Here is a 282,081-nt window from a genome sequence, read left to right as displayed (position 1 = left end):
AAAAGTGCGGTTCAACATATTTTAAGAAACTTGAATAAAAAATGTGGTACGAAAAGATTCTTAAACGTTTTTTATTTTATATCTCTCCAAGTTCTACTGTGGAATTTAATATATTGTTAATATATTTTTAATTTAAACCAGTTTTCTTACTTCGTGATATTGATTATTACAATATATGGTAATGTAAGCTGAAGGTAATTCGTTTTTCTCCGGGGAACTTTTCGCATCACCCCAGACAGACAGTTCAAATTAATATTTTACCAAATATCTTTTATTATGTTCGTATGATTGTTAAATTAAAATGGCATAAGTATTTATCAGAGGTATTTTTAGGAAAACAAGATCTTTAAACATCACTTTGAGAAACCTATAAATACGAAACTAGTTGGATAATAAATTTACCGTAATTTGTTTAGAGATTTTTTTAAGCTTGAGGTACACGAAAGAAATTTTAAGTTTACTGAAATTCAGTACATAATAAAAGTTTACGTTATATGTAACATAAAGTAAAAAAAATATATATGAGTGCATATATTTTGGTTTTTGAATAAATGGAACACACTTAAAGTAGAATACGTAATACCACAGCCAGCCAGCACTTGCGTAAACAAAAAGTGTTTCCGTGCGGAGTAATGTTGAAATTTAATAAAATTTCATAACTAACAGGCTATTCTTATTATTAAAACAAAATGGGCTTTATGATGAAAACTGTATGATTGAAAATGTATCACCCGACAAGTTAACAATGAAGCCTTGTAAACGACACAGTAAACAGAAGCAATGTCAACAGAAAACTCATAGTGACCTCCGAAAACAGGGTGGAGTCTAAACAAGCAGTTGTGATTTTATGTACAAAGAACTAATCAACAAACCTTCGAATAACATTCATTACCAACACACGGGGGCATGTTTATTAGCTTTCTATTGTCTGCCTTTCAATCGTGGTAAGTCTTTGACGTCAGTATATTAAAGCGTATATTAAAGAGTCAGTATATTAAGTGTCTTCTTTGTTTTTTATCTGTATCAAAAGGTTCATCCAATTAAAAACGTCTAAGCTAAAGGGGTTTTTGTTCTAATTATTTTTATTCTTATCGTATGTGTGATGAAAATAAAAAAATAAATAACTATAGCGCATGTTTGTAGTAAATTAATGATAAACCAATTGCAAATAGCACAAGTACCATGCTGACAGTGTGTACCACGCGGAGTAAAGGCTGTGTGCGTTTTTGACTTCCACAAAGAAATTAATTACTTTCTAGCTATGAAAAAGTTTCTCTTTTATGTGCTTCATTAGGAACTCTGATCTTGAACTGAATGAGCGATGAAAGTTCTGACGTTATCGAATTCAATCACCAACAGCTATAGGTGCTACTGGTATGTTCGAACGTAATTAAAAACACATAATAATAATGCTTGACGAATTTAAACATTGACATACTAAGATCTATAGTTAAACTGATGATCATTCGAGTATTTTAACCAAATTGAGTAACAACACTTTATTGAAACCATAAAATGAGTAATATTTTAAAAGCTTGGATTTATTTACAAAACAAATTTATGTGTAATAACAGAACGAGTGATTTTTGTATTTATATCAAAGGTGGCAACCGAGCAGACGGTCTACTTGATGGAAGGTAGACATCGTCTGCCATGTCCGTCCGATCTATAACCTTGAGAAAAGTCAGAGTTTCTTTTCTTTTACTGAACACTATATGATGTCTTCCAATTCACACCATTTCCAATAAAATGTTTCAAACCAAATACGGGTGCTATAGGTTGGGTGTTAGCTAGATCATATACAAGTGATTTCATTTAATTCTATTGTGTAGTTAAATTATGAATTGACGTTTGAGGAATATATTTCTCACAATCAGTTTAGGACAAGATTCAAAACATTATTCCAAACTTCGGGTTGATATATTTTTTTACGGAAGTGACTTAAATTTTATTTCTAATTTTGATAATAAAGGTTGTAAAAAATTCTTTTCATAGAAATTGATATTTAAAGACAAATTTTATGTTTATTTTTGCACATTAAAACCATAACCCTATGAGACGAAACCCCTTAGCATTAATTAGACTCACCGTGCGGGTGCCGGGTGCATCTCGTTGCAGGGAAAGGAGCTTCAACAGTGCCTGGGACTTGCGATCCAGGTGTAGGTTTAAGGAGCTACTGTCTAACGCGCCTTAAACGTTCACCTCCGCCGTCCAAACTCCTCTCTCTACCTAACTAAATTTGAAAAGAACGTACTAGAGCTGCCTTCGAAGCACGTTCCAAGAATTAATAGATATTAGTTCTGGACACGCCCAAGTCTTTTAGTAGGTTGTAGAGAGATTTTGCCGTTATACCTCTCGCTCCCACTTCTCCTTCGTACAAATCCACGACGAACCTTTTAGCAAATATAGCAATAAAGCAATGAAGCAAATGATAAATTAAAATATGTCTCAAAACCATTATAATCACGGTATTAAAAATATAGGTTCCTTAGTTAAACATTGATCACTAGAATTGAAATTAATACGACCGGAAATTGAAGTAACGTAGCGATTGAATTTTTAAAATGCCGACGTAATTTACCCTATGAATTTGAAATCCGTATTCTCACTTCCTCTAACATCAATATAAATTGCTGCATCTATAAAACATTAGCGCTGTCCGTAATAACTTATAAGGATTTAAGTATTTTCTATAAAAAAGTTATCGGAGTCCGCCTCAGAGGAGCAGGCACCACGATGTTACCGATCACGTCGACTTCGGACTCCTTCCAGTGATATTTGTTGGTTTCATCCTAGAACTTGCTATCATGATGTTGTGATTTTTCAATTTAAAATTTATTTTTACGAATTAAATAGAAGACGGTCAGATTGAGGTCTGTTATTTATCCAAAAAACGTTTTAAATAAAAATCATGAGATCAAAGCATTTTTTTAGTTCATTTTTCAACTCATCAGGTAAACTAGCAGCTGACTTTTATATCGTATACATTGTGCCTTGATGTTGTAAACAGATATTAAATGTTTCATAGGAGGTTTTGTTATTGTAAAGTAAAGTATATTTGTTTTAAAGTAAAAACCAGAAGGTCATTTCAAATAACCGCCATTTTTTGTGTTCCGCCATATTGAATTTTAAATGTCATTAAAATCTTTACATTTTCCTTTCAAATTGTTAACAAAATGTTAACTTGATCAACTGAAGATCTGAAATTAAATTTAAATTAATAATTCCACCTGCACGATAATTCATCGTAAGTTAAATAAAAGCTTGTGATGGTTATTTGTTGATATATCCTTCAAAACAATGAAAAAATCCTTAATTTACTATGTGCTGATATTTTTATGATATTGTACGTTCTGACTGATTTGATTTCAGTACACCCTTTGGTTTTTAAAATAAACTCTAAATCAATTATTTTTATAATATCATCCGCATGATGCGCGACTAAATTAATTCCATTCACTTTGATGTATGATTTAATTAACTTTCTATGAAGCAATGAATGAATGAAAATAAACGAAGCGTTATGAAAGGTTTGAATTTAATCATTGTTTTTATAAAACGTGTGTTGTGAAATTTGATTGCCGTCCTTTGAGCAGGAAAATACATTTATTCCTTTAAATCGTTTTAATGTTACCGTTGACATAAAATAAAATGTCCTGTGTCTAGCTAGAGTTCTTTATTTTGCAACTACATATCGATGTTATCAGGATTCCCGTCTGTCAAGTGTTATCCCTCAGAGGGTTTCCATTCGCCAGTTCGTCTCCGCATAATAAAATAACAAATGCACCGAGATCTAAATAAAACATTTAATATTGTATTAAGACGAACATTCTCCACTAGAGGACCAGGGTGACCAGTCTGGTAATATGTTTAAAATTTTTATCCTTTGCTATCCTGATTAGTTTTAAGGGAATGTTGTTATTTGTCCGAAACAAACGACAGTTTATTTTACTTTTATATGAAAACAATGCATTTTGACAAGGAAATATTATTTAAATAAAAATTTTATTTCAACATGTACAATGAAATGCTCTTATGTTAGAAACACGGTGTAATTGTTGAATAATTAAAGTTAAGTAAATGAATCGAGAACCTGCTAACTCCGTAAACTCCACTCCGTAAACGTTAGTTGGGGATAAATGATTTAGATTCCGTTTAGTTTTAAACCTCGAGTTTCGTAAAAAAATATTACCTTTGATTAATTTGAACATAATTTATAGACAAAAAATGTTGCAACAACTAAAGTCATCATGGTATAAAAAATTAAAGACTAGTAAAGACACGATGGAGTAATTCAAGCGGTGCCTGAAAAGCAGGTTGCAGAAGTCACAGGTATAAATCCTACATTATACGATGCACTTCCCATTGATATTGTTAAACATTTTTTGCTTTATTTATTTTATTTACGATCAAAAGAACCCGATAAAGTTATGTGTCAGTATGTTATATAGTATATACTAGTAATTCTTTATGGGAATCTTTCTTATTACGATATTCAATCAATTCTGCTTTAACCTCTGTTCTTTCTTTATCTTTATTTCATTTCCAAATTTGCTTGTGAAATTCTTTAGAGGAATTACAATAAGCAATCAATTTTATAATTTGTATATAATATATAAGATTATTTGTTAAGTTAATCGTAATTTTTTTTGGGGATACCAAATAAACATCTTCACAAACAAAAGGTAGATTAAGAATTAATCAGTAGCAATTAACTAATGGTATTAGTACTAGTTTGTGTTCATTTATAATTACGAAACATTAGGGCTCTCGAAGTTAGTTACATTAAATGATATACCACCACCTTGTTTAAAACGTGGACCTATCTCGGGGACCCTTCCTTTGTCGCTCAACATGCTCCAACTGTCCTTATGATTAAATTATTCATAATACGAGTTAACAGAAGCTCATAGCTGTGCAGAATTTATAATTGCTGGTCGTTAATGTACCGTTCACTTATAATTCAGTTGTCCTTTGCGAGTTTGATTTCCCTCGCGGCCTCACTGTACCCTGGCGCTAGTTCGCTCCGGGCGGTAATTGTAGGATTGCAATAAATACTCTTATTTAAATGGATTTTTATATGCACATAATGCTTTATGTCCGAGCATACAATACAATAGTGTACATCCAGAATGTGTTTATTTTCACAATGTCTATCATCCTGTTTTAGGGAACAAGGAATGCTTAGAGTTATTGTTAATAATTTTATAAATATACATCAGAATTTTAGACTTGTTATTAAATAAAAGAAACTAATATTATGTATGAAATAGAACTCGCATTATAAATATCGGTGATATATACAAGACATGGATCTTAATGAGAAAAATACGAGAACTTCATCAACTATTCAAATATTGTTGTATTTTTACAACAATATAGATTTTATTCAAAATCCACTTAAAAAAAATCATTTTTTTAAATATAAAGTTGAATTTTCATTTTCGTTTTAATTTATAAGGCATATTTTTATGAGAGGACATTTCCACTTTTTAAAAGATTGACCTCTCGAAAGCATTTGCTCAAACTCATCGCCGGCCAAGTACTGTGTAAACAATGCTGTTCCATTTAAAATAAAATTATCTTTCTTGTAGAAAGTAGAACTCTGTGAACTCTGTGGTTTATTCTCAAAACCGCTTCATATTTTATGGAAATCTGTTTTATATTATATTATTATATTACGCACTTCACGACTAGAATTAGTTACAATTTTATCAGAAATCATTAAAGATTCGTATTACTAAACCATACTTATATAAAAGGGTTTTTTTTCATATCTTATGTGACGTGTTTGAATTGAATACCTACTATTCATAACATTATCGTTTTTAGCTCATAAATATAAAAATGTAACTTTTAGTGTTTTTTTTTTAATCTGTATCCATTAAGTTAAAATGAAATTAATTTGAAATTAAAACTGATATTTGCAATGTTTTCCAATTGGTCTAACTCCCCATACTAAAATCTCAATATTATTTGTCACAGTATTTATGTTTTATTATCAGTCAAGTCAAGAGGGTCAAAGACTATCTGTAACAAACGTCTGGTTTCCACCCCGGCCCGGGGCTTACACTTTCCTATCAATCAAATCTACCTCCGTAGTGTTTCAAACATCTTACTTGTCACTAACTAAAATATTTCTAAACATGCTAAACATAACTTATATATATTGGATTAGCTTCAATCACATAGACATATTGCTTGTCACATAAAATCGGTGAAAACCGATGATTTTTTATTTTAAATCATAACCTAAATTTTCATTTGACTATGAATCTGATATTCTGAATTTCTTGATATGTTAAATGTGTCGGTTATCTTCCTAATCTAGAACGATTAAAAGATCTCATATTAAATAAAACACACAAAACAACATTATTGTACCACATATGAAGCTCTATAATTTCAAATGTACGTTACCTTGACACGGAGCAGACTGAACATGTAATTATAGTGATCATGATATTTCTGAAACTATTATACTCTTCTTCAAATATAAAATGAAGTTTATAAATTTATATCTTCGTTTCATAATCTAGTCGAGTCTCTGAAAGTTATGTCTTCGTTGAACGAAAATTATTTATTCTTAAAACATGTATAAAAGAAAAGGTATTTATATAATTACACTTCTTCTAAGACTGAAGTGAGTGATAATTTGTAAAAAAACTAGTTAGCCTATTGAAGTATTACAGTTAGTGTAGCGAATATACCAAGATTCATTTTTCTTGACGTGCAGAAGTTTAGTATAAGCCCAGGTACGGGTTTACGAACTCGCCACCCTCGGCCTTCAAACAACATCTTGAGAAACCGGCTGCAAAAAGTTTTCGTGCTTTCTCTACTAAATTAGCGAACCTGGAGTGAATTTTAAAAGATATGATTTGTTGCAAATGAATTTTCTAAAATGGAAAATTATAATTATAAATAAAAGCAACTGGCAATATTTGAACAAATTTTCTTTCGGGCGACATATTTTTTCTGTACAGATTTATTTAATTTCTTAATCACAAGATCTCTTAAATTTTATCAGGTTTTTGAACGTTCAAATCATAACAACAATATAAACGAACCATTAGTCTTAGTTTCCCATTATTTATATACAAAATTTATCTCTTTGTCACATTTTTTCTACGTTTAATACTAACAATATTCACGACTTCGTCCAATTGAATTATTTTTATTTTGAACTCTCGTTCGCTTAGCGATAAATAGAAAATAAATTCATACCTAAACACAGACCTAAAAGAATTAAGTGAGGAGCACAGAACTATTTATATTTATATATAAATATATATACCACAAGAGTAAAATATGATACATATTTTGCAAAAAGTTTTATGCACTCAAATCCACATTACAATATTTAGCACTCGCAACGAAGACACAACAACAATTAATAATCCACAGACGACTCCAATATGATTATTAAAAAAAAATAAAGTAATATTTATTTATAAATCAACCATCAAATCTTGAGTAATAAATTGATAAATCTCATAAATTCAACAAATTTACTGAGGAATATATTTTAGACCATTCACAGCCAAAACACACAGCAGTTGAAGTTCTGACAATAGGAAGCCTTCCATAAATACACCTTACAACTTAACTTGGTAATGAATGGAGTTTGTGAGATTGTTTGCTTGTTCTTAGCACCGCTGCAGCGCTGCACCTGCTGTGTGGTACAAACTACGGCTTAATTTTCCGGTCGGAGGTAGTTCGGGGAATCTGTTGACATTCATTGTATGACTTCGGTTTGACCTCGCTTTCTTATTTGAACAAGACCCGTGTTTTGGTTCAAAATAACATAAAGTATTAACTATTGTTAACTGTTCATATTATTTATGTTAAATCGATTTAATACAAATAATTTACATTTGTATTTCCAATTCAGTGCTACCACGGTTATTGGTAAGACTTCGGACGAAAATGTCCTAAACATTATGTACATGTGTACTCCACGACTACAATTTTCTTTAAATCCAACAATAATTTATTTAAAAGGACGCTTTTACTTATATATGGTCATACGTAACTATTCATTTAGATAATGCGACCTCGTTATATGAGATAATATAGGTATGAAAAGAAACTGTGCCATTTCTAATAAGTAGTATAGTTGGGGACTATTATTTGTTTTATACGTAATTTTATGAAATGAAACGAAGACATAAAAAAAAACTTGTAAAGAGTGAGATGTAACCACGCTTACGTTTACTTCCTTTTAACGGTCTAACATAAAAAAATCCTAATGACCTCTAAAAATTTTACGATTTCTCCATTTTTGTATATATAAAGATTTTAAAGTAATACCTTCAAGATCTCAAGTACGAGATGCTGGCAAGCGACGGCAGATACTTGTTTTAAAACAGAATTAACAAACTGATACATCGTAATTAGTTTATTACTATAGTTTAGTTGTGGTGAAAAGAACCATAAAGAAATAAACATCAATATTTATATTAAGGAACGCAAAACGTAGAGTAGTAGGTGAATATTTTCGAGGCTCATTTCGCGGAACTCTATCATCAAGTATGAACTTCCAAGCATGCTCTTGACGTTAGTTAACACGATGCAGAACTTATATCACTAACATGCGAAAGGTATATTTCCCCAGCGGCGCTCTATCATAGCGTCTTAAAATAACTATATTGTATGAATAAATGCAATACCAAACTTTTTATATTTGAAGTTTTTTTGCATCAAAATCAGAGTCATTTTTGAAAAAACTTTGCTTTCAAATTTTTTTCCTCGTTCGGTGAAATATTTTAGAAGTAGAGACGTACGTATTCTTATATAGCATTTGACTTAATTTTTGACTGAATAAATAGATGAGATCGAAAATTGTTATCACCTCACCTGCTTGAGTCGTGTAAAGAGTCTAATTGAGTAGAACACTATTTCAATCTATATCTCATAAAGTACAAAAATATACATTATCAAAGCCTTCGTTGAAATGTCAAAAAGAGAAATTAAATGTTTTTCCACTTCACCCTTGCTTTTTGCCAAAATTGTGTTCTGTCAACAACAGTTCGTCAATTAGAAATAAATTAATTACTAGAATATAATCTCTGATATTTAAAACTTTTAAGTAATTAAGTGATAAATAAAATGATATTAAAATTATATAATTCCCAAAACAAACTACTTTTACTTTACTTACAGAGTATGTCAGTATATCAGAGAAAGCGGATTATCTGTTGAAAACAAACTTATTCCAATTGAATTTGTATTAAAACAGATTTAAAAAATCGGTTTTAAACTTCACATAAAAATATTTAAATAATGGGATCTAAGACTTTCGCGAGTAGTCATTCAAATAAAACTAATATTATTCAGATTACTAAGCGTATTATTTTTAAAAACTACATACTTCTGACGTTTCGCTTACTTTGCAGAATGGCCGAATGTACAATGGGCGGCAAAATGCGCTTACGGTCTCAGAGCGGTACGCCAGAAAATTAAGAAATCGTTTGGCGGTAGATGGTAAATAACAAGACCAACTGACAGACATTCACATCTTGCCTGCCCGTGATCACGGTTGCTGAAAAGTAACCGAAGCGTCGGGAGTATGTAGTTTTTAAAAATAATGAAATACGCGTAGTTATCTGAAAAAAAATTGTTTAATTTAAATATTTAAATGTTATTCTAATTGTTTCCTTGTGCTATGATTTCCTTTGCACCTTATTTTTGGTTCGTTTATAGTACTACCTGCATTACGTTACTGTGCTAGACACCATATGAGCCATATGAGCCATATGAACATAAGGTATAGATATATTCTCTAACGATATCAGAAACTTCCTATCGCATAAGTTATCTGTATTATATCTTTGTAGAATATTTCCTTCGCTGAGAAGAGTGACGAGAACGACGTTCATCGTCAGTTTAACAAATTGCCTGAAGCTGAGGGCAAATATTTCATAAATGAATTTAGATTTCCAAGTTAATTAAGATAAAGAGGCGAATATACCATTGAAGGACGAGCACATGCGGGGCGTGGAAATGATTGTGTGAGTGGTCCCGAGGAGCTAGGAATGAACGAGAGTAGGGCAGATCGTATGAGACGCGAGATTTATCTTATAATTAGCGTTCAGTTGCATGTGTAAAATAATAATGTGGGATTCCTTATTATGAACATGAAGTAAAAATAAGTTTTATCGACGTTACATATATATAATACATGAAGTTTCAGCAGGACGTTTTCATAGTTTTGATCTGTGAAAACTATGGAAGTATTTTTGTTCCTCAAAGATTTTTATATCATTGCGCAGATCCTTGTTTTTAATTTTTTATACCTGCTACATACATTTTTTTATCATATGTATTTGTAAAAGGCTTTAACATTTAAGATATATAAAGTGCCTTAAAGTAGCTGGAGTAAGATCGAGATATTTTAATAGTCTTGAATTTCAAAACCAGTGAAGGCTTGAGTTGATTCCTATGACTGTAAATGAAGCAGTAATTCTTATGATTGATCACTCATTTCACAATGAACAAAGTCTTCTTTACTAAAACTTTCCGCTGAGCGAACTGTAATAATTTGTTTTAGAAGAAATTACCATTTAAAATCCGCTCGCTCAAAATATACTTCCTTAATAAGTACATGAGATAAAGTACCAGTAAGTAAAAGTACCTACTATATTCTTAGTTATGTAAAAATGTACACGATTATGTACAAATGAATCTATCAAGCCAGGTATATTTAAATACGGGTCATCAAATATTATCACAATACTATATTGGCTGATGAGATCAAACAAGACTTGCTTTGTACAAAGGGAGATGAAAGCAAAGCATATATAATGTGAGCTCTAACATGTTCGCGAACAAATATTAGGACGAGCATTAAAGGATTGGATGTGATAATTAGTCTGAAATTAATTGACGTACTATTAAAGTAACGTTCAGAGAAATATTGAAAACGTTCGACTTTGTTAAAATGCACTTTAAAAAACCGATTAAGAAGAATCGTCTCTTTAAAAGGGATAGAGCTAACGATTTTATTGATGCCCTCAATTCGACCTTTATAATATCCGATTTCTAGTGATTTTAAATAATTTTTTTAATCGTTATAGTTATAAACTCAAATTTAAGGAAAACATATTTTACAATCAAAAAGAAACATTCTCCAAAGATACGGAGGACTCCTTCAAGAACAACAATGTCTAAGTAACACAATGTTTCTTGTATCTACCTACTTAGGAACATAACAGAATCTCTCAAAATGCGTATAATAATCACAATTAATGTCCATTTTTTATGTTAACTGACTCAAAAATTCTGATAAGAACTACACATATGGCCCCATGTAGATTATAACTATTTGCCCCCAGCAATATTCTTAAAAAAAACTTAAAATACATCTTTTTTTACGACAAATATTAAGTTTACTAGTATTCGTGGAAACAATAAGTTTCAAAGCAACGTTATACTACCACAATGTAATAAACAAGCAATATTAAAGCTTTGGCTACAAACCGCTGTCATTTGTTTACAGTTGGTGGCAGATAATGACGAGGCTGGTCAAGCTTAGTCGAGAGTAAGTAACACACTGTCGTCTTTGTTACAGTAAACGAGACCAAAAGATAGCTGTGATGTTGCTTTAGTAAGATCCATTTAACATATTTTAATTTCACATTAAAACTATTCTAGCTATTGTTTGTAATTCACACTTATTATTCAACTGTTCATAGCTAGTTAGATTTCCCTCGAGATGACGTCGGTGTGCTAACAGCCGAGATGTCCCCTTGCGGACAATATGAGCTCATTTACTACTAACATAACATGCATTGTGTTTATTTCATTTTAATGAAATTTGAAACCATAACACCAAAACAACTAACAATTGCTTTTAAATTATTACTATTTCCTTCGACAAAATTTTATACTTCAAAACCTGGGTTATCAAAAATTGTAATTCGTATTTTTAATCATATTACAATCTTACGCTCTGTAATGCGTACCTACATTCAAGACTTCTAAATACAAATTTTATCTCTCTCAAGATGAAACTTTTAAGGCATCATAAAATTATACAGAAAATATGTGCCTGACTTGTATTAATTTGTGTATTCATGTCTATGTAATATTTTATAAGAAAAAAAATACAGATAATTTAATACATTGTTTGATTGTTTATTCAAAATATATAAGATTTGTTCTTCCACGAGTTCTGAAGCGACAGGGGTCTGATGTTATCAAGAAATCGGTCGGGACAGGAACACTGTCTCAACGTTGTCGTTTTAAAGGGATTCCGTTACGTACTCACTAAAGAGATGAAAAGGATCGTATCAGTTATATACATCTTAATACAATAAATGGAACTATTAAGAGTATTGAAATTGGGAAAAATAATTTTCTTATAAACAACAAAATATCTTTCTTTAAAAGGATAAAAGAATACTTTTATATCCATTTGTATAAAGGTAACATATTTTCTCAAAAATAATTGGTCCATTCTTTTCCATTTTCCCTAAAAATTTTCTTTACAATCATCAATAGAATGCTCTGAAATGTTAAGACATTCTTAATTATTGAGATTCAGAAAAAATATGTTGGAAAAGTAAAAAAAAACTTTAACTCTGACAATTTCTATAATATACGTGTTTTTTATTAAATTAATAGGATAAATTAGTTTAATATTATTATTTCAAGATGACAGTACAATACGTACAATGAATTACTTTTGGTTACGATCTCCAGTAATGAAACAAAAGAGAGTCACTTTGGGTCTCGGCCTTTATTAATATCTTATTTCTTACGACACACCATCATAAGTATGTCTCGTGTGATTTCTAGCGGCTGAGAGATTTAAATTAAAGTCTTTCACAGAGAATATATAGAATAATCTTCATTGTTAAAACATAATTATTTATAATTGATAGATTTCTTGAACTCATTAAATGTAGACCTCACTAACAGCCGTCAATGTAAGTGAAAAATTAATATTATCATTAATATTTAAATAAATGCAACGTTAAACTTAGTATTTAATTAAAAAAAAGGTCTTTAATAGCTGTGTTTACTTCGCAAAACTTTAAAAACCTAATTATATTTCGTTATTCTAACGTAGTAATTTTAAAATATTTTATTTGACAAACAAATTTAATAAGACCATTAATTTACAGAACGTGATACGACTCACAAATAAAATTAATATTTTCGGATTATATTACAAGAGTCGTCGGGACTAGGTAGTTACAATAATTAGAAACGTGTAGTAAATCCGAAAAATAATAGTTCTATTGGCGATATCCAGTGCGTTCTGGTTCACATAACAAGATCTAAGACTTTCGCGAGTTTTATTTATTTAAATGAAACATATATTTTTCGGATATACTACGCGTGCTTTATTTTTGTAAAAAACTACATATTTCCGACGTATCGCATCTCGTCCGCTCGTGATCACGCTTGCTGAAAAGTAACCGAAACGTCGGGAGTATGTAGTTTTATACAAAAATAAAGCACGCGTAGTATATCCGAATAATATTAGTTTCATTTAAATTCATAATAGTTCTATTTCAATGAATATTCGTGGCAGTCTAAGATCTCATTCGTGTAAATACCTTCATATTACATGGATGATATTCGACACTGGTGTTCATAACTCGTTACTGACGCTCCGTTCATTCCAATAAAAGCTATTTGAAGATCGCGTGGACGTTAGGAGTACGAGTGTCATTAAATTCACAATAAATTTCACACCGAAACTGACGAAATGTTTTTAAATATAAATAAACATTGCTTGTGAAATGAGAACACTTTCAATAACGTCTTTTGTATTACTGTTCGAGGGATCTCACTCTTCAATGAATAGGGAATGAAGGGTTAAACCAACATGGTTTACGGGAAGCGATATTGGAAATTAGTTTATTAAAACACCTTCAATATAACGTGTTATATATGTCAGACGATAATTCCCATCCTCTAATAAGTATTGAAAAATACGAGCATTTTTAAATTAAATGTCACGTAAAAAATCCCAGAAGTTTATCAAATGTTACACTCACTAGTGTGTCGTAATGTTCGGATCATGTTACCTTCATGGTTGAGTCGGATAATAAATTGGAAGCAACCGTACAAAGACAAGCAGCTGGTTGTCGCTACCAAAAGCAGATAAAAATATATGGGTTTTCAAATAAAAGCCAATTTTCACACAGATATATAAGATGATTGCACCATCATATAATTTTCAAGAAACTTTTCAAGAAAAATGTTTATATATATTTGTTATTTTTATCTCTTATAGGATTTTATTAACACAATCGAAAGTTAGCAAATTAACTCCCGCACTGAACATCGGCGTACGCTTAACACGGTCGTATAAAAACAATTTCATCATCAATAAAAGGTAAATTCTATTGTAAGCTTTACAATAGAGTATTTGATAATCCCTCCGATTCAACCTCGTCGTTGATTGCTTCCGTTTGTTTTCGAATATATATCCTGATAAAATATCGATTTGGGAAAATTCTCATTTAGCACGTATTGATTATCGTTTGATTATAATAATGTAAAAATATTAATAATAACTTTATTTTCATCTTAATAGCCAAAGAGAACTTATGCGTTCAAACTTAATAAGTCGAAATGAATTTAAACCGATAAGTGGAGGTGCTCTCTCTAATTTCCTACATTTAATACCAGCGCGCGAACGTTTTAGGATTAGTTATTCTATTGTTCGACTTGCTGAAATCCTTGAAATATGAAAATGCAATACAAAGGAACAATAATTGGATTGAAGCACCTGCCGTCCGAGTTCGTGCCTCAATATGAACGAATTCTAGAGCCACAATTTTAAAACGTAGCGAGCATTTACAGTTTTCAACCATTCAATTCCATCTAAATTTAAACAACTAATTAAGTATTTTCAAGTATCGGTTAAGATTTAGGTCGTTTAATTTTTTTATTTAATACAAACAAATTAAAATCTTTATCAACTTTGTTAAGAGAATGGTAATGTGTATAATGTGGTCTACCCTTTCCATGAATATTAAATTTTTTCCCCATAATTTCTAGTCTATTTATAATAAATTGATAATTGAAATACCGAGGGAAACGTGGAAAGACGTGAACGCGATTACTATTGAATTGAAATATCAGGTTATAATAAAAAGTCTGTTCTACCACGGACAAATGAATAATGGCCTACAATAAAATATCTTTAGACTTTAGAATCTGTTTGCTCTTCAAGGTTTAGATCATATTATAGAGAATATAAACAAATAAAAAGTTCTAGTATTATAATAAAATGATTTTTTTTAACTTTAGAAAGGAAAACCATCAAATCAGGAGAGAAATTCAACAGTAGGTATTGTTCTTAAAATTGAGTCAAACGCTGTCACTTCTTCCCATATATTATTAGCATGTAGTATAAAGAAGATCATCTAGTGCTGGATGAATAGTTGAAATGCTCAAGGTGATGGAGAGCATATTTACAATCATTTTCAAAGATCTGTTTTATTCCATCCTTAGTACTCGCAATGATTTTGTTTGATAATAATAGCTCATGTATACACGAAGTAAAACAAAGAAGAGTATTCTAACGACAATTTATTTGATATTATACATCGTTTTTTGTAACGGCAAAAACAAAACAACGACGTAATCTCTTTCTGACTTAATCTTCTAAATTTAATACGAAATGTTTATAAACGAAACTAATATGAGACGGTGACTGTGATTTGCTCTATAACACAAAATAACTTCAAAATTATTTGATAAACCTCTCGCTAACGCACATGCCTAATCTCAGTTTGACAGATACTCACCTCCGATTCGCTACTTTTCACAATATTGATAGAAAATATCCTTCTTATTATTAATATGTTACTATATATTTAAATGTAAGGCTTGTCGTGCGTTCGTAAAAATCAAATAAATCTTTGAAAAATTACAATTCATTTCATGATTATTTTAAACGAAGAAAATGATGCAATTAATAATTATTACTGATATCAGACGTTATATAATTTAATCTATGTACATACTTCTATGTTTTAATGCAAAACTTAGTTATATAAACGGTAATATTACTATTTCCATCTGCATTTTTAACACACCCCTATTCATAACCTTAAAAAAAGGCTTATAATTATATATCACAAAATATATTCAAATTATTTAGCTTAAACTCATGTGCTTTACCAAACTTAAGTTTCCGAAACTTACCAATCAAATAAACTAAATCAATAACTTACTGAATAAAGTTAATTACCTAACGATCGGTTAGAATATTCGCAATCAATTAAATAACTAGCTGTGATCAGGGTGACCGAGCTCAAAAGAAAATCGCTTCTAATTTAATCCGTAATTGAACAATTGACCGATGTCTGCTCAATTAAGCGTTAAACCAATGTTGCTGAGTCCGGCTCACAAAGTAATAACTTGAATTAACAAATCTCTTTCATAGTCGCAATACAAAATATTTTGATTAAATAATACATCTTTGATAATTATTAGGTATTTGACCACATACTTCATCCGCGTGACCGCCTTATGTATAGTGTAGTACAGTATAGTATTACGTTTGTTTGTTTGTTTCACATAATTGTACATTTGTTTCACCGACTTATCTTATATGAAAAGGAAACTTACCATTTCTAAAATATCAGAATTTTAGCAGGGCTAATGAGGTATAAAACAAAATCTCTTAATCCATATAAGAGCATATGGTCTCATGTCGTCAGTGGACGGATTTGACTAAGTGATTGATAAGATTGATCCTCAATTCAATGTCAATAAGATCGAAGTGGAAAATGTCCTTCAATATAATTAATTTATAAAAATGTAAATTCTTTTCACAAGAAATTGAATAAATAAATATGTTTAACACGAGTAGTTGGTTCGTTGAAAAAGAGACAACTGCTTCTGTTATTTTCCAGATCTATTAAGGGATTAAGTTAACTCACAAACCTCTTAATATTTTGCATTACTCAAATGTACTGAGCTTTTAGTCGAAGTTAAATCATGAGAGATCAATAAGACGATTGCAGTTAGTTGGCGTGAATCAATTATCTTCATAGTTTTTGAGTTTGATTTAAGATACTTCTTGTCGTGGATCACTCCTAGTTTCATTGAACGTTTGCCAAATATAGATGAATTTGAATTTTGGAAGCTCCGCGGCACGGTTTTAGGCGTCGCGCCAAATTGAAGGTAACCGTAACGAGGTATAATGATCTCGTTGTTCACTCAAACGGAAACGATTGTTGTTATGAGATTTTTTTATTTTAAAAGAATATACAACTCTTAAATCGTTGCATTACTTTTTTATGAACAAGATCTTGGAGGTTTTAGTGTATTTGTTTTCATACAAATAATCGATCTTATGCCATAGAATTAACCCATTCCTTTCGTTAAACAATATGTTTGGCCCAGCAGTACTATAATCACCTCCTGTGTCTTAACTTATCTGGTTTTTCTTCATGTCCTACTAGTATTTAATTTATTTTACACGGAAAAACAACATATTTTAACTAACATTTTTTAGTTGTTAAATATAAATAATTCTTTGTAATTCTTAGTACATTTATCAAAGTTCATATAATAACGGTAAGCAGATTAGTGAATAAATGACTACTAAAATTTACTTATTTATGAACTAATACTTTACTTAATATATTTCGTCTCTCGATATTCGATTAAACCTTTATTAATAAGTTACACACGCTATATATATGTATATTTAAAACACATTTTCAATAATAAATATTTTTTTTACAATAAATTTTACACATTCAATAAAGAATGATTTCAGGATGATATGCTTTTTCCAATAATTCTAATTATTTAAAGAAATTAAATAATAACACATATTTAGTTTGTTGATTTTTAATTTGCATTTTTCACTGAAAACCATTTATTTCGAGACTTACAAGAGTAAAATAAAAAATGCAACTATATTAAAGCCAGAGAAAATGTAAGTTACCTCTACCATTCGACTGTTAAAGTATGATTACTTAATAAGGCTTTAGAGGAGAAGGCATTATTTAACAGCTTTACGACCGCCATTATAGAAGCTCTGAGGAAAAAAGATTTTTTACGGTAGGAATTAAAACAAATTTGTTTAATTTATGAGTTTCATTCATTATTCCATGGTTTAAAAAAGCGTAGCGTTTTACATTGTGAAGAAAGTTCAACTGATCATGACATAATATAAAAATATGAACTCTTGTTAATGGATATATTTAAATTCTCAATCTTTACAAATAACTTAGAACATTATAATATAAATAAACAATAGTTTTGTCTACTAAGATAAATCTCTCGTCTCACTGATCCGCCCTGCTCTCGTTCATTCCCAACTCCTCGGGACCAAGCACGCAATCGTTTCCCCGCTCCGCATGTGCTCGTCCTTCAATAGCTTATTCGATTTCCTTCCATATTTTGCCTCCGACTTGGAAATTTAAATCCATTTACGAAATATTTGCACTCAGCTTCAGGCAATTTGTTTGACTACTATGTGTTTTCAAGTTTTCGATGTATAACGGCCAACCAATATGAAAAGATTTTGCAATATATTTATAGGGATAAAACTGAAAGAAACGGTTTGCAATCTTTCGATTTATTCTTCATTGATACACATTTTTTTATGTTTAAGGTGGCAAACGAGCAGATGGCCTCCTTGGTGGCAGTAGCTAGCGCCGCCCATAGACATCCGTAACATCTCTGTTGCGGATGAAGCTTTCCAGCGTAGACATCCGACTGACACGTTAGTTATAATATGTTATACCGAAAAATATATCAATCTTAATGAACACACATTATCTTTACTACATTTATTAACACTGAAAAATAAACACTTCGTTTTAGAGGTATATATATGTATACGTCCCAATATAACACACGACCAGACAACAATAATTTAGTCAGCTTGAAAACACATTTCAATATATTGCAGCTAGAGGAAGGTGAACATAAAAATGATCTACGTCCCTCCCTCACTATGTAAGATGACTCTCGATAAATTTATGGCAGAACGTTTTTTATTTTCAGGTAATTGGATTTTCGACAAGAATATTGAAGTTGAAGTTGAAAAACTACAGCAACAATAATGAAATTAATACAGAGTTTTATTATACTATAATAAACTCAATTAAATATCAAATATTATGGATCTCATAAATTATTTAAAGAAATTAAAATATTAATAAGTCTTGAATCAGACAGACACCTCCCTTGAAATTTGAGCTTTGAAGTTTTTCTTGCAATAATCTTTTTAATCGACTTCAAAAAAGGGGAGGTTCTTAATTGGCATCTTTATTTTGTGTATGTGGCCAATCTCTCTAGTACTGCTGGACCAATTTAAGAATATTTTTTTTAAGGTTACACCGTCCAAGTTGTCCCATTGTCACCTAATTAGGTTTACATAATGGGATCCTCTAAAAATTGATAAATTCCAAATGCCTTCGACAGATTAAGTAACTAAAGACTAATATATAAAATTACAACACTAAATTTGAACGACCTAAAAGTAAGCTCAACCTTATTAAACCACACTTAATCTAGTATAACTCGATAAAAGCAATAAATAGCAAGCAATAGGTCTGAAAATAAAACTAAATTTCATTTATTTTTAATACAAATAAGACCACAAGATCTGCGATCGAATATTCCATAGCGATATAAAGATATCTGAATAGAAAAACGTCGTATACAGCTGTATAGATAGGGACTGCACTCCGGTTCAAACGGAAAAAGTATTTAATTGTAAATATATTTTTTGCTTTTTAATTGCTGTGTTGTATTTTGTTGTTTTTTTTTTTACTTTAACAATAATAATAACTTCAAAGTACATTGACCTACGTCAAATTACTTTGATTTGAAAAATCACCAAATATCCTATGTAGATTACATATCTAACGCGTATTATATATGTAGTCACTCCTAGGTTAGCTCGTATGTATTCAACCTACAATTAGCTTTAAACTAAGTTCTCCTGTTTGTTCTCATCAGTTCAAATTGATGTTATATTCAAATTAATTAAATGCGGAATATAAACTAATAAGTTAAATTTATAACAGAGATAACTACGATAGAGTGTGATTAAATGATTTTTGTGATAGCGAATTGAGTTACAAATGTTTTTAAGAATGTGTTACTTCTGTAATGTGTGTGACCTGACTGAAAACACAATAATTATTATCAATAAAGTGTTAAAGACCATCGTATATATAAAGAATAGTTGCTGTTGAGATCACAATACTTAAAAATATATTGTGTAACAAAGTTACTGGACTTCTGAGAACCGAACTGTTTAGACTTTGTTACAAAGTTATTAACGGTTGACAATAAAAACCAATCTTTCCAATCAGTTGTTTTTTGCACGTTTTGTAAAAAAGCATAGAATGTATGAATTCACGAAAATGTTGTCAATCAGATTCTGATCATTAATTATCATTATTTGAAACCAAAACTAATATTCACCTATGTGAGCGTGACATCACTTTAAAAAATACGTATTCATGATTGTTGAATCACAATTAAGTCTAAAATTAAACAGAGAGAATAATCCAACACTAATTCAAATTTTCATTACATTTCCATCATCTTAAATTCCAGTAAGCTGTGAAATTATCTCGATATTTCAGTGAACATATTTACAAGATTGACGGTAAAACCTACTTTCCTTTTTTCTTAAACGTAACGACGGAAGTAAAAAGAAAATAAATTATATAAAAAAAGTTATTTCTGACATCTTGGATTTAGATTTACTTTTAACGACATACAAATAAACGGAAAAGTTCAAAACCGTTTAGAATTACGACTGAAGAGAATGTGATTTTAATATATAATATACCTAACCCAAGTCTGCATACTCACTCTACTAACGGAGCGTTAACAGTTTTTCATTCATGAATACTCGCACGTTATAGTACTAATGTAGGTTATTGAATGAGAAACGGAAAACGCCGTGTACGTAGTATGGCGATGCAAACTTGTGTTAAGCGTACTGATGTAGCGAAATGTTTCATTCAATCCTTATACGTTGAAGACGGAGCCGTCCTCGGTAAGTCGCAGTTACTTGATAACTTTTTACATTAAATTAAATCAATAACAATCCTGACTAAAACCAAACTCATTATTACACACACATATAACTTGATTGCAATGATTCATTGTACAATTTAGTTAATGTATTTGTCGTGTTTCAGATCTGAATTCTGTGAGGCCACAAGAAATTGCCTCCGAGATGTTAATCTCCGGGGACATTGCTCTGCGGCTGTTTCACGATACACGACTTTGATTACAGTTACTTCGACGCTAAAGACGTTGTGTAACTGATATGTTACAATACAAAAAGAATATAATAATGGATCCCACTAATATTATAAATTGATGATGTATTTACGGATGTTATTGATCTTTCATACGAAACCTGCTTAAGGAATTTTGATTAAACTGTACAGTTAATTATCTTAGACTTCCAAATAAGCTATAGGCTGTAATTTATCCCGGAATATCCGCAGCCCCTGCGGGATCACAGGAGAACAGTTATACTGTGTAGGAAGTCTCGGGACACAGGCTATTGATGTAGGTGGCTGGTGATAACCAAGTGTTGTTTTAACACACCGGGTATGGAAGTTCACACGAACGAAGTCATATAAAATACATACCGATACTTGTTCTGTTTCACAATAAGGTATTTTTTATATCACAGTAAGTATTATCTTTCGCCAGTGACAGTTCAGCCTCAGCTTAAAAATTACTTATTTGTACAACTCGAGTTTACAGTCAACAGAAACATTGAAACATGATAGCTTACCATTCCTTTCAAGTTTGGCTTTGCTAGTTTCAACTTTAAAATATTCTCTTATTTTAATTGGAAAATTAGTGTGAGAAAATTATAAATTTTTACATAAAAAACATGTAAACTACATAAAAATTTAAATACATGTCTGACATAATTTGAGGACAATATTACCTGTGTTGTGCTTTTAAAATATTATTATAATGAAATCCTAAAATATGCTAATGAGAAAAAATGTAACGAAACAGTCTAGCTCCTTTCATGATGGTATTAATTGTTGAGAATATTCGTGTAATCACCGCGTCACACGGGAATAAGCTGTGACGATTAGAATAGGAAAAGTAGTTCAGTACAGAACACAAGATATAAATATATAAACAGCTCAATTCCTTTAAAATTAGTTATTTACAAATAAAGTAATTATTTCTAATGGTAACTATATATAACAGAAAACTTGAAAAACTCAAGTACATAAGCAATGAAGTTACAGGAAAACTACGCAACTTACTTATTATAATAAAAATTACGTATTCAAACTTATAACCTATACCTAAATATTTAATAAATATAGTCCTTATTAATGTTCAATGTTTTTTCACATAATAAGTCATAAAATATAATTACTTGATGAAGTCTGAGTGACGAGTATCTCAATTTCGGATTCACTATCGTCTGTTCTGTAAGAGAAAACGAAATTATATTTTTACCTTCAGTTTTTATTTAAGAACTTGCGAAATAAATGCCACCAATTAATAATTAATAAAGAACACGCGTTTTAAGAAATTTCGTCAACATAATAAAGAAATGTATAGATTTATATGCATTTTAAATAAAAGTTTCTATTCTTCTATTTTTTTGATCATTGTCCAAAATTCACAGAATTGTTAAATGTCAAATGACATCGTTTATTCTGAAACGAACATTTGTCAAAATACATATTCCAAAAGCTTAGGGAACTCAATAATCTCTTGAGGACCAACGGTTTATAAATGTTGTTTGTCTTTGACGATCTAATGTAGAACCACATTTTTAATTTAAGTAGTCGTTACTGTTATTAAGCAATAGATATTTATGCATTGTATTGAAAATTATACCACGCCCTTAGTCGTCTTTTCATTAACTTAAAAATATACGAGGAAATTGCTAATTTGTGTTAAGTATTGTATTGACATCATTTCATAATCTTCTACAAAATCGGTTTTAGTTTTTGTATATGATATGAAGTATGAAACGGACTCCAAAAATATATGATTTTGGGTCAATAGGTTTCTAACTTATTTTAAGGTAATAAAGTCCATTTTCAAGTTCCAGATTATTTGCATCTCCCTGATACATTGAAATGAATCAGTAGTAATTCCGAAAATAGCACGGTTCTGTAGATGATAGAAATGAAATTTTTATTTATAATAACTAACTTCAACTGAGACTTCAGTTATTTCAAGAGTCCATACCAAAGGGACCACTAGTGTAGTTGGCATTGTATAATATTTTATATTATAGTGATAGATGATTCCACAGTCTTATGTGATGACCGCCATCCATGACAGTCTTGGAGTCAGCCAACTGCGAATGAGTCTCGCTGGACCATAAACTGATACAACAATCAATCGACGGACCATTGTGTCGTATTTATTGATTAACGGACGCCATGGACGTTGAAGACAGGTTCATGTATATACTTAATATTTAAAGATTTTGATATTATGACAAGGTTATCATTGTTATAGAGAGAAATTAATTATTGAAATGTTTTTATTCTTGATTCTCGTCAGACTTTACGATGATTGCTTTCAATCAACGATACGTCATAATAATATCTGAAATAAATATAGTTAGAACCTTAATTTAGACTGCAACACCTTCAAAATTGTACGGGTTACCTCAAATTCAGATCAAATAATAACATAAGATTCAGATCAGTCAGCCAGATTGATTAACCTACATATAAACTGGAAAAATTTATTTCAAACAATCTTTCATCAAGACAAAATCATTTCTTAAGTGTTGTAATCAATTTGTAAATGATAAAACAGATCTAAAATTGACAAGCAATAGCAGTATGATCAGTTTCTATGTACTATTTACTAGTTTATCTATTGTTGACTAGGTCTATGCTATAAGGAAAACGTTAGAGGATACCTACAATATATGCAGATTTATGTAAGTATTTCTTGACATCTGGCAACCTTATGTGGAAGGATGTATTCTACATAAAAATTATCATGACATATTCATGAAGGACTTAGTCATTAGCCCTTTATTCTATTCCAACAAAACTCTTAATATATATTATATAAACGGTAAGTGGACGACACTTTTACAATGTAACATAAAAATGGAACATCTGCTTTTCAGAAACATCGTAATTCTATCAATACCAAGATTAAATTCAATGTAGAAGTAGAGACAAATTATTCTTTAGCTTTTCTTGGTATTCTTATTATTAGGAATCCTGACAATACTCTGAGACATACAGTTTTTATAAAATGCGAATAGGTTTCTCCATAGGAAAGCACAACACCTCCATAGCCAGTTAGCTACTGTAGTAAAAATTGGTTTCAGAGGACCCAACACCTTTGTAATGCCAAACATCGAGATTTTTGGCAATTTTTGGCAAGTAAAACAAGTTCTTACTATAAAAAAACCTACCTGTTCCTCGCCAGCGGTGATGCAATTCTTGAGACCAAATAAAAATACCATTCTTTGACAACAAACGAGAGCATATAATTTTGTTTGTGACTGTGGCCTAACATACATTAGACAAATGAAGAGAAATATCAGTCCAAAGAACAAAGAACAGTATCTCGGATATTAAGAAAAGCCTTCATCGAGGTTTGGAGTGTTTGAACATACAATGGACAAACACAAGCACTACATCCGCTTTAAAAAAAAAAAACACAGAACCTCACTTTAAAAATCGGTACATACCAAAACCCGCGATGTTATTGATAATAACGATACATCCTTATTTCAAAAGAGAAAATTATGTAGCGCCTGGGATCCCCTCATCAAAGGTATAAAACTCCATATCCCTGACCATACCGCAAGACCCCAAAATACAAATAGGGCATTCTGCATGTAAGCAGAACAGTACGCGAGAAAATTAATACATCGTTGACGGTAGATGACAAATAACGAGACTAGCTGACAGACACTTTCACCTGGTCTGCCCGTGATCGCGGTTACTGTAAAATAACTGCAAAAATGTAAAATTTATAATAAAAACCGCGTAGTACATCCGAAAAATATAGGTTCATTTTAGATATGTCAGAAGCTTGTATAGCTGTCACTTGCGACCTTATACTCTGTGACGTTCCGACAACGTCTTTTCGAATATTTTTTATTACAAGAAAAAGGTGGAACGGATTACGTGATCGGATATGTTTGGATTTACTGACTCAGGAATCAAACTGCAAGCATACCAGAGGTATATTAATTGAATTGTTTGTAACCTGGAAAAAAACAGCACAGTATCATCAAGTCTTAAAAGAATTGCATACCTATGTTATGGTCAGAAACAAAATTCCGAGGAGGATATTAATTTATAATAGAGCCACATCTCATGTGTCGGAGAATCACTGACACTCATCTTAGTTGCCGGATATATCAAAATGTCTAACTGTTATTCTACATCCTACGATTTACGTTTACAATTCCAAATAACAGATAGTGTAACCTTGAACATTAGGTATAGGTACTACTCGTATTTGTGAATTGAATTTTAGAATAACATGTTTGTAATACAATTCCTTAAATATATTAAGTATCATGAGTTACTGAACGTTAAAATAGAATATACCTTGCAGTAAAAGAACAATGGAATAAAACAAAATCATTAACATTAATTGAGTCTCAATAGACCATTTCCTACGTAAACGTTTTTAAAACTAGATAAATATTCTCACTTATTGCTACGAACAGAGTATTGAAATGTTTAACTGTTATCAGAAGTTAAAACCAATTTAGGGATATAATATAGACGGGGAATCCAGATCAATAGTTTAATAGCAGGAGACGCCGTTTGTAATTTGAGAACAATTCAACACGGTTTGTGATGGCTCGCTCGGAACTCACTAAACACAATGGCCAATCTCCAACAACAGATACATACATCACGTGCTCCCAAGGAAGTAGCTTACACATATCGCTTTATACTTTAAGGCGAGCTAGGACTGTCTTAAATATTAATGGTTTTAATTTATTATTGTGACTTACTACGGAAAACTTAAAGTTACGGGCAAGTTATTAACAATTAGATACAGATTTAGTCTTCTTCTTAATAAAAACAAACGACAAGTTGCTTCGACTAAACTCTCTTTTGTCATTAATTTTCAAATTTTATTTTCAAAATCATAATCTATAATATAAAAATAAGTCGAGTTTTCCTTCCTGACGCTATAACTCCAGAACGCACAAACAGATTTCCACAGTTTTGCATTTGTTGAAAAGGTCTCGGGCTCCGTGAGGTTTATAGCAAAGAAAATTCAGGAAAAGCGGGAAAATAGGGAAATAATTTTTTTAATACAGCGCCATCTCTGATACATAGCATGTACTACAAACCAATATTTTAAGTAGATGGCGCCGGTGCGTGACAAATTGTTTGACAGCTACTTATTGTTTTCTTCTCAGTTAATTTCATGTGACAAACCGGTGTGAAATTGTGAAAAAAATGTAAAAAAATAAGTTATTCGTTTCTTAACATTTTAATTGGAAACCATCAAATCAATCACGTGTATTGTGTACATTTTTATTCAATTTCAACAGCAGGTATTTGTCTTTAAGGTGGTAAGTTGAACTGTGTAAATTATGTGGATCGTGCATTTGAGGTTAAATTCACGACTCTGCCCATAGTTAAAAATGCCTAGAGGACGACGTGCGAACATCGGCCGCCGCACAAGACATGCAAGTCAGCAACAAGTGTATTCACAGAACTTAAGCGAAGAAAGACAAAATATAATAAGATAAAATGCCCGATTGAGACAACGCGTGAGCACACGAAGATCATTGGCATCATACAATCGCTTGGCATTCCAATATGATCCCACTGCGAACTACAGTGATGATGAAAATTTAAATATTGGACCAATGACGACTGTATGCCGATATTGCAATGCGTTAAAGTTCAAAAGAGAAACGGCTGGATTGTGCTGCGCAAGTGGAAAAGTCAAACTGGATCCATTACTTACACCACCACAGCCACTGAAACCATTGTTCGATGGAAGTGATCTCGATTCCAGCCATTTTCTTCAACACATCCTTGAATACAATAACTGCTTTCGCATGACTTCCTTTGGAGCTAATATCATTCGACAAGGCGGCTTCATGCCGACTTGCAAGGTAAAAGATACAACACACACGATCAAAAGTTACACCATATTCTTTAACAAATGATTGTTTGCAATTACAGATACAAGGACAAATATATCATTTGCATGGTTCAATGGTGCTAACACCAGATGAACCGCATCAATTTCTGCAAATATATTTCATTTCGTCGATGGTGGATCAGCTGAATGTGCGGTGTACTATTCAGGGAACACAACAGTTGAAGAGACGGATTATTGAACAATTGCAAGCATTTTTTCACGCTAATAACGCTGTGGTTAATATGTTCAAAACAGCATTGGAACGAATGCCATCGGATACGCACAATTTGTCATAAGAGCGGATTGTACCCCAACAGGTGAACATGTGCGAAGATTCAATGCACCCACCGTTAATGATGTTGCTGCAATTATTGTTGGCGATCCAACTAAATCGCGAGACATTGTCGTTCAGTGAAGAAGCAATATCATGCATCGTGTAAACGAGACACATCGTTTGTACGATGCGTTACAATATCCAATCATTTATTGGCAAGGGCAAGACGGATACGACATCACGTTGAAGATGGTCGATCCAATTACAAGTACAATATTCACACACTAATTATTGCTATTATTGGTTTCCATTAACAATTCATTTAATTTTGCATTTTCAGGCGTATCAACGAATAAAAATCTAAGCGCAATGAATTACTATGCGTATCGTATGATGATTCGTACACATGAGGAGAATGTCATTCTGAAGTGCCGTCGGCTATTCCAGCAATTCGCTGTCGACATGTATGTCAAAGTCGAGACAGAACGTTTAGCGTTCATCCGATTCAATCAGGCAAAGCTACGATCTGAGGACTATATACACTTACGTGATGCTATTCATTCAGATGGTGATGTTCAGAGTATTGGACGTCTGACGATTCTCCCATCATCTTATATCGGAAGCCCACGCCACATGCATGAATACGCTCAAGACGCTATGACATACGTGCGAAATTATGGAACTCCCGATTTATTTATTACGTTCACATGCAATCCGAAGTGGACGGAAATTGAACGTGAGTTGGAACCGGGCCAAAAACCGCAAGATCACCATGACATAATCGCCAGAGTATTTCAGCAAAAACTCAAGGTTATGATGGATGTGCTTACTAAGTATCGAGTTTTTGGTGACACACGTTGTTATATGTACTCGGTGGAATGGCAGAAGCGTGGACTACCGCATGCTCATACCCTAACTTGGTTGCTGAACAAATTACATTCAAATGAAGTGGATGACATCATATCAGCTGAAATTCCTGATCCAGTCACTGATCCCCATCTACACGACATTGTGACGACACAGATGGTGCATGGACCGTGCGGTGCATTAAATCCATTATCGCCTTGCATGACTGATGGAAAGTGCACAAAACGATATCCGCGACCGTTAGTTGCTGAAACAGTTACAGGGAACGATGGATATCCAGTATATCGTCGGCGTTCAAAAGAAGATAATGGTCGAACTATCAAAGTTAAAGTTCAAAATCAAGAGATTGAGATCGGAAATGAATTCATTGTACCATATTGCCCGCTACTATCACGAATTTTCGAAACACATGTAAACGTTGAGAGTTGTCATTCGGCCAAATCAATCAAATATTTGTGCAAGTACGTCACAAAAGGCAGCGACATGGCTGTGTTTGGTATTGCGTCGGAAAATGCGAATGACGAAATCAGCAACTTCCGAATGGGCAGATACGTCAGTACTAATGAAGCGATTATTTTCATTTCTAATTCATGAAAGATATCCCACAGTTGTACATTTAGCAGTGCATTTAGAAAATGGCCAAAGAGTTTACTTCACTGAAGCTAATGCAGCACAACGAGCTGAGAGACCACCATCGACAACATTGACTAGCTTCTTTGCAATGTGTGAAGCAGATCCATTCGCAGCGACGCTGATGTACGTTGAAATGCCTAAGTATTACACTTGGAATCAATCAACAAAGAAATTCCAACGTCGCAAACAAGGAACCCCAGTTCCAGATTGGCCACAGGTGTTTTCCACTGATGCACTAGGTCGCATGTATACTGTTCATCCTAGAAATGATGAATGTTTTTATTTGCGACTGCTGTTGGTAAATGTACGTGGACCAAAATCATTTGAAAACTGTGAATGGCCACCAATGCCAAACATATCGAGAAGCATGTTAACTATTGGGTTTGCTAGAGAACGATTCTCATTGGGATTTTACAATTGCGAATTCAGTTGTTTCATCAAATGCGTAACAAATACGAACGCTGTTCGCAATTATCATCACCACATGTTTTCCTTCACAACCAATTCAATTAATGGAACAAATACAAAGACGACATATGTGAAGATATCTTGCATCGCTTGCGCATTCAAACGAATAATCCTGACATGCAAATAACCGATGAAATCTACAATGAAGGATTGATTCTGATTGAGGATAATGCTTGACTATTGCAAACAAGCTACTGATTGAAGTAGGAATGATTGAACCAAATCGATCGATACACGATGCATTCAACCAAGAATTAAATCGAGAGCTGCAATACAATGTTGATACATTGCAGGAATTCGTTCAAAATAATGTGCCCTTGCTGAATGAACAGCAAAAACCAGTATACGAAACATTAATGCAAGCGGTGGACAATAATACTGGTGGTCTATTCTTCCTGGACGCATCTGGAGGAACAGGGAAAACATTTGTCATTTCATTGATTTTGGCCACTATTCGATCAACAGGTGACATAGCTTTGGCGTTAGCATCATCTGGAATTGCGGCGACTCTTCTAGATGGCGGTCGTACTGCACATTCTGCGCTTAAGTTGCCACTCAATTTAAACACAATTGAGACTCCAACATGCAATATTTCCCGATCCAGTGCAATGGGAAAATTGTTGAGGCAATGCAAGCTCATTGTTTGGGATGAGTGCACAATGGCACATAAGAAATCACTTGAAGCACTTAACTTCACACTGAAGAATCTTCGGCGAAATAACAACATTTTTGGCGGCTTGATGATATTGTTGGCAGGCGATTTCAGGCAGACGTTGCCAGTAATTCCCCGTGGAACGCCTGCAGATGAATTGAATGCTTGCCTGAAGGCATCACCTTTATGGAATAACATAAAAACATTATCGCTAACCACTAATATGAGAGTTCAACTTCAAAATGATCAAAGTGCTGCACAATTTTCAAAACAATTGTTAGCTGTTGGAAATGGAAAAGTCCCAGTTGATGCGACATCTGGATTAATTACTCTAACCAACGACTTTTGCCGATTTGTAGACTCTCAACTAGCTCTTATTGAAACTGTTTTTCCAAACATTAGTGAGAATTATCAGAATTATGCTTGGTTAAGTCAACGAGCAATTCTTGCCGCAAAGAATAATGATGTACACGCACTGAATTTCACCATTCAATCAAAAATCGATGGCGATTTGGTGACATACAAATCCGTTGATTCCATAACAAATCCCCATGATGTAGTACATTATCCAACGGAGTTTTTGAACTCTCTGGAGTTACCAGGATTTCCACCACATAACTTGCAACTCAAAGTTGGTACAGTCATTATGATATTGCGTAATTTTAATCCACCGCGACTTTGCAACGGTACTCGACTTGCGGTAAAAAGACTTATGCCGAATTTGATTGAGGCAACCATTATTAACGGAAAGTACGCAGGTGAAAATGTATGTATTCCTCGAATACCAATGATTCCGACTGATCTTCCGTTTGACTTCAAACAATTGCAATTTCCAGTTCGCCTTGCGTTCGCAATGACAATTAACAAGTCGCAAGGCCAATCGCTTAGTGTTTGCGGGATAAATTTAGAAAATCATTGTTTTTCTTTTGGGCAGTTGTACGTTGCGTGTTCACGCGTTGGGAAACCATCCGCTTTGTTTGTGTTAACGTCAGACCAAAAAACAAAAAATGTGGTTTACCAAAGAGCACTTCAATGAAACGGTTAATTTGCGGACACGTATAACGCTTCGATTCAGTATTTACTTTGGATTTACTTTCATTTACTTAGAGAAGTTCAACTAAATAACACTTAATTTTTTAATCGAAATGAATTCATTACTGTTGTGAAATGAAATAAAATTTTTCATTTCAAATATAAAACAAAAAAAAAATTTTTTCTTCATCTTTTAATCACCAAACGAAACGTTACATAAAACGAAGCCATCTGGTGGCGAAACGGAGTTCGCCGGGTTTGCTAGTTAATTAATAAAAGTATCCTCTATTTCATTCATAATATTATCTATTTGTTATTTTCGTATTTTATTGTAATAGATATGTTAACACAACATAGGAATTATTTTGGCTAGTGTCTTATCTTAATAAATACAAACAGACATGAGACACCTCACTGTCTTCAATAACAATAGTGTTTAATGACTCAGACAATAATGTAACACTCTCGACACTACGAGGGGACTATCTCAGAGACATGTTAAATAGGTTGCTTAGACGTTCATTGTTAGACTTAGTCTGGCTCCTGATTTTCTCGTTCAAGAACATAACGAAGTCTGGCCGTGTAGCTCGCTATCTTGAATAGTTTTAAACAGGAAGCGTCTAAGTATCACAAGGAAAACGAATATTGCTTCAGATTAAAATTAACTTCCCGGCCACAAAGAGAGTGTTCACTTACTTTGCCAACTTTAGACTATAAATTTTTAATAACGCTGAAACTTCATTGTTATATATGTATATTTAAATATATTATTGATTATTTATCTGTGGAGCGACAAAACACAGGATGGATAAGGCACCTATTAGTAATTGCATATATAACATAACGTTTCAATTTATAAAACTAATGAAACGTAAAGTTGGATAACCATTATAAGAAAATGGAAAAAAATAATAATGTAGCTCTAACATTCCCGGGTATTCCCCTTAAGATCACTAACAGTATAGGGATGGCTGGAATTGAAAATACTAACCATGTTCAAGCTCTGAGTCGTTTTGAGAGACTTGTTTTTAGTTACCACGCACAGGTCCGTCCGCACATGGACTATTGCTCTCACTTCTGGTCCGGTGCCCCACAGAACCAACTTGTTCCACTAGATTCCATTCAACGTCGAACTGTTCGCATTATTTACGCCTCATAATTTAGACCACACAGTATTTAGAACCATTAAACCTCTATAGGGGCGTGGGCTCCCTCTGTGTGTTCTATCGTCTGTACTATGGAGAATGTTCTGAAGAATTGTTTGACAATTTTACCTTCAAACTCACCATAGTAGGGCGAGTGGCATTCGCATCGCCTCAGCCTTTGATCATATGACTGGAACTGCGTTACGAACATTCTGTTCACACACGTGAAGGAAGTAAGAGGTTTTCCCAAGGATCTACAAAAATGATGCTCTAAAAATCACATTCACAAGTACCTCAACTTTTGAACTTGAAGTTCCTCAACTTTAAATTTTTTATTCACTCCCCTCTCGTCAGAATGAACTAAGATCACTTACACTTAAAAAATCTTACTTTAAATAAGTTTTCATAGGCTATGGACTCCTTTGGCTTTAGATTATCTTTCTCAACAACTTCCTATATCACACTCCATTCAATAGTCGGTTCATGTTTCTAATTGTATGGCATTTATTTAAGTAAATATTGAAGCTAATTCTATTATTTAAATGATTCGTATCAACAGAATATAGTATTGCTGTCCCCTACCCCACTGAATGCACCTTAAATGATAGTTTTACAACTGAAAAATATTCAAACATATAATGGCTCTAAATAAAAGTGTTCCATTATTGGTCAAACAAAAGCACGATTAGAAACATGCAAAACTTCATCTGCTATTTGAACTATTTGTAAGATTGAAGGAAGTTAAATCATTTTAATATGAAAAAATATGTTTCTACCTAGTTACTAATTTGTTTGGTTCACAAAATACCGTAATGTAGTACATATATTTTATTATAAAACTTTTGTTCCTCTTACCTCACGTTACGTATAAGAAAATAATATTTTAATTTGATTAATTAAATTTGAGTTTCTTGCCGTGACTGCAAATGCTGGACTTCGATATTGAGTTACCTAGCACTTTACACACAGGTACATAACAATAAATTTTATAATAGATTAAGCAATTTGTAACAAAAAAACTTTCAACGTTACTTCAATTAGGAATATCAATAGTTATATGTAGTTTATATTATTTTGCACGAATATCAAAGTAAACTATTACTATATAATTATGAGTACATAAAGTCTATCACTCGTTTCATGACACATCACTCTGCATGCGAGTTCTAAGCTGACTGGATTGCTGTATGAGTTCTGGAGCGAGCGCCTGACAGCTTGAGTGACGTTCAAACAGACGTTTGCAGCAAGCAAGTACCCGGGAGTTCGACGCTCTTAATAATCAAGTATATTCAGGAATGTTTAAAAACTCAAGTGGAACGTTAGAAATTAACCTCAGGTAATGAAAACCTTCTCAATATTTTGCTTTTTTGTTATACCTTAAAGAGATCTTTGCGTGTTGTACAGACTTATCCGTGAGAAAACGGTATCGGAGTTTTAATTAATATTAGTGCTGCCGTTCATAATTGTTTTGCTATTTCTGTCACATGAAGAATCATAGATCAAATCATGCGATTACATAATTAATGTGCAGTTGTCTTTAATATTATTTACATTATAAAATTATTTGTATTGATAACATTGTATAGGAGAGCTATCAAGAACAAAGCTTTATTTTAGTAAATTAACTTTATGTAAATAACAGATCAACAATTAGGACTTACAAAGCGTTTATATTGTTGCCAAATAATCATTTATTCGTTTGATACACCTCGACGATATTAACAATTAATTACGTACTACATTTAACGTCTAACAGAATCGAGGCTTTTATTAATAAACAAAATACAAAGGAAATAACAAACGTAACCAACTAAATAATAAAAAAAATAATCATTTTTATATTTGAATTTAATATAACAAGATCTATTATTTCTCAAACATATTTATAATAATAATAATACTGTTGATACATATTCGACAATAGTGTTGTTTGTTAATACGGCATACCGATAAAATAAATAAACACTTCATCTTCATATGAAACATAAAAAAAATGCCAACTATGAATATGAATAATGACAAAAGATTTCATAACATCTATAAATCACAATAGCCCGCGTTCTCCAGACATCGGAATAATTTGCGACAATTGTCCGACGAAACAAACAAAGGCTTGCATTCTATTGTCGTATAACAAGCGACGGCCGAACTCACTCTTACTCACTGCTAAAACTGTTTGAACATTGAGTGCTTCGCTTTTAGGACTAACAGTTGTAATTTTAAGATTAATAAACACAAATTCAACGTGCCACAGTATTTGTTGGATCATATATTATTACTTCGTTCCCGGAATATGACCTTCGGATCCAATAACCGATTGACTGGCTAATGCAATGCTTATTAAATGTGGACATAGAGAAGAACAATGGCGAACGCAAATATTGGCTCGGTTATTAGATAACAAACAAACGTTGCTGGAGAATATTTACCACAGGCATACACCGTGATATATTTAAAGCCCTAAGAATAAAATGGTCGGTAAGAATATAATTAAATCACATCTTAAATAGTTACAACTAAGTTAATCAAATCTGCAATATTCCTTTATATAATGATACACATAAAAATTTAATTAAATTAATATGACGGGACCTAATAGTATTTTATTTTTTCACCAAAACTACAATTTTACTTATGTCGCATATCTTATATCTAACAGTAATAGTAAAATCAATTACTTTTACCCCGACTTTTATTAGTCGTATGTACAATGAGACCGCCACCGCTTCGGTATATAGGAACATATTAAAATAATTTGTAAGAAATGTACGTAAGATACGTTATAACATTCATGTTACACAGAATTTATTTCATATTTTAAGATCGTATGTATTACAAACTAGTTTGTGCCCACGACTTCGTCTCCGTTAGTTTTAGAATTAGAAATGTCTAGCTGACCGGACGAACTCTGTTCCTGCTTAAAGTAGTTAATAAGAACATTTTGGATTTTATCAACTAATTGTTTTTTCTTTTATACATAAAGATGTATGAAATTGGGTAAATAACCAAATTGTTGATTCAACAACGAAGATGTTTTTACATTACTATAGATGTCTCAATGTAAATTTAATTCTCATTTGTACGTAGAGCAGCGAGTTAATAAAGATATTAAGCCACCGGTCTACAGTTCCAGTACTTCCAGTAACTGTCAATGTTACAAGTTTCATTACCATCAACATTATATCAAAGTTAAAACGACTCGGTGCTTTTTAGCTATACCTATTCAAGTCTGTCTGTAGGAAGTCTGTCTGTAGGCTTAACATCAGCGCTTTAACTCGAAATATAATAGTCTACTGATTTGTTCTTTGACATATATCAAATTTTTACTTATTTATACATTTTCAACAAATATTACATCAGAGGGTGGTTGTCACACATTAATAACATATTTCTTAAAGCGTTGTCGCGTTCTTAAATCCGCTGTAAGGGTTTCTTCAGACTCGGCTACGTAACTGTTTTATATCCAGTAGGCTTTATGGATGTTTTCTGGCAGCAGCACCTCTTGTTATGTGTATACGGAGAAGGCTTCTTCTATGAAATATGATAATTAACATTTCAGATACACTGCGACGCGATGTATCCCGTGACGTGACCGCAGCAGGTGTCAAAGATCCAGCGGATATTCTGCTGACTATTATAATTATTAATTGATTTGTAATCGACTTGTGACTTCAAACCGCACACCTTAATATTTTCATTCAGTTGCAAGTTTTCAATGAAACCGCTTATTAATTTGGACATGATGATTAAATCACGTTTCTGATAAAACCACTTTTATATTTCAATATGAACACAATTAAAATAACACGATTCGATAAAAATTACTGACAAATAAGTAAAATAAATAATCATATTTCAGGATTTATGAAAGTTAAAATATAAACAAAAGGTTTTTAACGAAATGTCTTTGCGTTATAAAGAATATATAACTACGGAATAGACCAGAAAATCACATTATGTATTAACCGTTTTCTGAACGGCCCCTTTTATAACCCTTTAATACATTTGAAATTATATAATGTCCATAATATTGACAATGTAGTATTTTAAGCATAAGAATGGTACTTTGATATAGTAATTTGTAGAAGACGCGATAATTTTAATAGGTAAATGAAGATTTGAAATAAAGACTGGAAACCAAATCCCACTGTTGAAATAAATATCTGAAAGTTAAGAAACAAGGTTAAGTAGAATTACAATCCAAAGACAACGAGAGTTCGAAGTGGACATGCAAAATATCATATCTCCAACATCTGATTATTTTTAAACATGTTTATAATAAAAATGTATGTAAAAGAATATTTTAGTTTTCTTTAATTTGAACAAAATATGAAGCTTTCAAACTTTTTACATTTATTGATAATCTTTCATTCAACAAAGTTATAACAGTGGGCTAAGATGAAACCCAATCCCCGAGCTAAACCTGCAGCGATCTCAATCTATAATGAGTACGTGGTTCAATTATTAAACCATATAATTACAGTAATCGATGCATGTAACAACATTAATTATATTATAATTAGTTCCAATAATTACTGTCCAAAGTTTAACGTCCAACTTAACGGTAATTAGTTATTTGATATATAATATGCTCCTGATCTCAATAAAGCCATAGAAACGTAATAATTGATGCGAACTTAATGCGTTCTACAGATGACGAAAACTCAGTGTTCGTGTTTATTTATTAATGTGTGTAAAAGTAAAATCCTCGACTTCAATACAGACGTTTTCAATTCAATTATAAAATAAGCCAATCACTGTTCCTGCGTAATACAAAGATAGAACCCTTGTTAGTCAGTATGTTGGTTGAAAATAAAACAAACTAAGCTTTTCTAAAGATTGTAATTATTACATTAATAATCTAAACTGTATGTATATACAATCCCTATGAATGAAAACATTCGAAAAAATGGACAGTTTTATATAATATTAAAAAAGCAAACTAACAGTTACTTGTAAAAATATATACAAGTTTTATGTTAAAGAAACAGCAGGTAGTATAAAGTACAAAAGTTTTTAATGCGAGCTTTAGATCGGTTAAGCTCGGTAATGTCATTGGAGGGTTAACATGTTAAGGGAGCGAGCAAACGAGGCGAGCTGGACTCCGTTAATGTGCCAACACAGCTCGTTAAGACCCTTTAAACCTTCACTATTACTAATAGACGTCATTAGAAGTGGATTAAACATTTTATAATAACTGAAATTTAAGATTCTACTCCTCCCTTATGTTTTTATATATAGGCAAAGTCCAGATAAAGCTTCCATTAAAATTCCTATAAAAATGTAGCATGACTGTACGAACCGCCACTGAGAAGGGTTCCACGCTGATATCCAAGGAATATTCCACTTGGATTGCCTCATTTTTCAATATTCTTTTGCTTTACCATATATTTCAAGTGTTTCAATTTATTACATGAATTATAAAAGTAGACCATTTTTAAAATTGTATTTTATATGGCAAAAAAGGTAAAAGAATATAAAGTAAAAAGGTAAAAGGTGTGACAAAAGAGTGATGGAAGACCTGCTTCTGGAGTCCATAGGAGAGATAATGATAGTGATGAAGCGCTCCCACGTCGATGACGCGCGACGTGTTCCCCTACAACCTGGTACGTAAACATAAAAAGAAAATATGAAGAGTGAAAAGAATTTTAAAAGCGTTTCTCGATCAATTGACACGGTACTCTGCACTCGTACACTCAATCATTTAAGCAGCTCCTGTGTACTCGCTTTCGGAAGGTTCATTCAATTTCCTAACGTATTGCGCCTCACAGGAGGTAATGTAAATCCATTTGCGCTTAATATGCGCACTCAATATTTGCAGGTAATTTGGTTTCATGTGCGGAATAATTTAAAGCTCACAATCAGAATTATATCTTGCATTTTCTATTTATTATTACTACTTTAATAAATCACACGCAAATAAAGAGGTTAAATAAGAAAAACTTCCTGGCGATAGTCCCCAATAGGCTAAATATCTTCATAAACCTTAGAGACAACATTGTTATGGAACTCTGAAAAGTTTTCATAGCTTCCTTTTATGTAGATCGTTTTATTAATGGTCAAAAGCCACAAAAAATATAAACATATTTAAATTATTTTGACCGAACAGTCATACGATTAGGAACTATAGGTTTATTGAAGTTGACTTTTTTAAGTGATGTTCAGGCAAAATATATTCTATTCACGGGAAGTGGAGCTGAAGTGTCATGGCTGTGTTGTTTTAAATTTATCTGGTAAGACCATCTTCCTGGAGGATGCCCGACCAGTCGTTTGTACATAAATAATATAGGAGTCATGGGACGGTCACGTTGACTTCTTTACAATACACATGTTATTTATATGAATACATTATGTATCTAACAAGATTTCTGTGACATCCGTGATCCCATCCATCGTGATTTAAGCGACCTTTTTTATAAATTATTCGAACATTGACAGGATTCGTTCGCGTCTGCATGAAACAGATATTTATTATAAATGATATGTTTTTCAATGTAACATTAATAAGTGCTTAAGTTAGATTTAATTTTTTATATTACATAACGATAGCCTGAGAGCGAAACCTTTCACTACTGTTCTATACAAGTTCAAGAGAGAGTTCAGCTAGTTGCTTCATCTTGTAAAATAAGAAATAAAAGTTTTAATTTAAACGCATTTCTCTTTTCGACGATTTCAAATAACGTTATCTTTTTCTCTTCAATTTACAAATGAGCAACAAAAATCTATTTTATTTATGTGAGATAAATTAATTATTGATTTGGTTATGACATGACAGGTGAGTTAGTAATCTATAATTTTATTTAGTTTTTTCAATTGCCTTTATATCTCTATTTTTATCTACTCCTCTTTGGTTTTTACACACATAAAGTAGAGTTTAATTGGAAGAAATGAGACAATAATATTATTATTATTATATTCCCGCAATCAAAGAGAGTATAAACATGTACCTTTACATAAAAAAATTATGACCAAACTCTTATTAAACGAAACCTAAAAGAAAAGGAAGATAACTTGAGAATAAAATATGAATCGAAGTTGGGAACTCTCAGGATATAATAAATAATTCAAACAAAAGCATTCTTTGTGGTTCATCTGCGGGATAATAGTCATCGTAAAAACAAATTACGGTCTTTTTATTATATGAATGGATAAATTTGACAATTTCCACTTATATTTAAAAATTAATATTTATTATCAGCAATGTCATTAATGAAATGTGTTATCTCTATATTATTTGGAATAATTTATATGAGGCTTTTGGGAAGTGGCCCGTTTTTATTTATTTCATTTAAACATAAACAACACTCGATAACCGCGCGGCCGACCGCTTATTATCAGTTATTTTCATATAAAAGTATTTTTTAATGAACGCGGGCGAGTTTCTTCGTTAGTCTGATTAACCGCGCGGTTCGTTATGAATTTAACAAATGGCCGTTATTTCATGAGTGCTACATGTTATGTGAGGCTTTAAAATTTATTTTTAAAATAAAATATAGGATGGGTACGACAGCCCGTGCGTGCGAATAATACAGATCTTGACATGACAGTGAAAGTGACTTAGGAAAAAAGTATTCACTTTAAAATAACTAATTTTTAAAGTGAAAATAATTCAAAATTCATTGTAATTAATTAAAATATATATGTATATATGTAACGAGTTTTATGCGAGTACTCTTTACACTCATTGAAATAATTTTCCGTTTTGCATTTCATTTATGTGGCCAAATAAAAACCCATTTCTAATATTTATCCCTGCGTTCAACAGAACATTGAAATATTTATGTCTTGGCTAATAAACTTCTACGCATATAATATGTATGAAAAAATGGAACTACTATTTTCGGATTACTACGCGTATTTATTATATTTAAAAACTACATACTCCCCGTTTCGGGTACTTTGCAGCAACTGTGATCACGGGCAGGCGAGATGTTTAATAAAATACGCACATTAATCTGAAAATTTTTATTTCAGTTAAATGAATACTCGCGAAAGTCTTATATCTCATATAAAATTTCTTTTTATACTAACTAATATACGGCAATATTATATTGATTGTAAATGAAATATGTATTAACAATGGTCAAATTAAGGAAAATATTGAGAGATTAATTGAAAATACAATACCAAAAGACAAATGGCGTTCAAACAGAAAGAATCCTAAAATACAAATTGCCTCTTAGACTTCAATTTCGCTAAGTTCCGCTTGTTGGAGAAGGGATATTAACGATTCATAACTCTTCCCGGATATTGTGGAGACCATATTTTCTACAAAATAAACAATCAAAATCATTTTCCCTAATTTGTTTACTTTCAATACATATTTTCAAAAATTTATTACAGAAACACGAACAGAATATCTAATAAAATATACGCTATTAGAAAGATATATTAAATATGTAACGAACACCGCCGGGCGATATAGTTATATATATATTGTAATATACGCCGCTGATTTCTGAACACACACCTCGCCGTGTGTAGCAGATTCCTGAAACGACTCGAGCAATGTGCTGGCATTGCTGCATTAACATTTAACAGCGATTAGAGCATGCTTTGGGTATAGGTTCGTTTATCTTGGTAGGTTTTGAAGTTTTCCTGGAAGAAAATCTGCCTTATAATAAACTAAGGAGATATAATACATTAAATGTCACTAGGACGTTCGATAGGGTTTGCAAATTATGATGTATTTTTTATCTCATGATTATATTTTTCCAGATTCATGATATTTCATTAATAAAAATAATCAGTTTTTAAGAGAATTGAAAGATACAGTTTAATAAATATTCATGAAAATGCAGCGTTTTCAAATAATTACTCATTAATTTGTTACAATGACACACAGCATGTGACTGCAAATATATTAAATGTCGCTTCTAAAACATATTATAAGCTTCTATATGTGCGTGATCAATTGTTAACGAATAAGAATTAAATAATAAAAATTACAATAAACACAGAATATCAAAGTTTATATAACTTACATGAAAAAAAAGTCAATGATAATATTATTAAATGTTACTTTTATGCTAATTTCATTCGTTTCATTTATATAACACATTTGATTATATTGATGTCATCGAGGAGTTAGTGTGTAGCACACGTGCTCGTAGAATGTATCTAAAATAATTTCGTCAAAAGAAGCCCCGGTGTACCTACATTTATTGAGTGATGAAATTGCTATTTCGAAATTATATTCTCCATATTACTTTCACACAGTAATATAACAAGTTACCTGGTATGTAATTCTATCAAAAAGAACGATAATTTACATATATCGGGAAGGCCAAATCGATCCTTATGAAATAAAAAAAAATCAGTATTTCACTGACCATTTTGTGTACATTTTGGCTTACGTCACGCAGGTCCTATAACAGTAAGTAGCGTCAAGTTTAATTTTAATTGAGAAGTGTAGTTTTTTGGTTTTAACTCGTTCCTTTCGTCTGTGTTTAACGTTACTGAAGCGACAATCTTTACCTTTAAGAAACCAGTTTTTCTTTCGAAATAGAAAACAAAGCATATGATCGCATTATTCGGAAAGCACGGACATCCATAAATCGTGTGCCCTCGAGAGATCTTTGCGTTTATTCCGAGTTGGAATATGCATTTTGACAAACGTTTGTTTCTAAATAAAAAGATGACGCTGTAAAATAAATTTAAACAAGTAAATATCTTTTAACTAAAACTTTAGATCATTCTATTACGTAACCTAAGAATTGTGATTGCAAAATATTGTGTAAAAAGTAATCAGTTTTTCATATTAATTTTAATTTATAATAAAACACCTACATTGAAAACTGAGTAAAAAGAAGGTAAAATGGCTTTATTACATTCCGGCAGTAAAATGTCTGCTGCGAATCCGATATTGACGCACTCAACACTCAGACTTGATTAAGTAATTATGTTTTAAGACTTTAATGTTATTAAAAAATATTCAATTTTTATTAAAATGGTGTTCATCATTTTAACAAATTGATGTTTAAGACAACTTCAGGTTTAATATAATTAAAGCAATAAATAATTAATTACTTAAAACTGTTCTAAAGTTTTATTATTATATTTTTTACTTTAGACAAATGTTCAGCCAATACTTGAATTTAAATTGAAATAGGTAAGACATAATACAAGCGAATTTGAACCTGTAGCGTTCAGAACAACGTATTGTCGTTGTTCAACAAATCACACCGTAGTGCTCTATCTCGCGTCCGTGAATCATATTCTGTTATGCAAATAATCATTGTTAATAGAGACAATAACAAAATCAATATATTTAGGGACTTGAAATTAAGGTACAGCAGGACTTATATTTGAAGTGTTAAATTAAAAATATGTTTAGAGAGTACTACAACAGCATTAGGTTATTTCAGCTGCCCTTTCCTCCTCTACTACTGTGTATTCTTTTTTTTCGTCCATAAATTTTAATTCACATCTGAACTCCTTTGGGCTACTTAAAGTAAAGTTCCTCCTAAAACTGACCAATATTATACTTCATAAAAAACTTCTGATATTTTAATTTAGATTGCATTTTTAAGTTTTTGTTATCCTTTTTTTATTAATAGTCGCGTTATTAAGTCGTGTCCGTGTCACAAGTCTCTCTTATGGAATGTCGCTCTAAATTTGTATGTAGTGTAAGCACAAAATAATAATGTTTACGTAAACTGACTTGGATGTCATTTGATTTTTATAGTTAACTTAATTTTCAAACGATATGTAAGAAATAAAAAAGAGAAAGTTTTTGGTGAACTTAAGATAAATTAATAAGAAGCTGAAGTGATATCACTATCATGAGATCTTACTGGGTGTAAAAAATATCTTATTCTCAAATAAAACGAACAACAACATATATTGCTCTTCTCGTTTATATACATATATATTTATTATTATATTCTTTTTGTATAGTAACATATCAGTTACTCAACGTTTTTAGCGTCGAAGTAACTGTAATCAAAGTCGTGTATCGTGAAACAGCCGCAGAGCAATGTCCCCGGAGATTAACATCTCGGAGGCAATTTCTTGTGGCCTCACAGAATTCAGATCTGAAACACGACAAATACATTAACTAAATTGTACTATTAAAATGTATTTACGTAAGATTGTATATATATTTACGTGTACTTATAATGAATATAATGAAATAACTGATCATGTTTATTAGGTGTTAAAAATGAATAAATTTTTTTATGGTCTCTCTATCAAATGTTGTATTACAGCTGGTAGTGGAGTGAAGGCAAAATTAATTACGTCCTAAATCGAATACCTCTCTGGAATTTTTAGTTTCTTTTAGAATTTAGATGATTTCATTGTGATATCTAATATCTAGGGGGTAGATATTGAGTCTGTAATTATATTTGCTTTTGAGCATGTCTACTTGAGAAGCACCATTAGAGTGATCATTTTTGCCATTTACTTACGCGGATTGACATAAACTTGGCATTTTTTTTTTAATTCAGTTCTTGATGAGACTTTATTGAGAAATGAAGCTTTATATTGTTGAGTGCTGACTTTTTTAACCGACTTCAAAAAGGAGGAGGCTCTTAATTCATTTGTATTTTTTATGTTTGTTTCCTCATAACCGTGGAACATAGCAGACGAAACTGGGCGAAGCGATTTTAATGATTTTTTTTATTTGAAAGCTGGTGCCTACCGTGCGATTGCACTTCAATTTGGTCCAGTTCCGAAAATGGCAGTCATGAGAAAACGACAAGAGTCTAAAATTAGCATTAAGTATTTATGGGACAAATAGACGAGTAACTTTAACGCAAAATGGACTTTGAACTTTACCACTAAAAAGACCCCCCCATTTACTCTAGATTCAACATTCCAGGATATTCGCCTTAGGATCAACCATAATATTGAGATCCTTGGGATTGATATAGTGAACGACGTTCAATTCCGGAGACATTTGGAGGATAAGACTAAGCTGACCCCTAAAAAGTAGGAGTATCAAGTAGAGCCAGGCAATACTTGAAACCGGGACCCTTGCTTTTGTTATACAAAGCACAGATTTGTCCCCACATGGAGTATTGTTCTCACCTCTGATCCGGTACCCCACAGCACCAACTTCTTCCACTAGACTCCATGCAACGTTGGGCTGTTCGTATTGTCAGCGATCCGATGCTCACAGACGATCTAGAACCCTTAAACCTCCGAAGGGATGTGAGCTCCCTCTGTGTTTTTATCGTCTGTACAATGGGGAATGTTCTGAGGAACTGTTTAATATAATGCCATCGCCACTCTCTTACCATCGCACTACTCCCCGTAGGGTCGGATTTGACCCACATCACCTAGATGTATTCAGTTGCAAGACAGTACGTGCATCGTGGTCATTTTCACAGATTTTAAATAATCATATTTTCAGACTCTTTTAAGTCATAACATATTTTATCATTAATTCGTTACTTTTTGTAGCTCTGATGTCAAAAGCTATAAAAAAAATGCAGTAAGTGTCAACTCAAATACTTTTTAATTTAATATGACACATTAAAATACCTTTAAATTCATAATTAAAAAAGTAAGCACGAGTAATTAATTATATCATTATATTAAGAGTGTTTCATTTCAAGCTGGGTTTAATAAAGAACTATTGACGACTTTTATGAGAGTACCGTCAAGTTAACGAGATAAGTTCCCAACTTAATATAGTTAAAGAGGATGTTGAAGTATTTTAAAGTACTTTAAACTCAAACACAGACTTTTTTAGCCAATTTAAAACGCTCATTGTGTAAGGAAGGTAATAATTGAGCTTGCTTCTGCTATTTAAAAATAAATGACTTATTTTATCATAATTAATATTTTCTTAACAAAAAAATAAATTTACAGATCTAACACTGTCTTTCAACTTAATATGTAAGGTTTTTTTAAATTAAACCTGCTTGTTTGGACACCTCCATTATACTTATGTGAGGTTTACTGTTACGTCAATACTCTAGCGGAGGCAAGAGAGCGCAATAATTTTTTTTTGTGGTATTGATTCGCATTTTAAGGTCTTAATCCGACACTCGGGCAAATAGCATTGAGTCGTGTAATTTGTTGGTCTTACAAATGTTTTGTTTGCGTAATGCAAAAATAGTTATTTTTGTAGAGGCAATAATTTATTAAAGCTATGTTGTTTTACTTTGACATCCGTTCTGATTTCTATTTAGGCACAATAAGTCACATTAGAGCGTTTCTTTGCTATTGTACCTGTCAATGTAAATTTCGATAGCACTTTGCACAGAGATGGTTACACTGTGATGTTGACATATATCTTCGGGATTTTGAATGACAATAAAATGAAAAAAAAAATCAATTGATAATAGTATATGTTTAAGTTTGACAGTTTTGGCACAATGATATTTTTTCATTTTTCCACTTTACAAAGCTTTCGTTTCGTCTGTTAGTGATGTAGTTTATGACCGTAAAGCTCAGTCTCCTGAATAATATGATTTATCCAACTCGATGTATAAAAAAGGTAATTATATAAATGATATACGAAATTAGATAATACGTATTGAGACTTTCTGCTCTTAAATGATAATGGTCTTATGGTCTCAGTGTAAAGACAAATTAACGTTTTAACTATTTTCTTTAGATCCAGTTAAGTAGACGGTGACTGTTTAACACCGTTGTCCGTCGAAGAATAAAATATTTTTATTTTATTCTAAGCGAATTACTCAGATCGTATAATTCTCTATTCTATTCATAGTAAACTCTTAATTATTTATATTTACAAAAAAAACAACGAATCCTGTAAGTAACTGTAATTTCTGTAAAATGAATGAAAATTTTCCAAAATTAGATCTTTCAAAGGAAAGACGCGTTTTAAAGCTTTTTTTATATGATTTATTTCTTATATTTTTGTTTGTTTTTTTAATCCTTCACTATGATAGTGGAACTACATATTTTAAACTTTTGAAGAACAAACTTCTTGTGAATACAATGACTTGAAACATAAATATATTGATTTATTTGCTAACCAGTTAATACCCTTAAAAAATGTAAACAAATTCCCATAAAAAAGGCAGTAGAAACACATACAGTGACATCAAACAACAAGAATATTGCATCAAGAGCTATTATAGCGTTATAGCTGCGGTGTAAAGGAATAATTATGAATCAACCTCAAAGAAACTTTCCTTTTGTGCACTTAAATGAGAGCTGCGGACTCACAGAGAAGGAGGGTAGCTTAGAAATATTAAAACGGACCTTAAGGCTTCTCCCATAAAGACGATATTACGTTATCCGTTCATTAATTTGTCTGTAATAATTAATTACTCATAAGATATGGCGTGACTCTGAGAAGGGTCAGAACTTATATGTCAATGAGGTAGGTAGGAATTTATATACTTTTATATAAAAGTTATATATCTATATACACAGTGGATGTTAAAATTGTAGGTAATATTTCTCTTCTTATTTTTCAACATTGGTTTACATTTTTAAAAAAACCTGAAGCTGATTTCATCCTAGTTTTGTTTGGAATCAAAAAAAACTCTAAAAGAGCTACATACAGAGAATATTCTATAAACAGGTGAAAATGCTTGATGCTGAATCATTAAAAGACGGATGTTATATTGCTTAACTCTTGACTAAACTAATAGTTTGTTTGAAACTTAACCATACATTACCTTATGATGCCTAAGACTTTGGCGAGTTTGCATTTAAATAAAACCAATATTTTCGTATTACTGGGCGTTTTTTTTTATTTTAGACTACACGTTTCCGACGTTTTGGTTATTTCGCAGCAAGCGTGGTAACGGGCAGACTGATGATTGCATCATAAATTAACTTATATGTCTGAAATGGTATAAATTACTGTGTCATACTTTAATTGTGAAGCTACTAATGACTTCTTTTCTTCTTATAAATAAGTGAATGTAATAATTCAAATGAAAGTAGTATTTTTCGGATTTACTACGCGGATTTTATTATTTTAAACTACATAATCCCGACGTTTCGGTTACTTTTCAGCAAACGAGATAAAATGCGCGTAGTATATCCGAAATTATTAGTTTCATTTAAATAAATAAAACTCGCGAAAGTCTTAGATCTCATTTTGTGAATGTAGTAAATTTAATACATTAATTTTGAAATACTATTTTGAACATATAAATAATAGTTTTTAAAAACAGTTCAGTTAATTATTGTGTTCATAAATTACACTGACTGCATATTCATTACTTAAACACAACTTCACCGGAAGCTAATGCTTAACGAGATCTTTTTTCTTAAGTTTTTATTCACATTTTATTCAAATCAAATCATTTCAATTCACATTAAACTTCTGTGATTATATTCCTTTTTCAGCCAAACCTAAAAACGTAACAAAATATTAAAAAAATCACCTCAAAACCGGGATAATTGTAAAAAAAATTACAATTATTTATTACCACATTGCATTCCTGTGTCAAAAAGAAAATTTTCTTCCAATTTATGTGACCTGTGACCCCCTTTACTCGCAAAACAACCCAATTCTGTTTGTTACATACACAAACAACATATTTCACAGACGACAGGGTAAATATTTTTCTAAGCTCGGGATAAATACACAGACAAAAACAGGGACAGCAATAAATAGTAAACTTCAAACTATTTCAATTAAGGCTGATGTTTTTTGTTGCCTCTGTGTAATGCATTATTCTAACGAAATTAAATTTTGTAGGACTTTAAATTGGGTACGTTTGTATTTTCTCTTAATGTGGGTTCTATATTTTTATATCCCCTTTGTCTGTACTTTGTTAGTTTATTAAAAGGAAGTGAACTGAGAGAAATCTTTGCAAGAAGCGTCAACCTCCGAGCGTATCTGAGGAATTATTTTTACTTCCCTTGAACACATTCCTGTTTCTTCATACATTTTTTTTTAAAAAATTAAAGTAACATTTGGTAAGAATTTAATAATTACTATGAAATGTTGCGAAATTTCCCGAAACTAAAGGAAATACTTAAGACTTATTCTCGAAATGTTGTTCATTTTGTTCCATACACAGAAAATAATTATGAACCAGCCTCGTAGGAACTTTCTCTATACGACTTAATTGAGAGCAACATACTAACAGTTTCGAAAATTATTACGGAGAAATGAAAAAGAAAACTTATGATTTGGACATAAAGCTGACATCACGTTGTACAATTATTATAATTATACATTTAATAAAAGTAATACATAGCCTGAATGATGTGGTCCTCTGAGCAGTTAGGATTATTTAATATAATGAACTAGTGTTTACAAGAAACTTGTACCAAACTATTATTTGGACAGAAACAATGTATGAGAATAAAATATATTATAAACACTTTGCTACGCTCCAATAGTAAACAATGATTTACAAAATATCCCGTCTTCGCCGTTTCGCGAAAAATATGTTACGATCAATGGTTGACAGCACTGTTTCAACCGAAATTTTGATATCTTACGAAAAAAATATGTACTCATAGTCTATGGTCTATTAATTACTTTCCATTTCCCTTGTCAGAAATAGACTTATATGTATGTAATGAAACTCCTCAGAGGGTCTTTAGATATATAAGTTTCAATTGGTCTATTTTTTTTTCCAGTACCGGCTACGTCATTGTTGTGACTACACTTACACAGGTGCTGCACGGGTGATACCTGATAATTTTAACTACCCTCAACTATGAATTATTCAAATAATAAGAATTGCGCTATACATATTATTTATTATAAACAAGTGATACATCAAGCTCAACATAGATTATTAGTTAAAACTAATAATAATTTATAAAATATAGATTAGTTATTCAGAAAAATATTAAAATAAATTCTAAAAAAATTTAATTTGAATAAAAATATAAATTTTGAGTTTAATTAAACAATTTAAAAATTTATTTACAGTTGCTATTGAAGTGAAAGGTTATTGAATGAAAAATATCTAACTAGCAACTGTTTTATGTATTACGAGTTGTTTTTTTTTTTTCAGCGAATATTGTTTTATTGAATCACAACGTTTTTATTTAAATCGATGATTTAAAAACATGCTATATAACGTTCTAAATCAACACAAAATTTTTGTTTTTAATACTAACTCTATTCTACGTGTTGGATAAGTAATAGCTTTGTGATTTTCGGAGCCTAAGCTTAAAATGGACCGACGCGTGTTACTGGGATTGAATCCATAATCCATTCCAGATACCAGATCATTCGTGGACAAAATGCAGTAAAACTCTTTATAAAATTAAAAAAAAAACATTAATTTATAAAATAATTCAATGATGCATATGATATAAAAACTTAAACGTGCCACGACATATTCAGCGTTGTATTTTAGTAACAGCAAACAGGTTTATGTTCAAAAAAGGTTTTCTATTTAGTTATGTTATCAATTTGTTGCGATTCATTTTCTGTTTAAGTTTTAATGATTTTCTCTTTACTTCTTATGTTACTTGAAATGTCTTTGTCTATATTTTTTGAGTTAACTGAATGAGAAAACTCTTCGTAGTTTTTGTATTCAAGAAAAAAAATAAAGATAACGAAATGTAATCAGACAAATATAACTTTGGATAATGTTGACATAGAAGTTATAGTTTGTACATGTAATAGTCTTAGAAGAAGGTGGCCTAAGTGTTCGTTTAATTTAACATTTAAAATTATTTATTTATCAAAATATAGAATTTTTTACGATACTTATGTACATATTTACAATTTTTATTTTTCATTTATATTGGAAGTATACTTTTTACAATTTAAGTGATTGTATTGCCGCGTAGCGTCTGGGACTAGCTTGAACTTTATCACGATACTTTCATATTTCCCTAGATAAGATATTTATAGAAATAGGGACAACAAAGTGATCTATAAACCCGCCCAAAAGGAAAATAAAATAAAAATATTAAAATGTTTATACATTTATTTATTCCTAACTGAAAAAACGCAAGACAAATCACACTTATCACACAATCATCTCACAATCAAGTTTCAGTCGCACTTAGATTTTGCCGATACCGTAGAACGTTGTTTGAGTTCGAGACTGAACCAACAACCCTATGCTGGCAAATAATGTTGTCTTAAAGAAAGGAAAGAAAAGTTTCAGCTACAAATAATGTTATCACCTGTTACTTCATTCATTTGAATAATTACTCGTTTTAACATGTTGACGTGTTGTTAAAATTGGCAAACAGCAAGGTCCTGGTAGTTGGAAGACCGGATTCAAACCATCTATGTATTTTAACTATACTACTTTCTTTCGACTTAATCAAGAGCACAATTTTTTACGGTGTTACTTATTTATGTGTTAAATATTTATGTTATGCATCTCTAGTGACTAATCTCCCGGATATAACTACATTTTTACAACAACCAATGTGTCATATTTTATATATTGACAATATTTGACATTCGCTCTTTACTGTAAGATACTGTAATATAACAAGTCAATGTTGTAACAGAATGTTGAATATAAATAAGACGGGAATGATGTAGCGAGCTGTGCTGATATCGTACACACCAAAAAAAAAGAAAATAGCCTCATCTTCGAGATATCATTTCAATAAGACGGGTGTATTACTTACTATTTTGTCATAAACACGCCGGATTGATGTGCTATTTACGAAACGAAACATATTGAACATAAAATATGTATTACTTGAGGTTTTGTTGATATTACACGCGACACTTACTGAAAATATTATCTGAAAGTTTGAGATTATTAGCACCTATTGGGTAATTAAGTTTAGCGTAGACAGGACTGTTTAGATTTCTAAAATCATATCATATCATATAGTTGTAAGGTAAACATATTGTAATTTCAGGGCATGGGTAAGGCATTTAAATCAAAAATGCTCTTTAAAAATTAAATATTAAATATCGAATAAAGAAATTGTTGTGTACATTTGTATAGTGCGCTTTGAGATTTTTTAAGTTGCACAATGACTGAGCTAGCTCTACTCAAGCAAGCTAGATGATGCCTGGATCACGTCAATCCTCTTATTTTACTATTATATTACCTAAAATTTTTCAAGTCAATAAGTTTATCTGCTACGATCCTCAAATCAACATTATTACACGTGAAATCTTTTTGAAATAGAATATTTTCTTTAAGAAAAGCCTATATTTTTATTATTTAATACACCACAACGCTTTAAGAATAACATATAAGAACTATTATATGAGCCATTTGATATTCAGGCACACCAATGGCTATCACGACTTGGTACTTGTAAACAAGTGTGCTTAGACTTTGGATCTCTGCAATCTCTTGTTGTTTCAAACTTTTGTATAACGGAGAAGTCATTGTACGTTATCAAGTTGAGATAGTTTTATAATTTAATTATTAGTATATGGTTGAGTATTATGGGACACTTCTTAAGAGAGGGTACTGAGATAGTGCCTTCACCAACTACGACTTCATTTCCGCCTACCAACAATTGGAATGTCAAGCTATGTCCAGTCGAAATTTTAGAATATAACAAGAAGCATATCATATAACTACTATTACCAGGTATTCATCTGATCATACGCGTTCATATACTAGAAAAATGCTGAAATTAATCAAAGTTCGAGAATATATAATAACGTAATTTACACCAAATTTAATGTGAAATTCATGTAATGGTGTGGCTCTAATAACTATACTTCGCGTTACAACAACAGAGACCACATTGAAATAGTTTGTAGTACTATTTATGACCTTATATACATATTTTACATCAGCTCGTTTGTACTGCGCCTCACATTCCTTGTGACTTTTTGCGTGAATGATATATTTTTTTGTTATATTCACTAATACGTTCTACTTTAATAATATCTAATACTTTCTCTATATTTAACATTTACCTGATGTTTTTGACGACGTTACAATAACTGGATCTCAGGAAGACGAGATGAAAATGTTTGACAATATCAACACTAAATAGTGCACTGAATCCAAAAGAAAATGTTTCATGTGCCCAACTTATATATAAAACTATTATCAAAGGAGCAAAACCAGGAGATAATCCAACATACATAAAATCTATGTTCTGATTTATAAATACATATGTAATTTTAACGTAAAAGCTGACAATTATAACAGCCTTCAATGAAACTGTATTCAGTGGCTGTGAACTCATTACGTCACGATCTATTGTAAGGTGATTATGAGGTCTTATAGGTTTAGAAGATCAAATCTGATTCGAATATGTAATTGTTTAGTAAGCTCTGATAAGTAGACATACATGAGCTGTCTGCTTAGTCTTTGCTTACACTGTTTAAAACGTTACAATTGTAATTAAAATATGATTAGAGTTTTTCAGATGTCAGAAACTCTTTGAATTTACTGTGACCATTTCAATTCCAATCACATTAGCTTGTTCTCTTGAGAAACTGGATGATAATTATTAATTACTAATAATCTTCGTCTCAGCTATTGAAACTGTTGAAGGAGGCAACGATGCCGTGTAGTGTGTACTGACTGACCGTCATCTTCATATTAATTTTTTATTATAGCTTATTTACATCATCGTTATTCGTTAAGTATTTTTCTCAGATATATACTATTAAAAAAACTTATAAATGTTGATGATTTTTATGTGATTATTGTATTTTCTAGATCTGCTTCAACACTTTTTTTCGTTTGCAGACAAATTTGGATTTTTGTTGCAAAAACTAATGTAGAGGAGGATATTTACAAATCTCTCGAACAATAAACCTAATAATTTAAAGAAAATGCTGGAGTTATCGACTTAAGTATCAACTTATATCTATTATTTTTTATAGTTATAACACGCAGTCATATACGAGGACCAAACTAGGACTTTTCTCTTCAACAATGTTTTTTTTATTCTTCAGCTATTATATATAGGAAATGGTTCATGATCTATTAAGCTCACAACATTAAGAATCTTTTTCGTTTTCAATGAATAATTTCCTCTTCAATGACCAGAAACTGCGAGAATGTTCCATAATTAGTGCTTGAGAAAAGTTTGATATCTACCTTATATTAAATAACGTTGATTACACGGACTGTTCAATATTTTGCCAACATTCTGAGTTAAATCCACATAAGTCGGTCCGTATATAACGACAGTTGTTAATTGCTTGTGTTAATCCTGTACGTACCTTTGTACGTAGAATTATTCTCACGTTACAAGTGAAAGTTATATGATTACTCTGTTGAACATTTTACGTTTGTTGTTTAAACCTAGGTGATTTTCTGAATCACAATCAGTCAGTTAGAGATTGTATGCTAAAAAAAAGCAAATAAGATACCACCTTATACTTGTGAAGCAACTTTCCAAAATAGAGCCTTCCAAAGATAATGCCTTAATCAAAACACTGGTAACACTGCCTAGGATGACATTTTGCTTTGAGGTAAATTAAAATAATTTTGTAAATTAATCTGTAGTAACTAATAGAAAAAAAACTAATTTGCAGTTTTTATAAAAGGATTATATGATCGTAAGAAGCGAATCCTAGTGAATGTGAATCGTAATGTTATCTTCGTGAAACCTTAATATTAACCTGTATTTTACTCTGGATTTCAAATTGTTTTTAAAGGAAATATTCTACATCTTGACACCTTTATCATAAATTATTGTTATTGCCGTGGCATATTTTTATTTATTATTGAAGCGACAGTACCTACTGTTGGTAATTAATCAGTAGTTTGCAATTTTGCTTCTAGAACTCTATTCCTATATAGGTATAGTGGTATTTTAATCTTTTTCCTTTTTTTTTAAGTAAATCGCAACTTTATTTTGAGAATGAAAGATTGAAATTGATCGGTAGCACACTTTTTGTACGCTGTTGTGATAGTATATCCGTATCCGACAAACATTTCATAGACTACCAAAATCACTTAATTAGTTCAACATTCTCATAAATAAAAATTACGTACTCATTCAAATATATTGTCTAATTGCATCAAAGAAAACTAATTTTATGTTATTTACAAATTTGTCATCTAGTTTATAAAAAGTACTAATGTTCATACATAATATGATATTAACTGTTAAGTATATTAAATTACTTTCTAAAATAAACAAAAAAACTATCAGTAAGAACATTCGTGGTAGATAGCTAAATTAAAATATATACTTAAGTCAAATTTTTTAACTATATTTTACGAAATTTCTTGAAATCCAAATACTATATAAAACTGTGTTCGTGAAAAAAAAGAAATAAACACTGATTACAATTTTAAAGTAGTTCTTAGTTGTAATACTAATGAACGAAATCACTAAATGTAGGTAGTATTGACGAAGAAACATTATCTTTATATAAAGTTTAACCGGCCAAATAATCCAGAAAGAAGGGTATTGGAAGAATCCAACTCTTAAAATACAAATTAAATATACCTAAACAAATAGCCATTTTTGGCCCTGAATTAATTACACCTTCTCCCCACAATTGAGATTGAAATCGTGTGACTACACGTTTTAAAAGTGATACGATCAATTTAAATTTTATTGAATGTTTTGTAATTTGACTTATAAAATATAATATTTATTTGTAAATGACATGAACATCAGATTCATTGACACCTGTCAGTAACGAACGGATGTACGAGAAATTGAATATTATTACATTAAAATTATATCATTACTATCCTCAAGTACTGAAATAGGGACCATAAAATATTATATTAAGAATTTTGACTTCTATTAAAGTGGTTGCGGAAAAAAAATATTATAAAAGCGACCGTAAAAATATTAACGACCTTGTTTAACAAATAATAACAAAATTTATCCGTAATTAAACAACCGTTATAGACAACGAAATTAGAAATTAACAAGAAATTTATACACTGTTGCACAGAGTTTTTCAAATTGTACTGTTTGGTAAGACTGATAGTCTCTGCAATTTTTCTCAAAAGTAGTATTATCTCTAGCTTAATAAACAGCCTATTTTTATAAACACTCCCACTTTTATAAAGATTTTATAACTGCCACTGAATTTTCTCGACCATATCAAATTTTTATATAACAAATTAGTAACATAAGCTTAAGAATGACATCAGACGCTTTAGCAGTACCAAAGATTTACAAAAAAGATTTACATCATCCGTACTAACATTCATTTAATGTACTGTGTTTAAATAATTAAAAAATATTCAAGCTTATCGTTTATTAATCGTTCTGTGTTTCATTAATTTACGTCTAAATAAAAATTATTTACGTCCCTAGAAGACACCCCAAGTCTTTTTATTTGACATTGACAATCACTGCTTATAAACGTCAAAGTCACTAACTGCCATCGCTGTCAAAATATTCCTTTCACCAGCTGACAATGACAAGTTTTTGTGTTCAATTGCGATGTAATATTCAATAACAGTTTTGCAAAACAATGGCGATGGCTATCTAACTGAAAGCGAGGCTCCCCGGGACTTCAGGGTCTCCTCCACGGAGAGCGATGGACATTATACAAATGTATTCTCTGTTACACCGTGAAAAAAAACTTTTATTGTGCTGAATGTGTTAAAAACGGAAACTTTGTACATTCCTCCGTTCCTTATTCGATAGGTAAGATTTGAGTAACTGATTGATCTTTATGACTTGTCCGAGATATTTGAATTATCTTAACACATAGGAAAATATAATATATTTATATAAACCAACATGTAAGGTGACCCTCGCCACATGGAGAAGAAATTAAACATAAGGCTTCTCTTAGTCTATTTTGCAAATTGCTAGTTGCATTTCTGTCACACATATGTGTAATAATTGTGTCAGTAACCAGAAGTAAATAATAATGAATCTTATAACTATACTCATAAAAGGCGGTTTCAATATTATATAAAAAAAATATCATTTTCTCAGATATTCAGAGAAACAGGTGAAACTGATGCGTATGAAGATCAACAGACAGTACGTGTTAGAAAGGTGTGAGATGTTGTTAGCACCAAAGATGAAGAAAGACATGCTTGTAACGGAAACGAAACAGTCCAGAGACAAACTTGACTTAATAAGATTAGCCATTGAACAACGAAGAAGTATCATTGATTTACGGAAGAAGGAGTTGTTAGAACTAAAGGCGTACAACAGCGAATTGAAATCAAAAATGCCAAGATACCAAAAGAGAGTATCGAGTCTCGGAAAACGCTCAAGCCAAGACTAGAATTACAAACTAAGATATGTTTATATAACGACCAGGCTCAGTCACTAGCGGCTTTAAGGAGATCCAGAATCAGACAGCTAACACGATATATATTCCCTATATACATGAGCTACGATTCAGGTAACAACCCTTATACTGAATTGAATGATTTAGGTAGTTTTATATTAACATTTTGAGAGGAAGCATGATGTTGTTTAACTAAGAAAGCTTAGAGGAGAAATGTAGTTATCTTGTCTAATATTGGTCACTATATGAAAATGTCAAAGAAATATAAGAACATGAAGTGTTTTTAATTACTGAATCTTAAGGAAATACTCCTCTCACTATCTCTAAGCCTTATATAATTATACACAAAGAAACAATTTACTTCATACTGTTGACTGTTAATCGAATAATATAAACTTATATTACAACGTCTGAATTATCATTTCCAGTGACAGTATAGAGGACATGGAGTTTGTGGGGTCAGACATCGAGGAGGAGCCTCCCAAGAGACCCCAGCTTCATATAGTTGCGCCCTGGATCGATATAGACGCCGACTACTCGCACATACAGCCTGGGTTGAGAGTGCTAAGATACTTGTATACATTTAAACTTATCATAAGCCTTAACATTATCTCCAGCTAACTCTTTATTGTAGTTTTACATTGTTCATACAAACCAAAATAATCGAAATATTATTGATTTAAATTTAGTTATTTTAAAATGAGTCCATGCTGTGTGTCACTTTCTGTGACAAAACTTTGTTTTCAAGTATTTGCTTCCTGGCCGTCATAACCAATACAGTCTAGAGGTCAGCATAATCTGATGTGTAGAATAGACTCGCCCTTAACGGAGTAATAAATCCTTTTATATCAGACACTGGCAAAGCATTGAAAAATTTACTGCTAGATTTTAGATTCTGATGACTGTTACTAAGCGGGATTCCCCGAAAATATAATCCTTAAAGCGGCTCGCGATTGGACTATAATGAGGATACGAATGAGAAAGAAATCTGAGAATATTTGTGCGTCGGCGTCCAGACCAGACATATTCTTGTATTCGCAAATTTTAAAGAACGTTGTGTCAGTAGAGCTACGGTTCCTAGGGAACCAACAACCCCGAAGACCATGCCATCAAAGTCAATAATGTTACGAGCTCACTAACGGACTCACTAGGAATAGGTTCATCTTAAATTTGTACGCGGTAGAAGTGGGAGCGAGATGTATAACTACTATTCTCCCTACAACCTATTAAAAGACTTGGTTCTGTCCAGAACTCACATCAACTCATTCTGGAACGTACTTCGAAGGCAGCCCTAGTAGGTTCGTTTCAAATTGGGTTAGGTAGGAGAGGAGCTTGGACGATGAGGAGAGCGTTTAACGCGCTTTAGATAGGAGCCCCTTAAACCTACACCTGGATCACAAGTCCCAGTTCATCTCATCGTCGTCCTCGTCGATATTTAGACAAAATGTAGTAATCGTTATACAGGATATATATTTACCATTTAACAATTTATTTACCATTTATTCATTTCGTTTTTCCTTGAATTCTAGCAGACATTTTTATTACAATGTGCTTCGATGAACATCTTAACATCAGTCACCTATTTCATTCTAAACCATCGCAACCCTTCCATCAGTATAAACTGTCAAGTAAAGTCCGTAACATGTCCTGTCGTGTAGCCGTGTCTCAGAGTAAGGAGGCCACGTCGACGTCCTCGACGAGCGCGGCCGCCCAGCGAGCCCGCGCGGCGCTCGGCCTGTCCGCTCAGCTCGTGGCGCTGTTGGCCTGGACACTGGACGTCAGACTGCCGCACGCTATAACACTCAGGTGAGCTATAACCCTCACTTCACACACGAAGCTCCTAAACGAGCTCAAGTTACAACTTTCATTTGTAGTTTTACTTGTATTTTTCGACAAGTCGCTACTCACTAACTAAAGTTTCTAGACGGAGATTCCCCCGACCTCCTTAGCTCGCTCTATCGTCGTCTACTTTTCTGGTGTGAAAGTGAATTATAATCTGTGTCTATCCCCCAGTGAGTACAGCGACCCCCGCAGCTGGCGCAGCTGTGTGTGCCGCGCCCGTGCTGGTCGGCTTCATTATCTGCGCGGGCGTCTCTTCCTCCCTCCCCCTCCCCCGCCGCTTGCCCCGCTCGCTCCTCTGGCCGCTCTTCACTCCATAGCGCTGGCCGCCGCGGCCGATGACCCCGAGCTGGGCACGTGAGTACAACCTTATATTTTGTAGACAGCTTGATGACATCAACCTCAGACTTTCATAACAGAAGATGTAACAAGCCTCCACGAAACTAGAAAATATGATTTCATGACAGCATGTTGGTTCTCGATACCTATTGACGTAAGAGTGCGTGTCTTTTTAATGCATGTCTCATGTGTCGTAGCGTGGAGCCGGGTCCGTCGGTGTGGGCGGCGAGCGCGCGGCCTGGCAGGACACCAGCGCCCGGACGACCTGGACGATCACGAGCCGCCCGAACATCTCACCTGGCCCGAGGATGGACAGGTTGCTGGACGAGACACACAGACAGACAGGCACACGGACATATATATATAGTGTACATGTGATACGTTTCAGATGGAGGAGGTGTCCGTGTCTCCGCCGGTGGCTCCCTCGCTGGTGACGTCAGCCGCCGCCTCTCTGGCCTCCATCGCCTCCGTGTGGCGCGGCTGGACCAAGTACCACACACACACGAGTATCGACACAGAGACACCCACACACACTCTACCCATTCACACCACAAGAAATTTTTTTGTGAGCTCTCTTTTGATATAGTACAATACATAAAATTAAACACTGCTACCTTTACTCCACACACACGCTAATAATGTTGTTGGCAGCTTATTAAGAATTATAAGGATAGGTTCCAATAGCGTACCAACACATACACACACACACACACACACCCACACACACACACACCCACGTCGCATTGCTGCTCGCAATGTTTGTCATTTCTAAATCTTTATTTTCTGCAGCGTTGCAATATTACTCGTGAATGGTCTTAACGCATGATCAAATATTTAGTTATAACATAAACAAGTCATACACAATAGTACATAAGCATGGGTTAAAATATCTCTTCGATGCACTTTTTTTTCCACAAATCCTGTGATTAATGAAACCTTTAAACATTTATCTTATTTTTATTATTAGAACAGATTGACATATTTTTTCTTTGCCACACACGAACACTATGAAATGTAAATTAGAATGCAAGTTCCATTATTGTTATAATTTTGAAACAAAAATACAGGTACAGAATTGAATTTGAAATGTGTTTGAGTAACATCATTTTCTCATCGTCTTTGTTTTAATATGCAACACTGTTAGTGCCTCGTCTTATTGGTTCCTAGCTTTAAATATTGTGTAAGAGTATAGGTCATTTAATAAACATTAATTCTATACAATTGTGTATCAATAAAAGTCCCTTCTGAAAAGAACTAGGATTTAGTTGACAAATAAATAATGTATACATATGTATAGGCAATATGCGTCGCCCTTATTATATCTGTGTCTTATAATATATTTATAAAGCAAGACAGTGATAGTCACAAAACTTACTGAAACGTTTATTTTAAATAATTAAATATAACAATACAACGTAAAGTAATAAATAAAAGTTAACTTTATGAAACATCTGAATGTTCTCCAAACGAAAACTGGAGTCGGCGAACATCAACTGACGTAGATAAAGTAAACGTCAAAAAAACATCTCTTTAATACTTTTATCCGTATGAGGTAGATAGTTTGTCTTTATTTGGATTCCAATTTTGAAATTGGAATATTTAGTACTGACGTCATCAATAATAAGGTTACAACTGTGACCTGACTGTCATCAGTCTACGTCGCGCGAGGCGGCGGGTCGGTCGTGTTCATCTCGGTGTCTGCACCAGCGGCGGTGGGCCAGTTCCAGAGCCTCGTGTGTTCGCTCCACGCGTTCTAGAAGGGAGTCGGTGGACAGTTCCCTCTGTAATCACAAGTCCTTCTTTTAGGGTTTCATCATATATCTTCTATATATTATCAGATAGTTCGCTTACATTTGCAATAGAGGACATTGGAGTTCTTGATGGAGTGCAAACGGACGCCTCGCGAACCTGTGGCCACTGACATTTCTAGGGAAGGTTGAATGTTTTCATTATTATTATTATTATTGGTCAAACATATCAAACCGGTTTTCTCTTTCAAACAAACTCACTCTGTCTATACACAAGGGCTTCTTCCTCAACAACCTCCTGGGTGGGGTGGGCGGTGGTGGACTATGAGACGTTTCACAAACACTCGTCCGTCGGTCGATCCCCGAGCAGGTACACCTGGAGCAGCTCCTCTCGCTCGCTCCTCCGTGACTGCGGTCGCTGTGTTTTCTTTCCATCTCTTGCAAGTATCTCGAGCAGCACGGCACGTCTTCTTCGACGCTGGATTGTTTCGAAACGTTCCTCGAAGAATTTTCTCGAAGGCTGCGTATGATTTTATCCTGCTGGCTAATTTTTTCTTCTTTCTCACTGGAATATTAAAATGCCTCCATACAATCTGACCGTATTTTATTAATCGCCATAACTAGTTATTTTAAATCAACTTGAGACAATTCTCCTTCATTCACAATATTTACCGTGCGTCCTCCCTGAGAGCCCTGAGTCCAGCCCGCGCTGCTCTGAGCGCCCCCCTCGCCTCCCCACACAGCTCGGCCCCTCCTGCTCGAGCGTCGGCCAGCTCGGAGCGTAACTCCTCCACCAGCTCACACTTCTCACTGGTGAAAAACGTCCAGACTTGAATAGAGAAGATAAATAGAGGGAGGGATATTGTTAGTATTATTGCCAACACTGACGAGAATCTGAGAAATCAAAGAAGACGAAAGTTGGAAATGTATCGAGTATCAAATGAAATATTTTACATCTCTGACAATTTACCCGAGTAACACTAAAAATGTTTAGAGCTGGGCATTTCGAAATATTGACAATTTTTTTTTATTCATTTAAAAGTCTTTGTAACCTAATGGAGTATATTGTATTCATTTGTCATTTGTTTTTGTGAATTGGCGGCAAGTATAAAACTCTTGTTACACCTGAAAATGAACCTAACACGAGAAAATTTTCGTCAAGGATTTATTACGACTCGTTGTTAGCTTACTAAACAACACAGCTATTATAGGCTGCCATTAGCATTTCTTAATGAAGCCACATCTCGTGCCACTATTTACAATTGGTTTAACGACTTTAAGCGTGGACGTAGCAATCTCAATGATGATCCGCGTGAAGGACGTCCTTTTACCGCGACTACTGAAGATAACATCAGTGTTGTACGACACATGATAGTGGAAGATAAGAGAGTGACCTGTCAGCATATATGGGCCAGCCTAGGTATTGGTATGAGTCAAGTTAAAAAAATATTACACCAACATTTAGGCTTTTAAGCTAAGCACCAGATAGATTCCCCATACTTAAACCGACGACCAAAAACACACGTGCTCTCTCACAGGAAATTATACCAAAAAAGTGTTAGATTGTGCCTTGTTATATAAAAACTTGGTAATATGATATATTAAAATTAGATAATATAATTTATAGGCAGGGAGAGCGTAACGTGCTAACGTGTAATGTTGTGCGAGATGTTGGCAGTGATCCCTCGCTCGTCTCAGTTCCCGCCTGAGGTCTCGCAACTGCCCGGCGCCGGCCGCCAGCTGACGACGCCACGCACACACCTGGCCACTCAGGGACCACACCTCCGAACGAACGGATGCATTCTGCTCGACAAACGGTCCACAGTCAGTGACATGAAAATTGTATCAATATAAACGTAACACAGGAAAGATTTCTGTGCCTAAATTATTTGAAGCAATAAACAATTTATAATCCAATAAAAAATGTACCTCTTTAATAATATTATCAGCTTTTTCGATATCTTCTTTTAACTTCTGTATGGTCGTCTGCTGTGTGGCGCACTGTTGCTGAATTTTTATTAATTCTTCTGATTTATCGTTTAACAAGGCTGCAAAAAAAGATAATTCATTTTTTCAGAGGGATTATACAATCAGCATTTACCGTTTACCTCTACACATATAACCTTAGACTGAATGCTTTATACGCAACAGATTAGATTTCGCCAAATTATATTAAATGGATATAATTTAATATTGAGTATTTTTTAAACTAAGTCTTGAGGCTGGTGTTGTAATTGTTTATTCAGTAAATGAGTACCTTCAAGTTGTTGGATCTGACAGGAGAGTGTGTTACATCCCGTGCTTTGGTCGCGTTTCTCCCGTTTTAGATCATCGAACTTCTCTTGGATTTGCTGCAACTAAAAAATAAAATGTTTCTATATTACGTTCAATAATGTAACATTAATATTCTAATATACTCATACATCTTACCTCTTCTTCTTTTTTTCTGATCTGTTTCTGGTGATGAAGCTCCAAATTTTCTTTATCTTCTAAAAGCTCTTCTAAATTTCTTACTTTTTCTTGCAATTCTTCCATTTGTTTCTATGGAAAAAATATTGTTCCTATATTTAAAAATTGTTGCCAAGAAACATTTAATTCGAGACAAAAATACGCACCGCCATCGTTTCATTAATGTTCTTGAGACGCTTATTTTCCTCCATCAACCCGCACGTACAATCAGCCTTTAATGAGAAAATCAAAACTTAAAAGATGATCACCCAACGACCGTAAAAACGCCAGATATATATTTTTTATGTATTCAGTGATCCTTAATAATATTTATTAATTGGTAACTCCCAATGACAATCATATCAAAATCCACACCGAATCTATCGATGGCTGTTCCTTTAACTAAATATTTTTCTGATCTGTAAGTGGCTTTCGCAGATATCATTCGATCCATTCATTCACTCTCAGCCATATATTCCCATAATCCCATTCCCATTCTCCTGTCCGTACTTGTAGCACATCCCAGAGCCGCTGCAGCTGGTCCAGGACCCCCCGTAGCTCGTCTGCCACGTCCCCCCCGCGCCCCTCACCCCCAACCGTCTCCCACACTCCCTGACCAATGAAATACAGTGCTGTTTAATACGTTTAATAGTCAACTACGTGAACTTGCAAAGAATTTGTTACAATGAAAATGCTTTAAGGCGCTAGGTAGTGTTGTTATTATAATTTTTGACGAACATGCGAAAAAGCTAGCAATGAAAAATTTATATTCCCAACGGACTCGCACTAGAGAGCCCATTCTCCATATTTCCCTCAACCGTAAGGAAGCTTCACACCAAGCGCAAGTCGTGAGAACACAATCGTGACGCACCGTCCACTAGCGTCATTAGTATCACACCACACGCTATGTTAGTTTGTACCGAGTCGTTGTTCGTGGAATTGTTCAGGAAATTAGATATCTCCACTTTGAGATTCTCCACCTCTAGCGCTATGTCCTAAAACAAAACAAATTCTCCATATGTTCTTCCGTAGGTCACATGTATGATTACGGAAGTAAGGTAAGATTTAAAGTCCAAAAACCGCTATCAAATAATAAAATTATATCCCATTCGTTACACGTTTTTAATCATCAGAAAGTACCAAAAAAAATAGAATATTGGAATGAAAGGATAACGTCACAGATATTACAACATGAAGGAGGTTTTTGGACGACATTTCCTTTGGTAAATTCCCGACCTTCTCGCGTTTTTTCCTTGTCTCCATCACTCGTCCTTGTCCACGACAAGTGTTTCTTAACAGCGCGATGATCTCGTCTTGTCTTGCTGTCTGTTTGAATTATTTATTTTTTGTAACATCATCAAAAAACCTTTAAGATAAGAACGAACTATCCCGTACTTACTTCGTAAAAACATTCTCTATAGAGATCTTCTATAACGGACAGATTGTCCTGAAGCGTCTGGACCATTTCTTTTTTCTCCTAAAAACCGCCATACATCAGTAACATATGCAAACCACTTCTATACTATAACATGACTTAAGCACTTACTTTAAATTGACTTTTGCTGTGTGCATCATTCCTATAACATTGGCAACCGTCGGATGAATTTTGAGTACGCGACTAAAAATATAGGTACGTTTTTTTAAACAAATTTCAATGAGACAATTTTAATATATTTTTATTTCATATATCTTGATTCTCAACACGTCTGACACGCTCTAGTTTCTAGTAAGTAGTAGTGAGACGCGTCTAATGATCCTGGGATCTGCCCCACCAATGCCTACCTGTCCGAGTGTCGCCAGTCTTTCTTCGGCCAGCGCTAGACTCTCCGCCTGCACGCGAACGGTCTCCTCTTTGTTCTTTAACTAGATTTACAAAACAGATTTCTAGATTAACAGATTCCTAGATAATAATACACGATATATTAACGCAGGTCTCATTCAATCAAACAAAAGCTTTCTATTTATCACTGTCACAACTTACGTTGCTTAAGACACAGTAAATATTTTTATTTAAACTTGATTAGAATAATTTTAGAAACACTATACAAAACAAAATATGAGATGAAGAGTTCAATATAATGTTTACTATATGAAGTCAACCCTATAAGTAACAGTTAATACAGTGGTAGCCTCGAGTATAGTTAAACACATATTCCATTTCAAATATAAAAAGACGAGTGTTTCCTATGAGTATCCTGTAAGCGGAAGCGTTTAACATAAATAACTCACGACTCTCATGGCGGCCTCTAGCGACTCCTCCAGCGAACGAGCCCGCGCTTCACTGTCACTGACGCTGACAGAGTTACTGGCCTGGGGAGCGATACAGATCTATTAAACATCCTCTCCGTTCCATCGAACCTCTCTATTAACGAAACTCGTGAAAAACAGAATAAATAGAAACCCCGAACAATATCATGTATATAATTAAAAGTTGTTATACTCAGTTTTGCGGTTAAATATCAGTATTTCAAAATAAACACGGTTATAGGTATATATAATAGAATTACAGGAGTTATTGAAAAACTCGTCACATCGCTCATATAGATATACTGTATGGAGAAACAAAAACGGAAAAGATGAAAAACTATTATACATAAAATTAGTATACAGAGTTTATCCTTATTGTTTGAAAACTATTTGCTTTGAAAGGATTCGGTAGATATTGATTAAAATATTGAAAACAGTGAAAAATAACTAAATTTAATATGCTTTTCCAAGATTTATCTTTAAAAAACACTTAATATTTATATGATTTAAATAATAGATGCATCAGCTTATTAATTTCAAGTGAAATAATTTGTTTATGAACTATTATTTTTCTATATATCTTTGAATACTACACTTACCTTCGTATATATGCTAGTATCAGAATCATTACTCATTAGAAATCCGTTGAACATCATCTTGAATTTAATATCAAATTAATTAATTCAATACAAATATATCGACGAATATTTAAATAAAACTGTGAAACACTGAAAAATCCTTAAAAATTAACAATATTGCTATAAATCTCTATTCAGTAGTTGAATAGTAAATAAACCACTCTCAAGTCCTCAAAGTTCGGAAGACACGACGCATCGAAATAACACATTTCACAACAAACTCGACCTGTTTCGGACACAGCGCATCGTGTAGCTGTGCTCGCTGCACTGAGACTGCTCTGCCGCCATAATATTATTAGAACAACGTAAATAGTGTTAGTTTGTAGTGGCGGAAGTTTGCTCCGCTTGAATGCGACCGTAGCCCCAGTGCCGGTTCACATCGGAGACGTAAATACGGACAACATAAAAGTTTTTTGTTCATAAGTCATAAAATTTGAGGAGAATATAACTTTTAAACTTTCGGCCTGGTATTGAATATGATTGAAGAAATTATCTTGTAACCTTATAGTAATGCTGTTTTATGAACTCCAAACGCTTCGAATTTAGTTTGACTATAAAAAGGTGGTGTAAGTTTACAGATGTCCCTTGTGGTAAGGTCTGATAGTCGTGCTTTAACATTAACGACTTGAGTGATACGAGGACTATGAAGTATTTTCACTTTGAGGAAGTATAAACACCGCTTATTGAATTTGAAACGGACAATTTTAGTATTGAGAACGTACTGTTAGTTATCTTATGATAAATTAATTGTTAAAATCGGTTCTTTTTGTTAGAAACTGTATTAAAGAGTATAGAAATATCAACCATATTGTGAACAAATAATACAGAAAGTAGGCCTCAAGAGACGCTCTTTACTAACCGAATTGAAAATATCTGCTATTTAAAAACATCTTTTAAAAAAAACCTCCTGAGACGAGCTAGAATGTGACTGACTTTAAATGTATGTAAAGACGGCTGCGTTGTTGTTGCTGTTGTCTAATAAAACATAGATAATAATCTAAATGAAACTAATACTTTCGGATTGTAACGCGGTATTTTATTATTTTTAACAACATAAGCCCGACGTTTCGGTTACTTTGCAGCAACCGTGATCACAGGCAGACGAGACACAGCTCGTATGTAGTTTTAAATAATAAAACAACGCGTAGTAATCCGGAAATATTAGTTTCATTTAAACGAATACTCGCGAAAGTTTTAAATCTCGTTATACATAATTATCAATTACAAATTCCATTATAATTAATAAATATAATTTATGACCATTAATGTAAACACAACTATTAGCTATTTTCGTTTTCAATTATTACAATTCCACCATATGAATGGATTTCTCAACAGTGAGAACATTTTCTCCGCCACACTACCGGGTGTGGTAAGCTGGAATTGGGTCGAACCTTGTCCCATAACTTTTAACTAATCTTTTCTGATGCGGGCGCCGCGCCGACCCGAACACCGGCACGAAATAGATATCAAACGTTTAGAATTTCAGTAGCTCAGGAGTCGCTCTCGAATCGCGTAAGGAGGTAAGAATATATAAGCACATGATATGTATAGTAAAAATGTAAAAAAAACTTACATGAGCTGTTTCTTTTTTGATTTTTCTGTTGAAAAGAATTTAAGTATGTGATTATTTGTACGAATTATATATTAGTGTATAACAGATAATCAATAACTATGTACCCATCTAATATGCTGACACTCTTTAGTACTTGTCTCTGTCCGCGGTCGCTGCAACACGCGCGACTTGTCCGAGGATACGCTGGTTCATCCGCGACGATAGAGGTGTCGGACAACTCCAGGGGAGGGGACGGAGGCTGGGACATGTAACATAAGGAAAGGGCAGGAGATAAATATCAATGTATAATGAAAATGATACGCATCAGCAGCTTTGATTGTATTAAGAACTAGCTGTGCATGAAACTTAACAGAAGTAACAGAAATTACTCCTTATAACATGTGCTAACTTCCGGTTCCGTATGAACTGTTTCATCCGTGTTAGAGATTAGTCGGAACGTACAGACAGACAGATAAAAATATTTCCCTAGTGTATGTACCTGATACACGTCCCTATGCGTTTCGTAAAATTAATTTTTTTTAGTATTAGACAAACGAGAGTACAATTTTATTTCATTGCATAGATCAATATATCAGGAGGCATATTGTATGTTAGTCACTAACCCTCTCTGTGATGGACAAATCGCTGCTGTCCGAAGTCTTGTCTTGTTCTCTACAGATATTTGGAAGTCTCGTCTCCACGTCCAGCTGGACGTACATAAAAGTGTTCAGTAAATGTCATGAGAAATTAAATATTTAAAAAAGGCCCAAACACGTAACCGTTAAATATCTCATTGCAACACTTTGTAATTTGGATCACATTTGGAATATGTCGTACTTTGACCGCAACTTCCAAATAAAAGTCTTAATTACCAAACCATTATTTAAACTTTTTGTGAGACTAAGAATTAGTGAATGCTCATTGTCTTAGTAGGGAACTGGGCTTATTTAAAAAATGTATATAACAATATTGTACTTTGTCAACTTACATCGTACTCTGACCTAGTTAAACGATAACAAGGAAGCTCCTGAAGCCCACATTAAATATTCTGATAGAAATAAAACAAACGTCTCCCGTTAACATTTAATGTACTACTCGGGTTTAGAGGCGTCGTCGTCTGAGACGTCGTAGATAGAGCTGTGACAGGAGCAGTTCAGGTGTCGCTCGTCCTGCCTGTGTCTGGGGCGAGGGGCGCACCCCACAAGCGACTCCATAGACACCGTCTCCCGACACACCTCCTGGGCTTTCTGACTTTTCGGTATATTGGACTCCGATAGTTCTTTGAGCTTTGGAAATTACAACGATCAATTATTCAAATAAATTCTAAAAAGACTCGTCATTGGTAGATGGTAGAATTTTTTTTGGTTTTGCAACCCTATTTAAGATGCACTCTTCATTTATCTTTTCAAAACCTTAAGTGTAATATTTATAATTTTCACGGTATTTTTTTTTGCTGCTTCATATCGTTTAATACTTTATGACACTGGCTCCCGACATACTTATTATACTATATTAACTAACTTTTGATTTGACTTTTCGTAAAAAATACCAATGTACAACATAAAAAATCAAATTCTCTAACAGTTAAGAACCTCCAGGGGACCTAGAAATAACTGGTCAACTCAAAGCATCACCTTAGCCTTGGCCTGTCGGAGCTGCCGCCTCATCTCATGTATGACGTCATCCTTGAACCTCGCCCGGAGATTCATCGCTCGACACTGGTCGTCCAGAGCTCCGCACACGCGTTGCAGTGCGCGGACCTCCTCCGACAAAGACACGTTCAGCTGACGCAGGGAGCGGATGTTGTCACCGCTGGACTGTCACACCAACAATCGCACGCTCATTATACTAATAGATTCGAAGGGAGAATGACATATACGAGGATAAACGGGGCCGGGCATAAATATAAAATAAGAATTGTGAAGATTTTTTTGTGAAAAAAGCGTCAAAATGTAGCCAATGGCAAGCTACGGACTATTTCGAGGGCTCATAAAATGTTGTGATGACATAAGAGAGCTTTCATTCGTTACAAAAATAAAAGAAATCCTGCCTTAACGCTGACCTCCATCTGCTGTAGACGACCGCTGTACAACGCCCTCTCCCTCACCGGCTCGGAGTCGCCACACTGCGCCGGATACTCAAACTGTTCCTCATTTATTATATATAAGAGACCATACGTAACACACAACTATCATTAGCTTTAGCACTAGCTGGTGATAGGTCTATATCAGTTAGTGCCTGCAGTATCCGCAATTTATTCTCAAAACTTGTAATAAGCCCATGGGAATAATAATTTCTACATCTTTTGGTTTTCTAAGCATTTTATCGTTTACGTGAATGGACCAATATACATTAACATATGACATTACCTCTTGTGTACAGCAAATATCAGCCGTTACTTCAGCGTCCTTTTTTGGTACGTCCCTAAATTTAAAACAATCTTGCCATTAAAATATTCTTTAAAAAGAAAACTAAATCAATACACAGGAAATAGAACTTTCATGGACATTTTTAACCTTTAACATGGATTAACACTCTCAATTTTTAAATATATAGATTTGCCTTTTTATGTAGAAGTAAAAACAAGTTTCTGTCGTTTTTGGTAAAAAGAGTAATAATATCGTAAAAGGAAGTTAATTGAAATTAGATCAAAGTAATATCTAACGGTAGTGTAGGGAAGGTTTCGGCGGCCGTTTCGTTTCTTAGAGACAGTACTGTTTGTTCGCAGTTTTGAAGTTCCTTGTTCAACTTGCGTATTTCCCTTTAATTTAGAAAAAGTATATAGTAATGAGTATTCTAACCGTCCATAAATTTTTATTTAAAAACATTCACAATTTTCTTATCTCACATAATGAAAATTCAACACTAATGGCTTAAGAAACAATTATTTAATATACTAAAGAATTTTATTAATTAATAAACCTTTCCTTGGAGAGGTTTTCTTTGATGAGCGAATCGTTCAGCATTTTCAGATCGTTAACTGTATCGCATATCTTTTTACTTTTGTCCCACTGTGAACAAAGTGATCGACAAACATTATTATGAAACAAAAAAAACAATAAGTATTGCTGTAACCGATATTAACTAAAATATGCGTTTAATTTCCAAGAATTTTAATTGTTCTGAAACAGAAGGTACGGGATCTGTGGATTATTTTTTGTTTTTTTTAGAAAAATTAAGACAATCAACTCGAGAACGAATTGAGAAGTAGAATAAATTTAAACACAATTTTATGGTAGCATATTATATTTATATGTCATGTACAAAGTTATATGTCGTTCCTGTGACAGGTTACATTTTATTTTACCTCTTATAAAAGTTATTTTCTCGGTATAATTTTTAATTCGTATATATTTTTTACCTATAGGGTAGGTCCGTATTTTTTTTAAAGCCGATATTTTATGAAACTATTAAATAAATTAAAACAAAAAGAGTATAAATTCGATAAAAGTATATTTTTATAAAATTAAATAGTGTATAAAATAAAAAAAAGTATAAGTACATAAAATACATTGAGTTAAAAAAACTATATCAATTTAAAGTTCCTGTTCCGGGACTCGTGTTTCGTATTCTTTTTTATGTCTCCGTGATCTAAATTCTGTTGTTGCCTGTAAGTTGTGACACAATAAACATTAAACAAACCGATACGTTCATAAAGCCGTCAGTTAAATTAACATTCACATGTAATACCAATATAAACATTGTAATTAGCAATAAACAATATAATTTACGGAAGAATTACTTTACAATAGTCGGATAAAAATTCACACAGGTTATAAGCGTAAACCAATCATCTCACCATAGAACGGTGCCGAATATGTCGGATTCGGTGACTTCATGGAAATGTATGCCGTCGATGGAGCAGTGATCGAATTCCCGCAGCCTTCTCAAAACCTCCAAAAGTCCCCGGAGGTCGGCGTCCTTGCGGGAGAGGCGACGACGAAGAACACACGTCTCTGTTTGGAGCTCGCTGACCACCTGCTTAGCAAAAGACTTCAGAGGCTCTATTTCCATACTTCTGTTTATATGCTGGTTTAAATCTTCTAGGTTCTCATTACTTCTTATATCTTATAAAGACCTCTTTCTTTCCACGCTTGCTTTCTGTCTTCTATTCTTCTTTCACTTCTCACAGTCACACAAAAATTAACAAAATGATTTAAATGTTTTCGAACGAGTGCAGCACCAACCCCAAAAAGGAAATGGTATTGTTTTAAACTTGCGTAAATATTTTTAAAATAAGACCACCTTCAGACAAAAGATATATATAAGATGGAATGTGTGCATGAATACAGGTTGTAAAATTAATTTACTTAAAAAGCGGTCTGATAATTTTAAGGAATCCTGTTGTAACATATATTAAACTAGGCCAACTTTTGAGAGTCAAGTAATTCTGATTTGATTTACAATGTAACTGTAATAATATGTGAGAAAAATCATTGAAACGAAACGAAATTGATTTTTGAAGTTTGTATAATATTAAAGCAGAGGGATTTTAAATTTGAAGAAAAACACGTCGATACTTCCTTAGAGGAAAAAAAAGGCTTGGAAGACTTTGAACTATTATTAAGTGTGCCCAAACCTCAGAGTGCCTCCTTCTTTCAACAAGCAGCTTGGATGTGAACTCAGTTTCCAACTCCTCAACCGTCCGCGCCAGCAGCGTGTTCTGATCCACCAGGTCCTCCACCCAGGACTGAAGAACTTCGACTTGTTTCTATGGTTCATATTTATACAAAATTGATAGCAATCATCAATTTAATCATGTTAGATGAAAGTGATTTATCAATAAGCTCTGTCAACATTTAGTAAAGCATTGCTTTTGAAATTCAGTATATGAATCCCTCTCTCCCCTCACCTGCAGCTTCTCCCCTCCGGACATCCTGTCAATGACCTGTAACTTGTGTTTGTAGGCGCTGTGCACTTCCTTCAGTATGCCGAGCGTGGTCGCCTCGGCGCACACACACTCCCCGTTGTCCATCGAGGACATGTATCATACCTAACGTTAATACTTTCACTGACTTCTATCTTTTGATGGTCTCTTTTTTTTTATTCCCTGCCAACATCTCTGTCAGCTGCCAGTGTTGTTTTTCAAGAAATGTTTATATAAAAACTCTGTAGTAATGTCATATCAGTAAACGAGATAATAATAGAGCAATCTCATGACTATGTAACATTTCACTGAATAATTGAAAAATCGGTGGTTTATTCCTTGTGCGTCTACAAATTGCCAAGTATAAACAACGAACCAACATCCCTAAAGGCCATGACATCTGGTCAACTAACTAACGAACTCACTAAGAATAGGTTCGTCGTAAATTTGTACGCGCTAGAAGTGGGAGCGAGATGTGTAACTGCTAAATCTCTTTACAACCTACTAGAAGACTTGGGTCTGTCCAGAACTAACATCAGTTCATTCTTGGAACGTGCGTCGAAGGCAGCCCGCTCTAGTGATTCGTTTCAAATTTGGTTAGGTAGAGAGAAATGTAGGTAGGGAGACAGAGAGAGAGAGAGCTTGTAAATCCATGGAATGCTGAGAGGTTTCGTCTAAGAAGGTATTTTTTTATAATTTCGATTCAAACCCTGTTAAATTTTAAATTAATACAAAGGTGGTAGTTCGTCTCGTTTGCTCATCGACCCTTCATAGTTGATCCTCTTCGTTAAACCTACTTAATGAATCTAAATTAAAAATTAGTCAAATGTCAAGACATCTAAAGTTATAAGCCCAAGTAAAGTCTATTTAGACGGAAGCGACAGATATAGTATACTATAGTAAGTATCAAAGGAATTTTAAAAACTACGTGAATAATAAAACAACAGAATGTAACACCAAATAATATATTTATTAATTTGTATTTGTTATCTCAGTCCCACGCGAGCACTCAGTGTGTTGTAGCACAACATTCCGGTCACTTAAACAACAAACATATGAATTCTATCAATAAATGCACCGCAGCGGAAGTCATCTACGATCAGGAACATTAATTAAGACTACAAACGCGTGCTCTGTAATCATTTGGCACAAAGCAATACTCCAGTAGCACGTTCCCTATGGGCCGAGGTCGCTACGTCGAGACCGTTTCAAGATTACTTCGACTGGCAACAATAAGACATCTAGAAGCTTCACATACAGGTAACATTTCAGTGTGTATGGAACGGGCTAAGTTGTTTTTAGGCATAAAAACTTTTACTTTAATATTTACAGTACAAATAGCACCGGTTCTATCGCATTAATTCACAAATGGTCAGATAAACGAATATATTTGAGTATTTGTGAATGGAACACTGAACTATCGGCAACACTCGCACTTATGGACGTTGGCAATAATTAGTGATTCGCTGGCAACCCTGGATGTAGCTTGTCATTGAAATATCCATCAAATGAAATAGAACCTTACTACAATAACACAAGATCGTTAATTCAGTAACTTACATAATATATACTTTGGTTCGTGTTGTGTGGGGGCGTCTAACGCATGTCGGTAACAACTAAACAAAAACAAGAGGTCGATGCACTCGGTGCGTTAATCTCATAGTGATATGTCACTTACACTTACATACTATTTGTGAGATTTTTTAAACAACCCACAAAGCGTCCTTGTGGAAGTAAAACTTCTTTACACTCACTGGGAAGTGACTGACGGCCGGAACGAAAACTGAGAGAGAAAGAGATAGATACTTCTTGTAAGAGCGATAGAGAGAGAAGGGTGGGAACACATTTCATTTCTCTTATAATTAAAAATACAATAAATTAATATAATATGTACAGCTAAAGAAGTTTTACTTCAGTAGTATATTATAAAGCACACTCGTTTCACGCGACCAGCACTACTCGTTTATAATGTTTCTCAGACACAATATACAGTGTGTTCACAACATGTGATATTCCTTCTAATGTATATACAGGTGCTTACGCAGTAATCAAAGCTTAACTTAAAATACGCATTGTATGAATTTACAAACAACATTTCAGACATCAAAATGCGAACCAATATAATTAGTATATTGACACTTGACCGCAGCGCGAGGAAGGCGACACGCGGCGCAGCAGTTTGTACTCGGCGACTATCGACTAGACGTATACATTGAAGCTGCTCTTAAATCTACGATTCTCCTAGCGAGCCATACTCCTGCGTGCAGCCGACCCTGGAGGAGTCATCACATATAACATACAGTAATTATCATTAATAAAGAAAATATGTACCGGAGGAATATACCTCCGGTCGGTTCAGATAACAAACAATGACACTAAATTAAAAAATATGAGTGCCTTTTATCTTGAATTTATTAATACACTAGACCCAGCTTATTATATATACCGACTTCCTCCCCTCCTCCTCCTCCTCCTCCTCCCTCCTCCCGAACCAGTCTCGGAGGTGTCGTGTTCAGTACATGATCTTGAGCTGTTCGTACGTCACGAAGAAGATGATGTTCCAGGGCCCCATCCTGAGCCAGGTGGGCACGAAGCCTTTGTACAGCGCGAGGAAGCCTTCGTTACGAATGGTCTGTAATATAGTTTTCTTTGTATACTTCTGTTATACACATTAAACAAAACTCGGTTTAGATTGTTGTCGGACCTCCAGTCCACATCCAATAAAACATCGAGACATTTATACACGCCAATTAGGAATCTACTTGTTCGAAGGCAGAATCCTGACCCGCACGAGACGTTGCGCCTTGAAAATGTCAAAATCGTGGAAACTGAAAATATAACGAGACGGGAATCGAAGCCGGTACCAGGAACGAAATATGTCCAACGTATAATATGATAATCATGTGTACCTGGACCAAGCAGTCAACGGTGCCCTTGTAGATCTTCACTTGGGAGTATGAACTGTCATTTTTCACTTTCCGTTGATTCATGAGCCGCGTCTGGAATATATTATAGATTAATGTATAACTAACTGTAAGCAGTAGGATAAGTTTTCATCGAGAGAATTGAAATGAAACAATCAAATGAAAAAACACGCATAGCTTAGTGTGCTCGCTGTCTACAAGCTCAAATCATTCTGTATTATTTTGTTCGCTTTGTTCGGTTCGTCGTAAGTAAGTCGCGAGTGTCGTCTTACCCTTATGACGTCCAGCGGTGTGCTGGCGACGGCGCTGCCGAGGCTGGCGAGCGCGCTGGAGGCGAGGTGGTTGACGGGCGAGTCTCCCAGTGTGGGCGTGAGGCGTCTCTTACATCCGTCGTACACGGGCAGCTCCACCGCCGCTATGAGAGCCGCGCGCTGAGAGGTCGGCCCCACGCCGCGCCACAACCCCCGCACTCCCTCCACGCGGTACATCTCCATGAAACATCGCACCAGGTGACGCTTCTCATCGCCCACCTACACGAACGAGAGGCCTTCGATAGATATTACGATATACAACACTGCAGCAACGCAAAATAGGTTTTTACATGCAGACACAAATATAACCTACACAACACGGTATTTAGGTGTTTTATGTGTCTATGTGGTACTTCCCAAATGTGATCTTTTCCGAATCATATGTACTTTCTAAGAGTATTTTAGACACCACTGACGGACGGTGAAGGAAAACATCGTGAGGAAACCTGGTCTTATAATTTCAAAATATAAGATTGAAATCGCCAACCCGTCTTGAGCAAGCGTGGTGATTAATGCTCTCTAACCTTCTCCATGTGAGAAGAGGCCTTTGCTCAGCAGTGGGCTTCGATAGGCTGATGATGATGATGATGATGATGCGGTACTTATTTGCACGAATGTTTTTAAAATACTTTCTTTCCCTTACTTCTCCTTCCTAAAGCAACTATCAAGTTATAGAAAATACGAGCTGCATATCTGTAGATTTTAGCTGCTTACTAGTAGATACACAACCGTCACTCTACTCACTTGCATCCGTACTTTGAGTACATCTGTAGGGTTGGCGATCGCACTAGACAGTCCGCCGGCGAGCGCGGCACACAGCGTGTCAGTGGTGACACTCTCGCCCCCTCCCCCGCCTCCGTCGCCTCCACCCCTCCCCGTCTGTTCGCGAACCACTTCTTCAGGAGTAGTAAGTGCCAAACTTGATGGTGCCGTATGTCGCCTGCCGGAGCACCGCTGGCCAGATGCTATGGACCGTAAACGTGTGACACGCGTCATAAACAATGGTGGGTTCTAGGTTCAGGTGTTATGTTTACATTTATATCTCATTAAGGCTGATTCCAAATATCTATTTAAATTTCAATTAATTGAAGTGAAACACTAGTGCGGCCAAGAATCTTATAGATATAAATAGATATAATGTATATCGATAGATATAAATATATATAAGTAGTATATACTACTAGTATTTTATTTTTATACATCCCCACCTACATATTTAATTAATTACATTCCCATTTAAAGCATGTTTTTGATGACGCCTATCGATTGAAAAAGTCCAAAAACTTCAAGGACTTATATTTTATTATCTTAATACATCTCTAATACTAAGACACAACAAGCTCACAAAAACAAGTCCACGTCCTATATTCATAAAGTACACGGCTGGTGTCACCGTAACAATATAATCTGTTTCCTCAGTATAATAAACTTCTTATCTAAATCCTATTTCAAACGTCTTATTCAAATGTGACGTTGTTGGCGCTCATTTCTCATATCCAAATCATTTTTAGACAAGATGTTCCACTGTCCTAGATTTATAAACAAATAATTATACTGAAAAATTCTGGACGGTGACTGTATTTAAAAAAAAAAACCTATTTTCTCATCAACTAATATATAATTTTTAACATTCCTTACATTCTCTTTCTACCAAACGATCGTGTCTTCTGACGTAATTTTCTCAAATAATTAATTTCGTCCTGACCTGGTTCCTCGGGTCAAAAATCAAATCTTATCACACTATAAAAGTATACAAATGATTGTTTATCTTATAAAATGTTATTATGTATCATCAAGGTGGGAAGCTGTTCATACCTCATCACAACTAGATTATTCCGAGCATTCTATGAAGGGATTTTACAGTAAGTTTTATATGTAAGAACGAATAATAGTGACACATTACATAGAAAAAAAAATTTTGTGTTCATAATTCAATCTATTAAGCACTAGTTTACTTATTAAGGGACATAATTTTTGTCAATACCCACGACGCTACATAGAAAACAATGGCCGAAAGGTCATGGTCTCTGATATTGTCGTTTACAGAATTACACAATGACAACTTACATTGCACATGAAAAATTGCCTCTTCCACATTATACAGAGATAAGAGAGGTTGGGAAAGCACTTTATAACAAACAAGGTATTTATTTCGAGAGATTCTGATAATTATTATTAACAAGGAAGGTTCAGTTCAATTCGTGCTGAACTTATTGCATGCAGATTGTTGGCACATTGCTTGTAAGTCATGTGGACTGTCTAAATAATAAATAAAATCTATCTATATTTTATGTTTTTTTTAATTTGACAATATATTTAATCTGTTACTTCCTGTTTGTCAAATAATATATTATACTAACAGATCAAAGTTAATGAAATCAATGGTTTATGAATGGACATTTAAAATATACTTTACTAATCATTAAAATTTATGTTTTATTTTGTGCCGTTTCGGTTTTTGAGTGTAATTCATGTTTCTTTTAATAATTATTTTCACAACAGCTGTCTCCTTCATCAAAATAAATGTTCTTTAGACTCGTGGTTGTCCAGTGGAAAACACAACTAGTCAATATGACCTCTTTTACAACTTTTTTTATTTTTGTTCCCATTTCTTTTTTGTATATGTTGGCACTAAAGAGAGAATTTAATAATATCCTTAAATTAGGAACAAATCCTTACAGCCTGTATCTATGAGTTACTATGATCATTTTTATTATTATAATAGAATATCTCATACCCGCAGTACAATGCCTTGACTCCCTCCTGCTGTGAAGTCTTCACAAAGCAGTCAACCATACCAGTGTACCGCAGTTCCACATGCCGCGGGTCACTCTTTTGTCCTTGGATTTGAAGACGAGTCTTTGTCGTGTCGATGGGGAAAGTGCCTATTCAGATAGTCCACTTGTAACTATGATTGTATTAGCTAATAATGTTATTTTATTTGTATGTATTTTTATTATATTTTTATTTAAAAACCTGTATGCATTCCAACCCCTATATTCAAAAAGATTAGTAACAATCAACAAAATATATTTGGTGAGATGACCAATATGAGAGGTTACGTTACAAAAACTCACCAAATTCGGCAACAATTGAGGCCAGGCCGCCGTAAACAAACGGTCTCCAATCTCTATCTCCCATCACACGCAGAATAAATGTTCCAGTTATAATATTATTTAAAGTCCGTGGTAGCACAAGTGTTTCAGCACCGGTATAACTGAAACCCGCTTATTAGCGTTATAAATTTTATAACGCTATAAAAAAATATATTTCTTAACACTTATATTGAAAAAAGAAATTCTAAAAAAGGCTCTTTTCGTTTCGACTTATTTTAATTACACACATTTTCAACTATCCTCACAGTCGAACACACGTTAGTGTTTAGACTAGACTGATTAGTGACACTTGACAGTTAAATATCATCAGTTGAAGATAGATAGTATAAATAATCGTACTTTCCTATTTTGTTTAACATAAAAAAAAATTATATTTGCATTTCAGAATTTCGTTATTTAAGGTTTTCATTCACATCCCTTGTCGTTCCATACCGTTCATATATACTTTTTCGAACTAAAAGTTACTTCAAGCAAATGTATCTATATAAAAATTAATAATACTATTATTATTAGAACATTTTTTTTCATTATTTTAAGAGTGATATGGAGAGTAATCAGAAAAGAATTGAATACTTAATTTTATCTATGTTGGACTACTGTCTACTGCTTCTAGTAGCTATGATCAGCACGTATAATAATTATAATATCAAGTAAACCACTCTGATAAAATGTTGTGTACACTAAATATATGTGATGTCGTATATAAATTCATAGTTGTTAACATTTTTGACCTTTATAAATATTTGTAACATTTGTAATCGAACATGTAAATAATAGCAAAGAAACAACTTATGAAAAAATCATGGCTTATTTATTATATATACTGTGTAATGTATTTTAACAATTCTTATCAGCTGTCAAAATTGATTGGAAATACGTCATAGTTTATAATTTATCGGAAAACATGTAAGATAATGTGATAACATTAAATTAATTCTATATTTGAAGGTAAATTCAAACGGGGATTATATACCTGTTTTTTAATTAAGGTTAACTTAAAAGCTGAAATTCCTAAATAAGTCATTATTTTTAAATCTGTAACGGCTACCTCGAATTGGTAAACAAAATAACTAAATAAAAAGTGAAAAATGATACATTGATTGGATATTGATCTAATAGTTGGATTCTTTATATAGCTCGATATTAATGGTATTGTATGAATTGTCTTAATGTTTAATTAAACCGTGGATATTCATTAGTAGGAGAATCTAGTTCACGATGTTTGACCACTTCTCTCAAAATCCCCCCGCACCAAGTGAGCCGCCGCCGCCCCAGAAAGTTATCAGATTTGATAAGAGCTATTTTAAAACACTCCCTGGCTTATTGAAAATAGCAGCTTTGGTATGGTATTTAAATCTAAACAACCATAAGATGAAATTGTTGGACATTTTTATTTTAACATACATATATTTCAGGTGTGTAACTTTGTGGGTTTCATATGTATTAAGGTGTCATTTTCCTGGGTGTCGTCAATTTTCTACAACATTCTGTACTGGTCGGGGAACATTCTCACCACATTTTTGCTGCTCATGTATGTGTTCCACTTTGTGGAGAAATATGACAGGTGGCCGTGGCTAAAGCTGGAGTTCTTCTACTGTGCTATCATGACCCTGGGATATATTGCCACAACAATATTTGCTGCTACAATAGGAGACAGCGCTGGTTATGCCGTCACGGTAAGTAGGGAATATTTCACTTTGATTTATTTTTAGTTCTATTGAAAAACATTAGCTACATTTTAAATTTTAATAAAGTTATACCCCAATATACAAAGCTTATCCCCCCTTTTATTGATATTATAAGAGTTAAACAATGAAGCAAAGGTTAAAAACAGTAATGGCAGTGACTTTCATGTCCCCTTAATTTATTAAATTCAACCATTCAAATGAAAAAGTACTAAAATGATTCCTTCAAGCTAATGACTCAGAAATGTTTAAATTTTTTTTATAAATGCCCTAAAAGCATGTATCTACATTTCTGAAATAATAGTACATTAATCATTTTCTTCTTCTTAATAACGAACACAAAATTTAATGTATCTTTTAATAAAGAATTTCAAATTAGTTTTCATTTTCCATATTAATGTAAAATTTTTAACAAAGTTCTATATTGAAACTGTTATCTGTCAAAGCGTTTGTGTGATTTACAAATTTCTGTTATTTGTTTAGTTCTTCGGTGTTTGTGCCATCGGTGTGTACGGTTTGGACTGTTACTTGAAATATAAAGCATGGAAGAGAGGCCTGCCACCGCAATGAAGATACAAACTTGCTTAGTGTAAGGATATATTTATTGTAAGGAAGCCCAAATAAGTTTTCCAAGCATTTTTCCACACACTTCACAATGTCCTCAATATATTCAAAGTCTCTGTACGGCCTGTTATTACACCATTTCGGTACTTAATAATGTTAAGCAAAGTTTAAACAATGGTTGTTGTTGTATGTTGCACAAATTATTATATTGATGAGTGCTGAGTGATGAGCGGTGATGAGTGATAATGTTTGCTATAAGTCATAGTGTTTTTCTTATGATGCAAGTCTACTTTAATATTTACAATTTTAGAATGGCATTCAATTATAAGAACCAAGCGGAGGTTTTTAAGCTGGGTATCATACTTTTTTACACCAAATTGAGAGATATTTTTAAAAAAAATTCACTATTTCCTCGGTAAAGCAATGAAGTCTAACGCAACGGGCATTTACACTTATGATGGTATTTTCTTATGTTTTACAGTATTTTACTTAACTATAGTATTAATTTACTAAAAATGTTATAAATCACGTTTTTAATCTTTATACGCTGTTAAGGTATAAATGTATTTAACTTATAAGGTTACTTAATACTGTATTGAATTGAAGTTAATGACAATCAAAAATAAACAATGTTTAAAAATTAAAAATTGTTTTTGGACAGTTAATTTAATAATTAATTGGTGGGTTTTGGAGAATATATAGTGTTAAGTGTAACTTGTGACAATCTTTTAGATCCTTAATCGGTATTTTATAGTACCTTTCTATGTGTACTGATGCGAAACTAAAGTGCCTTCAGATCTTATGACACTGTGTTGTAAATATATATTTTTGAAATGTTTGTAAAAAATGTCTGTAATGTTTAACATAAATAAAGACTACTTTTGAATCTTTGCATATATCATTGTTAAGCGACATACCTTCCCAAATACGTAAGTGTATGCACCAATCGATTTGCAGATGGCAAGTCGATTTGAAAACTTCGGATCTAGTGCTTACGATAACTCACAAAATGAAACGCGCGATGTATTAAATACTTTATTAAACGTCTTAACAATTAGGTTTGTTTATAACAATCATGATTTTACATATTATTATTGTATCAGAACATTAAACATTAATCATAGCATGCAATGAATTTGACACATCTGTGGGTTTTCGGACGGAGCTGTGAGCGTATGTCAACATTAATAAATATCGCGTCACGATATCCCGTGACTTTCGTTACATATTTAATTAAAATACTGAATTATATTCTTTGATTTAATAATAATAATTAAGCGTAATTAATGATTACTAAACGATAAACTTAGCTATTTAAGTACATACAACTAAAGTTCGATAGCAATTGGTCACACAACACTGATCATGCGTCGTTAGAGTTGTATAAATAATATTTGAAGTAAAGTATAATTACAATATGACAATTCAAGTTCCAGAACGTAGGTTAGAACGAAGAATTAATGTACCAACGTAAGCGCAATATTAAATAGAATATCGAAGAAATTAAAAATATTCAATTAAAATTAGCCTTAAATTATAAATTTAGCTTAGAAATAAAGGACTAGAGAAACATTATAGAAAATAACAATAAGGGTTATAAATTACATCATAGACGTTGTACTGGATTTACACAAATGATAATACACCATATGTATTATACAATAAAGATCAGTTTGTAAACAAGCGTGATCTGAAGAAATGTATAGAAATAGTGTTGTTTGACAAACAAGGTTTTATAACAAATTGATACAGAAATTGTGCAAAACTTAGTTAATGAATGTAAACATTAAATACATAGCGAATACAAAGTTATTATCAAGTAAATAATCTTTAGTAAATTATTATAAAATTTCAAATGTCTAAAACCAGAACGGTTCATAGAGTATTGAACAGAGAATACAAACTGACTTTGAGCAATCATCCATTCATATTTGGTAGCTCAATAGCTCAGTGGCGTAGTCTGTCAGATGCATTTTCATATTTGGTATGTGGCAGCTCTGTCTGTGTGGCCTAGGGCAGGGCTGGAGGAGTTGTGACGTGCTGCTGCTTGGTTTGAACACATTCCCCTTGAGCAAGTGCACCCGCACGAATATCACGGAACTTTTGAAACGAGTCAAATCCATACAACACCATCGCTAGGTAGCCAAAGAACTGTGGAACAATTTTGTTAATGAACACATAAGCTTCTAATATTGTGTTAAGTATATAAGGAGACAACACAAATAATTAACTATTAATTTAAACATACTTGTTTAAACTACCAGGTGTAAATCTAAACAATGGTAATTTTTTTGTTTCATTGTGTCTCTCCAAGCATGAAATTATAAATTCACATCCATTTTTTTTTCATTGTCTCACATTATAATAAAAAACAACATTTAAATAGTACCTACCAATGAGAGTGCTGATTAAACTTACCCCGGCAGCAGAATATGCGGCTGATCCGAAAGCTACAACAATAGTTGAGGCTATCAGATACAAGAATGTCAGCACAGCACATCCAATCATTTCTACTTTAAGCCACATGAAGTTGTGGAACTTCTCCACCACATGGAACAAGTAGAGCAGAAGCAAAATTCCCGTGAACCAGAGCCCCATCTGAGACACCACATTGAAATACACACCTCGCGAGTTGGACCAGAAGGCTGAGGACTGAATGCATATAAACCCCAGAAGATTTAAAACCTGACAAAGAAAAAGAGCAAAATTAAGTATTTTTCTCCTATAAATTTATAAAAATATATATGTCATAATGAATTAAATATAAACTCAATAAAACTTTCGTCACATTAAGCATCTTAGTTATTTTTGACGGTAAATATTTTATAACTTACAATAACAGCAGCTTTAACTATCCCCGGTATAGTTTTCAAATAGGAGTGGTCAAATCGCATTTGCGTCCTAAACACCACATTAGTTGAACCCATCTCTGGAGGGCTTTGGGTTTGAGAAGAGGTCATCGTCTATAAAATTTGAATTTATTGGAAAATAATATAATATTACAATAGTGTTCATGTAGTGAACGATAAAATAGCTATATTGACTTAATTTGTCGTAAACAATTTTAATATAGTTGAGGAAATATATCAATTAAAATTAGTCAGAAATATTTTACTTACGCAATTACGTCTATGATTTAATTCACCAATATATTGTCGTTTTTACTCCGCATTTAGATAATAGAGTCGAGATAAGAATGTAGTCACCGTCTCTCCTTGACACTATATTACAGACCAATACCGAATTGTGTTAAATGCATCTCTGACTCACATATTTAAATAGCATACCATGATTTGTTTACGGTGTTTACGTTTATATACCACCGCGACGATTAACCCATTGTATCAATAAAAAAAGTTTACGAGCGTTTGATAATTCATTAATATTTCAAATATATCTTCTCTACTTGCTAAAAGTGTCAATAACCATATTTATGTAATATGTATATGAATAAATATCAAAAACTTTGTTAAATGTGACTAACTACGAAATTGAATTTCAATACATATAAATTCAATGAGCGTTTATTCATAAACAATAATCTAAAACGTCAACTGTCAAACTAAACTCAAGGTCAAGTATTCGAAATATTTACGTTTCTTTACTAAGTTTCATATTCATTAAATTTTATTCTATTGAATCATTAGTAATTTAGGTATAAGGTAAATAAAAACCCCCATGTTTCATTTATTATTTTGAACATGTTTGCCAATGCTAATTTTAAAGTAAATAATATTTTATACATTTTTTGTAATATAAATTATTTATTCTACAAACATTAAAGATACATTTCTGTTTCAGTAGAAACAAGTAAGCAGTTAGTAAACTGCTTTGATATAATATTGTAACTAATATAATTTGATATTAGAAAGTTCATAATATGTTTAGACTTTAGTGGGTGGTTAATGAGTTGTCATTTGTCAAATTCCATTTTTGATAGTTGATACTAATTTCGTCATTGTAGTTGTAGTGTGTAGGTACGATTTATCCTTGATTGTGTAAAGTTATAATAATATTTTTTTATGGATTATTAATAGACAAAATCCTTTTAGTTAAAATTTAAAAGATCCATTACATAGCATTAGGTAAGTTCTAATATTTGTTGACGTTTATATGGCTTCAAATAAATTTAATTCTTAATTTGAATAATTGTGCGTTTTCTACACAAATTCTATTTTAGGTGGTGACAAGTTTACATATATTTTTAACATTTTCTATTCTACACCACAAAAAATAAGTGAAATACGAAATTATGGTTGTGGTAAACATTATTTTCTCTGTACAAATAAATAGCAACTTTGAAATTAAGATTTAGCAATTAATTTATTATACTTATGTGAACACAGATTTTTATGTTATAAATAAAGTCTTAACTTTATTATCAGACATTTTTATTTTGACTAACAACTCACAACACTTGTTGAATTCATTGAGATAACAGATGATAAGCCTCTAGCATTTGGTTACATTAAACATGAAAAAGCTAATTTACTGTATAATGTATGAAAATTTCACTCTAAAAATATATTTTTTTATAATTTTTAGAGATTAAGAGATAAAGTTTAAACTATTTTTATTTTATGGATGTCTTCAATTTCATATTTTCTGTATCTAAGTTGTAAAGACTAAAGTTTTTGTGATTTTGTATAAAGTTTTCTCTATCATCAGTTCTTTGGAATAGTCCCCTACCCAGGTAGATCAAATCTGAGAAATACTTTAACATTACTAACTTGATTATTAATTTTATATATTTATAAATTTCTAAAACAGTATATTAAAATTTAATTCTCAGTTATGTTGACTCAATTTAAGATGTGGAAAACAATTTACAAATAAGTCTATGAAATCGTATATTTTTTTTTTGTCAATTGAAAATTCATGTACTTTGTACAAACTTTAACTGCCTACAATATAAATATATTTTTGTAGGTATTATAATGAAAACTTAAACTCTGTCAGTTGGAAGAATAGAAATTTTTATAATAGTTTTAAAGTGTGAATGTTTTATAAAGTTATTGATGCATGTCAATGTATTGCTTCACAGAACATTCACTGGTTAATTATTTACATATTTTAATAAATAATGTCGCTTTCAATTCCATTACAATGTTTATAGCGATGGCGGAGACAGGTTTTCCGGGACAGCATACCACTACCACAACCGTGACTTCAAACACCACGGTGCAGACTAATATAAGATTTGATCCTTCTTATGTGAGGTCCATCCCCGGGATACTTAAAGTAGTTCAAGTGGTGAGTACATTGTTAACATCACATTTATTTACTTCATCACAACATGACAGATCCCATTACATACAACTTCTAACAGCCTTTCTCGTCCTAAGTTTTAATTACTACATGGCAACATTCAGAGTATTATGTAATAAAACACTATAATTTCTAATGACAGCATTTATTGGGCTCACAGTTTAGCAACACCGAAATCCATGGAGTAACCTGAAAAGATTATATACAGTTTTAGGATTTAAAGTTTTTTGTCACTAGTCTTAGAGCTGAGAGCATCATAAAAACAACAATAACTAGCTATTATATTCTGTTGTCAAATATCTGACCTTGCTTCAGAAGTTTACTTCGCAAATTCTTATATTGTAATTTAAAAACTATTTTTACGTTAGGCATTTGTGTATTATGTATTTCTGATGATGATTTTTTTTGTATCTTGATGGCATTAACATTATAAAGAGTCTCACTCATTCAGATATCATTACCTTAGGCTCTCATAGCCATGGATGTTGCTCTAGCTATAATGCTGCCGGATGGTACGTTCCCAGTAGCTGCCATGGCGGCTGCAGCCATGCTGCCCGCCACTACACCAGTCGCTGCGAAACCCAGTTTAGCCAATAACCATAAACCCTTCCCAGTATACACTACTATACCGGCGAGAATTTTCACTATCCACTCAACAACAGCCATTACTCTTTAATATTAAGAATATTAATCGATCAGAGAAGTTTATTATTCGCTATGAACTTTTAAGTTTTAAGTCCTTGTGACGTTTAATGAAGTAGAGCTGCACTCGACGCGTTCGGCATTTTTAGATCGAGTGTACTGATACAAACTCGGGGTTCACCGACCATAGACAATATTTTTATTAAAACAAAGATAAAATTATACAAAAGTAAAATTGTTTATGGTTAATGGTAGAAAGTTTACTTTATATATTTTTTATTTATTAATATTATCCATTAATGTGCACTTTATTTTTAATTAAACAAAATTCGAGAGAAACGTTCACGGTGTATCATAAATTGGTAAATGTATGAAAATTATGTAAAAATGTAACGCGGGCAGGATTACGAATTTATCAATGTTTTTGAAAGGTTCTATTATTTATCCCTCACTGTAATAACTTATTAAGTTATTACAGTGAGGGATAAATAATAGAACAAGGTTTTCATAGATATATTTAAATTATAGAGAGGAAGAAAGAACTTCATGTAGACAGTTTAGGTCATATTTGAATTTTGTACTATTATTTTTAACCGTATGAAGTTTTTGACAGTTACATTATTGACACTCCAGGTGTTCAGTCTGCTGGGTTTCATCTGCATTCAATTCTCTCACTTCAACAACGCGAGCAAGGGTCTGTTCTTCAGCTGGATATCGATGATCGCGTTCTGGTTCACCGGCATCCTGCTGGGCTTCTACCTGTTCCACATCGTGGAGAAGTTCTACAAGATCCCGTGGTTGAAGATCGAGCTGCTGTTCACGGCGCTGTGGACGTTCCTCTACCTTCTGGCTGCCGTGCTCGCCGTCACCGTACACGACAACCCCCACGCGGCAGCAGCGGTCAGTCTAATATCTCTAGTGTTTCCTCATATATTTCAATCGTAATAAATGTTATTAATGTATTCCATCAGTTTAACTATATATGTACCAGAAATCCTTCTTAATTTAATTTCTTGTATGACTACATTTTTCATATTTGTGCTATAGGACGTTGTTGTGAGTATAAGGTTATTTCACATTGTTTTACATGTACACTTTTTGTTTAACCATGGTAATTAATGAATGATGCAAAAGTCAAGTCCAAAAAACCTAACATTATTTATAAAAATGTATATGGTTTTCAGTTCTTTGGTTTCTCCTGTACATTGGCGTACTGTGTGGATGCTTACCTCAAATGGAGAGCAGCTCGGGCCGGGGGGCTGGCTCAGGGCACGAGGGTCGTCTCCAAACAGACCACCGTCACCAGGGAAGGATATTAAAACTAACATGCACCTAACATTACACTATCATAGTTTGACTAACACATGACACTAGTGTAATACGGTCCACATCTGAATCTTCAATTCGAGCTTAGTGACAATTTTGTTGAATAAACTTTTCTAATGCATTATATTAATTTTAAATGCACACCAAACTATTGAATGTCATACATGTTCTGTAAGTCTTGTAAATTATCATATTTTTATCAGTTGCTGAACGTGTTACATGTCCCTACACACTACTTTGTGTCAATACAAGCTAACATCCTTTGTATTATTATATAATATTTGTTATTCTCTTTACATGTCATAACATAGGAAGAGACGAGCACGGGACACCAACACTATGGTGTGTGTCACTGCTCTACTCATGTTATTAAGTATTTTTTATATATTCACAATCAGAGTTAATTTAGTTTTAAGTAAACCTGTGTACTTAACCTCTCTAGTTATAGGTAGTATGTTAAGTTCAGTTTGTGTTCAATACTTTATCGTTGACGGATCATGTGATGTTACCCTTTGTTTGTTTGTTCATATACAGGGAAAGCTCAAGCTGTACATGTTTATCGTAATGTTTGTTCCTCAATGTTATTTTTTATTGTTAGCCAACATTGCTTATAGTTTTAATATTTTCTATGAACGTAACGATGTATTTCTCAGTTCATTTTGTTATGTAGTTATTGTTAAGTAGAACTGTTAGTCGCACAAGCACCAAAGTGCCTTTAAAGGTTAACAAAATATATAATCTTGATAAGGATCTATAAAATTTGTTATAACGCTGACAGGATTTTAACCTGTGACCTCAACATTTTATATGACTCATAAAAAACAGATTTACTATAACACAGTAAGTTGATTATTTTTATATGTCATTTAAACTTTATGCACAGCAATTATATTTTGTATAGTTACATATTAATTAATATTTTTTTATGAATATTATATCAACATTGTAGCTTTAATATTACAATGCAATAAATCATTTTAAAGCAAATGCTCTACTTTTTTGATTTCTTTTATGTGAAACAAATCCTTTTATGTCTTCCACACATGACACACAACTGTGACGTTGAAAAGTAAATAACAAGTGTCTAATCAAACGCTTCTTTAAAAATTAATGGCGCGTATAACAAAACATATCATTTAAATAATATATAAGTGTAGATTGTCTAATCTAAAACTGAACACGCCATCAGTCTTGTGACAACGTAAAAAAATCAGATGCGAGTGTTGCAACACACATTGGTTGTTGATTACACAAGCACCGGGTAGGCTGAACCGTGGGCGCGCTTCGTTCTCAAAGTACCGTCAGCAGAAAAGAAAAATATTATGACAACAAAGATTACGAAAAAGTATCTTCGGAGTTAAGTAAATAACTACTTACTTAACTCGGAGAACCAATGATTTTGTTAACGAAAAGAACTCGTACTGTTTAGCTCGTTTGCTATGAGATTGTTCATGTGTTCATGTTTACGTCTTAAAATATATTATCTTCACTAATACCCATTGTTATGATTTTATAGGGTATAGGAATTATAGCTAAGTTGTATCACCGATTGCAACATGAAGCTGAAAACTGCGTTCAAAATTTGAATGATGTCATGTGGCGCACTGCCCCAGCAGTTGGTTATAGCGGACATATCATATCAAACATACTACAAGAGGTGAAACGCGCTGCAGCCAGCACCTTAACTGACATGCCACGGATTGTTTTTTTAATCACCATCAAAAAGACAACGCACGTGTCCAAAATTATATCTGGAAGATTTTGATATATCTGTGTTACGTAAGACAATGATGTCCTCTCTCACAGAATATGAAGAAATGCCAACATTAAAAAACTTAATGAAGTCTTATCTGAAAAAAAGATATCGATTTTAGGTCTGCATAAAAACATTGCGCAAGATTTTAAGGTCATCTGGTTTTGAGTGCTCTAACACAGACGATAAACGTAAAACATTGGTGGAAAAACGTGACATTCAAATAAAATTGGAAAAAATATCACAAACAAGCTCGATACATTGTATACCGACAAAACTCTATGGTGACCAAGACAAAATGGAACGAGTCCTAGAAGTTATCTAGACTCTAGATGCTCGGCAGAGACGGATTTACCTTTAACCTGAACCTGACTCGAATCACACCAACTCTCTTAGAAGGGAAGATACCTACGAAGACCGAAAAACTGACGGAGTTCATGTCACTATTTGACCCTCTCTGTGTCGCTTAGCCGGTTACCATCAAGGCACAAAAAATATTGCAAAAAGTTTGTTAGTTGGCAAAAAGGAGAACCGGGAGGGACGGGGAAACGAAGAAGATTTGGCGGAACAATGAAGAGAACAGACGTCACACTTAATATCACACGATATCCGTACACTGACAGAATACCGCTACAGATTCACGTGTTCACTGACACTAGTGAATCGGCGTCCTCCGCAGTACTGTTCTGGGGAACAGGAACTTGTAGCTCCTAGTACAAAAGCAAAAGCGGCACCACTGAGGTCGACATCCATACCAAGACTGGAACCACAAGCAGCCGGGATACCACCAGCATCACCAGAACCGCTTGACGCAGTCCACAGTTGAGCGACGACCTGTAGTACCATATGTGAAGGAGGCTCCTGACATAGAAGGCTATATATTCAAGGTTTACATAAAAAATTATATAGGCCGGTGAAGAGTATCATTTCTATACAATAAACGGCTGGACACAAACATCGACATAAGAGCATTCTGCTTGCTTTCAGGGCTATGAGCTAGGAAAATGAGAAATCTTTGGAAGGAGATGGCAAGTAACGAGACCAACTCACACACTATGTCACCGCGCTCGCCCGTCGCCACGGATGCTGAAGTATTCGATAGATGTGATATAATAAAATTATAAAGCGAATACGTTAGTGATAGTTTAATTTACATACAAAGCCTGATACAGTATCTGAATACGGCAGGGAACACATTCAGCGTCACACGATGCAGCATCTTCACAGCTTCAGACGCTTGATGTCCTCCAGCTTGAAGTCGGATCTGCCAACAGAAATATATATTCAGCGGCAGACGGGACCCACGCTACGACTGCTGCATCACGAACTGCGCGGAGTGCGGTTATCTGTTACTCTTTATACGTTTTGTCTTTGTTAATAATAGTAGGACATTAAACACAGGAAGGAGCCGTCACCGTCTCGCGAGCACGTCCCTGGCGGCGGCGGGTGTGAGCGCTGCGGGCGGCAGGGCGTCCGGCGCGTGTTCCAGCCTCTCTAGCGCCAGCAGCGCTGCGGCCGCGCTCAGGGCGCGGGCCTTCTCCCGGGCCGCCGGGGCTCCCGTGCCCGCCCACAGGGAGACTCGGCGGCAACGACGCTCCGTCGCCAGGCCTCCGCGCTGAGAGAGATAGGAGTGAAGACATTTTATTTCTTTCATAGCCATTTACGTTGAAATAAAAGACGCCTTTGAATTTACTTTGAAAAAAAAGAAGCAGCGATTTACGACACACTTATTATTTTTTATTGAAAATTAGAGTTTCTTAAAATATATTTGTTGATGTAGTCTCGTGTACCCTGTCGTAGGTGTTTTTAAGTAGCGTCCTGTGTGCTCGCGTGAGCAGGTCGTCCAGCACCCCGGTGAGCAGCAGGTCCCCGGCCGACGCCAGTCGCCCGCGGAGCACCTCGGCCAGCGTGTCCAGGGCGGCCGGTAGCGCCCCGGCCTCCTCCGCCAGCTCATCTGCAACACGCGGCACGTGAGGTCGGCGACACGCACGTGACTACACACGCGACTCGCGGTACAGGGAACACACCGACGTCCGAGTCCGGGTCCACGAGCGCGTCGCCCCAGGCGGTGACGGCCGGGAGCAGCGCCGCCCTCAGCGAGGACACGCCCAGCTCGGTGACGGCGCGGAAGGACGCCGCCGCGCCCGAAAGGCCCGCCGCACACGAGCGCAGCTTGTCGCACGCCCCGGCCGACGCCCGGGCCGCCGCCTCCGCCTCCGAGCAGGCCTCGGTGGCTAGTCGCTCCGTCCACTCCGCCCCCGCCTCGGCCTCGGCCAGGTGCGCCAGGTACACCTCGGCCTCGGGCGGGGCGGGCGCGGGCGTGGTCCGGGGCGGCGCCAGCGGCAGCACGTCGTGCGGGGTGACCGCGAGCCCCCTGCGCAGCGCCCGCGCCGCTCGCTCCAGCTGCGCGCCCGCCTCGTTCATGACGGCACACATCCCGTCCACACTGCCCGTGGATATCGCGCGCCTGAAACACGACGAACACTCACAGGACCGCGGACATGAGGTACATCCGTGAGCGGGCCCATCAGGGGAGCGCGACGGGACCGCCAGTCAACCCTCCGCCCACCTGATGACTTTCCTCGTGATATAGAACACGTCGTCCACAAGGCTGGAGCCGGGGTCGTCGCAGCTGGCGGCGGACAGCTTCATGGCCTTGTTGACGCTCTCCTCCAGGAAGTACCTTCACGGACGACACCGATTATTATTCGTATCGTAGTTCATTATTTTTAATTCTGTTCCGGCAACAACGCTGAATCAATTTAAATGAAACTGTCTCGATTTGTCTCGAGACATTTGGCTTTCATCGTAAGCATTATTTGAATATTTTCATTAAGTTTCGTCGGTCCATGTCAGTCACAGGCGCGTCACCTCTCCAGCTCGAGGTAGTGCGCCAGATGTTCCTGCGCGGTGAGCGTCATGTCACACTCCGCTATGATCCTGTCGATGGCCCGCACGCTCTCCCTCCTGGCGTCGTCGGTCAGGCTGGCGTCGTGCTGCGGACATGGACACACTTAACATGACGTCCGGTGGATTCTATTCATCTCGGTAATGAGGAGTACGCTTCGTTGACTGCGACCTCGGGGCGACGTCTCAGGAAGTTGAAGTAGAGCTGCATCCTGGACAGAGCTAGCGCCAGCTCCGAGAGGGCGGGCTCCAGGCGGAGGGGGTCGGGCTTATCGTGCGGAGGTCGAGGCCGAGGGCGGGGAGACAGCTCGCTCCATATACGACGGACGGACGAACACACCTGTAGGACACGACTAGTCAATGTATGGACACGACGGCTCAGTGTTAGCGCGGTGGTTCCGTCGCCGCTGCCCTTGTCTGTGGTATATAATCTATATATCTCGTTTTTCCATTAAAATACAAAGAGTTCTAAGATGATATTCGTCAATGTTGTATACAGGGTCATTATGAATGTGTGTGTATAGGAGCCTCACGGTCGGCTGGAGCGCCCTCAGTCCCTGTACGAGCAGCATATGTCGCGAGGGCGGGAGGAGTCTCCGGAGTCTTTCCACGGCGGCCGCCGCGGTCTCCAGGGCTCTGGTGAGAGTGTCCGCGAACACTGCGCCTCCGCTGCGGGACTGGCCGGCGCGGCGGAGCGACGCCTCGAGCTGGAGACACACGGCACGTTACCACCCTGCCCTCAGTGCTGTCAGTCCACTAGTCTTCATTTGTACAGAAAGTCCAGCGACCTGCGCGGCGAGGTATCCGGTGAGCAGCTCCACCCCTTCCTCGGCGCGTCCTATCTCAGGGAACAGTCTGAACAGCCTCTCCACGGACGCGTCGTCTTCTATCTTCGCAGCCTCTTCGAACCTAACATAGTATTAACAAAACAAACATTAAAACTAATATTTTCCGAATTTGAATTTAATTTAATTTATTTAACTCTAGTGAATATAACTGCATCTTATACGAGAATATGCTCGTCCTTACTTGTACAAAAAACAAATAGTTAATAGATAGTAAATGTATGTCTATACTTGATCCTGAGCTGATCCCTCAGGGTGCGGGCCGCGGCGTCCATGTCGGTCCGGGGGTCGGGACCCCTCGCCCTCGCGGCCGCCACCGACCCCGGCTCCATACTCAGGAAACGAGAAACATGGCCAGCCGCTGGAAATATTGCATGCTATTATTAATATCATACAAATTAAATACATTATATACCTCACATTGTATCGCTATTGCCTTAGCATAATCTATCTGTGCTTGCAGCTGTCTCCATGGCAAAGCTATTTCTTTATAACTTATATCTATTAAAATTAACAAAATTTCTATAATCTAAGCTTCTCCTTAATACATCAAATATCTTCCAGTGACAGTCCTAACAAAAATAATCCACCAACATCATAGATTAGACAAAACAAACAGACGGACAGACAAGATTGCAAAAAATGTTACTTTGTATATGTATCACATAAACATTTACAGACATTGGACTTTATGAACGGACAGTGTGGCCAACCATTCAAAATCTATTTCCAGAAACATAACTCAACCCCCCCCCCCCAAATTGAAATCAAAACACCTTAAATTCAAAGCTGACAGAGGGCACTACACTACTTTCCATGGTATTATTTTGCCATCTAAAATGGTAGACCATAAAATGAATAGTGAACCTTAAAAAATTTAATTATTCTCACACAAAACCCTCTTTAAATTTTTTTTGCCCTAAATTTTTAAGACCATTTCTCATGTTGGCATCACTGGGAACTGACACTCCATTTTTATTTATTTGTAGCAAAAGTCCATTTATAAGTGATTGGTAGTTTACCAGTTTCATAATCCTGAGCCTTGATGGCAGCCTCAACTCCAGCACTACAGACCCTGAGGTCTATGAGGTCATGGACTCTTCTCTGACATTCTGCAACACGAGACTGACACACAAACAACACTATTACCTCAGCTTATATCAAAAAAATATAATGAAATATCGGTTCCTAAACAAATATAAGTAAAAATCGGTTCATGAACAACTAAGTTATTTGTGAAGAATTATAAAAAAAAGCATATTGGTAAAATTCAGAAACCTCATCCTTTTTAAAGTTGGTTAAAAACAAGACAAATGAATTTATTTTATTGACATGGCTTTATAAAGTGGATCCCAAAAATTAAAGTAGCTTAATTTAAAAATATAAAATTTAAATTATCTCCACCGAATAAATTATGGGTATTATTGTAATTACAAATTATATTAGCAATATCTTTAACAGGGATTCAGTTTTTTATTCCATATGAATGAAGTAGAGTTCTTGTGAGTGAAATAAGAAAATCAAAGATATCTAATAAACATCACACTGAACACAATTATACTCTGTTGGGCTATTGGGAGAAAGTTCAAATTCTTGTGCAGATCCAGTCTATGAGTCCTATTAATTCGGTACACTACTCAAGTGTCAGGTGGAGTTTCATCATCATGGCCAGTATCAAATAAGTCTCCTATGTATGTATATAGAATCAGATTTGTTCCCATCAAGGAGTGTTAATTTATTTATTATTTTTTGTTGCCCAATTGGTATGCTTTTAATAAAAATAAAAAAATATTATCTTACATATAAGTATAATAGCTGTAAGCATGAGTTATTTGTGTTTTCTCTAGTAATAAGATTCACTCACTCTAGCAAGGTCCAGTTGCCTCACTTTAGCACTGACATCTCTTGCTAAAGCAGCAGTCTTGTCTACCATGTCTGCCGCCACCTGAGCATCGTTCTTGACTTCTCCCAATTTTGAGTACGCCTGACTGGCGGAACGCAGTCGTCCTTCCAAAGTGCAGGCGCGAGACAGAGCACTGGATAAGGCCTCATTCACTTCACACTAAAATAATATTAAGGTGTGATAAAAGTGATTTAGAATAAAACGTGTATATATATAAAAATATTAGCGGCTTTTAAATAAATGTCTTTGTACTACACCTCTTCTTTTTCAATTTCATTCAAAGCCTTCTGTAAACCTTCCTCTGTAGAAACATCATATTTCTCTAATAGTAAAGTTAAGGACATCTTAAAATTGTTAAATTTTCTGTTTCATAAACTACAAAATATAAAAGCGGTTTGTTATCGTTGCCAACAAAACAATATCTTTACTTGAATATATTTTGTCAATTATAATTTGATAAGTTGACACTTCTATGTAAGAATTTGACATTGTTTTCTATAAATTATGTTAAAGGCAAAATAATTTATATTTTTGATATAAATTCAAAGGTAAGTTAATACAATAAAAGAAATTTATATAAAAGCTTATAAATAATTTGCTTCATTTATTTAAATTATTTTTTAAATTGTGAAATGTTTTTACTTGTTTCATAACAATGTTTCGAAATGTGGCAACAAGAATTTTGACATTTTGCAAGAAGTCACGTTTAGAAGATCTAATTTTCTAAAAATTATAAAATATAGAGAAAGATAAATTGGAGTAAAAAAATTATAAAAAAGTGATTATTTTTATTTTTTTTTAAATTACAAAAATATATATAACCAGGGGAATAAGGATGTTGTTTTTCATTCATTTCTTCTTCAATAAATAACATAAAATAAATGAAATATATATTTCGAACGGGCCCCACAGAAGTGGTGGATTATTGTAAAATGTCCAAACTAGTCTAACAGTAAACATTAAAATTTTTGTAATTAAAAAATCGATCAATGCTTTAATGTTTCTCCTGTGAATCTCAGAGCGCTAAAAGACGAATTGCGCTCCTTAGAGGGTAGTTTTAACTGTGTGGTGTATTGAAATCCTCAAAGGTAAGTTGAGCAGGGAGCATTGACATTCGCATAAATTATCAAGTATGTACTAACAAATGTGTTGTTTTATATATATAAATAAATATTAAAGCTTGTTATAGTCTTTCTTCTTTTAATGAGCTGCATTCGTATAATATTCCTTTGTAAATAGGAGAAGTTACTGAGATCGAAAAGTGTACAAATCAGTGAAAGTTTTGGAACTTTGTTATTGAATCTGGACGATGGTTGCAGATTGACTCCGTGTGGGGTTGGGCTTCGCCCCCGCTGCGGTTGCAGCTGGGAAACGCTCGCGGACACAAAAGGTATAGCTGCAATCTAATTAGTGTTAGATGTGGATAGTGCATGGTTCATAGTTTGTGGTGTCTTTGTGTTATCACTCTGTGATGTCAGCTTATGTAGGGCTTCATGTTGCACTTATAAGTCTATGAATAAATCAAAACAAGGAATTTCATATATGACATTTTAAAGGTGTTTATCGTTTTGATCTAAATATACATCATTCACCTCTTTTGAAATATATCTTATCATTTATATTGAGTTATTTTGTAGCAGTGAACACATTATTTGATTGTTTTGTGTTAAGGAAATGTAGAACACAGCACAGTAAACAGATTGAGTAGTAGATTAGTGATGGGCTTTGATATAATAATAAGAACAGTATACTATTAAGTAATATAATGCATTTGTATGAGTCATTATAGGACATTGTTTGAACGGGATTAATTTTTATTTGCATATTAAAATGACACATTGACATGGAGATTATTTGTATTGATATAATAACAATAAGCAAAACTATTTATATATCAGTTTGAAAACATCACAGATACATGCGGTTACTTTCCCATGTGTATTATTAAATGCGGCTTATAATGAATTCTAACCCTGACCTCGCCAAGGCCGCGGAGTAAACTCAGAATCAATAATCGAAATTAAAATGAAATGGTACATATAGCTTCTACTTGTGTGACGTTGTAAGACTCTAAAACTAATAAGGTTTTCCTAATACTCAGAACATTGTCTGCCACACATGTTTCATATTGACATGTTTTAATTTGAAAGACAAAATTTTGTTGCAGTATAAATTAATTCTTTAATAAAACCAAGTATATGCAGTAGAATAATGAAATCTATAAACTGATGTGATTTTTTTGGAAATGAAACTTTTAATATATTGTTAATGTATATTTCTATTAGATGAATAAAAATATCTCCAGGATGGGTGAGGGCGGGTCCCCGGGCGGCGGGGCGCGGCTGTCTCACACGTCCGAGAAGCACCCGCGAGCCATCCTCGGGGAACTGTCCGCACTGAGGAGGCACAGGGAACTGTGCGATGTGGTCCTCAATGTTGCCAATAGAAAATTATTTGCACATCGGTGAGTTCATGTGATATACAACCTTTTCTGGCGAATCTTCATTTATACATAATTGTTAATATTCAGGGTTCCATATAAAAGAGTTTTGATAATGGCCTCACTATAAATTCCTTTATATGAATCTAATGTCTATGAAAGATATTAATTCAGCGTTTAATTAAAAGCCGCGGAACGTATGTAACGTAAACCAAGGTTACTCTAGTAACCGTGATAATGTATTGTCTAAACAGCCTTTCTGAAGGCCATTTGAAAGTATCTATAACATTCTGATGTAGATTTCCAAAAACTAAGCTAATATCACACACGTAAACTATACAGGATGTGGTAAACAGATACCTCGATATTATATTACGTTAAAGTCACAGTTAAGATAGCATTCTATCAAATGATGGTGAAATTTATTAGTCAATGTTTCTGACGGGTCCTATGTAACTCGTGTGTGCGTAGCGTGATCCTGTCAGCGTGCAGTCCGTACTTCCGCGCCATGTTCACGGGCGAGCTGGCGGAGTCGCGCGCCACCGAGGTGACCATCCGCGATGTGGACGAGCACGCCATGGAGCAGCTGGTGGAGTTCTGTTACACGGCGCACGTGGTGGTGGAGGAGAGCAACGTGCAGGCGCTGCTGCCGGCCGCCTGCCTGCTGCAGCTGCAGGAGATCCAGGACGTGTGCTGCGAGTTCCTCAAGCGGCAGCTGGACTGCTCCAACTGTCTCGGCATCAGGGCCTTCGCCGACACGCATTCCTGTAGGGAACTGCTGAGGATAGCGGACAAGTTCACACAGCAAAACTTCCCAGAGGTATGGACACGAGGATTATCGTTCGTGTTTAGTAAAATATTTGTATTATAAGTAAGTCTAAATTCGAATTGGTTCGAAAGTGGACCAAGAAATCAACAAATTCTAAAAAGTGTTTTAATGGTTATGTTAGATCAAGTCAATATGTGACGTGAGTGATTCTAGTAAACTGCAAAAAATTCCTCGGAAAAAACAAGGTTTAGGAGGTTAACGTATAAACCTGCTAACGATGACGATCACAACAGTGTATGTTCATGTTGTATGTCAGGTGATGGAGAGCGAGGAGTTCCTGCTGCTGCCGGCCGCTCAGCTCATAGACATAGTGTCATCCGACGAACTCAACGTGCGCTCCGAGGAACAGACCTTCCAGGCCGTCATGTCCTGGGTCAAGTACAACGTGGCTGAGAGGAGGCAGCATCTCGCACAGGTGGGCAGATAGGATCGTGGAGCATACTGGTCTTAATTAACTTAATACCACACAGATGCTAATTACATGGGGTCAGAATAAGGACTCAAGTTCGTCATTGAATAAAACGAATACTCTGACTGTTTTCATACGGCTCTCGGCCTATAAGCCTCTGCATATAATTACGATGTCACTTCCTGCTTGTTCCAATCCGCTGAACAAATTCTTCCATGAACAAAATATATATTTTATTTGTGCATCAAGGTGTTACAACACGTCCGTCTGCCGCTGTTGAGTCCAAAGTTTCTAGTGGGGACCGTGTCCTCCGAGCTGCTGATACGATCAGACGACGCGTGTCGCGACTTATTGGACGAGGCCAAGAACTACCTCCTGCTGCCTCAGGAACGACCACTCATGCAGGGACCTCGCACCAGGCCCAGGAAACCCACGCGTAGAGGTAGGGAAAAGTTACGGACTCAGTAAATATGTATATTTCATTAGGTTATTTCTCCTCCGTCTCACGCGCGTCGCCGGCTTGTCGTTGTTCAGGGGAGGTGTTGTTCGCGGTGGGCGGCTGGTGCTCGGGCGACGCCATCGCGTCCGTGGAGCGCTTCGAGCCCGCCACCGCCGAGTGGAAGATGGTCGCGCCCATGTCCAAGAGGCGCTGCGGCGTGGGCGTGGCCGTGCTGCACGACCTGTTGTACGCCGTCGGCGGCCACGACGGGCAGAGCTACCTCAACAGCATCGAGCGCTACGACCCTCAGACCAACCAGTGGTGCGGGGCGGTCGCGCCCACGTCCTCGTGCCGCACCTCCGTGGGCGTGGCCGTGCTGGATGGGGCGCTGTACGCGGTGGGCGGCCAGGACGGAGTGCAGTGCCTCAACCACGTGGAGCGGTACGACCCCAAGGAGAACCGCTGGACCAAAGTGGCCGCCATGACGACGCGGCGCCTCGGCGTTGCCGTGGCGGTCCTGGGAGGACATCTATACGCCGTCGGCGGCTCCGACGGCCAGTCCCCTCTCAACACGGTGCGTGCGGGAGACGCTCCCCTCACCCCACGAGTAACCTAATGTTCTCCTGATACTACTGAGAGTGTCGTGTGTCGCTCGGCAGGTGGAGCGTTACGACCCTCGCGCCAACAAGTGGACGGCGGTGGCCCCGATGTCGACTCGCCGGAAACACCTCGGCTGTGCTGTGTTCGACGGACAGATATACGCTGTGGGCGGACGAGACGACTGTACGGAGCTCTCCTCCGCTGAGAGGTGGCTATACTGACGTCCAGCTCATAATATGAATGAAAAGTTTTTGGGGATGTATGGAGAGTAGTTGCTGCGTCACGCAAAATATTAGAACCATTAAACCTTTAACAGCAATATCGCCTGAACACCAAATATGGGTTGTAATTTCTACCTTGATTTTTGAGTGGTTTCTGCCGTGTTACGCCATAACAGTTTTATTTTTTATGAAGTTTCGTCACATAGACTATAGATGTCGCTGCCGGTTGGTGACCATATCTATGGTTTTAAAAAACATATATATTTTTCTCTGAGTCCTATGCGCAAATCCATGTGGACAAAGTCGCAGCCATAAGCTGGTATAATACAAAATAAAAGCGTTGTAAAGTGATATTGGATGCTATCAGGTATGAGCCGGCGACGGACTCGTGGTCGCCGGTGGTGGCGATGACGTCACGCCGCAGTGGCGTGGGCCTGGCTGTGGTCAACGGACAACTGTACGCGGTCGGAGGGTTCGACGGAACGGCCTACCTCAAGTCCATAGAGGTGATGCATTTACACGGGTGTATATATACAGACTGCGAGGATGGGACATCTGTTGCGAAAAAAATTCTATGGCCTTTTTCCTATTTTTCAATCGAGCCCCTAAACCCTTCAACATAAACGACATCGAGACATGTTTAGCCGTTGCTATCTGACATACTGACGGAGCCCCTATCATAACTTGCTTATTATATTTACTAGTGATGTACGTCACTCGTTCTTTTTGTACTGGATCTCATCCGAACCTGTCGACTCCAGGTGTTCGATCCTGAAGCGAATCAATGGCGGTTGTGTGGAGCCATGAACTACAGACGTCTGGGAGGAGGAGTCGGCGTCATGAGGGCGCCGCACCACGATAACCATTACATATGGTGAGTAGCAACACACTGCCAGGGGTGAAAGGCCAGCGCTGCCAGGATAGTCCTCACGCTGATACTAGTCACCTTCTTAGGCATGTGAGCTTGGAGGCGGGCGAGTTCAACTCAGCAATATAACTACATTATCTGTCATTATGTACGCACATGATAAAAATATCCTGCGCTGGGTCCGACAGTACGACGACAAATAAATATTTTTTTGCAAGACATATTACACCTCGCCTATTCGGAGATCTTTTCGTCCTCGGACATCTCGTGTGCGTCAGGACCGCCCTCACCTCGAGGTCTGGATAAGAATGACTAATGTTTAGTAAATTTCAGGAATCGCAAAGACTCCGTGGTGTGAGCGGTGTCGCGCTCCGTTGAAGGCCGCCTTACTATCAGGTTAAGTCGTTACTCGATCTATTATATTGTTAAAAAAGTTATATATTAATTGACTATTTATAAATAAATGAAAATACAAATTTTAGAATATAAATATGATATTTTATTTGACATATTGCGAGTACATTAGCGAGTGGCGTTGATTAAACGAGAGGAGCGGTGAATTCATTGTTGGAGCCATACAAGATGTTAAACAAATTTGCTTTTAAATCAAAAAAGCGCTTGCAATAACAGTACATTGAAGCGTTAATTTTTTTTAAGTCCCGGCGTGCGGTTTCCGGAAGTCACATTTAAATATTGGGCGAATTATAATGAACTCAAGTTCCAGTTTATTGTCCCCCTTTTCCTATTTTTCCTCGGCCACCATTTTGGAATAACGAATCTAAAAAAACCGTCCGGTGGTAAAAAGTCGATTATTGTTGTTTATTTTTCAATTTACGAAAAAAGAAATATAAATAAGGTGAGGGGAAATTTAATTTGCTTCAAATAATGGGTAATAACATTTCCCGTAGACTGAATACTGAAACAGAAAACGTCACGCTTCCGTCCTTGCATTTTACAAAGATGGCGCCGGGCGGAGACGGGGAGATCGTCAACTAAATCTCATACTAACCGTTCCCATACAATACAAATTAAATTGACTCCTCTAAAACCCAGTCCTAAATTAGATTTTCTAACGGAATGTAAATTCTTTATACTAGATATGTTATTATTTCTAATCGTTGACTGGTGGCGGTGAGGTTCCCTTGTCCAGGAGTAACTCCTCCCCCTCCTCCGCTTCCCCGTCTCCGTCTCCCTGCCCCTCCTCCTCCCTCTCTTCCCCCTCCTCCTCCCCCTCCGGGTCAGGGTCTCCCTCCACGGATCCATCTCCCGCCTCCGTGTCCGGCGCAGTCCCGGGGGGCGCATCCACGTTGTCCGCGGTTTCTTCTCTAGTGTCGTGACGCTTCTAAAACGTAAACAGCGTTAAGACTAGTCGACGAGGATCCGACAATGTCGAATGCAGCAAAGTTATTGTAATGTAATGATCGATTAATTATGTTCTAGCGTTGCAGTGGTCTGGAGTCTAGACTCTAGATCGCCTTTGATCGGTGTCGGGTCGGACATTTGTGGAGAAATCTTTTATTTCTGTCCACCTCTAGCTGCTGGTGCGTTGTTCATAACACTTCAAAGTAACATCATTTTATCAAGTGACGTCTAATTGAATAATTAAACCGTCCAAGTCGACGAACCTTCTTCTTCTTCTTGGGTTTGGGGCCGGGTTTCTTCTCCGGCTCGCTGTACCCCGGGGGGAAGAACCTCGCGCATTCCTCTTTCCCCAGCACCGCGTCCTCGCTGACCCACAGAGGTCCTAGTGAGAGGAGCTCGTGTGGAACTCCCTCCGTCACCGGCGCCCCCTCAGCGCCAGGATCCGTCACACCCACCGATATCATCAGCACGATAGTCTCCGAACTGAAGGAAGTGGATCGTTATCATCATTATGGACAGTCAAAGGACCTTTATTGTGGAAAACCATTACTGACTGACATTTTTATTAGTTTCCTTTTTGTCGAAGCATTATTTTACATTTGGTGAGAAAAAAGTAACAAGTAATACAAAGTTAAACTATTATAGTTAATATAACAAAATTTAGGAAGAAGCTCTGAAAACTATAGAGTATTTGTAAAAATGCTATTTGATTGAAGAAATAATTATGGGGGTCAAGAGGTTTTATTTCCGCGGGCACTGTCTGGGCTGTCTTTATAAAATATAGCAAAGAAAATCTATGAATAACAAAATGAATAGAATGATTCACAAGTCTTTCTCCGGTCGTTCCTCATACTGGTCGATGGTCTTGCATAGTAGTGTCGGTTGCTCGACGTCGGCGTCTTTAAAGAAGCCATATCTCAGGAGCCTGGAGGGCAGCTTGCTGGCGATGATATTGAGCACGGCTCGTCTCTGCCACGCTCCCAGTATCATCGCCACGTGCGGAGGCTCCGGGGCAGTCAGCGGAGCCGCCACCGCCGACACCATCTTATACATTAATAAAATACACATCAATATTTGTCACTACCTTTTATTTTTTGTATTGCTGCTTCTTTAGGTGGAAGCGTCTAGCTGTAGACATCTAACTACAGATCGAACATGTTCTGGCTCGACCGGAGAAGTACCAACCTCTCACAGAAGATCAGCGTGAAGCAGACTTTAATGGCTGCGTTTCGTCCGATAAATAAGAGAGCCGGTTGACCTTTCCCTTTTCGAACCTTTTCCTGACAATCCCTTATCCCCACCCTTCCTATTCCTCATATTTCTAAAAAACCAAGCTTAGCAACGCATGCGCAACAGAGATGTCGCGGATGTCCACGGGCGACGGCAGCTCGGCCTTGTTTTTAAAAATTTATTAAATGACTTTTCACGAATTATTAATGAACATTATAATGTTAGAAACACGTGCAGTTTAATGTAACAACATTTGAATTTGACGAAAAGAAGCATGTTGTAACTTACAATACCTATTTTTTTATTAATTAGGACATAAGCGAAAATTCTAACTAGGGTTAACCTTCGGGAAGAATAGGTCCAGTGCGGAAGCTCTCTGATGACGGTCGGTCGGTACGAACACGCCGGGAATACCGTTAGCCCTCAGTTCCTCTGCCAGAGATTTCTTCGTGTCGTCCTCATCTGATTCTATACCTTCGTTATAAATCGCGCGACGGACCAGTTCTGTCAATAGTAAAAACATTACTCTTTAAGAACTACGCGTTATTAGTTAAAAAAAAGTAAATAAATATTTGTGTAACGTACCGATGACACTACCTTCCTTGTCAGGTAGTTTCTTCAACAGCAGTACAAGTGCTGGTCTTTCGAGTAAAGCCATCGCGGTTTCTGGTTTTGCAAATTCAGGATCTTCCACGCCAAGAATTTTCGCTCCATCTTTTCCCAGCACTAATGGGCATTTGTCAGCGACAATTACTCCTGAAGATAAAGATAACAAATGATGATGTTAAAACGTTATTATTATAGACGTTAAATATAGTCTTTCTGATTTTTTTAAGTTCTCTGCATATCCTCTAGATGTCAATAAAACATGATTTCTTTTGATCGGTTATTAACATCACTATAATATTTGTCATCCTACGGACCTATTCCTTATACTAATCGTTTAAAGATTTCGCCAAACATTACCGTAAGGCTCCAGCGCGTCCGAGACTTTTCGTATATTTTTCTGTGAGTGGGGCATCATAAGCGCGGGACACACGTCATTGAAGTGTACCTCTAGGGCGACTGCTCGCGCTTCTCTTCTTTCAAGTCGTTCCGCTGCCGCAGCCGCCGCCTCCTTTTCTTTGCGTAGCTGGAGAAGCTTTGCTTGGGCCAAGGCGACCTCCTGAATTATTTTGAAGCCAACGCTTAGTTGTTTTGCTAATTGGAGTTACTAAAGTTTCTAAGATGATAACCCTAACCGAATGTGTTGCGCAGCACCGTTCTTACTTTTTCGAAAATAAAGCAGTCTAAATTAATTATATATCAAGTTAAATCTGATAAAATCGTTTGAATCCCTACAGGGATATATTTAAATGAACCCAAAATATTTAATAATATTTCTATATTATGTCTATTTAATTTGATTTGAATTCAGTTTCAGTATGGATTGGATTGGTTTTTTTCTCTGGGGAAAGTTTAGTTAGTGCATTTAACAAAAGACAAACAATCGGTTGTCCATATTTATTTAAAAACCTGTTCCGGTGGAGTGAGTTCGTGTGGAGCTCGTGTCGGTCTCTCTCTCTCCCCTTTCTTCACCAGCTCTTCATTCTTCAGCTCTTCCACGATCGTGCGAGCGAGGCGAGGAGCGTCCGCGCCGAAAACCACATTAATTAATTGACCACCCTAGTAGACATCTGGTTATTTATTAATTATAATTAAGAGACAAATAATAGCTGTTATTATATTACAGGAAGACGTATTGACGTATGTGCTTTACTAACTGCTTGTATTCACTCACGGGCTCAGGGTTTCAGGGTCAACGATTACTATTTGATTTAAAAACAATTGGTACCTTTAAAAATATCCCTCCTGTATATACGAGGTGTCTGAGGCTTTGCTGTGAATTAATTAAAGTAACGATTGTTCATATCATATTGTTGGTATGACAATTTTGCGATGTTAAACATATACCTCCTTTTTTATTGTAGTTTGGTCGATATCGTCCACACCGGTGCCATTCCACCGCAAAACATGTGTTCTACGTATATGTGCATATGCTTTCAGAAAAATAGGACTTTTAAATATAGACCTAGGGTACACTCTCATAAGGTGCAAATTATTTTCAACTTTTATGTATTTTCCAAAAGATTCGTGTAAATGGTGAAATTTTCAATTGTAACGACAGAACTTTCAAGGATTTCGAATGCTATCTACAGATTTATGTGAGAAGCTTAAGGCGTCTTTGAAAACAATCCGTATTTACATATTTTTAAAATGCATTTCCGTTTTGTACGTTCTGTTACGAAACTAGTAACGATCAGGATAAAACGTCTCTTACAGAAATAAACATCCAAGTTGGTTCGCTGCGGTTCCTGAATCTAGACAGACATCCAATGGTGTCCGCCTTCGCCTAAAATGATAACAAAGACTTAGGTTTTCTTGTGACCGACTGTTAGCTCTCAACAAAACTGGAATCCAGTCGAAACAGACCACCGCCAGATGTAAATTATCTCCTCCGATCTCAACTTTGATTTTCTTCAGATTCCCCACCATTCCTATGCACGGGCCGCACCACTCCGTGTAGACGTCGATCACTGAAACACATATCAAATGAGGTAATGCGATTCTCGTCGGTCGAGAGAGACGTTCGTGCCAATCTCACCGAGGAGTCCGTCTCGTAGAAGAAACTTGTTCCATTCATCGTCGTTGTTCAGCTCCGCCTGTAACTGTACCTGAGCGGCCTTCTTGCCTGTGCCGGCCGCGGCGGCGGCGGCGGCGGCGTTCGCGACCGCGCTCGTTACGGACATGATGGTAAGTGAACGACCAGCAGAGGGGAAGGGGGGGGAGGGGAAGGTGCGCCCGGGATGGCGGTGACGTCCATTGATAGGGTTATGGATGAGGCAGATTGGATTATACTTGGAAATTTAGTGTTAGGATATGAGGGATAGGGTATTGAGAGGGGATGAGGGCTGTGTGGCAACTCAATAAAACTTAACTCATTCATTCATTATTTTTTCTCTTCCACACCCTAATCCGCATTTCGTGAAGAGTTTTATTTACGAAGCCTGTCTTAAGTATACCCAATACTTTTCCTAGCTCTGAGGCTCGCATGACTTGTTATAAGAAAACCCATTTAAGGCGTCTCGTTACTTTATTGACTTGTTACCTATTTATATTTTTTATATATATATTGTGTTGTAATAATATTATTTGTGAATTATGACTATGTATCGATTTTATGACTTTTATTTAGAAGTATAGATATACTGATCTCGGATTAGATAGATCAGATCAGATGATAGACAAGGAATGGTTATTGAAAATAAATCAGTCTGAGACTTTAATAAACATTTTAATTAGTCATTGTTGTAAAAACGCTTAGTTTTGCTAAAACTTAATTTATATTAAATAATAATTGTTTTAATTTTTTTACGTGTCATTGGAATCTCATTTTCTTTTTATTAGCTCAACAATATTACAATGCGTAAATTTTATTTTATTTAAAGTTTTTGTAATCTGTACCAGTATGTAGGTGTCAGTTGGGTCAGACTTCGTTATTAAATATATTCAACCAAAACGACTAACTACTCCAATACAAAGTATATACTTATTTAATTTATTTTGCCATCTATATAAATTCAAAAGGCAAACGCTAATACATCTTCTTTAAAAACAAAATTATGGATTGTGAAAAGCGCCATCTAGACTGTTACTATTAAAACAATAGGGATTAGTGCGTCTGAAGGAATAACGCTGAAAAGAATTTCCACCGTCTTGTACAGATGGCGTTATTACACGGATATATTTCAAGAGCTTGAAAAAAATACATTTACAAAATGTAACCTAGATTTAAATTGTTGTATGGTTCAGCTTAATTACGGTGTGTTCAAACTAATGAGCGGATAGTAGGGATTTTGTTTTAGGTAATATAATATTTTTGCAAACTAAACGTGAAGGTTTCTTTTTACCACCAATCGGTATTCAATATAACATAATCGAAATAGTAATTTGATTTCGTAACAGCTAATGAGGGTGATGTAATAAGGAAGCCTTCTAAGGTTATTGTGTTGTTAAAATCACTTTATATATATCGTATGGAAGCGAGGGTAGTTTCATTAATCACGACAGGGGATGTCGAAACTCAAAGAATTGCCTTGTTCAGCTATTTTTGAAGTTCCGTACCGATCTATAGGGTCATAGCTGAACGAAAATCTTTTTTGTGACCAACTGACATTAATTATTTTTTTGGTCTATAGCATAATAAAATTAAAATATATATAAAGGGTATCCACAGGGTAATATTGAGCGATAGTCGTAACTCGTGAAGTATTGGTTAGTCGTATTGTGAAAACTTTTTTAACGCTAATGCGAATTCCTTAGGTGAACATCATGAAACAATATCGCGTGCTTTGTGTATTGGTAGAGTGATCACATTCTTTGTACTTTTTGTAATGTCCAAATCGCATGTATGAGACTACAGTGTGCTGTTGATGGCATTACTTCCTTAAATCGCGAACGTTCGCTGACGGACTCGTTTTGAAGTTGAAAAACAAATAGGGCACTAGTTAAGTTTAAATATTTTTCTTATTTCAAATAATTTTGTGAAAGAATATTATTATTATGTCGCGAAAAATACTATTGGTGACTTTTTGTTCTCAAATAAATGTTACTTGAATTGAACTGAAGGCAAACTGTATTTCGGTCTATGTAAGGGGTTTTACATTTTTGTGATTTAGAGTTTAGACAAACCCGCGGTATCGCTGTGTCAAATCAATCCTTTCAATATTACTAATTATTACCCTCCTAAGGTCTAAAGGTTGATCTTTGATTTAAATGATCTCTGTCCATCTGTGGCTGAGGAACTAAAACTCAAAAAAAACTTTTATCTCTAAAACCAAACCGAACCTTGTTAATGTACTGGTTCTTCTCTTATGATTAGTTCAAAACCCATTCCATTGAGGGCGAGGAACCTGTGCCGTCATCCTCCTTTTGATCGTGTTGGACGATGGCCATTACGTTGAACCGAAATACTATCAGGTAACTATAAAATGTTCCCTTATTTTACATGATCAGAAAAAGAATTCAACAGAAACAGCTGTCTATATATATATATATTTAATACGTCTTATGTATACATAATTTGCGTTATTAATATCTAAATACATTCGTAAATCCCGGCAGCATGTACAAACAGACAAATATAAGCATTCGGAAATGTGTTTGCCTTTCATTAATATGTCAACTTGAATGTTACATTTGAATTTTAGCCTACGATTTTCATAATAAAGCTTTGTAAATGTACATAGTTAAAACATTAATATTATAAATAATAAAGATGTTGAAATATTTGAATTCAAATATAATAAATTATCATTGAATAGGGTTTTGTATACGAAATTATTATTAGTTCATAAAAGGATCGTTTTTATTTCACTTCACCGAATATACTGCCGTCTGCCGCATCTTTAAAAAGAATTTAATTTTATTCTGAGGTTGAATGGGTTCTGAACTTCTATTAGAGTATTGATGTTAGTGAACCGTGACATGTCAGGTAAAAATATATGGGTTCATGGACCTTAGTACGAGCTGGTTCAATTCATAACAGCATTCTCCATATTGGAATTGATTCATTCATAACCAAACATTCTGCTGAAACAGTGAATGAGTACCACGAAAATGTTATCAGTTCACGGTTTACTATAATAACCAGAGGTCACCGGAGACAGCTCAACTATTGTTGAAAATATTATATACTTACTTAATCTCAATTTTATTTCAATTAATATACAGCAAACGCATATTTATGCACATGACTACAAATTATAACTGTAGTAACCTCAAAGAGAGAATGCTGGGACGTTATACTCATTGATTAATTTAAATAATATCGATCAGTTATATATAAAGTATCCGTAGTTGTTGGATGGTTAACGTGTAGAGTGAGGGTTGAAGCCAATTACGACACAAAAATGAAGATAAACATTCAATTCAATTTCAAATAATATAAAACGTATACGGTAAATAAAACTTACTTTAAAAGAGTGATATAGAATAAAATGATCTCAAAACATAAAATTTACCGTCAGCGTGTTTGTTTTAAACTCTCATAAGCGATCCGTCTAAGCCGTAGCGAGTGATGTTCAAGATGTCGGAGCATTCAAGGGCTTGTAATAAATCATGGGCACGAATTAATAAATTCATTGTGGACGCATCTTCAGCGACTGCATTCAACGGGTGAAAATACTAAATAATCAACGCTTTGAATTCAGTCAGGAGTATTAAATTTATTTGTCGAAAGAAGCTTTGGACAATCGATTCATTATTGAGAACTTTACTTACGAACAGTTCGTTCGGAATAATAAGAAAAGCAGAGATTGTGTGAAGGAAAATAATATAAATGATGACTAATTTTTTCCCAAATATTCATTTATATGAAACCAAGACTTTCAGATGTACTACATGTTTTATTAAAAAAAAAAAAACCGTTTTGAAAAACGCTTAGTACGTATATCGGAAAATCTTACAATTAGTTTTATTTCACCAATAATTTTACTACACTTCTAAATAAGGTTGGGGATAAAAAAGCGAAAATAAAGATACGAATACAATAAACTAATAAACGGAATAGCGATCCTTAAGTAGTGCAGTAATTATAACAAAATCTTTGATTAGTCGTCGGTAACGTAGAGGAATCCTTATACGAGAATACTCGGCTGAATCTCGTAATGACTGTTGTAATATATATTTGGAGGAATTATTTTAAATTATTATTTGAGGAACTTATAGCGATCCTTAATAATGCACATATTTTTTTACTTTTTCCATATTTTTTTTTTGTAAATTCTCATTACTCAGTCAGCGTTCAGTCTGAATGTGTTTCAGATTTTTCCAAACTTCAAAGATATTATTGCATTATTCAGTCGGCTTTAAGCATTAAAATGAGAGATAAGACAACACTGAGAACGACAGTATTCCGTTTCCCGAAATTTAGACTCAGATCTCATAAATCAAATTATTTAAATCAAATCGTATCGAATAATGTAGCTGTAATCATGATCCGCGCACAGGAGTTCGCGTAGGGCCTGGAGTAGGTAGTTTCATCATCTACGTGTATGATATGATACTCTGTCAGAATTAATAATATTCACTCTCATTCATGACATTCACTGAACAATAAAATAAGTAAGAAGCGAGTACACAAGCATGTTAAGACAAGTAGATCACCCACGTGATAGTCTCATCTCGTCCGTCACCCTCTGACACCCTCTGCCACCCTTCTCACCCTCCTCGTAAACTTCTTGTAATTCTTAAGCTTCACTGTCTCTGATATATCTCGTCTAATGTTCATCTGTCACGATTAAGATCCTTAAGGAGGTTTAAGATTTGCAATCAAAGAGACGCTAGCCCCCACCTGCTCGGACAATATTATTTGAAATTTCATTTCAGAACAGTTTAATTTACAAATATATAATTAAAATGCGAGTTCCCAAAAGTCATTTTCGTTGTCTGCGTATTTCAACATAAACTGGAAGATGTTCGTGCCATGGAGCAGTTAATGAAATTTTTGATTTAGTGTCTTCCGTTGCGCATTTCAATTGCTGGCGGAAAAAAATAATAAGCGACTTAAATTATAACGGCTTTGGTTGTTGTGATGCGATTAACTCTGTGAAACAGATAATAATGAATAAGCAGTACGCCTGCTACATGGCAGAGAAGTTTGTAAACTTTAGAGGACGAAGAGGATTAGTGGAGGTGTGATCTCACGGAAACCCGGACCTAGGAAGTATATAGAGCAGCGTTTACCGACAGCTTGTGTTGTAACCACTGTTACCCAGCAGCACATAAACAGCCAGCTGGTTGGAGCGTGGTTCTTAATCGTGACAGTTGCAATGCAAGGTTTCCTTCGAGAAAGCCGGTGCAGGTGAGGCTCGGGCCGCCCGCCGCCGCGTACTGGCCCGCCAGCGGAGCCCGGAGCGCGCTGCCGCTTCAATTAGGCGGTTACCGAACACGCGATTCCGTCCCGGTGACGGCACCAAATTTAATATTAACTACCCGCTCTATTTTTTGGGGTACCGTCTTCAGTGATGGATCGTTCTTCCGTAATATTTCTTTTTTGTTTTTAGTATGCGATGAAATGGAATCCACACCGCTTTTTGTTGAAAGAGGATAAAAAAATCCAATCCAATCCAATGATATTGGTTATTGATACATTGAGTTATTTATAAAACAGAACCATGCGGAGAATTGATAATATTTAGACGTCTGCTTGAATTAACGACGTTATAATGAAGAAATTAAAATAGTTTAAACTAACAAATTCCACTTAATAACTAATTCCTGTTCGAAGTTTTTGTAAATTGGCTAGATTTAAATATTTTTAACCACATAATTAATGAGTTTCGTTCATGTTACGATTGTTTAAGTAAGTTAGTACGAACTGAAACACGCAAAAAGTTACGTTAATATAAGAATCGTTACAGGTATTATGTAAATGATTGTCGAACATTTTCCTTCGGCTGATTTAAATTTTAAACAGTATTGATCGCCGACACCGCCAGCGATGCTAAATAATGATTTAAAGATTTCATTTCAAATTATAATATATTAATATATATAACTAAGGATATAACAAAGATGTTTTTAATTTTAATTATTCTTGTTATAATCTGGTTGTTTTGTAACGACGCTTATAACAGGCAGTGCTTTCAAGCTCGGCTCGTATAAGTATGTGAGAGCGTCAAGTTACTAAATGGGTTAAATAGTTGAAGCTGAAAGCGGAAAGATAAGTTATTGAAAGTATCCCGGCTATGCTTTGTTGCAGGAATTCAGAATGTGCTGTATAAAACCGATAGCTTTAGTTTCATATTGTTTTGTTAAGTAAATAAATTGAGACTTTGATTGTTATATGAAAGGTGTGATTTTCAGGTAAAAATGTGATTTAAGGTTTTGGCAAAATTTTTAAACATTGGGCTTTATATGTTAAGTATAAAATTTGTATATTTTAATCGTAGCGAAAAGCGAAGGTCGGACAGATATCTCAGCCGTTCACCTTCCTCATGTATCGTGTATATAATAACAATAGCGATTTTAATTCAGTTCTATTTAAAATGTTACTTGCGAGTATCGTATCCTTTTCTGTGCTCCATGAATTTTGAACTAAAACACATCATTTAATAACCTTAAATATATTTGTTTCTTTAAAACTAAAATTATATAAAGCATTGGCAACATAAAATTTAGTATTAAACAATATCAACAACAAAAATTTAATGCCAAAAGAGTTCATACAACTTGCGTTATAATGTGAAATAAGTTCATCATAACATATACCGCAGTTGGAGAGTAATTTAAATCATAAACAAAGGTCATCCCATCATGTACGTGTTATAGACACGCTTCCTTGAGCCCCATGGTTTGGAGAATGCTCATTGCTCGTCATCATCCGTCACGAGCAGAGGTTACTCTCTATCCCCAGAGCCTCCCCTCGTCCCCCGAGGAGGGGGAGATGAAGGATAGCCAAATTGTTCCAATTAGAGCCACAGTCCACACACGTAATGAACTATTGTCACTATATGGAATCGAATTACGACTAACTAAAAGTTATTATCATTAATTGTGCCGGTATTAAATATAAGTGCTGTGAATTTAATAGCTTTTTATTTGTTTTTGTTTTGGCTCCGGTACAAATTCCATAGCATGGTTAAGATTACGAAATATTATGTAATTATACGGAAGATATAATACCAATAATATAATAAGCGTAATTTTTGGTATGTTATTCTGAATGACATTTGGAATTAATTTCATACCTTTGAAGTTTTAATGGTTATAATTATAAAATAACACAGTTTAAAATCGGTGTATAAAAATTTATTACAAAATTCGCTTAGCGATCATCAATCAATAAACATGTAATTTTTTCTAAATAAAAATTAAAGCATTGACTTTTAATAAATTTTACCAGTTACGCAATTACAACAATGTAACAACAACGCCAGGGACTTAATTAACACAATAAACATTTTACATATACATATTTGCGTATAAAACATCTTATTCGACAGTTCTATTCAGGACTTGTATAAAAATTATAATATATCAATTAATTTTCCTCGTATGAGATTCACTAACCTTTTAAATCAGTCTTGGTGCTCTTAGATATAACTGTTTTTATTACAAGTGCATATTCCTTAATGAAATTCTATAGAACAAAATATTTTTGTATAATTAAACAGTGGTGATGAAGTTTACAAGAATATTTTGACAAAAATATTTAAAGCCTTTTTCGGCAGACTAGCTGAAAACTGTAGACTAGATATAAACATATACCACTTATATAATAAACATCCACCATATTGGATTTTATAAAAACTTTTTTTTTCTATTTCAATAAATTAATGTCATTTAGGTTACTGAATATGACAATCATAAGCTATATAATAATAAAAAAATGATCTCGCATACATATTTTAATAGAAATGCAGCTAACGAATCCTAAAATTATTTGTGAAGAGTATTCTGATGACTCTGATAACTCGAGGTATCTCCCGCTCGAGGTTGTATTATGTCGCTGCAACAGAAAGGACAAAAACCTTATTGTGTTTTAATTATTATAAATTTCGAGGACGGTCGAAGGTCATCGAGATACATTCTCGTAAACATTTATTTGTTTGCTTATTAAATACTCGTTTTGCTAACGAACTCGTATCCCGTCAATGAATAGTATGTTTTCAAACACTTTCCTTCAAAAGCTGTTTATTGATCAACATTAAAATTCATATTTACGTCACAGTTATATACAAGATATATAAAAGAAAATAAACCTTCACGCACATATAGATTTGTAATAAGTAATTATGAACAAAACTAGTCAGCGGTGAATAAAATGCTATGAAGAAATGTTGTGAAATGTGCCCGTGTGGTGAACATTTAGCTTACATTCCTTTGTTAGTGAAATCTCAGTAACACAAGTTTATTAATCAACTATATTATGTATTATAGTAACCGGTATATGTATGAGATGTTTGAGAACATTGATTGTATTAATATTATAATTTTTACACTCGACGACGGATACAATAATTAAAATCTAGTGTACACGTCTTGGGGATTATGAATGTGCATTATAGAAAAGAGAGGTCACTACTGCGGAGTAGACTAATTGGCTTACTGAGGACTCAGGTTGCAGGTTACGTCGTGGTGGTTCAGCGCTCGCTCCACGTGGTACGAGCTGGGCTCTGTGCACTCTCAACGATATGTCGTACGACGTCATTTAATGCGACTATAGTTGTGCGCTAGGGTACAAAACCACCGAGAGGGAGATCGATTTGATGATATTTACCTACTTATTTAAAGGAACAGATTCTATTGATTTTTTTATTACATTTAATTAATTTCCTCCAGTACTCTCTCTATTACCCGACGCTACAGTGTTCGTGATTCATAGATTAATGTGGACTGATCGTTTAGTATCCGTGGTCGTGTCGTGTGGACGAAACGGACCTAACTGTAAACGGTATGTGCTCGCAATAATTATAAGGCAAAATGAGCTCCGTTTGCCAAATTTTGATAAACGTCCGCATCTCATAATAATTTAACGGAATTCATTGTACGCGGCGCACACATGTTTTCAAATATTAATCGTTTTTACGATCGTAAAAACCTTTGTCGAGTGTGTGATAATAGTCACAAAGGATTTGCATCGATTATTGTGTATGAACGCGCTAATGCATTATCAGTGATGCCATCAAGATAATATCGTAATTAGTAATTGTATTTGATAATTTGTTAACAAATATAATTTTTATTTTAACATATATAAATATTATTTAATAGGAAAATAACGATGAAAGCCAACTAAAACGCTGATACAGAATTTTCCCGAGGGCTCGTTCCGTTTCGTTCTTTTTTATATTTTAGTCTTCTAAGTTTTAATTGTGTTTGGCGAAATTGTTTTAGCCCAGCCCAGCCAGCTTAGCCCAGTCCTAATTAGAGCCACACATTAACTTACAGTTACCAAAACATAACCTTCCTTCATGGCTGCGGATAAATGGTGTTTGTACCAAAAGCGTGTATAATAATGATTAGATCTACTGTGAGATATATGTAGTATGCTTGCTATGTAACAGCTATTGCTACGGAACATGTCCCTCGTGTCCGGGGCTAGGTCCAAACTATCTCTCCAGGATCGTTTGGTCTCCAGCCAGTACAGTCCCTGGATACGCCACGATCATACAGATTAATTGTCTATATTACTATTTGTATTCATGTGCCGTTGCTTTTTATGTACGCGTCGTTTGGCACCGGTTCAAATCTATACTATGTATCATATTTACTTATTTATTGAAAATTGTATTTCATTATATAAATATCTATTAAAAAAATGATCGATGCTTAATGCAATGTATTTTTAAAAGTGTAGAAGCTTTATAGGAAATAATCTGGATTGAAACGATTCATCTCTGGCTCGAGTTAGTAGATAGGATGAATATTAAAGTATATAATAAAATATTTACAGAATGTAATTATTATAATTCCTGTGAAACGTATAAGTGTAGTAAACATAGCAGCTACTTCGAAAGTTATTTATTTGTAAGTATACGGTGAGCTCGATGTCTTTGTTACTGACACCTGCCCGTTGCAGGCACTGTAGTGTAAGGGCGGACTGTATAAATATATATTGTATAAAATCTGTCCGTACGAATGGTTCACTCTACCCATCTTGATTTACTTTAAATCATCGCTGTCTTAAAAAAATAATCTAGAAAATAATTTGAATGCTTTTGTTTAAATTTGTTGTATTGTTTTTTAAGGTATGTTTTATTCCACCATATAAAATATGAATTGGCTCTGGGATTGTTATGGGATAATAAACATTTATATTTCTTTTTTCAATTAAATTATAAAAAGGGAAACGGTTTTATGAAGAATTTGAATATTTTGTAAAATAATTTAGTCGTATTAAATTTAAATGTAATTCGTTATGTATAATATAATTAAATCGTTTTGGTAGCGCGGGGCGCACAATTGTTTCTCCCACCTGCTCTTAAATTGCGTCTCGTCTTGTTTCAAACGTTTTAAAGATAAATCGTCGTTGGCTCCGTTTTTTTCATTCACTTATCTTATTCGAAAAATCTTTGTTTCACTTAAATGTTGAGTGAAGTTTCGTGTTCCCTCCCTCTTCGTCCGTTCAATCTCCTTTCATTCCATTGTTGATGAAACCTTGTTTGTTTTTTACGTTTCTATTAAAATAATAATTATATATATTTTTTTCCTAAACAAGTTATACAACGAGCATAATTCGAAGACGATCGTTACAGACGCAGTTAAATATTGCGATTATGCTGATCCTCATAACTGGGTTAGTTTTTCTAAAAGTTATCAGAAAGAAAACAGTGTGCTATATTTCAATAAAAATATTATCTCATTTTGCATATGTGATTTGTTACGCAATCTGTTTTATTCACCTGTAATCAAATGATGTAGTTCCTGCCGGGCTGGCGGGCTCCGAAGGCGAAGGGCCAGGCCCTGGTCCGCCTGGCCGCATCCAGGTCTCCCCTCAGTAGGGCCACCACGTCATCCAGGTACCGCAGCGCCCGTGACTCCGCTGAGAGCGCGCGAGCCGCTGCCGTACAACGACATGCTCGCGCGCATTGTGTCTGGTGAACAAACGGTTTCCATAAACAACCTGTATTTAAGAATTAAGTTAGATTTTATTTATTTTATCGATGTTGTCTTTAACACAACATTTAAAAAAATCGTTCTTATAAACAAAGATATCGTCAGTATGTTGATTACATTCGATATATATTCGATTAACTTAAATTTTTCACATTTTATTTACATGTTTTTGTAAAGTCTACTGAGAACTGTAATATATTAATTGTATTAGTATTCTAATAAAACACACGCTGAGGAAGTCACCCCGATTGAAAACAACTGCCACCACAGCATTCCAGATTAAATGACTTGCATACTCATATGAAAGCAGAAAACAAGTGCAAATGACTTTTATGGAAGAAGATGTCTTGAGTTATGTTCTTAAGATGCAAGATTGTGCTGCTTTGTATGATTATTATGTTCCAATCCTTGAAATCATACGTTTACAGTAAACAATCTGCGGGATGAATTTTTTTTATTCTCGTATGTCGCAAGTAATTTCTATCAATTGACAACGGAAAGAGGAGTGCATGACACGCGGTGTGGGCTTCAATTAGATAACAATTGTTGTTAATAAAGATTTATAATGTGGGCGGATACAAATTATCATATATTTATATTACGATACATTATTAAACAACGCTTGTCAAAAGTAATATCTGTTCATATTATACGAGTTGAAATTTAATACTATTTTGGACATTTTGAATTATTTCATAGCTCATTTGGTGGTTTTGTTGTGGGTAATGTTTCTGTATACGAAATTAATGTGTTGTTTGAACAGCGTAAAATATTAATGGAATTAAATTGCTAATGGCTTTGACCCTCTGTGATCAGAGGAAAAACGCACGTAACCCCATCCGGTACTTACTATGTACGACCGGCCAACAGTTTAATAAACAATAAGCGTACAAGTTTGCAGGTAAATGATTAATTAGGGATATCTGCATATTAATGTGGGGCGTCTCGGAGAGCCTTCACTTACTTACGAATAGATTAATTCAAACAATACCGTTTTAGGAGCGCTGTTTAGTAATTAGAAGTTAGAAAATATTGAGTGCTTACATTGGACTAAATTGCATTAAGCGTGAAATTATTGGTCATTAATAAAAAATATTGGTGGCTTGTGCGTGGTTTTGATAGAAATATGGTGGCAGTCGTCAGTGGGTACCAACGCGGTCAGTTCTCGCGGCGAGCGAGGCGCCGGGCCAGCACCTGGATGTCCTGGTGGATGCCGGCCAGCTCCTCATGCAGGTTCCTCGACTCCACGAGTAGCGCATCTAATTTCCTGGCTGCAGCCGATAAACTATAATCGTCGTCAATTTCTTCGTCGTCTTCAACAGCTAGAGCCAGTTTTCCGAGCCTGTCTCTCTCCATGGCCTCCCGAGTCCCTCCGCCTCGTTTTCTAAACTCTCTAAGAAGTTGTTTCCGTATATGTGGTCCTGATTTCTCATCTTCCTCAGCTTCTCTGAGCTCCTCCGCTAGAGATCGTTCTTTTTTGAAGTCATGAATCTCTCTTTTTTGTTTGTTGTCTATTTCATCGCGTTCGTTTTCTGCAACTGATCTTCGTTGGTCACTATCTGATTTAGATAACCGGGAAAATTGTTGAGAATCAGGCGGCAGAAGGGCTCGCTGAAGAAATCGTCTGGTGTCTTCGTCATAGGGTCGCACCAGTCCTCGTCTTGGCGTCGGTCGCACTATAGCTTCCAGAGTATCTTTTCCGGGGTCTTCTGGTCGTAAAAGCTCCAATATTTTATTTCTCGTTGGAGATATTGAAGTAATCAAATCTAATCTTGATACAATCGTTGCTCTATTTTGTGACGCAAGAACTTCTCCAGACGGAGTGTTCACGGTTATATTTTCTTTCACTTCTCGGTAGCTCTGCAGTCTAATGTTTTCTACTGTTTGGATGGCGGCTGGACTGTCACGTGGATGGGGTTCTTCTGGTATTATAGAAGGCGAAGGCAATAGCGGCTTGGAGTCGTCCCGCGCGCACAGACTCATGTCGCGCTCGACTGACAGTCGCGGACGCACTAAACGATGGAAGAAAGCGGCACGCGATCCAATGATAACACTACTTAATATTTTATTTACTTCATTATTCACTTAAACAACATATCGACGCTAATTAGACGGTCGTGCGAGCGCCACGGACACCACAACTCGAGTGCGGACGTCGGCCATAATTTAATTTAAAAGCTATTTGTGTTTTACGCTTCGAACTTCAATGTAATTACCAATGAACGGCATTATTATCACAATGCAGTGATACGAACTCGTTACTTAACGACTTTTTGTTTATGAAACCAACAACGTCTTATAAAAACGAGGCGTTTTAGTAAATTACAAATAATTACACTGAAATAACAAAATAAACTGAAGCTGCCACGTTTGTGTAGGCGTTATATTGTTGTGTTATATTAGAGGTTTGTCTACAACTTACTGCGACGCGTCGTGTGTGAATTGCGTTGCACCGCCCCGCATCAAAGATCCACTGTTTCACTTTTGTTTAACCTAAATGCATTTAATGTTAGCCGACTTTCCGCTCGACGGCTCCTGCGGCTACAAACGATGCTTCTATTGCAGTCTGTGGCTTATTTTCCTGTGTCCGTCTCATCGTGACTTTATCGCATAGTTTTTCTAGTGACTTGATACGTCTGCAATATTTTTTGTTTCACTATTATCCATTTAATTTTTCTTTATCTCAGCTTAAGACTATTGTATAATAAAATAATATATTTTAATGTACTAAATTTAGGGGCGAGAAACCGGTAAGTGCTTATGTTACTTATGTAGACAAATAGGTTAGTTCCATTTAAGTGACACAAAACTAATGTATCGATGTCGGCTGTGCAAAGTGAGTTTAACAGCGCATGTATGAAACATTAATAACAGGCTCGCTCGGACAGACAGCCCTTAATTACGTGCTTTGCAATTATTAATTAATATGCGATAATATCTTCATTCTGTTGATGTTACGCCAATTATATTCAAACACTATATACAGTAAAGCAATGATTTTTAAATTCATTAATATTTTAACTTTTACAATGAGATTATGTTTAAGCTTTCACTTACGCTTGAAAATTGCATTTTTCATCGAAAGCGGATCCACGGTTAATTAGTTCAGTGGCTCGTTTTTAAGCAACCTATATATGTACGTGCCTTGATTTATTCAACTTTTTAGTTTGGTTTCATATATAAGAGCATATTATATAAGTGACGTTTATTTAATTAGTATCAATTTACTATAATGCTCTTAAAAACATTTTTCTTTTACAATTCATAATTGGCAAATATTAAATAAAACACAATATACAATGTTGTTTTGTCAGTATAATAACTTCTTAAACTTATCTTGATGCTATAAAATTTCTAAGGTGGATCTGACGGTGAGTTGTTGTTACCCATGTATACTTTCGGATGATATTCAACATGTGGTTGTCATAAGAGCTATAGGGAAATAAGTAATTTTGTTCGTGGTAGAGCCTAGTTGTAGGTGGTAGAGCCTAGATGTGGTCAAGTAACTACAGCTCCAACGACCGTACTGTAGGTTGGCTCGACCGGGGAAGTACCACCATCTCACAGAAGATCGGCGTGAAGTAGTTTTTAATGGCTGCGTTTCGTCCGATGTATGAGAGAGCCGGTTGCCTATTCCGACCCTTCCCTGCCATTTCTTTATTCCCACCCGTACCTCTTCCTAAACATCTAGGGTTTGCAACGCATCCGCAACAGAGATGTTGAAGATGTTCGTATGCGACGGTGACTACTAACCGTCGAGTAGGCCGTCTGCTCGTTGACCACCATTCACATAAAAAAAAGTATATGACTATAGGAATGTAGCAATTACTTATATATTAAAGAGGGTGTTTGGGCTCTTAGCCAAGTAGCTTTAGTGTTTGTCATCTCCAAGGGGCACTTAGGGACAATACATATTTATGAATAATAATTATGTCGTTAAAATAGTAATATTATCTTAGATTTCCTTTTACTTCCGGATACATAACGGATCAAACGTTGGCCAATTGGTTATGAAAGGACTGTCCGCGGTATTCTTTAGGAGTTCGGACGTCTGGTATGTAATTTAATGACATATCTATTTACATGTATTAGTACTTTACCTAATTATTATTAATTGATCCTCAAGTTAATAAGAAGACACAAAAAAAACAAACAATTTTAAATGTACCTTTTAAGAGTTAAGAAAATCGTAATAACATTGTTTGCAATACATTTTCTACTTATTAATTGATACAGCCGTTAACGATAGCTTTAATCAAATAATTAAATACTGGAATAGAATATATGAAAATATGTTACATTATTTGACAATTTTATAAAATAGCAAAAACCAATACTATAAGGAGTTAGCATCTCTTGTAAGATAATTAAAAATTCTTATCACACATATTATATGGTTTGCATTACAGTACCTCATCAGACGGACTCGGAAATAACAAAAGGGCGGCATCATGAGAAATGACATTAGTATGTTAATAAAAGCGGGAGCTTGTTTGTTGTTCTTTCATGGGAGAGAACTGGAGGTTAAACTGATTCTCGTGAATCTTTCGGATCGTTTTCTCTCCGATATTATCAACAACATTGTCGATTGTATCAAAATCGGTCGGTTGTATCAACGTTAATATGAACAATAAAACTGAAGCCAAATATAAATAACAATATCTCAAGTACAGCCCAAACATAAGGCTGTGTATATGCAAGTGTCCATATTGAGCGGGGTCTGTCGGCCTGCGGGTTTGCTGTTAACTTGGAACTACTGTATGTGCACTTTGATCTCAATACTAGAAGAATCCCGTTAGATAGTAATTGTATTAGAGTCTAGGATTGTGTTTGTTTATAGCTGTTAGTAGAACTTAAGATTAAGGAATAATTAATCAGTTTTGAACATGCGTTCTCATGTAATAAGTTATGTTTAGAATAATTTATATGTATGTATTAAATGTTCGTGTTGCTAGTTACAGTATACAAGTCATCCATAAAAAAATGATTTATATATATTGATTCTATTTGAGGAACATTGTCACATTAATGGAAGTGAAATAATGGCTGTATATTCTGAGTATCGCCACTTTCCCTTAATTGTTGAGCCTGATAACAAAATTATACGTAATTCGTATAATTACAATCCGGTTTATCAATAATACGCGGTATATTATCAGATAGCATCTGATAAGAGGCGAAACAAAGTTGATATGTGTAATATGTCCACAATTTCGGTGTTCACTTATCATCAGCGGTGGTCTGGGGTACCTGATGACAGCCTCTACACCATTTGCTGGGCTGTGTGGTATTCGAGACCTCTGCTGATCCTGGAGCTCGAAGTTTTTTATCTTAATTATTTTTTTGACTATCTTGATCGATGGCTTTAATTGATCGATATATCGTAGGTCAAGTCGTCTTTAACCGCGGATTGTTTAAATAATTATTTTTTAAACTCTTTTTATGTCCGTCCTAATTTATAAAGTGTGTAATGTCCTCATCAATTTTTTTAGAGAGCAGCATTCATTCTGCTAATGATCATTAAACGCAGCAGCATAAAGCTCCGAGAGTTGGCGAGGAGATGCTGTTCTGTATCAAATTACAGACGCTGTCATAGGACCCGCTGAATAATCATCTCTAAATGACCGAATAAATATGATAGTTGCTTTTATTTGTGCCATTATTTCTGCATGGAAAAAGATCTTACAATAAACGTTTTTTACTAATAGAAAGGTACTTAGTAATTTTTATATGCTCTTTTCGGACAAAGATGAACCGAATTTAATTAAATTGTGTATCGCTTCATTTGTGCTGAAGGCGCCAGGTGATAGTGTCACCTGTAATTTGGGAAGCGACAATTTAAATGACTTTTTATTGAGATGCATAACAAGATCTAATGTCTTCTTCACAGATACATTAAAAGAGAATGATTTATGTGTTATTATTTATAGTATTATGTTCTAAGCGTGTTTTAAATATAATTTAATGCTCTAAGTAAAGTCTTTTTAGTACTCAAGAGAAAAGCATCATGTTAAATTTTTTGTCAAGTCAATGACGATGTCTGTTTAATAACACTTCAGAGACTTTTCAAGAGTGTTTAATTTACGTGAACGTAAAGGTTGTTGCTACGTTCATATATACTAGGTATTTAAATTTTCTTAAATCCGATAGAGATATATGGGATATGTATTATTGTATCGATTTAAATTTTCAGTAATTATTATTGTACTTAGTACTGAAAGTAGTTTTCATGGCAGCCACAGACAAAGTGCGAGTTTATCGCAAATTTCAATCGACACCCCCTCGTCGTATACCACATGAATCATCCGGGTTTTCCTGCGAATAATAAAGGAAGGCGCCGATCCAATTCTTTTGCCATATCGCCACACCTTGGCGGTAAGTAATCCTTCCAACCTTTTAGTCAGACTACAACAGAGCTGTCAAAAGATACCTTTATGTTTGAAGGGTCCTCGAGCTGGCTGGAGGGCCACTTGAGGAAAGGAGTGCTTACGAGTGGAGAGGGGACCTGGAGGGACGGGGCAGGGGGAGGCGAGGCATACACTCGGTTCAATCAGCAAGGGTAGGCTTCTGGCGTCAACTTGAGAAGTCGGTGTTGGTCGTGAGGACCTAATGGTTGCTGGTTCGAGACTGATACCGTCTTTAGATGACCTTCCATCCCTTATCTTCATAGTATAATATGTTTTTGTAAATTTTCCTTGTAATGTTGGCCTAATGTAAAATATTTAAAGAGATAGTTTTGTTACATTTATTTGTGAACTTATAATAGAATTTAAATTTTCGTGAAGCGTGCTTTAAGAGCCTTATTTAAAAGTGTATGGAATTTTGCAAAGAATTTCTTACAAATTATGTAAAGTTTGCTTTCAGTTCCGAGAATAAAGTTCCTCCTTGATCTAATACAGTCATCAGCAAGTGCTAGTTTATACAATAAAGAAAAATTAAATTCTCATTTCCAGATTGTTGTCGGGATGGATTTGCGGTAGTATTGTTTTTTACTCTCTTCTCTAATAAAAGCGAGAAACAATAGAATAACTTTAAATATACCTTCATAAAATTGATTAATACTATTTCTTATAGACACCAGTAATCCATTAATGGAACTTCTGCATCAGTTTTGCGATAAGAGTCGGTCGTCCTTAAATTCAATATTGATGTGTAAGAAATATTTTTATGGAGAAACAATTTGATGCGACATCAAGTTTGAAGGGGGAAATTTTAAATTTTAATAATGGTATGGGTCGTATAGAGCTTTTTCGACTAGCAACATTAGGGGTGCCGGCGCGCATGCCCGTCCCTTGGTCGATAGACGGCGGTGTAGTCGGCGGCCGGCGGATCAGTCAGCGCGGCGCGTTCCCGCGAGCGCGCGCCGCGGCCATGAGGGCGCGTGCCCTGCTCACCGCGCTCACAGCTATCGCATTAGCCGCCATCGGAAATGCCGAGAAAAGCAAATTCTGTAAGTGTAACATACTCATAGCACGTAGGTTTACCTGGTCTCCATCCTACCGGCACTCGGAACACCCTCTGGCGGATGGCGGTCCGCTAAGAAGTGGTTGAAGAGTTCGCGGTTTTACGGATGCGATGACTCCATTTTGGAATTCCGTGTTCTTTTCGGTCTCTTGGTTGTTGTCAATAGTTTTATAAGGTCCAACCTCCTCATGACTTCATTTATAAAAGTACCCTCACACATATATTACTTCTAGTACGATATATAACCTCAACATTTTTATATACTTTGAAGTTATAAATGAAATCATTTATATATTATTCAAACATCTCACTGACTTGTCATCTAACAATTGTGAATGATATGAATAGTGCCTTTTCTCAAAATTTTCATTCAAATGTGAAATGAGTAAAATATGTACATACATGTTATTAAAATAACTAAAAACATTGTATTTTTTGATGATCAGTAAAAAATGATCGTTTTTAATTTCTCCTGATATTAAATAAAAATGTAAGCCATGAGAATCATTAGGGACGAGTAAAATGAGTTATTAAAAAGGCAATTTCAAATAAGGAAGCGCCTATGTAAATTATATGGAATTCATAGGATTCGTAAAAAAAAATAGGTCGTACAGAAAATACAATAGAAAATGAAATGTATAATGAGAATATAAGAGAACGCTCGCTCGACCGTGCGGCGTGGACCGGAGAGGCTTTACTATAGGGTTACGCTCAAGGCTCGTCTAGCGTGTGCCTATTCAGATGCTATGATAGAGCGGCGGACTTAATCTTAAGCCTACTTTAATATTCATAAACTATTTTGAACCATTACAGGATATATTATATTTTAGCACATATCAATTATGTTATATATTATTTGTTTTTAAGTACTGTTGGTATATTTTATCGGTATGTTTGATATATTAAGCCGGTTATTATCTAAGGTCAATGAAAGATCATTTATAACAAGCTATGAAAACAATTATATTGCCGCTATAAAATATGTGTATTTAACGTTTTCTCAGAGGTTGAAGTACTTGTTGATTTTCTGCCATCCCTCAGAGAGTTTGCTCGTAATTTTATCCACTGGTCCCGGTCCCCCACAGTGTCTCGGAGGTCCAACCAGGAGCACGGTTTCCCCATGCGACAATTTTAACGTCTTTCCTACTGTGATATGGTTGCCGAGAGATAAACTAGATCCTCCAGAACTTGATGCTACCGTCATTTCAGCTGGTAGTCCAGGAATCTCGGAAAGCTGAGCCTCAGTCGACCCGGTACCAAGATTAGATACGACTAAAAGTGATCCGCTCCCACCCCACCGCAATATCGCTAGCGCATCTTTTAATACTTTTATCTGAAAATAGAAAATTTTGAAAAATAACTTTTAGTCCTACACACATTGTACAACTTTTAATCTCAATGATTTCAGTAATCTTTGAATTTCTTGGTAAAGTAAACAAATGTAATTTTACCTCAACGTGTGGCCCAATAGCTGCAGATTTTCTCATTGCAGATGCTATCTTCATTACACTAACATGGCTCAATTCATTACCATATTCAGATTTTGCGTTCTTATACCTGTAATTTGGAGGCAGCGGCATCCAGGGTTCTCCCTTAGTAAAATTAGCTTTAGGGCTATTATCCCATGGAAAAGGAGCAGCCGAAGGTATGTAATTCATTGGCCAACAATTGGTAGTATTTGTCCAATCAAGTATGGTGTCTGCAACTCCTAGCTCATCTCCTTGTTGAATGATAACAGAGCCAGGAAGAATCAAAGTTAATAGTATTATAGCATCAACCATTTCGCTGCCATAACGAGTTGCTATCCGGTTTCCGTCGGATGTGCTGGTCTGCAAAATATGTTTCGTATAATGATGAGTACGCCAGTATCAAGTTACAAAATCAGGACGTATTGAAATAAGGACAAATCAATTATAACTCTGTATATTTGTGTTTTAATTAAGTATTCAAATTAAAAGAGGATTTCAACGGTATTTTATGATGTAGAAAGTAATGCACTTCTAACATGCGCCTCGCTGGCTTGCAAATGTCTCATGAAGAATTATTTAGAGCTTGCAGCAGCATGACTTAATATTTACGGCTAACTCACGAGCCAAGCGGGGGTCGTATCTTGTGGTGAATACAACAGCGCTGCGTGCAGGTCGAGCGCCAAGCCAACAGCCGGCCGTTTGGCTTTTGTAGAAAAGGCATAACTTATTACGCTATTGGCACCTACACCGCCCTCAGCGTAATATTTAGTAGCGACTTCCGCCTCCAGAGAGGATTCTACTAAAATAACCCTGTAAAGAGTACACGATGTTTATAAACTGATCTGTGTCATGATGTTTGATACAGCTATGACGAAGTTTGTAATAATATTCTGAAAAGGTATTTCGTTTGATTTGAATTATTGAAGATATTATCTTACGGCAGATCATAATGTTGATTCCCCGAGCAGGCCACGGCCTCTTTCGCTATCCTTTTGACAAGTTTTTGACCACATTCGTAATTCATTAAAAAGTCAGGATTAAGCAGAACTCCAGCGGCTCCCCTCTTCAACCACTCGCACATAGCTTCAGATAGCATCGCAACGACACTTTCAGAGCAAATATTTAATATCGCCTCTTTGTTAACAGTTGCATAATAAGCTCCTCTGTATTCATGCCACGTCCAGTTTCTAAACGCTCGACTGGCCTGAATATGAAATCTTGTAAATATGCGAGGACTCAATTTTACGTTAAAATAATGTAGAAAATAATCGAATTACCGGTGCTTCCTCAGCTGCTCCACTGATCCATACAATTCCATCTTCAAAGCCAGTCTTTCTTTCGGCGCTTGAATTAAATAAAATTGAGTTTGAACTTATAGTTTGTAGTTGTAATGTTATCAAAACTTTGAGCTCTGCAACCAGAAAGGTTATTTTACAATTCAAATCTGAACATGAGCAAAATATTGGTTTAATAAACGTACCTAATTTATTTGCTTTAGCCAGCAGTGCATTAAAGTCATCGATAGTACCATATCTTGTTTCAATGTTAACAAAATCGATGGTCCCGGGTGAATTACAGTCCAAGCTTTTCTCGGAGATGGGAGATAAGATTACAGCATCAGCTCCGATAGCGCGTACGTAACTTAGCTGTTTTGTAGCTCCTGACAACAAAATATTATATAAACATGTTAATTACATCCGAAAAATTCATTATTTAACAGTTATATGTCCCGTAAAATTAATTATTTAATAGGTATATGTCCCCAAAGGTGCTTGCTCTTGTAAGAATATCAATAAGACTGTTAGAATTTCGTATATTTAAGAATATCATTATTTTGATGAAAAGTCAATTGTTTCGATTCAGCAACTCCATGTACTGATTGTGCTCTATGGAAGTAGAGTTATATAAAAATCAACTATTGTTAATATTTTTCTGTATCAGAATACCTTCTAAATCTCCAAGGCCGTTTCCGTCGAGGTCCTTAAATGAGTCCACTAGTAATCTGTAGTAGATAGCCTTGCTCCACCAGGGGTCGGCGAGCGAGGCTCCCAGGGAAAAGAAAACTAACGCTACCACCAACATGATAGCTTGAATTGACGTTCAGATTATTTAACAGACAGCTATTAGTGACGGAGCTAGAGAGAGACGATGGTGATTTTCCCGTAACACGTACACTACGTAACGTAATTTGTTCTCTATAAGCTTTAATAACTTATTCTCTTATTTATTTCTGCGCTCTTAGCAGTAATTGCAATTAATTTTTATATCGATACATAGTAGAGTTTTCAGATATCACCTGTTTGAGAGGATTAAACAGTTACACATCGCATTTTTATCTTAAAATTTAGTCCAATTATGGAACTAATATTGAAGGGATATATTATTAGTAAATCTATGAATATGTAAAAGTGTTTATTAAATAAACTTTCATGTTTGAATCACAGTCGTCCAGTTGAAATTTTCCAAACAATGCTTTGTCATTATAAATTGATTTGTTTCGAAATCTATATTCTAATATATTCTAATGTTTCCTCAAGTATTTCATGTATGTTGTTATCAACCACATACATCACTATGCACCTCGGGGGCGGAAGCGACGCCATTACGACCGTAATTCAGTTACGTGACAAATTGCCGGACAAACCAACTATTATTAGTTAGCTGGAAACGGACGCAGTGATCTGTAGTTTAAGGTTCTACAATCATACGGTTTACTGAGCCTGCTGTAAAAAGGTCGGATCAAAGATCTTTCGATTATGATACGACAAATTTTATCCAATTGCTTATCGGGTTCGTCGAATCTGCAAGTTTTTATATTAACATTATCTTCACGTATTGCCGTTATAATAAAGGGCGGAAAGTATATGTAATAAAACGATAATATTTTATGACCAAGCTTATATTTGTAGTAACAATTACATACATATATGTCATAATGTTATTATTATATCATCTGTTAGGTCGGAGGAGCTCGCAGCACGATCGCTTCTCCCGCGCCGAGTGTTATATTCACTCGGGGAACACGATCCCTATAAATATGAATGACTTTATTAAGATTATTAATGAGTTATGCCATCAGTGCAATTATTCTCATAAATGCTTTTCACTATTCATGCACATGTGCAGTATTCTTAATATATTCTTCAACAGAAAATTATAATGTTTAGTTTTATGTTCATCAAAATCATGAATACATCTACTAGTCGTATACTATGAATTAATAATTAAATTAGCGAACGAACGCTGCCGACAGGATTACGATGCAAATTTGAAAATAATAGCTGTTATTTGGTTGTTACGGAACGAGGAAAACACAAAAGTTTTTAATTTTTTTTTCACAAAACAGGTTGTACGAGCAAACCTGTTATTATGTATTTAACATAAGCAGTATTCGGTTACGTGAATTTAAATTGTTTTTTAATTTACATTAAATAATAAGTATAACTGAAAGTTTAAACAACGAGTGTTTGAGGTAAAGTGTCAAGTATAAGCCAATAGACACAGCTTCCGAGAATATTGTTTATGTTTGAGTCATATTTATAAGTACATCAAGCTACTTGCCCTGGCAGTCTGTTGGAATGAATACTGGATGTGTGGACTGTTAGAGGTTCGGTTAAGAAGTCGACCGTTGACAGATCAATGATGTCAAGCTCGTTTCCAACGTTAAATACCAAGGCAAATGTGTCATACGTAATCAAATGCCGCACCAAAACGAAGGTGTGTTCAGACAGAGCCTTCGCGTAGTAGTTTCCGTGTGATAGAGTCGGTTCTTTACGTAAATTGCTCATGGTTTTATACACCTAAATTAAAAGGTGGTTTTAGTATGTTATATAACTTTTTTGTCAAATCTAGTTTTAATTGAACCAAAGAAGTTTTTTCTATAGCAATGATAAGAAAGACGAACCTTGTAATGACTTCGTTCTGCTTCTCTTTGTGCTTGTAGGTTTATTTCCACGTAATCTTGGGCTACCGGTAACCAGGTCTTTGAACTGCTCGAGAATCCTGCATTAGTCGTATTATCCCACTGATAAGGAGTTCTAGCTGGATCCCTGGAGTAATCTAAATAGTTGTCAGGGTTTCCCTGGTTACAAGCATTTACATCCACGGTATCCTCCCAACTCACATAACCATCCCTCATACCAATTTCCTCCCCTTGGTATGTTATAGCCACTCCCGGCAGCATCATATTTAATGAATTCAAACCATCCACCATATTATGTCTGAACCGGGATGGCATTCTATTTTGATCGTGATTACCAAACTGTCAAAGAACTTACGATTAATACTTACTTATTCAGAACTCGGTACGACTTGTGTGTCTTTTGACTTACCACCCAATTAGCGACTCTACCCGCCGGCATGTATGTTAACCAGCGTTGAATAACGTACACGAAGTCTCGAGCGTTGGATTGAGCTGACAAGCTAGTTATGAAATCGAAATTGAAAGGGAAATGGGCTCCGTGTCTATCTTTCTCGTTGCCATAGTACAACATAGTCATCGTAATATTGGCATAGGCTTCCGCCAAAAGAATCCTACGAATACAAAAAACAGCAACGTGCTATAACATAATTTGATGTATCATTATTACATTATAAACAACATCACGGTAACATCTAGCTTACTTCGTCTCCGTCCCGTTATCTTTCTTAAAGTTATCAGCGAAATCTCTCCATTCATAAACAACATCGTACAGTTCTATTCGATCTCTGACATAAACTTGAGTGGTGTAGCCGGGTTGATTGGGATTTAAAAACATGTTACCGCTCAAAGGCTCATCTGGGTACACTCCTCCGTGATCATTAGGGTCTGCTTCAAAGAGATGCGGGATAGCGTCTAATCTATAACCATCAACTCCCTTATTAAACCAATACCTCATTATATTTATCATCTCATCTCTAACAGCCTTCTCCCTAAAGTTGAAATCTGCTTGTTCGATAGCAAATTGGTGCAAATAATATTGTTGTCTCGCCTCGTTCCATTCCCAAACGGTGCCACCGAATTGACTGATCTGAAAGCAAATTGCGAATATTATATTATATAGGAAAAATAGAATAAATAGTAAATTACGGCAAAAGAAATATTAATAATCCGACATGTTTACCCAGTTGGATGGAACCAGGCGGTTGCTGGCGTTATTCGGATCAATAATGGGATCAGCCCAAACAAAATAGTTTTCGTATCCAGTCTCTCTTGCTTCTGATTTCTTAAAATAATTAGATTCGGTACTTGCGTGGTTCGGGACATAATCTAGAAGAACTTTTATACCTAAAAGGCAGAGTATATTTATTCTTCATATATTTTGATATATGTACATAAAAGACAATATTTCGCAATAGAATTACCGAGTTCGTGTGCCTTTTGCACTAAGCTTTCAAAATCTTGCATGGTCCCATATTCACTGTGGATGTTGTAAAAGTCACTGATATCATAGCCGAAGTCAACCATCGGAGAGACGAACACCGGTGACATCCAGATAGCGCCGACGCCGATGTCAGCGAGATGTTCCAACTCCATTATGATGCCTAGATTTTTAAGAACAGAGTGCAAAATATTAAGAGAAGTTATAAGGATTCATTATTTTATTATTTATATTTTAATACATTTTAATGTTTTACAAATGCCCTTTTCGTTAAAATTCCAATGCACGAAATGGTTTTTGTTATTGTTCCTGTACAGTGAGATCACCAAACCAAAACATTATGTATCGGGATTTTCTTAAATAACAGCAAAAATAAACGACTTTAATAAAATTCTCTGATATCAGAATGAGTGTAAAGAACAGCAAGGTTCTTTGGTAAACGGTAATGAAACCCCAGGTACAAACTAGTACGTTATAATTAGCTCTATTTCGGTTAATGCACTATTAATTTTGGTTTATTTTCAATACAAATACCAATGAAATCACTAATCGCTGCAGATTATTTCGGTGTTTTAAACAATCCATTAAACCGAAAATTCTAATATTATAAACAGGACATACATGCATACGTAATATGGATTCACGTTCTGTTTTTAAAACACCTCCCTGTCTACCTAATGTGACTTGGTCTATTTAAGATGGATCTCGTTAAAAAACTTCAATTATTAATTATAAATAGGGTACTTTAATTAAAAATACGAGGATTTATAGTGTAGGGAGAGAATATTGCGATGTAAAAGTTATAAAATAAATTAATATAACGGTGGTTTACAAAAACGAAATAGATTATATTTAAAAAATGTTTACCCGAAAATGATTTCTTTTTTAAATATTCAATATTTCATGTTTCTGAATATTTTATACTGTGGAGTGTGGGGAACCGTCCTAACTCTATGCTTCGAGTTTCTTCAAGTAACGAGATCAGCGAGATAAATCACATTCCATAAAAAGCTTTAAATTGTTACCTTATTTACATTTTGCATCTCGTTAGAAGAATTTGCTATAGTGAAATGTGTCGCAGCGAGTAAAAAGTTATGGATAGACAGTTTGTTCATGTACAACTTAATAGACGCATTTTATTTTATTCGGGAGCAATTCATTAACCTCTTATGTCCCCAATACCATCTCCATCGCTGTCCTTGAAGGATCTCGGATAGATCTGGTAGATGATGGTATGTTCCCACCAGTCCAAGGGTTTCAGTTCCGGCGGGGCTGGTCCTTGGGATGCGAGAACCGCCCAGGTGATACTTCCCACAACCACTCCCAAAACCACCAGCACCAAGACGGAGACACCGACCGCTTTCACACAAGACACCATCTTGAATGTCCTGAATTCTTTGGAGGTCTCTTTATCTGATAGGTAATCGTTCGAAATATTATTTTATTGTCCAAAATAAAACGATCACTTTAATATTTATTGCTATTATTACATCAATGTATATCTTTTTTCTAGAATCATGTTTGTTGAATACCGCCTGTTAGTGTCGTTGTGCTGATCATTATGTTGGTCACGTTTATAATAACATTGTTTTATATTTTCGTTTACAAAGGTTTGAATATATAAAGTCTCTTTCTGCAGTTTATTTTGCATTTTAGAAAGTAACGTGAATTCCAGAAAAAATATTTAACCTAAGATTGTAGGAAAGATTCTTACAAAATATCGAGAAAAGTTGAGTTCAAGAGAGGAATGTTTCAGCTATGTTATATTCAATACTCTCTGCTCCTTTGTGTAACATTATTCGTTTAGTATACAATAATAATGGCAGTGAGATGATTCGTCGAAAATAGATGGTTTAAGAGAATCGTTCATGAATATAGGATTTTAAACAAAACTGCGATATCTTATAAGATTTGAATGAAACTAAGATTTACAGAGAACAGACGTTTTTCATTACTTTCTAGTTTCATTTAAATGTGTACATGCGAAAATCTTTAGATACGTTATATGGTCTTGTTAAATTATAACTTTCAAGTAAACTTAATATACTGTTTTGTACACAATCATTCGATATCGTTTTATAATACATATCAAAGACGTTTGAAATTTGAAATAAAATTACACCTACTATTAAAATCAAATAAAATATTATATTTTCAAAATAGCAATGACAATCAACGTCCAAATAGGCATTTTTTTTAACAGGCGCTACTAAAGCTTGCACACTTTTCATGTTGTTCCAAACAGATTTGTATGTTTATACCGAGACCTTACTGCGGTGGATAGATTGGAACATTTTTCATATTTTTAGATATTACTAACACGGAAAAAACATTATTATTTTGCAAACAAAAAAAAAAAAAACTATTAAAAATATATATATTCTTAGAAATAAGATAAGAATTGACTTTTCAAAAAAATAATATTCGATACAATTTCACTATTAATTATTAATTTATCAATTATTTTGCGGCCGTACTAATTGATCTGATGGCACTAGCAATGCAATTGTTAACACTTGCCTGTACTATTTCCAACGGTATACCCGCGTCGTCTACTTGTCGTGATCGAGCGAGGTCTCGGATCCTGAGGATGATCGCTTCACGTCCCACTCGTGTGAATTCACCGACGCGTGGCGCGGCCTGGGTGAAGCCCTTGTTTTCGCCTCTAACGTCTTAAGACCAAACATCATTGCCTTCATTTCAAATCTCAACATGTTATTCTCATCAAGGGATTGCTCGCGGGATCTATTACCCTGACACCCGCTACGATCACGACGAGGGTTACTGTCACGGCCACTGCGGCTGCAATTGCGTTCACGTTCAGACATTTTAGTAACAAAGTAAAATAAGTATGATCGAAAGAAATTAACGTATTAACACACAAACGCAATAAACGTTTATTCACCCCTTAATCAAAGTAATTAACACACATTAATATTCTTGATAACAACGTAACATATTTAAAATAACTTAGAGTATCTAAAAAATGTTATAATGAAATATTTAAAAAGAACTGAAAAAGAAATGTGTGGGTAAGTTGAAATAACAAGGCCTTACCAAACGGGGTTCAAAAGGTACGTATCCCAATTCTGATCTTCGAAAGAAGATAAAAATTGACTTTTAAAAAAGTAAGATTCGATACAATTTCACTATTAATTTATTAAATTTGCACAAAAATAAAAACAATTTTAAATGAATAACTTTCAACTATCTTGATTTAAACTAATCGTAAAATGAAATCTGAATATAACCCAAACGAAAGATTTAAACGCACTTCGAAAATCTACTAACTAATAATTTTCATTTGATTTTATTGCATTTAATAAATTAAAAAAAAAATGAAGAGTATAGCTCGTTACATACTGAATCCAATTTCATATAGTTTTTTGTGATAATTGCTTGTTATTCTATATGTAACAATCAAATTCAGTACATAGTTATCATATTTAAAATCCAGTTCAAATTTTATAAATAGAAACAACGGATCAGAACAAAGCTATTTATGGATAAAATAAAAAGCATTTACATGTTAAGTTTACTTTCAGACTTCGATCTACATAAATCGTAAGTTGATTGATTGGACTATGATGATGAATACGTATGAGAAAAAAATCTGAGGATATTTGTGCGACGTCGTCCCGCCCAGACATATTTCTGTATTCGCAAATTTTAAAGCACGTTTTATTAATAGAGTTATTCGGGTAACTAAAACCCCCAAAGACCATGCCATCAAGGTCGACAAGTATTACGAGCTCACTAACGAACTCACTAGAAATAGGTTCGTCGTGGATTTGTACGCGGTAGAAGTAGGAGCGAGAGGTATAACGGTAAAATCTCTCTACAACCTACTAAAAGACTTGGGCCTGTCCAGAACTAATATCAATTCATTCTTGGAACGTACTTGGAAGGCAGCCCTAGTAGATTCTTTTCAAATTTGGTTAGGTAGAGAAAGGAGCTTGGACGGTGAAGGTGAGCGTTTAACGCATGTTAGACAGGGGCTCCTTAAACCTACACCTGTGTCACAAATCCCAGGCACTGTTGAAGGTCCTCTCCCTGCAACGCGATGGACCCAGCACCCGCACAGTGAATCCATTGAATGCTAAGAGGTTTCGTCTCATTTAAAACGACTGCTCGGAGAGTCGGGTTGACGCTGGAAAGACAGGTGGCGCTGGAAAGACAGATGCCTGCTGGAAAGATAGCCGAGGGCAACGGCCCAGCAAGCCCAGCCCGGTATTTATGAAGCTAAAAGTATAATAAAGAAAATTACCCCTAGGACAGTCCGAGTGAGGGGAGGGGGCGAAAAATCTGTCCACCGGTCGATGTAAACGGTGAAAACAGCGGGAATACGGTTTTGAAATCCTACGTACCGGAAAAATTACAAGAGACGAGCTTGGTATATCAAACACCTAAAAACACATGATGGTGTTGAAGCACGACAACTTATAAACGTGAAGTAAATCCGAAAATTATTATTTTTATTTCAATGATTACTCGCTAAAGTCTTCAATCTTATAGCCTTAAGAAATTTATTACGGGAATAGAAAATTATGAAATCTGTATTTTTTTATACTTGTGGCCTTGTACTTAGAAAAAACTGTCTGAATTGAAACATAATATAATTTTGAAAAGAAGTTGAAACTAAAAACAGTTTTCTAATGAAATATTACGGGGTTTTAAGGTAAAACAGGAAAGGGGTATTCTTTCTTTATCAATACATGGACTGGAGATATGGTAAAGCATCGTACATCGTTTCGCTGCACTTTTTACTTCCTTTAATTTTCGGACCAGATATAAACAAAACATTTTTTAAGTTATGATATCATATTTAATCTAGTTATAAATAAATTAGCATATTATATAGTTATTTAAATTAAACATAAACGTACAAATCTACTTATAAACAAAACAAGTGCGTTATTCCAATGGCGCATCTCGAAGCACTAGCGCCTCTCCTGCTTCTAGTTGTATCAGGTTTTCTTCGATGACGTCACTAAGGAAACAAGATGTAGGAATTACCAAAACAAACAGTGTCTTTTTGTAAATTTTAAAATATATGCAAAAACCCTTACCCTGCTCTCCTACTGGAATGAATACTGGCTACTTCAACAGTGGAGGGCACTTTTATGTCTTGGATTCTAGTTAGATTGATAATATCTGCTGTATCGGCGACGTTGAACAATAAGACAAATGTGTCGTAGGTCCTGAAGTTTCGTACTACGTAGAAGGAGCGATCGGAAAACGCTCTCACTTCGTAATCTCCATGGATCATAGACATCTCCTTGCGAAGAGCTGTTAATTTTTGATAAACCTAAAGTAGCATAAAAAAAAAATTATCAATAAGATTTTATTATTATTCGTAACGAGCAGTTTCAATGCAACAATAAAGAATCATTATAAAATAACTTACTTTAAAATGGCTAACATTAGCTGCCTTTTGAGCTTGTAGGTTTAGTTCCTTATAGTTATCAGCCACCGGTAGCCATGTTTTGTTGGCGGTTGAGAAACCGGCATTGAGTGAACCGTTCCATTGGTATGGGGTTCTTGCTGGGTCTCGCGAGTAAAGCATGTAGGTTTCGTTGTCGCCTCTGTTGAGGGCTTCTACATCAACTGTATCCTCCCAGCTCACGTACCCATCTTGCATACCGATCTCTTCTCCCTGGTAGGTGACAGCTACACCTGGTAGTATCATGGCCAGGGCGTTAAGACCATCCACCATGTCTTCTCGGAATCGAGTTGCCATCCTATTATTGTCATGATTGCCAAACTGTAAACAATTTTTTTTTATGTGACTGTAACGTAATATATAAAAAAAAGGCTTTAAGGATTCAATTTTTTCTTGATATACATTGAATCTCTTCATAATTATCTGTTATTATCGTATATATTTTTGTGCGTACCACCCAGTTAGCTGTTGCTGCGAAGGGCTTGTACGTGAGCCATTTCTGAATGGTGTAAACGAAGTCCCTTGCATTTGAATTATTAGAGACATCGGTAATGAAATCAAAGTTGAAGGGGAAGTGGGCACCGAATTTTCCCTGTTTGTTACCATAGTAAAGCATCGTCATGGAGATATTTGCGTAACCTTCGGACAACAGCACTCTGAAACATTAGCATAAATGTTTGTAATTATAAAATATTGATAGAGCATTTTATTTACATATATATAAAATTAACGCTTTTGAAAACTTGAAAATTTCCGTTGTGTAAAAGTGTAACAGACCGTCTCTACTATAAACTTTCAGACTTGGGTTGACTTGCGAAGTTTGATTTAAGAAGCCTAGCCATACTTCGAAGAGTTCTTGAGTTATAAGATCCTTATTAAAACTTTTATCATTGACTGTTTTATCTTCATAACAAAGTTGTTCATATATAATACTCCTAACGACTTACCGAGTGTCTCCGCCATTTTCCTTCCAATATTGATCCACGTATTCTCGCCATTCGTAAACTACATCGTATAATTCAATGAGATCTTTAGTGTACAGAGGAATGGTGTATCCTAGTTGATGAGGTTCAAGTCCAATTTTTCCGCTAAGGGGATCATCAGGATATCTACCGCCGTAGTCAGCAGGATCAGCTTCCATGAGAAAAGGCAGAGCGTCGACTCTGAATCCGTCTGCCCCTTTGTCGAGCCAGAATTTCATGATGTTCTTCATCTCTTGTCTGACCGACTCGTTCCTAAAGTTAAAGTCAGCTTGCTGAACTGCAAATTGGTGAAGGTAAAACTGCTGACGAATTGGGCTCCATTGCCATGCTGATCCATCAAATTGGCTTACCTAATAATTATAACCAATGGTCTCGTTTATTTAACTAGGCTTCTAAAACAATCAGAATTATTTTTATCAAATGTTAGCTATCTTACTTACCCAGTTAGATGGAGGTAAAATGTTACTGGCATTGTTTGGATCCGGGATCCCGTCCGCCCAAACGAAAAAATCTTCATATTCGGGATCTCTGGCTTCTGATTTCTTAAAGTAATCCGATTCATTGCTTGCATGGTTAGGCACGAAATCCAATAACACCTTTATTCCTAAATAAATAATATCAAATGAAAAAGGAAGTGTAAATATTATTTTTAAATATATAATGGGACCATCATTAACATAATTAGATTTCTTGTTCTAAACAAACAAATACACCGTCAAAGAAGTTCGACAATAATTATAGCCTTCTTTATGTATACATTTTTTTAGAAACTAGCCGGAGACCGCGAGTGTGATAAGAATGTGTGTACCTAGTAATTTGATCAGCATTTTGGGAATGCACAAGGAATTATATATATATATATATATATATATATATATATATATATATATATATATATATATTAATATATATATATATTATTAAGATATTAAACATTAACATTTGAAAAGAATATTCCTCGTGGAAATGAGAATGCGCAGTAATTGTTATTGAATCGTCAATATCATACGGAATTGGAAATTCCGATCATTATCTGCTTCATATGTTATATACAAAAACAAAAAATGTTATCACGGAATCCTTCCCCTGATTTGTTTTTTTTAATACAACAAATTAGATCTAAGATAACAAAAATATTTGTCGATTTCCATATCGTTAAGGCAGACGATGTCGTATTAAATGAAAACTATTTTAACTCTATATTACAAATAAGTAAAGTTCAGTTCGCTTGTTCCAATAAAAGATGAAAGGATTTTGTATCAAAGGGAAGTCATAAAGACGACGAACACATAGGATTCCTTTACATGGAAGCCAAGTGTCGAGACTCGCACTCGTTGAGCCAGTGTTTTATGCATAATTTTTTTTTAAATAATTATAAATAAAGTTTTATCAAATGCGCTAATGTTATCTCCCTCGGATAATATTAATTCGCTTCCGTTTATATGAACGATAAAAATCAATTGAAAATATCATATGTCAAGCTGTCATAGTAATCAGTTATTACTTACATATGTACATATAAGAAAGAAGGTAATGGAACTTTAAATGTTTTAACAATTTTTTTTACCTAAACGATGCGCCTTCTCAAGGAGAGCCTCGAAGTCCTCCATGGTTCCGTACTCGTAATGTATCTCGTAAAAGTTGCTGATGTCATATCCGAAGTCCACCATCGGGGAGGCAAATATCGGAGACATCCATATAGCGTCCACTCCGGCATCCACGAAATGCTCGAGCTCTTGGGTGATACCTGTTATTAAAATCAAACGTGTCATAAAAGTGGCACTAAATTAATATGCCAAAATAATATTTCTTAGTAATCGCGTTGACAGTTTTTGGTTGTTAATATTGTAGTATGATATTAATAATTTTAATGCCATAAACACACTTTAATCTCTGTTTCTCCTCCAAAACACTGACTTTAGAATTTAGACAAGCAGTAACATTACATATTCATGTTTGTAAAGGCAGGAAACTATTAAGGCATTCCGGTGACCCTAACAACCTCTTTGTGTTCGCCACAAAAATATAAGCGGTGTAATATAATAGTTTCAAATAACTATAATGTTGTTTTTGTTATTTATATAATTAACTGTTGTCATCATTTTTTTGAAACCTGTCTTTGGAGCTGAGATCAAACACCCGGACATAGAGTCGACTAATATTTTGTTATTGCTATGTTATTGATATCAAATTCATTTTTTTCCTTTTTCCTTTACTTTTTGTCCGTCTGCATTAAGATTTATTTGAATTTGATGTATCATGTTTATTCATGAGGCTTCATATTTCATTTTGCTTACATTTTTCCATCACCTTTCCATGTTTTTGTTAATTTATAATGCGTATAATTTGCTTTACAAGAGTATGTTATTGCAAATATTTTTTGACACAGTATTGTTCGACTCGTAAGTATAACAAAAACAACAACAACATGTTTTTTCTCTCAAGATCGATTATATAATACAATAGGTGTTAAGTATTTACCTTTTAAATCTCCGATGCCATCTCCGTCGGTGTCTTTGAAAGAGCGAGGATAAATCTGATAGAGAACGCAGTGCTCCCACCAGTCAGTGGGAATAATAATCGGAGGGTCAACTGCATTATCTTGAGACCACAACACTGCTACTGTGATAATACCTAAACAAAAAATAACTCGCAGTTCAAGCTGTTCCTGCTTTACATCGAAACTCACATACCAGCAAGTTAGTCTGAAGCGTTTTGATCCTAATACAAGATTTACCTCCAACCAGTATTAAGCCCAAGAAAAGGGCGGCAGTTATGCCCAACGCTTTACACGACCCCATCGCGGCGGAAATGTTAACTATACTGAACTATTATCGCTGATTATTTACCACCAGTGCTTATGCTATCATGATTTGTAGTACTTCTTTTTTTGGAAAACCTGATTTTATATCTATGTGTTGATAATCAACCTATCAGATATAACTAAAGCAGCTCGCGCACGGCCTCAGTGGGATTGTTCGAGACGAGTGTCACAATACAAATGATTGGAGTGAGGTCGAACGTATAAGGGATTTGAAGACAACAGGCATAGGGATATAATGATATTCTCTAAGGAAATATTATGACGTAATAAATGATTATATGCTACATCAGAGACGAGGATATGGGAATGTTGTGTTTATGTCTCAAATGATATAAAATTAATTTTTCATTTGTCACTTAAAACGGAACACATTTGACATTTGATAATGAAACATACATACAATATACTGACTGATGGTGTACGGTCCTGAGATGAGTTATATTTATTTCTATATAATCTAATAAATTTGTTAGAAGTTATCTATAATGGAATGTTATTTGTAACAGTGTTTTGTAGCGGACGACGGTTGTGTGTCACGCCTTAATGTATGCTGCATATTAATTGTTTTTATCGTTGTGATTGCGTAAAAAGATGATTACCTTTTAATCCATATAATTCTAAGATATGAAATGAGCTGATATTCTAAATACAGCCGCACTTTTATTTTATATTATCTACTCACATAGATTGTGTTACGTTCAATGGGCGACTGGAATTTGAAAGAAAATGTACAATCAATTTCAAACAAACTAGAGATTAATTTGCAATCTTTAACTGAATTTAACGCAGATATAATTACTTAAATACACCGAAGATAATAATCAGCCGACGTTTGTCCAGCCGACCAAAGAAAAAAACATTGTTGATAGTTTGAATAATCCTGCTAAAGTGTTTTGTGATAATTATAGAGCTGATGAAATGAGGCGAAGATTGTCGACTGATCTAAATTCGGTGAAGTATGACTCTAGGATTCGGTTAAATGAAAATTATAGGATAAAATAATAACTTTGATTTCTACATATATTTAATTTATACATATATTGTCATTATATAATACAAATACGTCACAATGGCAATCTTATTCGGTTTGTCAGAAGGTTACGTAGTAATAAGATTTTATTTTCTTGTCCCTCATAACTATAAAAATAGCTTCATTCGGAATATCCCAAACAGTTCCTTATGCGTTGCCGAAACAGATAGTAAAACATTGACAGATATTTTAGTTTTGGCCTAAGAGGTTGAATTGGCGTTGTTACTTATACTTATCGTTGAACCGAATGATTTATAAGAGACTGTAACAAACTCATTATTAATATAAGATGTAATATTAAATAGTCGTAGCATCATATATTAAACTAAATAACACCTTTATATATATTTATGAGAATAAAATATATTTCTTCAAAGCGTGAACAAAACGCTGGATGAATAATACGTTAAATCTCAAATTTAAATGGCCGTTTTTTCTCTTTATGCGAAACCTTTAACTGGTCTGAAAACAATTTAGGCGCAATATTGGCTTCAAAGCAAATACATTCCGCGTTAAAACAAACAAGCATTTGTCAGCTCTTCGTGTGTTGTGATGGAATAACATTTAAAGAGACGAAAAGTAATGGTGAATCTGACGGGACAATATCTGTGTAGAATACTATAGTTATGATTGTATTATGTTGTATATGAAGATGTTACACAATAGTTATTAAAGTGAACGAATGCAGCAACAGCAACAGCGACCCGTTCTGTGATCCTGATGTGTCTGGAGGCCGGTCACGTCGCACGCAGCCTAATTTCTTCGTAAACGGGCGAAGGGTCCCTTTGGGGTCGCGGTCAGTGTTATCGACAGATCCCTGTGATTAATTAACCCCGTGATTAATGTGTCTCGCTGAAAAAATAAACTTAATCAATCCCGCTCTCACAAACGACGTGACGAGGACGAACCTCAATTGGTATTAGGGATGTGAGGACGGTTCGTACGATATACATAGAGCAAAACAAAAAATGATGACACAGGATTGTGGAGGATTAATTCACTTGAAAGTTATATATGTCTAAATATATATGCATATTACTTTATGGGGTATGTTTCTTTGTATGGAAGTTCGTTCGCTATATGTTACCTTTTCCAATTAGTACACAACATCCTCAAAGAGACCTCCATACATAATTCCTCGTCCCCAACTCTTAATTATCATCTGTTCTGTACATTGTATATCATATGTTGAACACAATCCCTTCTGTTTGACGGTGTGTTTATAATTATTCTGAAAGCCCGTCATGAAATACTTCAACTTTAAATTAATATGTTTATTTGTTATAAACCTGAATGTTTGTTAAACTTAACACTCGTTGTCGTATTGCATAGGGACAGCGTTCCCATATGTATGTCGAATTTACCAGATCTCTATTATATGTTCACAGTAAAATTAGACAAAACATACAATATTATGACAAAATTGCTTATTTTAACGAAAATATTGATTGTGAGTCTTTAAATAATATGTAAAGATACCCAAGTTACTCGTATGTTTTAACCCAATGACACACATAAGTTGTATGAAACATAAATCCAACGAATCGTCAATACATACAGTCTTTGAGTAGGACGCTACGCTACGCCGTAGTGGGGTGAACGGCCCCACTACGAGCGGTCGATATCCCCTCTACGACCTCCACTACGACTTAGATCGTCACCCTTGGAAAAATTAAAACGCTGCCTTTAATATCATAATGAGGCTTCTTGGATTCTTTGACAAGCACAGCGATTGTGAATAAAAGAAAAAACTATTTAAAAAAAATGCGGTTTTTCAAAAAAATCAATAAAGTTGTTTAGGTATATTTGTACAAAATCTGTAAACGCTGTCAAAAAGACGATAACAGTGGAATTATTAAATTTTTTATACAAAAAAAACTCTCATTTAACCCGAAATCGGAGGCGATTCAGTATTAGACTTTTGAACCTTCGATATTCCTAAATTTGTAATACAATTCTGCTATTTTAAATTTTCTATGAAAGTTTTAGTGCCATCATTCGACGTGTCTTTTAAAACACACGATAGAACGCTTTAAAAGGTATCGCGCTCTGTACGGAATAGACAGAGAACGTAATATCGCTAGGAAATTCAAGAGCACATTGCGATATTTTACATTTGCTTTATTTGAAAATGTGCGAACATTGTTCGACTGTGAATGAACAGGAACAATTATGAACAGTTGTTATTTATTCGGCCGTATTAAAGTATTAAATGTGTTTCATAATGGACTTTCACGTTCCGTTATGTTCCGTTAATCCGCGGATCGTTACATTCCCACACAATACACGGATACAACTGTAGATTTCTAAAACCTCAGCTTCCGCAGCCGTTTGAAATTGTTCCAACGATATGAATCTTTTTAAAATACATTCGGATGTACGAAGCTTATAGCGGGCCTGCGACCCGCCCAGATCGATTTCGTCTCACCTCAAGGAAATTCTTCGGATCTTTAATGGATTCCTTCTCATTCGTTAAATAAACCTAAAAGAAACTAACCCCCTAATGCTATTATGACGTCATAATGTTGATGAACCAGGAGTCACAAACACATCCTCCATTCCTTTCTTTCTCACAACGAGTGCAGAGATAGCGTACTGTTAGTTTGGGAGGCATAACGTGAGTTACGCTTCATCACAGGGACGGTAATAAGTTATTAGGATCGTAATTACCGCGTCCCGAGGGCGTGGCTGACCACGTATCTCGCGTACGTCGTGACAGAAAATGTGCAAGCGATTATAACCGCTACTGACATACATTTGGAATATTACAGCTGTTTAGGTAATGACGGAATTGTATCACAACGCCCGAGGGTCATCGAGGGGAGAAAAGCCAACCAAACATTGATTAGATTGCACTGGAATAATGTGCCGTGTCAATAGTAATCATTTTTTTATATAAATTAATTATATTTCAAGAGTCTCTACTATACACATTTATAAAATGAACAGAATTTTCAAGTGAAGGAGTTCGCGCCGTCAGTTTGTAAATGCCTGCTCTGAGCTTCGTTCCGTGAAATCTCATGCATCCGTATATTTTCAATGTGAATGCCAGTGTGTATTCAAAGGACGCCATTTTGTAAATTCTTCATAATTTCCTCCAGCGTCGTATTATAACCGTAGAATGAGAAAGGTTCTACATATTTTAGGTGTAATTATATATCATTTAGACTATTTCTGATCTTCCATTCAAAGTATTAATGGAAATAAAATTGCCGATCGGTATCAATAAAAAATATTTTTAACGTCAAACACGTTAAATTGAAATGATATTGGTATTGATTTTCTCGAAAAAATTAAACATTTGAATTATTTTTATAGAGAAATAAATTTTCACTGACTTTCATTATACTAATCTAGATTTTTATATTGGTTGTTAGGCGATAGGTATGAAAGAAACTAGCTGGTTCTAGCTCCTTTACCCGTTATTCAAATTCATAATTATTCAGTTAAGATTATTGGTATAATGAATGGCTGGCGGTACCTTCAGATACTGGGGCTCACCCCATATATATATATATATCTCAATAGATATAAGGAATATCTGGTGATTCATTAGATTTCAGTCTTTAGTCAACGTCCACTAACGATGTAAATGAAAATGACAAATAATTTATATATATATATAATAATTTGTAAAGTCCTTAATAAATTATTAAATATATTAATATGTATTAACGGAATACTGGAATATATTTTAATATTACATATATGACGTAAAATATGATTAAAGTTTTACGAAAAGTAATCAGGAAGTATTCTAACCATACCACGCCATGACCACATTATATACAGAGCTTTGCTAGTTTTACATTCATAAATCTTCTTACATCGTAGTGTAAATGTAGGTTATTTAAGGAGAAATTTGAAACATGTAGTACGTACTGGGAGGTTAGAAACTTGTGGTAAGCGAACCGTTCCAGTGCGTTAATAACTTTTAGTTGAAACCCTTCAATCCGCGTCTGTTTAGTTTTAATGCATTCTCCAACAATTTAATGCAATTTTAAAAAGGAAGCTCGAGTGCGGTGTAATCGTTTTGTATATAACTGAGACTCGAGGCGTGGAACGGGACTTATATAATTTACTGTTAAGGGGGCGGCAGACGACCGGCCACGAAAAGGGAGGCTTAAGCGATCGTGTCAGACGTTTCACTGTATTTAACATTTAATGCAACTCTCGACGCCAGTGAGTGCAATATAATAAGCAGGCTACGGCCAAAATAACCCACAAAAGCTTTCTCTATACATCGTAAATACTTTACTGCTCTTTTAATTATTATTTTTACTTTTGCGTGGCCCGTGTTGTTGTCTAGCACCTTGTTGTTGAGTATCTAGTGAAGCTCGGACGATCGCTTCAATGTTTTATTGATATCGTCAGTTTTTCAATCCATTTAGCCGTCAGATTACTTTTTTACGAGACTATAAAAGATTGAAGAGACCTCCCATAAAAACTCCGTCGTTGAAATCTAAGACGAATCAATGAAAATTTTTACAGTCCATTTTCCTATTTTTATTGCTATTCTTTAAATTTTTATAAATTGCTATCAAGTTGATCAAACGTGTCGGAATCACGTAGATTCCACTACGTTTTCATTTAAATGAAATCGTTTCTTTCACGTCTTAACAAGTGACAGGGAAATATATTATATGAACAATTTTTTTACAAACATTAATATACTCGAGGTATAACCAATTATGTTTTTTCCCAACTCAATGCCACTTTAATATCCGTACATCTTTTTATGGATCTATGTGTACTTTGAAATCTGAATATTAATTCCATTTACTTACAAAATTAAACCAATACGTATCTTCTCATTTTCTTCCAAAATGTATTCATACCAAAGACCATCCAAGATCGACCAGCCTCTGTAATTTGGGAATGTTTGTTCTCACATTATGATTTTAAATCAGTGTCATATGTAACATATTAGATAAACAGAGGTGTGTTCTTGACTCTACTCGTATTGTGTTGGCCTCAATTGCAAAGATATTCATTCCCGTATAACATATGACACTAGACCGGGACGCGTTTCCTCTCTCCGCCTCTCGCCGTGTCTATAAAACTTTAAGATAACTTCGGTTTAATCTGTTTGTATCTAAGGAAACTATTAAATATAACTAATGCCTATAAATCGTATCATTGCAGCTTTTCACGAGTTTTGATTTGGACTGTGAATGTTCTAGAACTATATTTAGGTGATAGAAGTACGTAGTAACTTATCTGTCGTTGAAATTTTTTTAAATGTCGTACATCGATTTATTTTAAAAATGATAAATTATTATATTTTAAGAAACACTCAACTGATAGCTGACGTTTTGCTGATAGATAAAGAGATAAAGATGTGATGTAAATATTTAAGATAACAAAACAGGCGAAAGTCGACCAGTGTGACGTGCGTTTAGGAAATTATTTTATTGGAACATTTTGTATGAGATTTTAAAAATTATTTTCATATAAAGTAATAACTTTACAGAAATTAATATATATCAAACGCTTCTGGGGTATCATTCAAAATTAATTATTTACGAACAAAAAATAAAAAAACATTTTAATTTCATATACAACCACATTTTTTGATGAATCCACGTTTGTTTGATTGCGTATTTTAACTTCAAATGAATGTTTTATTAGCTAAAGGTGAAATCGGATGTTTTTAATGAAAGTCCTTATTAATATATTGTTATTAATAAAGCTCCTATAAAAACGACGGTCGAGATGAAAGTATCTTTCAATCATTATGAACATTTTCACCTGCCGCCGACGATTTCTTGAATTTCTTCGCCACCGATAATACGTATTATAATTGCAATATACGAGGACAGCTTAGTAATTGAACCTTGAAATGTTGTCTGAGATCACTGATATGGCATTTACTATTTATATAGGAAGTTCCAAGTGTTGAATAATGGCCAGCGATCTCTATTAAATTATACGGAATAATATTTGTTCGGTGTATGCGAGGATATGGTTAGCTAAGTCTATACTTCTTCTAGTTGGCAGATCGTGGCTTCATATTTTAATTTTGTTTATATGTTAGCTGAAAGTTGAGGTTTCAATTAATATTTGACATAGGTTGAGACGAATTTGTGTTTAAAATGGTATTTTGCTAGGAATTACTTATCTGTACGTATCTCGATATAACATACATTTGTAGAATAACAAAATTAATTATTTAAAAGGATAAAAGAGTAAAGAAAACAAATATAGTTTGTAATTAAAAAATATTTACAAAAATATGTTTTATTCACATAAATTAAGTAAATTACAATAAGAAATAACTCCTAAAAACCTCCGCTGTAGAACACTTTATATATACAAAGCCTTACACGGATGTTCAATTACAGAAGTTTAAAACTCCTGAAGTAATATAGTCTCGTATATTATTCTGACTTTTAATTATTATTTAAATAGAAATGAAAAGTAAAATGTTCTAGTACTTTGATTTACTGATGTAACCTAGTATACCTTTGAATCCTAATATCGAAAACAACTCAGTATCTTATGCGTGTATTGTTATATTTCTTTAGAGTCTTCATGATTTTTTAATCAACAACAGAATTGCTTAAAACGTAATATTTAAACATTAACAAAACAAACAATATTGCTAATATGCTCTATGTCGCCTTCGAGTAATGTTATTAATTAAATTTCTAGAGCAGATGTCAAATAAATCATAGCTATAGTATAGAGTGAAATAATATGCAATAGAATTCTTTATTAAATTCTGTGAAAGATGAGTCAGTCAATAGAAGGGTGTGAATTAGAAGCGTCCGACGTGTGAGCAATAAATACCGTTGAGAGAGACGCTCATATCGATGATAAGCCGATGTGAGCATGGCGAGATACGTGATACCTCGCCACGCATATTGCTTAAGGGACTAGTTTAATACCACCGGCTTGCTGACTATAATATTATCATATAATATTAAATGCACTAAACTTATCCTCTAATTGTTCTATTGTATAATGAAACTAACGTAGCAGAATCAGCAGCTTCACTACAAATTATATCACGTTCCTTGCATTAAGGAGATTATGTTCAATATCCTTGTTTATAGTCGACGAGATGTTGATCTTAGTCACAACTTGTGTGAGTCTGTGTGAGAAGTTCGTGTTTCGGAGCACGTCACTACATCATACTATGAATATTTTCATATATTAAGTATTTAATATGCTTATTTTAAGATGCTTTAGTTGGTGATAACCTCGATATTTCCAAGACTGTCTGTCCGTACGTTGACGACGATTTGTAAGGCCCCAGTTCCAGAACCGCCGGCTGCTAAGAAATTTGTTGGTACTTCCAAGCCCCTAGTGTCAATGGAGACCATGTTAGCGAGTGACCGAACGGCGGGCGCAGAAGACACGCTGGTCGATATCAGAAGACACATCATTATAATGCCGCTGCCACGCCTGAAATATTAAGAAAATAATATATGAGTAACTCTACAAATGATAGCACATAACAAAAGTACCCGTTTATAATACAACATTATTAACGAAGTATTTTGAGTATACTTTCAACTAAGTCGCTCAAGTAACGAAGCATCGCAGCTCCAAATATATAAACATATAATGCACTTACATGGCTAGATGGCTGATTGTAGGACACGAGAAATGTACAAAGACGGGCGATGCTTGGAACAGTTGTGAGAAAAGAAAAAGATAAACTGTTATTTGGGAGAGATGTGAGATAAGATAAAAGATAAAGATTCTTAACCTCAAGAGAATTTCCAATATATAAGATAATGAAAAAAAAAATGTCTGTATTTAAAACACATTTTTAGTATAAGTGAAAGTTTATGAATTGAAAACCAAAGCTGCACATCTTATATACTAAGACCACTGAATGGAACAATCAATAATATTTTGCCCTCCTTGAACTTTTCAGAAATACGTGGTTTTAACAGTATTTCGTCGGTGATATGACAGATATAGCACTCATAAGCATTTACAACATAATCCATTTGGATATATTTATCACGGTGTTATAAAATTAATTACTACCACTCAAAGAATCTATTTATCTTTGTTTAGCCCATTATTTTATTATTTTAGGTGTTTATTTAATTTTGATAAAAAATATCGAACAGTAGATCACGGAAGAGACTTTTAAAATATCATTAAATAATTTAATTTTTTGTCACTCAGAGAACATCTCGTCTTATCTGATAGTTCCGTACGCTAAGGAATATAAAATCAATTAGACGTCCAGTTTATATTTTAAACATAATGTTCCGTTTTCCAACATATTTTAAATCAGCTGTCGATTTTTTATTAAAGATGTATATTAGTATATTCTCGAAAAATATTTTCATGAAGCTGCTCAATTAGCATTAAGCTCGTAGAAAACAGACAAATAATAATCAAGTTTTGAAGTTAAATTGCTTTAATTTTTCTCATTTCCATGACGAAAGAAAAATATTCTAAGTTTTCTTAAGTTTGTTTTCTTATTACCAAATTAAAGTGTTCACTCTGTGACCTTCCCAATTACCAAGATTTCAAAGGATTGCAACATCCTGGATTTTAAATGATCTATGTACCTACTATATTGGCTGCCTGTTTCGGGTAACGAAACTAACTGACTAGAAATAAATGAAATATTCAATTGTCTACAGATTATATGGACTCGCTATGCAAAGACCACTTCTTGCAAAGACAGTACCGTAAGCTGGACGGCGGCGTGCTCTGGTCTCGCAACGAGCGGAACCTGGATTGTACCGTCACCTTCCAGACTCACAGCATCCTGCAACGTTTTATGCTGCACTTCGATCTGCTGCAGCTCGACTGCAATGATCATCTATACGTCTACGATGGCGCTCATGCCACCGCACCCCCAAAGGTAAGGTATCCATAAATTCGTTTGAATCAATTCAAAACGTTTTAGATTATAGCCATTAAGTGTTTAGACAAAGGATCGGCGTAATTACAATAACTCCCATATAACTGTACCTTTCAATATATTACGTAACGAGACTTTCATCGATATCATTTCCAATTTGGAGGCATTCCAAGACGTCGCGAGCAGCAATTACGGACTCCGATTATGCCACTTTCCCCCTTCCCTCGTCCTCCTCACAGCCCCATTCCTTCGTGCGATCATACGGCTTTGGATCATTGCTAATTTATTAAAGATGTCGGAGTCGATATGCTAATGAGATTCGATAGATGGAGTTATTGAATTTTTCGAGAAATTAATATCCTTCTCCTGTAACGGTCTCGTAATTAAAATGAGAGTTTACGCTAAGTAAAATACATTTTAACTAATTGACAGTTTGCTCCGAGTGCTGCTTTTAAATTGAACTCGACAAGTAAGAGATTCGTTATAAAGTGAGTTGTATAAGAAATATTTAATGTCGTCGCGGAAATGCTAATGAGGTATCCTCAAGCCACGGCACCATCGTCAGATGTCATGTTGCTTAGTAATTAACACGCCGGCGAAGCCTCGGCTAAATTTTAAATTCAAATGCCTTAAGTTTCGGTCAGCAGTCTAACAAAGCGTATAATAACGCTGTGGAAAATTTCCGCGCATTTATGTATAATAAACGGTTTCCTTTCTCTCCCCCTGTTTATTTTTCCTTATCCTGAGTACACACAATTATTCCTAAAAGCAGCGAGACCATTTAAATATTGCACGCAGAGGGAGTCCCCTGCGTCTCTAAATTCTACACTTGAACGTTCTATTCATCGCCGGTGAGTTTTGCAGCTTAATGTGTGAATAGTTGATGTTTGCTTAAACGGTGCTGGTTGTCCACGGGAATTAATTGTGAGCTTCAAGTTAATGGAGATTTCTTAATCATAATTCCTTAATTTGTTGCGCCCGTTTTTGTGATGAATTCAGATAGAAATATTTAAATGATGACAAATTATTTTTAGACGACAATTTTTCCTGTGATCAATAATAGGATAAAACTGAGTCATTCCTCTTTCTGATTTCCCAGGAACAAGGTTCGTCGCAACCACACAAAAGTTTTATAAGCTATTACATTCATTTTCCTTTTAATAAAACAATTAATAATATAAAGTTTTTAATCGTTATTACCGAAAGTATAGTTAGAGAATTGTTTCAAGAAATGTTGAGAATATTACAGCCAAGTTTTCCTGTCTCGGCTGTGATTATGGATACCTACACTAATTTGGCAGCTGATGCCTGACGTTGGTTAAAACGTGAGTTTTGTCTTGGAAAAGTTGCAGATTTACGATATCAGTGTCCTTGGAGCCGGTGCTGTTCGAAATGGAATCTGTAATTGTGGTTAGGGGTCGGATGAGACGTTTGGTCTCATCGACTTATCCGGGAAACGTTTTGAAAACTTCCCCAAGTACTTACTTATGGTATTCGAATTATATTAAAGTCACTTATTTCCTGGAGCGACTGAACTTTCAGAACTTACAAATGACACTGATAGGTCGGTGTAAGCACTTCGTTTAATTTAAGCGCCAGTTAATCACAATAAATTATGACTCTTTTCACTTTTGCGTAATTACACTCAGAGGATTATTACGCAGCTCTGAACGTTAGGTCGTTTTATTGCTTCTCTATTACTAATTAAGTTCCAGTTCTTGAGAAGGAAATTTCCTTTTAACGTTATATATATATATATATATTCTAGAGAGAAAATATTTTTTACTTATGTATATTAGTCAATTATTATTTACGTCATTCGAGTAAAAACATGTGTCTTCGTCGACCCAGGGACGAGGATATTAATATGATATTAGACTGTTATAAAAAGTATACATTTTTTAATATTATTACAGAGTTAAATATAATGAAGCACAAGAAGATTGTGCTAATCTAGACAATAATTTAAAGTATTAATTCCATAGACAAAGAATAAAGTAACATCTGCATCCCCGACACTCAAGAATGTGTGTTCGAATATCTACGAAGATATCTGAGGAACAATGCGAGAGTAACTTAAGTGTTCTCAGTTTGGTTACAGGAATCATGTCTCTTGAATGTTGCGCTCGTACTACTAGGAGCCTAGAACACTCAGGCTTCGGGAGACGGGTTAATGTTCAGTGGGGTTAGTCCGAGGTTCTAGTCGTGTCTGGAAGTCTTACAAGTTTCCTTGATGGAGAAGCGTCTACAGCGACTCGGCCTGAATTTCAAATAGCTGCAGTCGCGCTAATCCACACTTAAATTGTGAAGCACTCTTTCCGTCTCGGAATGTCTCGGTTATTCAGACGCTGTTTCTCCTTAAAGTATATTTTCACGCCTATATCTCATTTAGAGGGATAAGTCTCCTTTGAGACTGTTTCTTGTTATTTAGGGGTAAAGGCTCCAATTGTTTTAAGCGGATTAAGTAAATTCTACGTTCGCTCAAATTATTTTAAAAGACTTTGTTGGTCGGGTTATTTTTATAATTCCTAATTAACAGTATAAACCTTGAACTTATTTTATTTCTATTTAAATGAAATAATAGCTTAGAAATAAATGAAAATTCATAATTAAAAAAAGTTTGACTTGCCAGTAATTTGAACTAAAAAAAATTTAAAATTTTTATATCAATCCAGGACGGTTATTAAAATTTATATAAAGGAATGAAAAAACGCAAAAGTCCGGTGCATGTAACGCCTTTGATGTTGACGAGAGGTGGGTGGGAGGCAGTGGGAAGGCCAAGACGCTCTGATGTATAGCGTCGGATGTTGGGAGCAAAGCCGGAGCCGTCACGTCCCCTCGATCGTTCTCCTTGAAATATGACAGCGACATAATGCGGCCATAGTTCAGTAAGCCTCGGCTCGATGAAGAATATATTGCTAGCGCATGCCTCCCTGCATACTTGCAATAAGCCCCGCCGTGACACGTCTACCCAGCATTCAACATTTCCAGTTTAATATGACGTTAAGCTGTCTTTTATTATAGCCCATTTATGTTTCCGTAGAAGAAACACTATTGGTTTTATTTGTGTTTACGTAACTATTAATATGACTGTTTCTGTAATGCTCTAGGCGGACCTGTCCTGTCGCAACACGAAGCAGCAGGTGGGCGCGCTGTTCACACGCAGCAACTTCGTCACGCTCAAGTACGTGACCGACAACTGGGGTACCGAGGCCAACGGCTTCAAACTCGTCATCACTGCCGTCAAGGACCCCAGTGAGTTCACTACAAACATCATATCTACTTCATTTCCCTTATTATTGTAGTCAAAACGTAACAATATAAGTTTGCGTTGTGCCAAATTGAAAGCAACATTCATGTTTATTTGTAATATGTTGTTTCCTTTAAGAATCTTTATAAATTGATAAATTAATGCGACTGCTAACAATTTACGTAAAACAATATTACATAAGAAATTTTATAATAAAAACAAAATTATTTACGGATCAATAGATTTTATCTGTTATAAATTAATGAATGATTGTATAAAATACTTCGCTTATAAGAACTGATAAGGTAAATTTATTTTTATCCTATCTCTTGCTCCGAACGTGTTAATCAATTATATACTTTTGTTTTTATACAAATATTATTTATAATAGAAGTTAAGTAATCGTTACGTTTTGGACGTGTATTAAAATCCTAATAACTATGATAATAGAGCCGACCTGATCTAAGAAAGTTTGAGATTCCTGAAGGAGGGCGGCGCGGATCCCTGTCCGAAGCCCTCTTTAATTATCTCCCGTGTTTATTTATTCCACAAAACGCCTGCGGTTCTTCTTTCACATATTCCACTCTCATCTCATCTTATAAATGGGACGTCTGTTTGTCTGGCCATTATGAGCCTCAACCCTTTAGGCCGCGATTACATTTCGCTTTTCAAAAGATTTTTCAAGCCTCCACTTATCAGGATTTGACGACTTCTTCATTCTACTCTATGTAACGGACGGATGTTTTCAAAAGATTATTGTTTTTCAAGAAAGTGTGATAACGAGATTCCTATCACTGTAAATTATTTTATAATTTGTTGGATTAATTTTTATTATAAATCATGAAATGTTTTATCATATAATGTAATACATGATCGTAATTATTAGTAACGATTAAACAACGAAGTATTTTTTCACTTCTCATCTGAATTAATTTTATATACGTTCTGTTAGCACTCTTCGCTGGTAATGTATCCGAAGGTGGGTCATTCGAACCTCGTAATGTTGATATAAACCTGTTTAAACATATGAGTAATAATGGCCCTTCAGCTTTATTGGTCTCATATAACCACGTTCGAGGCTGCTATCTCACTGCTGGCCGTATTCAGGCGACGCGATGCCAATAACTCAGAGAGTAATGGTACTTATAAATTCGCTCGATATCCGTCGGGTTTGTGAACTTTTTCATTGACCCCAACTCCCTTTTAGGGTATATTCTGACCATTGTTTAAAACAGTGCCGTGATTGATGATGAATCCAATATTCTATAGAATTTGAATTCTTTTTAATTTGTAATGTGTCTAGATCGTGTATTTATAAAAGTATAACTTAGTATAATTCTGTTTATATTATATTCCGGGTAAAAGACAACGAAAATACCCGCGGCAATACAAAGATAGAACCGCGTTTGTTCTTTTATAATAAAATACCAACTTTTAAATATGCAAAGTCAAGAATTCAAGTACGTTGCAGTTAGGAAACTTCTATTCTTATTTATAACAGCGAAGTGCTGGTTTACCCCGTGTGTTATTTAATCGATTATTCTGTTCTTATGAAGCGAAACAAAGAAATAACTATTTCATTATGACGTTCATTTAAATTTAACATAAATTAAAATTTCTATGACGAATTATAATTCTTAAAATACTATAGGTCATAGTTCGGTTGCGTAAACATAACTTGTTTCACGTACAACGTTGACGGAAAAACGAATGCCTTGTAAATTGATAGCATGAGTTGTTATTTGTTGAGCCAATTCCTTTTTATTGTTAACATTCTTGTCAGCCTTCACGACAATCAGACGTTTTGGCGATAACCCTCTTGGGGCAAATTACTTAAAACATCTGTGTCACAAGATCTTAAAGTTTATGTCCAATTATTCTTAAAGAGATTCTGTAAAACTTAGAAATCGTTTTTAATACGTGGGATATAGTGTCCAATTAGATTTCCAACTCGGCGGACTGGAAAAGTATAGTGAGAGAGGGTTTTAGCGAGTTTGGGAAAAGCCTCGAGGTTGGAGCGTAATCATATTTGCCTTGTAAAGTGTGCTTTTGGGATGGAAAAAGGCTTGTTGTTGCACATTTACGCTGTTCCTGCTTTTGTTGAAGTTTGGTACACGAGCTCTGCCTGAATATAATATTGAGGACATCCAAGACTGATGCTTTTAGAACTAAATGCTTTTTATAATGATATCTAAGACATTGACAGGTATTAATTTAAATAAAACTAATATCATAAAAAAGGAGTACGAAAATATTAGTTTCGTTTAAACGATTCTTCATTAGAACTTTTGCAATGTTTAAGAAGCACAATTCAAGAAACGAGGGTAGGCGGCGATGACATAAAAAGGGTTTAAAAAAAGACAGGGACATATTTTTTTTGTAAGTAACGATAATAATTTTATATGACTTTTATAGATTACAAACGATATTGTTACATTTAATTAAGACCAGAATTTCCACGCTCCATTACGTAACTTCTACGTTGTATTAAACACAGTCGACTCATAATGAGATCTAAGATTTTCGCGAGTATTCATTTAAATGAAACTAGTATTTTTCGGATTTACTACGCGGATTTTATTATTTAAAAACTACATAATCCCGACGTTTCGGTTACTTTGCAGCAACCGTGATCACGGGCAGACGAGGTGTGAATGTCTGTCAGTTGGTCCTTGTTATTTATCATCTACCGCCATCGATTTCTTAATTTTCTGGCGTACCGCTCTGGATGCCGGCAGAATGCGCTCACGGTGTCTTGAGGTCCTGCGGTGTGGTTTCGGACATGGGATTTTATATTTTTAAGAACGGGGTCCCAGGTGTTTGATAGATTCCAGCCATCTTCTCTATTGAAATTGGGATGTTTTTTAATTTCAATAGCCTCGCGAATTAATCTCGGTATATACTTGTCTTCCCGAGCGAGGATTTGAGGTTTATCAAAACGAATGTAGTGGCCTGGTTTGTCCATTGTGTGTTCACACACTGCTGACTTCGACGCGCGCCTGTTTTTGATGTCTGAGATGTGTTCCTTAACCCTTGTACCGATGCTCCTCTTCGTCTGTCCAATGTATGACAAGCCACAGTCACAGTCGAGTTTGTATACACCCGCTTGTTGTAAAGGAATGTTACTCTTGATTGGTCTCAAGAATTGGCTCACTTTCTTATGTGGTTTGTAAATAGTTTTAATGGAAACCTTCTTCAAGATGTTGCCTATTCTGTCAGTAACTCCCTTCACATATGGTAGTATCGCAGGTTGTCGTTCAACTGTGGGTGGCTTCAGGTGGTTCTTGCGATGCTGGCGAGGCACGGGCAGGTTGTTGATGGTGAGAGCATGTTTTACATGCTGCAGCTCGGCCTCTAGGTGGTCAGCATCACAAAGGTGTTGGGCTCTCTGTAACAAAGATTTGCCAACGGTAGCTAACTGTATAGGGTGGTGGTGCGAGTTACCGTTGAGGTACCTGTCCGTGTGTGTGGGTTTCCTATAAACAGTATGTCCCAAAGTATTGTCAGGATTCCTAATGACAAGTATATCAAGGAAAGCTAAAGAATTATTTGCCTCCAATTCTATAGTGAACTGAATCTTACTATTGATAGAATTAAGATGGTTCAGAAAAGCAGATGTTTTATTTTTATTTAATATTGTGAAGGTGTCATCTACATACCGTTTATATATTAAAGGTCTTATAGGAGGAGAGCAAAGGGCTCGCACCTCGAAGTCTTCCATGAATATGTCAGCGACAACGGGGGAAACCGGCGAACCCATTGCAACTCCATCTACTTGTATGTAGAATTCATCCTTCCACATGAGGTAGCCAGATGTTAGGCAATGCTTTAATAGTTCTGCATATTCTATAGGCATATTGTTATCCTTTAACTTACCTCTTACAATCTCAATGCAGTCAAGAACAGGTATACTAGTGAATAATGACTGTACATCGAAACTGACCATACTGTCATTGTCGCTTAATTTTAGGTGTTTTAAATCTTTGACAAATTGGTAGGAATCCTTAACAAATGACTTTGTGTGGCCCCGGAGTGGTGATAATATCTTTGAAAGAAATTTAGCCAGTTTATAAGTTGGTGAGTCAATCTGGCTTACTATTGGGCGTAATGGAACATCTTGTTTATGGATTTTAGGCAACCCATACAATTTTGGAGGTTTTGCACACGATGGTACGAGTGATTTGATATCAAGATTAAGTTTTGAACTGTATTTGTTTATTAAAAATTTTGTTTCTGTTAAAACTTTAGTTGTCGGGTCTTTGTTAACTTTTTTATAAATAGAATTATCTGAAAGTATTTCGATTATTTTATTATCATAATCACTCGTATCCATTATTACGGTCGCGTTCCCTTTATCTGCACGGAGGACAGTCAGGTCTTCATTGTTGCGAAGTTGTTTGAGTGCAACCGATTCCTGACGAGAGATATTTTGTCGAGGCAATTTGCCGCATTCTGCCGGCATCCAGAGCGGTACGCCAGAAAATTAAGAAATCGATGGCGGTAGATGATAAATAACAAGGACCAACTGACAGACATTCACACCTCGTCTGCCCGTGATCACGGTTGCTGCAAAGTAACCGAAACGTCGGGATTATGTAGTTTTTAAATAATAAAATCCGCGTAGTAAATCCGAAAAATACTAGTTTCATTTACAGTCGACTCAGTTGAGAACGGATCAACTGCACGTACGGCGCTAAACAAGCGACGTATTTTCAAATATTCCGAGTAATATTATAATTTGAAATGAATTTTTATAATTGTTTTATGATCACTGGTGGTAGTTAAACGATTCCATTGGAGCGGGAATATCATAAAACCAGCGAACCGACGCGAAAGCCTCACTTTAATTCAATTTAACATCACTGACCTTTTGAGCCGTTGTTTTGTTTTGTATCAATTTGTGCTTTAAATAAAAGCTATTCGAGTAGATTTTTATTTAAATTTTGTACAGTATTTTTTTATCGGTTTAACGCCTCTATTATATCAGTATTGTGCAATTACTTCTAGCAGAAGACTTCATAACTCTAAATGTAATTTATAATGAAGTGGAAAATCGTTGTGCATTAAAGCTATTTAATGCTGTATAATATATTTGATTTAAGTAAAATTGTACTTTATCATTGGGTTGATGTACTTATAATTAGATTTTTCGTAAACAAAATTTGTTGTTTTAAAACAATTTGTTCATGATCGCCGTCTCTGCTATTGGTCGACCATTCCAAGCGGTCCCATCTATCATAATTATCATATCTATGTCTATATATCTAAGTAGATCTATACTCTAGATGTAGATTTATATATCTATTTCTTGCTGCCATTTTATTTTTCTATTCCCTCGTTATTACATCACGTCAACCCACGTCGGAGCTTTGTTATTGTATAATTATTTTTTTTAGAAATTTCTGATGCTACGCGGAATAAATTTGATAAATAATTTTTGTAAAGAAAAATTTTATAAGAAAAGTGTAAAGTTATATTACTCATATAAAATAAACATTTTATAATACTTCATATTAAAGAACACAAAATAATATGTATAGCTAACAGATAATATTTTTACGCCTTTAATATTTTTACAGGAAATCGTAGAAATAGGAAAACTAGCTTAGAACAATGTTAGCCATTTTCAGTGTGAGCCGTGAGTTTCATACAATAAGGTTGTATGTATTTGCAGAACATGGATGTAAGGAGTTCAGATGTAAGCAGCGAGAGTTTTGTGTGAGCGCCGACCTCACCTGTGACGGAGTGGATCACTGCGCCGACGGGTCTGACGAAGACACCGCCGCCCTCTGTCCTGGTAACGTATACAATATACATATACAAAATACATTGTAATGACATGCAGACATATTAATTAATATTTAAAGTATTATATAATTCAGATATAAAAGGCTGCTTGGGAAGATATATTGAAATATATGTCACGAATCCATAATGGTATTTTAATTGACGAATAATTAATGTCATGAAATTAAAATTTAACATGAGAAACGTATATAAATTAATTTCGCTGAATAAAATGGTGAAAACAATGAGCTAGCATCAAGAGCATATAAAGCATAACTGAATTACTGGACAGTAAAATATACTATATGTATATATTTAGTGGAATTTTTATTCGAATGGGCCGGGACGTCACCCAAAGAAGATTTTCCTAAAATAAACGAATTAAGATTTTATGTATTATTTTTGTCTTTTTATAAATCTCCCTGGGATTCCTTTGTTTTTCCTCGGCACGAGCTTTGTTTGTGTCACGAGTAATCCATCAGTGGTTGCCACCACTTGTTACAGAGAGTGGTGGTGGAGCGGGCGGTGGTCCGTGGGTGGTGGCGGGGGCGGGCGGCGCGGTGCTGGCGACGATCAGCGTGGCCGCCGCTGTCTGCTGCTACTGCCGACGACGAGCGCCCGCCAGGAGGACGCACTTACATTGTAACATATACCAACTTGCTCCTAAACCTATAATAATAGGAAATGGATGTTCCATAGTACCATTGTCAAGATTTTTACTACTCAAATTTGACGAATACTGCAATTTTAATAATCAAAATTATAAAATAGAGTCATATGGGATAGACTAAAGTTTCTGAGAGACTCTGTTTTTCGGAGTATGATGCAAGTATCAGTCTTATGTTAGTACAAACTGTCGTCTCGTTGTTGCAGTACAACAAATGGCAAGCAGCAACGGGTCGGGCGGCGGCGGCAAGGGCGCCGCCTCGCCCGCCACGAGGCTGCCGGGAAACTGGGCGCACCCTGCGGGCCCGCGCGGGTATACATTGCCTCTTGTACCATTCGCATATATTATATACATATAGTTCTAGCACTGTATGCATGTACTCGTGCTTGTACTATTTATTTTTATTGTCCTATATCTCCATACATTTGCTTAAAATCGTTTGCTAATTATCCTTTTATGCCTTGTTTATTATTTTTCTATTGGTTCTGCACCGTATTTTTTTTTCTTTTATTAATAGACCTGTGAGTTCAGGGGAGAGTGCTGTGTGACACCTGACGGTCGTTATTTTGACGGAAGGAGTTACTAGCTCACAAAAATACACGGATGAAACTTTCATTCAATAAACAAATAAACTATTCTTAACAGGGTTTATCAAATTTATTTCCATTCAATTCTGTACCTCAATAAAAATATTTAATATATTGTGTGGAATTCACAGTTCAAATATTAAAAATATAGATTTTGTTTTATTTTTGTTTTTGGTACATTTTTATTATAATCATAAAATACATAGACTTCATATTGTTCGGTGCACGTATTTGATGTTGTTATCATTTAAATCAATCAAACTGAACGCTACATACATTCCGTAATTGATTTATATATTTCTTTGCTTAAGGGAGACTTCCACTACGTAACCAAAAGTTTCTCCGTTGCTACTTTCTATTAAATATTTATTAATATCAATTGGTAATAAATATTTAACGCTATCTAAGGTTTTCGCGTGTACACATATAAATGAAACTAAGTTTTTTGGACACAACGCGATTCGTATTATGTTTTTTAAACACATTCCTGACGTTCCAATCATTAATCAGCACCCGCGTGAGACACTTTTATCTGGGCTGGCCGTGACCATGTCCATGGTTACTGAAAAGTAATCTTAATGTCTGTAAAACTTAGTTTAATTGTAGATAATAATTATTTTGTCCTGGAGTGTGTAGTGTAAGTATGTACGTATGGGTGTGTGTATGTTCCGAGGGTATAGTTTAGTGCGGATGTCCAGGTACAGAGCGGCGCGCCCGGGCCGCCTGCGGGCGCGGGCGCAGCGCTGAGCGCAGGCGCCCCGCACAAGGACGAGTGGTTCGTCTGAGGCGGCCCGGTCGGGCCCGCAGGGCGGGGGCGCCGTACCGGCCCCCTACCGCTCCCACACCCCGGCGAGGCTCCCCGCACCACAGGAGGAGTCGCCGCGCCGGGAACACGAACTGTGCATGTGACCAGTGTACTTCGCTCCCGATGAATCCTTCACATATCCGTTGATACATATTTATGATAAGAGTCACCGCCTCCTTCGCCGCGAGTGTTACTTCCCTCACCGCGGCTCCCGCTCCGCCGGGAGTCTCGTCTCTAAGATACTATTTTAACTTGTGGTCGAACCGTAGCTCGTCGGAGGCTCGTCCGGCGTCACCACTGACACTCTGTGGACCAAACCGTAGTAGCAAGTCTATAGTCTCGGCAGTCCTGCAGGCCGAGGAACTTGTAGCTTCTAGAGATCGATACATTTATTTTGCGTCTAATGATCCGTTTGTGTAGAGAGCGGGGAGTCGGCAGAGTGTGAGTGTAATCGCCGGTCGTTTTATTTAAAGGAAAGTATATAGAGTAAGTGAACGAGGGCTCCGGAGGACCGCCGCATGTCTGTATGTCTGTCTGTCTGTTACGTACGTTTCGTTAGACGTAAGTATATTTATGGGAGTGATAGTTAATTCGAATCTATCCAATGACATTGTATAATCACTAGTGATGTAATGTAATGAATAATGTTGCGGTTCGTTAAGTTGTCTGTATACGTTCATTGGATGGCGAGCAGTGTGTGCAGCTATCGAGTGTCGAGTGTCGACTGACCCGCCACACGCTCTATACTAACTCTCTCTATCTCAATGAACCGTTCGTATGGTTCCCAGATATCTTCATAAACTAAATAATAAATATATGTTTGTTTGAACTTAATGAACTCTACGAGGATTGTAACGTTTTGTAGTTAGTTAAGCCGAAGATTGTAACAGATGCCATGTAGCCTTACACGATAGTCGGACCACGAAACACAAGGTAATGAGGACTCTCAAATGTGTATTTTAATTTCCTTACATATATTTTGTGTAACGAGCGTTGTATCCGACCCTCGGGTCATCCATTTATATTATTACTTTTATATCGGATCAAAGCTAGCTTAAGCTATTACCGATAAATATGGAGCCGCGAAGCGGTCGCCGGGCGGCTCGTGGTCCAGTGCTGATCGCTGAGCGTCCAGTCCTGAGCACTGGTAACCGAGCACCGAGCATCGAGCATGCGACCTCCTGACCGGCGCCGAGCGCTCCGCGGCGCAGTCCGATACGCTACCCGACACACACGAACGTTCGACCCTCGCTTTAATAAATTAAACACGGCTTTGATAAACTTTATAATAATATAAATATGTTAAGACGCTTACAGAGTTCGTTGTGGAACATGCCTTTATTGTTAGTTACGCTATACAAGATTTTATAAAGTTTTTACAATACAGTGTGACCGCTGCTGGTACATCGCTTACTGTACGTGTATCCACGCAGCTGTTCTCTAAAATTAAGATGGCGAGTCCGATGTGTGTCGGGATCCTGCGACCGCGCCGCGCCGCGCTCTCTCTCGACTCTATCCGAACGTATCTATGTATTATCTAATTTTAGCGAAGATTTTTTTAGGTGAATTTTTACTCGTTTAGTGAAAGGCACGCGTGTCGTGGGTGTCCAATTTTTGGTGTTACGATAAACGCAATGTAAATTTATCGATATGACATTAAACATTTTTGGCTTATCGTTCGTATGTTATTGAGTTCTTATTACAATAAATCCCTTTTACCTATTTGTTATTGTATCTAAAATAAAAAAAGCACTTCCTTTTTTGTTTTTCTTTGATTGTATTGAAATGCGAAATCTAAAATTTAACCGTATTATTAATTGGTCAAACTTATAATGAAAGACTTATTTAAAATATTAATAGAAATGCCATCTAGTGTACATTTTAGGAACTGTTTACACAACGTTGGTTACTAACAAAGTTTCCGCTAGAGGGAGCTCCTTTCTCTCTAATGAGCTTTTACAATGAAAAATTCATAGCTTTATTAATTTGAAATATATTAAACAGAAATGGAATTAATTTATTATAAATGATCTTTAATACAAACAGTAGGATACTTCTTTTACTTATCTCATAAATACCATGGCCGATAATTAATAAACCGAGAAGAGCTTTTGGTCTGGAGTCTGGAGGCATTTTAATAGCGGAGTGGTGAGCTTGTTTTGCTCAGTAATAAGTTGCATTCTGACCGCGCTGTGCCGCTCCGTCGACGTACAACTTAAAATATAATGCGATATATATTACGAACTTACGAATAATTCTGTGAAAATAACTCGATATAAACTTGAGAGTTAGGACGACACAAGAAAGATCCACCTGTTTAAATATATATAAAATATATTTAATTTTAACATTTTATATTTACAATTTAAAAATCTCTTAGAAAGATTAAAAATAGTTAAAGGAAATGTTGTGTCTCGTGCGGTGATAATAGATCACCAGAAGTGTTACATGGACAGTTCCAGTAATATATGAATTATTGCCGTTTGTTGTGTGATGGTGTAAGATGTGGTGGCGTTGGGTGGTGGTGACGGTCCTGGTGACGGTGGTGGTGACCACGGTCGCCGGCAAGGGGAAGAAACATCGACATCACAAGCCAGGTACGAGTTGATAAACGATACAAACTAACAGTATGCTCGTTACCTTATAAACAATACAAATCCGCGTATATAATGAACTTTTTAAATAAAAATCATCAGCAAAATACAAGATAGTTAGAAAGCAGTGGATTAAACAAAAAATAACTTATTACTTAAGGTTTTTGTATAATTTCACGGAAATACGATTCCTTCAAACAGATTCGTCGTTTATTTGACGTCGGCATAACTTGGCGTTAATGTGAAGGTACACAAAATAAACAGCGTGTGTTTAGGGAGAGGCAGGGCACACTGTTCCTAGAACGCGAGGTGGTGATGCCACTGGGAACGATCCGGATACAGTTACGGATCCATTACAGATCGACCGCCGATCCATCAGCTCTGGCCACCAGCGTTATCGGATACTCCAAGATAATGTAAGGTTGATTATAATTTAGCCCGAGTCTTGTACCAGATGTATCGAATATCAACGCAAAACTAGACACATTGTAGAATTATTTGTTCGAGTGAAACATTATCTTTAAAATATATTTAATCGGATATTGGATTTCAATAACGGATGTGAATATGGTCGATAAAAAAGCCAATGATACTTGAAGCCCACATTAAAGTCGAGCCTCAGTAACTCGTACGACTTAATTTAAAGGTTAGGTCACACGAACGGCGTGATTCATCTACGAGTATATTTAAATTAAGATATTCCGATGGAGCAGTTTGTTTTATACATAATCCACGCTCGATCGGACGTCCATTAACGTCTCGTGAACTGTGAACCGAAACCAGTTTGAACAGGTGCGGAGCAGACGGCACCGCTGGTGGATGAGACCGAATCGACACCGACGAGGTCTTTGGAGGAGAATCTTCACAAAACTCACATACAACCTTCATAGTTAACATCACATCCTTTTCAAATCGAAATTTAAGGAATATGCATATAATATTAAGACGAAAAAATATTTAGGGATCCCATTAAATATTTTCTTTTTATATGTATTTTATAATTTGTCCAGCAACAACTTACATTAATCGTGGTCGCCGGTAGACAAGAGGGAAATGTCTATTCTAATCGGAATTATGATTCAAGTTAATTGAAAGTGTAATCAGTTCCTTTGACTTTATACTAACGGGATCTAAGACTTTGAGTATTCATTTAAATGAAACTAATATTTTCGGATTACTTCGCGTATTTTGTTATGTTTAAAAACTACATACTCCCGACGTTTCGGTTACCTTGCATCAACCGTGATCACGGCAAACATCTCGTCTGCCCGTGATCGTGTAGTTTTAAAAATATTACAACAACGCGTAGTAATCTGAAACTATTAGTTTCATTTACATTTTATATACTTATGTATTCCTGGTAGTGTCGATAGAGATTAAAATTATAATTTAATATCGCAAAGATTTTCGGACCGGGACCCTCAGCATCAGAAGAATGAATTTACTTTGTAAGAGAACAAACAACTAAGTAATATTAAAATAAACTTTTGTGAACATGATTTAATAACATTAATCAGCTCATAGGTTTTGGTTGCCAGTGATATTTTTATAAATACAATGATCTGTTTCAATTTAAACTAAATTTAAATTCACATTTATGAATAAAAATTAAAGCAGTATAAATTTTCCGAATAAAATAAAATGGGTGAGCATATGAAGAAACATTACAGTTAAAGATTAACTTACGTGTTTTTGATTTCACTGCAGTTGTATATAATATTATACTTGAAAATGCTAGTATTGTTACAAACATACAATTGGTTGGTTGGATCCAATCTGTACTGACTTTAAAAGATCCTTAACCCGATTGATTGATTAACTTACGTGGAATCCTTTCCGCTTACTACAAAACATCCAAATGTCACGGTTAATATTTGAGGGGATACCTAGATTCAGATCATAAAAATATATTTGTTATAATTCGATTTCATTCCGTGTCTCTTCTAATGCTAACATTATACCTAAATCATATTAACTAATCAATCTATTTACAAATCCGACGCTCGCTGACATTGTCAGTACTATGGAAAAAAACTATTTTGTTAAATGATAGTAAACAGAAAACGACATTTTAGCGATAGTGTATGTAATTTATTAATGAATACCTCGTCTTGGTACAGGGAATTGTCAGGCGCGTGCGCTGCATCAATGTGAGTTTATTTATAGCTTGGAGATAGCGCGGCCCTGAGTGATGCATTGTCATATACGATTACCAGCTCACACTCACTGACTCATTAAAAGAAATGAGTTAATTACTCATTAAACTGTTTATGCTAGTGACATGAATGTTTTAGTGTCAAAAAAATCGCATCGATAGTCTTTTCTCTGTTTTTACTCCTCTTTTTACTAAGCTTTAAAAAAAAAATGGTGGCAAGTATGTTATGGCATTTTAGGAGACAGAATTAATAACACTTTGCTCTAAAAAGCTTCTTATTACCAAGACGAGTTTTTTGAATTCTTGTTACGGAGTTAACGAGTAACGGCGTTTCGCACTTGAAACCTTGACGGATGGTCAAGTATTGTAGGGCCACCCTGATCCCACACCCCGCAGGTAGGGCGCTTCTCAGAAGGGCATTGTTTCATACGATTAGGCACGCGTTCCAACCCCACAGGTTCACTATTGTACCGCGCTATACATTAACAGACCCGATACCTGTTTGAAGTTATTATACATTTTGATTGATCAATAAACTCATCTTTTGGAGCTTGACCGTTTTTCATTCAAACTATCGGAATCCAAAGCAGCAATTTTGATTTAACTTAACGATTTCAATCTATACATTACACTCTAGCTCTCGACTACTTCAGGATTATCAAAGCATTATAATAATAATTTAAAAGGGCTATAATATTCTACTAATCAATGCTAAGCGCCAAATAATTGCACAAATAAATCATTGCAAGTCGATATAGTGAAATGAAAATTAAACATAAGCGAGACGAATAGTTAAAGAGATCGGGTGTCGATGGACCAGTCCAGCGGACATTGAAATATACAGTGACATACAAATAAAATTTTGGATACTGTTATAGCAATAGATGCCGAATGATAGATGTACAACTGTTGATTACAGCTGTTCTGAGAGCCATAAAACTTTGTAGTAATCAAAGATTAAGTGTGATTAAGAATCAAATGTAATTTGGTCAAAGAAATTATTAGAATCATAATAACAGTTGTAATAAAGATCGCACGGTAATAAATATGAAGCTGTCGTGATCAAAAAATACAAAAAATTTAAAATACGTTGTCCCCACATCAATGAATCGGTGAAGGGGTAGGAATAAATAGTACTAGACGTTCCCAAGAAGAGGGTCGCAGTCATGGTACAGATTTAGACCAGTCGAGCACAAACTACAAAGCTGCCTGCTGGCTGGCTACCTACAATAATTGACAATACACTCTATGTACAAAGAGCAGCGCCGGGAATAGAATGTCGCCATGAAGCCGATAGTATTTTCGGAATATGATGAATGCTGAATCACCGGTCACTTACCCTCGCTATGATAGAAAATAAATATTTGAAATCGATGTATCGTCTGGTTTACAACGAGTGAGACGTACTCGGACATCATCCATGAACAGGTGTCTCTGTGAAATTGAATTCAAGTAATTATTAAGTACAATTAAAAGGTCATAAAGATCTTAAAAACAGTAATCATTACGTACCTATCATTGTTAACTAAAACTAGCAGAAAATAAGAAAATTACAATATAAGTCGTTATTAAATAAACACTTCGAGTCTGTTCAATTAAAGCCTTACATGCTCAAGTTCCATGTATACAAAACCCATAAAGATGCAGCGAGAGATTGTCCAGGGAATTATCAGTATTAGATCTCCCAGGTACACTTCCGGTTAATTCAAAATATGAATATCTTGTTAGCCGTTTTGTATTCTCGAAATCACAGGATCAGTCGGTGTTGTGTATTTACATTGTGTGGTGTAACCATGGCATGGCATTACGATTCAAGAACCATTGAAAGCTGAGGCCGAAGACTCGAGAGCTTTGGCAGATTTAGTTGTTAGAGTGATAAGTAGGAGATCGCAATGAAACAATTTTGTATTTATTTATGTCTGTTTTATTAGATTATTCTTTACTATGAAATAAATTTAACGAAATGTTTAACACTTTTGGTATTTTCGAGATATTTTAAAATATATTAATGGTGTTGTTTCTTACTTAATATACTTATTTATAAGTAAAACTTAACATAAACCACTACTCGTTAGGTTGCATACATATTTGCATACATTTGAGTCAAATGGTAATTCGTGACTGGTTGTAGCGGGAAGCAGACAGTGAAATTTTGTAACGATAACGTTATTATAACCGCTCACAGACTCGGAATTAAAGCACCTATCTTGATAGAGCTGTATCTAACTCGGAACGAAGCATAGTCAAACCATTGACATCAAAATGTCTAATTCATTTTATTTCGTAATCATAAAAATATTTTCGTTTGTATCTCTAATGATAATATTAGTGTATTGTTTTGTGATCTTCTTTAATTCCAGTAACTGCTTTGTAATATCAATCTTTCCATACTGCATCCCATTTTCGTCCCACTCGTATGTTTACATTACAATTCAGCTCATTTGCAACTATTGTCTCAGTTATTTATGCCGCACTTGTTCCACAATCAGGACCCTGTTTTACTATCCAAATCGCCCACGCCGTCTGCGAGTAACAGACTGACGGAGTCGTACCAGGATCTCTGTTATGTTATTGTCAGTTCACATCGATCTTTGATTGATCCTCCTTCCATTAGGCTATTTTTAAGCCTACAATACGGCATCTCATATTCCTAATGTGTTCCCGACCATCGCGTTAACTCATTTTCGTGCAGCAACCTCATTATAATTTAACACAATGCGGTCCATCCACCCGCAATGTCGCCTTGTTCCGAGTATACGAGATGCCACACATCTCAGGCACGCCGAGTAAAAAGTGCCGATAGAAGAGAACCGGTCTCGTCCCAATTATGCCTCAGCCTTCGGCTAATTGGATCTCGAGAGCAAGACTTTCCACAAAGCTTTGGTTTACACGAGGATAACGCTTAAATCCTTATCTTGCAGACAACCTTCTGGTGTTGTTGTTAGCTCCCCTGTAATGCAGTTAATAGATTACCTGATCGTATTCAAATAATATATGAGGAGAGTAACAAGAGGATCCATAACTGCTAATTGCTATATTTTCGTCCAGTACAACTTTATAATATCTATAAAATGTCAGGGTCAGAAGCAACTGCAGCTGGTACTTATGTTGATGCGAGGTTGGTACCACCCTCTCAAAGAAGATTGGTGTAAACGTGTATCTTTAACACCTGCATTTCGTTAAATGATTAGTATTAGAAACCTTTTATCTGTGCCCGTTTCCTTTTCTTTTAATAATTAAAAAAATTATCTTTAAAGCATCACCATTCTTAGGCCAGCCTTTATTTTGTACATGGTTGTAGGCTAGCTCACCAATAACCATCATAATAATTTATAATATAAGCACATCACCGAACTTCACATAACATTTATTTATGCTGGTGTTATCAGATTCAGAACGCCTTTATGTTGACACTCTTTTTTTGTACTAATGTGTTTAATAGGAGTGACTTTCATAACGAGTCACGTTCTCACGTCGAATTCGAGTGACAGGGATAATCTTCTAGTGTACACAATACACTGTTCCGGGTGTCGAATGTTCTGGTTACTTATGGTATACGATTGACTTGTTCGCTTAAGACATCACTCACAGAGATATTTAAAAATATTGCTTAATCAACAGAATTGTCTATGAATATAAAATATTTACTTTCCTTTTCTCTCATGTTTACTGTTTTAAATCGTCTTAATTTTCAACCAACGACTGTAGGTTCAACCAACCCATAATTTGTTTTCTATGGGCTTATTTTTTTGAGTGCAATAAGAAAACTTATGTTTTTATTGTTATCTTTTTTTGGCGTTGATATTGTTTGTTTATAAATTTGAAGCAATTTTTGAATGTGTAATAAAAAATATCTCGTTCTGAAAGAATGATTCTTGAATAACGACTTTCCTTGTATGTAAACTGTATACATATGTTTAGATTAAAGAAGGTTATTTTTAATTTTCCTTATTTGTACAATCTTCGCTTTCCTTTAAACCGCGTGTGATTAAAAAACTAATAAAAAATATTCTGTTAAGATTTTTGTGTCGTAAGTGTATGTAATCTCTTCCCTCCTTTCCCGTGTTACAAAAGTCCGAGGCCGGCCACTATTTGTTCTATAAACATCGCCCCAAATATCCGTCGTGTCGGCGTCTGAGTGTAATTATTTCTATGCGTGTGGCCATTTCACTAAATGTTCACACTATTCTGATAGATCACGTACAACATGCTATGGACTGAAATTGAGTTTCCGATGTGTCTACTAAACCTTTTTATGGATGACCTCTAGAAAGTTAATAGTGAAAAAGTAAACTCGACTTTGATGAAGAGTTCAATTTACAGTGGTCATCTTTTTACATATTTTTTTATTTCTCCGATCATTGCCTTGGCCTCTTTGGTAATTACAAAATAACGAAATAAATTTACCCTTTACATATGTGAACGTGTCGTTGTCTCATTGTTTTCTTGGTACAGTTTAAATGAGGACAATAGTTATGTTTTTAGTGAAATAAAAAATGTGATGACTATAATAACGACATTTACAAATTAGGAAAATAACAGCGGGGCATAACTGAGATGCTCAGGTCTGTCAAGTGTCATCGGCTGTTCTTAATGTTAAAAGGGAAATAGAATTTTGTTCCAAAACCAAACCTTACCAGAGACCGCAGCGGTCACCACAGTACTTCTAACTTTCTCGTTTAACAATGTTTTACCTGTATACAATAACATAAAATTTTTAATAGTGCCCGTACCTCAATATGGTATCGCAAAATGCATTTGATTTTGTGCTTTACACCTTTTCGTTAAAGACTAAAATATACTATCTTTAGAAGTCTATAAATAACACCTCTCCTCTCACATTAATGAAACACGAAAAGTAATGATATACGCTCATTATTTAAAGAATTTTATTATTTAATGTGAAACATTGATCTCTTTTAAAATGTCCACTGACTTTTTCCATATGAACTTAAAACATATATGAGTCATAGCATATATTGCGTTATATAGTTGTGGATATTGAAGTCCCATGTATGAGTATGTGATTATTATGATAACTTCAGGACCTTTTATTATATATCTATAATCGCTAGTTAAGAACAGGAACTTGTTAATAAAACATTATAAAAAAAAAGAATTAAAATCCCCTCTACTTTCGTTGTCTAAACAAACTTCAATCAGACATCATTTAGGATTATACTCTTACAAGCATTTCATGTGATATAATATTGAAGAAACGACAGAACTGAATGGTTGAATTTGTATCGTCGGATAGAAAAAATATATTTTATGATGATCATTAAAGCGAATGTATCCCGTCCTAAACACCACTTCACTAGTCATAATTCTTACTGTGATTATATCAACTAAATTAGACGTAAGCTGGTGAGTTATTACGTAATAGGCTTCCGCTGTACCTTTTATATAGTTATTTGATTTTAATATGATGTGAGTTTTATATCGGCTGCGTACACCCGGCTTCATCGCGTCTTTAGAATGTGTACCAAAGAATAAGTTAAGCTAGACGCTCCTGTGTAATTTACGTATCGATATGAATTTTAAATGAACTGGAATCTGACACTTTTATTTCTCTTTGTACCTTAGAATTTTTTATGTATAAAACGTAATAGCGGATGAATTTCTTTTATATTTTTTAACAAGTAATGTCTCTTGAAGTCGTCAGGAGTTTAGGTATAAACTAATTATATCTAAGGTACCTAATCTTCAATGGATTGTGTGCTGATCTCCGATTTCAACACCACTTCAAGAAACAGGTTGCAGGTGAAGACTGGGTACGATAGCAATCTGATTGATATCTCACCGTAACCGTAACTAATCTATATATGCGAAAATAATGGGTTCTACTAACACGTGTAGTACTTTTAACTATCAGTAACTTCCATAATTATCACAATAAAGTTAGTAAATACGTCTTAAAAATGAAGGAAATGAAAATGTATGCGACAGGAACCATGTGACCCACAACCCTGACTCTGTTTACATGCAGCGCTTATCCCATTTAATGGCTTTTTTATTTGTTTTTTGTCTGTACCAATCAAATGAATGGCTGTAGTCGCATGGGTTTTATATTTAAAAGATTGTGTGGACTGAATGGGGTCGACTTGTTTGAAGCCATTAGGGGCGGGATGTCTGTCAATTGCTTTCATACCGAATAAAACTGCCATTGATACGACAAACGTTTGAGGGGCATTTTGAGTTTAGTTTTATGAGCACTCGAATCCATTAAATTCTTGTTTTCCTAAAGGCAATTGAACCCTTATTGATATGAAGGGGATGTTTCGCATTTGTCTTGAAGGTATTTACCTAATTGGATGGAGAAACGTACCGCACAATAGGATCCCAAGTTGGATTGATCTACCAAATTGGTGGCTGAGGTTAGCTGGTCGCTTTCATGGTTATGGTGCGATGTTTGTCGATTGTGATGCCGAGTATGGCGAAGTGTGTTCCTCGTTATCGAAGCCATATTAGGCACCGGCGCTTGTGCTTACGATTTCCATTTCACAGACAATTTGGATAATTAGGAACTTTCAACTATCAAATTTATTAACAGTTATTATAAAGTATACAACACGATTGTTTTAAAGAATTGCTATGAGATAATTAAATTCAACAGATGTTGGCTGAATATTTTATACCTGTTAAAAGCTTTGATTTTTATTTTGCTCATATATAAAACATGAACATTAGGCTGACTGGACGTTTGTATAAGCTTTACATCAAATTGTTTCCTTCAATCGCTTGGGTCTGGACTCTGGCAGTAGTCATTATAGGTCATGAATTGTGTTTTGTTACTTCAGGTACAAATTCAGTGATGCTGTGTACTATACATATTTATAATTAATTCCATTTCATTTTCTTAAATAACAATAACATACAAATGTTTCGCTTAAAAAAGGAAATGAATAATTATTTTTTTTCATAAACCTAATTATTATAAAGTACTGACAATTTCACGATCAACGTATTTTTTTTATTGTCAAGAATATTACGATAATGGTTCTGACAATTTTGACAGCAACATGTGACTCATGCGAGCTATTAAAACTCTCATGGGAATTATTTAAAAGTTATCTTAGGTGTACTTTTTTAATATGAAGTATGATTTATGATACTTGATATATATATATATATATATGTATGTTCATTTATTATTTGTTTTTATTTAATTATGAATATGATTATATACAGAAATACATAAGCGTAATAAAGTGCATGAAAATTTTCTAACATCTAATGTTACAAAAATAACTTAACGCCAAAAGTGACTCAAGCATTTTCTAAGGCAAAAAATAATGTATGTAGTATAGTGGGATGTGATATACGTGTACAATGTGACATTAACTAACAAAGAAATGTGGTAAATAGAGAGATAATCTACGGAGCATGAAATCAGAACTAATAAATATATATTCCTGTTACACCATTAAACCGAATTCAAAGGAGTTATCTGAGGAGTCGGCTGGCGTCTCCAAAAATTAGGGTCTAGAACTATTAAACAGTGATTTAAGGAGCACTGCCATTTGTCACGGTGATGGCGGTGGGACAAAGGAAGCGATAGGTAATGAAGTGTCCATTTAATGGTCAAACCTCCCACCGAGCTTCTAGTCGTGACAAAAAATTATTTTCAACTGGCATCACTTCATGCCGAAATAGAAAAATGTTTGTACAATACAAAAATATGCCACAAGATAACATTAATGATTCAATAGGTACCGTCCAATTACTAAATAATTGGGTCTTTACATGTTATTTTTGAATGATAGCAGGTCAAGAGCTAATCCCCGTCTGTAATTAACCTGCGGACAACATAGATGAACGACGTGCAACATTTGTTTGGTCAATTATAATTTTAATGATCTGTATGCTTCGGTATTGAGACATTGCCGTCAGTAGAGAAGCCATGCATCAGATGGAGGCACGCCGCCGGCGCCGGCGCCCGTGGCGAACCCTCAACACTGGGCCTCGACACGTCTATTACACACACTCTCATTACTCACGGCTATCCTTTGAGTTTATCACAGTCACATTTGTCTTTTATATATCATTTATTTATTTAAAAAAATCCTGATGATCACAAATTGCTATATGTCTTAACTTCTTTAAGGAGTTAAACGCATGTTATGTAGACATATCATAAGAAAGGTGCTACCGTATGTCTGTTATAATATTATATAAAATTATATTCTGAAATTGTTCTCAAGATTTTATTATAAAAAGTCTTCTAAACACAGCCTCGTTTGCTTTATTTTAAGTTCACTACTTGAAAGTAACATTAAATAGAATGAATAAAACATAAAATTCACTTGGATTACATTCTCATATGAAACAAGGGACAGAGAAGACAAAGAAGTCTTTTGCTAAGATTTATGTCTCACAGCATAGTTCACTGTAATATAAAATTAAGAACTCTCTATATTAAAAGATTGAAAAGAATATATTCAAACCCTACTACTTTAACTTAGTACTTGCCCAAACGTCCACATTTTACTGTGGAAGACTTAAAACAATATTGTAATATTACTGCAAAAAGTTTAAAAGCAATAATGCTATAATATTAATGAAAACAAAAATATTTAAAAATTATTGTTTCAGAAACAAATATATTTTTATACATACAAACATTACATTATGACAATATTTCAATCCGATCACCAAAAAATGTTGATCAAAAATACTTCTACGTCCTTACAGAATGTAAAGCTGACTAGAAGAGTCGCGGAAACAGTCCACTTTTTATGCGCATAATTGAATCGTCCTTACTCATCGTTATAGAATGGCTGCGACACATCGCTTATTCCCCCATAAAAACCTCCTCACCATATTTGGAGTTCACTAATGAACCTAATGGTCTCGTATGGGCCTGGCCTGCTCCCACGAGCCTGGCAGTGTTCAGTTTTTATTCGACCCCCTTTCGGACGGCCATCCTTTTCAAGGCTGTTGTAAATAACTGTTTGTCCATCTCCAACAGTATCACAAGTTTCATTTATATTTGGTTTCATTAATGTATTTCACGTAATGAACTCCTCGGCTCATAATGTTTTGATGGATTTCCCAATAACTGTGACCTTTATACTTATTTATAATGGTTATGATACCAATAATAATTGTCATCAACGTAATCCGCAATCAATTTTGTATCTGTCACTCGAAGTATAATAATAGGAGAAACAAAAAATTCTTCACATCTTACTCCGGTAATAAAATTATTGATTTACTAAGTCACTTCATATCTTGATCGACGCTGAAAACTCCCTTTAATAATTATTCCTGTACTTCTAGCAATTTGATATGTGCTCTTGAATTTCGGCTTTATTCTTGAACGCTATTTTAGCTATATAATGTTACAAGGCAGATGTTTTAAAACAATACATGGTTTAAAAGGTCGGGATATAGAGTCGAACCCTAAGTGTCGGTGGAGTGTGAGCAAACATTCCTTGCTTAATGTAAGTAGTGTTTACAGTAGCCACCAGCTACCGCTTCCTTCATTCAAGACTATGTTTCTTGTTTTAAGTCATGTTTACGTTCTGCGCCACACGTCTCCGGTAAGGGCGGCTTTTAACTATTTTTACACCCACCGTTTTATTAACTGTACATCATTGGAAGTGTAAACCAGACTTGTTGTTTTTATATCATCTTCTATATGTACTTTTGGATATACTAACGGATGTTGATCACTCATTAACACGTGTATGGCTGAGCGTGGCTGTACCGATGTACATAATAGTAATTTATTAAATAAATCAGCCCAAATCCTTTTAGTGAAATTGACAATTAACTTTTTTGTAACCTTCGTCATCTTGTCATTGTTGCGTCTTAGGAATGTAGTTCATATTTTGATTTAGATCTATTTATCTCTGAAGTAACACATGTCAGTTTAAAAAGATTCCCCTGCATGTGGTCGACAGTGTGCCTGCACTTTGACCGCGGGCCGTCTATTGTCACGTAAAACTGCATTCTGCATAGCTCCGTGGCCTTTGACCTTTGTTATGATGTCACTAGACATAAAAAAGGCGTATGGAATTGATAAGTAGATTATCTTTATTGTGTAACATTTTTAATTGATTTTTTCATTTTTGATTCTTTGTTAGTCTTATTAACTGTGATCCAATTAAGAATACCAGTCCAATTTTATTTCTATCGCATAGTACTAGGTATGAGTTTGAATTCAAATCAAGCATCGACAAGTCATAAAGTGATGTTCGTATGAAATGAAAATTGCAATTTGAACGCATGGCCCGGCATTCGCCGTGATAGTGATTTATAGAGGTGTTGGATATTCTGCGGTTAATTCCTCCGATTACTTGTCACGTACCAGGTCTCTGATGAATAGCCATAGAGCACATGTTTAATATTTAAATATATATATATATATATATAATTCTTTTATACCACATAGAAGACTGAGCGGACCACCTCCAAGCGACGCTGTGAGTACTTAGTTGGTCAAATAAATAACTGATAAAATAAATTCATCAATAAATGCGATAACGTTAATTGACATCGCGCAACAAATGGAATAAATATTTACTTAGAGTGTTTTTGTATGAACCTGAACTGTTCTACTAGTGGGATAGTGAGGAGTTGGTACCGTAATTAAATAGCCGAGTGAACATCAGTCACGATCAAACCATAATGGGACGGGCTCTCTGACAGGAACCAGGCTGGTGGAACCAGGAAGCTTGTACAACTCACACAGATTGATTCCCCGCTAATTTTCCAGACGTTTTAATGACGATTGATCTCTTTAACACCGGAGTACATGCTCAGTATCAGATTTAAATGATATTTCTGCTGCATTTGACTCCACTTTGACTTAACATTCAACTTTAAACACTTTAGTTTATAAATCAAAGACCCAATTGTGTTAGTAAATATTTTTTTATATACTTGAGTTTATCTGGTGAACTGTTCCTATTTTGTTTTCGTCCTCGTTGATTTGTCGGTCGACATTAAGTGGTAATGTATGCGCCTGTGGCACTCTCGTGCAACACGCCTCACCCTGGCACTCGAGTTCATCGAATGATTTTATTCATTTTCACATTATTTTTGGACTGTCATAAAATTTATGTCATACGTGTTATATTTATTATACAATGTCGGTAGCATTTAAAATTTATTAAATAATTGCTGGTGCTTAAATTTCAAAATGAACTTTCATAAGCACAATTTGGTTGAAAAATGTTATAATTTCCAGTAGTTATAAACAGTTCAGAGACATTGTCCGCAAAAAATGTTGTCATTCGAGGACATTTTTTCTTAATTAAGTATACCATGAAGCGTTTTTCTCAGAAGTTGCGTTAGTTGCTTAGGGCCGCTATTCGAGTTTCGTAAGATTTAAGTAAAGGTTACATAACTCTGAACTTTATTATTTCCTATAAATTTTGTTAGATATTTAAAAGTTTGTAATTAACTGGATTTATTCGCAATAAACTGGACGCTTTAGGTATATGGCTATTATAATTGTAACAGTATCCGATTGGAGCGATAAAAGTCAGGTACTATTCTGGTATAAAAGCTACCGTTTTCAGCATGTTGTGGACGATTTCCGAGTATATTGCTGTTGTGGATGCAATAACATCATCTGTTTTACATCAAGCCTCATACCACCATAAAAGCATTACCCACTATGAAAGTAATAAACACTGAACACTTCCGCTATCTTTCAGAAATAAGTGTATAAGTTATACATATTAAGTGTCCATAATAATAATTCCTGTTGCTTAACAAAATGTGGTATCCTTATACTGGTTGCTAGTAAAATTATTCTATTTCATATTTAACTCCTAAACTGATGGGGATAAGAAATAGTGTACTGTATAACACAATCTCTCCATACTTGATTTAAATTCTAGCACCACTTAAATGTTTCTGACAGACTATTTAAAAAAATTGTTGAATATTATTTTATTCCTTCAAAAGTAGATTTTGGAGGAAAACTTTTTTTTTCATTTCCAAGTTATTTTTTACCGTCTATAAGCCTTTTTAAATATGTCATATTACAATTAAACAACTAGTATAAAATCATTAATATGTACTTTGTACATATTTCTGTATATGAAAAGTGAGAACGGCGGAACGTAACTTTAGATTTTATCCAATACCTCAAAGACAGAGGACATGTATAAAAAAATAAATTCCCAAGAAATGGTAATGAAGTGTGAGCAAATGAAGATATCAACGTGAGACGCGGCTATAAAGTGGTGCCAGATGGCTTCATGAGACGCGCTCGCGGATGTTAGACTTATATTACTTCTATGATCTTAATATTTATTAGTTACTTATAATATAACTATATTTGAATGAACTAAATGAATTATTCAAATCATACGGGTATGATATTTGATATTTCAGTATTGGAACCTCAGCGTTCTGATTATATTATATGTTTTTATGAGGTGATTGTTGAAAATGTTGTTAGTATGTTTAAAAGAAAAATTGTAACTTTACTTTATGTGCAACAATGTATGTACGGATCAACGGCGATTATTTGTGGCTCGCAATTTTCACTTGGGACTTCTCATCTGTTCTCTTAACACCTTACTTTACGGCTATCATAATGAAAGAAATAAACTTACAACGTGTCCCAAAATTTAAATGAATGTTAATTATGTTCCCTTCTCCAATTTCACTGAGATTTTTTATGTCTTTAGCATATTCAATCCAAATATATAAGTTCAATAATAAAACAAGACTTGAATCAAAACTGCTTAAAATAATATGACACTGTCTCATATCATGTGAAATGAAAATTATTGAAACGATATTAAATACTTGACAATTGTGTACCTATACGAATTCTGATCTTTTTTTTTGTCTTAAATATTATTTCTTTTTTAACTTTCCAGGCCGAGCTGTTCTTGACCGCTTGAGTAGCACCACTATAAGCGAGGTACCCGTCAGCAGCGACCAGCCAGGGTTGTTGCCGGCTCCACTGGATGTAGCGACTTTCGCAGTTATTAGCGCTAATGCAACTTGTGGAGATAATGGAGCAGAGGAGTTCTGCAGGGAGACTGCGGGAAAGTAAGTGGATTTTTTTGGACACAATGATACACAACTTATTTTTAACTACCACCTGATATTTTCCTCTTTCACATCTACGATATAAATCTAATCCTCAAGTGAATTGTACCATTCAATGTAAAAATTTTATATATGTTTTCTATCATAGAAAGACTTTGATTTCTGTAGTAGATCTGACATTGATTTTCCGCTTAAAGTCCGTTTTTTATTTGTTTCAGACGGGTTGTAGTATGTGATGTGTGTGAGGGTCCTGAGGGCCCGTCATCTCGTCGTCACCCTGCAGGTCTGGCCGTGGACGGTGACCCATCCACTTGGTGGCAGAGTCCTATCATCACTGATGGGAACTACCAGAATGTGGAACTAGTAGCTGTTTTACCCGGGGTGAGTATCAAGGTTCTTAAACTATAAATAGACAAAATATATGTTTTAGTACTAAGATTACGCGCGAGAGTGTGAATATTGTATTCAGAGTAAGTTGTCGTGTTAGGTGGCTTACAACGACTTTCTTAAAGAAGTAAAGCAGGATTTGTGTTGTATAACGGGTACAATGATACTTACGGTTACTTACGGTGTAGCATTAATGGTAATTGTTGTTTGTTCCTACCAAACAATTAGCAAACTAAACATAAAATGTTCAACTCATTCAAGAGCGTCATGGAGAAGGAAATGTTTCATTATTCTATAGATTTTTTTTTCTTCCGACGCACAACAGATACATCACACTTTGCTAGGGACGCAACTTCCTCATATTTGAATAGCATTCTAGTAGTAGACTTGCCAACATGCACGACAGTCTCACGACTGGTGTAAATGACCCCAGAGCATTTTGTATCAAGTTGGTTGTGAGATAATACAAGACATGTAAAGATAGATAGTTTAGTAAAAACAGATTTGATTTGTTTTAAAAAACGATGATATAGTAAAAGTCTATGAATCGAGTGTCTATCTTTTAATAAAATTGAAATTCGCTGCGCTTCACGCCTAAACGAAAAATATCTCTTTTATCGGGACTGCGTTTTGACGGATCTATTTATGAGGCGCTATTGAAAAGCCGTCAATAGCATGTATCGACTACCGTGCCAGTATTATTATTCGTCGGTGACTTTGTCTGGGGAAGATTTATGATCCGTCCTGTAGAGGTATCAGGTTTTTAATGACTCATTCCATAGTTTTATGATGCTTATGAAAGTAATGTTATGAGAACGATGTTACAAACCGAAAGATACTTTCGTTGCTCTTAAAACGTTTGTTCTGAAGGAGTGGTATTTGGTTTATATTTTTAATCAAGTAATGACTAATTTGTTTTGTATCATTAAAATTTAAAATATGTTGAGTGACTTTAAACAGATCTTTTTATGGATCCGTCTATAATCATTTGAAAATGATTAGTTCAGATTGTTACTAACTAAAGAAAAACGAGTTGTTTAAGAAAGTCATTTAAAGACAGCTTAGGAACTAATGTCCGTTTACTTCCTTAAAGATAAATGCACAAACATAAATTTTATATTACATTTTAGGGAAAGTAACGTTTTGACTCTGTCTATACAATTGAAACATCTTATTATTTATACTACTATCTATATTTAATTATTTTTTTTGTTATTAATTACACATTATAGTTTCCATGTGGACTAAAATATAGCAACAAAAAACAACAACAAATTACCTTAAAAAAGTTCCAATTCTAATTTCATTGTGTCTATAGTTATTGAAATACTTTTTATTCTTGTCAACCGAAGTATCCTATCGCATATTGTTTACTTAACATATATAAAGTTAACCCGTGCTCTATAATAGGGGATGATCAATAAAAAGTATCTGAGACCACCCGTCCCGAGAGAAATGGCCCTATAAATTATAATAACACGCGGCTTACATGCGATTCTGGACAAACGACCAATAAACGAGCTGATTATTTTCAGATGCTAAAGTGGATTTGTGTCATTTGTTAATAAAAGGCACACCATGTTTATCTGACATGGAAAATATATGTTTCACTAAATACGTTGACTACTAAATGGATACGAACCAGAATTTTTCTAGATAAGTGAATTCTTGTGAACAATAGCCTCTGTGTACAATGGCGGCAAATGGAAGCTGATACACATCGCTATTACGGAGCGACGCGGGACGTCTAGTAAATCATTGTACTATCGAGAGGACGCCACATATATTTTTTGTGTCCCTTTTAATTTTGAATTATAACCTATTAAGGAATGTAGTTTGTTTTGGAATAGATAATCTGTCAGGAACAAACGGGGAATGCTAAAGAGAAGTGCATGATTTATTCTGAACTAAAAATTATAAATTATTAAAAAAAATATGTGTTGGATAGTTTGGACAAGAAAGAATATATTTATAAAAGTATACAACCAACTACAGTCACTATTGTTGTCAATATGATATTTTTTAATGTTTTAGTAGAAGATTAACAAATCAGTCACATTACGTAACAAGCAAATCTTCTGTTATCTCATTAATTTATCTCAAATCGATAGCGAGTCTGTATGCTGGTGCGTTACTCCTCCTAACGAAGGCCTTGGCGCCGCCAGATCATACCGATAAGCTGACGGATGGCTCTTATCAGCTGTTATTTATTACTGAGATACTTTTACATTGCTTTTTAATTATTTTTATCATCCTATATGAATTGGATCTTATAAACTATTCCATGATATTTTTTAATAAAACTAATCTTGTCGTTTTACAGACGCACGTACATGACGTATTTAATTACAAGAGCAGAACACTTTTATTTTTGAATAATTTACAAAAAGATAGATCTATGAACACATTACTTAGTTTTATTGTTTGTATATCAATATTTTTTATGAACCAAATAAATATATTTTTTAAAACTGAGACCGATAAAAAAAAAGGTAAAAGAACTTTGGAGAAATATTCCGACAAAACTATACATCAAAGAAAAAAATATTATTTAATCTACAAATTTTGTTGTTTTTTTGTTTACATTCAACATCATTTGGATAAAAAGGATTTAAATTTTCTTTAAATAAATACTTTTTTTTTTTTTTTAAACACTCGTTGATTATAAAACTCGTTGGTTCATTGATATTCTTGAACAAAATAGAAAGTAAAGCGCTCAGGATAAAACTTGTAAAATAAGGTTTAAATACATAAAAATATATCAGTACTTAACAATAACAAACTATTAATGAAGAAACTGCAAATATTCTAAGATATAAGAACATGCAACTATCATATAGTTTTATGAAGACGACTTGGTTACGAACATAAAATGATCAAAATTATCAAATTGGTAGGATCAAAATTATCAAATTGATGTTTATATGATTATTAGACATTAAGAATGTTTTATACTTGTTGACTAGAAAATTTATACAAGTTATTACCTGTTAGAGATAAGCGGATTGAATTGAAAGGACTCAATGGCAATTAAAATAAGAAAATATTAATGAAAAATGGTACTAGTATTTAGTTTTAGGTCTAGATTTCATAGTCTTAACTAAACTTGACTTACTCGAACGATTCATAATCCGAAACATTATGTGATTGATTTATACAACGAAAATACAAACATTATAGTTTAATCTCAAAAGTAATAATATCTATAAAGAAACGTTTAACATGGTATAAAATATATTCCTTGTGTGAATGTGGAGTCAACAGTAGCTTATCTCAGATCAACCACAAAAATATATAGCAACCATGTTAGTGTGTTAACCTGCTAAGACAGGTTTATTGATGACTTAGCGTAGAGATGATTTTCATACATTGATTATGTAATCTTTATTTCAAACGCAAAGGCTTTAAAATTTAATCACAGCCGCTTAATTTACATTACACAAATGCCACCAACACTCAATGCCGAGTACTAATCGGGCGCCAGCGGCGTCCTAAATAATCCGCTGATATTTTCTTCACTATCGCCCTTAAAGAACAGGATCAGGACGAGTCCCACCACCGCTCCCAGGAGTACACCCACGGCGATCGCCAGCACACGCTGTGCCAGAGGCCATCTAGAGCATGCCCAGTATTGCTCTCGGATAACGCTGGAAAAATAACACAATAGCATTATTCATATACAAGCTACTATAATAAAACAACTTTATTAAATAATGTTTTGAGATATTTCGTCAACTGTCACGACTAACAGAAAGCGCAGCTGAAGAACTGATAAAAAAGTTTGATGTGATTATTGGGGTTCCTCCCCGGAGTTGTCATTATCTAATAAATTCTGATAAAACAAATATCTTTCTTTTGTTTTTGAAGTCGTTTATTCATTCATTATTTTTTTTTAGGTTTTTGATCTTTTTCCATAATAAAATCTAACGAAATTAATAATGTATAGAGGTTTGTTTAGAATTATTGACATGTTACTTGTATTTCGCAATTTTTTTAGAATTTTCAGATACATCAATTTTTTTTTTATAAAAACAATTGATTAAACTGGTCCAGAAATAAATATTTTCAAATATAAAAGAAAGTGAAATTGGGGGTTTCAAAGAAATACAACTTTTAGATTCAAATTTAAAGCTCTTTGGAATTGGAAAAAATAAGAAACAAATACCTTTTTATAACATTCGAGATTCTATTGCATATTTGTTTAAAGTGTTTTATAATCTAGAAGAATAAATTACGCATAACTTATTGTAATCCTTATTTATGTAGGAACATAGATTGTATACATTTTGTAACTCCTTCAATATGTTCGCAAGTTTTCATTGTTGTGTTAGTTATCTTATCTATTTGGACCGTTCAATGTTTTTACTGACGTATGATATCGATGATAATCCGTATCATAGATTAGACCTCGTCTCTCCTCTATATATATATATACTGAAGAGGAAAGACGAGCTATATATAGTATAAATATTTATACTATAAATATATAAAAGTAGTTTACGGCGCAATTTGTAATTTTATAAAATAAACAGTCCTATTTCCATAGATAATGTTTTCATATACTTAGGCTTAAGAGTTAGGATTAAAAATACGATAACATTTGTATGAATCATAACAGTAATACGAAGTCAATCAGAATGTTATCTAATGGGAAGTAAATATATAGTCAACGATTAAATAGATATGCGCAAAAATTACCTATTCAATATTTTGACAGCAACGACCGCTACAAGTGACACGATAGGCCTATGAACTATGATTTTTAATTTAGATCAAGACTAAATCTTATTATAATAGAGAATTTTAAAGCATATTTAGAGGCAAAGTTAGTAGCAGCATTGTATATAACAGTTTACCTGGTCGGTGGTTCCGGTAAAGTCTGCTGGCTGACGTTGTTATTCAAACTACTGACACTTCCAACATAAGCCGTGTTCACATACACAAAGTCACTTTTGGTGGACAGTTTTGGGGTTCCTCTACCAGATTTTTGATAATCCATATATCCGGCTCGAGACACGTTTGGTATCTGATGTTGTACGGGACCATATGTGTGACGTCGTGGTGCATTCTGCATATTAACTCGCTCACTGTTCTTATTCGATTCATTATTATTGTTGGACATTTTTTTATTATTACAAATATGTCATGTCTGTAGCGCGCCGCGCTTTGCGAATCACTAAGGTGTGATACTAGCTGATAACGATGATAAGCCGAATCTGATATGGCCATTCGAAAAAGTTTTATAAAATATTCACGCTTCTTATCCAGAGGGTTTCCTACTAACAATAAGTATTTTTCCGATATTTGGTCTTGGGCATACAATACAATACATAAAATAGATTGTTTTCTGACCAGACTGTGATATCGGCAAGGTGACTAACTATAAAGTCATTCCTGGTGAAAGCCTGACGGCCCAACATCGTCTTCTTGACATGGACTATGTCGTCTCCCCGAAAAAGAAAGTAGCCGAGAAACGTAAGCCTCGGATGAGGTGGAGGTTGCTGAATGGAACGATGCACACCAACTTTCGGGCAGAGGTTGAGAGTCAAAATCTATCGACTCATAACGAAACTGCTCAGGAAGCTCTGGATCGAGCCCAGTCAGCAATTATAACAGCAGGTAAACGAGTTCTAGGTTTTTCTAGGAGAGGACGGGTCATTGATAAAGAGACATGGTGGTGGAACGACGGAGTGCAGGAGGTGATTCGTGACAAGAAAACTGCCTTTAAGGAGTGGTAGCAATCAAATTCTCCTGAAGACAGACAAGAGTACATATCAGCGAAATGTACCAGTAAAAGGGCTGTTACCAGAGCCCGCAGTGACAGGTTATCACCGTTATCTGATACACTTGAAACTGCGGAGGAGCTGAAGCTAATTTACAAATTGGCTCGAGCCCGGGATAAAGTGACGCAAGATATCGCAAAATGTTTTTGCGTCAAAGATTCCCAGGGCACGCTGCTGTGTAATCATGCCTCTGTGAAGGAGAGATTGAGATGCTACTTCAAGGAGTTGATAAATACTCAGCATCCGTGCAGTCTTCCAACCGAACCACCTCTCAATATTGAATTTATTGCCCCGATAACACCTGACGAAACTCGGCATTGTCTTCGACGCATGAAGAATCGGAGAGCGGTGGGACATGACGATATTCCGTTCTAAGCGTGGAAATCATTGGGCTCTCTTGGTGTGCTCATACTGACGGACCTTTTCAACCACATCTCGAACACTGGGACTATCACATGAGTGGAGTTACAGCTACATAAGCCCTATTTACAAAGGCAGGGGCAGTGTTCAAGATTGTGGTAGTTATAGGGGCGTTAAGATCGTGAGTCACACCATGAAGCTCTTTGAGCGTATGATCGACCTCATGCTCCGCCGAGAGCATACTGACTCAGGTTTCAGCCAGGATCGGCCACTTTGGATGCTATTTTTGACATCAGAACTCTGATGGAGTTATCCGAGGTAGTCTTGGAGTCCGTGACGTAGCGGATAAGCTCCAAAAGAGTCATCTGAGATAGTATGACCACGTTGCACGATGACCTGAGAACTACGTCGAAAAAATTTGTCTTGTATTATTATATCTGTCCCTGGAGCAAGACCCCCAGGACGCCCAAGGAAACGATGGCTGGACACCGTGAAGCAGGATATGAGAGCCAATGGACCTACCACCGAGGATGCTCAAGACTGTGCAATCGGAGCAGTTTGAGCAGGAAGGCAGACCCTAGCTAAAGCTGAGATAATTGCAAGGAAGAAGAAAATTTACGCTTGGCTTAAATGAAAAAATATTTTAAATAAAAATAAATATATTCGACGACCAAATTAAACTTAACCTTCTATAGTCATCTCTTTATTTTGATCTATCTATTAAAAAAATATTATTCTAGAACTACATAACATTTTTCACATCAAAATATTGAATATGATTTTTATAACTCAATAAAAAACAATTCCTTCGAATAACAAGGAAGATAAATTGCTCGATAGATAATTAATAATTAAAATATATAGTTGTACATGAGAAGAGCCGAACAGGATTGTTGCTCGTAACCTAAATCAAGCTACTAAAAAGGTTCAATAAGAAAAACAGATGAGAAGATGGGTCCTCACACGTTCATTAGTCCCGCCATACATGGCGTTGATTCCATCTCTTCCAAGTATCGCAACGAGCAGAGTATAAAGGTTTTTTGGCGTTTATTAGTTATTGGCTCCAGATATGGTCGGAGTAATTGGATAGCATTGACGTTTGAAGAGTACGTAATTAGTGGCACTCGTGAAGTCGTTTTTAAAAATCGTTTGCATGGAAAAGTTTCTGTTGGAATATTTATTCAATGATGATGTCTGATGAAGGTGTAAATTAATAATGTTCGGCTTAAAACAGTCATTCATTTTATTAGTCTTCATACTGCTCTTAAAAAATGCGTTCGAATAAAAAATAATTCCGATGACTTTAATGTTAAAGTTTTAAATCACTTGTTTCAATTCGAAATCGTTTTAAATTAAACACATAGCTACCTTAATTGGCAATCTGTAACATTCGCATTGCCACCAACGGCGCGACAATTTGATTGCCTCTTGCATCCATTATTTAAATTCCAGTTTAGTAACAAAGCAAAGGAACTATTATTACACATGCCACCAACCAACAAGCCTGTAATTTCTGATACACTATACCAGATTGCAAGGTTTATTTAAATTGCAGCAGAGATTCGAGCAGGAATTTATTCACTTCTTCTGGTTAATCAATGTATAGAATAACTAGAATCGTAAATAAAACCACTGAGATGATAACTATATCATTATTTAATTGTTTTATGTCGACTGGGGTCGGAATTTTTAATACACATTAATTCATAATCCTACATCAGAAAAATACTTCAGAGAGATGGTACGTATTTTATCCACCCGTTCCCACAGAACACACATCGGTATGTTTCAGTGTTAATAGAGGGAGCACGACCCGAACACTAATTGCATTGGAAGTGTGAGCTACTGTTGTCCGACTACTTTTGTTTATTTTCTTAATAGCCCAGACGTAACTCATAGATACCTTAAATAGCGTCATGCATGTTAGCCATTTAGAATAAAGTTTACTTTAACGAAGGTATGCCAGAATACTTGAAGTATATCATCACATAGAAACACATGCAAGAGTTTGAAATTTTAAGTTTGGTTGGTCGGTTGGGCTGGTTATAAATGTTTGTAAAATGTATTACCTTTCTTATTATACAAAGACGTTTTATCTACCATTGTTCGTGTAAGGTAATCGGAATATTAGATGTGTAAAATATTTAAATATAATGCTAGCTTGGTTTTCAAGTTAAAATTATTGGCATTTAACAGGTTATGTATAAAGGAATAGTCAGGAATTTAAATGTGAATTTTCTATTAAGTATTTTTTAAATTTAGAGGGAACGTACAGTGCTTAATTAGTTGTTATATGAAAAACCAACATTTTTATTGATTTTGACACGTAAATTTTCAGAAAATGGAGCTTCTTCACGTCATTATCAAAGCGGGTCCGTCGCCCCGTCCCCTGGCCTGGTCTTTAGAAGCCTCTACAACAGAGAATGGCGACGACTGGACGTTGATCCGAGCGTTTGGAGATCGAGATCACTGTCGGAAGCTATGGGACCTTCGGCCTGAACGAAGACGGAGAAAAGCTCGGGCGGCGAAGAGAGCTGGTCGGGCCGAGAAACCTTCTTGCTCAACACAGTTCACTAGTCCACGTCCTTTGGAAAACGGAGAGGTAAAGAAAGACTTTGAAATATTCATATTTATTTTTCATAACAAACCTTATGAACGATTTTTGTTTTCATGTATCATACCTTATCAGTTGTATCTTGGAGATGATAACATTGGAGTTTAAAACCGGAACTTCCCAAATGCCTAATGTAATGTCACATATTCTATAAATACAACTGAAGAGGTTTTATTAATAACTACCTGATAATTATTAAGCCCTTGAATACCCGTGGTTGCACTCAATCATTGAATTCCTAAACGTTGAGTCATAGAAATAAAATGTTTTAATTGTATAAAATATTTAATTGACTCAAAGACATGTATAGAGTTGTTCATCACGTTTTTAAAGTACTGACTTCCGAGTTGTTTGATATTTGTATTAAAAAAGATTTTTTATTTGTAAGAAAATACTTCATTAGAGATGCAGTGCTTCTACAGATTGGGGGTTTCTTATAACTTTAAATAGCTTATCATTAATGAAGTCTGTGTATTTTTGTTAAGAGCTAGGTGTCTAATAAATAAACTAAGAAAATGTAATCGTTACCTATCCACTACCTTAGTTGTGATATGCGCAAAAGTGCAGATCTTAGACGACTTTGTTTTACGACATTAAGCTAGTGTTCCTTATAACATTTTTCTATTTCTTCTTAAGTCCAAAGTGCGTCTTTGCCTGCGGTGAGCCACGAAGTGCACATTAATATCTTTGTATTGCAGGATGGTTAATTATTGTGAAAAGTAGCGTTTTGCTCTGTTATACTTTCTAACAGAAAATATTCAACAATAATTATCATAATTATTGAATTATGCCAAGCAATAAGATACATATTATGTTCTCCTCAATGAAAAACAACAGATTTTTAATTTTTTAACCATAAATAGTATGACACAATTAAATTCTATTCTCTAAATTAAATAAAAATTATATTAATGAATGCTAACTGGATGTCACTTTCAACACAGCAGCAAAGCATCATCATTGTAATAACGCGGAAGTGTCTACTGTTATTCCAGATGCATGTGGGTATGGGTGAAGGGGTGACGGCTCGCCGGGTGCGAATCTCGTTTCGCGCGGCTCACTCCCCTCTGAGGCATCAGTATTATACAGTCAGAGAACTCACCCTGGCAGCAAGGTGTCTGTGCCATGGACACGCTGACCACTGCATTGTGGACAATAAAGTTAGCACAACCTTCATCTTCTTCGATTAAGCTTTCTAATATTCCTGTGACTGACGTTCATTGTACTTTAAACGTTTGTTTGACAAATATCTTATCTGATATAAAATATGTCCTTTATTTTATTCTTCTTCTCATACAGAAGTGTTTATTGTGATATCTCACTGTGATATTAAATTGTATTTTACAAGAGTTCTAAAGGAAATGGGTTTAGAACTATTAGGTTTCAAAAACACTTTCATCTTGTGAATAGTCATATGGTCAACGTCGTCACGGTTGCTGCAAAGTAATCGAAATTCGGGGAAAATATGAAACTAAAGTAATAAAATCGCGTAGTTACTCGACCACCAAAGTCTCATTTTAGGTGTGAAAATCTTATGTATAATTAACAAAACATAATCCTGTCCAGAGTGCAAAATGTTCATGTCTGCATGGCACATGCGGCGCCCACTGTCAACGTTGCTGTTCGGGAGCACCCTGGCACGATGGTCAATCCTGTGACATAACACAGGAGAAGAATGAGTGTTCCTGTGGAGAAAGAGGGGCCTGCTCATATGACGATACTGGCGCTATATTGTGCGTTAACTGTACAGTAAGTCTATAATTCATTACAATATTTTTTATCGCCAATCTTTAATTTAATTCTCATGTTTTTATAATTATAGGATAACAGAGCCGGACCGCTATGTAATCGTTGTCTCTTCGGTTACTACAATGTCTTCCCTGACGACCCTTGCCAACCTTGCGATTGCGATCCTGAAGGCTCAGATGGTATAATATTTCCGTTCCTATTTTATAGTTTGTAATAACAACAATTTTAAACACATTTAAAAACTACAGCTCCAATTAAATATAATCAATAGTACGTTACCTAATAACACGTAATTTAATACATTTATCGTTATAGAAACTTTTGTCATTTAACATTCACTAACTGTAGTTAATAACCTCATTCATAAAAAAATATTTTTATAGTTAAATCGAAATTTTTGTTAACAGGTACCTGTAAGTGGAATAAAAAACTTCATCAAATTGTCTGCACCTGTAACCCAGGATTCACCGGCCTTCAGTGTGAAAAGTGTGAAAATCCAAACGCAGTATTCCCAAATTGTTTAGTGGAGGTGACCACGGCAACATGTAAATGTGATCCGCGAGGTATTGTTGACCCTGGCAGGGTGTGCGATGACATTTGCGAGTGCAAGGTACCCAAAAAATACTGAATTAAAATAATTAAAATAATCAGTCGTTAATGTTTATAAAAAACCGCATGTTACAGGTCAATGTGATCGGAGAGAAATGTGATACTTGTGCCCCGGGACACTTCGGGTTGAGTTCATCTCTTCCGGGAGGCTGTCGAGCTTGCTACTGCTCGCACGTCGCCTCTCATTGTGAATCAGATCCAAGACCCGGCCCGGATGTAAGTAGTATGCATAGTAATATATATCTATCTGCAAATTGATATATTTAATATAAAATTATTAACTTGTCAAAAATCTTGGCATTAAAATAAACTTTGACTTGGAGGGCAGATCGCGTTTCCTCTTGGTAACGAGTGGATGATAAGTGACAACAACAGTTCAGAGACGTTAGAACCTTCCGTAGACGACAAGGGAAAACCTTACCTTATAAGCTATGAGGTAAGTATCTGATTCAAATTTGTGAAATTATATTGTTTCCCTGGATAAATTGCTAACTTCATTTAAATATAACCCCAAATTATCAAATGTCTCTCTTAGGTGGAGGGTTGGGAGTCATATTACTTCGTCACTTCGTACCTCACTGGGCAGCAGCTGTCTTTGTATGGCGGAACGCTACTGTCTCAATTAGCTTGGGGTATCGCTCGAGGAGACTCGGGAGGAAGCGCAAGTCGAGCTCCTGATTTTATACTCGTTGGAAACGGTGAGTTTTTTTTCACATTTTTAATTGCGGAACTAAACTTAGAAGAAACAAATAGATTTAAGTTGTGATTTTATATGTGTTCATTGTTTGATTCAGAATATTTATGACGGGTCTATTTAAAAGTTTTTATAATATTCAACCGGATGTTTAAATTATCAATGCCTTACTACGGCCACCTTACAAAAATATAGTTTTTAATTTATTTCGCATCTGATCTGATCCATACTTTTATTTAGAAATTATTAATGAAAAATACTTTGATTACTGGAACTTCATCCTTTTGAATTACAGATGGAATTAAGCTGACTTACGGCAACACAAGCTATGAAACGCCTGGTCTGATAGAATTAGTGGCTCCTCTTGAAGAGGGAGGGTGGTATTTGAATTCGGAGGTAGCTTCACGGTCGCAGCTTATGGACGTGATGAGTAACTTAAAGTCAGTCATGATTCGAGCACACTTTCATTTTGATCAGGATGAGGTAATAAATCAATCGCTTTTATGTAGAATTTTTTTTTCAGACTGTCATATTATTTAATTGAATGAAACCTACAACTCCATCCACGGAAACGTGTATATATGTATATGTATCTAAATCTAGCAATATTCCCATAGCATAGCATTCTAAAATTTTTTTTTATTGTATGCAAAATGACCTTTTATCATATTTAACATAAATCATTAGGTTCGTTTGGAGCGGGCTCATATACGAGGTTCCGAGGGTGGTGTAAGAGAACTTTGTACGTGTGCTCCTCAACACGCGGGGACACAGTGCGAGACTTGTGCGGCGGGACACGTGCGACTAGAGCGAGCTCCCGGAACTTCCCCCGCCTTTGAGTGCGTGCCGTGTGACTGCAACATGCACGCTGATTGTGACTCTGGTTGGTTTTATTACACACACACGTAGTAGTAATAAATATTGTCATTTCTATATAGTGTAATACCGACTATTAAAAAGATATGTTATAACATTTAAAACGTGTCTTCAGTAAATGGTCCTTGTGGCCCCTGTCAACATAATACCACCGGACCGCATTGCGAACGATGTCTCCCAGGACATTACGGTAACCCCGTCCAAGTAAGTGTTCCAATCACTAACATCCAAATAAATGTTCCAATTATTATGAGTTCGTTATATTTTTATCTCCTTCGTAGGGTGCTTGTAAACCATGCGCGTGTCCTCTGTATGAGCTGTCTAATAACTTCAGTCCTAACTGCGCCTTGGCGGCGGCTGTTGGTGATGATTATGTGTGCACACAATGCCCGGATGGATACGCTGGAGATCACTGCGAGATGTAAGAGAAATTTGAAATAAAAGCCATTAGAGATTGGATAAGATTTGGTGAGGTTTCGGGATTGTATATTTATTTGTTATAGTTGCGACTCGGGCTACTGGGGTTCGCCGGCTACAGTGGGAGGCTCGTGTCTGCCCTGTGATTGCGGTGGAGGTCCGTGTCATCCGCAGTCGGGCGCCTGCCTCGTGTGTCCGCCACATACAGAGGGGGAGCGCTGCGATCAGTGCCAGGTCTGGAATTATAGTATAAATTTATAAAGGTTAAAGTGTTATATTTTGTGACCGTGGATTGTAGGAGCAAAAATCTTTTTTTTTTTATTGAATCTGTTTATAACGGCTAGTAAGGTTTCGATTTGAAACATTTCTTAAGAAAGGTAATTAAATAAAAAATATTTTATACTGTCACTGAGTCCAAAGTCATCTGTATTTACCAGGAGGGCTATTGGTCCGGTGGAGACAATGGCTCCTGTATTGCATGTGGATGTGGATTGGGAGCGCTGTCAACGGCGTGTGACCCTCGCGCTGGGCACTGCGCCTGCGCACCTGGCTGGACGGGAAGAGCCTGTAATGTCTGCGCCACAGGACACGGCAGTAAGAGCATTAACATTAAAATTTATAAGAGTTCAACGTGAGATTATGTGAATTACATGTACTGTGAAATTTATTCGAATGTAGATATAAATTATCTATTTACCACGACGACGTCTTATTGACGGCATCACTTCCACTTTAGGCCGCGATAATATACGGGTACTTTCCGTTACACTTATATTGCTGAAGTTTAAATATTATGTGAAGTATTTTAAGCATGAATACAATGTTATGGAATACACATAGGAAACAGATATGTGTCATGACACAATCATAAATTGTTAGTGGACCAGAAAGATCGAAAGTTATAAAAGATAGTAAAAATAATTTATAATCAATCTTCGTTCTTGCCAAATGACATTTCTGGGATAAATTATTTGCAATAAGATAAAATAAAGCAGACAAAAAAAGACCCATTATATGAAATTCACATTACTTACACTCACAAACATCTAATTATTGGTTAAAGGAGTTCTGAGGTGTAGCTTTGTCTTATTTATATTAAATATACATCATTAACTGTGTATATAATCTAAAAATTAAGCAGTTTCAGAAAGAACAATTTTACAACAAAACTATCTGCAGTTCGTAATTATAAGATCAGTGTGTCCATTGTATGTCTCGAAGAAATGTAAAACGATGATTCAGTGTTCTAAAATGACGGTAGACACGTTTATCCTAAAAAGTGAAAAGGTTCGAAACTTTTGAATGCAGATTTTCTGCAACCTAGTAACCGCTAATTTCTTTACTCTGAAACTACTCAAGCTCGTGTCCACCAATGTAGGTCACAATCAATTGTAATAATGTTGGTTAAGAGCAGGAACTAGTTAAATATTATATGTAGACACTCTTAGACTTTCCGTCAAAATGCATGGAAAGATATTGCGGATCAAGAGGTTTAAGTACAACTTGGCATCGTCACACCACGAGTACAAACGACGAATTTTCCGTTCTTTATTTGATAATTTATGCTAATACGAACATATGTATATGACCGAAAAACTGTTTACGCATCGTATCCGGAAATGCGAACTGAGGGTAATATACTATTCAACTGTTATGTGACACTAGTGAAAGTAAACCAAGATCTATGCATACTATCTCTGAGATATTGTCATAGAATTCAAACTTGGTTGATTAGCTGCGATACTCAAATAAAATAAGCGTCTATATAAATCATGCAAGTGGAATAACTACTTTTCCCTTGAGTTTTTTTATCGAAATCCTAAATTCTCGTAACTACAGACGTGTCGGCGGGCTGTCCCCTGTGTGCGTGCGGCGCGGGCTCGTCAAGTGCAATGTGCGGGACGGAGCACGGGGAGTGTCCCTGTATGTCCGGGGCCGCTCCGCCTCGATGCGACACGTGTCTAGAACAGCACTACAACCTGTCCACTACTGGCTGTTTGAGTAAGTACAGACTTACATACATACACATTTATATCGTCAGCATTGTTGTTTTAGTAAAACATTATTTTACTACAAAAAAAATATATAAAAGATTTCCCTTTTTTATTTATTATATGGGTTTATAATGAACGAGTACCTACTGTATTTTTCACACTATGCAAAAATGCAAAAGGGCATCGGATTAGAAGTCATTCAAGCTGTTTTTAGTGTTGTGTACAAAAAAAAGTATTCCAAGTATTTTAAAAACGACATAATCCCGACGTTATCTCGTCGGCTCGTGATCACGGTTGCTAAAAAGTAACCGAAACGTCGGGATTATGTAGTTTTTTAAATAATAAAATTCGCGTAGTATATGCGAAATATATTAGTTTCATTGAAATAAATAAAACTCGCGAAAGTCTTAGATCTTATTCCAAGTATTCTAAGGTTAGGGAATATGTTTATTGTCAGGATGTCTGTCTAGGCTCTAGACCATATATGTGTGTCAGATCGTGTGAAGTAGCGACTTTAAATTAAAACCAAATTCTCAAGTCTACATTCCCTTAGAATTAAGAAAAAACAAACGTTTAAGTTAATGAAAAATAATGGAATAAAAAGTTTAAAGACTACTGTACTATGTTTCATTATTTTAAAACTATTATTTTAATAGGTAAGTACAAGTAGAGGGAAAAATTAATTATTTAAATGAAACTAGTATTTTTCGGATAAACTACGAGTGATTATCCGAAAAAAAATACTAGTTTCATTTAAATGAATAAAACTCGCGAAAAATTAATTACCAAACTTTATTATGTGACAAGATATTTTATTTACATCTATTCTTATTAATTAGTCTTATCATTCATGACAGTCCACGAATTATGAGAACAAGAAATGTATAGGGATTTCAGATTAATAAACTAATTGTACTAACAAAATAAACATCATGATTTTGATAATGTTTTCGGGAATTGTAATTGAAACCATACAAATTTAGGCTACCTTCAATACCAGGTTCAAAGTGGCTTGCAGACTTTGCAATATGAAGTCCTCTTCCACCTCAGCACCACATATTTGATCGTTCCAATCCACAACAAATTTTTGTGGTGCTGTTCAAATGAAACTAGGTTTTTCGGATAAAACACAGTTTTAATTTTTAATATTTTTTATTTTTTTTATTATTGTATATCTACATAATCCCGACGTTTCAACCGAGTGCTTAGTCCGAGGGCCGGTCAACTCGTCAATACTTTATGTAATAGATGGAAAGCTTATCCTTCTTTAATTAAATTTACACAATATGTTTTGTCCGCGAGTAAAGCGCAAATGTATTAATGTATTAATACCTAATTATTGTCAGAGGATAGTTTTAATTAATAAGCGGAACGCAATGAACAAAAATATTGTCAGTATTGGTGTTATCTCTGCCAAGAATAATCTATTGCAAAATCGTAACAAACTTTGTATGACCATAGAGTCGATGCTACTGAGTGTATTAAGTTAATTATATATATCTCTAACTCATTCTTCATGAAAATGTCAAAATAAACTCTTTGTGCTCAAAATATGTTATGTGCAATTCTTTTCTTACCACATCTCTATTTGTGTCCGTGGAGTAAACGAAGGATCTCAGCCTGAAATTTCCAGGGGTATTTGGTTAACGAAATTTCATTCTTAGTAAACATGAATTCGTAATGTGAATTGTTGGATTTATTATGTATCCTTTATCTAATTTTGATCGCAGATTGAGACTAAGAATGATAGTTGGATATCTTGTTTACTTTAGGTATCCCACTATACTCGTAATTCTTATTTATATAAATTGAATAATTTCCTCAAATTGTTCAGTTCATTGCGAACGATGTTTGAAATGATTCGTAGTTCCATAAATCCACGCTAACTTTTTTATCCCACTATGTATACTTACATAGATTAGTTTGGAAGTTATTGCGCCGATTATTTATAACCGAAGGATGCAAAGTACGCCGCGGCAATATCAAAGAGGATCTCACACTGACCACCGCTTATATATTTTAGTTCAGACCACAGAATTCAATTACAAAATAATAATTAACAGAATTTGCCGAACACAGACTCAAAATTATGATAATCGCTTTTAATTGCAATAAAATTCTACGCACTAGCCATTCATTGTTCATAGCACATGTTTAAAAATAATACTTGAGCTTTAAAATGTCTGCCATAAATATTAGGATTTTTATTTGAAATGAACATTTACTAAGAGTGAATTAATCATTGAATATCTACTAAAACTTTGACCTGCACTCCTAGGACATGCAATCGTAGCACAATAATTTCTTAGAATGTTATTCAACTGTACGTATACATAGTCTATACTCTATATGCTAAACATTTAATCTAAACTGGCAACTATTGATCTTGGCCAAGTAACAAATAGAATGCCTTCAGCAACTCACATCGCATGTTTCTCTGTAGTAGATTGAAAAGTTAAGTTTGCAAACATAGTTATTACTTCGAAGACCCGATTGCTTTCAAACGTCCTTATTATGTTTGGGATAATGACGCCTACATTTCCAGACGCAGTTCTTTAGTAATAGTATTTAATATACCTTAAGCTTGTACATTTATATATATGCATAAAAATACATATTTTATGTTCGCTTAATAATATCACAGTGAAGTTTGGAGTATTTATCACCTTTTGATGTAATGCGGTTAACGTCGTGAGCAACAGTTCGCCAGATGGCGGGCGCTTCTTTGATGAATTACAAACCACATATGAGAAACGCTGCGTAAGGTTTAGTATGGTGTGGTTTGTTAAATCTCTTTAGCGTTTATTTTCACGTATGCATTAAATCGTCTGACCAATGGAGGGCTTCGTGTATTGCTATTCATATTTTGAACAAAAGCATCTAACAGTGCAACTAAAATAGACATCGTAATTTATATGGAAGTTATAGTATTAAATCATGTTTCAGTTAATCATAACATTCCGTGTTATGTTGTTATCAAATAATACAATAATAAATGTTGTAAGCGCAATCTTCAATCCTATAATTAGCGTCCGACGTGCGCAGGCGCAGGCGTCGCTCCGTCTCTCACGTGCGGATTGTTTACTGCCTGCAGTCGGACTGTATTGACTGAGATTAATTACGAGAGGATAACTGTTTACTCTCTTTTAACGTACTTTTGAGTCACACCTGCTTTACGGACTACTTAAAACTTTTTATCGGTATATGTGTGTGAATCTTTTTTTTTTAAAAACGACAAGACTTATAACCGTCTTAAGCAAAAAAATATGTGAACGCAAGAATTTAATTGTTCTATTTTTATCACTGTAATTAAGTATAGCTTGTCAACTCTAATTGATAATTAGGGCAAATTTTATATCTGCACTACTTTGTTCCTACATTCACTTGCACATGTCTGGAAAAAATGTTAATGGTGGTAGAACCTAGCCGTGGTCAGTTACGACAGCTCGAACATGGGCTGGCTTGACCGGGGAAATAACACCCACTTACAGAAGATCGGTGTGAAGTAGCCTTTTTTGGCTGCGTGTCGTCCGACGAGTGAGGGAGCCCGCTTCCTTCTCCCTTTTCCCACCCTTTCCTCCCTCTCTTCCATAATCAAAATTGGCAACGCAACCGCAACATCTCTTACGTTGCAGATATCTTTGGGCAACGGCGACTACCTTTCATTAAGTAGGCCATTTGCTCATTAGCCACCTTTAAAAAAAATGTCTAAATGTTGGTCAGTTCAAAATTTACTGAAATTGTAAACAACATAAATGTTATACTCGTCCACCAATATATTAAATCTCAGGACATGTATTGACTCGTACAATGTTATAAGTAAACAAGTGCATAAGATATAGAGCTCAAACCGGTTAGCAATCTGCACGCATCTCTTAACAATCGCCATTGAGCTGCACCGGATATCCTGAACTGTCTCGTTACTGACTGAGCTTTTCAATCCACCCAATAAGGTATGATGGAAGACTTCAAAGACAATGACCGAAACTATTTACTTATCGAAGTTTCCATCTCGATAGCCATTGACGTTAATACAATTTAATTAAAAAAGCGCTATAAAATGTTTTATTACCTATTTGATATTCCGTTACTAGTTTTCTAACCGAGTTCGAGTCACGAGTTCTGGCCTTTAATTTATGACTGCACTTACAGTCTGACACTTACACGTAAATCTCTTCATTTACTTATATTTATGCAAAATATCTCTGTGGATATTTGGTAAATCTAAAAACAAAGAGTCGAGTAAATGTAAGTGTCTATAATGAATGTAGAGCATTGTCAATCACAATCAATAAACAGTCGCAGCGGCCTTCGTCAAACGGACCAGTTAGTGAGAACACAGGCAGAAACACATATGTTTCTTAGTTGGCAGGCAATTAATTTTCTTATTAGTACCAAGGCTGTGCTCGGGAAATAATTGTACCGTAACGACCACGACCACTAGATGAAATAGAAGCATTCAAACACAACTTTTAATTATAATTAACACATTATTAAAATACGTTGCTAATACCACGTACCAATGATTATGTTTTGTAGGGGTAACGATCATATTTTTTCAGCCTTCAGGTTTTGTGCATATTAAATTAAACGTACGGTCTTAATCTCCGGATTGTGGTTTAATTATGAACACTGTAATGAAGATTGAATCCAAAATTATTAATTTAAAAGTTCTCTTCTTTATTTCAACAATATTTTTATCGTGTATTAGCATCTTAAATTCCGGTGTGACGAAGCCGTATCGTTTTTTCTTCTTGCACTAAAACAAAAAAATAAATATAATATAAACAGAAATTCTTAATAATCTGTATTTTTAGTTAATTTATTGCTCTAAAAAAATGATGACTTAATGAAAACCTCTCAAACGTGTATGACTATTATTTGAGTTTTTTTTTTGCCATCGCTTAATTAAAGGGCCTCTATAAAATGTATTGAATATTTTTTTGATCTTATATTTTTTCCATTCTTTTGTTGTTACGCGGAACCTTAAAAACTGGTTTTTGAGAATTCTCAAGAATTTTCGTAAATTCAATTTTAATACGCGGAGTAAGCAATCTATTCCAGGAAGTAACTAATATTTTATATAGAACATTACTAAAATTCTTTCACAGGAGATCCAAGAAGCGTAAAAGATTTAATTCTAAAATATTTTAATATTATTTAGGGAAACCTTATATGACATTATGATCAGTTGAAATAATGTAAGCGATGTCATAACTCGTCTTGTCAAGAGTAGTAGTCCTTTTGTATTACTGAAAAAATTAAATAATATATTTGATTAAATATCTTGCTTTTAAATTATACTAGGGCACTAACCTCGGCTTCGCACGGGCTCTTTACAGAAAGTATAAAACAGTCTATTTAATTTTGAAAATTATTAAACTTATATTATGAAAACTTTCAAATGGTACGCCTGATTTAAATGATTTCAAAACTAATTTACAGAGACTGATGTAGGCTCGAAAAAGAGGTAATGTATTTCGATAAGACTTATTACGGTATTTACGTAAGCGGCTTTCCAATAAACGTTTTAGGAATGCCAATTTTTAAAAGATGTAAAATGGATATAGTATGATATCCTTAAGGTATAGACATATGCCACCGCGGACTTTTCCGTAGACCTATATAAGATATAGAATTGCACCATTTATTATTTTGTTATATCTCAAAGATATTAGACAGCGTTTTCGATAAAAGCTCTTAGATAGCTCATGTTTTCCCGACATCTTCAACAAATATCACAATCTGTTAATGTAAATACGAAAACTTAACAAATTATTTATTAAAACCTTCCTCCAGAATCACACTATCGAGTGGTGATACTTGTTTGATAATCGGTGCAGTAGTTTTTCCGTTAATCGCGAACAGACAGACAGACAGACGCGGCGAGAGACTTTGTTTTATAATATGTATATATTGATGATTTAAATATAGTGAAGCCTACTTGATGATTTTAATATAGAGTTAAATACTTAGACACAAGTCCATATAGGATTTTTTTTTCGTCTACATACACTATTTTAAAGCCTTAAGTCTGTTGGAATGTGAATCTTGGTACCTTAAGGTTATCTAATTAAAATATGTACTCGTAAATTTAGGATTGACTTTTTTTTCACCTGTATTTTGGTGATTGTAGTGTTCGTTAATAAAATGCATAACGTAATAACTTGCTGGTCAAACTAAACCTAAACCATGATACATGGCATCATATTTTTAAGTCGGTTATATTTTTATCACAATTATGTCATTAAGACTCGAGTATGAAAAACCTAAGGCATTAAGTCTTACAATTTTAATTCATGAGTATGTTTAAAGATAAAGTTGGCCTTGGACACCGATTATACAGACCTTCGATGTCTGTCAAATACAAAGTAGACAACAATACGATCGTTGATCATCCAAAAATACTTATCTCTGACTGAAGTCATCAGGTTTCATTGATCTCACTGACGTAACTCGATTCCAGCATCCGCAACAGTTTACACTCAGAGCGACAGTATTTTTATTTCAGTGATCAAATAAAGATAAGATTTGAACGTTTCCATACTATTTCTTCTCGTTTTGTTTTATTTTCTTGAGACGCCTGAGATAAAATATTTAAGAGTATTATGACAACATACAACAAACTAAATCACCCTAGAACGGTTGCAACACTGGAGGGACCTTAACGAGTGTCACGCGAATATATGCCTTACCGTTTATATCATAAGAGCTACGCGTGTCGCCGACCACCCGCAAGCCTTATCACACGTTATCAGAGCAATCTTGTAAATTAGTGGACACATACCGTTGTACTGCCCGTTAAGATGAACCTATATAGGTTTACCATTAGAATGTATCATGCTAAATAAATATAACAAAGACATTTACTTTGGCAGTCGACTAAGAGAACGTCAACTATTTATTCATTAAAACCAAACGATTAAACAAATATGAAACAGACATTGATTTTATAACACATTTATAAGATAACTTGAATTATTTTAATGTAATATTTACTATTTATAGCTCTTATTAAGTTTCAAGGTTCATTTACTGAGTCGAGTACTTTAATATAAAGAATATATTGTAAATAAAATTTTAATATCTATTTCTTTAACTAAATACTATTCTGTAAATCAAACTTGTGTAATGAAGCACTTTGTGGATATACAAATGTTAAACGGGAAATTAATATTGGAAAACTACAATTAAATGTATTTTATTAACTCTTAACTTCGATGTTCCTGATCACTTAGAGCGTTCTGTAATTATTTATTTTATTAAAATGTGTAAGTAATTTCGCACACTCTCGTTGCTCCAAATAAGGTTGCATAACGGTTTCCAGGATATAACTCGCATATAAAACAAGTTTGACACATAATCGTCAACGGAAGCATGTTGAAAAAGCGCATTTTTAGCATCCCAGAAGCGAACCCCGACGAAGAAATAAGATCGCGGCAAGCATAGCGGCTAGGCTGGCAGTTACCACGGTATAGCCGGCGTGCACGCACGCTGTGTGTTGAGGCACGCGTTACGAATTATCCGTTCATGGTGACCTATACGAGAGACTAAAGACATACATACATACTCTATTTAGATAATTATATACTTTAAATCGGATACGCTCTTACACAACAATCAATTCAATCTCGTTGTGTTAATTGTCAGCAATGATGTGAGATCAATCATCACATCAAGTTACCAATTTATGGATGCACATCAATCAGAGTGAGTCTAGTGCGAGAGATGGTGGGATGATGCGGTGGCTTGTGGTGGTGTTGGCCTTAGTGCTGGTTGTGGAAGCTGCAGGTCCGCGTCGATGTGCTGGTCGTCTCGCTCGGGAGAGATTGAAAGCGGCTGAAAAGATCAGGGATAAGAGGTTCTATCTGTTCTGCTGCACCTCCCCGTGCGCCAGCCCTCATCGACGTAGCCGTCCACCGCCCACCACCAGGCGATACCAACCCTTCCACAAAACGTGGTACGGTCTCAAACACGGTACGCAACATTTTAATACTCAAAATCTAACACTTTATTAACTCCAGTTTTACTCAAGACTTCGTTTGACCTGATTGTTACTTGTCGCGTACTTAGGAGCTATATGATTTATTCAAATTTATTTTAATTTTAAAATGTTTACGCAGGGCCGTACGATTTTATTATTATTAGCGACACTTAAAATGAAATCACCTGTAACGAGTTATGTTTTGATTTCGGTTCATCACCCGAGATATTCTGTTGTAAATTGATTTTTTAATGTCAGATGCCGAAAACACTTCTAATGATAATATCACCTGTCGTTCATAAAACTTCGTGTTTTACTGTTTGTATAACCCTTCCTATTTATATGACACACAAAGTTTAATGCTGGCACTGTTAAAAGTGATATAATAGGTCTACGTGACTATTATTATTTTCTTAAAAAATGTAAGGTTTTGATCAATATCCGTCATATAATAAATGAAATAGTGTGATTTATAGAAATTCAATTAAAAAAACATCGAACGAAGATTTATAAGATTTGAGGAATACACATGTAATATGTGAGTAATAGAACGCTGACAAATAATAATTAAAATGTTGCCGAACAGGATTATTACGGAAGCAGAAAGCAAATTATTATATTTAGAGTTTTAATTTAACGAACGCATGTATTTTTTTTTTTTTGGTTTTTGCCATCAGGGCCCCAAAAAGAAACAATTTTTCGCACTTGTACTGGCAAGACAAGGTGTTTCATTGAGTAATTAGATTTTTTGACAAAAAAAATAACTTTAGACATTTAGATAAAATTAATTACAATCTGCAATCTAATTATCAATCAATAAAATATATACACCTACAAGAATAAACTCCATCCAACGGAACTCCAAAATCAAGAGCGTGATCTTTACAACCAGACCCAGGTTATCTAAATAACAGGTCAATGAACCTTAGATATTTGAATCGGTGCCAAAACTCATTCATGAATCGAGCTGATAGTCCAATCGGGTTATTGGAACGGATTGGAGATAAGCTGACCTCATCGGCCGAAATAGAAACCGCCTTATTTGGATGCGCAAAAAGCGTTCGCTATATTTATTATCTCAGTAATGAGGCTTTGTGGTGTCCGCCTCGTGCCTCTTTGATGGATTTTAAGTTGGATTAATTTAGGTTTAAGAGCCTCTGCTCCCCGAACGGGTCTATCTCCAGCTAAAAGGTTTCATCACTATATATAAGCCTTCTCAAATTATATTAACAGCGGGAAAGTATTGAATAATTTACAAAAATACAAACTTAAACGTATAATGTTCAGTTTGGATCGTTGAAGGCGTACGAAATGATTTAATAGCCTTAAATTATAGCAAAAAACGTAACACACAGATCGATGGAAAAAAAAGCTCAACAGCCTTCAACTTTTGACATGTAACATGAACCTATAATAAGGTTTTTTATAATGATGGCTCAATACCAGTATAGAATTATAGAAATTTTATTTTAAATTTACTAAAATAATTCTATACATTTATATAGGAATTATAACATAAACTACATACATACATATTACATCGCCAACACTATGTTCTTAATTAAATCATCGAAAGATCCTGTTTATTAAAATGAATTTTCATTAAAACGTTACCTTTAATTTTATAGTTCTTAACAAGTTTCAAACACTCTACATGAATTAATTCTAATATCTCTAGGCTGTACATTGCCACCTCGTGATATGTCTGATCAAATTAAACATTGTCAGATATGTATAACAAAAAGTATAAAATAGTTACAAAAAATTATTAGATATCTTGATATCATTACAAAGAAATAATTAGATATCTCGATATCATTACACAGAAACAAAAGAGCTTTAAAGTACTTCATGTGAACTAGGTGACACCATGCAGAAAGACTTTAGATATCAATGAGCCTCTAAATGTAAAAAGACCGGCTTGTGACGTGCTGTGATCGATCACTCATCAATCGGGCAACAGGAACACGCGAATCCCAACAATGAAGCTATAAATATCTTATTAGAAGGGAATAATAAACCCCAGGTGGAGATCTCGGACACAACGATTCGGGTCATTGCAGCATTCAAAAATAAGAACAAAATAAAAAAAATGATTTCTTTGTGTTGTTGTTGATGAAGTTACTGAAAGGATCTCTTTTCGTAATATGTCAACTAATATTATATATTTAGGAAGAACTAGACAAAAAACAATTCTTATACTACAACAGTTTAGCTAACTTGAATTTTTTTTTTTCAAATGTTACCAAAATATCTGCGTAAGATTTGGTCCAACATCAACTATCTGTCGTCGTTAGTAGATAAGGGATTTAAGATAATCCTTTCAGACAAATCAGTTCTTATATTTACATAATAATCAAAAAATGTCTCCATCACGACACGGTTAGACCTCAAGGGCTGATAAAAAGTAATCTTGATGGAATTAGTGTTCTCAATCAACTGGTCGCGTTTATCAATCGCTTGCTCTGTGTTTACGGAAATTGTATGGCAACATCTAGGGTTGATACTATATTTTTTTATAAAATCACTCTTACTGAAATATGTCTTAATTAAAAAATAAAACATTCGTCTTTTTAGGAATATATATGTATATAAAATATGAAGAAAACGATTTTATAATTTTGTTTTTTTTTTTCATTTCATATGCACAGAGTATTTACACATCTTACATTTAAAAAACTTTATAGGAAGGTAGCCGTTTGACGGGATTTTTAAATAGTTCTTACATTATTTAATCATTATGCACACTTATATTAACTTAATTTTAAAAAAAGAATATTTTTAGAATAACAAAATGGTTATGTCTTCTATAACAGCCCTAGATCCAATTCCACCTCAGAACCGGTGCGACCAGCCATGCATGCTGTCAGAATCTGACCCGAGTAAAATATTCAACGGGAAGTATTTATCGATACGCCACATCACTATTGATGCATTGTTTCAATCCGCACATCACTAGGCCCGACTCAGCCCTTTGTCGATAAATCAAACCGTCGTGGTGTCGCCGTCAGCTGCTTTTATTGACAACATTGTTTATACCATATCTTGTACAAACATAATTAAAGTTTACTTTTACAGTTCATTTTTATATTGCCATTGCATTTCACTCAATATAAGCTGTAAGCTTTTTGGTTTCTATTCAAAAATATAAAATATGCCTAGATTTTATAACAAAGAAACTACAGGACTGATAGTAAAACCTTATTAGTAATTGAATGATGCCAATAATAGCTGATTATCATAATGTATGCGCGCTAATTATCCAACGTGCTCTCCGCGTTTCTGTGAAAAGGTCAGTGGCAGCGGAAAACCTTTCAGTGAAATAATTCTCACTGAGTTACCCTCACTTCCTACGTGCAACAACAAAATACAATATATCGTAGACTTCTCACATATGTGTGTTAATTCTAAACATATGTGTGAGGGTTTTCTTTGTGAGAAGAACTTTAATAACATCGCTATAATAATAATTTTTTTGGTACTTAAAAAACCCTTATTGATTCACCATTTTGTTAGTTTTTGCTAAATTGTTTTAAATGATAAATATTGATTGACGAACAAAGAGTTCGTTTAACATTAATAAAATCGTTCCGTCCCTCATTCAATGAGTGTAGCATTCGTGATAAAACTACAATAAACGTTTAAAACTGAGATGCGCACATTGTTCCAGACGACTATCGTATAGAGAAAGTAGGTTGAAATAAAGAGTTGGGATGGCACGCCCTGTTCACGTACCTTGGTACATCACAATGAATGCCATTGCGTATTTGTCGAGAATAGAAAGATAATAGCTTACACTCTAAAAAGAATAAAGAGAGACACATCACATGTTATAATAATAGACACGTCCGGAACGAATGCCGAGCTGTTTTCACCATCACGCCTTATGTATAAAGCGAAGTTCCCGTGTACCATAGATCATGGTTAATTGTTTAATTCAATACACTCACCCTCGTGCACGCATACAATGCGCCGTTGTGGGAGTTATATCTCAATCGAAGTAACAACTGTTGCCTCCCAAAGGACTCATTCAGCTCGTCATTTGAACCGCGACCCGTGGGTCAGCTATAACCCCGGGTTTTTGGTCAATAATCAGTACCGCAACAAAGCGCTCGTTCCGACGGATAAGCGGGAAAAGATGAAGCCTCATGACAGGACCTCCTGACGTGAGGTCGTTGTACCAAAATGAGATTTAAATTTGTTACAGCTAGTAAAAAAATAGTCACGTTAGTGCTCTGATAATTTTAATAGAAACGTTCGATGTAAATATATTTCATAACATAAGTAGATAAAACATAAAATTTAAAATCATTTCTTTTGCAGGTAGAACGGTGTTCAGACTTATCCTAAAAAGATAATAAGATTATATTATGTGTTGGTGGAACTCGATTCTTTAAATTTAACAGATCATATAACCGCCAGCAAATAGTTTAATAGATATTCATTACTAGTATGTATAACAAAACGTAACGTTGTCTATTTCACTCTTATAATCAATCATCAAAAAGTTATAAAGCAACAATACTTCTGTGATAAATTAATTAAATTAAAAAAAACCCACGCATTAATTCTCATATTACGACTGTACTGGTGTGCGTGAGCACTTAATTGGTTAATAACTAATACGCTAAAAACGCCTACGCACCTTTTTTGAATGGGCTAAAGTTTTTACTCTACTTGACCACATAAACCACAAGAAAACTGATTTTGAAAAAAAAAACAAAACTTAAAGCACCTCTCTTTTTGCGTCGCAAGTTAAAAATATTATTTCAGATCATTTTTAGTAAACGGAAAAATCCAATTACTTTTTCACACTACGAAATCCATCTGTTCAGTAGCCAATAGCAATTACAAAATATACAAAAAAAAATTAAATGTATATGTTTCACGTATTTCAAAAGTTATTAAATAAAACTCATATTACATTAATATATGAGGAATATTTTATGTTCCTACAATGTCAAAGTGATCAAGTCGTATTTATTCCGAACGCGTATTATTCTAGTTACGAAGTGGCTCAGTGCTAGTAACATGCATGACTAGGAGCCTCCTGAGAAAACATTCCGTAGTCATTCACATGACTACACCAGCCGTCCTAAAGATATGATCTACATTTAACTACACCTTATCCCCAGACGCCACTCATACTGATTCGTAATTCGAAATTCAATTTCTATATTAAATTCAATATACCCATCTATCTGTCTCAAATGCGGATACATAGTAGAGTCATGGTAATATTTAGCGCATTCTCATTCCGCCAAACTCGGAACGACTCAGACGCTCGATGTGGGTCACTCATCGAATAAAAACATCCTGGGTTATATCAATTTTGTTTCACAAAACTGTCAGACATAAATTGCTCTCAATTCTATGAATAAATTGAAGCATACATTTAGGTAATTGTATAAGTATAGACGAATTGTGCAAGAGTATTAAAAGTAAACGGGCGGCTTAACGCGATAAATTGGTGAGATTTGGAGTCTAATCTTGTAAGCATAGACACATTAATAACACAAGAATTTGATAAAAAGGAAATCTTAATCTTTCACATGTTAATCGTCGGGAAAAAAAAAAGAAAAATAAGTTAGCAATTTTTCATTGTTATAAAATTATCTTCATGTAGGGTGAGTACACATAAAAATATATTACAGAGAAGATGTCGTGAAGACGATACAAGAGGTATTGTTTGTCCTTATATGATAAAACTACGCGCTTAAAATTCTTTTCAGGGAAATTTTTTTTAAAAGTTTTAAGGCTTGTTGTCGATTATACTTTTATGTTTTTTGGTGGTTTAATTCCATTCGTTCGTTTTGTTAAATATTTTCGCCGAATGTGGCATATGAATTGTAATTTATTGTTTTTGTTTTATCATTAAATTAATACCGACGTGGAATGGATGTGACGAGCTGATAAGAAAAAATAAAGAAAAAAATAGCTTCCTGGCCGTATTCAGGTTGCTATTTACAAATGTTTGTAATAACTCAATACCCCGCTACATAATAATCACTTGTCTAGTGTTTAACAAAACATAAAAGCTACTGCGAATTCTTTTGTATCTAAAAGGACTTTAAATAATTCACATTCATCAATTGCCATCAAAAGCTTAAATATTCAATTAATTTATATCTGTCGCCGTTCCAATAACGTGTTTTAGCACTTTACTTCTTAACAGTTTTGTTTTATGCGCACTAGTTTCGCCCGCGGCGCGCCCTGATTGCCAGCGGACCAATAACACAGCATAATTCTCGTTATTAATTCAGCTTCATAATAAACATTCCATCTAATACTACCCCTTGCGCATTTATGCATTTATTTTGCTATTTTAACACTTACTATTTCAAAAATTAAAATTTTTAATTAAGACAAGAATGAGAGGAATGTTTAAGAAGTCTCTGTAATTATCACATTAATAGTTTTTATCCGATTTTATGTTAAGGATAAACGTACGAGTATAATGGCCTTCATAAACGTACGAGTATCTCTCATCCTCGTCATCATTATTTGTTGTTTGCTCTTAAATGTCTCATATACACAATTCTATGTTTGTTAAGTACTTGAAGGATTACTTGGAGAACATTAATATCCAAAACTAACCTCTCGCCACTTAACAAGTTTCACAATCTTTAATGGCATATGAAAATAACGATAGCTGTGTTCCACAAAAATTGTTCTGAGCCACTAGACAGATTCAGACACTTTTTGTTTTTTTGTTCCTTGGATTAAATTTTTTACCTGCTTGTAGTTTTAAACATTGAAATTTTAGCACTAAATTTTAGATTAAATAATTTAATATGTATTATTTTTTTTATTTAGAGAAGGATCCGCAAGGATTGACTTTTCGTCTCATGTGTAGTAGTCATTTATAATGAAGTAACTGTTAAAATCTCTTCTCTTTAAATACAGGATTCAGTAAAATATACCTATACTTGTTATCGGGACAATGTTGCAATTTTAACTTTGTCTAAAATAATTATGAAATTGATTAATATATTTTGCATATTTTTTTCAAGGAGAATTGATAAGTTTAAGTTAGGTTAGTTTTAGGTTTTAGGCAAACAGTATTTCTTTGCTAATATAGTTATAATAACAGCCTTAAAGTAAAGTGGCGATATAAAACCCAGACCACACGAACGAACAATACCACTAAAGTGTTTTGTGGTATTTATTATACTCATTTGAATAGAGAATGCATCTAATGAATTCCAAATGCAGGAAGAATTTACTAACAGTCACCAGGTTGGATGCACAGTATAAGGATGAGAATACACTACGGCTTCGAGAGTAAATATATAGAATTTTATTTTAAAGACAATCAAACTCCTCTTAATACTATCAACAGACTCAATTAGGCAAGTTTTTTTTGTTCTAGAACTTGTCCTCCCACGTTTGTGTGGACCTATCTTTAATTTCGTTTCGAAGTCGTACATAGCCATCATTTCATAACAAGATGTTTCATTATAAAATATTTGTTAAATGCAAATCAAATGTAATGTAGTAATAACGTCAACAAAAACGTTATCATCTGTTCATAAATCATACTTTATTTAAAACACAAGAAATCTCATTGAGTGCGATTATGACCTCATAGTGCTAGGTTGATGGAAGTCATGTTTGAAATATCTCAAAACAAATCATTTCATTTTTGTTATTAATATTCTGATACATTCACGTTAGTTGATCAACAAAAAACATCTGCAGTAACAAAATAATTTATGAAAAACAATTAATACGATAAAAGACTTTACAATTGAATTCTGAACACTGATTAAATGAGAGATCTTTGTTCCGTTCCTTGCAAATTGCCACAAGCTGAATTTGAATTCTCTGCCTCCTTCATACACTGTACACTTGATTGATTGTACACCCAGCTCCTCGCCTCCAGATCAAGCAGCGATTATGCAAACTAATGTCTTCATATAAATATGAATACTACACAGCTATCTATATAATGGTCTGATCAAATGATTAACTGCCACCAACGGCACTCGCTCCTACGCCGACGGCGATTCTTATTACTTGCTACTAATAGGAACAAAAGTAAACAGAGAGTTCTATTTGGGCACGTATTATAAGTGAGAACTATTAGTTTTATTATTCAGATGTTAAGTGAAAGTCGTCAGTGTTAATAAAAAAGATATCTCCAGACTACCTTCATTGTCTCAGCGATGTAAGTCGAGGACAAAATTGGCGTTTAATGTATTTTAAGCAAAAAGTAACGTCGTTGCTAGTTGGGAGTACTGTTATTAGCTACTTTATGTTGGCCGTATCTCGAATGAAACCGTCGTGAATTCTAACAAGATGTTTATGTGCACGCAACATCGGTATTAACTAATAGCAGACTATCAAATCAATAATTTTACATTTCTCATTATTTCTTTATGTAAATAAAATAATTTGAAACGCAAAGATGTATTAATGGTAACATAATTTTACTGTTTGACGATGAAATAGTTTGAGAACTTTATATTTACCAAAAACGTATTGAGTTGTTTACATTAAACAGAATACCAAAAACTGTAAACTATTATTACTATTAACTTTGTTAGTTCCAATCTAAAATTGTCATTAGTAATTCACATTAAATTTATAGCTATTTTTCTCTTAATGAATAGACAACTCCGAGCTTAATTTATATTAATAGATATGTTTAAATCCACTTGGAAAGTATTCCTAAATCAGTAGCGATTCTATAAATCTCGGTTGACTGTGAAGTAAATTAAGTGGCCATTAAATTAAAGGTAAGCGTAAGTCGATAACGAGAAAGGTTGGAGTGCAGTGAACACGTCACGTAAGTTGGATAGCTGGGGTAGATATAAATTAAAACAAAGACCGTTTGATGAATATTCAAAAAAGAGAGAAAGACTAAGAAAAACAGACTCAAATAAGATCCGTCCATTACAATTTAAAGTTGTCTAGCGTTGTTCAAAACAGCGTCTAATTTATTTCAACTAATTTGATTAGTGGCAGACATTCTTCGGTGGTATCGGATGAGCTTTTTGTTTTATTTATAACGTCTATTAGACTCCGTGCGTGATGGATGCGGCGATCAGCTCGGATCATTTTATTTTTATATCTATAGCTTGAATGCCAGATAGCATAAGGTGCGAGTGTTTGAAATGTGTCCTGCATACAACATTCATAACAGAAATCTGTATGGACATGAACGACCTTTGAGTTTTCTGGTCGTGTTATGCAATGTACCAGAATATAGGACAAACTTGTTTTTGTTTTAATAATTCTGAATATTATCATACTTCTTTGTTCGCGTCGTATATCCCTTCACTCATTACACACGCACCATTATCTTATCGCTGGACATTTCTCAAATTCAAATTCCGTCAACGGTCAAACTAATTATGTATGGTGTCAAATTGGTCGAAGCATAACAATAATGAGATAAAATGAATTGCATCATCGATGTCCCCAATCTAGGAGACGCTGGCCTGATCGATTCGACGGGCTTTGCTCTAACGCCCCGACAAGGTAAACCAAACAAGACATAACCTTCGTCGATCTAATATCTTAATAGGACCACATAGAGCTCAATTTTAATTGATATCCAATAGACGACAGTAAAATATTTGGCAAAACGCGTATGGTGTGACAAATTGATCGTGTAATTAATTGGATTTGAAAAAAAAGTGATTGCGCTGGACAAATCTATCGGCTGGAGGGATAAGTGTTGAAGGAAAATTAATCGTAATTTTATGTACTCGTGTAGATTTATTGGTTAGCATTAAATCAATGGAGCCTTGTAAACGGTACTAGTACTTTTTTATAGAAGCTCTCTTGTTCAGGGCGCGCCTACAAGGCTTACAAAGTTTTTGTACTTACGTCAGCGTGCTCGCACGAATTCGTCTGGGAGCGGCTGTTTTAAATAAGACTTTATAAAACTAATAAGATGTTAATCCTTACTCCAACAATTTATTCACATTGATTAGACGTACCGTTAATCTGCGCTTGTTCCATTTAACTTGAATCGCTTCTGGTTCACGGTGTACGAGAAAATTATGTTGTCTTTCTGATGTCAGTGCCCAATTCTGATGTCTTTACAACCGACACATCAACTCTGAAAGAAACAACAAAGTCGTTTAGTTTGTGACCAACACATTACATTACTATATATAAAATTATTTCACTAACTTAAATTCTCCGTTACTATTCTATAATTATATATATTTTCCAATGTTCTGCCAATTGACTGGCTGTAGTAGGTCAGATGGTGAGATGGCGGCCGGTGGTACCGTCACTTTAGGCTGGCGAGTTTCGTGCTCGATGTTCGAGATAAAGGGAATTGTGAAATTACAAGTATAGGCGTGACTTAGAATGCTTCTAATTGACGGCTCTGCTTGTTCCAAATCTTAATCGTAAGCTTTAGGCCGTGTTCACCTGACAACGCGATCTGTTATTGAAATATTACATAAGAACCAGCCGAAATATTTGCCATTTTATTATCAATTAAGCAATTTTCGTTTATTTATATTAATGATGCTATTAAAACCAAGTCAATAAATCTTTGGTTAATTTCTGAATTCTCAAGAACATAGTTGAAATTCTTTTCGCAGTGGTAAGCTATGTTAATAGTTGAAATCTGAGAAGCCATTTATTACCCAGCATTCATTTGTAAGATATTTATAGTGACTTTAAAGACCTTCATTACAGATCTATTTTAATGGATCCATTATATATATTTGTTATAAATTTTATCGCCTCTATGAAAGTACCAGGTGGATACCTTCTACATAAAATTTAATTTACATTTTACTCTTGTTACCCCAGTTTTGTGTCGACTGGTTTCCGTAAACATTTATATAATAAACTAAATACAATACAAGTTTCCTTTATTGAAACACTCATAAATATCTATCTACATAGAATAAGACAGAGACTCCCAAAAGTTTTAATCTAAGGCCCGTTAGCTTTGTATAACTGTAGCCTTAGAAATCTGTTTGGAATCAAATAACTCTGAAGGGATTAAAAATAGTTTATATATAAGTTTGCTGTGGGGATACTCTGTGGTCCGTCTGTGATGAATTGTATTTCATTGATGGTGCTTATATCGAAAAATTCATGTAATTTTTCAAGTAACGCAATTCTTTAAAACGAATTAGCAATAAATTGGAGTTGTATTAAACTGATTTTTAATAATGTTTTATTTTATACCTTTATACGTGCCCAGAATTCAAATATTAAATGCAAAAAAAAGTATATAAATTTTCTATAAAGTTTCTGTAGTAAATACTATATTACAAATGTAATTTCTGTGACATGTCTTACCGGGATTCGTGGGTGGTCGCTGACACGCTGCGAAACTTACACGGCAGGTCACTAAGCTCCTGTATTCACTATGACCACTACACTACTATTTGTAACTTTAATCCATATTTGGTAATGTTTTGGTTGTATCATTGGACGGTTGAGCGTTAAACACTTTTGAATATTATGAATAATAAACGAAGCCTTATGAATAATGACAGATTCTGGACGCAGTTACGGAATATATTTTTGGAAATAAATAATAATAATGCCCAAAACTTTTTCAACGAATTAAATTAAGATAAATATTTTGATAGAAATAAAAACAGAATAAACTAAAAATAAAAAAATAGTATTTCGTTAAGACGTTATAAACGAATCTAAATTTGACAGCTCAGTGAAGCGTAAGTCAATACGATTCTCATGATCACAGTATGAACCCGGGCTGGTCGACTGGTGGGCCCACGCCCACGCTCGCCCACGTTCTTCTCAATGAAGCTGCACTGAATCGAGCTTCAGAGCTAGATGACTGTTCCTAAGTACTTTCTACTATCATTCATACTGCTATTAATAACTGGATTATCGCCGTCGGCCCCGTACTGGTACGGCTAGATCCTAACTCAGCGTTATGATAGGCATATTTATGAAGAGGCAATCCTAAGCAGGTTCCGCCCACGAGACCTTCGAATGTGATCTAAGGAACTCATTTAAGTAAATATCAAAGTTCAAGCTGACACCTAAGTTAACATCGTCGACGTCAGGGACTGTTTGTCTGTTGTGCTTTAATGATGTCGCGTTAGGCCCCGCTAGCCGTTCAGACTTTTAATACATATTGATACAAGAAAGTCTCGTAAATCTTCCTAGACGGGTGTGTATCATCATTTCCTGTCAATTGTGACAAGAAATAAATTGTTGCCAATGAAAATGCATTAGAAAACTATAATTTTTATTAAAAGAAACTGCAAGAACTTACTACATAATGCAGGAGGCTTTGAAATCAATGTGGAAGTGGAGTCGTAGAAACGGTCCCGTTGGACTCATTCCAATGTTATGCCCAATATTGTTTCATATAATAACGACTTAGGGCTGCGAAAAATAATTATCAATATTTAATATTTATTGCAAATGACATATATATAATAAATAAGCAACTTATCGAACTCAATCTGCGTACAAAACGCACTTATTATTCAAATCAAATATACATATAACGTAACGCTTTAATTTTTTTTTTAATGGAGTCTCAAAATTCTTATAAATAACACATTATCTTCTAGGCATGTTGATCATAACGTGTGAACCCTATCTCGTATAAGCGTGCTAGTATAACTTTATAATAAGCCAACAATGTCCATTGAGTGGATGATCGATATCATCGCTCACGACTTTATACGGCGGTGTGTTATCAAAACTATTTACAATCACAGATTCTCTCCGCGCCATCACTGGACAAGGAACAACATATTATATTATGAAAGTATATATTCGTTTAATTTAATAAAGCCTAGCGTGAAACTGTGAACCCTGCCTGGTTAGAATCGTGTTCATTTATTAAGACACGAGAGCGATCTGACCGCACGAGCCGCTTTTTGTCGACAGTCCTCGATAACACCGTCTTACAAGTTTACACGTTGATGGGATACTTTGATATGCTCCTTTCGAAATGATTATATATATATTTATACATAACTGTATCATAGGGATGCTATCAAGATTACATTATTAAGGTATAAATTTTAAATATGTACATTGAAATAAATAATATAATCTTATTCTGTTCCCAGTTTTACTTTTTAACAATAGAAATAGAAAAAAATATTTTTAATATATTACTATTAGAGATAAAACAAAATAAAATTGAAATATTTATATGTGTATAAAGATTCTAATATAAGGATACTCCAACTAACCATGAAACACGAGGAGTGCCATGGCAATTGAACAAAGAAAACAAATTCGCTACAAATAGCTCGTCAAAGTCTGCAAATGCTAAAATAGTGCGCTGCGATCACGACTCCTCGGTTAGCATAAAGTAAGCTGGAGTTTGTATGGACCAGCTAAGCCATTACCGAAGATTGTTACATGCAAATTGAACAATAAAGATGATGACGTGGAACGGAAGATATTTGATAGCTTCAGTTCAATAAAAAATATATCAGTTATCATATAAAAGCATTTGATTTATTATAATTCTAAATATTACTGAGAATTATGTCCAAGTAATGATCGTAATAATATTCTCGACGCTACCCTCAAAATACTTCATCAGAATACGAGATGCAGAAATATAACAGATCATTATTACAAGTAATTACGATATATATTTGTAAGAGTATAATTCTTTTCGGTTCATCTCTCTCTTAATGTAACAAAAGCTTCGTCTGTAAAGCCGCAGCCACTCGATCAGTAATGTTTCCACAACGTCGGCCAGTTCATGGAATATATGTTTTCGTCAACAATTGATGGTGGTGTTTATAAAACAATGGGAGGTGAACGACTCCCATGGTTCATACTCTGCAAATAAACCCTGGTCCATTTATAAATGTTAAATTTCATTTAAAATGTGAACTTTCACTTTAAGAGATAAATAATACGTCCGTATTATATACAAAAGTAACATATTCTCTATAACAAAAAAAAGAAAAAATGTCTGTGAACAAAAGATATATAAATATGGGATTGATATTTAAGGCCACAATTAAAGAACTGGTTTTATCTAAAATAATTAAATCACTATAAAAATTATGTTACTTTGGTCTCTTTTATCAGCTTGTGGGGTCTAACTGCATACAATTTTTACAGTTACGTAGCTTTCTCAATCACTAAACCAACAGCAGACATCTTAAAACATTTAATCCAGTTTAAATTTAAACCGTCGTGTAACCAGGTTTGGCTTTGATTGACAACGCTTTTGACTGTAAAAATTCCGTGAAAACTGCTGTTACTGCCAAACGAATAGTGTTACATAATAATCGCGCTCCCACATATTACCACGCATGAACGTGCACTTTACTGATGATGTGAGAGCTAACAGCATATTGTCCACAGAAAAAACCAATTCCAATAAAGGTCTTGTTGTTGTTTGTTTGAAATATGGCCTTCATCCGTGCAAAGACGTACACAGTATATTCTGCCAATGCCGAATAAAGATCTTACAGTCATATCACCGTGTCTCAGTCAAAATATCAAAGCTTGACATGAGTTTTGACGAACATACAACCTATAGTAGGTTGTATATCACTTCGATTTCAATGTGTTAGCCCGTTGTGTACATTTGAAATAGACGTTGCTAAATGACATGGAACATTATTATCTATAAATCAGCACATTCCCGCGTCCGTCTGACGCCGATCTCTCATACATCTATTCATAACATCGCTAATAAACTACTTTAACATTTAATTGTCGTGTTGAAAACTTATATCTAACATAAGTATGCGAAACAACCTCGAAGTTATAAAGATGGTATTCGATTCAGTCAACAGCATCTGCATTCAAATTAGGTTTATAATGTGTAATCACAATCTCAAAATTGCTATATGCTCTTACTCACGCCGACCGATTAAAGTGGTGTATTCAGCGTGTTTCCAATATAATGGTTTGCCGACCGTCGCTCATTTCACAGTTTAGCGATGTGTATCTAATCTGAACTATTTTAATTACTAATATAGCATGATATTAATACAGTCATTATAAATCCCGGGACTGTTAACTGCAAAATAAATTAAATGCGCTAACAGCGGTGTAGTACACCAGTCCGCAGTCGACCGACGTTCCGTACTTTATAATTAAATGATAAGAATCCGCATTGGTTTTACTCGTTAAATTCGTTTGTGTCATCTATTAAATTTGATCTAAACTAAGTAGTAACATTCCATACTGTCGCATAAACTCTATCGACTTATATCCTCGTCTAATCGTTTCGCTCTTTATGGGACAACAGATACCTATCTATAGGAACAACCGTAATATTCATAACTCGTGATATAAAACAAATATATGTTCTAATAAAAAACTAAATACTATGTAAATCTTTCCAATGGACATTATTTATTATCGATACGCGTATAAAGCATTATTAAGTTTCAATATAAAGCAGGCGTTGGTATCCTTCCTGGACGGAGGTGAAGGTGACTGGGCGAGCCACTTAGCGCTTCAACCGCTCGCTCATTGATAGTCCCGACTACCGTTCACACTATGAATGAAAGTTATTTTAATTCATTGAATATTTAAGAGCTTTTGTTTGGAACGAGATAGAGCGTTGTATTTAATTGTTTTATTTTAACACAAACACGTACGTTTTAATGTTTTTTAATATAAACTAATGTAATGGGGAGACATAACTTTAATATGTCATTATAGGAGCGTATTAGTTTTTGCAATCATAGCTCTCGTCATTTTTATGTTGCGTTCTGTCTTAATGACACTTAGGTGTCAGTTTCAAAACATTGCAACCGTTACTAATACAGAATTATTATTGGAATGGACATCATCAGAACTTTAGCAATCGTGAGCATCCCAAATTAAATGTCCATAAACGTATATGAATGTGTAAGTTTAGACTTTATTCATTTTATCATCAACTATACCATTACATATTGTCTGTATATTATTTTGTTTTGCCAATTGGATGTCATGAATGAAATTTATTTTAACGAAAATCTTTAATATCTAACACAAATTTTGTTGTTCATATATGTTCCTCTTTATACACATATTGACAATAAGATTTACCACAAGTTTACGAAGCACTACAAACGAAGCGTTTAGCGTTAATCATGTCTCACGCGATTACCTAAGTTAATACTGTAATGTGTTCCGTAGTGTAACGAAGCCAACCCCTTTGTTGAGAAACTAAAAGGCATCGTCTATTATATAGTTTAAATAATCATTACAACACGAATTTAATATAAAATAATCTAAAAATTTTGTATAAGTTAAAGAAAATTTTCTTGGTAATGTCTTACTTAACATACATGCCTTTGTTTAAAGATAACAAAATAATTTATTAAAAAAAAATTGTATAATTCTGACCGTCATTTGTATAAAATAAGTTAATATATTATTAATATCGTTATTTTTTATACATACATGAAATACTGTAAATTTTAAAGAACCTTTTAATAAAATGAATTCCGCTTAAATATAAAGTCAGTGTTATTTGTAGATACTATCAGCAATACTCGTATAGTAGCTAGTTGGTTGTTTGTGAATCGCGGCCACAACGTATTTGTGAGTCAATGTTTCAGACTGAGGTTCCCGGCCGGAGATACTGAGATTATTCTCTCGTAATCTTATTTATAACAAAAAGATAAAATAAATAATACAATATTATGAATATTTTTATGGAATTCAATTGGAATGTCTTCATTTATAATAATTTTGGACTAGATTTTATCTTTAACTTCGTTTGCGTGCAGTGTACCTGATATATTACTTCGACAAGTCTGAGTGCGTTTATCTTAAAGTAGGTCATGTGATCTGTTTTAAATAACCCTCGGAAACAAACACATAACACTTAATAGCACACAAATTAAACCAGCATCCATAACATAAGTAAGAAATACTCCTATGTTATTACGTCTGAAATGTCACGGAATCATTATTCTTTATTACAATTAATTTGGAACACTTGAATTACTATAAACGAGCACAAATACAGCGATTTCAACTGCTTTCGATATTCACAATCACCCCGGGGTCAGAGAGGAGCGGCGGCTTCAATTAACACTTGCATAGTCACCGTCACACAAGTTAGACTGCGTTTACACTTCAAGCTCTAGAGTCTAGACACAAAGGTCTCCTCAAACAATAAATAAGATAGTGGCGCGTTGTTAACAAAATAGGTTTATTTAAACTTCAAAATTGATTTTATTTTCAACATTTTTGTTATATTTAATAAGTTCAATATACGAACTCCTTTATAGTCAATTAACCAGGAATCTGAAGTCAACGGACTTGCGGTAATCACATTCTATTCTATTCATTTCCCGTCGATTTTATTACATAATCTTTGAAATACGTTCCAGGATAAAAGTCTCCATCTCCCTTAAAACAATTATTACAAATGCGACCAGTTAATGGCATATATAATATATAATGTTATATATGTTTTACTTGTTTCCCGTTGCACTCTACGCCACTAGACGATCACGAAATAGTCACAGTAGTGTCATAAAAACACGTTGAGTCATTTTTAGTTATAAAATAAAAACAATAAATTTGGAATGCTATGATATATAATTTAATTAACATATATATTAGTTGAAACAATTTAAGTTTGAGAATCAATATGTAACGAAAAGCGAGAATTATCTTTATTTGGGCTGTTTATACGTATATACACTATCAATAAAACTCTCAGTTAACAGCACGCGTTACGACCAATTGAATCTGATGGGAAAATATTAACTGATAATTTTATTAAACTTCGAGCCGCTAAAACTAAAATGATCATTTTCTTGAGCTGCATCGAATGATTACTGTGCTTCTAGCCGCTGTGATGACTGTTTCTCTTTGATTTAAGAATACGCATTTTAAACATAATAGATGTAACAGTAAGATCGTTTTATGAGAAATGAAATACCAAACTTTCTTTGGTATATTTGATGGCAGCGATTCATTAGAAGTTCCGATCGTTTGTAGTGGCTAGTTTCGGCTGCAATGAAACCGATAATTGCTCTAACTTGACCCGATTACATTTAAACATCGAGAATCAAAACGTATAAAAGCTTACAACATTGCGGTGATAATTGAGGCCTTAATTATAGTTGAGAAAAATTCCCTCAATTACTTTGATGTAACTCATTGTATATACTGAACTATGGACCTGACATGGAAAAACAATGCTCCTATAAATACTAGTGGACAGTTTTCCAGTTGGATAAATTCGTGTTTTGTATTCCACTAACCTATATTGTGTTTCCTGTGTAGTAACTACAACGTTTCCTGTGTCGTTAATCTAGGCTGAGCACCACGGCCTTGATGTAAACCTATTGTCAAACATACCTTTATCAAAGAAGTTAACTAGTTAACTGAGGTGTTGTAATTAAGTCATTTTTGGAACGAAAGTTAAATGTATACTAAAGCATTAAAATATAATAAGTTTAAGACTAAGACTTTCTCGAGTATTCATTGAAATGAAACTAATATTTTTTTTATTTCTACGCGTAATTTTATTATTTTATATTTAACATAAAAAGATTTATACGATAAATCTTAAATTGCTGTGATAAAAATTCTTGACTTTCTCTTTCAGAAGTTACTTGTTTGATTAACTTAAAACACATCATTTAAATTATTGACTACTTAGTCAAATATCATTCCCTATTTAGTAAATAGGGTTGGGCCATTTTGTCTATGACTAACAAGAACTTTGATAAGGCCGTATACCTAGTTCTGAGGTTGAATATGAATTATTTCATTTCTAAAATCAGATGTAGACATGAGATTAATGTCGGCGGTCGATTAGTTATTTAACTAATATTTAAAAGCCTAAAGCAATTTATACATATTTTGCATAAAAAATTACAAGAGAGAAATAAAAATCTTTCCAAAAAGAGGACAAAGAAAAGACAAAAGAGAGAGGATGCTTTTATTTCGTCTGCCCGTGATCACGGTTGTTTTAAAAGAAACGAAAAGTCAGGTTTATATAGTTATAAAAGAATAAAAAACGTATAGTATTCTAAAAACTCAGTTTCATTTAAACAACATTTAATTAAAGAGGAATATTTCAAATCATATCTAATTCTTTCTCCTACATCTCTAGTGTGATCACGCACACCCATGATGACCGCAGTAGTGTGATAAAACACTTGAATTTATTAATATTATATTATTCCGTGCAGCGCCTCATATCTTTAGATATATAGGTTAGATAGTTTTAACGAGATGCAATAACAAAACGAACACGCGCGTCTCAATTTCGAACCGTATCGTGTGCGTTGATCAAAGTGACATGTATTTTCAAACCTCACAGCCTCATTGAACGTCCTGCCAAGAAATTATTAACGTTTATTAGTCAAACGTGATTTCTCACAAAAGATGTTATTACATATACATGAGATGCATCTGTCGCGGTATCGTTATGTACGCTAACTAGGCCGACCCGTCCGTCCGTCTGACAATAATATAACTATCAATGCATCTGATACCAGAATAGAATTATATCATAACTAGAAAATGTACTTTATATTTATAAAGCATCGAGATACTTATATGTAGTAAAAAGAAATCCACAGATAAAAGATTTTTCTATAAGCTTCTTGTAATTATTCTCTTTCGACGTTTCAGTAGGTACTTCTGTGAAAACAAGTAGCGTCACAATACACTTGAAACAAATAACCGAAAAATTTGTAATACAATATGTACAAACATCAGCACCTGTCCGTACTTTTTTTGTTTCCAACACCTACGGCCCACGGGTTCCTTCCATTGTTACAACAGTCGTGTTACATTTCATGTATTCCGTTAACTGTGAACATATAAAGCGAGTACACATTTAACCTTTACAATCAAACTGTTCTGACATAATAAATAAATTATTCGCAATAAACAAGTTGACATCGATTCCTTGAGAAATATTCGGTGAACAATCTCCAACCTCGCATTCGGAGTGCCTGGTGCATTAGCCGTGAGATAAAATCCCTGTAAGTGGTTAGTTCGGCCTAAACGCCGAGATAAGCCGTACAGAACCTGATGTTCCACGTCACTGTACTGATACCTTTAATTAAAACCAGCATTCCTAAATAACAGCCTGATTGTTCGCGATTTCTTGCTTCGTGATTTGTTACAAGATATGCCTGATGATTGCAGCCGCCTGATAATGTTGTCTGCAGTCATACTCCTTCAATGGGTTTTGGATAAGGTCCAAAAAATTATAGCATCATATTCAAGTTCTCGATAATCTTAGATAAATTTCCTCATAAATTATTTTCTTTCGTTTATACTTTTTGCCATGTACTCTTCTATTGTAGAATAAAAATACATTTTAATGGCAAAAAAAAAGGGTATATTCTTGTCGTATTATGTATTGTATTAGGAGATATAAAGATCGTTTTTTTGTTTCAGGTTGCAACTGTTCGTCGTTGGGTTCCGAGAGCAATGTGTGCGACATACGCTCGGGGCAGTGTCGCTGCAGACCGCACGTCACCGGCCGAGCTTGTGACACCTGCGAGGTACGAACTGTATATATTTATAATATATTAAATTTAACAACGCTTATAGCATAAAACCTAAGTTTGAGTATAGAGAAAACTTGAATCAATGTAAATACACGTATTAGGTAGGAATTTATTGGCAGGCAATGCGATAAGTATAGGATAAGACGTAGACTTTACATAAATTAGCAGGTTAAAGGCTAATGCGGTAATAAACATAATTCACAAAACAAACAGACGCACCAGCGAACCCTCACACGAAAGACCACCTCATTGCATTTATTACGAAGCTACAAATCCTTCACTACAAATTGCGGCCCACTCACAAATCACTACTGACCGAATGCCATTTAATTGAATAAACGACTTGCAGTTCCAGGCCGAGTGCCAATTACTGGCATTAGAGCCACTTTGCTCGGGCACCTGCTTGTGAAATGTGGGAATAAAATACACTAATTTTATCAATTACTACGTAGACTTCCGAGATTCCTCCCTTTGTGTTTAACAATCACCATTTACTTGTCAAAAATAAAAGACTTTTATTTCAAATACAAGACATCTTTATCGTGAAGTAAAGCTAACCTCTAATTCATTACAAACAAGTTATTAAATGATGCATAACAGGAAAATTACGAATAAGTTATTGTTGAGGTACAAAATGAGACCATACCTCCCTTTTCTCATTAATTTTCTAAATGTCGCAATATTTCAAATCAACTTTATTACCTTATGTATATTTCGATATTAAAACAGCTAATACTTTAATTAGCATAATTAATCTTCGGCGCTGAAAGTCGTAATAATTATAAGACTTCATGGGAAGTAAATCGCAAATTTATAACCAGTATCGCTGGACCTGTACTAAATGTGTCTCTAATAATTTATCTATATTTGTAATGTCAATAATGTTAGAACATAAAACCTTATAAGGCTTAGTAATTCACCTTAGTTTAATATCTTGCAAGAATATTTTAATGGATATTAAATGTCGCTCTTTATTTTGTTAACTTTAAGTACTTGGTGTTTATGACTTCATCAAATCAAAATATTATAGAGAAATATACTTTCACAAAGATAAATATACGGTGCTGACTATCGAAGCCTGTTATGTTTAATAAAGTAATATTTTATCTTAAACACTCTGCTCGAAACTAATAATACATTAACAGTCATTTCTCTTCTATCATATTTGCAAACCAAATAACAAATACAACTTACCGAGCGGTGATTGTTGAACTATTAAAGGCTGGACGCAAACGAAGTCACATAATTCTCGTGACAGGATAACGTCCCACAGAATAAACTTCTGGATATAGGTGACATCAAACTATCACCCAGTTGTTAAAACATTCAATCATTAAGCTCAATACGTCGTTTCTATTTGTTAATTTATTAAATTCAAAATATGATAATTATCAACGAAGGTATTTGAAGAATGATATAAAACTGTCTCTGTTTAATTTGACGATGGAAACTCGTGATACGGGAACTGTTTAAACCTTACCAGCTCCAAAATATTTTGTAGTCCTTGACGTAGTCCTAGTTGACGTCTCCTCATTATCTGAGTTTAGTTCGCTGACACGAACATGCATTCGTTTACATAATCATTATCAAGAGAGATACTATAGCTCGTGACAAAACCCCGTGGAAAAGGGTTCTGCAAGTTGCAAAATATGCTACTTCTCTTTGTAGGATCACAAAGGCAGAATTTACTCCACAACATACATAAACTAAAAAGATAATAATCTCGTTCAGGAAGGCTACTGGGGTCTCCAACATGGAGGGTGTCGTCGCTGCGAGTGTGGTGCAGGGGCTGCGGCCTGTGACCCTGTCAGCGGCCTGTGCGCCTGTTCCGTTGGTGTGGGAGGTGCGAGGTGTGACCGATGCCTCAGCGGCTACTATGGTTTTGGACCCACCGGATGTTTACGTGAGTCAAACACTTCCTATCTCTCAGTCCATGATAATAAGTTCCTAAAAAAAATATTATTTGTCTTCCGCTATATAAAAATTTTAACCTATATTTCTTAACATGTAAGTATGTTTATAAAATGTAATAATAAGCAGAAATTTAAAATATTACAAATGTTCTTTTAACTGAATCTGAAAGATTGCCAAAAAAAGTTTGCCAAACTTAAACTGAAACGCAAAGGGAAAAAATCAATAATAAAACCTATACCACAAATCCATTTTGTTGAGAATAACAAACATAATATTCATAAAACTTATAACCTGTATATTGAATATAATGAATCTATATTCTTTAAAGACTAATATGTTTGTATGACAGCGTGTCCTACATGTAGTGAGGGTCGCGTGTGCTCGCCCGTGTCCGGTCGCTGCGTGTGTCCAGCGCGGACCCGCGGCCCGGGCTGCAGCCAGTGCACGCCCGGGTACTGGGGACGAACCGCCGGCTGTCACACATGTGACTGTGGACCGGGAGCCGTAGGAGGTGAGAAACGATGACAAACATACACATTTAAATAATATCAACTATATGATAATAATAAAATCTCTGCAAAATACCACTCGACTATTGCTTATTTTGAGCATAATTACTTTCATATTATGGTACTAACTGTACTAGGAGGGTTTAAAAATCGTTTAAGACGTCATTAGGATATGACACTAATAGTTTTATTTCCGGGCCCCAGGTAACTGTGACCCCGTGTCCGGCCAGTGTAATTGTCGCCCTGGCTGGACCGGTCGCGCGTGTGACCGCTGCGCTCGCGCACACTACGGTCCTCGCTGCAGACCTTGCGGCTGTCACCGAGCGGGCACGCGGTGTGAAGATGGGCTGTGTCCTTGCGATAGCAACGGACAGTGTCCCTGTAAGGTAGGTGACATACGAATTTGTGAATTTCTATCCAGATCTAATGGTATGAAGACCAGAACAGATTTGATTAAATATGACGTAATTTTTTTTGTCATCCGACAGGATAATGTGGTGGGTGAGAAATGTGATCGATGCTTGGAAGGTACTTTCGGTCTCTCGGAGTCCAATCCAGTGGGCTGCACGGCTTGTTTCTGCTTCGGACGCAGCGCTCAGTGCACTCAAGCCGCCGTCTCCCGAGCCGCGCTTCACAACGCTGTGCCTCTTCACCTCAGGTTGATGAGGGGCCACATCATTACTACTGTAAGTATTGAATGATTTCAATCCACCTACCTAGACTATTTATAGCTATGACTTCGTATTTTTTTAATTCAATAACACTAAAGTGAATATCTATAAATTACGTAAAATAGTAATCAATAATATGTTGAATATTAAAGATGGATCGCCACTCCCCGCTGGCCATCCACACGAGTGTTCAGGACGCCCACATCACCCTCCCGGACCCCCCAGTGCCGGTGTACGCCGAGCTCCCGTCCTTGTTCCTGGGTGACCGCGTGCTCTCTTACGGGGGCGCGTTAAGGTTCCGTGTGGAACAAGAGGGTGGCACTCCCATACCTCGGGACGTACTGATCGACTTCCCACTCGTCAGCATATATGGATACAACATCGTGCTGGATTATTACGAAGTACTTACGATCACTTCTTATGTTTCTTTCTTGCAACTTTATAGTATACCACTGATATATTAAATGTAGCGTAAGAATAAAAACCTTTTTATTGTCGATAAATAACTTAAGTATGTGTATCTATAAGAGACATGGTGTTTTTGGTTTATCGATAGCGCGCGCCTCCAATAAACAATACGTATGCTGTGTATCTGCACGAGTCTCTGTGGGAGGTGCGGGGCGCGGGTACTGGAGGAACAGGGGCCGTTGCTTCCCGCGGAGCGCTCATGTTGACTCTGAGGGATGTGCGACGACTGCTGCTTCGAGTCTCGACCCGAGAACCGACCGACGAGCCGTTACATGTTTTGTAATTAAATCTAGTTTTATATATACCGAACGGTTATCAAAGAGGAAGTTCTTAACTCAACTCCCCACATGAATTGTCTGAATATGAGACATATATATTGTTAGATATGAACCAAATTCAAACTATGATCATTGCTTCTTATCCGCTGGGAAAAGGTATCACATTATTTAGACATTTTATTAAACCACGCAGTGGATAGTTATTTGAAACCTTGTAAGACACGGTCATTTTACATAATTCCTATACAAAGATATACTCGTTTGAATAAAATAAATGTCCTACAATCAGATAAGGTTGTGGTAACTAAAAAATAATTAATAATTCGTAATTAGTTGAGATTCGATGAAGACCGTACATGAATGATAATACTGATCAAAGTTATCATTTTCTGTGTACAGATCATTATGAGATTCCTTTGAAAACTAAACGTCTTTGAAAGTGTGTTTATTTTTTGTGTTAACTTTCAGATTGCTGAACGTGACCCTGGAGACGGCTATCCCTGGCCTGTCCCGTGGGGCGCCGGCCCCGGGCGTGGAGCGCTGCTCGTGTCCCCGAGGCTACTCCTCCGGTTCGTGTCAGCGCCCCGCGGCCGGGTTCTGGTCGCCGCCCTCCCCACCGCTCGTGACGCATGTGGCCGGTACCATCGTTATACACGTAGAACCTGTCAGACCCTGTGAATGTAACGGCAGGGCCGTCACTTGTGATCCTACCAACGGACATTGCTTGGTAAAGTAAATTTGCATCTTATTTATGTAACTTAATAAATATCTAATATGTACGAATCAATGTGTTTAAAATCGGAGGGAGAACTTAACCGTGTAGAACGGAAGTCACTCCTAATAACTATTCGAATACATTATCTACCTGAGGTTGTAAACTATTTTTTGTTTCTCTCAATGATTCGAGGGTTCTTTTAAAACAATCGGATGTCGGTGACACCCTGCGCTTCAACGGCTTGCTTATATCCGTTGTTACTAACACTCGACACTACACAGAACTGCACCGCCAACACTTCAGGGCCGCACTGCGACCACTGCGCTGAAGGTTACTACGGCACGCCTGATCGTGGCTGCGAGCCTTGCCCCTGTCCAGCTCACGGTCCCGTGAGGGCCACCGGCTGTGCCGCCTCGCACGGGAGACTGCACTGCTACTGTCACCTCGGTAAGAACACATTATTAAACAATTAGGATAATATTATATCCAGTTCAATTCCAAATTTTTATATTTATATGATTCTATTTCTTTTATTCTTTGTTTGTTTATCTTTTTAGTCCATTTATACTATATCTGAAGTAAGTATCATAAATTCAAAGTCGAGAAAATACCTGGTCTTGTGCGAGTATTTCACTCATGTTAATAATAACGCATACAACGAATTCACCATGTCAGGCTACACGGGGTCTCGCTGTGAGTCTTGTTCTGCGGGCTGGCGGCGGGAGGGGGGCGCCTGCGTCCCTTGTTCCTGTGACCCCCGCGGGGCGCTGTCTCAGCGATGTGAGGGTGGACGCTGCCATTGTCGTCCGTACGCCACGGGTACACGATGTCAGCTGTGTGCACAACCAGGTTTCTATATGGATGAGGAGGGTTGCAAACGTTAGTATTACTATATATTTGAGTATCATCTAAATAATTATTAAATTGAAACGTTGAATTTATTGATTAAATTTCCAGCTTGTGACAACTGCACACAGACTCTACTACTGTCAATGAAAGACCTAACGAGAGATCTACACTTACGGGCGGATCTGTCGGAGCTTAGTAGAATACCACAACCTTTTCCGGCACTTAGAGAATTTGCAAATAATGCATCAATTCTAGAAGCATCGCTTAAACAATGGCGGACAAACAAAGAAAAATCTCTATTAATCAAATCGGCATTATTAAAATTAGAATCTACCGAACATGAACTTTTTACATCTTCGAATAAACTTAAAACAAGAGCATCCAGAAGAGAGAAAGAGGCGCAGTATTTAAGCTTAGAAAGTATGAGTGGGTTGGAAGAGGTATTCAAGAAAAAGAGGGTTTTGGCGGAATATGTTGCTGATTTGGATGACTTTGCGAGAGGAGAAAAGCATCTGAGCGCTCACAGAGCCTTAAAAGAAGCGAGACATTTGCTTAAAATGATAAAAGAATTAAATTTAGTAGATTTTATGACCGGAGCTAACGATGTCTCTGATTCGGTAAGTATTGGTATCCTATGTAAATATGTACTGCATTTAAAATTATATAAACAACTAATTCTCTACCAATTTCAGGCCAACCTCCAATCAACTTCTGTACATGAATACAAATACCGTATCGATGATAGTTTCCAAAAAATTTATAAACTGCATTCAAGTTTAGAAGATTGGGAACGTAAGGCAGAAGACTTACCACGTCTAGCAGGTATTGTGTGGAGCGCGGGTGACACGGTGGTAGAAGGCAGTAAGAAAATAAAACCGAAACTTGCAAGGGTCCGGGATATAGGATTGCAATGTAGGCTTGTATTAGAGGTAAGGCTCCGAAAGAAGTTCATATTTTAGAAAGAGTGTATGTTATTATACCATATAGAAACAAAACGGTAGACCTTTCATATACATTTTATAATTACAGGACATCTCTAACTTATCCACTAACAACCTAACTGAAGAAACACGGGCAGCTTTATTACATACCCAAAATCTTGCAGTTGGGTTCCCAACTTTACTATCTACCCTCCGAAACCTAACAACACAAGCCGAGGAAAAGGAAGGCATTCTATACAACCTCACTCCTAAATACAAAGAAAAATATTTAGATGTAGTTAAAGAACACGTGGAGAACCTTACAAAAAAAGCCAGGGAATACAAAAAGTAAGTAATTAATTTGAAAGTTGTTTATTTTAAATAGCCTATAAATGTGTAGCAGCAACTGACCCGTTTCAGTTTGTTTGCGGGAACACGATCGGTTGCATCTGCTGGAGTCCAAGCAGCTCGCGCCTGGTCCGAAGTGGCCGCTGGAGTTAGAGATGCTGTAGCTGCGGCTGATGCAGCCACTATTGCTGCCACTACAGCTTCTAAGCTAGCTAGAGGACCCCAGCCGTTAATAGCGACAGCTGATGAAGAGAAGATGTCTTCAGAGATACTAAAAAGGAAAGGCAATGAGTTGATGTCAAGAACCAGTGGTAAGAAGCAGAAAGTGTATAGTTTTCAAAATACTGTGCTTAACTATATTTATCAAGAATATGTTCCTATGTTAGATTTACATCGAGAACTAGAAGTTGCCCAACGCGGAATAGACGTTGTTAGCGTCGGTCTTCGTGGCTTAGGATGGCGAGAGCGTGCTCTGGCCAGTGGCGCCGAGGGAGGTATGATGAATGGCGGCACAGCTGCAGTAGCAACACTGAAACAAGCCAGTACACAAGCGGAGAGAGTATTTGCAAGTAGCCGAGTACTATACGACGAGGCGGCGGATCTTAGGAGAAAAGTACGATACCAACTGCGACGAAATCTTGCCGCACTTCAACGTATGGGAGATACCGCGCTGGGTGCTGCGGAGGAACATGGTAAGTACAAACACCGAAAGAATTACATTTGACATTAGAAAAAAAGCTATTATTTGACGACGGAAACAGTGTCCCAAATACGAGGAAACACGGACCGTGGACGCGAGGTAGCAGCGGCACTTGCAGCGGCAGGGGCAGCGCGCGCTCGGGAACATGCTGCCGCCGCCACTATTTTGTCTCCTGCACTGAAACGTCTTCACAGCGGCATCCTGCAAGCACAGCATGCAGCTGCCACAGTAAGTCCACAATTTCAATGTAGACTATTTTGGCATCACTAATTAAGTTCATTTAACAAGATAATTAGTTAGCTATATGTTCTGAAATACTTTATGTATAAAGAAATTCCACGCAAAACTTTTTTAGATATCTGTGTCAGTCACCTCACCCGCCGGCGGTGTCGGATGCGCGCGAGCGTATTCCTCGTGGAGTGCTCCATCAGCAACGCGCGCTACTCTCTCTCTAAGTTTTGATTCCACTTTAAGAGATGGCACGCTGCTGTATTTACCTGATCAGGTATATTTTTATATTTATGTAGTCCTCGACCATATCAATCTTGCCTTCATTAAACTAATTCTCCTAAACCAGGATTCCGAGCGCTATCTTCGTCTCTCCGTATCAGCTGGGAAGCTGGTTGTGCGGTGGGACGTAGGTGGAGGCGTCGGCTACTTGGAGCACCCTGAGCCACTCACACCCACTGTTGACGACGCTGACCACACTGTTTATCGACTTCAGATTGAAAGGTAGTTTTAAAATAGATATCACTGGAAATAACAATTATAAACTCTGTTGATTTATAGAATTACTAGCTGTTGCCCGCGGCTCCGCCCGCGTGTTGGTCGCTTTTGGCATAACCATATATATATCAAACTTAAAGTGATTACATACAGAAAAGAGATGATAACAAACGATAGATAACCACAACCAACTAACAAAAGAAAAACAAATGATAGACAACCACTACCATCAAACGACAGTGAACTTTCGATCAACGCCATCTATCGAGCACAGTGTTCAACGCTTCAACCGCGCCCGCGCGCACTGCGTTATTTGTTATTTTTGTTACCTCATAAGTTTTAATATTAAGATTAACATATTACATTAGAACATATTTTTTTAGTAAATAATATAACAAATTAACTTTTAACTAATATATAATATATAACTAGTTAATATTAAGTTGTAGTGTTTAAAAGTTTTGAAGCAGTGCTTGAAGTAAATTTTCAATTGATCATAACTTCTTTTTCCCTTTACCGATTTTGACGAAACAAAGTTTTGACAATACTCCTAATTATATGCAATCCAACTGTGAAAACCGCGTTCAAATCCATTAAGTAGTTTTGAAGTTATAACGTATCAGACAGACAGACCAAAAAGTCCAAACATTGTGTTTTTGGTTTCTATGACCCTTCTTTGATCGCCTCCTATCAGTTTTTTCACACTTCACAGACAGATTTTCACAGACACATTTCACAGACATTCGATTTTCACTGTCTTATTATATGTATAGATAAAATTTCACATGATTTTACAAATATTTGTTCAAAAAAACTCAATATCATGTTAATATAATATTATAAAAACGTCCTAGAGTGTGGAACACAGTGCGGCTTCGTACTGAACGATCTGGAAGCGCCGTCACCACGTCTACAAATAGCACGACGTCGTCCCCAAGCACGGGGCTCCTGCGTCCACAGTACTGGTGGCTTGGAGAACCCGATGCTCCTTTGCCGGCCTGTGTACATTCCTTGCACGCTGATCACTTGGCTTTAGGCCTCTGGGCTTTTGCAAAACAGCACACGAATTCCAAATGTACAGGTTGTACCCAAAGGTAAATATATAAAACAATCTGAACGCTGCAATAATAAATGGGTTTTATGCTAACAATGCTTTACAGTATTTATCATAATTCGGTTCACGTATAATTTAAGCTAGACTTTATTTGTTGTGTTTAGATGGACGAGCCAACGTGGCGAGAGCCTTGCACGTCTAAGCGGTGCAGGCTACGTCACCTTGCGCCGCTCGCGGCCCGCCGACCGCCGACGGTTCAGTCTTGCTTTGTCCTTTCGTACCACTGACCACAACGCTCTGCTATTTATGGCACACGATCATGTTAATGTATTTATAATCACTTATTAATAAATTGTACACAAATACAAAAACTTAAGCTATCAATTTTTTGCCAGAATCGCTCGGTGTCAGTGTGGGTGCGAGAGTGCCGCGTAGTATTTAAAGTGCAGTACGCGAATTCTCGACTAGAGATTACAGCTGGAGGAGACCACTGCGATGGTAAACCGACCCATGTCCAGGCCACCAGAGTTTTTAATGGACTAGAGAGAGGTACTGTGTCTGGAATGAAAATTTATATGTTTTATATACAGTATATAACATGTGGTAACCCGGTCCAGGCAGCCTGCGCGTAAACGGTGAAGAGACTCTAGGCTCACCATCCCCGCCCGTGCAGGCCGCGGGTGACCTGCCAGAGCTTGAAGGAGCCTACTGGGTGGGAGGATTGCCGCCCGACGCGCAAGGTCTTTATGAGGCTCCCTCGCTTCTTGGCTGCATCGGAGGCCTCGTAGTGGACAGAGAGGGCTACGATCTGCTGGATACTCCCACACGGTATGGGTTGGAGCCAGGATGTTCAGCTAGGGTGAGGCATATTGTAATATATCGGCTCACTAAAACATGACAAAAATATAAAGTTATAAATAATTTATTATAAAAATTATGTGAAATCAATATAAATGTCCCGTATTTTACCATCCAGGCACTTCGGTCTGCAGTATTAGACGGCGACGGCTACATCGAGCTGTCATCGCCCGCCATTCGACGTAAGACTTCGATTGGTGTATCGTTCAGAACACGATCTCCGTCCGGCCTGCTGATGTACAGAGCACCCTCAATATCCGTCCAGGATAATGAGGTGGACGACGAAGAAGATGATAATCATTGCCTCGTTCTCGCTCTCGTGAATGGTAATTGAATCTTAAAACTGTGATGAGACCTTAGACTTTCGCAAGTACTTATTTAAATAAATGTCTTTTTAAATATTTATTTAACTAAATAATTTCGGATTTACTACACGTTTCGTTATTAAGACAGACATTTTCATCTCGCCTGACCGAGATCACGGTAGCTGCAAAGTAACCGAAACATCCGGAGTATATATGTATGTAGTATAAAATATTGAAAAACGCGTCCGAAAATATTATTTTTGTTTAAATTTAAACAGCGTTGATGACAATAAAATCTAAAGGTTTTTATTTGGAATGGAAGAATATGAGATTTTAAAACAAGAATGAAATTTTGCTTGTAGGTGAATTGGAAGTGATCGCAAACGCCGGCAAAAGTGAATTGCGACTACGGATAAATGGGACTAAATACGATGATGGTGGACTGTACACTGTACGGCTGGTCCGGGTTCATAAGCAGGTATATTTGAAGTTATTTAAAATTCCACTTTCCCAAATATACTATAAATTTTTTATACATGGTGCTTTGTATCAGCTGGAAGTATGGGTGGACGAAAAACGCATGGCTGCCGGTAATCTTCCGGGGGGAGCTATTGCGGCTAGGGCACGTGGTTTGTACTTGGGAGGGTCGCCTTCTCCCGTCACCTATCTCACCGTGCCCTCCTTCACGGGGACTATCGCAGACTTCATAGTGGATTCTACGTGAGTGTTCCCATATTCAACTATAATCTTCGCTCATGATTTTCGGATCACTAAATACCAGTTGTTTATAAGATCAAGCGGTCATTAATGTATCGTGTATGTCAGGTGGATAGGTCTGGAGTCCAGCGTCTCCCATTTCCGAGCTCGTCTCGGTCGAGCCCAGACCGCCGCCCCAAGACCGACGCCCACCGCCGTCAACACGCGGAATGAGCTCACCAACTGTGCTAAGGTGTGACGGTATTAAAAATAACACTGAAATCCCAGAGTATCACTATTGAATTGCCTTTTTTTTGTTTGGTTGCTTATTCCTAGATGTATGTTGAATTTCCTCATATCAAGGATGCTGTAGAAACTTTTGGGTATCCTCATATTTATGCTACCGGCAATGTTACAATAAGATTTTTTACATCATAAAAATTTTATTCTTATTTTTATATAAGATACGACAGTCAAGTGTTTTAAATTTAATAATGACTTATAGTTAAAAGTCTAACTTTTGTTTGGTCGATGGCTAATATCTCTCAACTCGTACGTCATTATTTCCAGTTATCTTCATATGCAGTGGAAGCAGGCGCTGTGAAGTTTGGTGACGCCGTCCCGAGTTATGCAGCTCTGAGGGCAGCCCGCGCCGCCTTGTTTAGTTTCAGTCTTCAGTTGCGAACTTTCGCTAAAGACGGAATCGTCATGCTCTTGCCGGTACACTTACATTCATGTATTCAATGTCAAATGATTGAAAGGGTTTCAAACCTTGAAAGTCTCCATGATAATGATAGATACCGTAAATTATTCAGATCACTACCTCTTGTTCGAGTGTGCATCGCTAATCTAGAGCAGAAAATACACCTTTATTTTAATAAAAATTCAAAGGTGTATTATTTTAAAGGGCTCCAAGCAGAAACCTCGTCACTATGTCGCTTTGTTGTTGCGCGAGGGTCGGGCTCGACTCATGGTTCGTGGAAGGAGACGCAAAGAATTGGTGCTACCGGGAAACGTCAGCGACGGCGAATGGCATGAGGTATGGTATAAACGATATAAATATGAACAGGTTTTTGAAAAGCCTGAGCAACGAGAGCACAAATACAACTCAAGACGTAGTGATAACTAAGCTGTGTATACATTTATAATTACTGATGTGTAAATAGTAGGTGCGGTGAGTAAGTCCTAGCCATACCAACGATATGATGTTCGTGGTTTTAATTTTTCTACACTCTTTGTCCGTAGTTGTCAGTGCGTATCTCCCGTAGTCGCCTCGTGTTATCCTCGGGCTCCGCGGCGGTGACAGGCAGGGCTCCGCCTCACGCTCGCGCCGCGCGCTTGTACCTGGGAGGCCCGCCCCCCGCCGCTGCTATACCACACGTACCGAATTCAGTAAGAAACTGAACGCTGACAATCTAAGCGATTTCTTTATTGTATTATTCAATGGCGCATCTATTTTATACAGAAATGACAGATAGAGACTAAACTCTAGGGTTTGGTAATGGAGAATATCAAAGTGTGACTATAAGTGTAATCTTTTTCAGCTGTTGAAGCTGGGAGGGCTGGTGGGTTGCGTGCGTCGCGTTGCGGTCGGAGGACGAGCTGAGGACCCGGTCAGAGACGCGCGTGCTCACGTCGCCGTCTCACAGTGCTTCCCCCGCGTCGAGCGAGGAGCATATTTTGGAGGTTGGAGAAAATACATGTCTTGTAACTAGTTTAAAAAATGTGGAAGTGTATTTTCATTTTGCATAAATACGTGTACTAATATGTATGTTGCAGCAGCACTTTGCTGTAGATCGTGCCAATCAAAACTTTGCTTTCTAAGATACTTATTGTGTCATTAATCAAAATTTCAATTAATAAATACGTTTTAGTCCATGTTATATACAAATTCCAAAATGTGATGCAGTGTAAAAGTACATTTAGATTATTCTGGTGTAATATTCGCATTCGCAAGTAACAAGCGATGTAATCCTTGCATAATTATTCATGCTCTAGGGGACGCGTATGCCGAGTGGTCGGAGACGGGGTTCGCAGGCTTAGTGGGTGAGGAGGGTGAGGGAGACAGCGTGGAGCTGCGGCTGGAGTTCCGCGCCACCAGCGGGGTTGGACTCCTGGCCGCTTTTGCTGGAGCCCTGCTGGAACTGAAGGACGGCATGGTGAGGAGGAGCTGTCATGGACTTATTTATTTTTATAAAAAAAACTGTTAAAGTACTAATAATTTTCAAAAAACATGGTTTCCAGGTGGTGTTAAGTCGTGGAGGAACGTCAGTCGAGAGCGGCGGTCGAGTGTGTGACGGTAGATGGCACGCGGCGGCGGCCCGAGTGTGGCGCGCCGGGCTCAGCCTGTCCCTGGACGGAGCGCCCCCTGAACGAGCAGCTCCTGCTCTGATAGCACCTGCCGCTCCGCCAACCGGGAACTCCTTATACGTAGCTGGACTACCTGGTTAGTTTATCTTTAGAGTTCTGCTAAATAAATTTACTTAAACAACTAGCCTTCTATCAACATTCTTAATGAAAGTAACTCTGTTTGTACAAATTTCATGCCTGAACTACCTGAATGATAAAATGTTACAATCAAGTAATAACTAATACTATATGGTAAAGATCATGGTTTATTTTTAAAGTTAGTTTCTAATATTAAATGTCATTGGTATAAACGAAACTGCATTTCCAACTATTTATTCACCAGAAGGAGCCCGCGACATGGGCGATGGGCGCGAGAACTTCAAAGGTTGTGTTCGTGACGTCACTTACCGAGGCTCGGCTCGGAGCTGGAGGGCGGCCAGTCTACATCACGTGCTGCTTGATTCCTGTCCTGTGTCACACTGATGTCTACATACAGGACCCTAGGAAACTTCACCATCAAACTTGTCCAAGGTTTATTTTGGGGCAAAAATGTGCCTAATCGATTCCTTTGGTTTCGGAGAATATCTACGTCTTGTCAATAACGGCAGTACGTCTAAAGACACACACTGAGTACCACTAATATAGACCTACCAAATGTGTTCATGGCTTAATGTAATGTTCTGTCGTAGCTTTCAATTAGTCGGTATGTTTGTGGAGAAATGGGAAGAGAGGAACAACTAAGAATATTCACATCACCAAATACCTCTGGAGTAACCCTGATGGGTCACGCTGTATCGTATAAGCTAACGAGGCTCACTATGTAAATAGTTCCTTAACATGAAACCATCTCAGCCGATGCTTCGAGTCACATCTCAGTACGACACATTCAAATATCCCTGTACATAGATATAGGTAACGAGCAGTATTGTTAATGTATATAGTAAGTTCTGAGACTATTGATTTTATGTTTAGTTCCAGACGTCTCGAACAAATTTTCAAATGAATTGAGAACTTTTGAAAATGTCGTGTACTTACAAAAAATATTTAATAAGTTCAGTTAAGATACGCATTTATTTAAATGTAGTAATTTAGTTTTCATATTGTTTAAGCAATCCGTGATCCACACTAGTTTGTAGCGGGAGTCTCGGTTCCACAGAAATGTATTCTTCAATCTTTAACGGAAATTATTTTAAGCATCTTTCCCACCTTCTCTTGTTGGTCATTTTGATTTTGTCGTGGGTTATATCGACGGGATGTTCGTGTGGATCAGGCCTTATTTTTTCCGTGTATAAAAATCAGCTTTAATAGAAAACGTTAATAGATTTAAGATGAAACGGTCTGAATACGTCACTAGAATCGTATCGTACTTGGTTTAAAACTATTCCAAGTTCCATTCATACAAACTCATTGCAGGACGACACACAGTTCAACGACCCAGACTTTTCTCACGATTCAACATTCACGTACTCTGTTAAGTAAACAAGTGTTCAATATAATAACTGTAAATATATCATACATGTACATAACGTAATATTTATTGTATGAGATTCTTAAATAAAAGTCGTGTTGGCAATAAAAAATATTTATTATAACGTGACACGTCACACTGTCCGCTGGATGACCTCGCCCTACAGGGAGGAAGATCCCCTCCCCTCTCCTCCTCCCCTCCCCCCGCTTGCCCAACAGATATATAAATGAAACGATCACAAACAATGTTACATTAGATTGAGATTGATACAAGGTTACGTGGGACGACTTCTACACATCTATGACCTTAGCGCGCGTGGAGCTCCACAGCGAGTACGGCGCGCGGAGGATAACATCAGCATTAACACTAAATCACATCTATATATAGATTTAATATACCTCTTCGTATCTACCGGCTCCAAGCGATAATACACAGATAAAAATTAAATAATCATTACACTTATATGAAATAAATGATGGTTGGAATTTAATTACAATTTTGTCAAACAAAACCATTATATTACAGATAGGGAGGTTTGAGCAGCTATATGCGAGTATAGCCGCTCGGCGTCCATAGAAGAGGTGTGTATTCCATAATATACTGAACTATACTAAACACTACGGGACGAGCGCCGACCGGCACCTGGAAACGATGACAAGGATGTATCAAAATATATTCATTAAGAGACGAGCACAGAGCATATATTATATGCAAATACCGACCAGCACGGAGCTCTACTTATAATTTTCAATAATTAGTACAGTTTGTTCACTTAAGAAAAGTAAACAAACGAAAAAAAAAAAAGTCGCTTTAGAATCTAACGGCTTGCAAAGCCTTCCTAAACAAATGCGTAGGTTTTTACACACACACACATATAACCATTTTCTGTATACAACACGAGATTAGATGTAATTGTATGGAAAATGATCAGCGAGTAGTTCTGGTTACGGCCACACTAACCGGAAGGCGGCGCTAGCAGCAAGCGGTTGAAAAGTTTCTGTATACTTTAGATAGATGGCGCTTTTAACAAATTTACTAATACTTACTAATCCTGACATGTGAGAAAACATGAAAGTAATGTATGTTTAGGTGCTCTATGTGTCTATGCAGAGCACGCCGCTGTATTGATAAACACTCGCACGCGCTTAACTTCCGAAATCTAATACAATTAATTGGTTATTTCAATAAATAATTTCTGTTACACTTTATAACAATATATTTTTAATCTGCTGACTTCATCATAATACATGGGGGCAAGTCTTAGTTAGCGAGACATCAACATGTGATATTCCGTCTCCAACGTTCGGTTTACGTATCTACAATCAGTTCCCTCCTCGTTCATGTACAATGAGTGGATGTACAATGTAGTCGGTCAGCGGTGATTCATTTTATTTCGTTATCACTTCTTCTGAACTTAAAATATATATTCACACATTTCTTTTAATACTCGTGTTCGAACGCCATTATTAATCTGTGTGTATGTGTGTGTGTTTACTCACCTCTACATAGAGAGGTACCCCCTGGCCGGTGAGCGGCGTCGGCCCACAAGGTATGCCACCAGCACCACCAGCACCAACCCTCCCAGAGCACATCCCACGGCGATAGGAACAGCGTCAGGGACGTCCCCGCCGCCGCAGTCACGAGCTGAAATCGCACAAATAATAAACATATTACATTTATAATAGAAAAATCTTCTTGATTATATCCAGCCAAAAATAGTTAAACTTGCACAATTTGGAAGTGTCGAAAACATTGAACACACGCGAGCTGTGGACTTTTAAAATAATATAATTTCTATCAAGCAACGTAACGGTATAGCACTAGTAAACAAATATAATTCACTAGTGCAGTGCAGAGAGCGCATGTCCATACTTGAAAATAGCGTCCCAAGATGTAGTTTTAACCAGATCCATACTAGATCTCATATATGTGAAACAGCTGACGAAAATAACTTGTATGTATGTATGTCTGTATGTCTGCGTCATCCTGTTACAAGGTCACGCTAGAATCCCTAAACCTGTGCTGCTACGTCGGTATACATTATACTGTCATTTATATCACTTCGTTAACATTACACTTCAAACAGCTCGTTAGTTTTTTAAGAAATTGAGATCGTCAGCTGTTTGTATAGATGAATAACGTTTGTCTGTTTGTTACATTTAAACTGAACTTTCCTTTTCGCTAAATATACGTATATATATATATTACTTCTTATATACATATTTTCGTTATCATGAATAGAAATATAACTTTAGAATATTTTAAGTATATTTTTTTATATTTTCCATACATATATGTGTTTTTTTTTAACAATTCAGACATTTTATAACACGTTACAGATTACATGGAAATAGTAAATTATTTGTAATTCTATACTCTGTGTACCTAGTTACTAGAAAATTTAATCTTATTATAGGGAGACGATAATAAAGTGTCTTTAGCCCGACAACGAGTAAATCACCTTGGAAATAGCGTCGCTGTAAGACAACTGATAGTTTGATTTCTCAACAAACAGTGAAGCGAAAATCATTTAAAATTTATATACAAAGAAGGTGTGGTCTGTACATTGGACACATCAGTATTAGTATATTAGTATTAATAGCTTTGTATTATTTAACATATATATAGTATATATGAAGGTCCAGTGTATGTCCGTGCGTCGGTTTCGTTATTAACATAACAAATGATTATTATATTGCGATAACGTATCGCTCCCCGATAACTGCCGCCTGCAGGCTGGACTCATGCCAATTAATAATGATCACGAACTTTCACGTTAAAACGACGATATTTCCGTATTTTATAACGAGCAAACTGTCCGTGGCGTAAACGGTCAAACGAGGTACATAACACGTATGTATATATACATATATATATACGTATGTGTTTGTATATGTGTGTGTGTGTGTGTCGATTTATTAGAATACTTCACTTTCATGTTAAATTTGTCGACTATCGTGTATTGATCGTAAACATCCATTTCACTGTAAGATTATTTGCTAAGTTTATCTTTAACTACACTTAACATATAAATATATTATCTCTGTCCGTTCGTCATTCGGCTAATCGATAAGTTCACAGACAACAAATATTAATACGGCTACGACTGAATCGTAACATAATAAAAATAAAATTAAAAAAAGAAACTTGAAATTATTAAATATCTTTAATACATATAAAAGCAGTAATATTCATCAGATCTTTAAATAATGAAAAAAGGAAAAAAAAACATTGAATTAAGTCAATGTAATTTAATCAAGACCTGCTTGTACGTTCAGATTTCAGAATATCTTATTAAACCGAGGTCATGTTTGAGAATCTTAATTAGTGTATACTCACGAGCACTGAATTGGCTGCTGTTTCCGGATGTCCGGAAGGCTTCCTCCTGGAGCTGCGTCAGGGTGAGGGTGGCGACCTGGTTCACGGCATCGGCTGTGAGGTTGAGCTGAGTGGGAGGGGAGCAGCGGTAGGAGGTCGCCTGGGGAGTTCGCCACGTGGAGCCCTGCCAGTGGACGAACATCTCGGATGCTGGGGACACGAAGCGAAAGGTTCTAGACGGTCATGGTACTCACTCAGACTGCTATAGGACATGTATTACGTATGTAACCATCGACAATAGAGCACTGTACTAGTACTACTCACATGCGTTAGGGAAGACTTCCGGCATGAGCAAGAGGTTGAGATGTTCCAGGGAGTAGAGCTTGGTGGTGGCGTTGTTGGCGAACACCATCAGCATGCTGTTCATGGGCGAGGCGGGCTTGTCCCACACCGGCCACGTGATGTTCACCCACTGCTGAGACCCGTCACAGCTGCCGTTCACCACCACGGCGGTGGAGGGGACGTTCATCACCAGGTGGCCCAACGGAGACGCTGATATATAAAACATTGTACCTCTTGAAAACTCTTCTTCTTTGTTTAAAAGCAATGTGTATCATCCTAAGATACATTGTTAAATTTCTTCTTTCATTTAGTTTATACATGTGTTTAGAGTTATCGTAATTAGCAATGACTGTGAAAACAAGTTCTGATAGCGAGTGTTGGGTGTGTGCATTATCCGTTACATTGAAATAAATATACACCCGACGGATGTGTTACGAGTGTCTGATATAGGAATTAATTAATGTTTAGGAAATAGAAATGTGCGGATCAGCGTCCGGACAGGCAAATGAGATAGAAATATCTATCAGAGCACACGGATCAGTTGAAGAAACAAAATAACAGTTTTCAACAATGTAGGGACCTGTTAATGTATCCTCGTTTCTCACAGCCAGTACGTATCCAAGTCACATTTTAGTCGCGAAATTTTTAGGATCTAATTTAACGAAATCCAGAATATTCGGAATCGTTTAATGTATAAAGTTTTTTAATAAAGTGATTTTCATTTTATAATATAAGTACCTTTACACATTCATATCTTTAGCATATAGAATTTTTTCATAAAATATAAATAAGAAATGCTTATGAAAAATTTTTCTACATTTTTTACCACTTTCCATTCTAACACAATCCCGGGACTATCGCGGGATCTCGAAATTAAGTGTAAATAATTCCGAAATCCCGAGATTAGAAGAATCTTCCGGGATAGAATTCTCTGTAGGTCAGGATGAAAAAGATTCCTAGTAGTATATTGTAATGCTAACTTTTCCTACACTGATGACGTAACCGACAGCTAACAGTGAATGAACGTCGCGGTGGAGCCGTCTCCAGTCAGTCAGTCAGACCCTCGTCTCATACATCTAAGACGGTACAAATCGACATGTTTTTGTAACGTTTGCATTTTCGGTGCATTTCCATAACTGGTTTAGGCTCCTAAGCTTGGACCGGTCCGCTTTAAATATTTCAAACATTTATTAATAACTATTCAGTACGCGACCTGATAGTACTTATTCTTTTTTCCTTGATATACATACAATGGTACAAGTGTTGCAGATGCCGCATATTTTTTATAACCACCTCTTTTAAGGAAAGTCGCACACATTTTCTGTGACACGCACTGACACTTCATTCTCGTCCCCGAGATTATTCATCTCAATTTAATCTCAACGTAAAATACATAGAATAAACAAGTCATAACAAATGTTACAGAAAACGGAAATGCCGACTCACTAAAGTGTTCTTGAGTATTCGCGTAACAGAAAATCATTACACATTACGAAATAACAGGTACATTGAATATATATTTTAACAGTCGAGTATTGAAGTAACAATTTTATGATGCTCTTACGACAAACGCTGGAAAACATACAATATGTTATTTTATATATGTATGAACAGTTCGGTAGTAAATATGTACACGAGAAGCCCGGTGCGAGCGACTCGTGACTCACCCACTTATTGGTTTAACTGTGTTTAATACTATTTACAATAAAATTATAACTGCGAGATATGCACTAAGCAACTACCTTCACATTTTATGACGTATTTTTACAATTCTCAAATTCTTTTTAATCCCGAATTCATCGGATTCGGGTATTGTAAAGGTGAGAGCAATCCTGTATCAAATATTTGTAAGACGAGAAGCAGACATTATAAGTAATAAATGTTAGCGATGTTTTAACACATGGATCGTGTCTTATACAAACACTAGTTCCACAATCCAGCCCTCCCTCCATCCTCCTGGCGACCCACACGGTCCATCTTCACAAACTAAAACCGTCAAGCTTCTAAATTCATGTTACAAGTAGTTTTCTTCAGCGACGTCTCATTAGGGCGACCTACATTCAAGTTACAGTGGCCAGACAACTATTGCGATACTAAAATTGACAAATTTAGTCTAGTGAGATTTCAGTGAATGATTTACAGATCGAAAATGGTAGAACGGTTGCCTGAACTTACGTAATCTACTCTGGTTAAGGCAGCTAAGTTTTTTTACAACAATCATTGCATTCAAAACGAAACGAGGAATGTCGCAACAGATTTATAAATACCACTCGTTGCTTAACTCATCACGTATTAAATTTCACTCCTATTAATATTAAAGATCGCGTGGATGAAGGCAATACAATACCACCAGAAAGAATCTTTACAGAATTAAGTTCAGACATGCGAATGCGAGTAGCGAGCAAAGCCGGGAGACTAGCTAGCGAATAACAAATTAGGTAAAAAGTTAAGCGAAATATTGCACTTGAATGTTAAGTCCGCCGTCAAATAATTTACATCCAACAGCAGGAAATATCAGAATATTTATAAGAGAACAAAATATCGAAGTGGGTACCAAAGACCATGATCTCTTCGATCTTTATATATATTTATGTAACAACGAAGAGAGCTCTGAGTCATGAACACAACTTTCGCAGCCATATTAATATAACGATTTTCCTGTTGTGATTTGTCATGTCGAATCAGACAGAATCAATTGTTACATCCAGATGAGAAAAAAGACCTGCACAAAACCTGGCAATTGTCCTGATACAACTACTTAGTCAATAACAATTGTTTAGAAAATCTGGAAGATCGTGGGTGGATACAGAAAATATTTTGGCTAAAACATTTCTTACAACGAAAACTATATGATGGCTTCAGAACCCTGGCACGTCCCCAAACGGTAAGCTGAATCAATATTAAGGAATAATTCTCTGGCATCATTAACGTTACAAAACTTTTGTATTTCTGGCCTATATTATCAATGTACATGAATAGCGTATAAAACAATGGCGTGTTTTTAATACACCGTTGAAACAGATTACAAATGTCCGTACGTGTCTATTAACTGGTTTCGTATAAGGTTTAAAACACGTCCGAAGCAGCAATAGCGCGCGGGACGTAAGAGAATCTCTCCATAATAACTATTTCGTATCAACCTTTTAGCACACATGCCGTAACACGGCGACCGAGCCCAAACTGGATTCGAGTTTAAAATTAACCCAATTTCTACGGATACATATAACTGGATATAAAATATAAATACTCTGTAGTTTTACCTGATTCATTAATATTTTTTTTAGTAAGAAATAGTCATACAGATATCATAAGATTTTATTCATACGGCTCGCCTGGTAGTGGTTATAACGAGACTTCAATCGTAATCAATACTGAGTAGGAAAAGCATTTTTGTAACGTAATTTTAATAATTATCAAAAATAAAATTTAGAATTCAATACGCCCACTGCTTTATTCATAACCGACATACTAAACTTCTTGAAATGAATAAGTTAATGTGACGTACGTGACCTATCATCCCATAATTACAACCATAGACAATTTCATATTGATTGTTACTTTTTTCCGTCGTTTCGTTATTAAGCGCATGACCTTCAATTGAACTTAAAGATCTTCTTTTTCTGACAGTTCAATGCAAATTGCAGACCTTTGTCGTAAATTAAACAAATTATTTACAAGTACCTTTTATACATTTCATTTGCATTTAATTATATTTATATGTCACGTTACAAACAATGTAACCTTCAACTTTATTATCGCGAATCAATTAAAATATATTTTTAAATATATTCAAATGAACCAGTTCTACGTTCTAAATGGCTTGTTTAATATTAATTTTCATGTATTTCCTACTTTCGTTAAAGTGTATCAAGAATGCTCAATGTTTGTATAAACTGTGATTTATAAATAAAATACATGAATAATGATGTTTTGTAAATGAACGCTTTGTCAGAGAACAGATTGTTGTGACTCAAAGAACTATTAACATGACATATAGCAGATGACGAAACAGAAAAAATAGGGAAATAGTTCTGAAATAAATCTTACATAAAAAAAAATATTTTTTTTTATATCCAATTTCCCTTAATGAGATGTGTTGGATATACACGGTTCATAGGAACGCCCCATGAATGGTGCATTGTAACAGAAACAAACAGACGGCTTTGTGACAACAAACTGTGCGAGTCACATAGGAACGATAAGTTATCAGTGAAAACACAACACCGCAAATAAATGCACAGAGTTCATGGAAGAATAAAGTCAGAGAATATCTAACATGCAATACAAGAATTGCATAATTGCATAATTGCATAAAGTAATACATCTGCATTATGCAGTTTCAATTAAGAAGTTTATGACGTTAAAGTAAATAAATGTATTAAAGAAATACATAAAACCAAATAGTAAATATTAATTTTCTAAATACACCTTAATATATAGAAAAATAAGTCAGTGACTAATTTTATATAATCAATAATTAAATTTCTATTGATAATATTTTTAATAACATTCTGAATCCTGTTACAGTATAACAAACAGAATATATAATATATATATATATTTATATCATAACATAAAAACCTGTATCAACGAACTGGCAGTTGTTTTGAAAATATAAAGCATAATACAGAATCATGTTATATTTTAATAAACAAAAAGCGACATTTTCTTTGAGGGTCACCTGGTTATATATTAGGAAGTAATCGAAACAAAAAGTACTAAGAAAGATGCTAGACATTACTTGCTCTGTTTTGTGTAATATTCACTGTGGCGAGGATCGTGTCACTCATAAGATGAGATCTGATGAGAATTTAGTTACAATTTTACTTTCATAAAAATGCAACAAACATATGAATTGACATCCCTAGTGTACAGAATATATTGTACGTAAAGAGATTTCATTTTAATCAAAAACATGTATTTTTATTAATGATAACACAGTATCAAGGTCTGAATATAAAAAGTGAATGTTTGTTTTTTTATATTATAATATAAGCAAAAATTTCACTTCATTAATTATATAGACATAATGAGGAGAAATTAAAATGGAAATCTCTGTGAAGACTGATTGTCGAATATGAGAAACTTCTGGTACATAAACAGGTTCACACAATGCATGTTACCTAACAATGAAGTGTTGAAAAACTGTTAGAAGACTACAAATAATAAGAAATATATTATATGAAAGACTAAATCAATACTTACATGAGTTATCGATTGGGTAGGTGACATTCAGCTGAGCAGCGAACTTAATGAGGATGCAGGTCACATTGTTTTTGTCAGTCCAGGACCAAGTTCCTTGTTGTGGTGGTGGAAGAGGGCCAGGAGCTGGTGTCGGGGCCGGAGGGGGCGTTGGGGGAGGTGTCGGCGTTGTAGTTGTAGGGGTTGGGGTTGTGGTTGGAGGAGTCGTCGGAGGTGTTGTTGGAGTTGTTGTTGAAGGAGTAGTCGAAGTAGTCGTCGGAGGAGTGGTAGGTGTGGTAGTAGTAGGTTCTGGTTCAGACGACGGTTTTGTTGTCGTGGAAATTTTTTCCGTCGAAATCTTTGGTTCTTCAGACGCAGCACTGCTAACCGCAGGACTTGCCGCAAGGGACGGGACCGGCACGGGTATTACAACTGGTTTTGGCGGTGTCAGAGAGCCTTGACCTTGATCAAATGAGGGTAATTAAAACTTGCACTTCTGCATTCGACGGTATATTTTGTTTCAGTAATCGAACAGCAATGCAAGACTTTCAGTCTTCCTTATTGCGCATATGACGTAAAATAAAGACACGAGTGCGAACAAATACGTGATAAGCAACAAAGAACTATCTACATTTATTATGTGTACTACTTACAGAAAACCATTGAACTGCAGACTACTGCCCAAACCAAACAAAACCTTAACCGAATCATTTTAAAATAATTAAACTTTATAGCCTACGGTTTAAATTCGCTAGTTAACTTGAATGTTGCAATTGTAACTGGATTTATAAGAATCGACAATCAAGAACTCTATTGAAATGTCATATCAGACTAAATTGTAATTTGTGAAGTCGTAACTTTTTAGACAGATTTTAAGTGTTGCTAGATCAAATATTAAAATAATTGTTTATAAAACTTCCAAAACATAATATTCATCAAATTTCAAAAATAAATTAGCTAAATTAGATTTTTGATAACTTATTTAATAGAATATTTTTTTATATTAAATATTATAAGTATAGGCAGTTAATAAATTAGACATATAGTGTACCTTGAAATTTAAAAATAGCATAGACCTTTAGAAGAGTAATAACATTATTTATAAGGTAATAAACATAAGATTTTTGTAAATAATATCAATGTTTTAAATATTTAGTTGCAATTCATATTTACTTCGAAGTGGTATGGTGGCGATTAGGGACTTTAAAACAAAGACCTAAACGAACTGTGATCACTCTTAGTTGCATCAACCTCATCTCTTTATTGAATAAAACATTAATACGGAAGCAATACAAATATTCGCTAATTTTGTAAAATGTTGCGATTGGACACGGTATCAGAATTGGACTAAATTTCAGACACTGTCATGCGTGTGACCACGGATGACACGAGTGTAATAATCTGTTGAATATTATAATCCTAAGAGTTACATGTAACTCCATCTATTAAATTTGTATGTGAGACTAGTGACTATGATGTGATAAAAGGACCAACTTAGTTTTCCTCTATTCCTTGTTATCCGTGCTACACTAAAGATGCGCAAAATTTCGTACTAATAAATATTATTTAAATGTATTATGGCATTAATCAGTTACAAATTTAAAACAATCTACCCTCCAAAACCAGTCATCAGAGAGTACTCGGCAGACAAGGATACGGAACACAAAATGTTCAAGGAGGTGACATTTTAAATTTTGCAACTTCCCATGACTTGGCACTTATTTCTCAAAGCCCGACAGACACAAAATAACATATAAAAGTGGTAGTGCCAACACTCAAATCGATTTCATCCTAAGAAATCGTTGTAAGCTAAGTACATTTAAAGATTGCAAAGTTGTACCCGGAGAGCCTCTCACATCACAATATCGGTTACTAGTGGCCGACTTCATCATTCCAAAGGCTATCAAAGTTCTTAAAGAAAAGGCAACTAAAATTCGTTGGCATAAATTACCACAAACGGAAGGAGATCAACTGATCGTAAATGTTAAGCAATACCTTGAAAACATATTACAACTAGATGATATCACAACAGAAACAATGTGGAACCGTTTCCAAAACCAATGATTTAGTAAGGCTTCCGAATTATTGGAAATCTCCAGAAGGCCGCTTACGAACAACAAAAAAGCTTTGTGATGGCAATCAAAAGCAGAAAAAAAAGTGAGAATTAAGAAAAACCGTTTTAAGATCTGGCAAAAAAGTGGCAGCAATGATGATCGCGAAATCTATCCCAGTGTGAAAAAAGAGGCGAAAAGGGAAGTTGCACGTGCTATGGCGACCTGTGGTGAAGACTTTTATATCAATTTGGAAACTGCCAAAGATGATAGAGAACTATTGAGACTTGCAAGATATAGATATGCGAACAGCCTGGATATACTAACAAAATATATCAAAAACAAAGATGGTCACTTGCTCACTTCTAACTCCGACATAAAGGCAAGAAGGCGGGAACACTATTCCCATCTTCTCAACGAAAGCTCCCAATTTAAGGTACCAACCGTAGAAGATGCCGTTGAAGGACCTATTCATGAAACTTTCACCGAAGAAGTCAAAAATGCTGTTAAAATGATGGCAAATAACAAAGCGAATGGTCCTGATGAGATTCCCGTGGAGTTATGGAAAAATTTAGGGGAAATCGGTGTCCAGTACCTAAAAGATCTTTTCAATGGAATCCTATGTGATGGAATACCTAGTGAATGGAGAAAAAGTTATCTAATTCCATTCTTTAAAAACAAGGGTGACGTCAGACTATGTGACAACTACGAGGCCATAAAACTCATATCGCATACTTATAAGGTATGGGAAAGGGTCATAAACAACAGACTGTTGAAACTTACTAAGGTAACTGGAAATCAGGTGTTTTATGCGATAATAGAATACCGATTTGAGTTAAAGGTAAGGCATACAAAACCGCGGTTCGCCGCGCTCTTATTCACGGTGCTGAATGCTGGCCTATGAAGAAAACTCATACCATAAAAATGCATACAATGAGAATGCTGAGATGGGCAGGACGAGTGACCCTTGCAGACAAAGTGAAAAACAAATATATCCGTGGGAGTTTTAAGATCCGCCCATTCGAAGAAAAGCTCTCCGAAGCGCGTATTATGAAACCGTAAGTAGTGAACGCACTCTATCAGTTAAAAAACCTATTCACTGTATTCTTGAAGACATCCAAATTATAATTAGCAAAAATACAGATGTTCCAAACTAATGAAAAAGATGGTTAAGATGCCGATATAAGGTACAGATACAGACAAATAGCAATTAATGTTTCGAGAGGACCACTAAATCTAAACCATTACTAAGTAACAATAAATGCAAGTCAGCCCTCAAAGGTTGAGTCGAACGAACGATCTAATTTGAAAAGGTTTATTCGGCAAGAAAACATGAAGAAAATTAATATTTTATGGCAGCAATTTTTTTTATTTTTTTTTTTTATAGGAATCCGATTAAATGAACTTTCCGAATTTTCGCCCCGTCAATTTTTTTTTTATATTCTTGAACAATTTCGTTGATTTAAATGAATTCGGGTTCATAATTAACGCAAACAAGTTTTTATTTTTCAAAACTTTAATTGATTGAACCAGAATTTTGATTTCAAATAGTGTTATTTGTCCAAGTCCAAACAGAGATAGGGCTCTAAGAAAACAGTATTTACAAACTTTAAACAAGAAAATAGTATAATGGTTTGGCTGACAATTTCCGACGCTTTATTTCATCTTACTCTGCACACATCATTCGTTTAACAAAAAGACATCATGCGCTAATTAACTTTGAAATACTATTCATCAATTTTCAAAATGGTCTTCGTACGGACACTGGCGGCATTGAGTACGGCAGAATTAAACCGTAAAAAGTAATTTTTCAAAAAATGGGTGATCATAAATATATCAACATCAGGAATATAACATGCAATAGCTGTAACTGCTGCACTGTTATGAAATACCTATAACATTGTGACGTCACAAGTATGGCGGCCAATCGTGGTGCGTTCACAGTCACGTGACTTTTTTCAAATTCTATTAATTTTTAATAGCTTACCATTAATTGATTTTTTTTTTCGTTTTTCACGTTCCATATCAATAAAATTAATAATTAAGTTTTAAAATATTTTTATTTCCTATTGTGGAAATTGGTCAATGGTAAGAAAACGATTTATTGTGCCATAAGTATGTTAGAATATGATAACAACTTTGAAATATTTCCAATTTTACTTATAAATACGTATATCGGTAATCATGTCGCGTGTTAACATTGCTAATAAAATGTAAATATGTTGTATTTTCAACTTAATCAATCTATTTGTACATTAGCTATAACTCCTGTGTCGCTGACTTGTGACTAGCCCGGGAATAAAGAGAGAAAGAAAAAGAGAGGAAACGTAACATGTAAATAAAACGAAGCTTTTTTATTACGTAATTTTTATTGCACAAATATTGCACACCAAGCATTCCATAGAATATCACGAATTTAAAAAATCTATAATAAATAAATAAAAAACCTAACCTAACAGGTACGTGTTTATATAAAATGAAAAGCTTATGAATACACAGTTTAAAGAAGAAATCAACTTTTAATTTATATTTTTTAGTAAACATGAATTACAAATTTTATACTTATATATGAATCGAATAATTTTCATGTCTGTAGCCTATTTTAGATGTACTTTCGGCAAACAATAAATCCCAAAAAAGCAAGAAAAGACTCAACACATCGACGTTATATTTATAATAAGGGAATATTCTTATTAAAAGACGCCCTAATATTACACAATACTAACACAGAGACCAAAATAATCCATACACTGGATTCTTACACGCTCACTTTACCATAATAATTAATCTTAATCAAAAAGTCTTCAAAATAATTGGCATTAAGTAAATGACACGACAATCTCTCCACTAACTGTGGTATAAAAATATCACCCGAATAGTGACCTCAATTTTCAAGTGAATTTGATAAAAAAAATTGTACAAGTATCAGGGAATGGGCTTAAAATGAAGATTCGTAAGTAAAAACTTGTTTAATCGACTTGCAATTCGAAACGCACGCGACCGTATCTGCTGGAGCGGTCGTAGATGATGTCGCGCGTCCAGATCCGACACTCCACGTTGATGACCACGCCTCCTGGATCATGGAGATAATTTTGTTTAGAATCTACGAAAAAATATTTATAGGTGGTAGAGCCTAGCTGTGGTCAAGTAACTACAGATCAAACATGGGCTGGCTCGACCGGGGAAGTACCACCCTCGCACGGTACCCTCTTCTCGGCGTGAAGTAGTCTTTAATGACTGCGTTTCGTCCGATGCACTCAGAGAGCCTGTTGCTCTTTCCCTGTTCCCACCCTTTCCTATCATTCCCTTATTCCCACCCCTCCCTCTTCCTAAACACCAAGATTGGCATCGTATCCGCAACACAGATGTTGCGGATGTCCATGGGCGACGGTGACTGCTGGCTACAAGTAAGCCGGCTGCTCGTTTGCCACCTTTCACATAAAAAAAAGAAAAGAGATGTCTTCCCCAGGGAATTAGGCTACTTACGGCGTGGATTTTCAAAAAAGACTGCCACCAACGGTCCAGGCGTCTGGTCGGGGCGGTCTTGGGCAATTCTTGAGATACGATCGGCGGTTTGAAGACGTTTGGTAGGAAAACCGGGGGGCAGGTTCCCGGGTATGTACTGGATTGGACCAATGTTCTCCTCGTCGGAACTGAACTCGCCATTACAGGAGACCCAAATGTAATCGCCGAAATGATTCGCAGGACGTTGTCGCTGTTAATTACATAACAATTTGTATAATATATTCATATGTGGCAAATATTTTTTAAATATTACTTTACCATAGCCTGCTTTATGTTGTTAGGCATATCTGGAGGAATGCTCATGGGCTTCGAGATGTTGTAGGGCTCCGGAACCCAGTAATGCAGCTGTAACCAGAAATATAAAATCAATGGTTCATCTTAATCTGTGATTAATATAACTTTAAACTGACTAACGTTATTTAATCGAAGGAAGACGCAAGGTTTGCCAACAGCATAGCCATAGAAATTATCTGCGTTACACGGAGCCCACATGCCGAGGACACGCTCGCAGGCCGCCACCACCACGCGCTGATCGTGACGCCGCACCGAGCATGGAGCACGAGGGGGCTCCTCTGGGACTGTGGTCTCGTAAGCTGGAATGAGGAAAAGTTACAAACGTATTGTTAAATCTAAATGCCATGAGAAGGAATCGCTTTCAAACTTGCATTTTGAAGCCGAATTTTTAGTTACAGGACAGTTTATAATTACGGGTAGAATGTTTTAAGCCTATAATAAATGTCACTTTACAGCTTATTTCAACTATCAGTCCCCATTTTGGTAAAACCTCCAAATAATATTTCTTCCAAATTGTTTCCTGGCAGACCCGTACATCATCTTACCCAAAAGAAAGTCATTGATTCTCTTAAACCAAGGATGCCAGCTGCCAGGGTCGCTGGCTCTAAACTGGATGAGGGGCTGCTCGTAGTTGTATTCTTCCGATCTTGGCCATACTTCCAGTCCTGATGAAAATATTATCAAATAACTAAAGGCTTCTTTCGTTTTCTCTGAGGTATTAATATAAGAAACGCACCTGGGTAGCGGTAGCCCGTTGATAGCCCTATGATAATACCACCGATTATGAAACCTGTAATTTGATAAACAAAAACAATATTGAAGTAGTAATTAACATAATAATTACAAGGCTTACGTTTGTCAAGTTTAGCCTGGTAACATTAACCTTACAAGATACAATGTTGTAAGGAAACTATTATAACTGAAGTTAATTTTTCCTTCACTAAAACTCCCATTGAAACATCCTCAAATTTAGTTGTTCCAAAGGTTCTTTCAAAAACCAAGAGACCTTTATTAGGTACGGATATTTTGTTAAACCTTTCACCGTTGAACAAGGTAGAGAATTCACTTGGTCGTGAACCTCATCTTATGAACTCTCTAATACGTACTACAAACCACTCAGAATAATATATTTCGCTATAAAAATAATATAGAGATTTATTTGTAGTGTAGTAGTAATATAAGCTGACTTTTCAATAAACAACTGAATTTTACTATTTTCTACAACATCATTGATTGTATTAAAGAGCATTGCCCTATAAATTTCCAGGATATTGATGAAGCCTTAGTACAGTAATGAGCTCAAAGGATTGCTGGTGATATCTTTCATTGTAAATAAAAGCTTAGACGACGTCCGCGTTATACACATTCAAATTTAGGAGTCCTAGAAATAAGTGTCATAGTACCATTAGTCTGGTAGTAGCGATTTTCACTTCTACCCTTTTTTTTTCACATAGCTAAAAACGAGTGCCAATATTATGTGTTTTTTTTTGAATTGACATAAGAATTGTTAGGAACAAGCTCTATTATTAATGAGATCTAAGATTTTCGCGAGTATTCATTTAAATGAAACTAGTATTATTCGGATTTCCTACGCGGATTTTATTATTTAAACACTACATCACACATCAGGTGTCATCACACCTCGTCTGCCCGTGATCACGGTTACTGCAAAGTAACCGAAACGTCGGGATTATGTAGTTTTTAAATAAGTAAATCCGAATAACACTAGTTTCATTTAAGCTCTATTATTATTCGTTACAATTTTGAGAATTCATTCTTTACGACATTTTTTTCGCTTCTTCTGTCAATAAAAGTAAATTTTCGTGAAAGTTCTTGTGTAAGTAAAAATATCACTTTCAACTCAACACAATCTAAACTCGTTGTCTCATATGCGCCGTATATTTCTTATGATTTAACAAAATGAAGAAAGACAACAATCGGTAATTTATGTGTGTCTAATCTTTGGCTAAAAACAATATTAGAACATTACAAACCCAATAGTCTGTACTAACATCCAAAATAATGTAAAGGCAACATACTTATGTGTAGTAATGATTTTTCAGCGTTAAAGGTTTTTCAGCGTTGTTTCTGTTAGGTTTCTGTCTAGAATATTATCGTTGTACAACGTTATATCACATCTTTTATAAATTATACTGTGATTGATAATTCTTTTGTGTTTGTTACAAGGCGAGTGCTAGGGAATACATACGTTTGTTTTAAGTCACTTCCTAGTTAGGTAATGAAAATTTGCACCTAAGTTGTATATATATACGGCTTATTATTGTATTAGCATTATGTTTCCTATCAAGGAAAGACGGGTACTGAGCCGACCACTTGGAAATAGGAGAATATCAGGAACGAGATCGCATTCCGGTTACTTTGCAGTGATCGTGGTCTGGTCAAGATGAGACCTTAGCAAAGTGCTTGCTACCGTCTCGTTAGAACAAAATAAAATATACATGTCCATGTGCATGTCCGTGACCACACCACAGGACCTGGTGATACCGGCCCTTTGTGCCAGCATCCAGAGCGGGACGCCAGAAAATTAAGAAATGGGTGGCGGTAGATGATAAATAACAAGACCAACTGACATTCATTCGTCTGTCCGTGAACACGGTAGCTGCAAATTAACCGAAACTTCGGGAGTATGTAGTTTTTTAAAATAATAAAATACGCCTAGTAATCCGAATGGCATTAGTTTCATTTCAATGAATACTCGCGAAAGTCTTGGGCCTCATTATAAAATATACATTTAAATAAATGATTTTCATTCAGTGAAGTATTTTGCTTCATTTTACATTTTCCAATTATAGTTCATACATGATTTTTATTTGGAATCATAATATATGTTTATTTATAATTTAAATATATAAGAATAATTTTATCTTCAAGTTTTTATTAATAATTCTAGAGGCTTCAACTACAAAGAACTATGTAATTTTCTTTGCCAAATATTCTTACAATATTAAGTCCGTTTAGGAGTAAAGAATTTTTTTTTATTTAGATACATTAAGCTTAAAAACTGTTTTTATTGTCTAGAGATATGAACATTAGTTATATTTTTAAATACTTCATAAATATATATCAAGTCCAACACAACATAAAAAATAATTTTTCACACTGCGAGTAGCCTTAGTAAATTTTATAAAATAAAAAATAATTAACGATTTTTACGCAATGATTTTGGGCAATCGAAACTGTAATAAATTTAATTTTTTGCACTTCCGGCACTCATCATGTGATTGTTCGAAAAGAAAAAAAATTAAGATTCAAAATCAGCAAAAAAGGATCTCGAATTAATTTGACTGAATGCGCGTACTAAAACCCTACAACTTGATCGTAACTTATAAAGATTCCCATTACAATATGAGACGTCTCTTGGGTATTAAACTATTGCCGGTGAAACTGTCAGACTCACCCAGTACTATCAGACACACGAAGACGACGAGAGCTACCAGTTTGAGGGTTCTCTTTTCCAGAGCCATCGCGTCGAGCGTCCGCACCAGACTGACTCGCAGCGGAGGAGCTTTGAGCTGACGCCGGCTGTTCAACGAGGTCACGGGGTTTAGCGTACATTGACACTTTACTACCGACTAACAGAGCATGTCTTTAATCGACATTCTTTCCTTTTTATACAAGTATTGATGTATATTCTGGCATTGTTTTTGACATATTATTGTGTAATAATTTGACAAGTCTCTTATCACGTCTTCCCTTCCGGAGATATTAAATATTTTTTTTATCAACGCCGAATCTTTTCATGGTAGAAGCTGGATGTTTGTTTTGACGCCTATCTACTGAACTTGGTTTATTGAAAAAAATAAAATGATTTTGTTGGGTTTTAGGATAAGTTTTCTTCGAAATGCAATTGAATTTAAACTTTAATTCAAAGCCTTATTTTTCTTTACCATGGAAAATATTTATAAGATAGAGGATTTAATAGATTTAATACGATTACAATACGTATAGTGTCCATGTGAAACACAACTTTCTGTTGTATGTTAATAGTAATGTATAATATAAGGAGTAATGGACGTAATCCAACGCTCGCTACGTGTGATGCTACGCCAGACGTGCGACGCCCGTCTCTCTGGCGCCGTTTGCTCCCCGGACCCTTCGCCAGTAACGACGCACTAAAGGTTGTGGACTTTGTCGCGAATTACTGACCCTATCCTACGATGTCATCAAAACAGTGATTCCAAATTGTTAATATAAACATTGATCGGCCACTTCTCTAACTTTGTATATGATTCTCGAATGGTTGATCAGGTTTTTTTATAATTAACTCTGAAACTTTCTACAAAATACAACATACTACGTCGATTTATATAAATACCTAGAAATAAATTTCTTTTAAACCGGTAGAGTTCGTGTTATTAATTTACTATAATATACGTGTTATGTGTTCATATAATTTGAGATTTCTATTTCTCTGTAAACAATACTATCTCAGCTAGCTGAAAATTACAGTGGACAGTCTACCGACAGCGTGGCGCCTCGTGTGCCCCAGTCCGTCTATAATCATAACGTAAGATTCGTTTCCATTGTACTTGTAATATAAAAACATTGGCATGAAAATTAATAAGATTTAAAGATAGATCTTAAGTTAGACTTGTTACATGTAAATATTTTTGTTCGTTTAGAAGAAAATATCTTATTGTGTTTACAATTTCAGATATAAATTAAATAATAATATACTGGTATTTATATTCCCACGTCTATGTACACGGAAATGTAACTTTTTGATTCATAGTGGCTGTTATTTTGAAAAGCCGTCCTGTGTGGTTGTTTATGTCGTTCATTATCTATATTCTCTGCGTATGGAAATGATCCGTTCGCTGTTATCGAGAAACCGTTTATCTTAGTAACAGCGCTGAAAGACAGAGGATATAAGTTCATTAAAAGTCTTATTTATAATATGAACAGCGTTTTTTTTTAGAAATCTCATTACAAATAGGTACAACCGCTTCGATGTATTTACTTTTTGATTCACCAGTACGAGTAACTAAGAAAGAATATTAAAAATAAGGACGAATGTACCTAAAGGTAATAAAGCATAGGATTCATTAAGGTGACAAACTCGTGAACACGAACAGTATTTAAATGAGCTTCATTCCAGTTGCTATTGAATGGTCAAACCGACTAATGGTATTGATATAATCAAACGATGAGACAAGGAGCTGTAATTCTATTTCTTACAAGCCAAAGCGTAATAATCGTATGTAACCTGCTCGTATGCAGATTAGTCGAAATTCATAGTTAAATTGTATCGTCTCTGCTTAATTTTTATCTATTGAATCATCTTAGTACTTGGTTTTGTTACTATTCTGGTCTTTAATTGATAAAAAAAATTTGAAGGCGTTTGAAAAATAAAGATTAAATATTAATATTATAATTCATGTTTATCGCTCGAGTGACTCTCATATCTCTTTCTTCTTCTTTATCCCTCTTTAGTACGGTCGGCTTTATCGATAATTTGTTTATTCCGAATTTCTAGTTCAATTGTAGGAATATCAAAGAAATATATCAGAGCATGAAAATAGTTAACTATTTTATAAAGAAAATATTATTATTATACAGTACGGGTACACTCATAGGAAACAAATGAAGAAGACCATCCTAAACCTTTTGAAGTATTGAAGCAGTCCGTCACAGGTATCTCGCGCGTTTCAGACTCGCTCCCGCCTCACCGCGGGATTCCAGGCAAAGCAAAGCTCTCTGTGAGCACTGATCTGTATAAATAAAGCTTGTCGTCTTACCTATAGTCGACGTTGATAACTTTTTTGCTTTAATATTTTAAGAATTATTGTTATTTATAAAATAACTTGAGTTTATTTATTTAAATAATCAAAAGTTCATTCGTAACGCTGACAAGAATAATCTTTTACAAAACTTTGTTCGCAAAAATTAAACTGATAACTACTCTATTATAAATTGTTAAATCTTCCTGAGCAAACTCCTGAGAATGCTCTGTATAGGAGCATCACTCGCGTCTTCTATCTAAGCTTTTCAGTAGAAACGTCTCGTTTTTTACTCTGATAAGTCTCAACAAATCTTTATAGAGAATCAGCACATAATCTTATATATTATCAATCACAAGAAAAGCAATATTTAAATTTTCATCTCGATCCCTGTCATGCACTTCGATCCTTCTATATCTTTTATAATTTTTAATCTGTGACCAAAAATGACAGTAAATATTTAAACATTACCCAATATATTTATTTGACTTTACATTCGTCAAAAGTTTTTGTCGGTCTCAATTAAATAATAAAGCGGCTTCGTGATGTTATTCTCGAAGCATTTATTAAAACTCACAATTAGTGGAATTGACTTGAATCATGTCATTGAACCGTACCTACTTTGTACTAAAATGTTCATAGTTTTGTGTATTATACGATGTGTATTTGTTTACAAGTGTCAAACAAACGATTACTTCCTATCTGTCATTTTATATGTAGTCAAAAGGCATATTATATGTAGAATTAATAATTTTTCTAGCTATTATGTAATCCACTTTTTCCCTCGGTTGTTTAGTAATGTAACTAGTCTTTGGCACCATCAGACTCTTAAAACAGAGGATTGGATGTAGGATAAAATGAAAAACCATAAAAAAGCTAAATTGGAACAAACTATTGCGTATTTATTGACTCTTCGTCCAGAAAACATTACAATAATAAATATTTCAATAATTTAAAATTTAAGTTATTTGTTAAGCGTGTAACCGAAAAACTTGATGGCGCCCGTGGGCTATTCTAAAACGAATATAAATAAACCGCCGACTATGTGGCTATTGCTAAGTGGCGCTCCTGGCAGCCGGCGCCTGGCGTGATGGATGAGACCTTGGCAGCCTAGATGGGGTTGAACCTGGCGACCGAAGGCGGACTGGCTGACAACTTGGCGGTGAACCACGACCGACTCGGCGTCTACGCCGCTAGTACAGTTGGCAGTGGGAGGTCCAGACGTGGCCCTATGTCATTCGGTAAGTTAAGCGTTTAGTGGCCAAGCAGCACGAGTGAATAGTGGCCGCCAAGTTATCGGTGACCGCAGTGGCTTAGGAGCGGTCCACCATGAGCTCGAAGTGCACCGAGCCCCGCCGCTCGTATCGGTCGTATAAGATGTTCTTCGCCCACGCCTTACACTCGATGTTGATGAGCACTCCCGCTGCAATTCACAGATAAACATCACAAATAGTATACACGAGCACTATGTCTGACGACGATGATTAAGCGACGATCACCAACAAACATACTAGTAATTAACACACAATTTATAAATAAAATATCGATGTGGTATATATTATACAATCTTACTTCTGGGCCTCTCGAAGAGTACGGCCACGAGGGGGCTGAGGTAACCTTCCTTGTTGGTGAAGGGGTAGTAGAAGGCGGGGAAGCCGCGGCGGGGGAGATACTGCACGGGGCCTATGTTCTCTACGTCAGCTGGATTCTCACCCTCGCAGGACACCCACACCATGTTGGCTTCCGGTTTGCCGGACTGGAAAAAAATGACTCGTGATAAGATACCTCGACTGTAAAAATAAAACTCACGAATGGCCAATTACTGAGGTGACGATGAAAGATGTCACATTATTAATAACGTCTCTAAAATTTTAGCTTTCAATAAAGACGTAACGAAGAATACTGACGACTGATTTGATGTACTGTTTCAGGAACTCCGGCATAGTGTCTGGGAGGCTCTCGGTGTCATTATACGGTTGAGGGGTCCAGTTGAAGATCTAAAAAAGTTTTACAAGTTACATTTTTGTACTAAAATTTAATATTTAATATTTTTATATAAAACAAATTTCGTGGTAGTGATTTTTAACGACCTTATTCAGCTTGAGGAACACGCACGGTCCACCCTGCTCATAGTTGTACTGCCTCGAAGCGGTGCAGGGGCTAAAGTCATCGAGGGATACGTCGCACACCTGGTTCTCCCCCAGGTTGTGCGAGGTCGGGGTGCACGGTACCCTGTTCTCAGCGCCGTTGGCCTCCCCGCTGCCACTGCCCTTCTTACGGTAATCTGTATATGGAAACAGTTTTCAAATATGTGTGTTGACAATTATCCGAACTCATAATTCTTGGAATTGAACGTGTTATATAATTATAACTCTTTGTTCACCTTTAAGGAACTCATCGATTATAGAAGCCCATTTAAGCACAGAGCCCTTGTCATTGGCCTTGTAGTATATCAGAGTACTCTCGACGGACACCACAGAGTCGGGCATCGGCCGGAATCCGAGACCTGATAAAAACGAATCGGTACATTAATTATATAGCATTATATAGAAATCAAAGAAGCTATGAAATATGTTAAGTAATTATTACAATATTTCTATGTTTCTGACCTGGATTGCTGCCGATGAGAGAGCTATCCATTTGCCATTTTGGCATCTTACTATCAAGAGTTTGGTAGAAGATGGTCAGCATGGCAGCGAAGAAACCCGCGAGGACAGCGTAGAAAATAAGGTAGAATAACAAGATTTTTGCTGGAACAAAAACAACTCAATGCAGTTGCTGTCTAATCGTGAAGAATCATAACTTAAATAAAATATTTCCAACCATCCGCAGAAAGAAAACGGATTTTTAATGCTATTAGAAATATGACACCAGCTGGACTGGTTGCGTACTTAATTGTATGGTATGTTTACTAAGAAGCTTCTGCTAATACTACTGGGCATATAATGATTTCTAAGATTTCAACGACTAGTTTATAAAATATATAACACTTTAGACTTCTAAACTATTGTATGTTATACGTGACAAAGAATACTGTATTTTATACAATAATTTCTGAGCATTTCTTGTGTTTACAGATAATTTTGGACTGATCTTGTTTGATGTTAATTTAAAATTACGCTATAACATTAATAATCTGACAGCATTAAAACATGCAAACGTATTTATTCGTGACCTTATCCAATAGCAACACAATGAATTAGATAAACTCTTATCATATCATATGTCAACTGTACTACTACGCTCACACTGACATTACAACTAATGATTGTTGTACATATCACGGATCTCATTTTAAAATCATTTGATTCTTTAAATTGTTGTTCAAATTTTAAAAATTCAAATATTCGAATCTCGGTGAGGTAAAGTAATTGTAAAACTTAACTCGTTTTTATATTAACTTAAACTGAAATGTGAAATTTGTCAAATTGAGTGTTTTAACCGATTTATTTGATCCGAATCAAGCACCTCTCGTGCTAAACGAATAACAGAACATCTATTTTGTTATCGATGCCCACTATCAATATATTTACGAAGTTGTAGCAAACTATTATGGGTCAGTGATAATCGGGACGAGTCAGTTGACGTGCGGCCACTAATTAAGCCTATACTAATTATTACGAAACTGGGCCAAGTATTTGTGGATCGCTTTATCTTTTTATACTGTAGTTTGTTACTGGGAGTACTTTCATTCAACATCAAAGGCTAATGAAAAATTAATATTCGTATGAAGACTTTTCAGGTGTAGACGAGCTCAGCGTTGAGAGTCGTTTCAATCGATAAACGCTCGCGACAGCCAGATCGATGCACTTCGCTGCAACACAGGTGACCAGGTCAACTAGGATGCGCGGTGGAAACACGCATGCGTGCGATAACGTGATTCACTCGAGGAACATTGGTTTTCCCAGAACAGGTAATCAATTTTGAAAGTGCATTGAATGTCCCGATGTACATTACGTCACCAAAATTATAGACTTAAAATGGACTGAAAAAACTTACTTGGTGAATTTACAACAAATAAAAAATTATTATTAACAAGATACGTCCCAAAAAAATTTACAGTTTAAAAAGATTCCACATATTTAGAGGACAAAGAGATATCATTCGGTTCTAATATGAAGACAAAAGAATATCTTTATCCGATCGTTATATAACACAGAAGTGAGTCGTCCTTGGATCGATCCCCCGAAGGACGAAGCGCGCGCATTCATCGTCGCATGTCCTACTTCTTAGTTGCCTATTTATGTTATACAACTCGCTCCTTCAGATTTCATTCCCTCCATTTTGATTTTTATCTCCATTTACGCGATTATAATGTTGTATGTCACAGGCTACATCACATATAGTTGCTGGCTTGATGACTGTGACATCTGCTTACAAGATTTGAGAATAGTTTTCACATTTAGCTGGTCTACTGTACATTATTATATTTAGAGAGTATTTTGTCGCCAATATTTTTGATCATGCCCAAAATTTCTATATCAAATGAAGATCTTGCAATCATTGACCCTTTTTTATATTGTTATGATTAAAATCAATATCTGTTAAATGGTTTTATACCCTATTATGTATCATATCTGTATAAGTGATACGACTTTGTTGTGAGGCTCGCTACGAACTATATTTAACTGTCTTTTTATATAGAGTTTTAGTTCTTCAACCGATCAACGCGACTCGTTGTATAAATTTTAAATGAATAATTTTAATTTAGGAATTAAAGTCCACTGAATATAAAACCGTTCATTTGACATCTGTAACGCAACTTTTGTGAAAAACAATACGCAACGAGATAAAACTTATAGCGTTATCTTTTATACAACAAACGTCGCTACAATGAGCCTTCCTGTTAAACAAATATCTGTGTTAACCAACTTCCCATTAAATGATTAACACGGTGATTGCGAACATTTCAATTCCATTGAAATTTAAAACATATGTCATCTTGCAAAGAGCTATCAAACATTTTACTGCTTGAAAGTTAAATTTCAAAGTAACCAGGACTGAAAAAAGGTTGGAATTTCATGACCCATCCACTCCCTATCAAGGGTCAGTGTCGCTTAACCGGAAGAAATCTAACGCGCAGGCGCAGGTTACACCCCTGTCGGAAGATGAAATTTTTGATTCTTTTTGCGCATTACAAATAGCGCCTGCATAATTACTACGACAAATGATATTAATTAGTGGCCTCGTACGGCGCCGGGACAGGGCGACCTACGACTGAAAGGAACGAATTCAGAAAAATAAGTTCCTTGCAAATGTATAAATCTACATTAATGAAACAATATGTGTCAAGTGCCAGGAACATGTCTGAATGTTTTATTTGAATGTAATGTGGCGAGTTACGTAATGGGTTATTTAAATGTTCAGGTTTAAAAATTATTATACGGGGTCATATGTACGAGTCTTTGATGATGTGGACTCTGGTTTTGGGTAGGGTATGAAGATGGATGAAGAGTAACGATCATTCTCTGGTTGTCCTCGTGAAGTGTGAACTCACCCCAGCTGGATCCCGTGCGGCCCAGGAATTGTCCTGTCTCGGAGTTCCATACGAACATCCTGAAGGAGTCCCATTTTCCTAGATCAGGTGGTGGAGCGTAATATTGCTCGGTAACTTTACTCTTGTCTGCCATGGTCGAACGCCTAGCCGGACTGCGGTGTGGAATCGATTGCCGGCGCTTTCGCCCCTGCGAGCCTCGTCCCGCACTCCCCTCTCCTCTCCCCGGTATCACCAACCCCCGACCCCTTACGTAACGATTACGTAAGTCGGCGCGCGCAGTCCTCTACACTCTGACGAACACAGCTAGTGAAACTTAACCCCTTTTCGCCCTCGATTTACTCGTACCAAGAAAAGCGCAGAAGGTCATTCTACGCTGGTCGTGAATTGAGGCTAAACTAATGCTGATCGTGATCTCTATTGTGATGGTTTAAAGATCAATTTGAGGCCAACTTTTTTATTTTATTATCAGTTCAGACAGCGTGTCTTAAAATAATAAGACGTCAGTCTAGTGGATTCTCATTTCCAACAATTCTAAAAGAATGGATTAGTCCTTAAGAGAATTTAAGGAAATTAAGTTAGCTATAAATTTACCTTTTTAATTATTATGTTTGACACTTCATCAGAAGTAACTCACCTTATGTAATATATACGAGTGGGCATCACTCGGTAAACAAACACTTAGTAAAATGAAAGACCCATTACAATATTTTCCCTCATTAATGTTACAAATGCCTATTGTTGTGTATTGTGCTTATAAATCAGTTATACAAAACGACAGGAATGATTTATTATAATATTGTGTTTATATATATTTTGTAAAGCAAATGCAGGAGGATTACACGGCCTTATTTCTTCACGAAAACCCAAGAAACGTCTTATTAATATCGTTCTATTAAAATGAACAATGCATTCTTGCAAGCCAAATTTTCCTACCACCACGAATATACTAAATTAAGACTCATTTTAAAAAACTAACATTTGGTCTTTTACCTTAAAATATTCTACAACAGTTTGTTAAATCAAGTGGCTTTGTGGATACATCACACGCACATAGTTCTAGACAATGTGTACGAAAGACATTTTACATTTATCATGGTGCCAAAACTAGATGTCAACTTTAACCTCACCAAAAAACAGATGAAACGATGAAAAAAAACTTTCTAGTTAGATATGACATTAATTTACTATTATTTATAAAAGTAAGATTATCAATCTTTATGGAATGGAATAACTTTGCCGTGGCTACATACATACACTAATTACTATGTTCACGAACGAAACTGGAAAAATTGGTCTAATTCTTTGACTCAGCGCCTCGAATCCTGTGTCGCACTGAAATATACTTATATATAATTTATCAATTGTTTGTAAAAATCGTTCTATCAAATAATTCCGAACACTGTGTTGGCTCTGAACAAAGCAACGATGGCCCAAATGGATAATGAGAATTTATTGAGAAAATACATGATACTAATCTATTTTTAGGATTTTTATCATTTTTAAGAAATAAGCATTTTTAATTAACCGCTTTAAACAATATTAACCTATTGATTATCAACAATTAAACGTTGCATACTATTTATACCTTGCGAGTCCCTTAATTTGACTAGGTTTTTTAAAGTTATAAAACCCAAAAGAAAATTTGTTCCTTTTTTTTTTGTTCATTTTGTTTATAACCTTTAATATGTTTGTAAGACAATAAGTGACAGAGATAAAGTTATATACAATTTAATAGCGCACTAACGAATAATCTCACATTTTTTCTATAAATTGCTAGTTTAAAAGTTACAAGAGGAAAACTCTGCACCGCTTTATCCAATATGGCGGCTCGGGGGAGAGTGATGACCGCCCGAACAATTCAGTGAAACAAAATTAAAATATAAAATTGTTTATTAAATAATTTAATTAACAAAGATGTCAGTTAAATAATCTAGCGAGTCAAAAATAGGATTTTCATATATGAATTATAATGTACGCACATAAACTATAGCGATCTTAAATCAACGCCTACAACATCTAATGAGCAATGTGGCTGTGAAACAAATGTACGATCTTAATCACGCCTTACTCTCATCTTATTTGAACTAAAATATACGTTAGGAAAAATAAATTAATAATTTAAACGAACATGCAGAATTTTGCTAAAATATTAGAAATAATCATTCAGAAGACGGGGACACATCCTTCTTTTGAACCTTCTCTGTTACAGGGTCGGCATAAATCTCCGGCTGAGGCTTGGTCCACGCTTGACAAACACATGTTGGTCCCTGGCTGCCGTTACCGCTGCCTTGTTGGCCGCCACTAACCAGGAAACCTTGACTCACCTGACCAGCCCCTTGGCTGCCTTGATTTTGACCAGCTTGAGCCTGGAATTGATTTCCTTGATACTGATTCTGGTTTGATTGACCCATGCCGTTATAATAACCCTGCTGATTCTGCATCTGATTCGATTGAAACTGGTTGCTATTCTGATACACTCCTTGATACTGTCCCTGGCCTTGACTGGATCCTTGGTTAAAGTTCTGTCCAGAGCCGGAGGGATAGGCTTGGTTATTAAAATTTCCACCTTGAGGATAGCCAGCACCCTGGTTAAAACTGCTTTGATAATTGTATTGTCCTTGGTTCTGGTATTGGCCTGGGTTATTAGCAGGAAACTGGGACTGTGTCTGAAATCCTTGCCCTTGTGCTTGTTGGTTTGATTGTCCGTTCCATTGTTGGTACTGTGGGTACTGGTAATTGGGGTAGGGCTGCTGTGTCCCCGCGACTGGTTTGTTCTTGTGACTCTGCACGATGTCAATGACCCCTCCAATTATTTTCTCTGGTATAATGGTTGATACGACTTCTTGCACTGCTGCTATGCCGAACACCTATTAACATTTTAATATAATTTATACTTAAAAAAGAATCATGAATTCAATTAGTGAAATTAAATGTTAATATGCAAAAAGCAACAGGAAATTTAATGTAAAAAATATATATATTTCTTATTATAGAACCTAGTTTTATGGGAAATTTTAATTACAAGGTATTTAATAAGAAAACACTTACAAGTGCAAAGATTGTTTGGCTTCCGATCATTTTGCCTGCTGAAGACTCTTCAAATGTTTGCCAAAAATTGTTGAAACATACTCTTATATACCATACGAAGTCCCGCACAAGACTCACATCACAGGGCTGACAACATATGGTTTGGATATTAACCAAATTAAGATAATATTTATATGGCCCTATTAATTGTACTGCAAGTCAACTTTAAAGTATTCTTTTTCATCTTAATGTTTTTCTTAACAAAAAAATATATTTTCTATTTAAATTACATTACTTATTTTAAGAAGTCGTTTTTTATGCTTTTTCAATTGTTGATTGTTGATTGTATGTTAATAACAAATAACATTAGTTATATAGAACGTATTTTTATTGCACACAATGTGCGAGCAGGTGACAGCCCTGTCGATACCTGTCTCCAAACGTCTTCCAGGTGATCGAGGAGCCGCGCGAGTTATCACTTGACGGATCCCGCTATAATACACACAGCCAGTCTCGTCTTTATCGATATCGATTCATCTTTATATCGAGTAAATGTTATTAATTTTTAATTAGATAATACTCATGATATGTTTTGATTCTCTGATTTATTATTTCGTAAGTGAATAAATTTTACTTAATGTAATATACAAATATAATTTGTCTGCGAATACTCTCAAAAGCACAATTCAAATAAAACTTTTAATACAATTATAAACTTTTAACTTGAAGACAGTGCTTCATTCAGGTGACTAACTCAGTGCGTACGTCATGAAGATCCTGTCTCGAAGTGATATTTGCTAATAATTATTAATAAAATACATAATTTAATGTTTTAAAAGCATCGATACTTACGGTATATTTAAAAAAAACGACAAAAAGAGATCATTGAATTAAAAAGCTACATTCAAAATATCTATAATCATAATATTATCGATAAAACCGGCAAGCACTAGCGGGTAATGTAACACAAAGGGCGCGCGTGAATTCTGTTTTCTTTTTAATTCAATACGTATCATCGGAGACGCTGGATTTATTATCTTAACCTCCTTCCAGTACGAGGAAGAGATTAAGCTTCATTACTCGGGATGAATTGATGGTAATGATTTGATTTATTAACTAACAGTAAACTATGTCTCCGCCTCGCCAGTGTTTTATTACGTTAGCAATAAAATACCTACATATCTTTTCCCCTATATATTTATAACTACTGCTGAAATAAAATCTGAGTAGACTTTGCAATAGCTGGTGCTACGAAGTGGCAAGCAACGTCTTCGTTACTGCTTCATCTTTATCATTTAGTCAAACTACTTTCTAAATAATTTCAACCGTCTGTACTGAGGCCGGAGAGTTAAAAGAGACACAAAGATTAACTCCTAGCATCGTATTATAATTTTGATCTTAAAAAAATTGTTATCTTAAAACAATCACAGACCATAGTTCAAATTGACTTGTTCAAATCATATGAATTTTAGGCGCAGTAGGGACGGGTAAATACTAGTAAAATACATGAAATAACTCCCGCCTAGCAACAGATAACCTGCAAACAATCAAGAAGTCACATAGACAATGAGACTGGACAAAATATATATATATATATATATATATAGTCGCAGGACCTTCTTATCACAATTATAAAGTATATTACATCTGCAACAATTACAAACTATGTTTCGTCCGTTTTATTACCATTGTGATACTGTCCTTGTAGATACAACCTTTCGAACAACCAACTTCACACGTCTTAAAAGCCTCAATCCTATTTCTTTATTAATAGACATGAACCCTACACTCGAGGGTAACATGTATTTTTCATCTGCCTTAATCAAAAATAATAATTTCTGTATTGAATAAATGTATTACAGAATCGAAAAGATGATGAAAAAAAGAAAGAATGAGGGAAACAATGCTTAAAAAACAGATAATTCAAAGGTAGACGAAATGGTAATTTCTACGGGACATCCTTACTTAAAGCGAGAAAACATTTAGATGTTTATGATTAGCAACTGTAGTAGACATACTGTTTTAGATAGCAATTTTTTTAAATAACTTCTAACTGATACATTAATACAAAAAGAATAACCAAATACAAAACACACAAAAAAAATATAAAGACCCAAGAATTTAATGTATTGGAAGATTTAATACTTAATGAGATAAAAAAAAATATGCTTTGGAATCTTTTCGAGGAGAATATTTTTTAAAGGATCTTTAAAAAATCGTTAATTATTTTGAAAATATTCTAAATCTTTTAATAATGAGGCGTTATTAAATTCGTTTTGCTTTGTCCTCTCCCAAAAAATATTAGCAAAGAGTATGTTACAGGTCAGACGGACGTGCCCAGCGAGTTCATCGCAAAATAAAAAGGCTTTTATCATTTTTTATCGGATAAGCAGTACACGATTAATTATAGTCGGAGTCGGTCTTAAAAACGTCTTGCTTAAAGGCTTTCATTTAAAAGATGGATCGATCTTCGTGCTGGTGATAAGTTGGATGGCCGTATTAAAGCATATTATTTATGTAGGTATACATATATACTAGAAAATAAAAAATTGTTAATAACTGATATAAGTGTTAGCATGGTGGGTATCCTTAACTGGAACTATGAGGTACATAATTCTTATTTCATTCTAAAATGTTTATAGTAACTTCACAAAAAAAACAAGTGACGATTTTGCTAAAATGTGATGTCTATGTGTAAATTAATCAACGTTACTTGACTCATGAGCGAAATTAACATTATAACTGTATTTTAGATTTAAAGCAAGCGAATTAAAGACAAGGTGACGAATTACTTTAACGTCAATTGTCATTTGTCGGTGAAGAGATGGGGTCGACTTTATGCGAGAATGATGCACCATTAATATATGTGATTTCAATGAAAATAAATTCAACTTATATAAATATGAGGATGATTCTAATCGATCTGTAAAAAAACTGCTCCAACAAAGTTTATGAACAAATAGATAAAACTGCACTTTATATCAAAGCTAGCCAAATAAGATTAAAAAATATCGTTTGTTAATAGAACAGTAAAATGACATGCCAGTGAAAACTTTGTACATTCAGATTATAACCAGATATATTCAGTTTATGTTTCTTCGTAGTTCTAAACTGTATTCCCTATTGTCATCCATCGTCCCATTATCCCACACAAGCTCGGAGGGAGACGGGTTCAGCTGCACTCAGGCGACGATTCTCCACCGGGTAAGATGCATGACTCGCCATTTCATTTTTGATAAAAGTGTAGGGAATATCTTGGCTTATGTCTCAAGCTCATCTTTGGTTCAGAAGACGGATAGACTTCTACCAAATAAAAAATTGAAATATATTCATGAGTTATTAGCAGGTATAAGAATTATAAAATATTATTCTTAGTGTATAGTTTAAACACCTTGAATTATTTAGTATTAATAGGAATGTAATTTAATTGAGTTTATTTAATTCAGTGTTCAGAAAAGTATTGAATAATGACGGTGAAGAAAAGACCCTCGGACCTGACGAGCCTGGAGCGGTTCAACCTTTACTATCGAGAGAAGGAACCGCCTCTCACCACAAGGCAGCAGGTGAAGAGGTTCATATGGAACCAGAAGACGAGGCAGTTTTGTGGCAGGACTGCATCTAGCTGGTGTGAGTATATTTACACTTTCGATCAAGTAGGAAGCCGTGATAAATACATAATGAGAAGACATTCAGGTGCTAGTGTTTAAACAAAACAAAACATGACTGATGTGATACATGTCGGTGTATAAAATGAAATCGTTCACTCAAAAGAGCTTTTTTCTAGTTCTAAGTCCCTATACCCCTGCTTATAATGGGGCTGGACACGTAAGACCATCGAAATTATTTTATTGTAACACTTTTGTTTTCTATAAATACATTAAGTATTCTTTATATTACAAAAAAAATGTAGGAACTTTATATATTCATAATTTATTGATTTTGCAATTAAAATACTTAGCCCTAACCATAATCTGTGAATAAAAAAGCAATTAAACATTTATAATTTGAAGATGATAGATTTTATCATCGTCTATTGCTATATGACTCCTGGGGAGCAATTTTTATAAGAGCTCACTCATTATCATTAATCCATGTTGCTCATGCTCTCTGGTCAGATCATTATCAAGTCCAAAACCATTTAGAAACGGTATTGAAAATAAGCTGATAGTCTACTGTGATTAAAATCATTGCCACAGACTTGTACTATAATATATAACAATAAAAGTCATAGTTAGCGAGGACAATTCCAAATACCGGTTGTAACCCACAACAGCCGGTGGAACTACAGGAAGTCACAATGAGTCCATTACGGCAATTCAACAGCCGACGCAGCTTCCGGCCTCGGGATATCTTACGTTCACCTTGGAACATACTTTATTTTATAGCAGCCCTGTTTTTGGATGACTCTGTATGAGTAATAGCATCTTCCTATTTGATGATCTAATTAAACATGGATTCAGTCTAGGACAGATATATAAACTTCGATCCCCAACTTTCTCAATTAGTCACATTCTTATATTGCAGTAAAATTGTAGTGACGTTATATCTGTATATTGTGTTATTCTAAACAATATATAGAAGCATATTTATAGGTCATATCTATTCAAAAGTAATTCATAAATTTGAAGACAACCTTTTTTTGAAATTCTAAAAAATCCCTCGAGTAACTTGAGACAATATATTAACCTACATTGCAGAGTTATGGCAGAATAAAAATCTGGCTTTACTTCTAAATACTTAATAGATTTAAAACAATAATCCCAAGCGTTAAATAGCCTTAAGATGATAATGTTACCAGAAAAAAAATATCTGGTTATATTTATATGGAAGTTATAATATTTAAAAATTTATTTTAAAATTTTGTCAAAAAGATTTCATATTTAATGTCGTTAACAAAATGTTTTTAGAGATAACGAAATACATTTAACAGCAATGGAATATAAATATCCGGCTTAAAAACACTGGTCCTATATAAAAATTGTCCTTAGAAATCGCAAAAAAAAACCCTTACGAAAAGATTTTATTTTACAACTTGATTTATGGAATACCTTAAAACACGAGTATTCTTTACACGACGTAAGTATCAAGACATACTTACACATGCAGAAAATACACACTGAATACAGTTTGACAATATATTTTTATTATTAATAAATAGCTGATTTAAAAATAAAAGAGAAACTTTAAGAAAAGCATCTGATACGTAATATTACATGTATATAATCAGGTATCATAAGTATTTAATCTAGTCTTTGTATTTGTCGAGGGCAGGATTCAGTGATATGTCTGCACCTGATCGATTCATATTGACCTAGTTTCGTGATATATGTTATCGATTTACACCGACGCAGTGCATTCAGTACTGAATTAAAAAATAACATTGCACCTTCGTGACTGATATATAAGACACTCAGAAAAACATCCCATAAGGAATACTCTGAAGAAGAAATCTTAGTCTTCAATCAAATCACTCTTCATATATTCAATTAACGAATAAATAATAAGAAATAAAGCTGCTTACGTGTTTTGTATTTTTAGAATGTTTTAATTTTGGAATACACATAACCCTTCCTATTCGTGCTCTATAAAACGAACATGAAGTTTCAATGCACACAATGTTACCTAACCATATTGAACTAAGCATGAAAGCCAAATTTTAAACAAACAACAACAACATATTGAGCTAACGACAAGACTCAATTTTTAAATACAGAAATTAATTATAACTTTTTATATTTGCAGACAAAATTTGCCTCTTCTATTTCACGTTCTACGCCGCCCTGGCGATTCTGGTAGCCATCTGCATGTGGACGTTCCTGCAGATGTTAGACGCTCGCCAGCCCAGGTGGCAGCTGGAGGGCTCCATCATCGGCACTAACCCCGGGCTGGGCTTCAGACCCATGCCGCCTGAGGTCTCTAGCAGTGTCATCTGGTACAGGGGCAACGACCCCGGCAGCTACCAGTTCTGGGTCCAGGAGTTACAGCACTTTTTGAAAAGTAAGTAAATAAATTTTAGATGGATAAACAATATACCTGATTAAATATAAAAATCATTCCCTAAACAGTAATTGATACACTATCGGTGCTATAAAGAAATTCAAGTTTATTAGGTACACAGTTTCCATCTTGTAAAAGTATCCAAGTCTTCGTGTCTATTTACGTAGGTATAAGTAACAAAATTCAAGAGAAACAGTTAAAAATATAATTGAACGATTCAAAAAATAAAATACTTCCTTAAACATATATAATAAGACAGTAAAAATCGAATGTCTATACATTAAATATTTTTCCAAAAAACTGATAGGAGGCAAATAAAGAAGAGTCATAGACATTTTTGTCTGTCTGTTTGTTTGTCTGTCTGGTACGTTATAACTTCAAAACTACTCAACGGATTTGAACGCAGTTTTCACAGTTGGATTGCATATAATTAGGAGCATTGTCAAAACTTTGTTTCTTCAAAATCGGTTAAGTGAAAAAGAAGTTATGGTCAATTGAAAATTTACTTCAAGCACTGCTTCAAAACTTTTAAAAACTACAACTTAAAATTGATTTGTTATATATTAGTTATTAGTTATATTAGTTACTAAAATAATATGTTCTAATATATGTTAATCTTAATATTAAAACTTATGAGAGGTAACAAAAATAACAAATAACAAGTTTGTTGGTTGTGGTTGTCTATCATTTGTTATCATCCCTTTGTTTTATGTTATTATTTTAAGTTTGATATATATATGGTTATGCGAAAAGCGACCAACACGCGGGCGGAGCCGCGGGCAACAGCTAGTTAATAATAAAAGGAAAACTATGGAAGTTTTTTTTTCATATCTTCTCAAATAGACTACGTTACTCGTTAGTGATATCTACCCCAAGTACTGAAATGTGTGTTTTTCTAGAAACTATCTCTATTGTTAAATTTACTATTATTACAAATCATTTTAAAGACTATACACTACTACTTCTTGTTCCATCACAAACGTAACGGTAACCTACCCGTCTGACATTATTACCTTTAGGTGACTATAGATAAATTTATTAAATAATAATATTATTGAGTTCCTCGTCATTGTCCAACACTAATAACCCAAACGTATATCTAATAGCATACAAGCGAGATGGCCATAGATCCGGCGCTGGTCAGAATATCCACAACTGTGATTTCAAGCTGCCCCCGCCAGCTGGGAAGGTTTGTGACGTGGATGTGAACTCCTGGGGTCCGTGCGTGGACGAGAACGGCTTCGCCTACCACAAGTCCACGCCGTGCGTGTTCCTCAAGCTGAACAAGATCTACGGGTGGAAACCCGAGTTCTACAACAGTTCGGACACGCTTCCGGAGAGCATGCCCGATGATCTCAAGGAACACATACGGAATATGACCGCTTATGATAAGAATTATGTGAGTTTAAGCCCTGTTAATGATTCTCTCTCTCTTTAAATCCTTTTTCTGAACTTTAACAATGTCAATAGGTATTTGCCACCTCACTTTCATTACCGTCACCTACACTTTTTGTGAACCTGAAGTGCTACTTATCGTCTAACATCAATTTATAAGGCCGTCTGTAACAGCTATAGCTTGAAAAGCATTACAAATTTAGTTTATAATGTTACGTAACTCTTAATGTTGTAGTTAATCTATCGCATCTTATTTCGTAAGTGTGAAATAACGAGACTATAATAGCAGGAGTCCGTTTATTGAGTGTCTATTACAGTACTGAATAATAAAATCAGATTGCATAGTATTTGTACTAGGCACAATACTTCCCCCTTTTTTTAAATTGCGTATACACTACGACACAACTATTTGTTACAAAAATGACATTTCACACTCTTAATACATATAACCTTCATACAAATTTATTTATAACATTGACTGTAATTAAAATTATTTCTAACATTGCTATAATAAAAATATAATATGATTCAATGTGTATACAGTCTAAATCCTAACAACAAATAAAAAAATATCTATAATTATTTTTGAAGTAACACTCAATAACATTAATTCATAACTAATTCAAGTTCACTTCACATAATCACTTATTGAGAAGTTTTCCTCGACGCACTCCCTGGAGCTCTCGTCTCATATAGTGCGCCTAACTTTCCTTGCACTTTCTCCACATCATGTAAGCTATGCCTGCCAGGATGCATGCTATGATGAAAAGTAGATATACTTCTTATTAGTGAAGTTTGACTTGATTCTTCTGTCGCTGTTGCTGAAGCGGCGACACTATTTCCTGCTCCATTTTGAGCTATAATTATGTGCTCGTGTAATGGTGGTCAGTCCTTCTTTCGATACTAGAAATCCTAGAAAACTTAACTCAGGTTTTCCGAACTCGCATTTAGCTAAGTTAATAGTTATACCGTACTTATTAAGACGATCTAGTACTTGTCTAATGTGCTCCTTATGTTCCGATATTGAGTTTGACGCAATAATGACGTCGTCGATTTAGATGAATATAAAGTTTACGTCCCGTAATACTTAATTGCTTAAAGATCTTTGGAACGTCTGGGTCACCACTGTTCTTAATCTATCGCATCTTATTTGGTAAGCGTGAAATTACGAGACTATAAAAGCAAGAGTCCGTTTAATTGAGTGTCTGTTACAGTACTGAATTATAAACTCAAATGGCATAGTATTTATACTAGGCACAATGTCTATGGACTAATGTCGTAACAAATGTCTCAGGCTGGGAGCTATCGTTAAGTTGTTCAATAAACGACTCCTATTGTATTATAGGCAGTTTTTCAATAAACCACTAAACATATGTTGTTGTTTCAAGCTGAACATGGTGTGGGTGTCCTGCCAGGGTGAAAACCCAGCAGACAGAGAAAACATCGGTCCCATCCAATACCTTCCCTACCGCGGCTTCCCGGGCTACTACTTCCCGTACACCAACCAAGATGGATACCTCAGCCCGCTGGTGGCTGTGCATCTGCAGAGACCAAAAAGTAAGTTATCTCGTAGATATTTATATTTATTCTCACTTTCACGAGGACTAATATGACCTAATTCTTTCGCTACTATTCATTTAAATAAAACTAATATTTTTCGGATCACTACGCATATTTTATTATTTTAAAAACTACATTTTAAAAACAACTACATGATAATTCACAACTCATTTGCCCGTGTTCACGGTTGCTGCAAAGTAACCGAAACGTCGGGAGTATGCAGTTTTCTAAAATAATAAAATACGCTAAGTTATCCAAAAAATATTAGTTTCATTTTCACGAGGACTTTTTACTTATCGGAACTGCACATGTACACGCATTCACACACACATTCAAACATTAAGAATATTAATGTTTTTAAAGTATATTTTAGTGCACAATTAAAGTTGAAGTAACCATACATATAACTTTGGTGTCCATGGCTGATGTATACGACCTCCAGATTTACTGAGTTGCTGAAGAACTACGTTGTATAATATCTGTTAATATTTCAGCCGGCATGTTGATAAACATCGAGTGTCGCGCGTGGGCTCACAACATCAAGTATGACAGACACGAGGGTATGGGATCCGTGCACATCGAGATCATGGTGGAGTGAAGCGCTCAACAAACATATAACACATATTTATTAGTCGAATTATCGCCTGGAGTCTAAATAAATACGTTTTATTATTTGGTTCTCGTTAATTTATTTGTCTATAATTTAAATAAAACAACCTTCATTTGTACAACATTTATTTTATTCGTACCAGACATCCGCCGTATCTGCTACAGACATCACGACATTAAATATTCCATTAAATTATGTTTCTAGTGTATAGCGATTGAAATATATGTATAATAAATATTAAAAAATATATTTTGCTTATAAACGATCTGTGGTTTTATAATTGTAAATAATTTTCTATACGGCGCCGACATTGAACACATAAACAAGCCTTAAGAAAAAAATTGGCAGTAGAACATGTTTAATGTAATATAAGTAACATTAATGTGATATGTTTAATCAATCATGATTATGAAACTGGTAGAGCCCTTAAGGTCCTTAAGACTCTTTGTCAACAATATATTCCGCGCCCACGCACGGCAACGAATGTTGATAAACTGATGTACTGGAACAAGAAATTGTAACCATAAATCAGGAAACAGTCAGGTAAATGTGACTATAACGATATAGAAAATAATAATAAATGAAAAAAAAGCTGAAAGTTATATTTACATGTGGGATTCATCAGCTGCACAGCAACCAGAGGACTCAGGTACCCGGGGGTGTTATCATATGGGAAGTAAATCTCTGACAGACCTGGGTAAGGGTAATAATTTATCGGACCCAAGGTTTCCACATCAACTGGTCTCTCTCCCTCGCACGATACCCAGACTTTACGCCGCTGAAAAAAAGCATCTTATTTTAAATACTTTTATTACAAAATTGGTATAAAAAATTTGTTGCTAAGTGACAGGCAACGTGTAACAACCATAACTTCTATTACATTTGTCACAAGAAATTTAATAAATATGCCTTCTCTGTTTGTTTATAAATTCTAAATTCTGGATGGATTTACAAAAAGGCTAATTGATGACCACAACTTGGTTAAATCCAATCTCGTCGGCCTAGAGCACAGGCGAAAAGTAGCCAGTCTCTCGGTCTTCTACAGATACACTCTGGAGACTGTGCACAGGAGTTACACAATTTAATTCCCGCATCCCCTTTCTGTTATCGGACAACCAGACACACGGCGGGCCTCCATCCCTTCGTTGTATATCTTCCTCACATCCGGACGAAGCGATACTCTTCCTCATGCGCAGAGAAAGAGATTGGAACAGTTTGTGAGTATCTGTACGAGAGATTACAACAGTTTGCGTGTATTTTTGTTTCTTTCGAGCTTCAATTTGGGTGTCTTCTAGAAAAGGGTGAATAGGCTGATACTGAAATAGTGCGTTCACCACCTACGACTTCATTTCAGTCGAGCACTATCCAGTCGAAATAAAAAAATCTGTTAAGAACGTGTTTTACCACACTCCGATCCGGTATAAATTAAGTAAACTCTAATAAACATTTAAAAAATATTATAGCAGTGTATAGATAACAACATTTCTGATTTCTCACTTCCTCCGGTGACGTGGTCGAGTTGATGTACTGTTTTACAGTGACAGGCATTTTGGGAGGCAGATCGTCAGGGTCGTTGTAGAAGACAGGATTCCAATCGAATATCTATAAAATATAAAAGATTTGGAATATGAACCGTATGAAACAACATTTTGTTATTGGCGGGTATTTCAAAACAGATGTCGTCATACCTTATTCAACTTAATGATGATGCAAGGTGTCCTGTTCGTGAACCCAAAATTATTTTCTTTAGAACATGGTCCGAGCTGTGATAAATTGAAGGAGCATACTTCGTTTCGCGGTGGTTTTGTCATCCCACAATCGTGCTGGTTAGCACCTTGGTTGATGAGTAGGCTCTTATTTTCGTACGCTGGAAGTTAAATATATTTTGGATAACCTATATTAAATTTACATATTATAAGTATAATCAAATAAATCACAGAATATTAATTACTTTAATTACTCTCAATAACGGATAGAACTCGCAATCTGATCTGAGGGACGACATGTCTGTAAACTGTCTTATCAGATGATATGAATCGTTGCCGTAAACCGTTAATCTTCTTAATAACTGTTAATAATTCTTACAAAATGAATATGTGACTAGACTTTACTTTTATAAGGGCGAATTTGTTAAATCATTGTAAATACTTACGAGCCAAAAACTCGCTGATGTTATCGACGTATTTCTGTATTGTTTTAGGGTCCTTCGCATCGTACCATATCAGGGATTCCTCCTCTAAGATTAAAGGTCTGTGTCCCATTCCGGGATTATTTCCTGGAAATTATTTAGAATCATTTAAGACGATTACATGGTATGCTTTGGCCAATTCCAAAAAGGAATATTAGTATCGGTTTACATAAACAATTCCTTTGACTAACCGATGATAGAATCGGCGAGGGTGAAGTAAGGTATCCGCTCGTCCAGCACGGAGAGCATCCCGCACATACAAATGGAAAAGAAGATGACGATGCAGATGTACATAACCAGATATATTAGACCTATTACACCTGGAAAAGAAACACGGCATCTTCAGAATTCAATAACAATCGTATAAAAAATATGCTTCAGTAGTTAACACATCATTACAGATGTAAACAATACTATTTAATGTTAAATAACAAAATAAATACATCTACGCAAATGTATTGGAACATATATTAGCACATACACCTGACAATATCTTGAGAAACGAATGATTTAAAAGTATACAACGGACTCACTCTGAATGCAATATAACGTGAGTGTGCAGACATAAAAGAATAAGGATATCTTACACAAAAATAATACGTAGAATTGATCGAGTATATTAAAATATCAGTAGTGGTTTTATATGATGTTACGTAACAAACACTAAAGCAATAAAAGAAGAGAATTCGACTCGAAACGATTTTCCTGAAATAGCTTTCCACGAAAACCGGTCATGGACTGTTTATGTTCAGACCATAAACTATATGCACGAGCGGAAATATGCTACGGTGGACCAAAACTCTGAACAACTGCTATAGTTAAAGCTTTCTAGAACAATAAATTGATTTGTCACAAAATTTCTGTACTTAACACGTCCATGGAATCTAGTTTCACGGAAGAACGAAATCAAGATGTTAAGAAGATTATATAAAAGAACAGATCAAGACATTTGTGAATACAATAACTCAATAGCAACTCCTTAACGATGGCTCAAAAACTAATGAAGAATAAAAGATTTAGTCTAAATTAAAGTTACATATCCAATGTCGTTTACATTTTGCACTGTATATGACGGAGCCACGACTTCATACGAGTATATATATAGAGTGGTTATATTATAGCATGACCGTGACATAACTAAAACTGAGAATATAAAATATATTATTAGACAAATAAACTCAAGTGGATTTATGGACTTTATTAAATCGTAGACACACACACTAGATGTCGGCGATCTATGACCACAATGACTGAACCTGTTTGATAATTTTCATGTTTCAGTCAATTCATTGATTGTACCGATATATACTTTTTACGTATTTTTACTTCTTTTTATATTTATTGATATTTTGACATTTTTAAAGCAAAGAATTTCAATTCCATCGAATGAATGAAATGCGTTCTTCAGCAAGGTATGTATAATATTAAAACAGGCCAACACTCACACGTACATAGATACCGTATGTGTATTCCAAGTATTCACTGTCATATACATACAGAGCGTTCACTGTTTACAATGATAATTCTCCATACATTATAATATTAACGAAGTTTACGGCTGTAGAAACTAAAAACGCTTCCTGGTAATGTAACTATGCAAACTTAGAATAAGTATACAACACAAGACATACAAGACATTACTAAAAGATAGTGTTTATTTTAAAAAAAAAACTATCTCCATGAACCCCTAAAAACTCCTTATTTTTGAAAAAATTGTATAGATGTAGGTAGTTTTATTATAGTGGAACAATCAATCAACATATAAAAGATCTTCACAGCACTAATAACGCGGTAGTAACGTATGGAGGGGAACATAACTGTCAGTGTTTTTCCACTAAAATAACTTAACTGTTACTTGTCAACGCTGTCTGTAGGAGTGTTTGTTAAGTCTACAGTCCACAGTACACAGCACTCTTCCCTCTATATCAATAGCTTTCACTAACAAATAGGAGCTATATAATAGTATACATTGTATAAGTAAGTAATACATTTACTTATTTCCCTGTTTTACTCTCACTAAGACTCCAAATAATATCAAATATAAACTTTGATTGGAAGTTTGACTTCGATAAAAAATATCCTCAGGAAATTTATTAGGAATGTTTTAAAAGAAAAAAGTGTAATCTGTAACATAATGAATGTTCGTCAGTAAGGATGCTTTTTAATATCTCTGTCATGAATTTCATCAACTCCGGCTCTCTGTTAGCGAAGCCATAAGATGATAAACATTTTTGCTAACAAATTTACAGACATTCAATAATGTATTTGAAAATATTAATTTGTAATTTTTATGAGGTCGCCCAGAAGTACGGATGTATAATATTTTGGTCATTGACGCCAAAATTGAATTAATGAAATTGATTTCATGAAAAATTGCAGAAATGTATCTTAGATATCAAAATAAGATGTAGGTTATAATTTTGTAGTATTCGTAGAGACATTTCATAGCAGTTGCGTTTTCCAAGGATTCACGTGACACGGACTACTGATATTTTTGCTGTTTTGTTACTATATATTCGTTTAAACCGACTGATTCCAATTAAGAAGTCGACGCAGACAAAAAAAATACACAAGGGAAATACTTAGCACATTAATAATGCCTAATTACGGTGAAATAATGTTTTTTTTCAGTCCGTCAGAATGTAGCTCACAAAGTGCGCGTCAATAAAGGAATATTCACAAAAGCCATATGATAGCCAACTTTATTGAACATTTCCCTAATTGAAATCGCCTCTCCCATACACGTCAGTGCGAGGTCGGGGGTGGCGAGACCCATTTATTTGAACTTATTACTTACCACTCTTATTAGAGCCTTCACCTTATTAAAACTAAACTACACACCCATTTAGGATTGCCCATAAGCTGTTTCGTATTATGTATATTTAGGTATGCAACAGTATCTGTTTGTTTACACGAGGTTTATTTTCACTGTTGCCTAGTTCATATTATTATTTATGGTAATGACGTATTACTCGATCTGAAAGAGTATGAAAGATTCCGGTCTTAAAATATGATAACGTTTACTTAGAGTATGTTTTACAGCGGACCTTGAATTATAAATAAATTTAAAAAAATACCAAACCATGGTTTAGATGGATCGAATCAAAAAAAAATTACCTTAATGAAATATTATTG

At 35.2% G+C, this 282,081-nt stretch overlaps 24 protein-coding genes and 2 long non-coding RNA genes across 38 annotated transcripts in view; 7 read left to right on the top strand and 19 right to left on the bottom strand.

The window, feature by feature from the left end:
• Positions 1–43,039: 43,039 nt before the first annotated feature.
• On the bottom strand, positions 43,040–44,562 carry LOC133319262 (uncharacterized). The gene is made up of 2 exons (XM_061523022.1): positions 44,219–44,562; positions 43,040–43,221 (listed from the first exon to the last, which is right to left on the bottom strand). The coding sequence occupies exons 1-2, from the start codon at positions 44,464–44,466 to the stop codon at positions 43,092–43,094; spliced, it is 378 nt and encodes a 125-aa protein (XP_061379006.1). The 5' UTR covers positions 44,467–44,562; the 3' UTR covers positions 43,040–43,091.
• Positions 44,563–55,417: 10,855 nt separating this feature from the next.
• On the top strand, positions 55,418–58,983 carry LOC116765208 (beclin 1-associated autophagy-related key regulator; the record flags this gene model as incomplete). Its single annotated transcript, XM_061523440.1, is given in 10 exon segments — positions 55,418–55,517; positions 55,520–55,615; positions 55,912–56,196; positions 56,199–56,332; positions 56,646–56,780; positions 57,889–58,025; positions 58,233–58,415; positions 58,595–58,713; positions 58,786–58,814; positions 58,816–58,983. Coding segments are annotated over 10 exon segments (1,386 nt in total), but the record flags the coding sequence as incomplete, so codon positions are not given.
• A 776-nt stretch (positions 58,984–59,759) lies between these two features.
• LOC116765339 (rho-associated protein kinase 2-like) lies at positions 59,760–65,703 on the bottom strand. The gene is made up of 16 exons (XM_061522149.1): positions 65,440–65,703; positions 64,823–64,903; positions 64,376–64,456; positions 64,140–64,211; positions 63,993–64,070; positions 63,830–63,919; positions 63,514–63,588; positions 62,761–62,826; positions 62,576–62,686; positions 62,403–62,502; positions 62,075–62,193; positions 61,797–61,948; positions 60,818–60,955; positions 60,407–60,710; positions 60,249–60,323; positions 59,760–60,178 (listed from the first exon to the last, which is right to left on the bottom strand). Exons 1-16 carry the CDS (start codon positions 65,494–65,496, stop codon positions 60,047–60,049), a joined length of 1,731 nt encoding a protein of 576 aa, XP_061378133.1. The 5' UTR covers positions 65,497–65,703; the 3' UTR covers positions 59,760–60,046.
• Positions 65,704–68,116: 2,413 nt separating this feature from the next.
• Positions 68,117–72,092, bottom strand: LOC116779726 (uncharacterized). Of its 2 annotated transcripts, none has more exons than XM_032674129.2 (8): positions 71,886–72,092; positions 71,613–71,744; positions 69,956–70,044; positions 69,699–69,794; positions 69,403–69,457; positions 69,096–69,176; positions 68,668–68,850; positions 68,117–68,319 (listed from the first exon to the last, which is right to left on the bottom strand). In XM_032674129.2, exons 1-8 carry the CDS (start codon positions 72,015–72,017, stop codon positions 68,125–68,127), a joined length of 963 nt encoding a protein of 320 aa, XP_032530020.2. In that variant the 5' UTR covers positions 72,018–72,092; the 3' UTR covers positions 68,117–68,124. The 2 variants fall into 2 exon arrangements, with proteins under 2 accessions (XP_032530020.2, XP_032530022.2); XM_032674131.2 differs by having other exon boundaries at positions 69,096–69,158.
• Positions 72,093–72,849: 757 nt separating this feature from the next.
• LOC116779777 (mitochondrial uncoupling protein Bmcp) lies at positions 72,850–78,526 on the bottom strand. Its single transcript, XM_061522086.1, is given in 8 exon segments — positions 72,850–74,173; positions 74,351–74,532; positions 74,810–74,899; positions 75,097–75,354; positions 75,880–75,989; positions 76,027–76,100; positions 77,873–78,020; positions 78,213–78,526. Coding segments are annotated over 7 exon segments (864 nt in total). The 5' UTR covers positions 78,277–78,526; the 3' UTR covers positions 72,850–74,173; positions 74,351–74,412.
• A 527-nt stretch (positions 78,527–79,053) lies between these two features.
• On the top strand, positions 79,054–81,387 carry LOC116765236 (proteolipid protein 2-like). Of its 2 annotated transcripts, none has more exons than XM_032654655.2 (4): positions 79,054–79,199; positions 79,454–79,592; positions 79,667–79,927; positions 80,420–81,387. In XM_032654655.2, the coding sequence occupies exons 2-4, from the start codon at positions 79,470–79,472 to the stop codon at positions 80,504–80,506; spliced, it is 471 nt and encodes a 156-aa protein (XP_032510546.1). In that variant the 5' UTR covers positions 79,054–79,199; positions 79,454–79,469; the 3' UTR covers positions 80,507–81,387. The 2 variants fall into 2 exon arrangements, with proteins under 2 accessions (XP_032510546.1, XP_032510545.1); XM_032654654.2 differs by having other exon boundaries at positions 79,068–79,199; positions 79,451–79,592.
• A 135-nt stretch (positions 81,388–81,522) lies between these two features.
• On the bottom strand, positions 81,523–84,011 carry LOC116779386 (CKLF-like MARVEL transmembrane domain-containing protein 4). Its single transcript, XM_032673646.2, has 4 exons — positions 83,620–84,011; positions 83,335–83,463; positions 82,919–83,185; positions 81,523–82,651 (listed from the first exon to the last, which is right to left on the bottom strand). The coding sequence occupies exons 2-4, from the start codon at positions 83,458–83,460 to the stop codon at positions 82,511–82,513; spliced, it is 534 nt and encodes a 177-aa protein (XP_032529537.2). The 5' UTR covers positions 83,461–83,463; positions 83,620–84,011; the 3' UTR covers positions 81,523–82,510.
• Positions 84,012–84,416: 405 nt separating this feature from the next.
• On the top strand, positions 84,417–88,723 carry LOC116779385 (CKLF-like MARVEL transmembrane domain-containing protein 4). Its single transcript, XM_032673645.2, has 4 exons — positions 84,417–84,585; positions 85,617–85,753; positions 87,044–87,310; positions 87,595–88,723. Exons 2-4 carry the CDS (start codon positions 85,619–85,621, stop codon positions 87,727–87,729), a joined length of 537 nt encoding a protein of 178 aa, XP_032529536.2. The 5' UTR covers positions 84,417–84,585; positions 85,617–85,618; the 3' UTR covers positions 87,730–88,723.
• LOC116779384 (conserved oligomeric Golgi complex subunit 4) lies at positions 85,898–95,621 on the bottom strand. 2 transcript variants are annotated; one of them, XM_061522069.1, is made up of 16 exons: positions 95,402–95,621; positions 95,106–95,303; positions 94,264–94,366; positions 93,473–93,602; positions 93,185–93,305; positions 92,930–93,103; positions 92,569–92,736; positions 92,361–92,485; positions 92,059–92,172; positions 91,517–91,956; positions 91,280–91,443; positions 90,905–91,104; positions 89,898–90,753; positions 87,028–89,612; positions 86,230–86,340; positions 85,898–85,957 (listed from the first exon to the last, which is right to left on the bottom strand). In XM_061522069.1, the coding sequence occupies exons 1-13, from the start codon at positions 95,486–95,488 to the stop codon at positions 90,711–90,713; spliced, it is 2,067 nt and encodes a 688-aa protein (XP_061378053.1). In that variant the 5' UTR covers positions 95,489–95,621; the 3' UTR covers positions 85,898–85,957; positions 86,230–86,340; positions 87,028–89,612; positions 89,898–90,710. The 2 variants fall into 2 exon arrangements, with proteins under 2 accessions (XP_061378053.1, XP_032529534.2); XM_032673643.2 differs by having other exon boundaries at positions 87,028–90,753.
• Positions 95,622–96,043: 422 nt separating this feature from the next.
• LOC116779520 (kelch-like protein diablo) lies at positions 96,044–101,440 on the top strand. Of its 3 annotated transcripts, none has more exons than XM_032673864.2 (11): positions 96,044–96,232; positions 96,464–96,534; positions 97,450–97,608; positions 98,056–98,404; positions 98,670–98,828; positions 99,072–99,264; positions 99,357–99,835; positions 99,921–100,069; positions 100,450–100,588; positions 100,844–100,956; positions 101,284–101,440. In XM_032673864.2, exons 3-11 carry the CDS (start codon positions 97,451–97,453, stop codon positions 101,306–101,308), a joined length of 1,764 nt encoding a protein of 587 aa, XP_032529755.1. In that variant the 5' UTR covers positions 96,044–96,232; positions 96,464–96,534; position 97,450; the 3' UTR covers positions 101,309–101,440. The 3 variants fall into 3 exon arrangements, with proteins under 3 accessions (XP_032529755.1, XP_032529753.1, XP_061377240.1); XM_032673862.2 differs by having other exon boundaries at positions 97,430–97,608; XM_061521256.1 differs by having other exon boundaries at positions 96,384–96,534; positions 97,430–97,608.
• On the bottom strand, positions 101,427–111,466 carry LOC116779521 (thioredoxin domain-containing protein 6-like). Of its 3 annotated transcripts, XM_061521268.1 has the most exons (12): positions 111,328–111,466; positions 110,753–110,935; positions 106,187–106,273; positions 106,015–106,118; positions 105,863–105,934; positions 105,058–105,207; positions 104,509–104,707; positions 104,128–104,298; positions 103,886–104,046; positions 103,139–103,356; positions 102,576–102,795; positions 101,427–102,292 (listed from the first exon to the last, which is right to left on the bottom strand). In XM_061521268.1, the coding sequence occupies exons 2-12, from the start codon at positions 110,763–110,765 to the stop codon at positions 102,062–102,064; spliced, it is 1,626 nt and encodes a 541-aa protein (XP_061377252.1). In that variant the 5' UTR covers positions 110,766–110,935; positions 111,328–111,466; the 3' UTR covers positions 101,427–102,061. The 3 variants fall into 3 exon arrangements, with proteins under 3 accessions (XP_061377252.1, XP_061377254.1, XP_032529756.2); XM_061521270.1 differs by lacking the exon at positions 106,187–106,273; XM_032673865.2 differs by lacking the exons at positions 110,753–110,935; positions 111,328–111,466 and having other exon boundaries at positions 106,187–106,536.
• A 1,912-nt stretch (positions 111,467–113,378) lies between these two features.
• Positions 113,379–119,505, bottom strand: LOC116779742 (uncharacterized). Of its 3 annotated transcripts, XM_032674160.2 has the most exons (3): positions 118,399–119,490; positions 116,991–117,182; positions 113,379–114,094 (listed from the first exon to the last, which is right to left on the bottom strand). In XM_032674160.2, the coding sequence occupies exons 1-2, from the start codon at positions 119,185–119,187 to the stop codon at positions 116,997–116,999; spliced, it is 975 nt and encodes a 324-aa protein (XP_032530051.2). In that variant the 5' UTR covers positions 119,188–119,490; the 3' UTR covers positions 113,379–114,094; positions 116,991–116,996. The 3 variants fall into 3 exon arrangements, 2 of the variants coding, with proteins under 2 accessions (XP_032530051.2, XP_032530052.2); XM_032674161.2 differs by lacking the exon at positions 113,379–114,094 and having other exon boundaries at positions 117,064–117,182; positions 118,359–119,504; XR_009752799.1 differs by lacking the exon at positions 113,379–114,094 and having other exon boundaries at positions 117,080–117,182; positions 118,249–119,505.
• Positions 119,506–124,419: 4,914 nt separating this feature from the next.
• LOC116765311 (uncharacterized) lies at positions 124,420–163,395 on the top strand. Of its 2 annotated transcripts, none has more exons than XM_032654757.2 (7): positions 124,420–124,654; positions 150,393–150,616; positions 153,727–153,871; positions 159,541–159,663; positions 160,158–160,295; positions 160,527–160,632; positions 161,606–163,395. In XM_032654757.2, the coding sequence occupies exons 1-7, from the start codon at positions 124,435–124,437 to the stop codon at positions 161,652–161,654; spliced, it is 1,005 nt and encodes a 334-aa protein (XP_032510648.1). In that variant the 5' UTR covers positions 124,420–124,434; the 3' UTR covers positions 161,655–163,395. The 2 variants fall into 2 exon arrangements, with proteins under 2 accessions (XP_032510648.1, XP_032510649.1); XM_032654758.2 differs by lacking the exon at positions 161,606–163,395 and adding an exon at positions 160,838–160,967.
• On the bottom strand, positions 125,607–128,243 carry LOC116765309 (maltase 1-like). The gene is made up of 7 exons (XM_032654754.2): positions 128,084–128,243; positions 127,618–127,797; positions 127,415–127,548; positions 127,076–127,341; positions 126,758–126,947; positions 126,120–126,497; positions 125,607–126,001 (listed from the first exon to the last, which is right to left on the bottom strand). The coding sequence occupies exons 1-7, from the start codon at positions 128,217–128,219 to the stop codon at positions 125,669–125,671; spliced, it is 1,617 nt and encodes a 538-aa protein (XP_032510645.2). The 5' UTR covers positions 128,220–128,243; the 3' UTR covers positions 125,607–125,668.
• Positions 129,027–132,900, bottom strand: LOC116765310 (maltase A1-like). Its single transcript, XM_032654755.2, has 8 exons — positions 132,662–132,900; positions 131,481–131,660; positions 131,240–131,403; positions 130,761–131,146; positions 130,469–130,670; positions 130,042–130,398; positions 129,699–129,937; positions 129,027–129,166 (listed from the first exon to the last, which is right to left on the bottom strand). The coding sequence occupies exons 1-8, from the start codon at positions 132,873–132,875 to the stop codon at positions 129,094–129,096; spliced, it is 1,815 nt and encodes a 604-aa protein (XP_032510646.2). The 5' UTR covers positions 132,876–132,900; the 3' UTR covers positions 129,027–129,093.
• On the bottom strand, positions 136,321–140,851 carry LOC116765308 (maltase A1-like). Its single transcript, XM_032654753.2, has 9 exons — positions 140,661–140,851; positions 140,405–140,557; positions 139,491–139,670; positions 138,364–138,527; positions 137,888–138,273; positions 137,395–137,596; positions 136,905–137,261; positions 136,567–136,805; positions 136,321–136,487 (listed from the first exon to the last, which is right to left on the bottom strand). The coding sequence occupies exons 1-9, from the start codon at positions 140,722–140,724 to the stop codon at positions 136,412–136,414; spliced, it is 1,821 nt and encodes a 606-aa protein (XP_032510644.2). The 5' UTR covers positions 140,725–140,851; the 3' UTR covers positions 136,321–136,411.
• Positions 147,984–149,423, bottom strand: LOC133318999 (uncharacterized). The gene is made up of 2 exons (XR_009752713.1): positions 149,360–149,423; positions 147,984–149,187 (listed from the first exon to the last, which is right to left on the bottom strand). It is a non-coding gene; the product is annotated as an uncharacterized LOC133318999 (long non-coding RNA).
• Positions 163,396–164,051: 656 nt separating the features above from the next.
• On the top strand, positions 164,052–238,332 carry LOC116779426 (laminin subunit alpha lam-3). Of its 2 annotated transcripts, XM_061523371.1 has the most exons (51): positions 164,052–164,309; positions 179,310–179,484; positions 179,703–179,865; positions 188,353–188,616; positions 189,624–189,788; positions 190,195–190,377; positions 190,451–190,556; positions 190,785–190,987; positions 191,062–191,202; positions 191,315–191,422; positions 191,522–191,684; positions 191,976–192,163; positions 192,368–192,563; positions 192,672–192,760; positions 192,838–192,977; positions 193,060–193,207; positions 193,411–193,567; positions 194,813–194,974; positions 223,280–223,386; positions 225,124–225,295; positions 225,656–225,817; positions 226,020–226,201; positions 226,304–226,501; positions 226,639–226,887; positions 227,043–227,233; positions 227,701–227,959; positions 228,229–228,394; positions 228,623–228,826; positions 228,905–229,413; positions 229,489–229,725; positions 229,826–230,064; positions 230,137–230,375; positions 230,451–230,756; positions 230,826–230,992; positions 231,120–231,269; positions 231,342–231,496; positions 232,345–232,584; positions 232,709–232,871; positions 232,940–233,093; positions 233,162–233,403; positions 233,521–233,728; positions 234,070–234,185; positions 234,261–234,427; positions 234,533–234,656; positions 234,974–235,123; positions 235,311–235,442; positions 235,649–235,795; positions 235,948–236,089; positions 236,402–236,562; positions 236,648–236,849; positions 237,096–238,332. In XM_061523371.1, exons 1-51 carry the CDS (start codon positions 164,216–164,218, stop codon positions 237,233–237,235), a joined length of 9,225 nt encoding a protein of 3,074 aa, XP_061379355.1. In that variant the 5' UTR covers positions 164,052–164,215; the 3' UTR covers positions 237,236–238,332. The 2 variants fall into 2 exon arrangements, with proteins under 2 accessions (XP_061379355.1, XP_061379354.1); XM_061523370.1 differs by lacking the exons at positions 164,052–164,309; positions 179,310–179,484; positions 179,703–179,865; ... (2 more) ...; positions 190,195–190,377; positions 190,451–190,556 and having other exon boundaries at positions 190,974–191,202; positions 237,099–238,332.
• Positions 182,516–185,043, bottom strand: LOC116779334 (uncharacterized). Its single transcript, XM_032673565.2, has 2 exons — positions 184,728–185,043; positions 182,516–183,518 (listed from the first exon to the last, which is right to left on the bottom strand). The coding sequence occupies exons 1-2, from the start codon at positions 184,991–184,993 to the stop codon at positions 183,341–183,343; spliced, it is 444 nt and encodes a 147-aa protein (XP_032529456.2). The 5' UTR covers positions 184,994–185,043; the 3' UTR covers positions 182,516–183,340.
• On the bottom strand, positions 199,532–213,343 carry LOC133319347 (uncharacterized). Its single transcript, XR_009752992.1, has 3 exons — positions 213,098–213,343; positions 212,902–213,023; positions 199,532–199,726 (listed from the first exon to the last, which is right to left on the bottom strand). It is a non-coding gene; the product is annotated as an uncharacterized LOC133319347 (long non-coding RNA).
• Positions 238,319–247,902, bottom strand: LOC116779581 (lysosome-associated membrane glycoprotein 1-like). Its single transcript, XM_061523380.1, has 6 exons — positions 247,715–247,902; positions 247,086–247,523; positions 241,863–242,090; positions 241,560–241,748; positions 239,720–239,864; positions 238,319–238,862 (listed from the first exon to the last, which is right to left on the bottom strand). The coding sequence occupies exons 1-5, from the start codon at positions 247,770–247,772 to the stop codon at positions 239,722–239,724; spliced, it is 1,056 nt and encodes a 351-aa protein (XP_061379364.1). The 5' UTR covers positions 247,773–247,902; the 3' UTR covers positions 238,319–238,862; positions 239,720–239,721.
• Positions 247,903–251,468: 3,566 nt separating this feature from the next.
• Positions 251,469–256,433, bottom strand: LOC116779624 (sodium/potassium-transporting ATPase subunit beta-2-like). Its single transcript, XM_032674007.2, has 7 exons — positions 256,350–256,433; positions 253,668–253,721; positions 253,477–253,596; positions 253,052–253,230; positions 252,896–252,982; positions 252,599–252,827; positions 251,469–252,185 (listed from the first exon to the last, which is right to left on the bottom strand). Exons 1-7 carry the CDS (start codon positions 256,414–256,416, stop codon positions 252,082–252,084), a joined length of 840 nt encoding a protein of 279 aa, XP_032529898.2. The 5' UTR covers positions 256,417–256,433; the 3' UTR covers positions 251,469–252,081.
• Positions 256,434–259,544: 3,111 nt separating this feature from the next.
• On the bottom strand, positions 259,545–264,349 carry LOC116779597 (sodium/potassium-transporting ATPase subunit beta-2-like). The gene is made up of 7 exons (XM_032673964.2): positions 264,170–264,349; positions 261,282–261,422; positions 261,056–261,178; positions 260,763–260,956; positions 260,580–260,669; positions 260,245–260,428; positions 259,545–260,095 (listed from the first exon to the last, which is right to left on the bottom strand). The coding sequence occupies exons 1-7, from the start codon at positions 264,300–264,302 to the stop codon at positions 259,986–259,988; spliced, it is 975 nt and encodes a 324-aa protein (XP_032529855.1). The 5' UTR covers positions 264,303–264,349; the 3' UTR covers positions 259,545–259,985.
• Positions 264,350–266,098: 1,749 nt separating this feature from the next.
• LOC116779701 (putative uncharacterized protein DDB_G0288537) lies at positions 266,099–267,398 on the bottom strand. The gene is made up of 2 exons (XM_032674101.2): positions 267,218–267,398; positions 266,099–267,036 (listed from the first exon to the last, which is right to left on the bottom strand). The coding sequence occupies exons 1-2, from the start codon at positions 267,245–267,247 to the stop codon at positions 266,329–266,331; spliced, it is 738 nt and encodes a 245-aa protein (XP_032529992.2). The 5' UTR covers positions 267,248–267,398; the 3' UTR covers positions 266,099–266,328.
• A 2,900-nt stretch (positions 267,399–270,298) lies between these two features.
• LOC116779614 (sodium/potassium-transporting ATPase subunit beta-2-like) lies at positions 270,299–276,823 on the top strand. 2 transcript variants are annotated; one of them, XM_032673996.2, is made up of 6 exons: positions 270,299–270,400; positions 270,643–270,823; positions 272,939–273,193; positions 274,300–274,592; positions 275,977–276,145; positions 276,643–276,823. In XM_032673996.2, exons 2-6 carry the CDS (start codon positions 270,664–270,666, stop codon positions 276,744–276,746), a joined length of 981 nt encoding a protein of 326 aa, XP_032529887.1. In that variant the 5' UTR covers positions 270,299–270,400; positions 270,643–270,663; the 3' UTR covers positions 276,747–276,823. The 2 variants fall into 2 exon arrangements, with proteins under 2 accessions (XP_032529887.1, XP_032529888.1); XM_032673997.2 differs by having other exon boundaries at positions 270,400–270,542.
• Positions 276,824–276,866: 43 nt separating this feature from the next.
• The window catches only part of LOC116779615 (sodium/potassium-transporting ATPase subunit beta-2-like), a 6,200-nt gene continuing 985 nt past the window's right edge, over positions 276,867–282,081 (bottom strand). The window contains exons 2-7 of the mRNA XM_032673998.2: positions 279,138–279,266; positions 278,911–279,033; positions 278,447–278,625; positions 278,256–278,360; positions 277,368–277,536; positions 276,867–277,260 (exon numbers count right to left, since the gene is read on the bottom strand). Of these exons, the coding sequence (XP_032529889.2) occupies positions 277,151–277,260; positions 277,368–277,536; positions 278,256–278,360; positions 278,447–278,625; positions 278,911–279,033; positions 279,138–279,266 (815 nt within the window). The 3' untranslated portion in view covers positions 276,867–277,150. The remainder of the gene's footprint in view (positions 277,261–277,367; positions 277,537–278,255; positions 278,361–278,446; positions 278,626–278,910; positions 279,034–279,137; positions 279,267–282,081) is intronic.

This window comes from Danaus plexippus, chromosome 2 (genome assembly GCF_018135715.1).
Source record: "Danaus plexippus chromosome 2, MEX_DaPlex, whole genome shotgun sequence".
NCBI lineage: Eukaryota > Metazoa > Arthropoda > Insecta > Lepidoptera > Nymphalidae > Danaus > Danaus plexippus.
Note: the sequence above shows the minus strand (reverse complement) of the source record. Positions and strands in the feature narration are given on the sequence as shown.

Excerpts from the sequence above, each read along its gene's own strand:
- LOC116779384 (XM_032673643.2), bottom strand. The coding sequence starts at position 95,488 with ATGTCCTTAACTTTACTATTAGAGAAATATGATGTTTCTACAGAGGAA. Across the intron at positions 92,486-92,568 it reads TCCTGAGACGTCGCCCCGAG|CACGACGCCAGCCTGACCGA; the intron begins GTCGCAGTCAAC and ends CCATGTCCGCAG. Across the intron at positions 92,173-92,360 it reads CACTACCTCGAGCTGGAGAG|GTACTTCCTGGAGGAGAGCG; the intron begins GTGACGCGCCTG and ends TCGTCCGTGAAG.
- LOC116765311 (XM_032654757.2), top strand. The coding sequence starts at position 124,435 with ATGGGTCGTATAGAGCTTTTTCGACTAGCAACATTAGGGGTGCCGGCG. Across the intron at positions 124,655-150,392 it reads TGCCGAGAAAAGCAAATTCT|ATTATATGGACTCGCTATGC; the intron begins GTAAGTGTAACA and ends AATTGTCTACAG. Across the intron at positions 153,872-159,540 it reads CACTGCCGTCAAGGACCCCA|AACATGGATGTAAGGAGTTC; the intron begins GTGAGTTCACTA and ends ATGTATTTGCAG.
- LOC116765310 (XM_032654755.2), bottom strand. The coding sequence starts at position 132,875 with ATGGTGTCTTGTGTGAAAGCGGTCGGTGTCTCCGTCTTGGTGCTGGTG. Across the intron at positions 131,661-132,661 it reads TGGTATTGGGGACATAAGAG|GCATCATAATGGAGTTGGAA; the intron begins GTTAATGAATTG and ends TTAAAAATCTAG. Across the intron at positions 129,167-129,698 it reads CATTCCAACAGACTGCCAGG|GGATCGTGTTCCCCGAGTGA; the intron begins GCAAGTAGCTTG and ends TCATATTTATAG.
- LOC116779521 (XM_032673865.2), bottom strand. The coding sequence starts at position 106,331 with ATGTCCGTAACGAGCGCGGTCGCGAACGCCGCCGCCGCCGCCGCCGCG. Across the intron at positions 104,299-104,508 it reads GGACGCGCTGGAGCCTTACG|GAGTAATTGTCGCTGACAAA; the intron begins GTAATGTTTGGC and ends CTTTATCTTCAG. Across the intron at positions 102,796-103,138 it reads GAACGACCGGAGAAAGACTT|TTCGGAGACTATCGTGCTGA; the intron begins GTGAATCATTCT and ends CACTTCCTTCAG.
- LOC116779624 (XM_032674007.2), bottom strand. The coding sequence starts at position 256,416 with ATGGCTCTGGAAAAGAGAACCCTCAAACTGGTAGCTCTCGTCGTCTTC. Across the intron at positions 253,597-253,667 it reads AACGGGCTACCGCTACCCAG|GACTGGAAGTATGGCCAAGA; the intron begins GTGCGTTTCTTA and ends TATTTTCATCAG. Across the intron at positions 252,186-252,598 it reads CTTTTTTGAAAATCCACGCC|GAGGCGTGGTCATCAACGTG; the intron begins GTAAGTAGCCTA and ends TCCATGATCCAG.
- LOC116765309 (XM_032654754.2), bottom strand. The coding sequence starts at position 128,219 with ATGTTGGTGGTAGCGTTAGTTTTCTTTTCCCTGGGAGCCTCGCTCGCC. Across the intron at positions 127,798-128,083 it reads CGGCCTTGGAGATTTAGAAG|GAGCTACAAAACAGCTAAGT; the intron begins GTATTCTGATAC and ends TTTTGTTGTCAG. Across the intron at positions 127,342-127,414 it reads GAGCAGCTGAGGAAGCACCG|GCCAGTCGAGCGTTTAGAAA; the intron begins GTAATTCGATTA and ends TTTCATATTCAG.
- LOC116779520 (XM_032673862.2), top strand. The coding sequence starts at position 97,430 with ATGAATAAAAATATCTCCAGGATGGGTGAGGGCGGGTCCCCGGGCGGC. Across the intron at positions 97,609-98,055 it reads AGAAAATTATTTGCACATCG|CGTGATCCTGTCAGCGTGCA; the intron begins GTGAGTTCATGT and ends GTGTGTGCGTAG. Across the intron at positions 99,836-99,920 it reads GCCAGTCCCCTCTCAACACG|GTGGAGCGTTACGACCCTCG; the intron begins GTGCGTGCGGGA and ends GTCGCTCGGCAG.
- LOC116765308 (XM_032654753.2), bottom strand. The coding sequence starts at position 140,724 with ATGGGGTCGTGTAAAGCGTTGGGCATAACTGCCGCCCTTTTCTTGGGC. Across the intron at positions 137,597-137,887 it reads GAAAATGGCGGAGACACTCG|AGTGCTGTTGTCCGAAGGTT; the intron begins GTAAGTCGTTAG and ends CTAATGTTTCAG. Across the intron at positions 136,806-136,904 it reads CTAATGTTAGCCATTTTAAA|GTTTATCAAAAATTAACAGC; the intron begins GTAAGTTATTTT and ends ATGCTACTTTAG.
- LOC133319262 (XM_061523022.1), bottom strand. The coding sequence starts at position 44,466 with ATGTGGGTCAAATCCGACCCTACGGGGAGTAGTGCGATGGTAAGAGAG. Across the intron at positions 43,222-44,218 it reads TGTGGGGTACCGGATCAGAG|ATCTGAATTCTGTGAGGCCA; the intron begins GTGAGAACAATA and ends GTCGTGTTTCAG.
- LOC116779597 (XM_032673964.2), bottom strand. The coding sequence starts at position 264,302 with ATGGCAGACAAGAGTAAAGTTACCGAGCAATATTACGCTCCACCACCT. Across the intron at positions 261,179-261,281 it reads TCTCATCGGCAGCAATCCAG|GTCTCGGATTCCGGCCGATG; the intron begins GTCAGAAACATA and ends CGTTTTTATCAG. Across the intron at positions 260,670-260,762 it reads TGTTCCTCAAGCTGAATAAG|ATCTTCAACTGGACCCCTCA; the intron begins GTCGTTAAAAAT and ends AAACTTTTTTAG.
- LOC116779385 (XM_032673645.2), top strand. The coding sequence starts at position 85,619 with ATGGCGGAGACAGGTTTTCCGGGACAGCATACCACTACCACAACCGTG. Across the intron at positions 85,754-87,043 it reads TACTTAAAGTAGTTCAAGTG|GTGTTCAGTCTGCTGGGTTT; the intron begins GTGAGTACATTG and ends TTGACACTCCAG. Across the intron at positions 87,311-87,594 it reads ACCCCCACGCGGCAGCAGCG|TTCTTTGGTTTCTCCTGTAC; the intron begins GTCAGTCTAATA and ends TATGGTTTTCAG.
- LOC116779426 (XM_061523371.1), top strand. The coding sequence starts at position 164,216 with ATGTGGTGGCGTTGGGTGGTGGTGACGGTCCTGGTGACGGTGGTGGTG. Across the intron at positions 226,502-226,638 it reads GGGGCCACATCATTACTACT|ATGGATCGCCACTCCCCGCT; the intron begins GTAAGTATTGAA and ends TGAATATTAAAG. Across the intron at positions 228,395-228,622 it reads GCACTGCTACTGTCACCTCG|GCTACACGGGGTCTCGCTGT; the intron begins GTAAGAACACAT and ends TCACCATGTCAG.
- LOC116765236 (XM_032654655.2), top strand. The coding sequence starts at position 79,470 with ATGTTTGACCACTTCTCTCAAAATCCCCCCGCACCAAGTGAGCCGCCG. Across the intron at positions 79,593-79,666 it reads TATTGAAAATAGCAGCTTTG|GTGTGTAACTTTGTGGGTTT; the intron begins GTATGGTATTTA and ends CATATATTTCAG. Across the intron at positions 79,928-80,419 it reads GCGCTGGTTATGCCGTCACG|TTCTTCGGTGTTTGTGCCAT; the intron begins GTAAGTAGGGAA and ends TTATTTGTTTAG.
- LOC116779726 (XM_032674129.2), bottom strand. The coding sequence starts at position 72,017 with ATGTCCTCGATGGACAACGGGGAGTGTGTGTGCGCCGAGGCGACCACG. Across the intron at positions 71,745-71,885 it reads CCGGAGGGGAGAAGCTGCAG|AAACAAGTCGAAGTTCTTCA; the intron begins GTGAGGGGAGAG and ends TATGAACCATAG. Across the intron at positions 68,851-69,095 it reads GTCGTCTACAGCAGATGGAG|TCCAGCGGTGACAACATCCG; the intron begins GTCAGCGTTAAG and ends TTGGTGTGACAG.
- LOC116779386 (XM_032673646.2), bottom strand. The coding sequence starts at position 83,460 with ATGACCTCTTCTCAAACCCAAAGCCCTCCAGAGATGGGTTCAACTAAT. Across the intron at positions 83,186-83,334 it reads TAGTTAAAGCTGCTGTTATT|GTTTTAAATCTTCTGGGGTT; the intron begins GTAAGTTATAAA and ends TTTCTTTGTCAG. Across the intron at positions 82,652-82,918 it reads CCGCATATTCTGCTGCCGGG|TTCTTTGGCTACCTAGCGAT; the intron begins GTAAGTTTAATC and ends ATTGTTCCACAG.
- LOC116779742 (XM_032674160.2), bottom strand. The coding sequence starts at position 119,187 with ATGAGTCTGTGCGCGCGGGACGACTCCAAGCCGCTATTGCCTTCGCCT. Across the intron at positions 117,183-118,398 it reads GCATCCACCAGGACATCCAG|ACACAATGCGCGCGAGCATG; the intron begins GTGCTGGCCCGG and ends TTTGTTCACCAG.
- LOC116765339 (XM_061522149.1), bottom strand. The coding sequence starts at position 65,496 with ATGATGTTCAACGGATTTCTAATGAGTAATGATTCTGATACTAGCATA. Across the intron at positions 63,589-63,829 it reads CAAGGAAAAAACGCGAGAAG|GACATAGCGCTAGAGGTGGA; the intron begins GTCGGGAATTTA and ends GTTTTGTTTTAG. Across the intron at positions 60,711-60,817 it reads GCTCTCAGGGAGGACGCACG|TGAGAAAGAAGAAAAAATTA; the intron begins GTAAATATTGTG and ends TTAATATTCCAG.
- LOC116779581 (XM_061523380.1), bottom strand. The coding sequence starts at position 247,772 with ATGATTCGGTTAAGGTTTTGTTTGGTTTGGGCAGTAGTCTGCAGTTCA. Across the intron at positions 247,524-247,714 it reads CTGCAGTTCAATGGTTTTCT|GTCAAGGCTCTCTGACACCG; the intron begins GTAAGTAGTACA and ends CATTTGATCAAG. Across the intron at positions 242,091-247,085 it reads CTACCCAATCGATAACTCAT|CGTCTCCGTTGGGCCACCTG; the intron begins GTAAGTATTGAT and ends TTTATATATCAG.
- LOC116779614 (XM_032673996.2), top strand. The coding sequence starts at position 270,664 with ATGACGGTGAAGAAAAGACCCTCGGACCTGACGAGCCTGGAGCGGTTC. Across the intron at positions 270,824-272,938 it reads CAGGACTGCATCTAGCTGGT|ACAAAATTTGCCTCTTCTAT; the intron begins GTGAGTATATTT and ends TTATATTTGCAG. Across the intron at positions 276,146-276,642 it reads GCATCTGCAGAGACCAAAAA|CCGGCATGTTGATAAACATC; the intron begins GTAAGTTATCTC and ends TTAATATTTCAG.
- LOC116779701 (XM_032674101.2), bottom strand. The coding sequence starts at position 267,247 with ATGATCGGAAGCCAAACAATCTTTGCACTT. Across the intron at positions 267,037-267,217 it reads GCCAAACAATCTTTGCACTT|GTGTTCGGCATAGCAGCAGT; the intron begins GTAAGTGTTTTC and ends AAATGTTAATAG.
- LOC116779334 (XM_032673565.2), bottom strand. The coding sequence starts at position 184,993 with ATGTCCAACAATAATAATGAATCGAATAAGAACAGTGAGCGAGTTAAT. Across the intron at positions 183,519-184,727 it reads TTACCGGAACCACCGACCAG|CGTTATCCGAGAGCAATACT; the intron begins GTAAACTGTTAT and ends TTATTTTTCCAG.